Source organism: Chlorocebus sabaeus, chromosome 3 (assembly GCF_047675955.1).
Source record: "Chlorocebus sabaeus isolate Y175 chromosome 3, mChlSab1.0.hap1, whole genome shotgun sequence".
In the NCBI taxonomy this organism is placed as follows: Eukaryota; Metazoa; Chordata; class Mammalia; order Primates; family Cercopithecidae; genus Chlorocebus; species Chlorocebus sabaeus.
Window position 1 is genome coordinate 26,471,721 of NC_132906.1, and position 219,557 is coordinate 26,691,277.

At 37.3% G+C, this 219,557-nt stretch overlaps 2 protein-coding genes and 2 pseudogenes across 4 annotated transcripts; 1 reads left to right on the forward strand and 3 right to left on the reverse strand.

Moving 5' to 3' along the window:
* Positions 1-42,346: 42,346 nt before the first annotated feature.
* Positions 42,347-217,917, forward strand: RB1 (RB transcriptional corepressor 1). 3 transcript variants are annotated; one of them, XM_073014065.1, is made up of 27 exons: positions 42,347-42,682; positions 45,933-46,059; positions 84,585-84,700; positions 87,392-87,511; positions 90,254-90,292; positions 91,376-91,443; positions 102,694-102,804; positions 105,811-105,953; positions 110,547-110,624; positions 113,141-113,250; positions 114,168-114,245; positions 119,197-119,284; positions 122,678-122,794; positions 125,264-125,320; positions 125,749-125,780; positions 125,862-125,938; positions 126,943-127,139; positions 195,065-195,183; positions 198,410-198,555; positions 201,848-201,993; positions 205,832-205,936; positions 207,038-207,151; positions 207,243-207,406; positions 209,333-209,363; positions 212,678-212,820; positions 213,324-213,373; positions 216,028-217,917. In XM_073014065.1, exons 1-27 carry the CDS (start codon positions 42,546-42,548, stop codon positions 216,084-216,086), a joined length of 2,772 nt encoding a protein of 923 aa, XP_072870166.1. In that variant the 5' UTR covers positions 42,347-42,545; the 3' UTR covers positions 216,087-217,917. The 3 variants fall into 3 exon arrangements, with proteins under 3 accessions (XP_072870166.1, XP_007958572.3, XP_072870162.1); XM_007960381.3 differs by having other exon boundaries at positions 42,349-42,682; positions 216,047-217,917; XM_073014061.1 differs by lacking the exons at positions 42,347-42,682; positions 45,933-46,059; positions 84,585-84,700; ... (19 more) ...; positions 207,243-207,406; positions 209,333-209,363 and adding an exon at positions 209,658-212,471 and having other exon boundaries at positions 216,047-217,917.
* On the reverse strand, positions 54,773-62,012 carry LOC140711480 (protein phosphatase 1 regulatory subunit 26-like; annotated as a pseudogene).
* On the reverse strand, positions 64,997-66,727 carry LOC119620074 (PEST proteolytic signal-containing nuclear protein pseudogene; annotated as a pseudogene).
* Positions 156,784-159,399, reverse strand: LPAR6 (lysophosphatidic acid receptor 6). The gene has a single exon (XM_007960380.3). The coding sequence runs from the start codon at positions 158,156-158,158 to the stop codon at positions 157,124-157,126; it is 1,035 nt and encodes a 344-aa protein (XP_007958571.1). The 5' UTR covers positions 158,159-159,399; the 3' UTR covers positions 156,784-157,123.
* Positions 217,918-219,557: the final 1,640 nt, after the last annotated feature.

A 219,557-nucleotide genomic window follows, 5' to 3' on the forward strand; every position in this document is an offset into this window, starting at 1 on the left:
GCTTTTATTTTTGATGGAAGGGCTATCAAAGCCTAACGTTTCCAAGGAACATAAAAGAACTGTGCTTCTCTGAGAGTGCCCGCCTCAGAAATGGAACATTTTGAGTTAATAATGATGATTCTTATACTTCTAAGGTTGCTTCCTCTCTGAAATAATTCAGAATCCACCCCCATTTAAAATATCTATGATTCATTTCACCTCAAATTCCTAAGACAAAAAATGTCAATTCTGACTTTAGGAGGTCGGAGTTTTTAAAGCTTCAAACTCTTAAAGGATTTGGTCTAGAAACCAATTCTAATTCAAAAGGATATTATTTACTCATGGCTCTTCGTTTCATTTCAGTAATACTGTCAGAGCTTTAAGCCACTGAGTTGGGTATTCAGGAATTAACAATTTTAGAAGATAATATGTTTCAATAAAATGAGAATTGGTTTTTCCTACTTTCCAGGCTCTAAAATTACATGAATTTTCAGGTAGCTGTGAACATTTAGGAGCACATTGTTCATTGAGCATCTTTTATATGCCCAACATATGATATTATGTTGAAGATACATCTGCAAAGAAGAAAAAAAGCCACTGCCGTCGTGGAGACTCACAATCTAGGAAAAGAGACGGACAGCAACCAACTAGTTACAATACATTGGCATCAGTAGTATGAAGGAGAACAGGTGTAGGTTCTTTGGAAAACATTTAGGAGAGTCAGTGAGACTTTCAGAATGTGAAGTGCATGAGATTAGGTCATGGAAGACCGTATATGTCATCTTAAGGACTTCATTCAGTAGACCATGGGCCACTATTGAAGCTTTACGTTTTGGAAGGAGCTTATTATTAGTTTGTTTTCCCAGTGATTATAGTAGTAATGCGATATTAGGGTAGCTGAACTGCAATAATAATCCCAACATCTCACTGGCTTCATGAAGTAGGAATATGCCTTCATCACAGTCCAGTGTGGCAGGCAGCCTCCAGACTCCCAGGGACCCAGACTTACACTTTACTAAATATAATTGTTTCATTCAAATTTTTAAAGGTTTTTGTATAATCATCTTAGTAAAACCTTTGATAATTCTTCACAACATTTGCAATCATTGATTTGGCCACATTGATCTAACATGATACCCATGATTTTACTTCATTTCCATTAGTATTCTGATAATTTCCTTTAGAGTCAATTGAGTAGAGAGTACCCCTGTCACCCAAGCTTAGTCATGTCCCAGGAATTTTGGAACTCCAACTGAGGTTTCAGGTTCATTATTCATTCTAGTGCTGAATGGATAATGTGCCCTTTGAACTCTTGTGCCATGCTGGAAACTGTGGTCTTGGTGTGGCATGGAAAAAACAGGGCAAAGGATGTGGATGAGAAGATGACAAAGAAAATCAGACACGCAGAGAGGACTGCCTGGTCTCTCAGTGGGTTCCAGGGAGACTTGGCTATCCTTCCCTGTTCTTGAGTTCTGTCTAGTCCATTTGGGCTCCTATAAGAAAATACCATAGACTGAGTGACTTCAAACAACAAAAGCTTATTTCTTACATTTCTGGAAGCTGGCAAGTTCAAGATCAAGTCACCTGCAGATTCAGTGTCTGGTGAGGTCCTCCTTCCTCACAGACAGCTGTCTTCTCTCTGTGACCTTATATCACAGATTTCTCTGGGTTCCTCTTATAAGGACACTGATCCCATTCATGGGGGTTCCACTCTGATGACCTAAAACCTCTCAAAGGCCCCATTTCCTAATACTATCACCTTGGGGGTAAGGATTTCACCATGAATTTTGGGAGGACACAAACATTCAGACCATAGCAAGTTCCATAATGCAGCCCATCGTGCGTGCGTGCGTGTGTGTGTGTGTGTGTGTGTGTATTTATTTATTTATTTATCTAAGATAGCTCTAGGTTGCTGCTTTGCAACACATTCTGCCCCTATTGCATTGGTTTAAAAAAACAGTACAGAAGTCAAGATGAGACTATGTAAATCTTGACAAGTTGTTAGGATTCTGGCCATGATTGCTCATCTGTGACGCAGGAGTGAGAGTCTGGCTCAAAAGGTGGCTGAGAATTAAAATAATAGGCATGAAAGTGCTTCGTACAGCTCTTTACAGTTGTTGACAATGCCTTTTTTGAAACCTATCACTGCTGTATGTTAGCAAGCAAACACTGATCTTGTTTTGTAATGTGTAATTTTTCATTTCTGCTTTTCCTATATCCCTTTTTAGACTCCACATCCATATTAGTGAGAAGCAAGAAAAAAAAATATACACAGTGTTCTAAATGTTGTTTATCTTGAATAATAGAAGTAGGAGTGTAAAACTTAAAGGCTGATTAATAATGCAAATGAAAAGACATGGATTATTGAATGGAAAAGGTCTAGATTCTGTGTTTGAATGTGGTTATGAATTAATGTTGGCAGAATCTCTAAGATTCTGCTAAGTGCACATTTAATAGTTTACTAGACATCTTCTCTTCCACCTAGCAAAGAGTTTGTTGCCCAGAGTTATACAAATCTTACTCTATTGGACACTAATCTTTGCATGTTTAACTCTTTGAGACTTAGGTTTAACTCTTCGAGACTAAGGACTTCATGTGTATCTATTTAGAAAAAGAACATTTCTTCATCTCCACAAAGCTATACAGCCATCAGTTTGTTGAATATCTTGTCCAAAGTTATTGCTAGCTTGCTGCTTTCTGAGTCTTTGTGGCTAATGCTTTTTTGAGGAAGAAGCATGATTTAGTCTCAGCTGTCTATTGATCATTTTAGGCTTTTACTGAAAAACTTAAGAACAATTTAATATTTTTTTGAACTATTTAGTGAATTTTGAGGCCATAAATTATTTCCTGTTAGCACACAGGTATGGATTGTAGATTCCACACTTTTAATCTTCCAGCCACCTATTGCAGATTGGTTCTGAGAAGCAGGATGAGTGGGAGTGGGCTCTTTAGGGGTCAAAATTGAGACCTAAGTGGTATAAAACAAGATAATCTAGCTTTCTCCCACTTATAATAATTTGATGGGACTTCTATATCTGATTTTTAAGCTTGCATTTTAGTTTATATTTTCATTGTAAAAAAATCAAATAATACAGAAATGTTGAAGGTAAAAAGTAAATGTTCCCCCCATTCTACCATCTTCCTTCCTCAGTCCTGTTCCCCAACAGTTTAATGTGCAATACAATAATGTGTGATGCAAAATGACCTAGTTCTTTCCCTAGTGACTAAGAAGATGCAGACACCTTCTTTTCAAATGATGTGGTCTTACCCCCATCACAAATGGAGTGTATTTAAGAAACCCAAGCCAGAAACCCCAAGTCTTCACAATCACCATGTCCTCCACCTCCCAATAACTTCCTGCTGTTCTTCTGCTCTAGTGGTTCTCCCTGCTTCCCCACACCCACCTGTGAGCCACAACAGTCTTTCCAAAACACGAATTTGATGGTTTCACACCCCAGCTTAAAACACTTTTCTGGCTTCCCCTGGTTCTTAGGATAAAGACCAAAATACTTAATGCTGCACAGTCCAGTCCCAAGCCACTCTCCAGCTTCATCTTAATCACACCCCTCTTTGCTCCTAGTGTCCTACCACATTGCCTGTCTTACTGTTTCTTAGTAAATGCTATTCTTATTTCCTGAAGATTATTTCCATCTGTTCCCCCCCACACCCTTCAGTTAGCTTCCTCTCAACCTTCAGAATTTAGTTCAGGTGACCCTTCCTCAAGAGAAACCTTTCCTGAACCATTAGGAAAGGCTTCTCTTGTTTCTCAGTCTCATAGCATCATCTGTCTCTTTTTTGTGACTTGAATATAATATTTTACATTTTGTCATTGTTGCTTGTTTGGTTAATATGTTTCCCCCACTAGACTGCTCAGTACCTTAGTAGGGCACCTGACATGTAGTTGGAGCCTTTATTTATTGAATGAATGAATGATTCCTTCCTGTACCACTCTAGTCTTGCCCACTGTCATTTTTATTCTGGGTACTATATTTCCCAACCAGTTGTCTGGCTTTCTCCTCAGTTCTCATCCCCATGGATCTGAGTGAGTTGCCTTGAATATAAATCTAATCATGTCTTCTGTAAGATTCAGTGATGGTATCCTGCTGCACTTAAGAGAAAATCCTTTTTTCAAGCCCTAAAATCCTGCCCTCACTAGACTTCTCTCACCATTTCTCTATTTGCATCCTAACCTTTCAGTTTTGGCCTCATATAAGCTTACAGCCCTGCCTGAAACAGTTGTCTCTGTCCCTGCAACACCCCCTGCCCTCCACAAAGAAAAGTTAACTCCTACTCATCTTTCAGATCCTCAGATTAAAAGTTTCCTGAGATGCCACCATAGCTCTGTTTCTCATACCTTTCGTGATACTTTATCACCTGTCTTCATGCAGTCCTCCTCTCGCCTATTAGCAAAATGCTAATACTGTGTCCTCAGTATTTGGCACATAATAGATACTCTTGACATTGAAGGAAGGAATAAACATCTTGGTAACTATAGCTAGAAAAAAAGAAAATACGGTATCTACTTCACTAAAACCAAAGGGATTTTTTTGGGGGCAGACAATCTTCATTATTCAGATGGACAACTAATGTTTGTTGAATGAATGAGCTACATTTCGTGGATTAACTCGTTCAGCTGGTAAGGGTTATACTTGAAGGCTATTTCATCTTGGCAGGCTTGTTGTTCAAAGTTAGAGCCTCATTTTAAGTAAAATGTTCTGTGGGGGCCATATTAAGATTTTTATATGACAGAATTATATATATATCCACAAATGTTTCAAGCCAAGATTATGTCTTCTTCCATAATGCCACCTTCTTCCAGGATAGTATTTTAGGCCAGATGGTTTTCCACATTTAAAACATACCAACATTCTTTTAAGGCCCAGTGATTATCAAAAGGGATTGGCACTCCATTTTAAAATGTAGGGGCAATTTTTGATTGTCACAGGACTAGAGGATGCCATTTGTATTTAGTAGGTGAAGCCAGGCAGGATGCTAAATGTCTTACAAGTCCAGGAGTCCTGCACAACAAATTACTGCCCTTCCTGATTTGCCAATTATGCCCCTGCTGTGAAGCATGAAAGGAGAGAGAAGAGCCTTCAGAATGCCAGGGATAAATATATCCATTAAGCCTTCAGACTAAGATGCAGGAATAGTTTTCCATTTGGGTATGAATACGGCAACTTCTTAGAACATTTCTTAAAACACATAATTAGCCAAATACTAGTTTAACAGCTAAAACTTACCTAGTTTTAATCAACTCCAGGGAACATTACGCTTTATTTAACCCCTAATTATCTGATACCCAAGTTCTGTCAAAAACACTGCTGAGGCATTCAGGAAGATGAGCCTGTGAAATGTGAGAATCCTTCATGTCTCTGGAATGAGTCCCTAGATTCTAGCCCTGCAGCTAGTTGATACTCTAAAAAACTACTATGAATGCCTTCCTTTAGCTCCCCATAGAAATGTCTTTGTAGAACCATGGCATAATATTATTCTCTTGACTTTCGTTGAGGATTGATAGAAATAAAAATGAGCCAGAAATGTTTCTTCAGCTTTTGTAAAAGTCCTATAAAAAGCATTATGTAATATCTGGTACTTCTTATCTCAGTATTTAAAACTTGTGTTAGGAAAATTTTTTTCACTTACGATACATGTTAACATTAGGTAGTATATCTAAATAATTTATTTGCTTCCCTTTTGCCTTCGTTACTGGGAAACTCAGAGCCAAGCTCGGTGCTTAGGTTAATTACTTTCAGCCTAGGTTTTTCTGTATATCACCCTTTGGTAGGGCTTGAAGTAACCCTTCAGTTTGCTCATATTTTGTTGTGAGTTTTATAGATAGTTTACATGCAACGAAATGCATATATCTTAAGTGTTCAACTCAGCGAATTTTGACACTTTTGTATGTCCATGTTAACGGACCATCAAAACATTTTCATTGCCCCAGAAAATACCATTGTGCCCCTTTCCAGCAAATATTCCTTCCCTCTGCTAAAACTACTTTTTCATTTCTGTGACCATAGTTTAGTTTTTGGCTATTCTTGAACTTTATTTGAATGGATTCGTACATATATAATCTTTTTGATTGACTTTTAAAACTCAATATAATGTTTTGACATTTGTCCATGTTGTTGCATGACTCAACAGTTGTTTATTTCAGTTGCTGTGTAGTAGTCTATTTCATTTCTTTGTGTGTGTGTGTCTGTGTGTGTGTATATGTGCGCGTGCTTTTCAAATTTATTTTTTATTTTTTTTGAGACAGAGTCTGGCTCTGTCAACTCAGGCTGGAGTGCAGTGGCATCATCTCGGCTCACTGCAATTTCTATCTCCCAGGCTCAAGCCATCCTCTAACCTCAGCCTCCCAAGTGGCTAAGACTCCTCAGGCGTATGCCACCATACCTAGCTAGTTTTTGTATTTTTTTTAGTAGAGACGGGGTTTTGCCATGTTGTCCAGGCTGGTCTTGAACTCCTGTGCTCAAAGCAATCCACCCTCCTCGGCCTCCCAAAGTGCTAGGATTACCAGTGTGAGCCACTGTCCCCTGCCAGTATTCCATTTTTTGTATATGCCACAATTTATCATTTTTTTCAGTGTAAGTATTTTGATTGTTTCCAAGTTGGGAAGTATGAATAAAGTTGCTATGAACATGCATGTACAAGTCTTTGTAGACAGCTCATGTTTTAAAAACTATTTAATGATTTCATTGCAAAATCATCTTTATTGTAAACGTATCTTTTTGAGGGTAGATTGGTAAAATATAAATAATAAATACATGACAATGCAGGAGTCCAAATATTATTAGGGTTACAGTCATAACAAACACTAAGAACCATTTATAAATTTCAGTTTCTCATTGTTTTAGAATGGAAGGTCTAACCAAATATGTAATGTATCCCTTCAAGTAAACTAGTGTAACTTGGGTACCTTCTCATATAAATTCCCCTTAAGGCATACGTTACTGTCTTTTCCAAATTCCCATTTTGCTTGTCCAGTAGGCATTATCAGATACAACGTGTTCAAAGGCAAACTTGATTTTCCTCCCATGGTTTCCTCAGCTCCTTTTCTTTCCAGTTGCACAGGCTAAAAATATGAAGTCATTCTTGATTCCTCTCTTTTTGATAAACCTCACATCAAATCCATCAGCAAATCTGGTGTGCTCTACCTTCAAGATACAGATTATCCAGAATTCAGCCACTTCTCACTGTCTCTACTGCTAACATACTAGTCAAAGCTGCTATCTCTTGCTTGGATTGGTGCAATGGCCTCACAACTGATCTTCCTGCTTCCATACTTGGCCCCTAGAGCCTCTTCTAAACAGAGTAGCTAGAGCGATCTTTTCTAAATCTAAGCCACATCATGTCACTCCCCTGCTCAAATCCCAACATTTTATTCAGAATAAAAGCCGAACAATGCCCTGCCTGTAGGTAATCTAGGCCTCCAAAGCTCTCCTTACATCGCCTCCTCTAACTCTCCTCCTTTCTCACTCCTCTACAGCCACACAGCTGCCTCACTTTCCTTTGAATGGACCAGGGGCAATTCTGCTTCAGAGCCTTTGCACTTGCTGTTTCTGGGCCAGGAATTCCACACCCTCCTTCCCTCACATGTATCCCAAGGCTCACTGCCTTCCTCCTGTGAAGTCTGCTGGAATGTCACTTCGTTAGATAGGTCTTGCCTGATCACCTTTTCTATAGTGAGTCCCACCTCCCCCTTCAATGCTGGCAATGTCTGTTTATAGTGTATTCTTAACAATACAAGTTAGCACAATGCAGGCCAGACCATGAAGACTGCTTCAAGTTCGAGGATGGGCAAAAATAATGACTAGGACTTGGCTCAAGATTCCTACAACAGCTAATAAGCAATGCAAAGAATAAATGAGAGAGTAATTGGAGACAAGCTTTCCCTTGTCTTCCTTTCCTTTCTCACAGAGGCTCCTCCAGAAGGTGGTCGTTTCCATAGCCCGTGTGGAGTGAGATGTCTACTAGGGCAGAGAAACACAGAACCGTGGGCACCGCTTCCCTTCCTTTAACCCCATAATTTTGCTGCCCAGTGAGCCGGTCAAGAAGGCTTTTGCCCGGGTATCCTTGTGGCTATGAGCATTGCTCCTTATCTGTGCCTGTGCTCTAAGACTTTTCCATTCTGCCCTCTTAGGGGCCTTCCTGGCCATGACCACACTGCCTTATTTTTCTCCATAGTACTTATCACCATCTGATATATTATATATTTATGTTTGTATTTGTTTATTGTTTGTCTTCTCAAAATAAAACGTAAATTCCTTAAAAACAAGAGACTTTGTTATTTTTGTTCATGTTACATCCTCAGCACCTAGTAAAGCACCTGGCACGTCTTAGGTACCAAATATTTACTGAATGAATTTTGTTCAGTAAATTTAACATGGTTCTATGTAGCCTCCTTTTTAAAAATTGGCTCTGTTATATAGACTTCAGGGGCAACTGATAAACAAAATCAAACTTGCCTTTTTATTTTTATTTTTTTCCTTTAATTGTAGTTTCAGAATTTCATCTGGGAGTGGGAATGGCCACAAGAAAGCAAGTTATGTACACTTCAGATTTGGTGCTAGTGATGTTGCCATGTTAAGAAAGTGAGCTGGGCCTTGTGCCTTCAGTAGACAGAATCAAAATTTATTACCTTATTTTAATATCCGAAGTTCAAATTACCTCTAATGTAGGGATCCCTTAAATGTGATAGGGCTGAATCACAATGGAGGAAAAAATGGCAAAGAGTATATTGAAATACAGACTGATTCACAAGTAAAAGGCCTCTTGCAGACAACACTATGAAAAAGGGACTGCCTTTTAAAAAAAATCTGCATGTTTTGGGGTCTGAATGGGTTTGAATAGTAGAGACGCAAAATAGAAACGGTAGCTGCTTCTCATTGATTCGTTCTAACATAATTTTTAAATTTTTAATTTTTTTTTTGAGACAGTCTCTCTGTCACCCAGGATGGAGTGCAGTTGCATGATCTTGGCTCACTGCAACCTCCGCCTCCCAGGTTCAATCAATTATCCTGCCTCAGCCTCCCAAGTAGCTGGGACTACAGGTGCCTGCCACCATGCCTGGCTAATTTTTGTATTTTTAGTAGAGATGAGGTTTCACCATATTGGCCAGGCTGGTCTCGAACCCCTGATCTTGTGATCCACTCGCCTCGACCTCCCAAACTGCTGGGATTACAGGTGTGAGCCACTGTGCCTGGCCAAATATTTAAATTTAAAAAATATATATGTTTTTATTTTTTGTAGCAATGAGGTCTTGCCTACATTATGTTGCCCAGGCTGGTCTTAAACTCCTAGTCTCAAGAGATGTCCCACCTCAGCCTCCCAAAGTGCTTGGATTACAGGCATGAGCCACTATAACCAGCCCAACAAATAATTTTGTCAAGTATCTAGTGTAATTCTATTTTTTAGAAGTCAACATTTTCATTATAGTGAAATGCTTTCTACAACATGACCCAGAAAATCAAATTTCCTGGTAGTTGATTAGTAACATAGTGAGCACCCATGTGTGCAAATTACAACACTAAACTCTGCCCTAAAGGAAGTTACAAGTCTTATCTGCCTGGGAGTATTGGTTGAAAGGGGAATCATAAACGTGGCTATCTTTCTCTGGGGGAGTTGATCATAATCCCCAAAAATAACAATCCTGGGATTATGGAGTCCATAATCCCAAATGTTGAAATCCTGAAAGAGCAAAATCCCAAAAATATAATTCTGGAAAAAATAACTTTAAAATTATTTAAAAGTTGTTTGTTTACATTTTTCAAAGGGGATTTATTTGAGAAACATAAAGATATGACAGAATACTTCATAGGCCACTCTACACGTTAAAATAAGTAATAGTAACATATTTTTGCAAGCAAAAATAGGCATACCAATGGCAGTTGCACAGGTCTGACAATTACGAGCAGATGCACCATATTCATAAAGAAATAGCTAATATAACTGTGGTCATCTGAAATACCATGATAGACAACCTAAGTCTTTTGAGGAGATCAGTCAAAATCCATGATGGGTCATCACCACATAGGCAGTCGTCCAAAGAACCAAAATCTCAAGAGATTTTACCTTTCACAAATGCAGATGTACCAAAAGGACATCTTTTCCCTTATTGAGGAAGTTTCAGTATCTTTATGTACACAAAAATGTACATACAAAGTACAGTGTTTACACACAAAGTCAATGTTGTGAGAACACTTGTGGAGTCAAATTTGCAAAAAAAAAAAAAACATAAAATGAATTAGAACTCTCTAAAAGTCTTTACACAGTTCATATCTCAGGTATTGGAAATGATTCAAAGCATAGCAAATTGTCAAAACCAATGCTGACAATTTAAAATAGTGGGAACAAATTTAAAAAAAATCCCAAAACACAAATAATAAGAAAACTCAACATATGAAAAAGTTTATTACAGGGATAGAGTATGAGCAATTGCACCAGAGCTAATTTCTAAGAGCTGGCCAACTTACATGATCATTTTGAAACCTTGGGTCTCTAAGAATAGCTGCTTTTTTTTTTTTTTTTTTTTTTTTTTTTTCTTCTTTGAAAGCGTGGCTCTCTTTCACATTGATTTTCTATTTGGCGCTACTCTTTTTGAAATTCTTCTAGGATTCAGTATACATGGACATAAACATTCCCTATAAAATTTTTGCATTTTCTGTGCCATGCTTCTTTGTTGTTTTGCGCACATGGAAATCCATTTCACATGCACACGTATACAGACCACAAATTCAGGAGAAATAATATTAGTGCTTGAACAGCAACACCATCGTGTGTCTTCTTATTCTACCATGCACATAATTATTTTTGGACCAGTTAGTAACTTTGACGACTTTTTCAGGCACACACTGCTTTAATTTATTGAAAGCTCCTGGCATGTCATCAGCTAGAGGGAATGCCAATGCAGGCAAGTGACACATTTTTAGACTGAAGTTTTTGTGATTGCTGTATTGCATGACCAATCCACTCATCTGAATTTTTCAAATGCAAACACATTGGGTTGAATGTAAGAAAGAAACTTTGTTGGCAACACCTCAAAATTTGCTTTTAGAAACCTTGGTTTTACCTAATTCCAAATCTGTCATTATGGTTTGGGCATTCAATTAAAATATATTTTCTTCTACACTAAATCTTCAAATAAGCATTTATGAAGTGTTTCACTTTTTCCAGTCATTAATACATAAATGAGCAAACAAGTTCTAGAATTTTCAGATTCCACAGGGGCATGAGTTGTATATAGTTAATAAGAAACAGTTTTGAAAGTGCCGTCCATTAGCCAAAGTGAAGCATGTGCTAGTTTTTCTATGTTAGATTTAATGGTAAATATAAATCTATTTTATTTGGCAGTCAAATCCCTAATCAGTAGTTCAACATTTAATGTGATTTTTAACACTGGAAGAACCTCAATATCAGCAAGTGTCTTTAGTTCTGAAAGTCACTGAGCTTGTCAAATTCTTTTTATTTGCGGATGAAGGGCATTGTTTAAGGTAAGCATGGTGCTTTGTGTGAAGGTGCAGAAGTTGTACACGATTGGATAATTTGGCAGGAGAGATTCCTTGTATTTTTCTCCTGCATTTTAACTTCTGTGATCTGCGAAACAGTTACCGCACTTGTATTTGGAGAGTGGTTATGGTTCATGAATTTTGTAGGTATATGATATCCATTTAAAGTCTAGTTCCTGCCTGGACATTGCAATTAAGTGATTTTCTGCTTTTGCAGTATCAATAATGCTTAGCTTTTAAACTTTCATCTTTACCATTGGTAAGTACACGTATCACAGCATTTTTGTGAGGGGACAATTTCACAGATCTCTTCCATTGTGTTGTAAGGAATACAGTTAGAAAGGATGATATTCGGCTCCCCAGTGCCAAATCTGTATTAGTCAGCGTTCTCCAGGAAGACACAACCAATAAGATATGTATATGGCTATATGAGAGAGGATGTATTAGAGGAATTGGCTCACAAAATTATGGTGGCTGAGAAGTCCCACAACAGGCTGTCTGCAAGATGGAGACCCTGGAATGCCAGCAGCATGGTCAGTCCAAGTCCAAAGGCCTCAGGACCAGGGAAGCTGATGGTTAATTCTCAGTCTAAGGCTGAAAGCCCCAGAACCTGGTGGGCCATTGGTGTAAGTCGTGGAGTCCAAAAGTCAGCAAACCTGTCATTCTGATGTCCAAGGCAACAGAAAAAAAATCCATCCCCGCTCTCAGAGGGAGACCAGTTTGCCTTCTATATTTGTTCTCTCTGGGCCCCAGGCAATTGGATGCTGCTTGCCAATATTGAGGGCACATCTTCACCACTAAATCCACTCAGATTCACACACTAAGCTCCCCTGGAAACACCCTCACAGACACACTCAAAATAATGTTTTACCAGCTCTCGGTCTCTTGGTATTTCTTAATCCAGTCAAATTGACACCTAAAATTAGGTCCACAGTCTACCCCTTGTCAACTTGGCACCCATATGCCTCTCCTTCAACCATATTTAATTTCCAAATAAAGATAATAGCAAGGTAATAGTTCCACCCAACATGATATACCTACCCCGTGATTGTGATTTTGGGGATTTTAGATTTTAGGGATTTTTTGATTTTAAGGAATTTCAGCATTCAGGATTATGGCATTCAGGACTTTGTCTTTTGGGATTATGATTCAAATTCCTTTCTCTGTAATCTGTTGCTTCCAGTGGAAGAAAAGATACTGACATATCAGATTTGATATAATGTCTGCTCATTTTGGAGGCAGGCATGAGGCTCAGGCCTGAGAGGGTTGTGATTCTTGAATATGTAGCTCATCCTCCCCGGATACTTAAAGAACATGGTCAGGAAGATGGTTATTATGGTCTTGCAAGCACAAGGGCATTCTACCCACCAACTTCTAATCAGAATTAATAAATAGAGACAAGAGAGTAACCCACTTTTTAAGTATCAGAGTATACACAAAGTCTGAATCTGCAAAGTAAAAAAATGCATGTGAATCCTTTGCTCAATTAAAGTCTGGTATAGATCAACTCTAGGCACAAGGAGTTTGGCGAAGGATGGGGCGGGCTGGCTCTGGTTGATCACAGATCTACAAACACAGGGCATTGCAGACAAGGAAAATTTAAACCAGAATGGAAAAGTCACAGATAAGAGTTCAGACCGGCTGGGTGCAGTGGCTCACGCCTGTAATCCCAGCTTTTTGGGAGGCCCGGGCAGGCGGATCATCTGAGGTCAGGAGTTTGAGACCAGCCTGGAAACCCCGTTTCTACTAAAAATACAAAACATTAGCTGGGCATGGTGCCATGCGCCAGTAATCCCAGCTACTTGTGAGGCTGCGGCAGGAGAATCCCAGAAGGCGGAGGTTGCAGTGAGCCGAGATTGCACCACTGCACTCCAGCTTGTGCAACTAGAGCGAAACTCCGTCTCAAAAAAAAAAAAAAAAAAAAAAAAAAAAAGTTCAGATCAACAGAAAACAATCAACTCCACATGAAAACACAAGGTAACAGGCAGAAACTTCCTTGACTCAGTGCTGATGACGATGGTCGATGCAGTCCCCTTAAAATGATGTTCTTAAGATGAGTTGCTACCAATTAACTTGTTATCTCTCAAAGAATCAAACCTTAGCTAAAAAATGGAAGGTCCTTTCTTCTGTGAGTCATACATTACCCAAAATCCTCGGGCTTCCTGGAATGACTGTTAAAAATTTTGAATCTCCTAGCAATGACTTTGAAACACAATTTCCAATGTTACTGACCTACCCAGCCGTTTCTAGATGTACAGCATGTCCTTGAATAATGTTGGTTCATTCGACATTGTTCTTTATAACCTTGATGAGCAGGAAAAAAAAAAGGGAGTCCTGGCCAGGGTCATTGGGTGGAGTTTGCACGTTCTCCCCTTGTCTGCGTAGGTCTTCTCTGGGTACTCCAGTTTCCTCCCACATCCCAAAGTGGTGCATGTTAGGTTAACTGGTGAGTATAAATTGTCTCAGTGCGAGTGAGTGTGGGTGTGTGTGAGAGTGCCTCTGCAATGGTATGGTGTCCTGTCCAGCACTGGCTCCCGCCTTGCGCCTTGAGCTGCCAGAATAAGTTCCAGCCACCTTAAACTGGAATGTTTTAATTAATCTTTCTTACATGAATATGTAGCTCACGTTTATTTTGATGTTTAATACTAGGTCTTTATTTAGAAATTTGGCGATGTTTTTGTGACCAGAAATATAGAGTAGGAAGTTAACTCTTGTTTACATCAATTAGCCTGTTGTAAAATTGGTTTTGTTATATGTTGTTTCGCTTAAAGTCACAGTTTCTAATAATTTATCGATGGCATTAAGTGAGGACTTACTGGATAGATGAAGTGTTCACATGGTGTGTGATCAGAACAGGGGACAAGGCAGGAAGCACAGCAGGAAACAACCAGGAACAGAAGAGGCACTTTTGTCCATGGACTACCTTTTTGTTTTTAAAGATCACATACATTTATTACTTTTTATTAGGGAAATTTTTAAACACAGACACAAGAGTGGCAAAAATGATATATTCTCATGAGTCCATCACTCAGTTTTACCAATTAGCAATACTTTATCTTTCTCATTTCGTCTCTATCCCCTTATTTTATTTTATTTTTATTTCTGCTGGAGTATTTTAAAGCAAATTCCAAGCATCATATCATATCACCCATAAATACTGCAGTATATATCTCTGTTTTAAAACAAAATCCCAGTACTATCATTTCTGTCTTTAACAAAATTAATAATCATTTTTTATTGTCTAATACACACCTAAATTTGTGTTCAGATTTGCCCAGTTGGCTCAAATATCACTTTTTATAGTTGGTTTATTTGAATTGGGATTCAAACAAGGTTTACACTTTGCATTTGGTTGCTATATCCCTTAAGTCTGTTCTAATCTATAAGTTTCTGTTTCTTTCTCCACCTTCCTGCCATTTATTGATTGAAAAGTTGGGTCATATGTCCTGCAGAGGTCCCCGCATTCTGGGTTTTTCTGATGGAATCTCCACGGTGTCATTTTAAATGTCCCTGTATCCCCATGTGTTTTGTGAACAGATAGGTAGAGAGGGCTTCAATTCAATTCTCATTATTGTTAATTAGTTAATCTGGGGCAAGAATACTTTATTGCTTGTGTTATAATCTTCTTATTGCATCACATCAATAGAGAGTGATGTTCAGCTTAATTGGTTCAGGTAGACTCATCTCATTTTATTTAAGATTCTTAATTATGAATGTAATATTTCCATTGTGGAAAAAACTAGAAAATACAGATAGCAACGAAGAGGAAAATAAAAAGCAAGGGTATTCCTGTAATCCAAAGACGCCTACTGTTCACATTTGGCATATACCTTTTAGGTTTTTTTTCTACTTTGGTTGATCAATCTTAAAACTGCCTTCTTTCTCTTCCTTACTGAATTTACACTGCCCTCTTAAAGATTATCCAATAAGCCCACTGGTTAACAAATATTTTGGGATGCATATTATTTTTGTGATTCTGGAAAGAAGGAAGGAGGGAGGGAGAAAATATAGTTTGGGCACCTGCTATGTGGCAATTACTTTTACATTACTTGTACTTATCTTCACAATGACCTTGTAAGGGAGGTCTTGTATTCCCACTTTATAAAAGAGGAGACTGAGACTCAGATCTCTTGGAGTCTTTAATTCTAAGTCCAAAGAGTTGTGGAGTCTTCCGATTCCAAGTCTAAAGTCCTAATATTTATTTTCTTCCTGAATGTTGTGGTATTGATGTTAAACAAGACCATTCTGTCTAGCCAGTTAAGAATGTACTTGATGGGCATGAAAAAACCTAATAGTGGCTTCGAATGCTTGAGAGATTTTATTTGACATTTAGCTAGGCAAGTTCATTTAGGCATATGAAGACAAGTACAGAAAGTTCTCCATTTTCATAGATTAAGAACACAGTTTTGCATGCTTTCCATGTTTGGCCTCGTCTTTATTGTTGCTCTTTTCTTGTGGTACTGGCTGTTAGAGTTTTTAACTTAAAATAGGTAAAAGAATAGAAAGGTAGGCAAAAATCTGTAATGCAGGACGTTGCATTTTGGATTATCTATAAATCTTATGTCATACCAATGTTAATCACATGAGTTAATTCAAAGAAGCATAGAATATTAGAATTGACAGGTGTCTTAAAGATTACCTGCTGGAATATTCTCAATATGTAATGAAGAGGTCAGAATTCCAATGGGTTGAGTGATTTTTCAGCAGCTTATCCAACTACTTTGATATCAAGGCTGAATTGAACTCAACATCTTTTACTCCTTCAGTTGTATATTACCATTATATGAGTTCAACCTGTTCTGAGGATTTTTTCATCTATGAACAGAATAAAATGCTTAAGTAATCTTTTCATTACACTTACGATGAGTAGTGAACTTACTGGATTCAGAAGCGTGTTTTGCTATTGTAAAACACATACTAAGAAGGGTTTCCTACTATTGTGAAAGCTGAGGACCAGTTTTCCAACAAGGACATCAAATAGGGAGAGAAAACACATTTTAAATAAGGCTAAGATTATATTTTCTCTTGGGTTTCTTTATTTTTACCTAATTGCCTACATGATTAAATTTAAATAAATATGCCTTTTAAGAAACATTCAACCTTTTAGTTCCAAAAGAAACGTAGTAGAGAATAAGGTTGCTTGTAATATTACTGATCACACCCTTATATAGAAATGAATATAAAAATGTACAAATATGGAAAACTCACTAGTGAAAATTGATGGAAAATCTTTCGTCATGCTACACTTTAAAATGCAAACATAAGGGGCAGAAACAAATGGCAGGAAATAGCTAATTGTTCATTCAGCCAGACTCTTGGGACAATGGTTTGAAGCAGCTAGATGATATGCTTAGTATCCAGTTTCCTACCATTTCATATAAACATTGCCTCTCTGTTTCCTTCATGGATAAATTTAACCTTAAAATCAGTCCCAGTGTCTCCAGTGCTGTCCTGTTTGTAGGGCAGTAATCAGTCAACAGGTTTTTGACACTTTGTGGCTTACAGGATATCTTTCAGCAGACAGACATGTTCATTAGTTGTCTAGTTTCTAATGATATTTCTGGACTGTGTACAGGAACTGATAGTGCCATGTGGTAAATGGCTATTTATTCTGGCTTCTGAGCAATTGAAATGCAGGGAACTATTTAGTTCCATGGTACTTGACAGAAGGGAACAGATTTACTAGACAAGGTTGAAAACAATTCTGCCATTGTGAGCTGAGAATAAATTGACGGAAGTGTAGCATCTTTCCATATGCATATCCAGTAGTAAAGAATAGTATAGAGATACCATTCATGTTCAAACAAAAGGTATTTTTAAAAATATATAATGAGGCCTAATATGATGGCTCATGCCTGTAATCCCAGTGCTTTGGGAGGCCAAGGTAGGAGTATCACTTGAGGCCAGGAGTTCCTGAGCAACATGGCAAGACCATGTCTCTACAAAATTTTTTTACAAATAACCAGCTGTAGTAGTGCACGCTGGTAGTCCCAGCTATTCAGGAGGCTGAGGTGGGAGGATTACTTGAGCCCAGGATTTCAAGGTCACAGTGTGCTATGATTGCACCACTTCACTCCAGTCTGGGCAACAAAGCAAGACCTCTCTCTCTCTCTCTCTCTCTCTCTCTCTATTTTTATATATGATTATATAATTATGTAATATAATTATATAATTATATATTAAATATAATATATTATATAATATATCATATTAAATATAATATATCATATATTACATATAATAATATATATAACATATCATATACATCACATATAATAATATATTATATATAATATATCACATATATCATATATGATATATATCTTTATTATATATTATGTACAATTATATATTGTATATAATATACAATATATAATATATTAATATATAATATATATATTTTATGTTTATATATATATAAAAAACACAATATTGGCTGGGCGCGGTGGCTCACGACTGTAATCCCAGCACTTTGGGAGACCAAGGCGGGCAGATCACGAGGTCAGGAGATCCAGACCATCCTGGCAAACATGGTGAAACCCCGTCTCTTCTAAAACTACAAAAAAATTGGCCAGGCGTAATGGCGGGCGCCTGTAGTCCCAACTACTTGGGAGGCTGAGTAAGGAGAATGGCGTGAACCCCGGAGGCGAAGCTTGGAGTGAGCGGAGATCCCGCAACCGCACTCCAGCCTGGGCGACAGAGCCAGACTCCGTCTCAAAGAAAAAACAAAAACAAAAACAAAACCCACAATATCATTAAATAGCTGTCCATTCCCTGCTTCCCCCAGCCCCTAATAACCACCATACTACTGTCTCTGTGAATCTGACTGCCCTAGGTAACTCATATAAGAGCAATCACACAGTATTAGTCTCTTGTGACTGACTTGTTGCACTTAGCATAATGTTCTCAAGGTTTATGTATATCTATACAATAAATATGTAGGGGGGATGTGGGTGTGGGTGGGTGTGTGGGTGTGGGTGGGTGGCAGAAAAAGTAACTCAGATGTACCCATCAACCAACTTCAACAATTATCAACTCACAGCCAGTCTAGTTTCATCATTAAGTATATAGTTACTCTTGAAATGTCATGAACGATCTCATAAATATTTTTTCTTCCTGAGTTTGTATGTTTGAATAAGTAACCAGATAAGATCTATACATTTGCTATTGACTTATAATGTTTTTAATTAATTTATTTATTTATTTAAAAAAATTTTTTGTAGAGACGAGGTTTCACCTTGTTGCCCAGGCTGGTCTCGAGCTCCTGGGCTCAAATGACCCACCCTCCTCAGACTTACAAAGTGTTGGGATTACAGGTGTGAGCCACTGCACCTGGACTGATAATATTTTTTAAATTAAAATTTAAAAATTTTTAATTGTGGTAAAATACACGAAACTTAAAAATGTGCCAACTTAAGCATTTTCTTTGTTCTGTTTTGTTTTGAGATGGAGTCTTGCTCTGTCACCTAGGCTAGAGTGCCATGGCACTACCTCAGTTCACTGCAACCTCCGCCTCTCAAGTTCAAGTGATTCTCCTGCCTCAGCCTCCTGAGTAGCGGGAACTACAGGTGCGCACCACCACGCCCAGCTAATTTTTGTATTTTTAGTAGAGTTGGGGTTTCACCATGTTGGCCAGGATGGTCTCGATCTCTTGACCTCGTGAAACGCCTGCCTCGGCTTCCCAAAGTGCTGGGATTACAGGCACGAGCCATCACGCTCGACCACCATCTTAAGCATTTTAAGTGCATATTCAGTAGTGTTAAGTACATTCACATTGCTTGTTTTGCAACCAATCCTCAGAACTCTTTCTATGTTACAAAACTGGAATGCAATATCATTACATAGCTGTCCATTCCCTGCTCCCCTAGCCCCTGATAGCCTCCATACTATTGTCTGTCTCTGTGAATCTGACTATTCTAGGTACCTCATATAAGTGCAATCATGCAGTATTAGTCTCTTTGTGACTGGCTTGTTGCACTTAGCATAATGGTTCTCAAGGTTTATGTATGCATACTGTGTGATAGAATTTCCTTCCTCTTTAGGCTGAATAATATTCCGTTGTACTTATATACCACATATTTTGTTTATCATTTTGTACATAGTTTGTTTATTCATCTGTCAACAAACGTTTGGGAGAATTCATATATTTATAATGTTGGCTTCTAATCCACAAACATTGTGTAATTTATCATTTATTTGGCTACTGAATCAGAATTACCTGGAAGGGTTATTAAACACAGCCCGCCCCAGAGTTTCTGATTCAGCACATCTGGGGTGGGGCCTCATAATCTGCATTTCTAACAATTCTCAGGTGATGTTGCTGCTGCTGGTCCAGGACTATATTTTGAGAACCATTGCCATACAGTTTTGAAGATTCAGAAAAATTTGGCTAATTTTTGCCAAATAAAAAGCAATAGAGCATATGATATTATTTCAGTTCTATCAAGATTCATTTTAAATAGTAGTTGTGTCATCTAAAAACCAAACTTAGAAATGTAGAATCTATAGATCTTTCCTACTGTAGTACATGCGGCTCTTTATGCTCTTTGTCAGACAGCCATTGAGATCAGGAGGCATAGAGCTGCAAATCAATTTATGACTTTTGTGACAGGGAAAATCTAAAGGTCCTTTATCTCCCTCTAGCCTTTAATTTAAAAATTTGCAGGTTGGATACTTGCCAGAAAAAAAGCAATTAGAGAGATTCTTAAACTTTGCATTAACTTATTGGGCAGAAAGATGAATGAAGGGCCATGTAAATAATACATAAATATAAAAAGCTAATTCCAATAGTGTGCACATTAGGGAATTCTAAAGAACCCTGAAGGAGCCAGGGGAAGGAGATTGGAAAGAAGGATTTTATTTATCTTATCTACTCCATCTCTTCTTAGTTTAAATCCCATTGAACCTCCAACTTAGATAATATTAGATTCACCCCTCCTTTATTGAAACATATCGTGCACAAATAATCCTAAATTGTTGGGTTGAATTGGAAACAGATGGGAGGTAAGAGATGTCACAGCATTTTCCTTTCCTGGAAGTAAAGTTTTATCAGTGTTCTTTCCTAGTTGGTGTGGCTAGAAACGGCAACCAAGAAAGTGACTCAGTTTACCCCTGATTTTCAGTTTGTACTGGGGCAGTGAGTGGGACGGGCCCACCTCTGTCTGCACTCAATGCTGTTTGACTTGGGCAGCACTTTCCATACTTGCCACCTCCCCATGTCCTCCAAACCTCCCAACCATTCAGTAGAAATCATCTGTTCTCCATCATTTTCACCAGGAAACTAGGACAGTGGCTCTCAATGTGTAAACTGAAAGTCCCTGAGATTCCCCAAGATCCTTACAGGGAGCCCTTGAGGTCAAAAGTATTTCTTGATGATGTTAAGATATTATTTCCCTTTTTCACTTTTATTCTCTGAAGTATGCAATGGAGTTTTCCAAAGAGTTATATGACAGGTAATATTGCAACTCATTGAATGCAGAAGAAGACATAAGAATCCAGCTGTCTTCTACTTAGAGATTTGCTAAAGTAAGATGTGACTCTCCTCACTAAATGTTTTTATTTTGGAACAAATTCATAAAACTGTGTCATTTTTGCTAACAAATAATGGGCTCACTATTTTTATTTTAATTAAATTGATAAATATATATTTAAAATGTTCTTAGTTTAAATTTCTAATATAGTAAATATTGATAGATACGACCTACATAAACAAAAACTATATGGAGTCCTCAATAATTTTTAAGAATGTAAAGGGATTCTGAGGTCAAAATATTTGAGAACTTCTGGGCTAGCATTGTTCAAGCCTCTCTGGGGCATATGCTAATTACCTTAAAGTCATCCAGTCATAACCCAACTTCCCACCAATGTCCTCGTACTCACTTCTTGTCAGCCAGTCCTCACAGTCAGGAGGCAGTAGTGTTAGGATGGTCAAAAGTATAAGTACAAAGAGATTGAGTTCAAATTCTTTCTTAGCTACTTGTGAAGTTTGTAACTTTGAGTAATTTACTGTGCCCCTCAAAAGTCTCAGTTTTATCATCTGAAAAGGGGTACAATGGTAGTACCTACCTCATACATTTGTGAAAATTAAGAAAGAAGGCACAGAATATGTGTTAGCTATAACAGATGAAATTCTTTAAAGTTTTATTTGTGGTTATCTAATCATAAGGATTGGAAAGAAGTAAAGTCCATGCCAACTTGTTTTACTTCTTTGAAAAAGAGAAACAAGAGGCTTAGTAATGTTTAGTTAATGTTTGGTTTAACATGTACAGTGGATGAGAAGGCATTCTGTATTGACCTCCTCAGTCTGGCCAGAAAAGTGTTGTGATTTCTAACAGTTAATTGTCAAATTTTGTTTCCCTAAGTTCAATGATCCCTCCACTTCTAATGAGGAGGCTTTGGGATAGAGAAATCAAAAGGCAGTTGGCTTTGTTGGGACGGACAGATCTGGATGGAACATTATACGGGTGAGGCTGCTGAGTTTCCCATCTTGCTTATACATATGATGCTTTGAAACCTACGCTGACCTTTTGTAACTCTGGCCTAAAAGACAGGCCAGGTGAACAGAAATAGAGCCAGTGTCTCCACGGGCAACACAGCCATCCTGAAAAGAAATGTCTGTGTGTGCATCTGCCACCAGTAGTGGGATGCTAGAGAGGCATTGATCTCTTTTTTTGATATTGAGTTTTATCCAAGTACTCATTAAGTAGATCCCTTTTATTTTCAAAATATCTGGGGTTAATGTGCTTAATTTGGTTGGACCTAGTGAGTGAGCTATGGAGAACTGGAATCATTTTATGTCAATTCCTGATCTTTGCTCAGATTCGTTCTGTAGTGCCTGTCTCTTCTGCTTCTTAGACAAAAATTGAACTTGCAGGTCGGGCACGGTGGCTCACGCCTATAATCCCAACACTTCGGGAGGCCAAGGTGGGCAGATCACCTGAGGTTGGGAGTTCGAGACCAGCCTGACCAACATGGAGAAACCCTGCCTCTACTAAAAATACAAAGTTAGCCGGGCATGGTGGTGCATGCCTGTAATCCCAGCTACTCAGGAGACTGAGGGAGGAGAATTGCTTGAACCCAGGAGGCGGAGGTTGCAGTGAGCCGAAATGGCATCATTGTACTCCAGCCTAGGCAACAAGAGTGAAACTCCATCTCAAAATAAATAAATAAAAAGATACGTGCTTCTATCTCTATCTGCCTTCTGTGCTGCCAGCTCCTGCTCCTAGCAAGAAGTAAGAGAACTTAGTTATTTTTCCTGGTTCTCTCCTGGTAAAACTGTGAAGAATCTATTTGCATATCTAGCCATTCTACATGCATAAAAATGCTATATCAACACAAAGAAAAGACTTGTTCATAGGCTCATAGTTCTGACACAAGGCTTACCGGCTGAACTGCCTACAGTCAGGACCTACAGAGAACTCTAGCTAGTCTGATACTGCTATTATGCAGCTAATAGGTGGTCCTGTATCCTACAGCTATGGACAAAGTCCCACACACAATCAATTTTCCATTGGGCTGGGAGGGAGATTGTTAGCTTCCTACGAACATAAGCAGATCCCCTGATGGAGCCATCTACATAGGATTTTGTATAGGTTTAATGACCCACCAGAGTTGGTAAATGGTCCACAATTTCATTCACCAGCATTCTCTAACCTTCACTTCCTGGACCCAAACAGGCATTGGCACCAACTTTACTGTGCCATTAATTTCAGGAGTCATTCGCTGACCTTCTCCAGCAGTGGCAGCAACTCCCCAACTCAATCAGGCAATAAAACCAGCTGGACCAAAAATGTAACAACAGTTCAAGTTTACTTTATCCAGGGGCCTCAAGTACTCAAGATTGACGTCCCTATCTCCCCATCTCCAAGGATGCTGTCCCCCATGCTGACACCCAAGAGTGAGTCAGGGCAGCCAGGTACCATTGCCCACAGGAGGCTCAGCCTTGTCCCTTTGAAATGGTCCTCCCCAGGGTCTTCTGTTTCTCTTACTTCTAGCCATTTGGTCTTAGCCATTGTGTTTCCTGTGATCCATATGCCAAGCCCCCACATCTTACATAGGCCATTGGAAATTTGGGTGCTCTGGGAAACCTCATTAATCAAACCATGTCCTGCAAGGCTGACTGCCAACCAGCCCAAACACTGACCTGGTGCCACAGAGATGTCCTGAAGGCCTTCTCCTCCTGGTGAAGCCCATCATCCAGAAAACACTGGGCTTGCAGATCCAGACAAGAGAACATGAGGATGTTCTTACCACATCAGGCAGTAATACAATGGCCTCCTAACTGATGATGTCCTTGTGTCTGTGCTTTTCCTCTTCTCAATTTCCCACACAGTAGTCGGGAAATCTGATTGTGTCCTTCCTTTGTTTAAAACCCTTTCCTGTGTCCCACATGGTGGCCTGCATGACCCTTCATGCTCTTGACCTTGCCAACCTCTCAGGTCTCATCTCGTGCCACCTTCTTCCTCCCTGCTGTGCTCAGGCCACATGGCCTTCTTCTAGCTCCTCAAGTGCCCCTAGGCCCTTCCAGAGGCTGGTCCCTTTGCCACTTCAACTCATTAATTTCCACTCATCCTTCAGAGCTCAGCTCAAATGTCACTTCCTTGGGGCGGCTGTCCTTGAGTCCCCACTCCCCCATCATACCTTCCCTAGCTCTGCATCCCGTTCCATCATAGGTTGTAATTACAAGTCTGAGTAATGTGTGCCTCCTTTAGTGGCTTATAAGGTTCATGAAGGCAGGATCTATATCTATCAAAGGTCCCCCTGAATTCTGAGTACCCACAGTGTAGGTCTGATAAATATTTATTGGACAAATAAATCAACAAAAATAAATATGGAAAAGTTTCTACTGTGGGCTTCACCAGCTGTTGAGTGCCGATGTAGTCCTATAACTTCATGTACTTTCACTAGCTCTATCACGTTTGTGACAGCTATGAAGTTTTTCCTTCCATGTGACGTGCTGCAATTAGACAGCTACAGGAATGAGTGACTAGCTTCTCCTCTAGTTTCTTCTCCTCTGTCTCTCTCTTTCCTCACCTCTGGCGCACCCCAAATACTACTTATACAGGCAAGTGTGGACACACACACACACACACACACACCCAGTGAGGAGGACTGAGAGCACAAAAAGTTGTATACAACTCATTGTAATATGAATCGGGCAAAAGCTTCCTGACTTCAGCCTAAAGATTCCCTGGGCTGAGGGGAAAGGGAACTTTGTCCAGACGGCAAATGGTGTGAGGAGAGAACTTACCCTGGTGGGTCACTGAAAAGAGTGCTAAGCCTGCTCCGGTGGGGAAGAGGAAGATGACAGAAATGTCAGGTAAGTTTGTGGGAACTGAGAGGGGAGGCAATCTAGAAGTGTTCTCAGACAAAGGCCCAAGGAGACCCAAGATCTCAGTGACTAAGGTGCTGTGTGGCAGATATGAGTCTGGGACAGCTTACAAAGTCCCGTATGTCACAGTGTGGCCTGGAAGCAGATGGATGGTTCTGGGGCCTGAGAGTGTCGCAGGAGTGCATGGGTCTTGGGTCACAGTCTGCAGTTTCCATGACTCAGCCTGGCAGTGGAATGAGTTCCTGGACACCCCATAGGCTTTATAGAAGGTGAAAGGATAGTTGTCAAACCTGCAGGAGCCTTTTAAATGGGATCACAGGGACAAGGTAGCAATCATCTGCATGTCAGGAAACAAACACTAAACAGGATGATGGATGGCCCAGTGAAGGCCCAGGTGATAGCAGTCTGGGACCAGGTACCCCATCTCCCCACATGTTGACATGCCAGAAGCACCCCAGAAATTAGTTATTTCCCTGCAGTTACATATTGACTAATTTTAAGTTGTTACCACTTAGAGGATGGAGGATCTAAATAGAAAAAAAATTAGAAAGAAATATACATTTGTTATGTTTTTATACAGCTGGGTTTGTGGGTTGCAAATTGAAACCATTGCATGATTCTCTTTTAAAATGCAAATATCCCTCATATGCATATCATGTGGACAAAGTGTTTGTTTTATTAATAACATCCCCTAACCTAGTTTCACTATTAAAAAGTAGGTCTGAGTAGGATGTGGGTCCCTAGTGACCTAGTGTGTGAATAGAAGGTGTTTTGTTTTGTTTTGTTTTTGAGACAGTCTCGCTCTGTTGCCCAGGCTGGAGTGCGGTGCCGGGCTCTCAGCTCATTGCAACCTCTGCCTCCCAGGTTCAAGCAATTCTCATGCTTCAGCCTCTTGAGTAGCTGGGATTACGTGCACCCACCACCACACCTGGCTAATTTTTGTATTTTTAGTAGGGATGGGGTTTCATCATGTTGGCCAGGCTGGTCTCAAACTCCTGACCTCAAGTGATCCACCCACTTCGGTCTCTCAAAGTGCTGGGATTACAGGTGTAAGCCACACTCCCAGCCTTAGAGGGCATTTTAAGGGAAGAAGAGAGGAGTTGGGAAAGGATCTTCTTTCTAACGGGAAGAGAAAGAAGAGACAACAGAAAAAGGAAGAAGGAAAAGGGTCTGATGAATGTCCAGTATTCCTTTTGTTTTCATTGTGATTCTCATACAGAATTCATAAATACTTTAACTTAAACCATGGAAATTGGAATTTAATCTGAGGTATGAAAAAAATGCTAAGTTTAAAATCACAACCCAGGTTGAATTTCTGACTTTGCCCATTAATAGATGTGTGACCTAGAGCATTCTCTTAACTTCTCTGAGCCTCAGTTACTTCAGTGGTAAAAAGGGTCTAATAAAACACATCCCACTGAATTACTGAGAGGATTGATCCAATTACATGAAAGAGCTCTGAAACAATAAAAATTTGCACCATCTGGGGTATCAGTTTGCGGTGGAGGAGACAATGGGGAGAGATAACGTAAGTGTTGAACACATCTGCGGTCTTTAAACAGAGAGCTCAACACAAGGACATGGGCATGTTGGAAAAAACTATTTCAGAAGAGGGGAAAAGGGAGAAAAGGGGATATATGGGTATTAGAGGCAAACCCAGATATCCTGCCTTGAGGTCAAATAATTACAACATTAAATCCTGTTTACTGATGCTTAGCTGTCAGTCACTTGCTCATTTGCCTTGGAGATACATTTAGAATTAGTGTAAGGTATAACTGACCTGTACTCAGAGTTCCAGAATAGGACAATCACTTCCAAATGCCCTCAGTATAAGAAATTAACAGTACGTGGGGCTTTACAAATCAATATTCCATCTTTCGACTACTAGAAATCCTTTTTAGTTATTGTACTTACTATGAATGCCCTTGGCTGTCAGTTCAACTAGTCGTTCTCGTTTTGTGACATCCCTGGAAGTTTAACACTTCTGTGAGAAAGTCCTCATCAGTATTCTGAAAACTGGGAATTAGGAAGTCGGCTTCCAATCAAGCTTCAGATGACATGCAACATGCGTTAAGGTTAGAAGTAACGGCAGTGTTTCTGATTTAGCATTGTGTTGGAATCCTAGTTATGAAATGACATTAAGAAGATTCCACTCCTCAGAATTCTTGTGCAGCAGCATTGGGTAGAAACACCATTGTGTTCTGTGACCTGGGGTAGGGATGATATCTCAAAAACACATGCTCAGGTTGCCCATGGTGATAGCTAAACTGTCTTCTCAGGAGAGGAGCAGGCCTTACTAACTGGAACTCACTAGGTTTCACAGAACATTTTGAAGGGCTTCGGATTGTGAGTTTGGAGGTAGACGCCAAGAAGAGGTAAACATTTTGTATAACAGAAGAAACATATTTGATATGGGAGGGAGACAGAAATCTTGTGGAAAACTCCAGAGCCATCAAATCTGGGACACTGTTAAAGACGAGCCCCCTGGAAGTGAGGAACCAAGTGTGGGTTTTGAGGAACAGACATATTAAGGGGGATTCTCACAAATGTTTTATTTTGACAAATATCAATCCTTTAGAAAAGTTGCAGGAATAGTACAGTAATTATTCATATACTCCTTACATATAATACACAGAGAAAGAGGGTATATATTTTAATAAATATGTGTGTATACACATTTTGTGTATAGATAGGCAGATAAGTAGATAAAGAGACAAATGTGCACATGTATGTAATTTTCTGAACCGTTTGAGAATTGGTTGTAAACATCATGACACTTCACCACCAAATACTTCAGCATGTGTCTCCTAAGAACAAGGCCATTAGTCTTACATGACCACAACATAATTATTCCACTCAGAAACCTAAACTTGATACAATACAATATCTGATATTCAGTCCATATTCAAATTTCCCCAACATCCAAATATCCTTACTAATCTCCAATATAAAGAGATTTAAAATATGTTCTCCTTGTTCAACATAAATGTCTTCTCCATTTTTCCTACAAAATCATCAAAAACAACTATGTTCCCCATTTATACTTTTACACCAGTAATTTCTTTGGAGGAACTTGCACTTGTCCCACATCAAGATTGGCAGGGGATAAAATAGAAATAATAGGAGCTGGCAGAAGAGAGGCTGGTTGATGCTGATTACATTCAAAATAACTCTTTGGAGGAAAAAGCACTGATTCTGTTCCTGGGGTGTTGAGTCTTCTCTTCTGACCTCATATTTTAATCCTGTCCTCTCTTAGTCTTTTGTATGTGATAAATCTCCCAGAGCACACCCTTGTAGTGCTCGTCTCCCAGATCTTCCTAATAAATTATATAAAAACTTGCTCTCATAGATTTTGTTTTTTAAAAAAACAAATTTTAATTTTAGAGCAATTTTTTTTTTTTGTTTGATGGTTTGTTTTTTGGTGTGGACAAATCATATTCAAGCCGTAGCAAAGTCCAACCTAAGGCACTAACGTGAGTAATGATTATCTTCCTGTGAGTGGTGGATGGAACAAGAACTTCACATTTCTGTTTTATAATTGACACATAATAATTGTACATATGTATGGATACACAGCAATGTTTCAATATATATAAAGTGATCAGATCAGGATAATTATTAACAGCATATCCGTCATCTCAAATATTTATCATTCTTTATGTGGGGAACTTCCAATACCCTCCTTTTAGCTATTTGAAACTGTAAAATTTAGTATTGTTAATTATAGTCATCCTACAGTGGCATAGAACACTGGAACTTATTCCTCCCACCTAGCTGTGAGCAGTTTTTCATTAACAGAGAAGTAGATAAAATGGTACAGTTCCCATACCTTACCACCTCTGGCCCTGCACATAGTTTCTCCTATTATTCACATCTTTTTTTTTTTTTTTTTTTTTTTGAGACGGAGTCTGACTCCGTCGCCCAGGCTGGAATGCAGTGGCACAATCTCCGCTCACTGCAAGCTCCGCCTCCCGGGTTCACGCCATTCTCCTGCCTCAGCCTCCCGAGTAGCTGGGACTACAGGCGCCCGCCACCACACCCAGCTAATTTTTTTTTCATATTTTTAGCAGAGACGGGGTTTCCCCATGTTAGTCAGGATGGTCTCGATCTCCTGACCTCGTGATCCACCCACCTCAGCCTCCCAAAGTGCTGGGATTACAGGCGTGAGCCACCGCGCCCAGCTATGCACATCTTAAGTTAGTATGGTACACTTGTTACAAGTAAGGAACCAACACTGAAACATTATTATTAGCTAAAGTCCATACTTTATTCAGATTTCCTTACTTTTTACCTAATATTCTTTTCCTGTTCCAAGATTCCATCCAGGATACCCCATTACATTTAGTCGTCTTTTCTCCTGAAGCTCCTGAAACTGTGATAGTGTCTCAGACTTTTCTCGTTTTTGATGTCCCTGACAATTTTGAGCTCATAGGTCTTTTGGTTAGTTATTCTCTGTACATTGCTTAGCAGAGTACCACAAAAAATATTATTTTGAATTAAGTAATATCTATCATTGGTGAAAAGCAAATCATGTTTGAAGTAGCTACATGGTAAGGATGATCAAGTTATCACTGAAACTTGTTTGAACAGCTTTGGTTTTGTATAGCTTATTTTCTGACTACGTATTGATTAAATATGGGATATGGAGTTCACGGCTTTCATTGAAGGGATGATTTTATTTGGGTGGATTGAGTCAATGAAGCTCAAAGCAAAAAGATCAACTGAGCGGGCAGAACTAATCAGAGGTATGTTTTGTTTGTTTGTTTGTTTGTTTTTGTTTTACCAGAGCCTCATGTTCTTTCAGACTCCACAGGGCATCAGATAGTCTCTTTATTTTTGCCAGTGTCTTGGGGGTAATTTGGCTGAGACATGCTACCATCCTTTAGCAAACAGATAGTTCCCTTGTTCTTTGCTTTCTAATTTTTTTTTTTAAATCGAGGTATAATTTACAAATAATGACAAACACAGATCTTAATTTCCAAAGTTTTGACGAATGCATATACCTGTGTGACTTACACCTCAAGACACAGAACATGTCCATCACTGCAGGAAGTTAACCCATTCCCTTTCCACATCAATGCCTGCCTTCAATCCCCAGAGCATCCACTGGTCCAATTTCTTTCACCATAAATTATGTTTGCCTGTACCAAAATTTCATATAAATGAAATCATACAGTTCATACTATTTTGTGTCCGGCTTCCTTAGCTTAGCATAATGTTTTTGAGATTCATTCATGTTGTGTGTATATCAAAAGTTCATTCTATTTTATGGCTGAGTTGCATCCATTGTACTGCATAAATATACGACAACTTCTTTATCCTTTTTTATATTGATGGACATTTTTTTCTGATTTTTAGCTATTACAAATGAAGTTATTATGAATAACAAGGTATTTATAACATAGGTATAAGTCTTTGAGAGGGACCTATGTTTTCCACTTCTCTAGGGTATGGAATTGCTGGGTCATTTGGTTGGTGTATGTTTAATGTAATCAGAAAATGTCAAACTATTTTCCAGAGTGGTTGTACTATTTTATATTTATCTATTGCTATGTAATTAACAGCAACAACTTAAATATTGCCACAAACTAAACAGTTTAAGCAACACACATACACTATGTCACAGTTTTTATGGGTCAGGAGTCTGGATACAGCTTAGCTGATTCTTTTTTGAAAGGCTGCAATTAAGTTGTTAGCCCAAACTGGATTTTCAGATGGCAGTTCAACTGGGGAAGGATCTGCTTTCAGACTCACGTTACGTATTGGCAGAATTCACGTCCTTGTGGTTTCACAACCCAGGGCTTCAATTTCTTTCTGGATGTCATCTGGAGGGCGCCCTCAGCTCCTAGAGGCTGCCTGCAGTTCAAATAGAAAGTAATTCTCTGTTGCAGAAGTTATGGCCTTGCTCCAGAACCTCAGGGGTGTGCCTCCTGCTGGGACTTTCCGGGGACACCAGATAGCATTTATCTACAGCAAATACCTCTGACGCCACTGGATCTGCTGGATTATATAGTTCAAGTAGCAGCTTTCACCACAGCCTGGAGCTACTCCTGAGATGTCTCTGCCTATAGTACCCACTAGCGACTGCCTATAGTACCCACTAGCGACTGGACGTTTTCTAAGCCTCCTGATAAATGGGTTGAAGCTGTATTCCCAAAGACAGTACATGCTCCCTTCAAAATCAAAGGAGGCCCACTAAGTGATAAGCCACTTTCTTAGTGGCAGGGGGTGAGAAGTGCAGTAAATTGTTGTTTACATTAAAGGTGATGCTCCTAGCCTACTCAGAGCATTGAATCTGAACAACTTCATCCGTGTGGCAAGCCCTCAGTTACCTTGGAGTTTATCTCCCATTCTTTGGGTTACATGTATTTTACTGGCCACTTAGCCTGTTCTACTCAAAGTGTAGTCTATAGACAGATGTTGGCTGGTGAACACTTGGTTACAGCCTGTGGAAAGATAAATTCATAAATTGAAAATCTGTATAAAATTCCTAAATACAGTTTTTATAGCGATTTGCCAGTGCTGTGACTTCCAAGCACATGATCTGAAGACTAATCTCACTGAACAAAGTATAGATCATTGTGATTATTGTCAAACTCATATGGTGATTTGCACATGCAGCAAGATATATACTGTTCAAGTTCAGTTATTTCCAGAAGTATTGCTCTAAAACGGTTTGGAAAAAATAAAAAGAATTGGAGAGTTTCAGAAGCATTGATCCAGAGTGTTTGCCCCTTTGTACTTTGTACTCCCGGACAGAGAGCAGGAGAATTAAAATAGCCCTGGGCCGGAAAGTAACTGTGTACTCTTATCTTTTGTATACGAGGGCAAACTGCTTTTGATCCTTCCTACTGATGGGAATCAAGAAAGGCACATTTACCAAGTCAGTAACTGCATACCAAGGTCTATGTTGATTTGCTCAGGGGAAGATGCCACGTGCTGTATGGCAGCACCTCTTGGGGCTAATACCTGGTTAAGAGTATAGTTGTCTACTGTCATCTGTCATGATCCCATTTTTGCAGGGGTCAGACAGGAGAATTGAATGGTAATATGAGGGAAACTACAGCCCCTGCATTCTTTAAATATTTGATAGTGATGTAAATCTTTGCAATTCTTCCTAGGATGCCGTCTTGCTTCTGATTTACTATCCTGACTTGGGGTGACAGTGGCAGTTTCAAAGGCTTCTGCTTGGTCCTCCTACATAATGACTATTAATCCATAGGCCAGGGAGCCAATATGAAGGTTTTGCCAGCTAAGGTTATCTACCCTAATTATACATTCAGTGATTTAACCATAAAATGCATTCATTGGTCAATCAGATCCACTGTGAGTTGGAATTGAGCCCAAACTCCACTGGTCCCCATTCTAACTGGAGAATTACGCTGGTATCAGGGTCAGCTTAAACTTTGTATCTAACAGTTCTTGAATACTTGATATTCCTCTTTCTTCCAGTGAATGCTCTCACCTAGCAAATGGCCACAAGTCCTTTTGGGGAGCTACCTATCAAAAGGAGTCATTTCATAATTTATAGGCAAGAGAAGACTCCTCAAGTTTGAGGTGCTGCTTCTGCCAGCCAGAGGGTTCAGAGCACTAGTGGGCTGGAGTGAGCACATTCCATCTTGCAGAAGCCATTTGTGAGCATTTATTTTTAATTCTGTGTTTGGTGACATTATGTTGGTAGCTTGAAATTGACCAAGGTGGGAGTGTTTACATTACGGAAATTGGCAAATATTAAAATGTCCTTTCCCACCACCCCCTCCCCTGAGAATTGGTTGTTAAATTTTTTTACAGTACGTTACAGATTCAGGGGTAAATTGGATGATTTGATATTCTCAGGTTCATCTATCCAAATGCCCCATCCTAGGTCTTAGAGTAATACTCTTTTTCCTTTCAAGAACAAGATGTGGGCTAGGAGACCCTGAAAGTCCATGCATTTGGTTGCCTTTTCAACCCTTCTGCCCTTAAAATCAGCTCCTGTGCCTGTTTTTTAGTTTAGTTTGCTTTAGGCTACAGGAAGTCACACTCTTACTAAAAATTGTCAGTAGATGCCCTCTGGCTTTCATGGCGTGACTTAAGGTGAGAGGTGGCTGCCCTGAGGCATCATTTTTTTTTACAAGGTATACAATTCCATCAACAGAATCAAGCCCCTCTATAGTCCTTACAGTTATTGTCCCCACACTGTTCAAACAGTATGGCTACTACCTATCCCAATGCCCCACCTTCTATCTGCACTGCCTCCCAATTAGCCACAGGTGGGAAGCCTCTGTAATCGTGGTATCACTGTGTGGCTTCATTACTACTCACTCACCGTGCCATGGGTCTTTATTGCCATATGGTCGGTAAGTAACCCAACTCTAGCATTCCATCCTGAGTGCAGACACTCTGGATGGAATGCTAGAGTGTATTACCGAACTAGCTACCTCTTGCTAACAAGCCTGGCTGATTGATCAGTATCACGAGGGTCATATTTTGAGAGGTAGTATGGACTACTGTGTTTCAAGACAATCTGTCTGGGTGGAGGAAGGAGAGGAGTTTATCTGCTGAACCCATCTTGTTTTGATTAAAGATTTACCCCAAGGACATTAACTCCACTGCACTTACAGCTACACTTTGTTAGAAGCCTAACAGTTAGGCACTATCTCAACCCTCTTGGGGTGGGAGGTGAGATGTATGTGGCTTGGGGAAAGGGAGGGGAACTATCGGGATGTGCTCATGTAAAGTCTGTTGCTTCCGTAGTCTCTGGGCAGAGCCCATACAGTTGGTTGCTACGGTGGCAGTTGGGGAAATAAGTGGTCAATGACCCTGGAGTCAGGCCAAGCTGTTTGGTTTATAGGTGACATATACACTGCTTGATAATGTCTAACACACTGCCCTTCCTGAATCTTGTTTTCAGCATTTCTTTAATTCCATTTCGTGTTCTTCCAATAAATTCTCATTTTTTTGCTTGCTAATCAGAGTCCATTTCTGTTTCGTGAGGCCAAGGAAACAATTTTAAGCAATATTTTATACTCTCCTTCGTGCTCCAAACACTGCTGTATACTTATTCGGTGCTAATGCTCGATGAACTGCAGAAACTTATCTATGTACTGTACCACTTATCTATCGCTGTATAACAAACTGCCCCCAAATTAATGACTAGAGCAATAATGATTCACTGGTTCTCCTGCTTATTTTCTCTGGTAGGTGGGTGGGTATGGGCTCAGACTCTCTCTCCATGTGGTCTGTCATCCTCATAGGGACTAACCCACATTTCTTACGTGGCACCTGGATTTTAGGACAGCAAGCTCTAATGCTCTTATCAAGGTGCTTGCTGAGGTCCTATTGGCCAAACAAGTCACAAGGCCAAGTCCGGCATCAATGTGGAACTCTGCACAAAGGCATGAATGTCAGTAGGTGTGATTCATTGTAGGCCATCAGTGTTACAGTCTACCACGGGGTATTTACATTGTTCTTTGGAGCACAGACTTCTGGTGGTCCCCCAACAGCTGTTCTCCCTTGCTTCTGTATTAAGAGATCCCTGAATTCTGTTAATGAACTCATGATTCTCAAAAAAAATATTTTTTTTCCTGTATCCCCACAGTAAGGTGTGGCTTTATGTCCACGTTTTGATCAATGGGATGTAAACGAAGGTGTATTGTGGCAGTTTCCAGGAACTTTCCTTAAGTGAGAACAGGCGTGTGCCTCTGGCTTTTTCTTTATGCCTTCCCGCACCCCGCTGTTTAAAATGTGGGTGCGACTTTTGGCTGCCATCCTAGACCCTTAAGCACCCTCCAGGGATGATAGAGTTATGAGTTGAAGATGCCTGTGTCCCCTGAGGACTTCACTGAGGAGAACCTTCACTTATTCCTGGAATTCCTACCTCTAGACTTTTACCTGGGATACTAATCTTTTATTTAATCTGTTGTTATTTTGGGTTCTGTTATTAGCAGCTAACATAATCCTGTCATACTGTTGAAGTGTAGTCTCTCTCTCTGTTTTTAGACCATACTCGACAGTATGTAATTATTATTATTATTATTATTTTTTGAGACAGAGTCTCACTCCGTTGCCCAGGCTGGAGTGCAGTGGCGTGATCTCAGCTCACTGCAACCTCCACTTCCTGGGTTCAAGCGATTCTCTTGCCTTAGCTTCCTGAGTGACTGGGACTACAGGCGTGCACCACCATGCCTGGGTAATTTTTGTATTTTTAGTAGAGATAGGATTTCACCATTTTGGCCAGGCTGGTCTCAAACTCCTGGCCTCAAGCGATCTGCATGCCTTGGCCTCTCAAAGTGCTGGGGTTACAGATGTGAGTCACCACACCTGGCCCACAGTATGTAATTATCACCTTCCACTCATCTTCACCCAAAACATTCTGATGGCTTTTATTGATTAGAAGAGGAGGAAAACGCATTAAGTTTAGTTGGCAGAAATGGTGTGAATTTAAATCAGTGCATTTAGAGAAACATGTGTAGCTCATCAAGTCATTAAGAAAACAAAAAAGAGGAAACAACAAAATGCTTGTATTCCTGTAGCCCACAAGAGACAAATCTAGAACAATGCTGGGGTCTGGTCAAGTAGGGAAAGCTCTCAGTAAGACCAAGCACAAACCCCACTTCTGCTTTCCTTGGTTTGGGGCTGTCTCATGTTAATGATACCTTTGATGAGAAAAACCACATGCAAATGAAACAATTCGTTGTCCCCACTTGGAGGTGCAGTGGTGGTGGGGAGAGCTAAGGAAGGGTTTGTGCATCAGACAAAGGTTGGGATTACAAGGGTTGTAAATGAACCAGATGTGCCTTTAGTCACAGCCACTTCTTAACTGCTGTGTGTCTATGTGACTCCTGATGACATGGTCAAAGAAAATATCAACAAACTGCCTTAGCTGTTTTCCTTGATGGGGAGAAATCAACACATTTGGAAATGGAAGAGTTTCCTCTCTTGGTGCAGTGGCTTTGTGCACTGGCTTGAGCTGTAGTAATCTGGCAGTTTGTTGCTTCAGTCACTGACCCTGGCCCTTGCCACTGCCGGGGAGAGTTGAGCCTGCACTGAAGGCATAATCATACTGGCTCAATACAAACATTACGGAAAATGTTTTAACTTTTTTTTTTTAAAGGTCTGTCTGTTATCTTTACACCTCTGTTACCCACGCCACCACTCCAGAAATGAGCCAGAGCCTTTGTGATGGCTAGATTTGTTTGAATATTTAATCTCCTTCCCCATCTGTTTTGAGAAATATCTAGTCTCTTTATCAGAAGAGAGCTTAAAGTCTCACCAACATTCTTGTCCCAGGTATCATGGGCTGACCTGTTTCTCTCAAATTTATATTTCGAAGTCTTAACTCCCAGTACCTCAGAATGAAACTGCATTTGGAGATAGGGTCTTTACAGAGGTAATTAAGTTAAAATGAGGTTGTTAGAGTCATTCATTGGAAAAGTATTTGTCAAATGTCTACTATGTGCCAGGCACATGTTAGGCATGCAGCCCCACTGGTTAGGAGAATAGATACAGACCTACCTTCGTAGACTGTCTGGCTTCATGGACATGCAGCCTGTGTAGTCACATAGTTCTCCATGTTAGAAAGACTCTGGTTGGTTTAAGGCTCTGTTGTCACCATCTTGAAATTCTTAATAATTTTTGAATGAGGAGTTCTGCATTTTTTTTTCCTCTGGACCCTGCAAATTATGTAATTGGTCCTGCTCATGGAAATTGGTGTACTAGGAGAATCAATCATATTCTCTGCACTGAGGAGTGTGGTTTGGTGGCATGGAGAGAAGATCAGTGTAGCAGAAGTAGTAGAGTATAAAAAGATGAAGATGATGATATTCACAATGGCGGGAAGGAGGGGAGCCTGCTGCTGGGGGATGAAAAGATACATGAGTGGAGCAGCAGGGATTCTTTTTTGTTTCCTTCACTTTTTCCCCCCAAACCTTATTATTAATCCTGAATAATTCAGATAAACTGAACAGGTCTCTATTCCTTGAAACCTGAAAGAATCTAACGTGCACATATGGGAAGTTATTTAAGTCATGGGATTGAAATAGAGCAAAAAGAGAGGAGAATTGAAGATGCTTGAAGACCAGTGTTTCCCACACTATCTATGAAAGAACTTTTCATTCTTCCTCATTACCCTTTTGTCATGAACTGATATTAACACTTTAGAATGTAAAATAGAAACAAATTGCAAAAAATTATAATGAAAACAGAGGCACACCAAATATTGTACAAGCTCACATTTTTTATATTAAACAGAAATATAATTACATTTCAATAAAAATAATCAGAACAAACATAAATGAAAGAAAAAAATTACAAAATGTACATTTATTGAGAATGTCCAGATAGATCATTAATAAAGAGAATTGCCATTATCCTCCTAATATTTATCACTTCACAGCCATAACAACTAACAAAAAGTTGGGAGAGAAGTAGCAATTTCCCACTAAACAACCAGCATGAATGTTAATATTTGAAGTTTTAACGTGACAAATGAGTGGGCTCTTTGCTTGTTAAATTATCTAATCTAGGTTGAATTGGTGACATGCTACTTGCAGGAGATGATGTATATCTAAATTGTTTTTATCTTTTATTTTAACAACACTAGTAGTATAAAAACTAGTCTCTTAAAAGTATGTTGAAGGGAATGCAAGAAGAGTTAAAGCAATTTAACAAAATCAGGATAATCACTTTTAACTTTTATCCTTAATGATGGAAACAATGCATTATTTTCAAAATTCATCTTCAATCTTTCATCAGTAGCCAGTTTCAAAAACTGTCACTCCAATTATCTTTCAATGAAATAAATGGATTTTGGATCCATGAATTTCTTGCATGTGGAGCTTATTTTGATAGAAAATACTCAGATATTTTATCAAATTTATAATTAGTTTTTAAAATATTTTGTATATAAATGTCCTTTAAGTTTGATGGCTTTATTGTTTCATTAGTCTGTAATGATTTTAGCACTTCACTATGAGTTATGGCTAAAAACTCAGTAACAGGGGATTATACTTCTGAGTAAAATTAGTACAAACTCCTAGTTGTTTAATTCTTTGGAATTACTTCTCTGATCATTATTTAGTTTACTACTATGATTACTAACACATTACTGCTGTGTGTCTCGTACTGGCAAAATTGGACAGTAAGGCTTGTTTTGCTATCTATAATTTAGGGTGAAAACAAATGACACAAATTTTACTTCCCTAATTTAGGTAAGAATTTCCAAAAAATAGGCTTGATTAAAAATGAAAACGATTGTAAAAACAACAAGTTATATAAGTAAATAAATATTTACATTTTCATAGATTTTTACTCTTGGGTTGCAGGTGACAGACTTTGAAATTTTACTCATTGTAATGTGGTACTATTGCACATGACAGGGACACAACCATGCCACCTACAACTCAAGAACCAGGTTGAAGAATACCTGAACTGTTTAACAAGCAATGTACTATGATCATGCACTTGGACAGTCCTGAAATGTCAAATCGATATAAACACTGCTAAGCACTTATCCTTTTAATTTCAGTACTTATTTCTTTGTGGACTAAACACAAACAGTTTGCAGACTGACACTGGTCCAAGAACCACACTTTGAGTAGCATTACTCTAGGGAACACTTGCACTGAAGGGACTGGCAGAAAGAGAACTAGTGAAGGAATTTATGAAGTAACAAGGGAGGAGAACAAGGAGACAATAGATTTGTGGAAGACTAGGGAATTTTTAAGAGGAAGTGGTTAACTATATTGACTGCAAGAAAGGTCAGGTAGGTTGAGGACCAAAAGCAGCCATGGGATTGACAATTATCATCAGCGACATTTGAAAGAGTGATTTCAGTAGGGTGCTCTTGGTGGTAGTGAAAGAATGCCAGGGACCAGCAGGCTGAGAAATTGGGGAAGCAGAGACAACCAATGGGGACTACCCTTCTAAGGAGCTAAGTGGTTAAGAAATGGAAATAGTGTGGTAGCTTGGGGGTATAAAAACTTTGAAGGAAGACTTTTTAGACCGATGAAGACTTTTTAGACTCTTCCCCAAATTTTAATGTCACTGAAGGGGTCTCAAGCTGAAGAGAGTTCCCTCTCTAGATAGAAAGGCTAAGAAATATATATATATATATTTTGTAGGAGTCTTACAGCAGTCTTCTGAAAATTACCATGCAGGTTGGAAGAGATCCATGAATTTCAACAAGTTCAGGGGGAACTTCTTTTAAGACTCTGCTGAAACTTTTTTTTTTTTTTTTTTTTTGAGACAGGGTCTTGCTCTTGTCGCCCAGGCTAGAGTACAATGGCACAATCTCAGCTCACTGCAACCTCTGCCTCCTGGGTTCAAGCGATTCTCCTGCCTCAGCCTCCAGAGTAGCTGGGATTACAGGCACCCGCCACCACACCCAGCTAATTTTATATTTTTAGTATAGATGTGGTTTCACCATGTTGGCCAGGCTGGTCTCAAACTTCTGACCTCAGGTGATCCACCCGCCTTGGCCTCTCAAAGTGCCGGGATTACAGGCATGAGCCACTGTGCCTGGTCTAGACTCTGCCGAAATTCTAATATTTCTTTGGTAGTGCAACAGAAAACTGTAAAGATTTTGATGGTGAACTCAATAGCTTCTGAGTTGTGTAGATGGAAAATATATTTTATTATTTTTTCCTTCAACTTTTATTTTAAGCCCCTGGGGGTATATGTGTAGGATGTGCAGGTTTGTTACACAGGTAAATGTGTGCCATGGTGGTTTGCTACACAGATCAACCCATCACCATGGTATTAAGCCCAGCATCCATTAGCTCTCCTGACCCTCTCGCTCTCCTGACCCTTCCGCACCCTACAGGCCCCAGTGTGTGTTGTTCCCCTTCCTGGGTCTATTTTATGGTATGTATGTGTGTATATATATGTATCTATTTATGTATATATATTATGATATATACACCACACTTTTTAAAACTATTATTTTAGGTTTAGGGATACATGTGCAAGTTTGTTATACAGGTAAACTGCGTGTCTCTGGGGTTTGGTGTGTACAGATTTTTTCACCACCCAGGTAACAAGTGTAGTACCTACAAAAACTAAAAGCAAGCATTTAGTTTTTTGATCTTCTCTCTTCTCTCACCCTACACCCTCAAGTAATCCCGTGTGTGTTTTTCCCCTCTTCATGTCCACGTGTTCTCATTGTTTAGCTCCCACTTATAAGTGAGAACATGCGGTGTTTGGTTTTCTGTTCCTGTGTTAGTTTGCTGAGGATAAAGGCTTCTGGCTCCATCCATGTTCCTGCAAAGGACATGATCTCATTCCTTTTTATGGCTGCAGGGAAATATATTTTACATACTAGTGAACATAGTTAAATTAATCCATGATCAAGATATACATTCTTTTGTAAATTGAGAAATCTCTTTATCATAATTGTACTATGGTAATAAATAAACTGGTTTTAAATAAAGCAGGTGATATCTACATATGAAGAGAGTTTACTTCAGTTCCTAGAACTTTCCCTCGCTTTCCTGCTGTCCCTACTTTTAGTAAGCAAGCATTTATTGTATGCATAACACTGGGCTAGGTACTAAGGCAATGAGGATACCCAAGATTTGGTCTCTATCCTGAAGGCACGCACAGGAGAAACATTATCAGTCATGATGCTTTCTGTTGCAAACAAGTAAAAACCTCAGCTCAGCTTACCTCAGCTCCAGGGCTGGCCAAATCAAGAGGCTCATTTATAACACTAAGGATCCAGATTCTTTTGAAATTCCTCCTGCACCAATCTCAGCATTTCTACCTTCTCTGTAGGTTGGCTTGTCTCACATTACAATGGCTGCAGCAATTGGAAGTGTCACATCCTCAGTAATATTTAATATTATTATTTAATAATATTTAGAACTGTGCCATCCCTGTATTTCAATTTATCAGGCTCCTAGCAGACTACTCCTTATCTTTCAAATGTCTAAACTGCATCCTGAGCTCTTGCCTAAACTAATCTGGGGTGAGGTGAATGGAAATAGCACTTTAATTGTATTCATTCTTTGTAGTTGGACCTGGGCCTGGGCTCTACCTCCTGACATTTGCCCTCCAAGAAAGATTTCTGAAGTTAGGTAGGACTGGCTGTTGAGTAGGCCAGTGCTTGCCAAACCTTTACACATCCTCACATATGTCATGATATGCAGACAAAAAGAGAATCCCTTATACAACTTGCTGGGATAAACTCAGGAGGCTTACAGCCATGACCTGCTTGAAGGTTCTTCCTGCCTTAGACCTTGCTCAGCTACTCCAGGATGAGTGGATTTACATCAGAGCAGAACTGTATTTTATTCACAGCACAAACCATCTCATTCCTTCTCAGTTGGTGAGTTCAGAGTGGGCAATAACAGTGTCTGCCAAAGAGAAGAAAACATGTACTCAAACTAGATAATCTATTGATACAAATACCAAGACATAGAAGTGATACAGCTTTAAGCCAATGTTTGATGGTGGTAGTCCCAGCAAGCTCTTTTCTGATGTCTTTGTGCCTTTGCACATGCTCCTTCTCTGTCACTGTTTTCTTCATCAACGTAATGTAATGGACAAGTGGAATCAAACAGAGCTGAGTTCAAATCCTCTGCTACCCATCTGCCCTGGTATTGGACAAATTAATTAACTCCTCTGAGCCTGTTTCCTCATCTGCAAGGTAGACTAGCTAATACTACCCATTTGAAAGGGCTGTTTCTTAGCTAAGGCATGCGGGGCTTAACACCTAGATGACAGGTTGATAGGTGCAGCAAACCTCCATGGCATACGTATGTCTATGTAACAAACCTACACGTTCTGCATCTGTATCCTGGAACTTAAAGTTAAAAAAAAAAAAAAAGGCTGTTCCTGGGGATTAAATAAGATAATTATGTAAGGTGGCCAGCACAGTTCCTGGTACATAGTAAATGTCAGGCCTGCCTGACAAACTTCTATTCAACAGCTACTGTTCCCCTGAAAATCTTCCTTAGACTTTTCCACGGTGCTTCCCGTTCTTACACCACTATCATCTTTTATTACACTACTATCCGTTCATTCCCCACAGCTCCCTCCCTTCCTCTCTCTAACCAGTGATCCCCCAAAAGGCCAGCAACTGTCTAACATTTTGTATCTTCTAGTGACTGGTAAAGTTCAGCATCTATTAGCGCTCCAAGTTTCTTTTTTGTTTTGGCCGAGTTTGCAAAACGGATTAAGCGGGATGGGGGGGGGGGGGCGCCGCCCAGAGAAGGAGAGGGGCGCGCCCGCCGAGGGTGCACTAGCCAGATACTACCTGCGGGGCCCGAGCGTCTTCCCTATCAGACCCCGGGATAGGGATACGGCCCACAGTCACCCGCCAGACTCTTTGTATAGCCCAGTTAAGGGCAGCTCGGCTTGGAGGGGGTGGTTCCGGGTAGAAACACGTCCGGGCTGCGCCGGATGCCTCTGGGAAGGCTCCTGGACCCACGCCAGGTTTCCCAGTTTATCCCTCCCCATCTAGCGTCCCAGCCCGCGCGCCGACCAGCGCCCCAGTTCCTCACAAACGCCGGCGGGCCCGGGAGCCTCGCGGACGTGACGCCGCGGGCGGAAGTGACGTTTTCCCGCGGTTGGACGCGGCGCTCAGTTGCCGGGCGGGGGAAGGCGCGTCCGGTTTTTCTCAGGGGACGTTGAAATTATTTTTGTAACGGGAGTCAGGAGAGGACGGGGCGTGCCCCGACGTGCGCGCGCTTCGCCCTCCCCGGCTCTCCTCCACAGCTCGCTGGCTCCCGCCTCGGGAAGGCGTCATGCCGCCCAAAACCCCCCGAAAAACGGCCGCCGCCGCCGCCGCTGCTGCCGCGGAACCCCCGGCACCGCCGCCGCCGCCCCCTCCTGAGGAGGACCCAGAGCAGGACAGCGGCCCGGAGGACCTGCCTCTGGTCAGGTGAGCGAGCAGAGCCGCCGCCGCCTCACGCGGGAAGGGCGCCCTGTGTGCGTAGGGCTGGCGCCAAGGCTGCTCGGCGGGACGCGTCCTCGCCGGGGGCCGGGTCCCGGCGTGAGGAGACGCCCTCCCTGCCCCCCGCCACCGCGGAGCGTCTGCAGAATGGTGACAGGATTTTGGGGTTGCGGGCGAGGGGTCTTGACTTAAACTTGACAGGTGTCGGGCGGGTGGGTCTAGGGTCCTGAACGAAGTGACAGGTGCAGTTCCCTCTTGTGAGGCTCAGAGGCAGAGGGTCGTTGCGAGCGTCCATCAGACGCAAAAAGATGAAAAATAAAAATACCAAAATGGTGTCTGTGGGAGAGTTCTTCACCGGTTGAGAACTGGAGTACTCCGGTGGTCGTCTGACTTTCAGTTTTGGTCTCACGCGATGCAACAGTTGGGAAGTATTTTCTTCTGGGCGTGCACTGCATCTGAACTCCATTCGTGGGAGAGGCCAACCAGAAAGCCTTGGACAAGAAGCGCAGGGTCCTGAGTGTCCATTGCCTGCAGGATACTCGGCTCAGGAGCTTTGCGACTTCTTAGAACAATAATGCATCGAGGCCTTGGGGACTCAAAGCCATCTGTAGTGATTGATGGAACGTAACTCTTTAGAGGAACTGATACATGGGCAAAACTTTCGTGAAACGTTTACCAGAAGTGCTTGAAAGTCTCTAAACTTTTTTTTTTCTGTTGGATGAACTCTTCATGCGTGTTAGTCGGCTTCAGCTTGTCTCATTATGACTTCCATTTTGCCTTTTGACTTGGAACCAGCAACGATCCTGGTGTCCCGTCTTTTTGCCTTTGTTTTTGGCACAGAATTAGTGGTTCTGTGCTCAAATGGAAATTTTCGTTTTCCCTTATTAAGTGGAATCTAAATTTAAGCAAGTCCATGCGAAAGCACTAGAACTTGAAGGGAAGTATTTATTGTATTGCATCATCTTACTTTTCTTGATTGTACTACTTTGTGGTTAAATAGCTATGACTGAAAGAGTGTAATTGTCATTATTATTGTCAGCACTGGTTCTACTTTGAGATTACAAGTTCATTGCAGGGGGAATGGGACTTGTTTCTGTTTTTCACTATTTTCTCCCCCGTTCTTGCCCATCACCAAATCCTTTCACCCTCACCCATTTCTTTCCACTCGGTAGACACTAACAGAATTAACGGCAGAAAAGATGGAAGTGGGATTTAGGAAATGGCCCGTGGAAGGCTATTAAAAATTTATATATTTAAATAGACTGTCTTATAGGTCAGTTAAAAACCATATTCGTTAAAAAACCAAAACAACAACAACAACAACAAAATTAAAAACCACGTCTGGGGCATGTTCTGGGAAAAGACATGACTTTAGTTTCTGATTAAATTCTGATGTATCCAATTCTTGCAAATTTCCCTTTGGAAAATGCAGTAATGGCTACTCTAAAGAATTCCATGTTATGCACACAGCTTTAGAAGCGTACTCTAATGTAGGGTAACCAGGAATATTGACGTTCTGACCACTGCTTGGAAAAAAGAGGACTGTTTCTTTCATTTTTTAATTCATTATTTTATATATTTTAAGTAATGGAACTATAAAAAATTCTCTTATAAGTCAGATCCATACAAGATACAGTCTGTTCTTGATTATCCTTACCCACAAAGGGTTTCATTAACATAGACAATTGAACTCTATAAATTAACCAGCAAGGGTAGAACCACTGCCGTGCAGTCTGATGCTGAGCATCTTGCCTGGAGATGGAATCAGGGCTCAGTCCAACTGCACTTCCAGTGACAGATTCCATTCCTAATTTGAGAGTTGAGATCTTATTTCTGTTGCCTTATCTCTGGCCTAAGTAATGTAGCTGGAAGGGAAAGTGTCACTAGGAACAGCATACCACATTCATTGTTGAAATAATCAAAGGTTAATCATGTTTTGAGCTGGGCATGACGGCACGTACCTGTAGTCCATGCTACTCAGGAGGCTGAGGCAGGAGGATTGCTTGAGCTTGGGAGTTGGAGGCCAGCCTGGGCAACAAAGCAAGACCCCAGTCTTTAAAAAAACAAACAAAAAAGTTGACCAGGCATGTTGGCTCACGCCTGTAATGCCAGCACTTTGGGAGGCTAAGGTGGGAAGATTGCTTGGGGCCAGGAGTTTGAGAGGAGCCTGGGCAGCAAAACAAGACCCTGTCTCTACAAAAAAAATTAAAAAAAAAATTATCCAGTCGCTGTGGCACGCCTGTAAGCGCATCTACTTAGGAGGCTGAGGTGTGAGGATCCCTTGAACCTAGGAGTTTGAGGCTGCAGTCAGCCATGATTTCACCACTGCACCCCAGCCTGGATGACAGAGTGAAACCCTATTTCAAAACAAGAAAAAAAAAAAAAACAATGAATTATGTTTTGAAGGAGGAATTGGCAATCTAGAATAGTGGTCAAGGGCATGGATTATAGAGTTAGATTGTTAGGCTTACATGGTGGTTTACCTCTTACCGGCTGAGACCTCAGGTAAGTTCTTTAACTTCTCTGATTTGACACACATCTGTAAATGTCTACTTTTACAGATGAGAATACTTATCTAAAAGGGCTGATGTCAGGATTCCGTGAAACCATATGTTTAAGGTACTTTCTACAGGATCATAGTAAATGCTCAAGAATTATGAATTATTCTTCGTACTATTCTTATTATTAGATGTCACATAGAAATTAGATGAATGAAAAGGAATTAGCCAACAAGAATTTATTGAATGCTTGTCTTTGTTAAGGAGAAAGGACAAAAATAAGCAGTCACATCATGTAAGATGTGCTAGTAGGTAGAGAGGTTATGTGAAACATTGATAAGAGTAGAATACAGCTTAACAAAGTTACTGGTGTTGAATTGTATAATATTATCTATGGGTTTTTATCTTCTTCTTGTTATCTTTGTCCTATTTTCCCAAACAGCTTTAGCTGTTACATTTACTTTCATTCACAGAAGTGTTTTGCTGCTCTGAAGTATATTTGACTTACCATGCAAGCAAATATTTTTCACTGTGTGGTATCCTTATTTTGGAAGACCATGAAAAAGATAATCATGTTTAAATTTGAAGTGTAATTTTTTCTAAGATAAAATAAGATCTTAAAGTATTTAATAATGTTCTCTTTCACAGTAGTGTTATGTGCAAACTGTTGAAACAAGTGTGTACTGAATCAATTTGATTTATAAGTATATGCCAATTATATGATTATTTTCATTTGGTAGGCTTGAGTTTGAAGAAACTGAAGAACCTGATTTTACTGCGTTATGTCAGAAATTAAAGATACCAGATCATGTCAGAGAGAGAGCTTGGTTAACTTGGGAGAAAGTTTCATCTGTGGATGGAGTATTGGTAAGGATTTTCTTAAAATGTTTTGAAATTTTTTTTTCTCATTTTAAAAACAACTTCACATCACTATATAAAAATTGAAAGATAGAAGAATATAAAGACAATAAAAACTAATAATAATTTCACTACCCAGAGGAAATTTACCTCTGCTAACATTAAAAATGTTTGAGGCTGGGCACGGTGGCTCACGCCTGTAATCCTAGCACTTTGGGAGGCCGAGGCAGGCGGATTGCCTGAGCTCAGGAGTTTAAGACCAGCCTGGGCAACATGGTGAAACCCTGTCTCTACTAAAATACAAAAAAAAAATTAGCAGGGTGTGGTGGCGTGCGCCTGTCGTCCCAGCTATTTGGGAGGCTGAGGCAGGAGAATTGCTTGAACCCAGGAGGTGGAGGTTACAGTGAGTGGAGATTGTGCCACTATACTCCAGCCTGGCAACAGAGCGAGACTCCGTCTCAAAAAAAAAAAAAAAAAAGTTAAAAAAAAATCCCTCCATATATGCCTCCCACCAAACTATTTTAAAGCAGGTCTTAGTTATATTTTATTCACTATAATACAAGGACTTTTAAAAAAACACTGCCATACCTTATAAAATAATTTTTATACCTTCTAATATGCAATCAGTGTTCAGATTTCCTGATTGACTCAGAATTAGTTTTGTTAGAATTCAGGATCTTGAAAATATTTTGATATATTCTTTTCATGTTTTTCTTTGCATATGTATAAATGTATATGTTTAATAAAAGCAGCAAATAATTACTAGAGTTTTATATGTACTGGGGCAATAGTATAAGAACTTTACATAGCCGGGCATGGTGGCGTGTGCCTGTAGTCCCAGCTACTTGGGAGGCTGAGGTGGGAGGATCATTTGAACCTGGGACACGGAGGTTACAGTAAGCCAAGATCGCACCACTGCACTCCAGCCTGGGCAACAGAAGAAGACCCTGTTGCTAAATAAATAAATAAATAAATAAATAAATAAAAATAAGGCTGGGCGTGGTGGCTCAAACCTGTAATCCCAGCACTTTGCGAGGCTGAGGTGGGTGATCACTTGAGGTCAGGAGTTGAAGACCAACCTGGCCAACATGGTGAAACCCCATCTCTACTAAAAATAAAAAAATTAGCCAGGCATAGTGGCAGATGCCTGTAATCCCAGCTACTTGGGAGGGTGAGGCAGGAGAATCGCTTGAACCCAGGAGGCAGAGCTTGCAGTGAGCTGTGATCATGCCACTGCACTCCAGACTTGGCAACAGAGAAGACTCTATCTCAAAAAAAAAAACCACACACACACACAACAATCAACTTTACAAATCTACAAATAACTCGTTTAAAAACCATTGAGGTATGAAATATAAAATCTTTATTTTTACAGATGAAGACACCGAGTAGAGTGAGGTTGAGTAACTTGACCAAGGTCCCTAGGAAATAAGATCTCAAATATAAATTTGAGATTATACACGTAGTTATGTCTAGTTACATGTAGTTACACATAGTTTTGTATTTTCCTGTTTTTTTCCTCATATGAGCATTTTCTTATGTTATTAAATTTTTTTGTAATATAGTTTCTAGTGATAGTATAATATTTTAGCTATTGGATATATTTTAATTTGTTAACTCTTACTGGGTATTTGGGTTTTTTCCAACGTTTTGATGCTATAAAATAATGTAATAAACATTTGTATTCGTAAGACTAATGCCTGGCACAAAGTGAGTCCTTGATAATTTGTTAAATAAATTAATGAATGAATCTCTGATTATTTTATTAGAATAAATTCATATAAGATGAATTACTAAAAAGCTATGAACATTTTTATGACTGTTGATGATGATTGGTAGATTACACTTCAGACAGATACTTTTAATGAATTTACTTTCTCAAAATAGTAGTATAAAAGTATATATCTGTTTTTACTGATCTGATTAACACAACAGAATGTATTTATGTATGTCCCATAAGAAAAGTGTTTAAAACCATTAAATAAAATCTCTGGCAGTAAAAAGGAGAAAAAAAGTGTCATAATTTCCAAAGAATTGAACATAGTCTCACATTTCTTATCTAAAAAGAAAGGAATACTGAAGTATCTTGAATGTATGACTTGGGTATTATAATCCCCAGGCATCTAGTGTATATTTTAACTGACTTGGGTACTTCATGTACAAAGCTGTTTTTGTGCATATACAATTAAATGGAATCAGAGCTCCTTCACTTTTCTCTTCCTAAAATACTAGATTTTTGGTGTTCAGAAATTTTGGGATAGCTGATTATAGAGAGTATTAGTGAGTATACATACTGTAGTTTTCAATTTATAAGTGCATTGTGTTCCAAATCTGTTTGCAAGTTTGATATAGTAGTTAGGTTTCCAGCCTAGTTCACATAACTTATCTTTTTTGTACTAAACTATAAAAATAATAGTTTTAACAGTAGAGGCTCTTTTGAGCTTCAGAATTGAATACATATTTAAGCAAATATTACTGCTTTATTACCCTTTTTTCATCCTGGCTTTGTCTCTACCTTCCCTGGGAACTGGCCCAATTTAAATCTTATTTCCTAATGGAGCTCCTGATGGGGACTAGGATGTGTGAAATTATTTATGGCTAGGTACTGGAGGAAGGTAAGAAAGGAATTTCATGTTACTTTTGGGATTTGAGGTATGCTTTTGAAGGGTATGACAGAAGATGATGTCCTGTTGTTGTGTTATAAATCAACAGACTTTTCCTTGAAATACAATTTTAAGTGACAGTTAAGTTTCTGAGGGTTGGCCTGAGAATTTAACCTTCATTTATATAATAATATCTAAGGGAGAATGTGATAGAGTGTGTTCTAAGAAGCACATGTAATGACAGAATGAATATGTTTCCAGTGCAGCTATTCTAGTGGCAGTTGTCTGTCTTCTATGAAACAAGAGGAGGAATATTGTCAAAAAAGGAAACCCCTTTTTAACAATAGAAAGTAGGTGATGTTTATTGGGATAGAGGATGGGTTAAGAGCAAGGATTAAGAGTCAAACAGATATACCATGTCCTAACTCCATTATCCTGAACATGTTATCTACAATTCTCAAGCCTTAGTTTTCTTATCTGTAAAAGCGACTGACAATAATTTCTGGATCTTGGAGTTATTGTGCAGAGTAAATAAATTAATGCATATAAAGCTCTTATTAGAGTCAATGAGTGTGTATATTAGGTCTTGGAAACAGAATAATTTTACTTAAGAAATACCCCAGAAAATTTTATCATTAATGTAATTTTTTTGGAGAATTTAGGATATCAGTTAAAATGGTTACAATTTTAAATGCATTGTTGTGATTTTGATGCAGTATGTTTGTTAAAACTCTTATTTTTAAGTACTTTAGAGTCAGAAAAGTTGTTTATGCATACATGAAAGCATGTATTAATCCCTTTAAAGTTTGTGGTATTTTGTCTAGAAAAATGTTTTTTTTTTTAAAATAAATATTTAGTGAAGTGTAATAATAAAGATTAACTTTGTTCATAAGGTTAGATTGTGTTCATGTTGCTTATAGCATATGAATAGGACTTTCCATTAAGAAATTGGCTAAGGTGCTGTTCATATTGTGACTTAAGGTGAATCAGCTGTTAGAATTTTGGTGTACTTTCTGCATCTTCATTGGCAGTGTGGTAGAATGGAAAATGCCTTGGACCTCGAGGCAGAAAACTTTGGTTGTAATTATATTGTAGCTATATGATTTTAGGCAAATTGGTTAATTCTATGAGTCTCAGTTTGCTAACCTGTAAGGCAGAAATAATGCCTGAATATGAACCTCATAGGCTTTTTGTTATACATACATATATATAGGTATATGAAATGTATGGGTATATACATATCTCAAAGAGCTTTGGGATATATTGCCCTTGATAGAGCCACTTATTTTTGTGATATGGTGATTATATTTTAAATAAATACAGTCATGTGTTGTTTAACAATGGGGACACATCTGAGAAATGTGTCATTAGGTGATTTCATTGTTGTGTGAACATCATAGCATGTACTTACACAAACCTGGATGGTATGGCCTATGACACACTTACGTTATGTGGTATATAGCCTGTTGCTCCTAGTCTGCAAATGTGTACAGCATGTTACTGTACTGAACATTATAGGCAATTGTAACACAATGGTAAGTATTTGTGTATCTATACATAGAAAAGGTACAGTAGATCATCCATATCCTTACTGATTTTCATTCTGTGTATTTTACTAATTATTGAGGGAGAAATATGAAGCTTCCAACTATAATTAGAATGGCCTTTTTAAATTCTGTTTTTTATTAATGTATTTTTTATTTTATTTTATTTTATTTTGAGATAGAGTCTTGCTCTGTCACCCAGGCTGGAGTGTGTGGCACGATCTTAGCTCACTGCAACCTCCGCCTTCTGGGTTCAAGCGATTCTCCTGCCTCAGCCTCCTGAGTACCTGGGATTATAGGCATGTGCCACCATACCCGGCTAATTTTTGTATTTTTAGTAGAGACGGGGTTTCACTGTGTTGGTCAGGCTGGTCTTGAACTCCTGACCTCGTGATCTGCCCTCCTCGGCCTCCCAAAGTGCTGGCATTACAGGCGTGAGCCACCACACCTGGCCTTTATTAGTGTATTTTAAAGCTTTATTCTTGGGTGCATACAAGTTTAGAATTTTTTTGCCTTCTAGGTAAATTGGTACCTTTATCATTATGCAATGTGCTTTTTTATCCAAATTTGTATCTTTTGTTCTGCAGTGTCCACATATCCATTCCACTTTTCTTGTGATCACTGTTTACATTATATCTCTTTTACCTTCATTTTGATTTTAACCTGTTTATTTTTTATATTTAAATGGATTTCTGTTGTTTTGTAATCAGCATTCATTAAAAATTTTTAGCTGAATACTTTTTACTTTTGTTAGGGTTCCCTGTGGCTCATGCCTCATGCTGTGCCACAGATGAGCATTATTTATATCTTTTCTCTCATTGGAGGTTCCTTTTTTTAGGGGAAACTAATCTGAAATATAAGGAAAGGATATGTTGATTTCAAGAAAGGTTATGTTTTTATTCCTTATCTGGCTTGTTCTTGTTGTGAGGGTGGGAGCAATACTCTGCAGCTTTCTGCATTCTAGGAAGAAGTGGAATTTTACATTACCATTTGCTTCCTTTACAGGTTTGCCTTGATATTGTCTATCCATAGGACTAATTAAAACTATGCCAGACTCCTATTTTAAACCTATCCATTCAGTCTCAAGTTATCTTTTTGCATTGCCTCTCACATCTGTCCCTTCCTTTCCCTTACCAGCAGTGCTTGGTTTTTACTGTTTGCTTTGGTTTTAGTTTCCTTTTTATTTTTTTAATTTCAGAAGGTGGAAGCTTATGTCATTGACTTGGGCATTTTTTAATGCATGTTTTAGTGCCTCTTTCTGACTAGTCTCTTGTTTTCTCCATCTAATCCATCCTGTGCCTGAGTTTTAGAAAAGACTGGTTTACAGTTTGCCCCTTTTGCTTTAAAATTTATTTTTCATTGTTACAACCCACTCTCAATAGCCTCCATTGTAACACCCTCCCATGCTCCCACCACCATTATGAAGAAGTAAAGTCCAAACTGTCTCAGTGTTTGTAGTTCTCCATAGTCTGTGCTTTAACCTTCCTTCCAGTCTTATTTTTTATTTCCATTGATGGCCCCCAATGCCTGTGTTCTTCTCCCTTAGTATTTATATTCATGCTGTCTCCCCCTTTTTTTGGAATACCCTTCTTTTTTCCTTTAGCCTAAATTCTGTTTTTAAGATGCAGTTAAAGCTGCTTCTTTATGCATGTCTCTTATAAGATATATTATTTTCAGACTTCCCCCCCATTCTGTGAGTTGCCTTTTCACTTTCTTGTTGATGTCATTTGCAGCGTAGGATTTTAATTTTGATGAAGTCCAGTTTTCTATTTGTTTTTTTTTTGTTGTTGTTGTTGTTTTTTGGTTGCTTGGGCTTTTCATGTTGTATCTAAGAAGGCCATGACTAACCCAAGGTCATGATGACTTATTCTATGCTTTCTTCTAAGAGTCATATGATTTTTAGGTCTTACTTGTAAGTCTTGGGTTTTTTATGGTTGGTTTTTTTTGAGTTAATTTTTGTGTATGATGTGAGGAAGAGGTCTAACTCCAGTCTATTGAATGTGGATATCCAGTTGTCCCTGCACCACTTATGGAAAAGACTATTCCTTCTTCACTGAATTGTTTTGGTGCCCTTATTGAAAATCAGTTGACTATAAAAGCCAGGGTTTATTTCTGGAGTCTCAGTTCTATTCCATTGCTCTGTATGTTTATTCTTATGATAGTACCATGCTATTTTGATTATTATAGCTTTGTAGTATGTTTTGAAATATGGAAGTGTGAGTTCTCCAACTTTGATTTTCTTTTTCAAGATTACTTTGATTACTTACTCTTGGTGCTTGAATTTCCATGTGAATTTTTAGGATCAAATTGTCAATTTCTGTTTTAAAAAAAGGCAGCTGGGATTTTGATAGGGATTATGTTGGATCTGTAGATCAATTTGGGGAATATTGCCATCTTAACAACACAGAGTCTTCAGATATGCGCATATGGAATGTCTTTTCATTTAAGTCTTCTTTAATTTCTTTCAACAGTGTTTTTAGTTTTCAGAGTATAAATCTTATAGTTGAAAATTATTTCTAAATATTTATTCTTGGTGATACTATTATAAATGGAATTGTTTTCTTTCCTTTTTGGCTTATTCATTGTAGCTGGATAAAAAAAAAATCTAATTTTTTTGGATAAGAGTAGCTAAAATCAGTCAGGCGCAGAGGCTCATGCCTATAATCTCAGCACTTTGGGAGGCCGAGGTGGGTGGATCACTTGAGGTCAGGAGTTTGAGACCAGCATGACCAACATGGTGAAATCCTGTCTCTAATAAAAATACAAAAAATTAGCTGGGTGTGGTGGTGGCACCTGTAGTCCCAGCTACTGTGGAGGCTGAGGCAGGAGAATCACCTGAAACCGGGAGGCGGAGGTTGCAGTGAACTGAAGTCGCGCCACTGCACTCCAGCCTGGGCAAAAAAAACAAACAAAAAAAAGGAGCTAAAATCTATGTATTTAACAAAAATCTCTAATACAATACCATTTTATTTATTATAGTCCTCATGCTGTACATTAGATTTCTGGACTTGTTTGTCCTATGTATTTGGTAGTTCGTATCCTTTGTACTACATCTTTTAAAAGGATGAAATTGGGTAATGTGATGCCTCTAGCTTTGTTCTTTTTGTGTAGGATTGCCTTGGACATTCAGGCTCTTTTTTGGTTGCATATGAATTTTAAAATAGTTTGTTTTTTTTTTTTTCTTTTTCCTAATTCTGTGAAGAATATCATTGGTAGTCTGATAGGAACAGCTTTGAATCTGTAAATTGCTTTGGGCAGTGTGGCCATTTTAATGATATCAATTCTTCTTATCCATGAGCATGGAATGTTTTTCTATTTGTTCGTGTCATCTCTGATTTATTTGAGCAGTGTTTCTTGTAGAGAGTTTTCACCTCCCTAGTTAGCTGTATTCCTAGATATTTTATTCTTTATTGTGGCTATTGTGAATGGGTTGCATTCTTGATTTGGCTCTCAGCTTGGGTGTTGTTGGTGCATAGGAATGCTAGTGATTTTTGTACATTGACTTTATATCCTGAAACTTTGCTTATCAGCTGAGGGAACTTTTGAGCAGAGACTATGGGATTTTTCTAGGTATAGAATCATCATCTGCAAACAGGGATAGTTTGATTTCCTTTTTTCCTATTTGGATGCTCTTTATTTCCTTCTCTTGTCTGATTGCTGTGGCTAGGACTTCCAATACTATGTTGAATAGGAGTGGTGGGAGAGCATCCTTGTTTTGTTTTGCCTTTCAAGGGGAATGCTTTCAACTTTTGCCTCTTAAGTATGATGTTGGCTGTGGATTTGTCATAGATGGCTCTTCTTATTTTGAAGTATGTTCCTTCAATGCCTGGTTTGTTGAGATATATACCACACTTTATCCACTAATCAGTTGATGGGAACTTAGGTTGATTCCATACTTTTGCAGTTGTGAATTATGCTGCAGTAAACAAGTGGAGGTCTCTTTTTGATATTATGCCTTCTTTTATTTTGGGTAGATACCCAGTAGTGGGATTGCTGGATCGAATGGTTGCTGCTTCTAGTTCTTTGAGAAATCCTCATACTATTTTCCATAGAAGTTGTGCTAATTTACATTTCCACCAACAGTGTATAAGCATTCCCTTTTCACAGCATCCTCACCAACATCTGTTTTTTTTTTACTTTATTTTCCATACAAAAAGGGGTTTATTTAGATGTTAGAATCATCTGGTGATTGAAAAAGATTGGACATGAATCCACCCAGGCCCAGGGCTGAGCTGCAGAGCAGCTGATACTGACATCCGCGGGGGATTTCACATGCAACAGGGAGCCCTCACGTGCTTGCTGGCCATTGTGCTTCAAATCGTTTTTCAGCGGACGGCTGTGACTGCAGTTTTCAAATGTGCTCTGGCCTCCAAGGACCAGGGGGCGGCAAGGGGGCAGGGATGTCCTCTGTATAAAAAATGCTGTCCCGCGAGCTTCCCGACAGATACCTTGGGGCATCTGAGAGATTCCCGGGGAGGGTAGCTTGGACTTCCTCAGGCTACCACTGCTGCCACCGATGGACATTGTCACCAGCAAACAACCAAAAAACATCAGAGTCTGTGAACTTGGCTGCGATGATAAGAACCAAATGTTTTCTAATCTAAGACTTGTATGCAGAACACAGAAAACTGCAGTTAGAAACACCCTACAAAACTGAACAACAGTATTTTCTAAAAATATTTTTTACCTCACTTTAAAAAATTTACAGATAGCTACAAAAATCATATTTACCAGGACACATCTGTTAAATAAAAGCATTGTTTCATGTTGGTGTACGTCTATACAGGGCTATGTATAAGGGACTTCTGTTTCCCCTCCCTGCAACCACAGAACCATCACACATACACACGGATACACGCACAGATATGCCCCTTTCCACAAATGCACGGAAACCGGGACGCGAACCCACAACTCGAGGGCTTAGACCTTCACTGCTGAGCTGCTGCCACTGTCCTCCGTGCGCGGAGTGTCGCTGAAGTCACTGCCCAAGGCGTCCCCGTCCAAGGAGTCCTGGTCCTGGGTCCCTATCGGTGACCCTTCGTCAATACCTCAGGTCTAAAATGCTTTCCTCTGAGCCCGAGTTCCTCCTGTCGGGCAAACTCAGCCCTGTCTGTGCCTTCCGGCTTGGCCAGGGCCGCCTTCCTTCTTCGCCAGCAAGTGTGGGCTTCCAAAGACAGGGCTGGGCTCGGCCTGGGCCTCCCTGAAGGCCGAGAAGGACGCGCCCTGCAGAGGCAGCCTCATGTGGGGGCTGAAGAGGCCGGCCTGCCTGCACCCCCGGGAGACACCCTTTCCAAAATGGAAGAGCTGGGTGGACAGCACGAGGAGAAGCCCGCAAGAGGTAGGCTGGGCAGGCCCCGGGCGGGGCCCTCGGAACCCTTGGTTTTTCCGCTCCCGACGCCCCGCCTCTACTCCGCATCTCTACCTTCGGAGCGCAGCCCCTAGGCTCCGGAGGGTGAAGTCGCTCCAGGGCAGGGTGTCGTCGATCTGGGCTCCAGAGTCCCTCTCAGGTTCCTGGCTGGGGGTGAGGAAGCCCCGGCTCCCGCAGCCCAAGTGAAAGGTCCCCCCAGCACCTCTTGCCTCGGTGCCCGCTGTGGCACTGCTGGGCAGCTGACCAAAAGCACTTCTGGCAGCATTCTCGGCCCCTTGTGAGCTCTGGTCTTTCTGAATGTAAACATTTCTCCTGCTCTCTGAGAGCCCCTTGGCGGAGACACTGCCACTGGTGCTCTTCGGTGGTGCTGGATCCCCTTGGGCCAGAGCAGCGGGGAGCCCCTGCCCGCCCTGGCTGAACAGGCCGTCTGCGCCCTGTGCTCCAGTGCTCTCTGCACCTCACGGCCCTTCTGCTGGCTGTAGGACCCCCTGGCCCTCTGGCTCCGCGTGCACACGCCAGGCGGTGGGGCCGGCTCCTTCCTGCCCAGCAAGTCTGGCCTGAATGAGCCCCCAGTCCCGAGAGCAGCAGGGCCCTCTGCCTGAACTTCTGAACTGCTCAGACTCCTTGGCCTTTTCCGCCAAAAACTTACTAATCTACAGTTCGATGCTATCGTCACTGTCCACTGAACAGCTGTCGTGAGACAGCGAGCCGGGGCTGGGAGCTGGGCCCTGGCATTCCCTGGGGAATGGATTCCCTTCAGAGGTGGAGGCAGAGGCGGGTCCCCTCACTCGGAAGGCCGGGGCCGTGTCCTGGCTCCTGGCGCCCTCCTGCTGCTTCCTCTCTGCCATACTGCCACAGATACTGGGAGGTTTCTTCCCTGGGCCCTCGCCGCTGTCTCTCGTGGACTTGGAGAGTCAGCTATTAAGCACTGGCGGGCTTCGGTCTTTCCAGTCTCTCCAGAGCCCGCCCAGCTGCTCCGGGAAGTGCGTCTGGGCAGTGCTGAACCTGACCTTCTTCCTGCACGCAGCCCTGGGCTCCTTGCACCGCTTCTTGAGCTTTCACTTGGACCTTAAGTCCCTGATGGCCGTGTCCAGGTCCTCGTCACTGTCCAGGGAGCTGCTCTTGTCTTCGGAGCTCTCCTTGTCGTCCAGGCGCCTCGCTTCATCTGTCTTACCCTGGCCCTACGTCATGCGAGTGTCGCCGGGCCCCCTGGCTGCGCCCTCCCCTCCCAGGACCTCGTTGGCTTTGCCCTGGACGGGCAGGTCCCGCCTCTCATGGCCCGGCTCGGCTCACACCTGGCTGTGGTCGGCATCCTGGCCACCATCTTTCACCACCTCCCGCGTTTTCTTGGGCGTGGATGGCCTCACGGCGTGGCCGCCGCCTCTACGTTTCCTTTTGCAGCTCAGAGGTGGGTCCGGTGTTTTAGAGAGAGGGGCCTTGGGGCCACTGGTCTGGCTATTGGGGCCAGGCGGTGAACGTGGGCCCTGAGCAGCCTGCGAGCAGCTCTCACCTCTGGTCAGCAAACTCCCCGAATGTGCCTTGAGGTTCAAAACGTCTGGATTTCCTGATTGATGCTGTCGTCGCTGTCCACGGAGCTACTGTCGCCGTCAGAGTGGGAAGGCACGTTCGGGGAGTAGAATAGTGGGCTTGCAGACAGGGACCTGTTGCTGCCTTACACGGGGCTGGCAGGGTAGTCTTGGAAATGCCCAAGATTGCTTCTGCGCACATCAGTTCAGCGGACATGTCTGCCTGGCACGAGGACCGTTCTACAAACTCGCTCCTGGAAGCCGGGCTCGCTGGAGGCGGAGCTTTGGTTTTCTTCGGGAGCTTGTAGGGAATGCTCAGCGTCCAGGCGTCCCGGGCAAGGATCTGTGGCCTTGGTGGCTACTGGCTTCCTCTAGCTGGGTGTTTTTCTGTGGGTCTCGCGCAAGGCACTTTTTGTGGCGCTGCTTGTGCTGTAGTGCGGAAGGGTCAGGCGTCCTCTCTCCTCCCGGAGCTGGGCCGTCTGGGGCAGGTCCCCGTTGGCCTCCTTGCGTGTTTTCTGCAGCTAGTACACCTGGATGGCCTCCTTAGTGCCGTCGTTGCTGCTGGAGTCGGACGCTTCGGGCGCCTGTGCCGAGCTCATGACTCGCTTTCCCCTTCTCAGGGCACCGGCGCTCCTCTTGACCCCGCTTTTATTCTGTGGTGCTTCTGAAGGGCGGCAGGTGGCTGCTGGCTTTGGGCTGCCCTTGTTCTTCTGCTTGGTCGTGACCTTGGACTTGAGGCTTCAGGGCTGCACGTTCGCCTTTGCTAACCCGGGAGGTTTGCAAAAGGCGAACTCCTTATGGGCGCCCATCAGACCCTGCCGATGCGCCACCTTTGCGGCTGACTCTTGGTGGGATTTCAAGAGTGACTTGGTCGAATTTTCGTTTGGGTCTGGTTTTTTATCTATTGACCCATCACATTTTTGGTTCGCATGCTGTCTCTTCTCATTCAGAAACTATTCTATTTCCGCCTTAATGCTCTGCTCAAAGGAGTGTTTGCTGCTCGCGCTGCCGGGGGAGGCGGAACCCTAGTTCTCACTGGATCTCACCGGACTGCCAGGGCCACCACCTGAGCCAGGTACAAGTTGCAGGGGGACACACGGAAGTCGGGGCACTGCCGTGAGATGGTTCTGGCTTACATCTACTGCCACTGCCTGCGGACCTGGAAGGCTGGGCTGCGCCTGATTCGCCCCTGCCAGCCCCTGCCTGTGCGGCTCCACTCTTTGCCTTCAGGTACTCCTGGATGGCTTCCCCAATGGTCCGGTCCACGGAATCATCATTGTCTTAATCTAGCACCAACGGGCCAAAGTCTGCAGTTTCCTCCTCCCCCGTGGGGTCAAAGTCAGCAACAAGACCACAGGCAGGCAATACGGGCTACACCTTGTGCACGGTGGGCTTGGTAGCTGGCTTGGCGTCTGCCCTGTGGCCTCTCAGTGCAGCGCGCTCATTGCTGGTGCCCCGAGCAGCCCCGTTGCGCTGCAGCGTGCTGCACCGGTGCGCTCACCGACACGTTCTCCACGCCCTCGGCAGCCTCCGAGAAGCACCCGGGGAACCTAAAGCTCCGTGGTGGGCCAGAGGCCTCCCATTAGGACTGGGGAGCAATCCCTGGAGGAGTATTCCTGAGAAACGTTCTAGCAGACGGGGAGGGACGCGCAGAGGGACGACGCTTTATTTTTCTGCCAGCTTCATGTTCTCAAAAGGTTGGCGGCCGGGTGCAGTGGCTCACGCCTGTAATCACAGCACTTTGGGAGGCCGAGGCGGGCGAATGGCGAGGTCAGGAGTTTGAGACCAGCCTGGCCAACACACTGAAACCCCGTCTCTACTAATAATACAAAAATTAGCCGGCGTGGTGGTGTGAGCCTGTAGTCCCAGCTACTCGTGAGGCTGAGGCTGGAGAATCGCTTGAAGCCGGGAGGTGGAGCTTGCAGTGAGCCGAGATCGCGCCACCGTTCTCCTGCCTGGGTGACAGAGCGAGACTCCGTCTCAAAAAAATAAAAGATAAAAAATAGAAATTAAAAAAAAGGTTGGCAAGCGGTGCCCATGAGATAAAGCCTGCAAATGCTTCTTTGCAGTTTAAAAAGGACGACGACTATAAACCCAGGATCAGGACGACATCACGCATAGATTTATTATTGACCTGACCAACAAGCTCTTGAAATTCTCTTTGCGTCCAGATCGACTGTGATGAAACTGCAGCCAGTGTCCCCAAACGCCCTAGGGATCAGGTCTTTATCACTCCGAGGCGTCCTCTAACCGCTTTTTAAATAGACTTTTGACTCGGCCCGGCCCCGTGCCACGCGCCGCCGGGACCCTGCCTGCGCTTTCGTCCTCCAGCGGTGAGGCGGCGGGTCAGGGTCTCCCGGGCTGGCCCGTTTACTTAGTTTTGTTTTTGTTGCATTTGCTTTTGGTGACACCCACTTTTTTATATTCCACATATAAATGAGATCATGCAACAATTTTCTTTCCATGTCTGCTTATTTAGCATAATGGCCTCCATGTCCCCCTCAGCCCCCCGCTCTGTGACGAGGCGCAAGGCCCTCCGCCCGGGCCCCGCCTCCGCGCGCGCCGCTGCCGCGGCCCCGCACCCTTTTTTGACTTTTTAATAAGGCTAATTCTGACTGTGATAAGGTGGTATCTCATTATGGTTTTAATTGGTATTTCCCTTGTGATTGGTGATGTTGAGTATTTTTCGTGTTTGTTGGCCATTTGTGTATCTTCTTTTGAAAAATGTCCGTTCGGCCGGGCGCGGTGGCTCACGTCTGTAATCCTAGCACTTTCGGGAGCCAAGGCGGGTGGATCACCTGAGGTCAGGCGTTCGAGACGAGCCTGGCTAATATGGTGAAACTCTGTGTCTACTAAAAATACAAAAATTAGCTGGGCGTGGTGGCATGCGCCTGTAATCCCAGCTACTCTCTAGACTGAGGCAGGAGAATGACATGAACCCAGGAGGCGGAGGTTGCCGTGAGCCAAGATTGCGCCATTGCACTCCAGCCTGGACGACAGGAGTGAAACTGTGTTGCAAAAGCAAAAACAAAAAAACCAATCCATTCACCTAGTTTGTCCACTTTTTAACGGGATTATTTGTTTTCTCCTTGCTGATTTTCTTGAGTTTCTTGTAGATTCTGGATCCTTTGTTGGATGTACAGTTTGTAAATATTTTTCTCCCATTGTGTGGGTTGTGTGTTTACTCTGTTAATTATTTCTTTTGCTATGCAGAAACTTTTTAGTTTAAGTCCCATTTACTTAGTTTTGTTTTTGTTGCATTTGTTTTTGGTGACACCCCCTATTTTTAGATTCCACATGTAAATGAGATCATGCAATAATTTTCTTTCTGTGTCTGCTTATTTCATTTAGCGTAATGGCTGTGTTATGGCAAGTGACAGGATCACCTTTCTTTTTATGAATGAATAATATTCCATTGTTTATATATATTACATTTTGTTTATCCACTTGACTGTTGACAGACACATAGGTTGTTTCCATATTACTTAGCTGTATATAGAAATACAGGTGATTTTTGTATGTTGATTTTGTACTCTGAAAACTTGGTGAACTAGTTTATTAGCTTCAATAGTTTCTTAGTGAATTCCTTAGGATTTTCCATATGTAAAATAATGTCATTTGCAAATAGAGATAGTTTTACTTCTTTTTTTAAAATCTGGGTACCTTTTATTTCTTTTTCTTGCCTAATTGCTTTGTCTAAAATCTCCAATAGAATGTTGAATAGAATGATGAGAAGGACATTGTTGTCTTTTCCTGGATCTTAATGGGAGACCATCCAGTTTTTCACCATTAAGTAGATGTTAGCTGTGGGGTTTTTGTAGATGCCTTTCATCAGCTGAAGAATTTTTTATTCATAGGGTGTTGAGTGTTTTGTTATGAAAGGGTGTTGGATTTTGTCAAATGATTTTTCTGCTTCTATGGATATAATAATGTAGTTTTTGTTCTTTAGTGAAATGGTGTAGTATATTAGTTGATTTTCAGGTGTTAAACCAACACTGCATCTCTGGAATAAGTCCCACTTGGTCACAATGTATAATCCTTTTGATATGTTGCTAGATTTGGTTTGCTCATTTTTTTTTTGAGGATTTCTATATGTGTATTTATAAGAAATTTTGGTCTTTAGTTTTTTTCCTTGTGATGTCTTTGTCTGATTTTAGTATCAAGATAATACTGGCCTTTCACAGAATGAACTGGGAAGCGTTCCCTCCTCTTCTGTTTTGATGGGGCAGTTTGTGAAGAATAGATATTAATTCTTCTTTAAGTATTTGGTAGAATTCATCAGTGATGCCATCTGGGCCTGGACTTTTCTCTGTGGAAAGTTTTGAAATTACTAATTCAGTCATTTTACTTGTTACAGGTTTATTCAGTTTGTCAGTTTCTTTTTGAATCGGTTTTTTTAGTTTATTTTTCTAGGAATTTGTCTACCTCATCTAAGTTATCTAGTTCATTGGCAAATAATTGTTCATGGCATTGCCATTATAATCCTTTTTATTTCTGTAAGGTTTGTAGTAATTTTTTTATTTCATTCCTGATTTTAGCCTTCTCTCTTTTGTCTTGGTTAGTCTAACTAAAAGTTTCTCAATGTTGGTGATTTAAAGTTTTTTTCTGGTTTTATTGATTTTTCTTAATTTCTCTATTCTCTAAAAAATTTTAATCAAAGAATTTTTCCCTATTTTTTCACTATCTAATGTTTATACTTAATGTGTGTATTGGATAACTCTATTAAAGTTCATCATCATGAACTTTCATCATGAAATAGCCAGATATATCTTATATATAATTGTACTGCCTATTTTTAGAATTGCTTGTTCTTAAAGGCTTTGACTTCATAAAAGTTTTCATTCTTGGCCAATATTATTTACTGCAGCGCGTTTTCTTCTTCATGAGGAACCATGAAAGAAATCTTTGATTCAAGACGCATTAAGATTTTTTTGAGAAGCTAACTAATTAATTTAATTTAACCTTATAGATACTATGAATCTTATAATTGTTTGTTACTGTTTTAACTGCCAGCTTTCATGATAGCATGCATTTTGGGGGATACTAACATTTTTCTTGTCATTTTTTTCACCTTTCTATATTTTACTTTCACAATAATAAGTAAATAAATAGACTTGTTTTAACATAAATCACACTTTATAGTAATAAAGAGTGGGTCTCTGTTGCTCTCTTTTTTTACTATAAAATTTTTTATATTTAATTATTATGGAGGCATAATAGGTGTACATATTTACAGGGTATATGTGATATTTTGATACAAGCGTATAATGTGTAATGATCAAATCATGGTAGTTGGAGTATCCATCACTTTAAGCTTTTATCATTTATTTGTGTTAGGAGCATTCCAATTCTAATCTTTTAGTTATTTTGAAATATACAATAAATTATTGTTAACTATAGTCACTGTATGGTGACTATATAGTGTTTCCATAGAGCACTAGATCTTGTTCCTTCTATATAACTGTCTTTTTGTACCCATTAACCAGCTCCTCTTTTATCCTCCCATCCCCACTACCCTTCACAGCTTCTGGTAATCATCATTCTACTCTGTCTCCATGAGTTCAATTTTTTTTTAAGCTCTTGCATATAAGTGAGAACATGTGGTATTTGTCCTTCTGTGCCTGGCTTATTTCACTTAACATGATGTTCTCTGGTTCCAAATGACAGCATTTCATTCTATTTTATGGCTGAATAACATTCTGTTGTTTATATGTACCACATTTTCTTTATTCATGCATCCATTAACGGGCATTCAGGTTAATTCCATGTCTTGGCTGTTGGGAAAAATGCTGCATTCAACATGGGAGTGCAGATATCTCTTTGATATGCTGATTTTATTTCTGTTGGATATATACCCAGTAGTGGATTGCTATATCATATGGTAGTTTTATTCTTATTTTTTTGATGAACCTCCATACTATTCTTCTATAGTGGCTCTACTAATTTACATTGTCACAAGTGGTTGAACTTTTTTTTTTTTTTTTTTAACTGTTTTAACATAATTATTTGGAACTTCATTCACGTTGGCATATGCATCAACAATTTATTTATTCTCATTACTGAGTAGTATCTCATTGCATGGGTTTTTTTTTTTTTTTAACTTTTAAGTTCAGGGGTACATGTGCAGTTTTGTTACATAGGTAAACTTATATCATGGGGGTTTGTTGTACAGATTATTTCATTGCCCAGGAATGAAGTCTAATACCTACTAGTTGTTTGTCCTAATCCGTGTCCTCTCCCACCCTCCCCCCTCTGATAGGTCCCAGTGTGTGTCGTTCCCCTCTGTGTGTCCATGTGTTCTCATTATCTAACTCCTACTTATAAGTGAGAACATGCAGCATTTGGTTTTCTGTTCCTGTGTTAGTTTGCTAAGGATAATGGCCTCCAGGTCCATCCATGTCTCTGAAAAACATTTCTCTCTTTCTATTCCTAGTTATAGCCATAGAAATGACCACTGATAGTTTTTGCTTACTTTGTCCCTCCAGTTTTTCCTTCCTCTAGCATATACACAAGGATTTTAATTTTACCCAATTGAAGTCTTACTTATCTACACCTTTTAACAAGTCATCATCAGTAATTTCGGAATAGGCATTAGATTCACATGGTTCAAGATTCAAAAGAAAGAAAAGTATAAACAGTAAAAAGTCTCTTATTCCTATCCCTAAGTCACCCACTTCTCTTCAGAGGCAACTAGTAAAATTTCTAGTTTTGCATTATTCCATATCTTGCTTTTTTCATTTAGCAATTTATCTTGAAGAGCACATCTCCCTCTGTATTTAGCTTAATCCTTTTAGTGGATATATTTTTTATTTTTGGGTATATCATAATTTATTTATGAATTTCATTGTTGAGAGACATTTAGTTTGTTTTTGAATGTGTGATACTACAAACCGTTGTGGTGAATTATCCTTATATATGCATTTTCATGCACAAATGAGAGTACTTTTATAGTGTAGATTCCTAGAAGTAGAACTGCTAGGTCAGAAGGTATTCACATTTAAAAATTTTAAATTTGCTCGTAGAATGAAGTCTTTGCTCATAGAATAGTCTCTGCTCAAATCTCACCTTACCAAAGAGGCCTGTGGTGACCACTTTGCTTAATAATGTAACCTGCTCCTACTTCTCCCTGAACTTCTCTATCCATTGCACTCTATTCTTTTTCTGGCATAGTATATGGTTTACCTATTTATACTGCTTTCTGGTTACTATCTTTTTCCCTCTGCTCCAGGAAACAGGAATTTTGGTTTGTTCACTGATATATATTTGCAGTAGTTAGAATAGTGTTTGGTGCTTAGTAGGCATTTAGCAAACAGTATCCAAAACTGTCTTCCATAAAAATGCCCAATTTCTTTTTTTTCCCTCCGTATCTCAATGGATTAAAAAAAAAAAAATTTGCTGACTTTCTTTACTCACTTATTTTGGATTTTTTTGGTCTTTTTTTTGTTTGTTTTTGAGTTTGACAAATTTATTGGCATTTTCATAAAGACATTCATCTCAGTCGTTTCTCTCTCCTAGCTTGACCTTAGGTTCATATTTCATTTGGGTCAAGAAAAGAATATGAGAAGAGGTATGTTATTTTAACAAACAGGAAAATGGACAAAAATGGATATTTTGCCTACATTAAAGTGAGTTAAATTCATGTATCTTGATATAATTAAATCATATAAGAACTAAGAGTTCTATATACATTTCCATCGTTTTACCTGGGGCTTATTCTAAACTTAAATACTAGTGAACAAAGTGTTAGGAATATACACAGGCTGCTTCTCTGAGTTATTACCGACTAAAAGAGCTCAGCAAGCAGTTACCATCAATAAAACAGTCTGAAGCTGCCTTCAAATACAATGTTGTAGTAGGAGTTTTCAAGGAAATTTTTATACTGTATGTTTTTTTTTTTTTTTTTTTTTTTTTTTGTCTGTGGCTGTGCTTTTAAAGATGTGTTTGTCACATTAGAAAAAAAGTTCATATACAATACAAAAATATGAAAAAAAATACACAAATTAACAAAGTGTGTGTGGTGAGATTCCAAAAAATGTTGGAAGATGCATTTTCTTTCCTTCTGTTTCAGTATCTAAAATGTGCTTTTTGAGAGGTCAATATGTATACATTTAAAATAAACCATATAATTTTACTAGTAAGAAAGCCAGTAGTTAAGTTCAATTCAAATTGCATTTCACAAGTTAGTAATTTAAATCCTTAGACAAAGTTACAGAAAGTGAATCTTCTTGTTTTCCATCTTCATACAATGTTGATTTTTTTTTTGGGGGGGTGTTTATACCTTTTAAAAAAGAAAAGCAACCAAATACTTAAGCAATGTGTACATTTAAAGTTTTGGTGGTGGTTTGTATTTTAAAAGAAACAGCTTTCTTATGATTTGCCTCAAGTTCTGGTGGAAATGCTTACAGGACCTAGCTAATAAACAAAAAACAAGAGAAGCACATTCAAAATACTGATTTAGGTTGGTAGAAAATGATTTTTCTTTGAAGACTAATGAAGATACATAAGACCCATTAAGGTGAAGTGGGCTATTTCAAATATTCAACAGTTTACATATAAAAAATTATTTTAAGAGCTAAGCATCTGTATCCACTGATAGCGATGCAATACCTAGTTTATGATGACTTGAAAGAAAACAAATACCCATAAAGAAAAAAGCTGTATTTTAATTTTATCTAAATTTACTTTCAGTGAATAATAGTTCAGTAACATTTTCCTCCCAATACAATACTTCCTCTCTCTATAAGGCTGTTCCTGGGAGCCAGACAAGTTTAGGTAATAAGGGAGTTAAGAGAGTAACTGCTTGCAGTTTTAAATGGACAATAACTTTTTGCTTCCCTCTTAATGTGCTAATAGTTGTGTCTAAAAAAATAGGCAATTCTTAAAAAGGTACCATTTCTGATTTCTTTATTACCTGTAAACTTGGGAAACTAATTACACAAAACTACCAAATTAGCAAATGGCTTGAAATCTGTATATTAAACATAAATTACCTCTAATTTCAAACTCTCATTTATTAGTATACCACTCAATCTTTCAAAAAGATGAAAAAGAAAAAAAAAAAGTGGCTCCAAAGATAGTCTTACACCATTCTTAAAAAAACGAAACTGTTGCTTTTAACTTTATATCTACCCCACACCCCAATTTCAAAACATTATTTAATTGTCTTGGTCATGGACATTTCCAAGATGAGATTTTATATTTCGCTCCCATAGCTTCTGGTTATCAGAAAACCCATGCTTTCCTTTATTGAAGGAGTTTAGTCCAGCTGATGTTGATGTATCCCTTCCAATATTCTTCATCCTCATCTTTGCTTCTGGAGGCCTTTCCTCTGGTTCACTCTCTTCATCTTCATTAAAAGCTGCTGCTACCGAAAGAGTTTTTGGAGCAAGAGTTGGAATAGTTTCTTTAGGGTTACTTGATCCAAGTTTGATGGATATGGGTGATGTTTTCTTTGTCGTCTGACTACCTATGGCAAATCCAAAGCTGGAGATCTTTGCAGGCTTTGTTGGAGGTCTGCAGCTTCTTCTTCAGCTGATCGCTTCTCAGCGCTGCGACTGGAACTTTCCTCTCCACTACTCTGGCAGCTCCAGCTCATTGCGACTTTTCGGGCTTCTCTCCCGCCTTCTAGTCAGCCATTTCCCCCGTCGCCTTGTTTTTTTAAAGATTTTAGAAATCTTTCTAATACAAGTTGGGATATAAATAATTAGATATAGAAAATAGCTACAAGGCATTTCTTTTAACTTTCCCCACCCCCAGCTCCCAACAGTTAAGAGTCAAGCCCTAACTCTTGTCCTTTCTGTCAGAAGTAGATACAAGAAGGATACATGAAACACTGCTGTAACACCTCTCTCATAGGATTCAAATCGTTGTGGAGATTATTATAGGCTCCAGGTGAGTTAGGATATCTTAAGTCTCAATTTAATAAAACTAATTGTTTTCCTGTGCTTTAAATATCTCTACATTCTGTACAAATATAATCTAGATCTAACAGATGTAGTCTTGAAATAGATGGCTATAATGTCAGTGAAGTATTTTTTCCTTATTTATATACATTATAATTTTCCTTATTTTTGTACATTATAATTTTAAAGGCCTGATAGTCATAATTATTGATGTTCAGATTGGTAGTTATTTCTGTCTCTTATGTATTCAACTATAAACATTTAATCGAGTTTATGAGACCTAGATATTTAGCAGAGTTTTGGAGTAAATTATTTTATCAAACAAATAATATAAAATAAACTTTCCTATTTATGTTCCTTTTTTAATTTACCTCATTTATATGCATCTTGATATTGCATTATCAAATTCTAAAAACTATTTTTAAAGACAGATTGATTCAGAATTACAGTGTACTTGAAAATCATCAGGTACCCATTATCAGTTTTCGCCCACATTGAATCTGTGTTTTGGAAACTGTCTACCAAACTTTGTTTATTAAGTAATTATTTTCCCTAGTTTTATTCAAGATATACAAAGCTGCCAACTGTGCTTTTTATCAGCATCATGTAAATTGTATTACTATACTGTGCTGAATTTTAGCGAAGGTAAAGTATTTGCTATTTTAGTTATTGTAGCTTTGTTGAAAGTAAACATATAGGTTTTTAAAAGTATTGGAAAACTTGCCAGATTATCATTATATGACTTGGAACCCTAGAAACTCCCAGACCACGAGACTTAATGGTTAATGATCTCTTTCAGTTCTCTTTCAACTTGGAATTCTCTTATTCCAATGCCAACTCATTGCTCTTTTGGAAAGACCCACTCTTTCCTCTGTTGTCTTGGTACCTCCTCAGGACATATTCCCCAAAATGGAAATTTCAGTTTAAGAGAATTTTTAGCATGGTGTAGAATAAGAATGGTTAGACAGCTGATGTCAGCAAGATGGTGAAATAGTAGCACTGTCCTTCAGAAACACCAATTTTGACAACTATCATGGAAAGAATGCCTTTATACTTGAGCATACATGGAACATTCTCCAGGATCAATCACATGTTAGGCCATAAAACAAGTATTAATATATTTAAGAAGATTGAGATAATATCGAACATCTTTTCTGACCACAATGGCGTAAAACTAGAAAGCAAAAATAACAGGAAAACTGGGAAATACACAAATATGTGAAAATTAAACATGTTCCTGAACAACCAGTGGTCAAATAAGAAATCAAAATGGAAATTAAAAAAATATATATATGATACAAATGAAAATGGAAACAGCACATCAAGATTTGTGGAATGCAGCAAAACAGTTCTAACAGGAGATTTCGTAGTGATAAACACCAACATGAAGGAAACAGTAGGACTTCAGATAAGTAACCTAACTTTACATCTCTAGGAACTAGCTAGAAAAAGAATAAATAAGCCCAAAGTTAATAGAAGGAAGGGGATAAGAAAGATCACAGCAGAAATAAACGAAAGACTCGAAAAACATAGAAAAGAGCAAGAAAATGAAGAGTTGTTTTTTTGAAAAGATAAACAAAATTGATAAACTTTTAGCTAGAATAAGAAAAAAAGAAGATTCAAATAAATAAAATCAGGAATGAAAGAGGAGACATTATGACTGATACCACAGAAATACAAAGAATCTTGAGACTACTGTGAACAAATTAAATACTAACAAATTGGATGGCCTAAAGGAGACATATTTTTTGCCACATACTACCAGCTAATACTGAATTATGAAGAAATATAAAACCTGAATGATCAGTAACAAATAAGGAGACTGAATCAGTAATCAAAAATCTACCAATAGAGAAAAGCCTCAGGACCTGATGGCTTCACTAGTGAATTCTACCAGACATTTGAAGAAGAATACCAATCCTCAAACTTTTTAAAAAATTTGAATAGGAGGAAACACTTCCAAACTCATTTAACAAGGCTAGCATTGCCTTAATACCAAAGTCAGGCAAAGATAGCACAAGAAAAGAAAATTATAGGTCAATATCCCTGATGAACATATGTGCAAAAATCGTCAACAAAATATTAGCAGCAGCACATTAAAGGGATCATACATCATGATGAAATGGGATTTATCTTTGGGATGCAAGGATGGTTCAACATATGCAAATCTATAAATATAATATACCACTTCAGAATGAAGGACAAATTATTGATCATCTTAATAGATTCAGAAAAAGAATTTGACAAAATTTAACATTCTTTCATGATGAAAACTCTCCACAAGTTACGTATAAAAGGAATGTACCTCAGCACTGTAAAGGTTATATGTTTGATAAGCCCACAGCTAACATTATACTCAATGGGGAAAATCTAAAATCTTTTCCTCTAAGATCAGGATCAAGACAAGGATACTCACTTTGCCACTTGCATTCAACATAGTACTGGAAATCTAGCCAGAAATATTAGGCAAGAAAAAGAAATAAAAGACATCTGCTACAGTTTGTATGTTTTTCCCCTCTAAAACTCATGTTGAAACTTAATTCCCAATATGGTTGTATTAAAGATGGGGACTTTAAGAGGTGATTGAGTCCTGAGGTCTCTGCCTTTATGAATGGATTAATCTATTCATGGATTCATTGGTTTTCATGAGAGTGGCATCAGTGGCTTTATCCCGAGCTAACATCTTAGCATGCTCAGTTCTCTCACCATGTGATACCCTGCACCACCTCAGGACTCTGAGGACTCATAGCTATTATTCAAAAAGTCGGAAGATAACAGATGTTAGAGAGGATGTGGAGAAAAGTGAACTATTGTTCAGTGTTAGTGGTAATGTAAATTGGTACATCTTTTATGGAAAACAGTATGGAAGCTCCTCAAAAAATTAAAACTCAAACTGCCACATGATTCAGCAATCCTACCTTTTGGTATATATCCACAGGAAATGAAGTCAGTATGTTGACGAGATACCTACACTCCAATGTTCATTGCAGAATTATTCACAGTTGCAAAGATATGGAAACAACCTAAGTGTCTGTCATTTGATGAATAGATAAACTAATGATTGGGTTATATACTGATAAACCCATTGTAAGTCAAAAAATCTTGTTAAAATTGCATTAAGATCATGACAAACCCATTGTAAAGTTGAAAAATTGCAAATTGAACCTTTGTAAGTCAAGGACTATCTGTTATATATAATGGAATTTTATTTAGCCTTAAAAAAGGTAGGTAATCCTGCCATTTGCAACATGGATGAACCCAAAGGACATTATGATGTATTAGTCAGACACAGAAAGACAAATACTGCATGATCTCATTTACATGTAGAATCTTTAAAAAGTCAAATACAAACAGTAAAAAGTTGGTTAGCAGGGGTGGGGGGCCTGGGGAGAATGTGGAGATGTTTGTCAAAGGGTACAAACTTTCAGTTATAAAATGAATAAGGGTTAGATGTGGCAGCTCACACCTATAATCCCAGTGTGTTTGGAGACCAAGGTAGGAGGATTGCTTGAGGCCAGAGTTAGAGACCAACTTGGGCAACATGGGGAGATCCCCATCTCTACCAAAAATTAAAAAAAAAAATTGCAGGTGGTGACATGTACTTGTAGTCCCAGCTATTTGGGACTCTGAGGTAGGAGGAGTGCTTGAGCACCCAGGAGGTTGAGGCTGCAGTGACTATTATTGTGCCACAGCAATCCAGTCTGGGTGACAGAGTGAGACCCTGTCATGAGACCCTGTCTCAAAAACAAAAACAAAAAAAGTAGTAGTTCTGGACACTTAATTTACAGCATGGTTGATTATAGTTAATAATAATGTTTTGTATTCTTGAAATTCACTAAGAGAAATCTTAAGTATCCTTACCACATACACACAGACAAAATGGTGACTATGCGAAGTGATAGATATGTTAATTAGCTTAACTGTAGTACAGTAGTCCCCCCTTATCCTCAGAGGATGTTCCAAGACTCTCAGTAGATGCTTGAATCCACAGATAGTACTGAACCCTATATATACTATGTTTTTTCCTATCCTGAACATATATACCTGTATTAAAGTTTAATTTGTAAATTAGCCACAGTAAGAGATTAGTAGCAATGACTAAGAAAATAGAACAATTATGACAAGATACTGTAATAAAAATTATGTGAATTTAGTCTGTTTCTCTCAAAATAGGTACTCTGCTCATCTATTTTCAAACCATGGTTGACCATGGGAAACTGAAACTGGAAAGTGAAACCATGGATATGGAATGACTGATGTAATCACTTCTTATTGTATAGATATATCAAAATATCACATTGAACACCTTAAATATAAACTTTTTCATTTGTCAATTGTACCTCCATAAAGCTGGAAAAAAATATCACCTCATTTGTTTGTTGGTGATTTCCTTTTTTGAAACAGCACGTGATATTTGGTAAAAGGAGTTGATATTGTTGATCCATGTAATTGGATCTGAGTTGTAGGAATTAATCTCCTTACTCAATGGTTTTCAACCTTGTTTCCAAGACTAGTAGACATCAGTTTTGTAGCTATTTTGCAGAAAAGCCAATTAGTAGCCCTTTGAGTATGGTGGCAGTTTTCTTTCCTATATGGTTATACCTTCTTGGATGGAGAATTTTTGGGCTTTGAGCTCAATAATCTAAGCAGAGAGCTTGACCAGAAACTTAGTTCTAGGTAGGTTATGTATCATCTGTTCAGAAAATGAGGTCTGTAATGTCATTCTTTTTGTGTGTGTGTGTGTTACGCTTATTGATACTTACCAGTTTGCTATCAATGTGTGAATGGGAGCTGAAGAAACTATAGTGGAACTAACAGTCTTAACTTACACTTTGGTGGTTCAGTTTCTGCTTGTTTCTCTGAGCATATTGGAGAAAAAAAGAAAAAAAGAGAGAGAAAAAGTCACTCTGTAGCTACTGCCACAGCTTTTTAAAAAAATTATTTTTATTTTTTCCTTTTTAGAACTATGTTAGTGTTAGTGCTGGACACTACAAGGCTCTTGGGGTACAGTAGTGAATTAGATGCAATTTTTCTGCCTTCAGGATGCTTACATATTAGTAGTTGAGATAGGGACAAATGAGCAAGCAAGCAAGTCAGTCACAGTTCAGTTAAGAGCTTACATAGGTTTATGAACTGAGTTCCATAGGAGTTTTTCAAATTTATTTTTATTTTTCTGACCATATACTGCATGATCTGTAAGAGTTCTTAAGGGAGGGAGTTCCAGGTGCTCAACTTTTGGGCAAATGGCCAGGTAAATCTGAATTTGCCAGGTACATGTTTTTCTGGGAATAGAATCAACTTTCTTACCCACAAAGGCATTGTGTAACTGGGTGACTGATTCACATGGTGTTCACTCCTACATGTTGTTTCAAAAATGTGATTGAGTACAGGTAAGGTCAGTTTTTACTTTCCTCTTCTTGGCTTTGCCACTCTTGCCTTTTACTTCTGTGCACATCCAAGAATGTCCTTAACACTAGACTACTGTAAGCTCATATTATATAGGTGAAATTTTCTGGCATCTTAGCATGTTATTCCTTTTGTTCCTACGTATCACCTAGGTAAGTAGGAAATCTAGGAGTAAAAGATAAAGGCAGCTCTTCCCCCTATTTCTCTGTAATATCTTCATATTTCATTTAATGTAACCCTACTGCTACTGACTTATTACAGTCTCATGAACTATGTGTAAGGATGTATCTTTTGACCCTGAGATAGAGCACAAAACACATGTTTCTTATGACTTATTTTCATCTTTCGTATTTCACAAAGTACAAGCTAGATAGAACATTATTTTTAACTTTTGAAACTGCAACTTAAATTTGTGTTAGTTATGATAGCATGCATAGTAGTAATTTTCTGATAGTTCCAAGATGATTTATGTCACCACTTGGTGGAGCTCTTTTATAAGTACGTGCATTGTTTAAAAAAAAAAAAAAAGCAAGTATAAGTTGTCACTAATTAGGGGTTATCATTAGATTGGTTCAAATGAACTCAACTAAATGACGGTATAATAGGTAATCTCCTCAAGTACTCAGTGTAGATTTTGATTTAAACTGTAATATATGTGATTAAAATTTTAATAATTTAAAAATTTTTTCGAGTATTTCTAATTTTTTTCTCTCCTGCTTTATGTAATGTAGCACTTTTATTGACTTTTCTCCTATTTTACAATTGTAGATAATTTAGAAAATGTATGTAGGATTAATAAGGAATCCTACCATATAGAAGATAATCATGAACATTTTAATATATATTTTCATTTTCTCTTTTTTTTTTTTTCACAAAATTGGAATCAAAATATGTGCAGAACTTTTTATTCTGCTATTTTTTTCTTAACATTCTATGTTGGATATTCTTATATATCCTCTTAATATTCCTTGAAACTGTTTTGGGATTTTATATTATTCTATGATATAGCTCTATCACAATATGTTTAACCATTCTGTATTAAGATTTTTAGGTTCTTCTTACTATTTTTGCTATTATAAATAACTTTTCAAACATCTATTACACTAAATCTTTTTTTAATTTTTAATTTTTGTGGGTACATGTCAAGTGTACACATTTATGGGGCACATGGAATGCCCCAATGCAGGCATGTAATTCTGTTACTCTAAATCTTGACTTAACTCTATTTTTACTTGTTAAATTCTTAGCTATAAAACTGAGCTATTTTAAGGATTTTTATGTACCTTAACAAAATGTCCTTCAATTGACATTATTCTGAGGTTTACCATTTTCAAAATATGTTTGTCGAAAGTACCTTTTTTTTCTTGGCAAAGTGCTTGTTCTTTGCCCATTTTTTTTCCCTCCAGTTTTTGTTCTTTTTTTGGTGGGCGGGAATTGTTTTGGCTAGGTAAGAATTACTTTTCTTCTGTTTCAACAATTTTTAAAGTGCTATCCTGAGTCTTTTTCATAATTTTCATCTGAATTTTCAAGAAAACACATCATCAGTTACAGATTTTAGGTTGCAAATTGTTGTTGGAAAAGGAGACCTGGAGCTTAAAAGAGGAATCAGGCTGGAAAGCAGAATGAGATATGAGAACCATCTGTATATGGAGATGATGAGGGCTATAGGAGTGGATGAGAGTGCTGAGGAAAAAAGAGAATGGTGGGAAAAAAGCACATGGGGTTGAGAAACCCCATGAAAAAGTAGTGAGAGGAAAAGAGAAGAGAATGAGGATGTGAGGGCATTTTAAAAAGCTAATGAAGTTGTGTGGAGGTATATTGAAGGAGAAAAATGGCAGCAGTGTCAGATGCTGCATAGAGGTCTTTCTGGATGAACTCAAAAAGGCCATTTGTTTTAGAAAGCCAAGATTTTTGAGGACTTAGAGAATAGCCTCAGTAAAATAGTATTTGTGTAGTAAGAGGGGTGTATGTTCAGTGTGTGCAGTGTGTGTGCACTCTGATAGTGTGTATGGTGAGTGTGTGTGGGAATACTGAGAACAATGAGAGGTGTGTGTATATACTGAGAGGGAGTATATGTGTAGTGAAGTCAGTAGCTTGATAAGGCCCAGGGATGGAGGGACAGGTATTGTAAGCTTCCCTGTACCCAAAGGGAAACTTTGAGAGAGAGAACTGTTAGAGAAGTTATAAAAGACAGAGAAAGGAATTAATACACTAGGTCTTGAAGGATATGAGAGGCATTGTGATCTAAAATGGGAGGGAATGGGGTGGTATTAGAGTTGTAATTTGAGAATGGAGGAGAATATCCATTTGTCTAGGTCAGAAGAGAAGAGGAATTTATAGATGAAGATGCAGAAATATTTTGAGAAAGACCAGAATATATGATCCCAGCACTTTGGGAGGCTGAGGCAGGTGGATCACCTGTGGTCAGGAGTGTGAGACCAGCCTGGCCAACATGGTGAAACTCCATCTCTATTAAAAACGCAAAATTATCTGGGCATGGTGGGGCGTGCCTGTAATCCCAGCTACTGAGGAGGCTGAGGCAGGAGAATCACTTGAACCTGGGAGGCAGAGGTTGCAGTGAGCCGAGATCGTGCCACTACACTGTAGCCTGAGCAACAAGAGTGAAACTCCATCTCAAAAAAAAAAAAAAAAAGGATTTGATGTGAAGAAGCATATGAGGTTTTTTAGATAATGTGCATCTTCAGCCTTCCCAACAAAACGGAAATCAAGACCCCTAGTTAAGAGGACAGAACTCTTGATGGGAGCAATGAGATTAAGGATTTTGATAGCAAAAATGTTAAGGATATCAATATAGAAATGTAATAAGAAAATACCTTTAAATGGAAGATTACTAAATTAAGTGGTAGGAAACGTGGGTTTTGGATCTGTAACAATTAACTGGTTGTGTTGAGTAAGTCTTAACTCTCTAGTCTTTAATTTTTTTTTTTATTATACTTTGAGTTCTAGGGTACATTGTGTACAACATGCAGGTTTGTTACATATGTATACGTGTGCCATGTTGGTGTGCTGCACTCATTAACTCGTCATTTACATTAGGTATATCTCCTAATGCTATCCCTCCCCCCTCCTCCCTTCCCCCACCCCACGACAGGCCCCGGGATGTGATGTTCCCCTTCCTGTGTCCAAGTGATCTCATTGTTCAGTTCCCACCTATGAGTGAGAACATGCAGTGTTTGGTTTATTGTCCTTGCAACAGTTTGCTGAGAATGATGGTTTCCAGCTTCATCCATGTCCCTACAAAGGACATGAACTCATCCTTTTTTATGGCTGCATAGTATTCTGTGGTGTGTATGTGCCACATTTTCTTAATCCAGTCTATCATTGATGGACATTTGGGTTGGTTCCAAGTCTTTGCTATTGGGAATAGTGCTGCAATAAACATACGTGTGCATGTGTCTTTATAGCAGTATGATTTATAATCCTTTGGGTATATACCCAGTAATGGGATGGCTGGGTCAAATGGTATTTCTAGTTCTACAACCTTGAGGAATCGCCACACTGTCTTCCACAATGGTTGAACTAGCTTACATTCCCACCACCAGTGTAAAAGTGTTCCTATTTCTCCACATCCTCTCCAGCATATGTTGTTTCTGTACTTTTTAATGATTGCCATTCTAACTGGTGTGAGATGGTATCTCATTGTGGTTTTGATTTGCATTTCTCTGATGGCCAGTGATGATGAGCATTTTTTCATGTGTCTGTTGGCTGCATTAATGTCTTCTTTTAGAAAGTGTCTGTTCATATCCTTTGCCCACTTTTTGATGGGATTGTTTGTTTTTTTCTTGTAAATTTGTTTGAGTTCCTTGTAGATTCTGGATATTAGCCCTTTGTCAGATGAGTAGATTGCAAAATTTTTCTCCCATTCTGTAGGTTGCCTGTTCACTCTGATGGTAGTTTCTTTTGCTGTGCAGAAGCTCTTTAGTTTAATTAGATCCCATTTGTCAATTTTGGCTTTTGTTGCCATTGCTTTTGGTGTTTTAGTTATGAAGTCCTTGCCCATGCCTATGTCCTGAATGATATTGCCTAGGTTTCGTTCTAGAGTTTTTATGGTTTTAGGTCTAACATTTAAATCTTTAATTCATCTTGAATTAATTTTTGTATAAGGTTTAAGGAAGGGATCCAGTTTCAGCTTTCTACATATGACTAGCCGGTTTTCCCAGCACCATTTATTAAATAGGGAATCCTTTCCCCATTTCTTGTTTCTCTCAGGTTTGTCAAAGATAAGATGGTTGTAGATGTGTGGTATTATTTCTGAGGGCTCTGTTCTGTTCCATTGGTCTATATCTCTGTTTTGGCACCAGTACCATGCTGTTTTGGTTACTGTAGCCTTGCAGTGTAGTTTGAAATCAGGTAGCATGATGCCTCCAGCTTTGTTCTTTTGGCTTAGGATTGTCTTGGCAATGTGGGCTCTTTTGTGGTTCCATATGAACTTTAAAGCAGTTTTTTCCAATTCTGTGAAGAAAGTGATTGGTAGCTTAATGGGGATGGCATTGAATCTATAAATTACCTTGGTCAGTATGACCATTTTCATGATATTGATTCTTTCTATCCATGAGCATGGAATGTTCTTCCATTTGTTTGTGTCCTCTTTTATTTCATTGAGTTTATAGTTCTCCTTGCAGAAGTCCTTCACATCCCTTGTAAAATGGATTCCTAGGTATTTTATCCTCTTTGAAGCAATTGTGAATGGGAGTTCACTCATGATTTGGTTCTCTGTTTGTCTGTTATTGGTGTATAAGAATGCTTGTGATTTTTGCACGTTGATTTTGTATCCTGAGACTTTGCTGAAGTTACTTATCAGCTTAAGGAGCTTTTGGGTTGAGACAATGGGGTTTTCTAAATATACAATCATGTCATCTGAAAACAGGGACAATTTGACTTCCTCTTTTCCTGATTGAATACCCTTTATTTCTTTCTCCTGCCTGATTGCCCTGGCCAGAACTTCCAATACTATGTTGAATAGGAGTGGTGAGAGAGGGCATCCCTGTCTTGTGCCAGTTTTCAAAGGGAATGCTTCCCGTTTTTGCCCATTCAGTATGATATTGGCTGTGGGTTTGTCATAAATAGCTCTTATTATTTTGAGATACGTCCAATCAATACCGAATTTATTGAGAGTTTTTAGCATGAAGGGCTGTTGAATTTTGTCAAAGGCCTTTTCTGCATCTATTGAGATAATCATGTGGTTTTTGTCTTTGGTTCTGTTTATATGCTGGATTACGTTCATTGATTTGCGTGTGTTGAACCAGCCTTGCATCCCAGGGATGAAGCCCACTTGGTCATGGTGGATAAACTTTTTAATGTGCTGCTGGATTCGGTTTGCCAGTATTTTATTGAGGATTTTTACATCGATGTTCATCAGGGATATTGGTCTAAAATTCTCTTTTTGTGTTGTGTCTCTGCCAGGCTTTGGTATCAGGATGATGCTGGCCTCATAAGATGAGTTAGGGAGGATTCCCTCTTTTTCTATTAATTGGAATAGTTTCAGAAGGAATGGTACCAGCTCCTCATTTTACCTCTGGTAGAATTCAGCTGTGAATCCATCTGGTCCTGGACTTTTTGTGGTTGGTAGGCTATTAATTATTGCCTCAATTTCAGAGCCTGTTACTGGTCTATTCAGGGATTCAATTTCTTCCTGGTTTTGTCTTAGGAGGGTGTATGTGTCCAGGAATTTATTCATTTCTTCTAGATTTTCTAGTTTATTTGCATAGAGGTGCTTATAGTATTCTCTGATGGTAGTTTGTATTTCTGTGGGATTGGTTGTGATATCCCCTTTATCATTTTTTATTGCATCTATTTGATTCTTCTTTCTTTTCTTCTTTATTAGTCTTGCTGGTGGTCTATCAATTTTGTTGATCTTTTCAAAAAACCAGCTCCTGGATTCATTGATTTTTTTGAAAGGGTTTTTTTAAATGTCTCTATGTCCTTCAGTTCTGCTCTGATCATAGTTATTTCTTGCCTTCTGCTAGCTTTTCAATGTGTTTGCTCTTGCTTCTCTAGTTCTTTTAATTGTGATGTTAGGGTGTCAATTTTAGATCTTTCCTGCTTTCTCTTGTGGGCATTTGGTGCTATAAATTTCCCTCTACACACTGCTTTAAATGTGTCCCAGAGATTCTGGTATGTTGTGTCTTTGTTCTTATTGGTTTCAAAGAACATCTTTATTTCTCCCTTCATTTCGTTATGTACCCAGTAGTCATTCAGGAGCAGGTTGTTCAGTTTCCATGTAGTTGACTGGTTTTGAGTGAGTTTCTTAATCCTGAGTTCTAATTTTATTGCACTCTGGTCTGAGAGACTGTCATAATTTCTATTCTTTTAAATTTGCTGAGGAGTGCTTTACTTCCAACTATGTGGTCAATTTTGGAATAAGTGCAATGTGGTGCTGAGAAGAATGTATATTCTGTTGATTTAGGGTGGCGAATTCTGTAGATGTCTATTAGGTCCACTTGGTGCAGAGCTGAGTTCAATTCCTGGATATCCTTTTTAACTTTCTGTCTCATTGATCTGTCTAATGTTGACAGTGGGGTGTTAAAATCTCCCATTATTGTTGTGTGTGAGTCTAAGTCTCTCTGCAGGTCTCTAAGGTTGCTTTATGAATCTGGATACTCCTGTATTGGGTGCATATATATTTAGGATAGTTAGCTCTTCTTGTTGAATTGATCCCTTTACCATTATGTAATGGTCTTCTTTGTCTCTTTTGATATTTGTTGGTTTAAAGTCTGTTTTATCAGAGACTAGGATTGCAACCCCTGCCTTTTTTGTTTTCCACTTGCTTGGTAGATGTTTCTCCATCCCTTTATTTTGAGTCTGTGTGTGTCTCTGCACCTGAGATGGGTCTCCTGAATACAGCACACTGATGGGTCTTGACTCTTTATCCAATTTGCCAGTCTGTGTCTTTTAACTGGAGCATCTAACCCATTTACTTTTAAGGTTAATATTGTTGTGTGTGAATTTGATCCTGTCATTATGATGTTAGCTGGTTATTTTGCTCGGTAGTTGATGCAGTTTCTTCCTAGCTTCGATGGTCTTTACAATTTGGCATGTTTTTGCAGTGGCTGTTACCAGTTGTTCCTTTCCATGTTTGGTGCTTCCTTCAGGAGCTCTTGTAGGGCAGGCCTCGTGGTGACAAAATCTCTCAGCATTTGCTTGTCTGTAAAGGATTTTATTTCTCCTTCACTTCTGAAGCTTAGTTTGGTTGGATATGAAATTCTGAGTTGAAAATTCTTTTCTTTAGGAATGTTGAATATTGGCCCCCACTCTCTTCTGGCTTGGAGAGTTTCTGCTGAGAGATCTGCTGTTAGTCTGATGGGCTTCCCTTTGTGTGTAACCCAACCTTTCTCTCTGGCTGCCCTTAACATTTTTTCCTTCATTTCAACTTTGGTGAATCTGACAATTATGTGTCTTAGAGTAGCTCTTCCTGAGGAGTAACTTTGTGGCATTTTCGATATTTCCTTAATTTGAATGTTGGCCTGCCTTTCTAGGTTGGGGAAGTTCTCCTGGATGTTATCCTACAGAATGTTTTCTAACTTGGTTCCATTCTGTCACTTTCAGGTACACCAGTCAGATGTAGATTTGGTCTTTTCACATAGTCCCATATTTCTTGGAGGCTTTGTTTGTTTCTTTTTACTCTTTTTTCTCTAAACTTCTCTTCTTGCTTCATTTCATTCATTTGATCCTCAATCACTGATAACCTTTCTTCCACTTGATCAAATCGGCTACTGAAGTTGGTGCATTTGTCACGTAGTTCTTGTGCCATGTTTTTCAGCTCCGTCAGGTCGTTTAAAGACTTCTTTACACTGATTATTCTAGTTAGCCATTCATCAAATCATTTTTCAAAGTTTTAAGCTTCTTTGAGATGGGCTCAAACTTCCTCCTTTAGCTAGGAGAAGTTTGATCATCTGAAACCTTCTGCTCTCAACTCGACAAAGTCATTCTCTATCCAGCTTTGTTCCGTTGCTGGTGAGGAGCTGCGTTCCTTTGGAGGCGGAGAGGCATTCTGATTTTTACAACTTTCAGCTCTTCTGCTCTGTTTTTTCCCCATCTTTGTGGTTTTATATACCTTTAGTCTTTGATGATGGTGACATACAGATGGAGTTTTGGTGTGGCTGTCCTTTCTGTGTGTTAGTTTTCCTTCTAAGAGTCAGGACCTTCAGCTGCAGGTCTGTTGGAGTTTGCTGGAGGTCCACTCCAGACCCTATTTGCCTGGGTATCACCAGTGGAGGCTGCAGAACAGCGAATATTGCTGAACAGCAGATGTTGCTGCCTAATCATTCCTCTGGAAGCTTCGTCTGAGAGGGATACCTGGCCATGTGGGGTGTCAGTCTGCCCCTACTGGGGGATGTCTCCCAGTTAGGCTACTTGGGGGTCAGGGACCCATTTGAGGAGGCAATCTGTCTGTTCTCAGATCTCAAACTCCATGCTGGGAGAACCACTACTCTCTTCAAAGCTGTCAGACCGGGACATTTAAATTTGTAGAGGTTTCTGCTGCCTTTTGTTTGGCTATGCCCAGCCCCCAGAGGTGGAGTCTATAGAGGTGGGCAGGCCTCCTTGAGCTGTGGTGGGCTCCACCCAGTTCGAGCTTCCAGGCTGCTTTGTTTACCTACTCAAGCCTCAGCAATGGCAGGCGCCCTTCCCCCAGTCTCACTGCTGCCTTGCAGTTTGATCTCAGACTGCTGTGCTAGCAATGAGTGAGGCTCCGTGGGCATGAGACCCTCTGAGCCAGGCACAGGATATAATCTCCTGGTGTACTGTTTGCTAAGACTGTTGGAAAAGCACAATATTAGGGTGGGAGTGACCTGATTTTCCAGGTGCCATCTGTCACAGCTTTCCTTGGCTAGGAATGGGAATTCCCTGACCCCTTGTGCTTCCCAGATGAGACGATGCCTCTCTTTGCTTCAGCTCACACTCAGTGGGGCTGCACCCACTGTCCTGCACCCACTGACAAGCCCCAGTGGGATGAACCCGGTACCCCAGTTGGAAATGCAGAAATCACCCATCTTCTACATCACTCACGCTGGGAGTTGTAGACTGGAGCTGTTCCTATTCGGCCATCTTCTAGTCTTTAATTTTTAATCTGTATGATGAGAGGTGAATCCAGTGACTTTTTTAGATTGAAAAATTTTGAATCAAACTCAACTAAATACAAACAAAATATATAAAACTACAGTAATGAAGACGTTATGATACTGGTGAAAAAGGACAAGTAAATCAATGGAACAGAACAGATAATCCAGAAGTAGACCCACATATATATATTATTGTAAGTTCATTTTCTACAGAGATGCAAAGGGTATTGGAGGAAGGATATTCTTCTGAACAAATAATGCTGGAGCAATTAGGTATCCAAATGTAGAAAATGAACTTCAATCCTTACCTCACACCATTTATAAAAACTAACCACAAATGAAGCATAGACCTAAACTTCTAGAAGATGTGACATAGGAGAAAGTCTTAATGAGCTTGGGTTAGGCAAAGATTTCATAGATACCTACCACTGAAAACATAACCATAAAAGAAAAAAATGAATAAATGAGCTAAATCAAAATTAAAAACTTCTGTTCCTTGAAATATACTTCTTAAGGAAGTAAAAACACAAGCTGCATCTGAAATAAAGGTCACATTTTGCTCATAGGAAAGTTCTTCAGGTCCTTAAAAATCAGAACCTACTTGTAGAACATTTCACTTATGCATTTTGTCATATTAGATGATCCTGTATTTAATTGTTTTGGCTACTAAATGTCCTAATAAAATTTGCTATTTTAAAAAAATGAATAAACAACATACTGAATTTTAGCAACTTTCACTTCATGTTTTAATCTTTAAAAGAGAGAGAGAGAAAAAAAAAGGCTGGAATTGATGAAAGTACATATATTGAGAGCAGTTATTGCCTGACTGCAAAGAAGCAAACCAAAATGGTAAGAAATAAGCATAAAAATTTAAAGACTATGGTAGTTGGGGTTATTTATTAAAGAGACAAACAACCTTTGACATCTTATTAGTTCCCAGGAAATTGACCATATTAACATAAACACAAATGCAGAAGTTGATTTTTGTTCATTTTATTAAAATATATATTCTTAATTAGTCATCAAAACCATGAAGCAGTATATACTTTGTATCTTCAGTTTCAGAAATAGTAAGTATGTAACATAGTTGCAAAATCAGATTTATTGAGGTATAATTTACATACACAAAATATGCTAATTTTAAGTGCACAGTTCAATACATTTTAACAGACATATTCACTCATATAATCACCACCATTAAGATATATAACTTTTGGATCACTCCAGAAAGTTCTTTCATTCCCCTTTGTAGTCATTTCCCAACACCTCCCCCCTCTGTTCTGCAGGCAACTACTGATCTACTTTTTGACTTTAAAGATTGGTTTTGCCTTTTCTAGAATTTCATATGAAAGGAATTATGCAGTGCATCCTTTTGAGTCTGGCTTTTTCTCAGTGTAATAATTTTGAGATTTATCTATGTCGTTATATATATTAGGACATTTCCTTTTGATTGTCAAATAACATTCCATTGTAGGAATATACCCCAATTTATTTATTCATGCACTTCTTTTTTTTGATATTTGGGTTTTTGTAGTTTTTGACCATTATGACCGAAGCTGCTATGGACATTCACATATAATGTTTTCATTTCTCTTGGGTATGAATATCTGGGAGTAGAATTGCTAAGTGTTATGGAAAGTGCATATTTAACTTTATAAGAACTTCCAAATTTGTTTTCCAAAATGATTGTGCCATTTTACATTTTCACCAGTGGTGTTTAAGTGTTCCATTGCACTACATCCTTGCTGTCCCCTAATATTGTCAGTCTTTTACATTTTAACTATTCTAGTGGTGTATAATTGTAATTTAAGTTGTAAAATATTTACATCCCAAGTAGCTAAAATTAAGAAAAAGTTTAGAGTTGGATGGTGGTAAACATTTAATTACCTGTAAAATTTGGTAATCCAGAACAACTGACAGATAAGGAAAACTTTTATATAATTGATATTTCAAAATGATGTAAAATCGTATTACATGCTTTTTAGCTCTATTATAATCTCCAGTTAAGAGTAAGTAAATAGTTCCAACTATTTAATGAACATTAATTTGACATTTCTTTTGTTTCCAACTTAATATAATCCAAATTTTACCCATAAAATGTAATATTTAAGAGTGGTATATATTGTGGGGGAAAAAATGCCCTAAAAATAATGAAAAGGTACTCTAGTGATAATGATAGCTGTCAATCATTAAGAACTGACTGTATACTGTATACTATGCCAAAGGCTATATAAATATAATTTCATTTAATTCTTACAAAATGGGGTACATATTATTATTTTGATTTTACAAAGAAGGCAGTTAAGGAACTGAAACATGAAATACAAGGTTAAAAAATACTTGAATAAATAAATTGATAAAAGGAATGAATGAATAGAGCAAGGAAAGAATAAGCGAATAAGAATGTGGGCTTGTTGGCCGGGGGTGGTGGCTCACGCCTGTAATCCCAGCACTTTGGGAGGCCGAGGCGGGCAGATCATGAGGTCAGGAGATCCAGACCATCCTGGCTAACAGGGTGAAACCCCATCTCTACTAAAAATGCAAAAAATTAGCCAGGCGTGGAGGTGGGCGTCTGTAGTCCCAGCTACTCGGGAGGCTGAGGCAGGAGAATGGCGTGAACCCGGGAGGCGGAGCTTGCAGTGAGCCGAGATCGCGCCACCGCACTCCAGCCTGGGCGACAGAGCGAGACTCGTCTCAAACAAACAAACAAACAAACAAAAAGAATGTGGGCTTGTTTTTTTCAAACAAATTATATGTTATGGACTCTAAATCTCTTAATTTGGCTTCGATGACATTGGATTATTGAAAAATGAAACTATTTTGAGGAGTTGACTGACCCCTAAAGTTTCCACAGTAACTTATTTAATTTTTTGATCTTTCTAGTACTTTTTTGCCTTATAATATACGATTCGAATGTTTGTTATTAGTGTGAAATGAAATCTTTTCAAATATATGCCATCAGAAGGATGTGTTACAAATATACAATATTACAAACATTTATTTTGTATGCTGAATAAGAAAAAATCGGTTATAATACAGTTTTAACGCAGTATCCAGTGTGTGAATTATTTAATGAAATATTTGATCTTTATTTTTTGTTCCCAGGGAGGTTATATTCAAAAGAAAAAGGAACTGTGGGGAATCTGTATCTTTATTGCAGCAGTTGACCTAGATGAGATGCCATTCACTTTTACTGAGCTACAGAAAAACATAGAAATCAGGTAAAGTTTCTTGTATAAATATAAGCCTCTGCCATAAAAGGAAACTAATTCTGGACTTGCCTTTTAATAGACTTTAGTGAATTAGTGAGAAATGCTAAAATCAAGTAAAACGTAAAGAACTTGGGCCAAATAGTGAACTGCCGTTCTCTCATGGAGCTATTATGAAAGTGTATTTATGCTGTATTTCTTTAAGATGTAGCAGTTTGTGTCCTGGAAAAATTTTCGTTGTGTCTCTCACTATTCATGTGTAAGCTTTCTTCATTGTGGTTGTTAATAAAGTGAACAGAAAAGCAAGGATTTGTAAATAGGCTTGTTTTACATTAAAACCTTTTTTTTTTTTTTTTTTTTTTGAGACAGAGTCTCGCTCTGTCGCCCAGGCTGGATGCAGTGGCCGGATCTCAGCTCACTGCAAGCTCCGCCTCCCGGGTTTATGGCATTCTCCTGCCTCGGCCTCCCGAGTAGCTGGGACTACAGGCGCCCGCCACCTCGCCTGGCTAGTTTTTTGTGTTTTTTGGTAGAGACGGGGTTTCACCGCGTTAGTCAGGATGGTCTGGATCTCCTGACCTCGTGATCCGCCCGTCTCGGCCTCCCAAAGTGCTGGGATTACAGGCTTGAGCCACCGCGCCCGGCCTAAAACCTTTATATAAGTAGTTTGAGTTTATCTTAAAGGAATTTAGGTAAGGTTTATTAAAGCCTAATATTGTTTTAACATAGAGGATATTATAGTTAAATGCATTTTTTCAGATTATATATTGATTTGAACATGCTACAATACTTGAGCCAGTAATTACTTAATAGGTGTTTGTTGTTGAGTTTATAAGCCTCATAAGAAGAGTTTATTAATGTGTTTTCAATAATGTATGAACTTTATCTTCAGAAAGTATCCAGGACTTCCAGTCATTTTCTTTGCAACATATTTACAAAAATGCAACAGTATATATTTTTACCAAATAGGTAATTGTGTTTCTCCTTGAACAAAGACATCTAGAATTAAACATGATTGATATTTTATTTAAATGAGATAGATTGAATTGTTGCATTTTTGAAATACTTTTTTTGCTATATCTAAATAAAAACAAAGGCCTTGCTTATTCATAAATATACAAAATAATAGAAATAACATAAATAGTTCATAGAGTCAGTACCTGCAACACCACAGGCACTCACTGCTTCTCTCCCTTCCTTCTTTTCTTCCCTTAAGTTTCCCCTAGAAAAAACGCTTTGTTGTAACAATTTAGTTTTCCTGGTAATCTCAGGACAGGAGTTCCCACATACCTCAAAAAAACTGGAACTGAGAGTAGTTCTTTAATAAATGCTATTCTGAGGCTGATTTCTTTTTCTCTGGATATATCTGCACATTTATTCCTTTCTCTTTTCTCTTCTAATCAACATTCTGATCTTCTATTCTTTATCATTTCTACTCTTTCTTTATTTGCTTTTTCACATAGCTTGTCCTGGCTTCCCCATTCCTTTCTGTATCATGGGAACTTTAATAACCTTTTGGTTCCCCTGCTGATTAGCTGAAGCTTTTATTTCCCCAGTTCTTATGATAAGTGTCTGATTGGTCCAGCCCATTTTTTTGAGTGAGGGCTATAACTCATTGGTTGCTGGACAGCCTATGGATGGGTCAGGTGACTATCTTTTGGTTCAGTTAGCTGCTTTGGTATAATTCCTTATACAAACTTCATGATTAGAAATTAGCATGTGAGATGTAGTTGATGATTGCTATCTTTAATATCCTGTTGGAAAATGTATATATTGATGTTTCAAATAGGTTAATTTTTATGGAAAACAGTAACAAAGGATGATTTAAAGTTATTATTTAAACTGCTTAAATTTTTAAAATCAACTTTGCTTTTCCAAAAACAATTCAATTCTAAAATCATTGATCGGGCAAATAAAGTATGCATTTTGGTGTGCATCTCTGACAGGAGGGTGCCACAGGGCCCAGAGCAGGATGTTAGAGTCAAAGTAGGGTGAGGAGGGCATCCTTTATGTGGGGGCAACCTGATGTGGCTGCTTGGTGTGCAGTGTCAGAGACTAAGCAGGGTGTGCAGGCAGCCGGTGCAGGGAGTCAGAGCACAAGTGAGGTGAGGAGGGCAGCCTGCTGTGGGGAGTCGGAGCCCTACCATGGTGAGGAAGTGTCTATGCCAAGGGGTGGGGTAAGTCCAAAACTAGGAGTCGGTTCTGAGAAGAACAGAAAAGTGTCCACATGGAGGAGGGGTGGCTTTGGAGGTGGAAGATGGTTACTTACAGGGGGATTGATTAAATGAGTAAGTAAACTGAGGATGAATGGGTTCCAGGTTTCCCACTGTCAAAGAAGAGTTACAAATATAGAAAGGAAAACACTAAAATGAAGCATATGGTTTTATATTGGAATTGGATAAATGGATGTGAACTCATGTTTTTTAAAACATATAGACAGATACAGAATAAATATACACATATCTCTTCATGACCCTTTGTTTTCTTATATTCTCAATGATAAATAGATATAAGCATAGGTATATAGATAATAGAGGTGTAAGTTGAAGGCTAATTGTTTTTGCAATAAGTAATTCCTTCCAAAGGATATAGTAGTGATGTGATGTAGAGCTAATAATCTTTTGAATTGAAATATCTATGATTTGAAAACAAAATAACAAATTTTTAAGGTTACTGATTTACTTTTTTCTATTCTTTCCTTTGTAGTGTCCATAAATTCTTTAACTTACTAAAGGAAATTGATACTAGTACCAAAGTTGATAATGCTATGTCAAGACTATTGAAGAAGTATGATGTATTGTTTGCACTCTTCAGCAAATTGGAAAGGTAAAGTAAACATTTTATTAGGGTTATACTCTGATTTTTTATGTCATTGTTCATAATTAGATTCTGGGAATTATTTAACACGTTTAGTAAAGTTAGTATTACTTCTTAAACTTGTCCCTTTTCATGTGAGCTTATTAATTCTTAGCTTTTGTATTTATCCAGTAATATGCATTCTGAATGCTTCCTGCAAAATTAACTGTTTTATTGTCCTTTCATGTCTTCTATTTGTTTTCAAAAACTTTAAGCTTATCTCCCATTGTAGCCTTCTCTGCCAGAAAACTTCTAGTTCTGAATAGAATGATGACATAAGTTTAAACTTCTTCCTAATAGTGTTATTTAGTTTGGAATGAGAAAACACTGGCAATGGAAGGTGTATGTGACCTATACTATGAAGTAACGATTTGTACTCCCAATGGTGGCTTAGAAGACTTTTTCCATTACAGTTCAAGTAGGAGCATAATGAATATGCTTAGATTAAGTTTTTTCTATACTTTTCATCAAAACTGTAGTCTCCTACCCCAAATGTTTCAGCCCTTAATTTGGCATATGTCTGTTATCATGTTTGTTTTGAGGCTCATTCCATTTGCGGTTAAGAGAATATGAAAGTTACTGTGTTAGCTAAATAAGCAGTTTGTAATAGCATGGTAAAGGGAGAAGGGTAAAAGAGGCATGTCCGTATTCTGGAGAGAATGAGGATGGAGATAGAGGTGGAAAGAAGCATCTCCTTAGGAGGATGCCTCTATTTTTCTCCCCCTTTTTCTTTTTTGATCACTAAAGCTTGACAACTGTGGTGGAGGATGAGAAAAAATAGAGAAAAAACTCAAAGGCCTAGGGCTTTTGAAGGAATGTCTTTTCTTGCCCCTGATTTTAATTGTAATATGGTAGCATTGGCCATCCTTTTTTTTTTTTTTTTTTTTTTAGTCTTTTCTTGATGAGAATAGAAGCTTTTTGCACAGGAAAAAGGGGAATTTTAAATTATTAATGGAGATAAATTATCTAAATAATTTGCATAACAAACATGAACTAATTATAGACTACTTTGAAAACACAGAAAGACATAAATAAAATATGAATCGACCAAAATGTCAACAGTGGAGATAATCACTTTTCATGTTTTAGAATATTTCTTTCCTTTGGGTATTGTTTCACACTGAGTAGAATATTATGTGTGTGTGTGTGTGTGTGTGTGTTTTGCTTTTAAAATTTACCTAATTGTGACTTTCTACATTTTTTTCTATTCTTTAAACTTGTTTATGACCTTTTAATTCATATCTGGTAGCTTATTTTAATATAATCCTAAATACAACGTTGCTTTAGAGATTTTTTTTGGTCACAATATTATTTAGACCCCTGAAAAACTGGAAACAACTGTGTTTTCACAACTGAAGTTAAACAATAAATATTAAACGTATCTAAACATAAAATGTTATAAATATAAAATAAAATGTGATAAAGAATAATGGCAATATTGGAAAGTGCTTCTAATGTTACACAAACGAAGCAGGGTATACTCTGATTGTAACTGTGTGTAAGGACCTAGACCACTAATGCATAGAATGAAATGACTGGAGAGAAGTTTACCAAAATGTTAACCCAAGTTTTATATGAGTAACCTACATTTGTAAGGAGGATGTATTACCTCTCTAGTAAACAAAGCAAGCAAAAACTTCTTTAAGCCAACTTTAATGAGTATTCTGTACATATAAGTACTTCAAGATCTATAATCATCAGGGTTTTTTATTTTTCTAGATATAGAATTTGGGGACTCGTTGGTAGGAGTGATTTGGGGTACAGGTCTGATTATTTTTTTCCTGCTATAGTAATTTTGACTGGATGCTTCCAAGTTGTTTGCTCTGCTGTATGGGATAAGGAATCTGCTTGGATATTTGTTTCTGTTGTAAGAAGCAGAAATTACATAGCGGACAAAACATTACATTGTATATGTTTAAGGGTGAAGGGTAACTATAGTCGTGATTTTGGTCAGAGAAAAAACCATAGAAGGCAATGTTGGAATAGGGTTTACAAGAAAAACAGAAATTCACCAAGCAAAATGAGTGGGAACTGGGAGCAAGCATCTTAGAGATTAGCATGTGTACAAAGCCAAAGCAGTGATATCAGGATGTACTTTGATATTGCTAATGACTGAAAGGTAGGAAGGGATCAGATTGGTAGTAATCTTGGACTTTGCCCTGCAGGCAGTGGAAACTCCTTGAATGATTTTAAACTAGGGAGTAACAGTCGGATTTGGCCTCAAAAGACCACTCAGGACTTTGTAAAAGGGACTTAAAATTTTTATTGACAAATCATATGAGATAATTTAGAGTAAACTTTACTAACCTTAGGTGGATCAGCAGGGTTTTTTCTATTTTATTTATACCTTTTTTTTTTTTTGAAGAGTAATTGAGAGGATTAACTGTGATACCAAAGCCTGTTTATTTCAGAGTAGGCTATATGAATGTATATGACTAGCAGTTAAATAGGTTTTTATGACCTGATCTAGGATTCTAACCAACTACAGTGTTACAAATGAACATAGGGAGTTCAGTCACTGTAATTAGATATTACAGTGATGTGAGATGTCATAAATTGGGAAAATCTACTTGAACTTTGTTTTGTAATGCTCTATATTTTTTGTTTTTAAAATGTATAGTTCTTAAAAGAAGATGAATAAAGCATGAGAAAACTACTATGACTTCTAAACTATGAAAAAATGTTAAAAAATCATAATATTTTTCTTTTCAGGACATGTGAACTTATATATTTGACACAACCCAGCAGTTCGTAAGTAGTTCAGAGAACGTTATTTTTCACTTAAAAAAAAAATATTTTTCTGGAATAATCTCAAACATCTTGATAGTTAGGGTTAGTTGGATTGATTATAGCAGACTACTTCATAAATTAAGCCCATAGATTTAAGTCCTGTGTAGATTATTTATCGTCTCACAAAGAAAATAATATAAAATACATGCCTTGTACTACAAGGAAGAACTAATAAGGTGGAATTGATTCAGGGCAACATATCACCAACTCTGAGAAAAATGCAAATTCCTTGACTAAATCTTTATTGAGGGTCTGTTACAGGCACTTTATTAACTAAGAATCAGCATAATTTCTGTGTAAGAATAAATGTAAAAATCTGTATTACAATTTCCAAATGATTATTTTAAATGTATAATGCATGCTCTAACAGTATGCCAATACAGAGCTCCAGAGTTTTTTCTTGGAAATGGAATGAGTAGTACATGAGATTTTCTGCCCCATTGGAGTAGTATTGAAGATTATTAATATAAAGGGAAACTGTATATTTACTGATTAATTGATATCAATCTATTAATTCCAACAAGTGAATGTCTATGGAAAGATTATTGAGGCAAAGTGTTAAATTGGCAAACTAAAGTCATCCAAACCTTCATTTTTCTGCTCAGTGTTGATAATTAATCAGAAAAAAAGAGCAAAAAATATTAAGGTAATTTGAAACAAAGTATATTATAGCATACTATGTCTTTTATATATTTTTATATTAGAATTGAAATATTCAGTATTTCTTTTACAAAATTTTTCTCTCAAAATATATACTTTTTTTGTTAATTTTTTTTTTGGCAGCTTCTCATGTTCAAGAATGTATACTGTTCTGTAGGCTAAATATCTTATCTTAGAATTATAAGATATAGAAACATTAAATGAATAGAGATAAATTCAGGTATAAATTATGCATTTAAAATGGACTGCATTCTATTATGCATTTAACTAAGGTCATTTTTTTTTTTAAATGCACAACAAGAAACAATGAAAAAGTATATCTGGAAAACTTTCTTTCAGTGATACATTTTTCCTGTTTTTTTCTGCTTTCTATTTGTTTAATAGGATATCTACTGAAATAAATTCTGCATTGGTGCTAAAAGTTTCTTGGATCACATTTTTATTAGCTAAAGGTAAGTTCATTATATTTATTAAATGCTAATATTTCAAATGTAATGATTAAATTGGCATTCCTTTGGACTGAATTCCCCAATTTTTATTGAGTAATGTATTCCTCTCTCATTCTCTACATGGCTTATTAACTGTTAGCAAGTTCTTTTAATTCTAGTACTAGAAACAACCTTGGAAGTGCTTTATTTCATTTATGTTTCTAATATTCCATCTTTCCTTCCTTTCTTTTTTTTTAAATAATGATGTTACTGTTTTCATAAAAATGATATTTGCTCATGAAAAATAATTCAAATAAAATAATTTTGGTCAGGAAAGCACAAAGAAAAATTACCTAAAATCCACCCAGGAATAATTGGCATTAAAATTACATAATTGGGATGCAGTTAAGGTATAGAGTTTTTATTATTTTTGTTTGTTTATGCAAACAGTGTTAACTTGTTATCAGTTAAAATAATGGGTTATAAGATAGTAGTTGCAAGCCTCATAGTAACCTCAAACCAAAAAACATACAATGTAGACATGAAAAATAAAAAGCAAGAAACCAAAGCATATTACCAGATAAAATTAACTTCACTAAAGGAAGACAGAAAGGAAAGAAAGAAGGAAGAGAAGACTACAAAACTACCAGAAAACAAATAACAAAATGGCATGAGTAAGTCCTTACTTATCAATAATAACATTGAGCGTAAATGGACTAAAGTCTCCAATTAAGAAAAACAAGACCCATTTGATCTGTATCCTAAAAGAAACACACTTTGCCTATAAAGATACACGCCAACTGAAAATAAAGGGATGGAAAAATATATTCCATGCCCACAGAAACCAAAATAAGAGCAGGGGTCACTATACTTGTATCAGACAAAGATTTCAAAAACTTTAAGGACAGAGAAGGTCATTATATAATGATAAAGGGGTCAATTCAGCAAGAGGATATAACAGTGTTAAATATTTATGCAACTAATACTGGAGCACCCAGATATATAAAGCAAATATTATTAGAGCTGAAGAGACACACAGGCCCCAATACAATAGAAATAACTGGAGACTTCAACACCCCACTTTCAGCATTGAACAGATCTTCCAGACAGAAAAACAACAAAGAAACATCAGACTTAATCTGCATTATATAGACCATATGAATCTAATAGATATTTATAGACCATTTCATCCAAGAATATACATTCTTCTCCTCTGCATATTGCTCATTCTCAAGGATAGACCATGTGTTAGGCTTAAAACATTAAAAAAGCATGAAATAATATCAAGCATATTTTCTGATCACAATAGAATAAAACTAGAAATTAATAACAAGGTATTTTGGAAACTGTACAGATACATGGAAATTAAACAACATGCTCCTGAATGACCATGGGTCAATGAAGAAATTAAGAGGGAAATTAAAAAAAATTTTGAAACAAATAATAATGGAAACTTATAACCAAACCCTATGGGATACAGTAAGAGCAGTACAAAGAGGGAAGTTTATAGCTGTAAGTGCCTACATCACAAAGAGGAAAACTTCTTTTTTTAAAAAAAATTTTATTTCAGATTTGGGGGTACATGTGATGGTTTGTTACATAGGTAAACTTGTGTCACAGGGGTCTGTTGTATCGCTTATTTCTTCACCCAGGAATTAAGCCCAGTATCCAATAGTTATCTTTTCTGTTCCTCTCCCTCCTCCCACCTTCCACCTTCAAGTAGACCCCAGTGTCTGTTGTTTCCTTCTTTGTGTTCTTAAGTTTTCATCATTTAGCTCCCACTTATAAATGAGGTCATGCAGTATTTAGTTTTTTGTTCCTGCATTAGTTTGCTAAGGATAATAGCCTCCAGCTCCATCCATGTTCCTGTGAAAGACAGGATCTCATTCTTTTTTATGGGCTGCATAGTATTCCATGGTGTTTATGTACCACATTTTCTTTATCCAGTCTGTCATTGATGAGCATTTAGGTTGATTCCATGTCTTTGCTATTGTGGATAGTGCTGGAGTGAACATTTACATGCTTGTGTCTTTATGGTAGAATGATTTATATTCCTTTGGGTATGTACCCAGTAATGGGATTGCTGGATCCAAGGGTAGTTCTGCTTTTAGCTCTTTGCAGAATCATCAGACTGCTTTCTACAATGTGTGAACTAATTTACACTCCCACCAACAGTGTATAAGTGTTCTCTTTTCTTTGCAACCTCACTATTATCTGTCATTTTTTGACTTTTTAGTAATAGCCATTCTAACAGGTGTGAGATGGTATCTCATTGTGGTTTTGATTTACATTTCTCTAATGATCAGTGATGTGGAGCTTTTTTTCATATGCTTATTGTCTGCATCTACGTCTTCTTTTGAAAAGTGTCTGTTCATGTGCCTCGCCCACTTTTTAATGGGGTTGGTTTTTTTTCTCTTGTAAATTTGTCTAAGTTCCTTATAGATGCTGGATATTAGACCTTTGTCAGATGCATAGTTTGCACAATTTTCCTCCCATTCTGTAGTTTGTTTACTCTGTTGATTGTTTCTTTTGCTGTGCAGAAGCTCTTGAGTTTAATTTGATCCCACTTGTCAATTTTTGATTTTGTTGTGATTACTTTTGGTGTCTTTATCATGAAGTCTTTGCCCATTCCTATGTCCAGGATCTATCCTTTTTGTTTTTTTTTTTTTTTGAGACAGAGTCTCACTCTGTCGCCCAGGCTGGAGTGCAGTGGCAAAACCTTGGCTCACTGCAACCTCTGCCTCCCGGGTTTAAGTGATTATCTTGCCTCAGCCTCCTGAGTAACTGGGACTACAGGTGTGCACCACCATGCCTGGCTAATTTTTGTATTTTTACTAGGGATGGGGTTTTACTATGTTGGCCAGGCTGGTCTTGAACTCCTGACCTCAGGTGATCCATGCTCCTCAGCCTCCCAAAGTGCTGGGATTACAGGCATGAGGCACCACACCTGGCCATCTTTAATCCATCTTGAGTTGATTTTTGTACATGGTGTAAGGAATGTCCAGCTTCAATCTTCTGCATATGGCTAGCCACTTATGCTAGCACCAGTTGTTGAAATGAGAGTCTTTTCCCCATTGCTTGTTTTTATCAGCTTTGTAAAATAGATCAGCTGATCCTAGGTGTGCAGCCTTATTTCTGGGTGCTCTATTCTGTTCCATTGGTCTACACTATTCTGAAAAAAATGTGCCCGTGCCTGTTTTTGTACCAGTAACATGCTGTTTTGGTTACTGTAGCCCTGTAGTATAGTTTGAAGTTGGATAATGTGATGCCTCCAGCTTTGTTCTTTTTGCTTAGGATTGCCTTGGCTATTCGGGCTCTTTTTTGGTTCCATTTGAATTTTAAAATAGTTTTTTCTATTTCTGTGAAGAATGTCATTGGTAGTTTGATAGGAATAGCATTGAATCTGTAAATTTTTGGAGGCAGTGTGGCCATTTTAATGATACTGATTCTTCCTATCCATGAGCATGGGATGTTTTTCCATGTGTTTGTGTCATCTCTGATTTCTTTGAGCAGTGTTTTGAAATTCTTGTTGTAGAGAACTTTCACTGCCCTAGTTAGTTGTATTCCTATGTATTCTTTTTGTGGCAATTTTTAATGGGATTGCCTTTCTGATTTGGCTCTCAGGTTTGCTCTTGTTGGTGTATAGAAATACTAGTGATTTTTATACGTTGATTTTGTATCCTGAAACTTTACTGAAGTTGTTGATCAGCTGAAGGAGCTTTTGGGCTCTAAGTCTATAGGGTTTTCTAGATATAGAATCATGTCGTCTGCCACAGAGATAGTTTGACTCCCTCCCTTCCTATTTGGATGCCCTTTATTTCTTTCTCTAACCCGAGTGCTCTGGTTAGGACTTCCAATACTTTGTTGAATAGGAGCAGTGACAAAGGGCATACTTGTCTTGTGCCAATTTTCAAAGGGAATGCTTCAAGCTTCTGCCCATTCAGTATGATGTTGGCTGTGGGTTAGTTATAGGTGAAAAAAGAGGAAAAACTCAAACAATCTAACATTGCATCTTAAAGAAGTATAAAAATAAGAGCAAATCAAACCCCAAATTAGTAGAAGAAAAGAAAGATCAGAGCAGAAATAAATGAAATTGCAATGAAAAAAAATTGCAAAAGATCAATGAAACAAAGTGTTTTTATTTAAAAGTTAAACAAAATTGACAAGCCTTTAGCTAGATTAACTAAGGGAAAAAGAGAGAAGATACAAATAAAATCAGAAATGAAAAAGGAGATATTACAACTGATACTGCAGAAACTAAAATTATAGAAGTCATTAGTGGCTTCTATAAGCAACTATATGCCAATAAACTGGAAAATATAGAAGAAATGGGCAAATTTCTAGACATGTACAACTTACCAAGATTCAACCAGGAAGAAATCCAAAACCTGAACAGAACAATAACAAGTAATGAGATTGAAGCCATAAAAAGTCTCCTAGTAAAGAAAAGCCCGGGACCTGATGACTTCACCACTGAATTGTACCAAACATTTAAAGAAGAACTAATATCAATCCTACTTAGAGTATTCTGAAAAATAGAGTAGGAAGAAATACTTCCAAACTCATTCTACAAGGCCTGTATTACCCTGGTAATACCCTGTATTACCAAAACCAGATAAAGACACACTACAAAAAGAAAACTACAGGCCAGTATTTCTGAGGAATATTGATACAGAAATCTTCAACAAAACACTAGCAAACTGAACTCAATAATGCATTAGATAGATCATTCATTATGTCCAAGTGGGATTTATCCCTGCAATGCAAGGATGGTTCAACATACACAAATCAATGTGATATGTCATATCAACAGAATGAAGGGGAAAAATCATATGATCCTTTCAACTGATGCTGAAAAAGCATTTGATAAAATTCAGCATCCCTTCATGATCAAAACGCGAAAAAAACTGAGGATAGAAGGAACATACCTTAACGTAAGAAAAGCCATATATAACAGACCCACAGCTAGTATAATACTTAATGGGGAAAAACTGAAAGCCTTTCCTCTAAGATCTAGAACATGACGAGGATGTCCACTGTCATCACTGTTATTCAGCGCAGTACTGGAAGTCCTAGATAGAGTAGTCAGACAAAAGATATAAAGGGAATCCAGATTGGAAAGGAAGAAGTCAAGTTATCCTTGTTTGCAGATGATACAATCTTATATTTGGAAGAACCTAAAGACTCCACAAGAAAACTATTATAACTAATAAACAAGTTCAGTAAAGTTAAAGGATAGAAAATCAACATATGAAAATCAGTAGTGTTTCTGTATGCCAACAGTGAATAATGTGAAAAAGAAATTTAAAAAGTAATCCTATTTACAATAGCTACACATGAAATAAAATGCCTAGGAGTTAACCACAGAAGTGAAAGATCTCTATAATAAAAACCATAGAATACTGATGAAAGAAATTGAAGAGCACACCAAAAAAGTGGAAAAATATTTTATGTTGTTCATGGATTGGAAGAATTAATATTGTTAAAATTAATATTGTTAATATTGTTAAAATACTACCCAAAGCAATCTATAGATTCAATGCAATTCCTATCAAAATACCAATGACATTCTTCACAGAAACAGAAAAAAATAGTCCTAAAATTTATATGGAACTACAAAAGACCCAGAATAGCAAAAGCTATCCTAAGCAAAAAGATGACATTGCTTGACTTCAAATTATACTACAGAGCTATAGTAACCAAAACAGCATGGTACTGGCATAAAAGCAGACACATAGACCAATGGAGCAGAATAGAGAGCCCAGAAACAAATCCAGACACCTACAGTGAACTCATTTTTGACAGTGACCAAGAACATAGTCTGGGGAAAAGACAGTCTCTTCAATAAATGGTGCTGGGAAAACTGGATATCCATATGCAGAATAATGAAACTAGACCCCTATCTGTCACCATATACAAAAATCAAATCAAAATGATTAAGGACTTAAATCTAAGACCTCAAACTATGAAACTACTGTAATAAAACATTGGGGAAAATCTCCAGGACATTGGTCTGGGCAAAAATTTCTTGAGCGATACCTCACAGACAGGCAACCAAAGCAAAAATGGACAAACGAGATCACATCAAGTTAAAAAGCTTCTGCATAGCAAAGGATACAATGAATGAAGTGAAGAGACAACCCACATTCTGTGGGAAAAAATATTTGCAAACTACCCCTCTGACAAGTAATTAATAACCAGAATATATAAGGAACTCAAACAACTCTATGGGAAAAAATCTAATAATCTGATCAAAAAATTGGCAAAAGATTTGAATACACATTTCTCAAAAGAAAACATACAAATGACGAACAGGTATACGAAAAGGTGCTCAACATCAGTGATCATCAGAGAAATGCAAATCAAAACTACAATGAGATAATCTATCTCACTGCAGTTAAAATGGCTGATATTCAAAAGACAGGCAATAACAAATGCTGGCTAGGATGTGGAGAAAAGAGAACCCCTGTACACTGTTGGTGGAAATGTAAATTAGTACAACTACTATAGAGAACAGTTTGGAGGTTTCTCAAAAAAATTAAAAATTGAGCTGCCATATTATCCAACAATCCCACTGCCAGGTATATAGCCAACAAAAGGAAGTCAGTATATCAAAGAGATACCTGCACTCCTATGTTTGTTGCAGCACTGTTTACGATAGCTAAGATTTGGAAGCAACTTAAGTGTCCATCAACAGATGAATTGATAAAGAAAATATGATACATATACACATTGGAGTACTATTCAGCCATAAAAAAGAATGAGGTCTAGTCATTTGCGACAACATGGATGGACCTGGAGATCATTGTGTTAAATGAAATAAGCCAGGTACAGAAAGACAAACACATATTCTCATTTATTTGTGAGATCTAAAACTGAAATCTGAACTCATGGACCTAGGGAGTAGAAGGATGGTTACCAGAGGCTGGGAATGGTGGTGGGAGGGGGTGGTTTGGGGGAGATGAGGATGGTTAATGGGTCCAAAAACATAGAAAAGATGAATAAGACCTGTTTGATAGCACAACAGGGTGACTTTAGTCAATAATACCTTAATTGTACTTTTTAAAATAACTTAAAGAGTGTAATTGGATTGTTTGTAACTCAAAGGATAAATGCTTGAGGAGATGGATATCCCATTCTCCATAATGTGATTATTTCACATTGCCTGCCTGTATCAAAACATCTCACATACCCCATAAATATATGTATTATATACCTACAAAAATTAAAATTTAAAAAATTATGTAATTGTCATTCCAGATATATCTTCATATATACATTTTGATTAAAAAGATGGGTAGTTGAGTGCATTCACAAATATAATTTTCTAAAACTAGGTTCATGTTATAGTGCTACCTTCAAAATATAAAAATTAATTTCACTGAAACTTTACAGAAGAAAATAAAGAGAAATGGAAGGAATTGCTTAAATTTAGATAAATATTTTGCCACTTTAAGTGATATTATTTCAAAAAATATTTCTCTAAGATTATGAAAAAATGTGAAAAAATTAAGAGGTCTTTGTTTGTGTTTTTATTTAAAGCGATATACATTAATCTGCTTTGAAGGAGGTTACTATCCTCACTCTACCTCTTGCCTCCCCCTCTCCATTTTCAGATTAGTACGTTTTATTGTTATAACGTTATCAAGTATTATAACATTTAAATTCTATTTTGTCATTATAATTATTGTACTTGGTTAGTCTCAGTTCTGTGTTTAAATGGATTCTAAGGTTATCGTAACTCCTATGTTATAGTTTTTCCATTTCTCAGTTCTTTATTTTTATTCGTCTCTTAGCTGAGCTGTATTTTACCATCAAGAAGTTTTTAAAAATATGCTTTTTGGTTCCATGACCTTTATGTTTGACATGTTTATGAGTCATGTCTATAGCTTTTATACTTGAAGGACAGCTTTGTCATGTATTCTATTCTTGTGTCATATTTTGTTTTCCTAAGGACAATATTTTCTGGCATTGAACATTGCTGTTAAGAAAACAGACTAGCTTAATTCTCCTCCTCATTTACTTCCTAAAGAATTTTTTTTAAACTTTGAGGTTTAATACCTTAACCAGGATAATATTTCTTGATTATGTTATTCTGTAGTAGCTTTTTTTTTTTTGAGCACCGTATCCTTTTTTAAACGGAAGGTTCTGCTGTTCATTTTAGAAAATCTTAACATACTCTATTTAAAAATATTCTATTCAGCTAGGTTGTTCTATACCATTGTATTTTGGGAACATTTTGTTATGTTGGATTGCTTTTGTTCTCCCTATTTATTGTCTTCTCTCATATTATTCTGAATTTTAAAATCTTTTTCTTAAGTATTGGCTGTTTTTATCTCAAGCATTTTTTCCATTTTGAGCTTAACTATTTTTGTAATGGTGTTATTTGGTCCTCAGCTTTTTTCTTAGCTTGTCTAGTTCCTTGCTTTTATATAATTTGTTCATTAAGTTCCTTTTTATGATACATTTTTATTGAATTGGATTTATAATAGACTGAATTATTCAATAATATGTATTTGGATCACCAAACAAATATATTGAGAATAGCAAGTGGATTTTAACTCTCCCGGTAACCCAGATCAATTGCTAGTGGCTTTCTGGCCCATTGTGTTAAGAAGGACTCTAGATTAGCATCAGGTCTCTGCAGGGAGGGGTACACTTAGTGATGGTTGCCACGTAAAAGCTGTGAGATGGTGATGGTGATGCTACCCTCTTACCTCAGAGGCACATTTACATTTCATATAGTACATTACAGGTGACTAAAGGTCATGGTTGTGCATCAGAGAGGGTAAGATGATGATTAGGAGAAGCTTCAATATTACCATTTATTTATTGATTCAACAGTTATTTATTAGAATTTACAATGTCTCAAGCATGATACTAGGTGCTATATGGTCCCTGCTCAGATAGAACTTATAGTCAAGTAAGGGAGATAGACATTAAATGAACAATCACAGAAATACTTAACTACATTTGTGATAAGGAATGTAAAGGGAAAGTGTATTCCCCCAATGGGTTTGTCCTGCTGGCTGCACAGACAAAATCAATCCACCAAGATTGTGGCATTGCAGTAGAGAGAGTTTAATTGACCACTAGACTGACCCATGTGGGAGAACTGGAGTTATCACTCAAATCAGCCTCAGCTTGTTAAGTTCTTAGTGCAGGAACTCAGGGCATTTTCTTCTTTGAGATTATCTTTCAGGTTGGGTTCTCTGATTTTTTTCCCCTTCTTATGTTGTGATTCTTTTTTGATTTTCTATGTTTAATAATCACTGTGCTTTTCTCCCTCATACTGCTGGGACTGTATGTGTGTAACCCTGACTTGACGTTCTGTTTTCTCTGATTTAATGTGAGTGAATATCCCTTCACTCTGCACTTAATCTGTGACTTGTTTATGTTCCCCAAAGAGCTATGGTATGGGAGCAGGCATTTTTATTATATCTACTTTTAGTCAGGAGGTAAGGGAGAAAGTAGATAATTCAACTGTAATCATACAAGCGGTTGTTGTTCTGAGTTTTTATTAGAATGAACTTTATAACAAAACACTTCTAGTGGCAGTTTTATCTTTTTTCTATAGCGAATTGTTTTGGGATTCAAATTGTCCCCAGTTCAACACAGTATGCTAGAGTCTCTATGCTGTCAAAAAAAAATAAGCTATAGTTGTTTACTTCCTCCATTTTACCCTTCTCTCAGCAGCAGTTTCTCCCTCGAAGTCAGAGAGCAAAAGATGAGGATACCCTTTGAGTTAGTCTCTCTCAGTCTCTCATTTGGTATTGGTACCAGCACTTTAATACCTAATAAAATGAAAGCAAAAGAATGTACTTGAGAGAGATTCTTTCATCTGACTTCATTTAACCGTTTTTACCTAGAAATCCATGATATCGTTCTTTACCACTATGGTATGTTAAAATAACTTATTTGTGAATATATTGCAAACATATGTTTTGCACCATACCATTATATCTAGAAAACCTATAAAAATGCAAGGTTATCTGTTTTCTCACAAAGTTTCTGCACTTCCAGTTTTTGTTGAGATTTTTACTGGTTTAGCAGTCGGATACTCAGAAGATAGAAAGTGAATCAAACTGAACTTCTCTTTTAAAAATAATGTATAACATGGAGCCATAAGCAAATTTGTAATAGTTATCTTATCATGTAAAATAAAATACTATGTAATAGTGTGTGTTTTATCATGATTTGTATATTTTATGTAGCTACACTATTTGTTTTCTTGGGTATCTGTTACATGCATTTATTTTTCTCACAGCCGTCTAGTTGTGTATATATTCTAATAACTAAAGATTTTATGGTGAACAATTATTTTATAGATGACTTTAAATTTATATACTAATTTTGTTATCTCTTAATGGTTTTGATTATTATAAGATTTTAGAGGGGTTGAAATTAAAAATATATAAGGTTTAGATATAAATAATTAGAATAAAATCATAATTTTATAAATAAAATAATTATTTTAAATTTTTAGATAGTGAGAATAAATCGAATAATTGGAATTAGAATAAATTCTAATAAACTTAGTAATTTTATATAATAAATATAATACTTTATAAAATTAGAATTAAATATTTTAATTCTAATTATATTATAAATAAAATATTTATTACACAAACATAAAGAAAATGTTTATAAAATTAGAATTATAAATTTTTTTTTTTTTTTTTTTGAGATGGAGTCTCGCTCTGTTGCCCAGGCTGGAGTGCAGTGGTGCGATCTTGGCTCACTGCAAGCTCCACCTCCCGGGTTCATGCCATTCTCCTGCCTCAGCCTCCGGAGTAGCTGGGACTACAGGTGCCCGCCACCATGCCTGGCTAATTTTTTATATTTTTAGTAGAGATGGGGTTTCACTGTGTTAGCCAGGATGGTCTCGATCTCCTGACCTAGTGATCCGCCCGTCTCGGCCTCCCAAAGTGCTGGGATTACAGGCGTGAGCCACCACACCCGGCCCAAATAAATTTTAAAAAGCAAAATTTATAATGATTTTAGACATACAGAATTATTATAGAAATACTTAAATGTAAAATTCTCATAGTAGGCTTAACACTTGATTTATAACTCCATAACTTTATATATTTATATTTTATATATTTTATACCTTTTAAAACAGATTTCTTTTTGCAAAAAAAAGAAAGAAAATCTTTACCATGCTCATAGTTGAAGGAATGAATTTATGGATATACTCTACCCTACAATTTTCTCTGATACAGAGATCTGAATCTCTAACTTTCTTTAAAAACGTAAAATTTTTTTTTTCAGGGGAAGTATTACAAATGGAAGATGATCTGGTGATTTCATTTCAGTTAATGCTATGTGTCCTTGACTATTTTATTAAACTCTCACCTCCTGTGTTGCTCAAAGAACCATATAGTAAGTATTTAATTTATGCCCCTTTTACTTTCTCATTCGGCAGTTGCTTATTGAATGTCTAGTGGGTACCAAACATGGTTCTAAGGCTGACAGGATGATAAAAAATAAATCAGACATGGACTTTGCCCTTAAGTAGTGTAAGTTATAGAAGGAAAGATAAGACATGTAAACAAATGATTAGAGTATATGGTAGAAAGTGGTTTGGGTCAAAATACATCAAATGGAGGTTCAGGAGACAAGAAAGTTTTTCCAGCTGTGGAAGACCAAAGAATACTGTATAAAAGAAGTAGTATTTGAAATTAACATGGAAGACTGGTTAGGATTGGGGAAAGGCATTCTCAGTAAATATGTTGGGAGAGGGCATGCCCAGTGAAGAAAAGCAAGAAACAAGAAAAAGATATGAATGAAATTGTGTGGGAAAGAGTGGCCTATTATATGGCAAACAGCTTAACTAAGTTTTTATTACTATTGGATGTTGTAATAACTATGTTTTTTTTGTATATAAGCTGTAACTCATACTATTTCAGTGGGTAATGAGTGATGAGATGGGAAGTACATTTAAATAAAAATAACTTGCTAATATAATTAGATAGCATTAAAGAAGTATGAGTGGCTGGGCTCGGTGGCTCAAGCCTGTAATCCCAGCACTTTGGGAGGCTGAGACGGGCGGATCACGAGGTCAGGAGATCGAGACCATCCTGGCTAACACGGTGAAACCCCGTCTCTACTAAAAAATACAAAAAACTAGCTGGGCGAGGTGGCGGGCGCCTGTAGTCCCAGCTACTTGGGAGGCTGAGGCAGGAGAATGGCGTAAACCCGGGAGGAGGAGCTTGCAGTGAGCTGAGATCCGGCCACTGCGCTCCAGCCTGGGCGACAGAGGGAGACTCCATCTCAAAAAAAAAAAAAAAAAAAAAAAAAAGAAGAAGTATGAGTAAGGTATATTCCTTTTAACCTAGAATTGCTTCCTTTCATGGCCTCAAGAGTAGGATTTCAAAGTCACTTATATTATTATATACAGAAAACTGTAAACTTTCCTAAGGTCAGACTAACTCCTTGCTTCTGAAATGATGAAAGTATTAATGCTAAAAATAATAGATAACATGGACGTTTCAAAGTGTTGTTGAAATGGGTGGAAGGATGAAGCCTCATTAAACTTTGTGAACAAGAATTTAGTGGAAAAATGAAGTCTGGAGCAGAATTTTGAAACTGTGTTGAACATGGTTTGGCAGAGAAGGCAGAAACTATCATTTAGCAGAAACTGCATGCAAAGAAAGAAAGAAAAAAAAACTTCTATATAGAAAACAAATATACTTCAAATGTTCTCCCAAATTTTATAAATTTCCTTTATATACCCTTTTCCCACTTTTTTTCAATGTTGTAACTTAATAAGTTGATGTTGCAAGTTACTTTAGGTTGACAATCTTTGTTCTTTTGGATAATTCAAATGTACACTTGAATTCTCTAAGTGCTCTGTTAAAGAGAAATCAGCATGAGGTATTATTGAACTGACCAAATATAGTAACTCTTCATTAACTTTTGTTGTAGAGAATTTCAAATGAATACAAAAATAGACAGTAGTATAATAAGCCTCCATGTACTTATCATGTAACTTCAACAGATAACTTACAGTTAATCTGTAGCCCCATCGCCTGCTCAGTTCCTCCAGCTGTTATTTTGAAGCACATCTTTGCATACCATTTCATCCTTATACATCTCAGTATGTATCTCTAAAAAATACTTAAAAAAAAGTGTAATTACAGTGCCGTTTGTTATCACACCTAAAAAATCAATAAATAGTGACTCGTTAATATTACTGAATATCTACAAAGTGCTCAGATTTTCTTGTAAAAATAATTAATTTTTTTTTACAGGTTGACTGTATCAGAATCAAAATAAGATTTATACTTTGTGATTGGTTGACATGTTTTAAAAACTCTTTTAAAAGTTTCTCTTCCATCCTTTCTTTTTTTCCTTGTAATTTATTTTTTAAATAATCAGATTGTCTTGAGTTTTCCACAGTGTGGTTTTTGCTAATCATATTCTGTGGTATAGTTTAACATGTTCCTCTGTCCTCTCAATTTCTTGTAAGTTGTTGATTGGATCTTGAGGCAATACATACTTTTTATACTTAATCATCTGTAATTTTTTTTTTTTTTTTTTTGAGACAGAGTCTCACTCTGTCGCCCAGGCCTGGAGTGCAGTGTCACGATCTCGGCTCACTGCAACCTCTGTCTCCCGGGTTCAAGCAATTCTCCTGCTTCAGCCTTGCGAGTAGCTGGGACTATGGGCATGCAGCATCACGCCTAGCTAATTTTTGTATTTTTAGTAGAAACAGGGTTTCACCATGTCGGCCAGGCTGGTCTTGAACTCCTGACCTCGTGATCCACCTACCTTGGCCTCCCAAAGTGCTGGGACTACAGGCGTGATCCACCACACCTGGCCATCTGTAATATTTTTAAAAGCTGAAGCTCTATTTAGTTTGGATTGGGAATGCTCACAATAATCCAGGAGATTTTTTAAAATCACAGTTTATTATCATATTATTATATTTACTATAATATATTTATACCTATCTCTTAAAGACATCATAATTTACTAAAACTTAAAATATTGTTTTTATGCTATGTCTAGAAATTGAATTCAGAAATATTTGCTAATTATTTTTAAGACTCTAAGACAGAAAACAGTTTTTTCCTCTTGCAGACTAAGATGCACTTAGATTTAGTTTGGAAGTTGGCTATTTGTATGCCTTCTCTTTGTATTTGTTTATGAGACTGTAGTTTACAGTTCTTTTGGGGCTGTTTGGGAGCAGAGTAGAAGAGGGATGACAAAAACTAATATTAGTACATAATTTGTAGTAGATATGGATGAAATTGTTATCCTTCTAATAAGTAAAAGTAGTAGAAAGTTACCAAGATTATTTTTGACCTAAGTTATAGTTAGAATACTTCATTATTTTATATGATGGATGTACAATTGTTCTTATCTAATTTACCACTTTTACAGAAACGGCTGTTATACCCATTAATGGTTCACCTCGAACACCCAGGCGAGGCCAGAACAGGAGTGCACGGATAGCAAAACAACTAGAAAATGATACAAGAATTATTGAAGTTCTCTGTAAAGAACATGAATGTAATATAGATGAGGTAATTTAACTTCATGATTTCTTTAAAACAGTTAAAGTAGATTTAGATGTAAGTTCTCCCTAACAATATTTACTTCTTTTGTGATGAGCATGTTTTTTGTAATTAGTGCTAACTCTTTTGCAGTAGTAAAATATTTAGAAAAAATTAATTTGTTATATTTAGTTACTTTGATTTTAAAGAGAGTAGCTCCCTCACTCTGGAATCACTGAAAAGTATATAATCAAGACAATAGTTTTCAAATGTAGTTTTTTATTTTATTTCTCTGAGGTTACTGATACCCCTAATGTTTTAAAATACCCTATCAAGGCTGGGCGTGGTGGCTCACACCTGTAATCCCAGCAATTTGGGAGGATGAAGTGGGAGGATTTCTTGAGGCCGGGAGGTCTAAACCAGCCTGAACAACATAGTGAGACTCCGTCTCTACAAAATATATATTTAAAAAAATGAGCTGGGCATGGTGGCATGTGCCTGTAGTGCGAGCTACTTGGGAGACTGAGGCAAAAGGACTGCTTGAGCCCAGAAGTTTGAGGTTACAGTGAGCCATGACTGCACGACTGCACTCCAGCGTGGGTGTCAGAGTGAGCCTATGTCTCTAAAAACAAACAAACCAACCAAAAAAGCCCTACTTAGAAAACTCTAGTGCTCTAGTGTTTTGGTTTAGTGATAAGTGATACCGACATTAAATTTCTGTTTGGCCTTCTATAATTACTCTCTTTCTAAATATTACAGCACATAATAACTGTTGGAGAATACATATGAATTACTTATCTTGCTCATAGAATGTGGCTCTTCCAAGGAATCTACAAATAATGTATTAAATCTCCTTTTTATAATGAGTAAACAAGCTTCCAGGGACTGATAGCTTATTATTAACAGAGTCTCCATTAGACTTTGGGATATCTGGTACTACTGCTTCTTTCCTTTTTACCATACAGTTTTTTTCATAATTTGTTTTATTGTCCAAAATCACTAACACCAGATAGCAGTAAAAAATGTTACATCTGCCGGGCGCGGTGGCTCAAGCCTGTAATCCCAGCACTTTGGGAGGCCGAGACGGGCGGATCACGAGGTCAGGAGATCGAGACCATCCTGGCTAACACGGTGAAACCCCGTCTCTACTAAAAACACAAAAAACTAGCCGGGCGAAGTGGCGGGCGCCTGTAGTCCCCGCTACTCGGGAGGCTGAGGCAGGAGAATGGCGTAAACCCGGGAGGCGGAGCTTGCAGTGAGCTGAGATCCGGCCACTGCACTCCAGCCCGGGCGACAGAGCAAGACTCCGTCTCAAAAAAAAAAAAAAAAAAAAAATGTTACATCTTTGAAATTTCTCTGTTAACTTTGGGAAGGAATGGGAGTGTGGTCCTAAAATCTAGTTTAAGAAGTATTAGAATGATTTATCAAGATATATCATAGTTTTTGCACTATGGCTTACTAATTTCAACAAATATACAGTTAACTCTTGAACAACAGGTTTGAATTGCATGGGTCCATTTACACACAGATTTATTTAATTACATATATTAGAAAAATTTTTGGAGATTTGCAATAATTTGAAAAAACTTGTAGCAAACCATGTAGCCTAGAAATACTGAAAAAATTAAGAAAAAGGCATGTCATGAATACATAAAATATATGTAGATACTAGTCTATTTTATCATTTACTGTACCATAAAATATATACAAATCTATTAAAAAAGTTAAAATTTATCAAAACTTATACAAGCACAGACTGTACATGGTGCCATTTGCAATCACAAGAAATGTAAACAAACATGAAGATGCAATATTAAGTCATAATTTCATAAAATTAACTAGTCCATATTGTACTATTGTAATAATTTTGTAGCCTGTTGCTATTGCGGTAAGCTCAAGTGTTGTATCCACTTAAAAAGCTGCCCCGTGACACTAATCATCTCCATGTAAGCAGTTCATCTTTCCAATAAATTGAATATTGCAATAAAAAGTGACTTCTTAAGGTTTTCACTATTTTTTATCATGTTTAGTGCAATACCATAAACTTTGAATAACACCATAGGACCCATGAGGAGTTGCACTAGTGATGCTGGAATTTTTCCCAAGAAGCAGAGAAAAATCATGACGTTACAAGAAAAAGTTGAATTACTTGATACGTACTGTAGATTGAGGTCTATAGCTTCAGTTGCCTGCTGTTTCAGGCAGATGATTTTTGTTAACAGATGACATAAACTTACTGTAAATGTATTTTCTCTTCTTACAATTTTCATAATATTTTCTTTTCTCTATTTTTATCATAAGATGATATATATCTAGTATGTATATATAGTACATATACAAAATATATGTGCATCAAATCTTTATGTTATTGGTTGGCTTCCAGTCAACAGTAGGCTGTTAGTTAAATTTTGGGTACTCAAAAGTAATCGATAGACCTGTAGTCTCAGCTACTTGGGAGGCTGAGGTGGAAGAATGGCTTGAGCCCAAGCGTTCGAAGCTGTAATGCATGTGATGGCACCTGTGAATAGCCACTACACTCCAGCCTAGGCAATATAGAGAGACCCCTTCTCTAAGAAAATAATAAAAAATAAAAAAGTTATACACAGATGTTTTTACTGCATGGGGGACTGACACCTCTAACTTACCCTGCATTTCTCAAGAGTCAACTTTGTATAGATATAGATATAGATATATCAACTTTATATATTCTAAAAAAGAAATTCTGGAAAAGAAAACATATTATGTAGAAATATTAATAGTACATATAAATATGTATACTTATATACATATAAATATATATGCTTTCTTTTTCTAGAATTACAAATTATCTTTACAAATAAGCTGACAAATGTAGTTGAAATGTTTCTTTTTACTCTGGGTTTGTTGCTTATTCATAAGATAATGAATAGCAGCAAATGTAGTTTTCTGATTCCTGATTGTTAATTATCTGGATTTCAGAACTACTTGAAAAATTTCATTTTTAAGATTAGGAATAAACCATTTTTCTACTTTTAATTTTAAGGAATGTCTTACAATTTAGAATCTTCATAGTTATGATTTTTAAAGTACAGTCAGTTAAAAGCTAGGTGGTATTTTAACTGACACTTCGTTAACTACATATTGCACTTATGGTTATACAGCTATTGGTTAGTCATTTTGATTGGTTAATTTATGGTATATATATGGTTTATATATAATTTATGGTTTATATACCTAATATATAACTAATTGGTTTGTTTATGGTTATATAACTATTGGTTAGTCATACTAATTGGTTAATTAGAACTAGTTACGTTATAAATATTCTAGGTAAATGTAAGCTAATTAGGAAACAAAACTAGTAAGTATTTCAGAGACTTAATTCTTATAACTTATTTAGGAAATAGAGGTAGGAACTGATATTAAATTACTCCCACCTTAATAAATGTAAACTCCAAGTTTGTCAAGGAAGATAAATAAAGAAAAGCAAATTGTTTAAAATTCTGTTAACACACTGCAAGTATAAAATGGCCAGGAATATAACTCTAGGTTTTCTGAGTGTGTGTGTGTATGGTTTTTTTTAGATCCATATTAATTATAGGGTGCTTTTGCATAAAACCACGTATACTCCCACAAAACATTTTTATTTCTAATTTTTTGATAGAAAAAAGTTTTATTATCAAAAAGTAGGTAAATATTTCTTTTCTTTTTCTTTTCCTTTTTTCTTTTTTGAAACGGAGTTCCGCTCTTGTTGCCCAGGCTAGAGTGCAATGGTGCAATCACGGCTCACCGCAACCTCCGCCTCCTGGGTTCAAGCAATTCTCCTGCCTCAACCTCCTGAATAGCTGGGATTACAGGCGTGTGCCACTACGCCCAGCTAATTTTTTTTGTATTTTTAGTGGAGGCGGGGCTTTTCCACGTTGGTCAGGCTGGCCTCGAACTCCCTACCTCAAGTGATCTGCCTGCTTCGGCCTCCCAAAGTGCTGGGATTACAGGCATGAGCCACCGCGCCCGGCCTGATAAATATTTCTTAATCAGGTCACAAAACCCACAGCCTATAAAGAAAACAATTAATAAATTTAAGTACATGAAAATTAAGAAGTTTTCTCTATCAGAAGACACCACTGAATAATTTGGTTTTGAAATGAATTATTGGGTAGTAATTTTGGGTGTGAAATTTTTTTTTTAAATTTATGCTTAAAAATTGACTTGATATTTTCTGAGCAGATATCAGATGACCTATGAGTGAAATGTCCAAAAATATACTCTAGAGAGAAATCAGAGGCAATGTAGAAAAGCCTTGGCTTTGATGGTAGACAGACTGGATTTTGATTCAAACTCTGCCACGAGTCAAGTTGCTTAATTTTTTTGAGTGTCCTGTCTTTTTATCATTTGTTAACTGTGGAATATTGAAATTGGTTTCAAGGGGTTCTCTTCTCATAAATCCCATTTCTTTAACAGTTTCCTACTTACCTTCATATGCATTAAAAAGTAAATAATTGAATTAATTATAAATATTACACTATCTTGAATGGATGTCATTGATAAAATGTCAGTTAACACTTTCATTCTAGTGTTAATAGTGACAGAGATTAGATTTGGTTTTACATTTTAATGATCATGTTGTAACTTCATCTTTTTCAGGTGAAAAATGTTTATTTCAAAAATTTTATACCTTTTATGAATTCTCTTGGACTTGTAACATCTAATGGACTTCCAGAGGTAATCTGAAAGGAAATTTAATAAAATATTAATGTTTTGAGACTATGGAGGGGAGGATAATTGTCTAACTTTCTTAGATCAGTTTACTGTGTGTCAAAATTTTTTTTTTGCCCAAGAAGAATCTAGCCAAGTAGAATTGTGGTGAAACTAACTTTTGTATAGTAACAAAAAGCTTTTGAGCAGATAATCAAATGTGTTAGCATCATTTTGTGATTTATACTAGAAATCAATCTTTATTGAAATTTTTCAAAACCCGAAGTATAGACTTTTAAACTTCTAAATACCATTAAATAGCTAAATATTAATAGCTAAATATACACAGTTACATTTGCTTTGGTAAGCATCATTACGTGTAGGAACCATGATTAATGCCATCTACATTATTGGCATTACTATATTGTAGAACATCTCTTTTGAGGACTTTTAGGAACTACTTAATTGAAAATACAAATGTATTTGTTGAAATGACTGTGACTATTGCAGAAGTGTTTTACCTTTGTGATATTCCATCCATCTATCTGTTTTGTTTTGCATTTTCCTACAAATGTCTTTCCAATGAGAGCAGAATAACAGAGCTTTGAATGGTAAGGTGCAATATGTGGAGAAAAGGATGATGTGATAAATGATGAAGAACAAAACCAGTGTTTTAGAAGCGCCTAGTATTAGTCACTATGACCAAAAGGCATGAAATAAAATAGCTAGACTGCTGGTTCTGTAACCTGAATTGATAGCTAGTTTTTGAATTAATTTATTAATTCAACAAATATTTTTTGAATGCTTAATATATGTCAAACATGTGCTAGATACTATGGATACAGAGATTTCACTCTCAGTCACTATCGTTAAAGTGCTAGTGGGAGAGGCTGACAAAGATATAGACCATTACAGGAGTCTACAAGACTGTGATAAAAGTATTCACAGGGTTCTGCGATATCTCAAAGGAGAGTACCTAATCCAAACTGGGGCTGATAGGTTTTGTGGAAAATAGTTTAGAGGTGATGTGATTTCAAATCTGAGTAAGCATTACAGATACAGCATTTACAAGGGTTGGACATTATAGATTCAAAAGTGCAGTGATGTATGATAGTATAGTCTGTTCAGTGAACTCTAAGTAATTCATTAAGGTTGGGATACAGGGCAGAACAATTAAAATATGGTACTGAAGAGGCAAGAAGGGACCAAATGTTATATTAATGAGTCTTGTTACCACTTTTGGTACCAAAAAATAGGCTGCTCATAACTTTAAAATCTGTTATAGCAATCTTTTTTTTCCTTTAGAAGGATTACAGTTTTAATATAAATCTTAAGAGTAATTTTACTTTTTCTCCAATATTTCACATAATATAGCCAATCAATAGATGACTGGTAATTAGTGCCTCAACTAAGGTAGGACAGGAACAATGATTAAACTTAATCAAGCACAGATTGCTGTTCTATCTAATACATTTATGAAGATTAATGAAAAGTTTGCATTTAATTGGGTTTCTTCCTATCTCTCCTTTTAGAATGCAATTTTACTTCTCTCAGGTTGGAATCACTTTGGCATTAAAAGTCACAGTAGAAGGCATGCCAATAGCTTTCTCTTGGGCATTGGTTTTTAAAGTATGATTTAAAAATTATGGATCAGAACTGATGAAAGATTTACAAATTCTAGCAATTGAAAAAGTATCTAAGATTGGGAATAAATTGTGCAAGTGTGTTAATTGAACTGATAAACTTTTCTCTTGCCCAAGATGCTTGACTGAAGGGTACTGGAGTGAATCAAAGGGTTTAGAAAACATTGGTAGAATATGTAATCAAGGGGATTTGCAATAATATTTGAAAAAATATTTTATATTGATAAACATAAAAGATTAAAAGTAGACCGGGCATGGTGGCTCACGCCTGTAATCCTAGTACTTTGGGAGGCCGAGGCAGGTGGATCACCTGAGGTCAGGAGTTCAAGACCAGCTTGGCCAACATGGTGAAACCCCATCTCTACTAAAAATACAAAAATTAGCTGGGCATGGTAGCAGGTACCTAAAATCCCAGCTCCTTGGGAGGCTGAGCAGGAGAACCCATCGCCTGAACCCAGTGGGTGGAGGTAGCAGTGAGCCGAGATTGTGCCACTGCACTCCAGCCTGGGCAAAAGAGCGAAACTCCATCTCAAAAAAAAAAAAAAGATTAAAAGTAAAGCATATATGGAATGTTTGGAAAATCTTGGCAGTTAAACAGTTACAATAATACCTATTTTTATCTTAGGTACTGTTTTGTAGCATTGGTTATCTTTGTCTACGTAAAATTCTAGTAAATCTTTCATATGCATAAAATAGACCTAAAATCAAAGTTGAACAAATATTGCAATTTTCTGTACCTCACTTTTAGATAGACCTTATTTATATTGCATGCAAACTCAGTGTATATTGCAAAATTAAATGTATATTATACAAAAATTCTTTAATGAAATCTGTGCCTCTGTGTTCTGAGAGATGTAATGACATGTAAAGGATAATTGTCAGTGACTTTTTTCTTTCAAGGTTGAAAGTCTGTCTAAACGATATGAAGAAATTTATCTTAAAAATAAAGATCTAGATGCAAGATTGTTTTTGGATCATGATAAGACTCTTCAGACTGATTCTATAGACAGGTATTGCACATGGTATATTTGATTGATTTGCCTTAGATATAGGTTGATACTGATATAGGTAGATTATATAGTTTTTAACTTAGCGACCTTAGATATCATTTGTAACAAATTACTTTCAAATGTCTTTATACAAAGAAAAGCTTAACAGTATTTTAAGCATATAACTTATCTACAAATATAGATTTAATGTGAATTGTGTGTCCTTTAACAGTTACCCTTTTGCAGTTAACTGAATATAATTTTTAAAAATGTGCACCTAAAGATAATGTCTAAAGTAATTAGTTTCTGCAAATAGTGGTCTCTATTTTATTACTATCCTTTCATATACTATTGCTGCCTGGTTTATTAAAAAAAGTTAATACAAAAGTGTAGTCTCTTTTATTATCATGTAGAAACCTAAAATTGGAATGGTTGAGACTGATTGTTAAAATTTTTGACTGATCATAAGTAAAGTTAATTTTGTGTCTTTAGCATGAACTCTTTTAATATGAAACTGAAAATATGCGTAATTTAGAAGTTAAACACAGTAAAATGTTTTAAATTTTATTTAAGTGGAAATAAAGTTTTTGTAAGGAATAATGCATTGAAAAACTTGAGTTTTAATGCTTTTTAATACTGAACAATTTGGTTATCAATACCACCAGGGAGAAAGCATCTGACTTTCACTTAAAAAAAAATAATGGTTGGTATACCTCTTTGTCATAAGCATAATGGAAAGAGACCCACAATTAAAAACAATAGTGAAATAGATTTTATTTAAGCAGCAGTTGGGTCATCTATTTTCTATCATATCTATTATTGAGTTATCATTTTATATGATTTTATGAGACAACAGAAGCATTATACTGCTTTTTTGATGCATAAAGCACAAATTGTAAATTTTCAGTATGTGAATGACTTCGCTTATTGTGATTTAGTTTTGAAACACAGAGAACACCGCGAAAAAGTAACCTTGATGAAGAGGTGAATGTGATTCCTCCACACACTCCAGTTAGGTATGAATTTTTCTACTTTTAATTATATTATAATTTTGTTATTCATTGCTTTATAGTGTTTCAGATTTGTTCACGTTTCTTTATGTATTCATACATACATGTAAAAAATACATGTATCCACTCATACATACATACATGTAAGAAATATATATTGAAGGCCAGGTGCGATGGGTCACACCTGTAATCCCAGCACTTTGGGAGACCAAGGCGGGCAGATCACCTGAGGTCAGGAGTTTGAGACCAGCCTGGCCAATATGGTGAAACCCCATCTCTACTAGAAATACAAAATTAGCCGGGTATGGTGGTGCACACCTGTAATCCCAGCTGCTCGGGAGGCTGAGGCAGGAGAATTGCTTGAACCTAGGAGGCGGAGGTTGCAGAGAGCTGAGATTGTGCCATTGTACTTCAGCCTGGGTGACAAGAACGAAACTCTGTCTCAAAAAAAAAAAGAAAAAAAAGAAAAAATATGTATATGTATAATCTTTGTGTGCTGGGCATTTTACTAGTTGCTGAAGATACGGTTATTGGACCTAGTTTTGTCTATCCTTAAGGAGCATAACCTAAAATAGGAATGTGTTCCATTTCAGTAAATAAAAAAGAAAAAATTAAAAGTATCACTATTTGATCTGCATACAACCTAAAAGGATTAGAACTATTTTTTATGTCTTTTTCCTGACTCATTTCCCACCTCAAAATCTGTTATCAAGGCTTGTTGAATAATCTACTTCCAAAATATTTCTTGAGTTCATCTACTTTTCTCCATTTCTGCTCTCCCAACTCTTGTCCAAGACATCGTTCTCTTTCTCTTGGATTTTTTTGCAGTAGCCTGCTACCTGCATCTGGTCTCTTCACTGTTCCTGTCTCCTCACCATCAAAGCTATTCTCCATAAAGTCCCCAGAATTTCTCCTAGAAATGTAAATCAGTTACATTCACCTTGCTGTTAAAACCCTCTGACTGCATCCCATTACAATTGGTATACAATGCAAATTCCTTAACAATGCCTAAAAGATCTTATCTGATCTGGTTTCTGTTGCCTCTCCAACCTCATCTTGTTTACTTTCTTGCTCTGTGTTAGCCACACATTGGCCTTCTCTTAGTTTCTTGGGATTTCCAAGTTCTTTTGTACTTTGAAAACCCTTGTATCCCTCTTCTTGATATTCCCTCTTCTTGAAACTCTTCTTCCTTTTCTTTCCATGGATTACCAACTGCTACTCTTCATTCAGCACAAATATTGCTTTTGAAAATATGTTTCTCTCTGAAGTATTTTATTATTTCTCATAGCATCCTGTTCCATTCTTTATAGCATGCATCCCAATTTATATTGATAGATTCATTTGTGTTTGCTTATTTTTTACTAATACCCAAAATAGCCTTAAAATTCCATATCACAGAGACCATAACTTTTTTGTTCGCTATCTAATAATTAGGACCTGTTATAATACTTGATGCATAATAGGCAATCAGTAATATATTTCAAATGACTGTATAAATATGTACATGAATACATTTTCATATAAGTATAGTATATACTTATGGACAAGATACTGAGATGACACAGAAGGGACTATAAAGCAATGTCTGAACTGAATTTTGAAACATGTAAAGGCCTTTGTCACAGGATAAAGATTTTAGGGAATGGGAACAGCATGTTCAAAGGGATGGAAGTGTGAAACATGTAAGTGGAGAAAACTCTGCTGTCACATTACCGACAACAGTCAACACAGAAATCAACACATTTGGAATCAACACATTTGTACAACATTATGTGACCAAATGTGGGCAAGTTTTCCTCACCAAGAAACAAGCAATCAGTTCTGCAGCAGTCCCCAGCTGGGTGTCCTCTAATTTACTTCTGACACTGGTTACCTGGAGATAGTGTCAGATCCCACGGGTTGAGGGCGCAGTCCCCAAAACTGGCCCCAACTTCAGATGCCAGTTGCAAGTCTGGGTTTTTGGATCTTCTGACCAAAGGGCTTCAAGTTGGGGATCCCATGACACCTCTTAGGTTCGATTAATTTGCTAGAGTGGTTCACAAAACTCAAAGAAACACTTCTGTTTACTGGTCTCTTATAGATGATATTACAAAGGATACGGATGTAAAGATGCATAGGATGAGGTATGGGGGATGGGATGGGAAGCTTCTATGCCCTCCCTGGCCAGACAGCTGTCCAGGAGCCTCCACGTGTTCAGCTATCCGGAAGTTCTCTGAACCCTGCCATTTTGGGTTTTTGAGGAGGCCTCATTGCATAGGCATGACAGATTAAATCATTGGCTATTGATTATCAACCTAACCTTCAGCTTCCCTCCCCTCCCCAGAGGTTGGGGGCTAGGGTCGAAGGTTCCAATCCTCTAACTCTGCTTTGGGCTTTCTAGTGACCAGCCCCCATCCAGAAGCTTCCTAGGGGCTGCCAGCCATGTCAATTCATTAGCACACAAAAAGACATCACTGGAGTTTCTAAGCATTTTAGGAGTTGTATGTCAGGATATGGGGTCAAAGACCAAACGTGTATTTCATAATATCACATAACACAATGTGTCTGGGAAACTATTAGCAGCTCTGTATTGATTGACTGTAAAATGAGAGTAGGAAGTCACAGGAGAGGAGAGTGGGTGCTAGATATGAGGGGCCTTATATGCCATACTCACAAATTTGGACTGTAGCATGTGTATGATAGAGCCTGTGCTACAAATGGATGTTAAGCAGGGGTAAGGATAAAATCAGATATAATTTTTGCAAGTTCACATGGTAATAGTCTGTGGGGGGGATAGACTGAGGAGAATAAGAAAAAGTGAGAAATAAACCTGTCAGTCTGTCTCAGTGGTTCTTAACCAGGTGTGCAAATTAGAATAACGTGAGGAATTTTGTTTTGATTTTTCTTTTAAAAAATTGTGTGTCCACTGAGGAATATGCCTCGGCCTTACTACCACAGACATAGTATATGAAAATCTCTGGACTTGTCTGTTGCAGCAGTTTACTTGAGAGGTTTTAAAGATCTGACCCAATGGTAGTGGTGGGAATGAAGGAACAATAACAGATTTGATAAATATTTGATGAATTCATACTTAGAATATTGTTCTAGAGGCATTTCTGAAGAAGCTATCTAGTAAGCAGTAGGATAGTCTTCTATAGATTTGGGAATCATCAGGGGAGTTAAAACCATAAAAAAAATGAGATTGCTTGAAGTGAGGGTGCATAATGGCAAGAGTCAGTGGCTAAGGGCTGAAATCTAAAGGATGCTAGCATTAAGGACTAGATAGAAGTTGTGAGGTTCTAGAGCAGGGGTCCCCAACTCCTGGGCCAGGGACCAGTCTGTGTCCCATTACGAACCAGGCCATACAGCAGGAGGTGAGTAGTGGACAGACAAGCGAGCATTACCGCCTGAGCTCTACAACTCCTGTCAGATCAGCGGTGGAATTAGATTCCTGTAGGTGCGTGAACCCTATTGTGAACTGCGTATGTGAGGGATCTAGATTGTGTACTCCTTATGAGAATTTAATGGCTGATGATCTGAGGTAGAACAGTTCAAAACTATTCTCCCTACCCTCTGTGGTCCATGGAAAAATTGTCTTCCATGAAACCAGTCCATGTTACCAAAAAGATTGGGGACCGCTGTTCTAGAGAATGGGAAAGTATGGTTGGGAAGCGCAGAGAGTGAAGCCAAGAAAGCTGAGGGAGGGAGGGAGTTTCATTAAGAGCAAGTGTTTCTCTAACAGTGTCAAATGCTTCAAGAAAGGTCAAGTATTAGAACAAATGAGAAAAGTCTTTTATTTTTAACCAGTTGGTCATATGTGGCTTCAATCACTGTAGCTTAAATATGATTAGTGGACACAGAAGCATATAGAAGCTGTGTTGCAATATATTTGAAAGGCGAGGCCAGGTGTGGTGGCTCACACCTGTAATCCTGGCACTTTGGGAGGCCAAGGTGGGCACATCACCTGAGGGCAGAAGTTTGAAACCAGCCTGGGCAACATGGCAAAACCCCGTCTCTACTAAAAATACAAAAATTAGTCCAGTGTGGTGGTGGGCATCTGTAATCCCAGATAATCAGGAGGCTGAGGCAGGAGAATCGCTTGAACCCGGGAAGTGGAGGTTGCAGTGAGCCAAGATTGCGCCACTGCACTCCAGCCTGGGCGACAGAGCAAGACTCCTTCTCAAAAAAAAAAAAGAAAGAAAGAAAGAAAGAAAGAAAGAAAAAAGAAAAAAAAAAGAAAAAGAAAAGAAAAATGAGGAAGGTAAATACTGGTTTACACATGCTTAGCTGAGAACACTGAGCATATTTTACTAAATAATATTTGAGGATCTTTTCAGCCCTAAACAGTCTACAGTTCTTTGCATAATTAAAGTATCCCAAATGTTCAGCTACTCCAATATTGTAATATTGATATTTACCATATACTGCCCCCTTCATATACACACACATAAAATAATAGAATTAATGAGATCTTAAGAGATTGACCTAATTTTATGCTTTGAAAATGGTGACTTTTAAATGTATCCAGGATCTTTGTATCCTTTCTTCTTGAAGGTCTCTGTAAAGAAGAATCATCTGATTCTTTACTTGAGTTGCTAAATATCTTATTGTCTTTAGTTTGAAAATGTTTAACATTTGATTGCAATAGTGTTTTCTTAAAACAATACCATTTGGTTGCCAGTTTATATAGTTTCTCCTAAAAATAATGCCACTATTTTATTGATATGTAGTTTTATTAGTAAATAAGTATATCCATTCTATAACTATAAACTTATTGATTGTGAATACATATTTTCTTAAAGATTTAAGTGAAATGTAATTTCTTATAAACCACAGTCTTATTTGAGGGAATGTAAAGACAAGCGGGAGGCAGTGTATTTGAAGACACGTTTAACTTGGGGGATAGAAAACATTTCATTTTTTCCTTTTTTTTCTCCCTTCATTGCTTAACACATTTTCCTATTTTTTTCCCCTCTAGGACTGTTATGAACACTATCCAACAATTAATGATGATTTTAAATTCAGCAAGTGATCAACCTTCAGAAAATCTGATTTCCTATTTTAATGTAAGCCGTATATGAAACATTATTTATTGTAATATCTTGGCAAAGAAACTTGAAATTAAAAGTTAAAGTACTGGATTCTTTTTAAAGTACTTATCTCCTATCTAACATGTAGTTATCCATAATCTTGTCTTGCTTAGTATTGTTTTATTTATACACTGTTATTTAAAAAAAATTTTATATTTACCTATTTGCCTTGCTCACCATTCTTCCTTACAACTGATGCCTCACTTCTGAGATCATTGTTTTCGTCTTCAGATATATCCTTTGATAATTACTTTAGTGGTATTAATTTGGGATGAACTTTTTGAGGTTTTGTTTTGTTTTTTGGTCTAAAGTTTTCTTTACTCTTATTTTTTGTGAGATTGCTTTGCTGGATCTTCAATTCCAGGTTGACATTTACTTTTTAGACTCTTATAAGTTTGAAGATAATACATTTCCTGGATCCCATTTTTGCTAATTAAGAAGTCTTATGTCACTCGATCTAACTGTTGTTTCTTTATAGTTAATCTATCTTTTTCTCTCTGGCTACTTTTAAGATCTTTTCTTTGAATGTAGTGTAAGATAGGACTTAACATTCCCTATACCCCTGTAATCTTTTTCATCCAATATTTAACCCATTTTTATTTACAATTCTTACCTGGCCCTGTTAGCATTGTAGTTTGCAACTCCTGATAGACAATGAGTTTGATATCTGAAGGCATCTGCTACCCTCTCTCCCCTGAAGACAAGGAGAGAGAAGGAGAGAGAATGAAACTATCATCTATGTTGCTTGCTTGCTCCTTCACTCCTTCCTTAAACTCAGATGAGGGTTGGGACCCACTGAAATGCTCATCCTCTAAAATTGGACATAGGGTCAGGAGACTTATTAAAATTTGGCTTATTTCAGCAACTGTGCTTTTTGTACTTGTTAACAATTCATTCATTGCCATAACCTGTCTGTAATTTTGTCATAATCTGTTGTCATCTCTTGCTGTGTTCCCCCAGGAATTAGCAAAGTAATATCTGTCATCATATTCATAATTGTTTTGGCTCAGAATTGATTTTGTTTGTCCAACATGCATAAGGTCACTTTTGTTTATGAGTTATCTATAGCACAAGAATATATGCCAAAACATATGTACCCAGGTACCTAAACCTTTTAGCAAGGGATAATGGAAGAATTTAAAAGAATGATAAGCTCTTTCTTCTCATATCATTTTGAATACTTCCTCCAATATTTGGAGTATGTAGGAGTTCTTTTTTATTAAAAAAAATTCTGCCTCAAAGACTTTTTTTTTAAACTTGGAAACTATATGATCTTTATGTTTTTATATAGTTTTTCAACCCTTGCTCCCTTCCCTTCTCCCTCTAGTAGTGCTTAGTGTCTATGTTTGTCTATTGTTGCCATCTTTATGTCCATGAGTATGCGATATTTAGCTCCTACTTATTAATGAGAACATGCAGTATTTGTTTTTCTTTTTCTGTATTAATTTGTTTAGGATAATGACCTCCAGCCACATCCATGTGGCTGCAAAGGGCATAACTTCGTTCTTTTTTTAATGACTGTATAGTACTCCATAGTGTATAAGTACCACATTTTCTTTATACAGTCCACCATTGATGGGCACCTAGGTTGATTCCATGTCTTTCCTATTGTGAATAGCACTCCAGTGAACATATGAGTGCATGTGAAAGACATTTTCTAGAGCTCAATTTAAAGCTTAACTTTTAGTGAAGCTTAAAAGCTTAATTATGTAGATGATAAGTTGCATATGTCAAAGTGAACATGTCTTGAAGGTCATTATGTTTTTCCTTCATTTTAATTCTCTATTATTTCAAGTTTCTTAATTTTTAAAATTAATGCCATCTTCCCTCCATGTGAAATCTTAGAAGCTATGAACATTTTAATGGACATTTTGGCAACAATTGTTTTATGACAGGAAATGCTTGTTTGTTATATGTTTCTAAGATTTGTGTGTGTGTTTTTTTTTTTTTTTCAGGAATATAGAATTGTTGATATTCTAGATAGTGAAAATGTTGACAGACAATGCACATTAGAATGAAAATTATGATCTTCTTCTTCTTATTTTTTTGAGCAGAGTTTCACTCTGTCACCTAGGCTGGAGTGAAGTGGCATGATCTTGGCTCACTACAACCTCCACCTCGTGGGTTCAAGTGATTCTTGTGCCTCAGCCTCCCAAGTAGCTGGGATTACAGGAGCCTGCTACCATGTCCAGCTAATTATTGTAATTTTTGTAGAGGTGGTGTTTGACCATGTTTCCCAGGCTGGTCTCAAACTCTAGACCTCTGGTGATCTGCTCATCTCAGTTTCCCAAAGTGCTGGGATTACAGTCATGAGCCACTGTGCCTGGCCATACTCTTAATTTTAGAAATTTTATTTTTGAATGTATATTTTGAATGTGTTTTATGTATAAAGGATTAAAAAAATAAATCTTTGTAGCTGATGAGAATCATGCTGTGATTACCTTTAATATATCATAATATGAATTATATAATATAATACATTATAATATGCATTTTAATACATCATCTTGTGATGTGTTATAATTATTAAAGTTGAATAGCCCCATTCCAAATGATACATGTATGGGAACTTCTTTTGAACAATTTCCCTATCTTGTATTTCTGAAAATGTAATTAAATGATTTAGCTAATTCATAACTCTTTCAAAGCACATTTTAAAATTAGGAAATGGGCTGGGCATGGTGGCTCACACCTGTAATCCCAGCACTTTGGGAGGACGAGGTGGTTGGATCACTTGAAGTCAGGAGTTCGAGACCAGCCTGGCCAACATGGTGAAACCCCATCTCTACTAAAAAGACAAAAATTAGTGAAGCATGGTGGCACATGCCTATAATCCCAGCTACTTGGGATGCTGAGGCAGGAGAATCACTTGAACTTAGGAGGTGGAGGTTGCAGGGAACTGAGATCGCGCTACTGCACTCCAGCCCGGGTGACAGAGTGAGACTTTGTCTCAAAAAATAAAAAATAAAAAATTAGGAAATGATACCAAGCGCAAGCCTTGGTTTTATTTCATTTGCTTTCTTGGAAGCAACATACATCCCAATATAACCCTTAATTGAAGATATTTTATGAGAATGTATGAGGCTCTTTTTGATGGATGGAAAGCTTAACAAATTTGCTCTTCTTTAGCCTAGTGGCAGAAAATTTAGATAATAGGGTTTTTTAGTTGTACTCTAGTATTTTTTGGTTATTAACATTCAATGAAATTATATTATCTGCTTATGTTCAGTAGTTGTGGTTACCTAGTTATTGTGGAAGCATTTCCACATTTTTATAAACAATTTTAAAAGTCATATATTATGGAGCAGAAAATATTAATTCTGATTACACAGTATCCTCCACATTGATTTCTGTTTTTACCTCCTAAAGAACTGCACAGTGAATCCAAAAGAAAGCATACTGAAAAGAGTGAAGGATATAGGATACATCTTTAAAGAGAAATTTGCTAAAGCTGTGGGACAGGGATGTGTTGAAATTGGATCACAGGTAACTTGAATTCATTTTAATTAGTGGTACTATAGAGTAATAATGTTAAAAGCAGCATCTTTCCAGTTTGTATAAATACTCTAACAGTATTTGTCTAGTAGTATAAAATACTGGCAGATACTATATCCCTGCTGCCTGTGTATGTTGCTATTTATAGGAAACTGTATGGGAAACTACCTCCCACCCCATTATAAAAGCTATGTAATAAAGGAACACATACCACTTGTAGAAAATTTAGAAAATACAACTAAGAAAAAAATTGAAATCTTTGATATTAAATTTTTGATTTTGCTTTGACTTCTACATGTATGACTGTTGATGTATGCATATCCTAATGTGAATGGGACTATACTATACATGCCATTTCTCAGTGATATTACTGAGTGATATCATTATTATTTCAGGAAATCTAAAGCTAATATAATAGGTAAGAGTATGGGCCATGGAGTTACAGCCCTGGGTTTATATTTGGTTCTACCATTGTCAATCTTGGACATGTCATTTAACTTCTCTGAGATTCAGGTTCTATATTTGCTCTGCTTTTTTGTGTGGCATTAATGAGGATAATATACACAAATATATTGGAAAACTGTAGTCCACTGTACACATTTATTTCAGTGTAGTGAGGTTATATTTTGATGCCATCAGTGATTTAAACATTGATTTTAATGGTTCTTTTTGATCCTATAGCCATGCACCACTTAACAGGCATATGTTCTGACAAATGCATCATTAGGCAGTTTTGTTGTGTGAACCTGGTAGAGTGTGTCTATACAAACCAATGTGTTACCATTTGTGTATCTAAACGTATCCAAATACAGAAAAGGTACTTTAAAGATATAGCATAAAAGATAAACAATGGAACACCTGCACAGAGCACTTACTGTGAATGGAGCTTACAGGATTGAAAGTTGCTCTGAATGAGTCAGTGAGTGAGTCAGAGAGTCAGCAAGTGAATGTGAAGGCCTACAACATTACCTGTGACATTACTGTACACTGTCATAGACTTTATAAATACTACACTTAGGCTAAACTAATTTCATAAACATTTTTTCTTCAGTAGTGAATTAACTATAGCTCACTGTAACTTTTTTACTTTATAAATCTTCAGTTTGTAAAAAACTTTTGACTCTTGTAATAACACTTAGCTTAAAACACAAACACCTTGTCCAGCTGTACAAAAATATTTTCTTTCTTTATAATCCTTATTCTGTATGCTTTTTTTCTATTTACATTTTGTTTTCAATTTCATAAACATTTTTGCCCAAAACAAAGGCAAACACACACATTAGCCTAGGCCTACACAGGATCAGGATTAATAATACCACTGTCTTCTGCCTCCAAATTCTGTCCCAACTCTTCAGGGACAATAAAATGCACGGAGCTGTCATCTCCTATGACGATGATGCTATCTTCTGGAATATCTCCCGAAGGAGCTGCCTGAGGGTGTTTTACAATTAACTTTTTTTTTTTTACAAGTAGAAGGAGGATGCTCTAAAATAATGAAAAGTATAGGATAATAAATACATAAACCAGTAACATATTCATTATTAAATATTATGTACCATACATAATTGTATGTGCTATACTATGACTGGCAGTGCAATAAGTTTATTTACATCAGCATCATCACAAAGATGTGAGTAATGCATTGCACTACAACATTACACTAAACAATAGGAATTTTTCAGCTCTGTTATAATCTTATGGGACCACTGTTATATATGCAGTCAGTTATTGACCAAAAACATTGTTATGCGGTGCATGATCGTGTATGAGATTTTTGTTCTTAATTTGGAATGAAATAATATGGTGTGTGTTTATATCTCTAAAATTTGGTTATTCTTTCAAATAATGGGAACCAGTTATTTGGTTAAAACTTCTTGCTCATAAGGTCAGTTTGATCTGATTTTTTCTGTGTCAGTTTTACTAAATTTATGGACAAAGACTGTCCTCTTAATCCTAGACAGCCATCTTGAAAATACATGTCCTAGGTCATGAGAAATGTTATAGAAGGTACATAAAGTGCTTAAAATAGTACTGGGCATATAACCTATCTTTAGTATGAATGATATAGACTGAAATGAGTTAAGGAAATCCAGGTACTGGACCTACCCTCTTGTTAATTTACTTGGGAATGTTAATCACCACTTAATACTTAAGTCTTGAGTTTTAGACAAGCTAGCTTTTGTGTTTTCTTGGCGGCCATATTTCTAAGAAGGGTGAGAAGTATGTTTTAAGAAAAGGCTTTTTAAAAAATTAGTAATTGTCAGCTGGGTATAGAAGTGCATGCCTATAATCCTAGCCTCTTGGGAGGCCAAAGCAGGAGGATCTCTTGAGCTCAGGAGTGTGAAGGCCAGCCTGGGCAAAACAGTGACGCTCCATCTCAAAAAAAAAAAAAAAAAAAAAATTAGTAATTGTGATTTTCTAAAATAGCAGGCTCTTATTTTTCTTTTTGTTTGTTTGTAGCGATACAAACTTGGAGTTCGCTTGTATTACCGAGTAATGGAATCCATGCTTAAATCAGTAAGTTGAAAACAATATAAAAAAATTTCAGCTGGGCATGGTGGTTCACACCTGTAATCCCAGCACTTTGGGAGGCCGAGGTGGGCAGATCATGAGGTCAAGAGATCGAGACTATCCTGGCCAACTTGGTGAAACCCTGTCTCTACTAAAAGTACAAAAATTAGCTGGGCATGGTGGTACACGTCTGTAGTCCCAGCTACTCGGCAGGCTGAGGCAGGAGAATCACTTGAACCGGGGAGGTGGAGGTTGCAGTGAGCCAAGTTCGTGCCACTACACTCCAGCCTGGCAACAGAGTGAGACACCATCTTAAAAACAAAAAACAAAAAACAAAAAACAAACCAAAAAAAACCACAACAAAAATTTCAATGCTAACACAAATAAGGTTTCAATTAAACAACTTCTTTTTTTTTTTTAATTATCTGTTTCAGGAAGAAGAACGATTATCCATTCAAAATTTCAGGTAAATTTTTTACTTTTAGTAAAACAATTTTTTTTTCTTTTTATAAAAGTAAATATCTTACAATCTTTTTTTTTCCTTTAGCAAACTTCTGAATGACAACATTTTTCATATGTCTTTATTGGCGTGTGCTCTTGAGGTTGTAATGGCCACATATAGCAGTAAGTTAAATTTTCATAAACAAACATTTTTGTTCAATTTAAAGTTAAAATGTGGTGTGTTTCTTTGGTGGGAGGAGAGGGATAGTGTGAGGTTAAGGAGAAGGAATGCTTATTTTAGATCACTATATACTGAACAATGTAATTGGTCATTATAAGCCATTTAAGAGGCTTATTTGAATTATTTGAGGCCATCTTGGGGATAATATTTCACTAGGCTCCTCTTCTGAGTATACTGGTATACTGAATTTAGAAAAGGTACATTTTGAAATCCCTCCGAAGACCTGTGAGATTGTAGAGTGCCAAAGGAGTATTCAAGAGTGGCCTCTACTGATATGGAAGCACTGCTATAACCTCCGTGGTTATGAAACTAAAGACTGAAGCTGGAACCCACTGGATAAACAGAACAAAGGCCAGTTACAGTGTTTTTAAAAATATAAATGTATATCACTTTGCAAATTATGTTGCAAATGTTAAAAGAAAGTTTTGCTTGCAGAAACAAAAGGAACATTTGTAAAGGATGCAAAACACAGTGAAAGAGGAACTTCTAGTTTCCTTATTAGTAAACAAGGAAAACTGTGAATCCTCATTTATAACCAAGAAATGCATATTTTAAAGAGATACCATTTTCTAACTAATGAAATTAGCAGGATCTTGAAGAATCTGTCTCTCCTCTTACCAAGGATTAATGAGAATTAAAATAGATATGCTAATAAATGGCTGGTAAGATACTAAACCTGTTCCCGATATAAGTTTAGGGTATTTAAACCTTTAAAAATTTGAGATAAGCTATAAGCCCTTTCTCTAGGAAAAATATAGATGTGCATACACTCAGAATTGGAAGGCTATTTCCTATGAGTCCGTAGACTCCAAAATAAAAAATTCTGCTCTAAATAAAAATCGTTTAACCTTTCTACTGTTTTCTTTGTTTGATAAGACTTTCCAAAAAAATACCTAGCTCAAGGGTTAATATTTCATACCTAAGTTACTTTTTTTTTCATTTTTAGGAAGTACATCTCAGAATCTTGATTCTGGAACAGATTTGTCTTTCCCATGGATTCTGAATGTGCTTAATTTGAAAGCCTTTGATTTTTACAAAGTGATTGAAAGTTTTATCAAAGCAGAAGGCAACTTGACAAGAGAAATGATAAAACACTTAGAACGATGTGAACATCGAATCATGGAATCCCTTGCATGGCTCTCAGTAAGTAACTAGCTAAATAATTGAAGAAATTCATTCATGTGCATATGGCTAACAAATTATCTGTTAGTGAGAGGTGTTTCTTAATATCTACCTCAAGAACAAATAGGCAATAATGAATAATGTTATTTCAGTCTGTAGCCCAAGAATCAAGTAGAATATTAGAATGGAGCTTTATTCGAGCGCCCTAAACCATCTAATACAGCATAGTGATTTATTTAAGAATAGCTTTTCTTAAAACATGGCACTTTAAAACAAAACAGAATTCTTTTTATTATTATTATTATTATATTTTAAGTTCTAGGGTAAGTTCTAAGTTCTAGGGTGCAGGTTTGTTACATATGTATACCTGTGCCATGTTGGTGTGCTGCACCCATTAGCTCGTCATTTACATTAGGTATATCTCTTAATGCTATCCCTCCCCCCTCCTCCCACCCCACAACAGGCCCCAGTGTATGATGTTCCCCTTCCTGTGTCCAAGTGATCTCATTGTTCAATTCCCACCTATGAGTGAGAACATGCAGTGTTTGGTTTTCTGTCCTTGCGATAGTTTGCTCAGAATAATGGTTTCCAGCTTCATCCATGTCCCTACAAAGGGCATGAACTCATCCTTTTTTATGGCTGCATAGTATTCCATGGTGTATATGTGCCACATTTTCTTAATCCAGTCTATCACTGATGGACATTTGGGTTGATTCCAAGTCTTTGCTATTGTGAATAGTGTGGCAATAAACATACATGTGCATGTATGTTTATAGCAGCATGATTTATAATCCTTTGGGTATATACCCAATAATGAGATACTGGGCCAAATGGTATTTCTAGTTACAGATCTTTGAGGAATCGCCACACTGTCTTCCACAATGGTTGAACTAGTTTACAGTCCCACCAACAGTGTAAAAGTGTTCCTATTTCTCCACATCCTCTCCAGCACCTGTTGTTTCCTGACTTTTTAATGATCACCATTCTAACTGGTGTGAGATGGTATCTCACTGTGGTTTTGATTTGCATTTCTCTCATGGCTAGTGATGGTGAGCATTTTTTTCATGTGTCTGTTGGCTGCATAAATGTCTTCTTTTGAGAAGTGTCTGTTCATATCCTTCACCCACTTTTGGATGGGATTGTTTGATTTTTTCTTGTAGATTTGTTTAAGTTCTTTGTAGATTCTGGTTATTAGCCCTTTGTCAGATGGGTAGATTGTAAAAATTTTCTCCCATTCTGTAGGTTGCCTGTTCACTCTGATGGTGGTTTCTTTTGCTGTGCAGAAGCTCTTTAGTTTAATTAAGTCCCATTTGTCAATTTTGGCTTTTGTTGCCATTGCTTTTGGTGTTTTAGTTATGAAGTCCTTGCCCATGCCTATGTCCTGAATGGTATTGCCTAGGTTTTGTTCTAGGGTTTTTATGGTTTTAGGTCTAACATTTAAGTCTTTAATCCATCTTGAATTAATTTTCATGTAAGGTGTAAGGAAGGGATCCAGTTTCAACTTTCTACATATGGCTAGCCAGTTTTCCCAGCACCATTTATTAAATAGGGAATCCTTTCCCCATTTCTTGTTTTTGTCAGGTTTGTCAAAGATCAGATGGTTGTAGATGTGTGGTATTATTTCTGAGGGCTCTGTTCTAAAACAGAACATAATTCTTTAAATTATTTAGATAATTTATTTAAAATACAGTCATCATTATGTTTGAAAATGTAAATGTCTGCTCTTAAATTGTGAGATTATGCTATTTAGATTATTAAAAAGTGCATTTTTTTCTTGTTGAATATAGTAGGATTCATTTTTCCCATTATTAGAGTATAAAAATCTATACTATTGTTCAATTATAGGTATTGGTGTATTGGTTCAATCATTATAGGGGCACAAATTATATTGTCTAGGATTCTTTTTATAGCATTATAACTATTGATAAGCCTTTTGTTTTAATAAAATTGGCAACTTGAGTTTATGCTCTTCAAATCTGCATAGTTGGATAATACTTTGTGAATCATCAGATTTGTAGATTAATGGTTTCTTTTGAAACTGTGTTGCATGCTAAGTATATATCTTTTAATTTGTGTCAGTATATAGAAATGGTAATTAAAAATTAAGACTTTAGGTATGCTATAATCCTAATTTGCACATGTAACCTTAGTTTTAATTTCTTTATGTTTTGAATTTTTAATGACTAAGCAATAGTTTATTTCTTAGTGTTTTCTTGTGTTGCCATATAGACAGTGAATAGAGGAGAGAAGCATGGGAAATTGATAGAAGAATGTTATACTCCTATTATTGAATTTGGTAACTACTTATGGAATGAACTTACACTTGATAAGGAGTACTTAGGAGAAAACTTTCTGAATCTGGGGAATTAAGTTAAAGTAAAAATAAATAAATAGATAAGTAAATAAAATAAGCACATAGAGTACTTTTTAAAGGCTATGTGTCCTCTCCTCCCAGAAATTGATATTAAGATATTACCGTATCATCTGAAAGTGACTATTGTTATTTCTTTTAGAGAGTTAATTTTATTTCTATCAATACATATTTATTGAACATATGCCATATGCCTTGAATTGAGAGAGATATTGTGAGGCTACAAAAAAGATAAAGGCTTGGAAAATTGTGTAGGAAGTAATAAAAATTTACTGTTTAAAAATTGCTTGTATGCAAGTCTGTCTAGCTCATTTATTTAGGGCTTCTAAACAATATTCCTTTATTTTTGAAAATTTTTGGAGAAGAAGTGACAAGTCCAAAGTTTGGAAAAGACTATAATTGATTTACAATAGGAGATGTGGAAGTCATAAGCCTCCGAATTTAAATATTAAATGTGGTTCTTTGGCAGATGAAACTATAGAAGACTTTTATTTAGTCATATATTTTTAGTGTTTGAATTTTATGTTACATTTTTAATCATAAAACCCTTGAGTGGTAGTGGGTGGCTTTATGAAGATAAGTTATGCCACACAAACAGGATGCTGTGTATTTTTTCCTGTGAGAATAATTGACATTATAGAGAAGGGATATGGCTTAGATATATTTGCATTTTCACAGACTTTTTTTTATTTGAAATATATATTGAGAAAAGTATATATCTCAAGTGACAGTTTGGTGAATTTGTCACAAATTGAATACATCCATGTAAACAACACCCAGATAAAGACCCAGAGAAAGTCTTGTGATTCTGTGTCACAATAAAAAATTCTCGTTTAAACTGTAGATTGATAGGAACATATTCACACAGAGTTGTTGACTGAGGGAAATTTCAAATGAGGTGCCGCTTACTTCTCTCCTGCCAATAATTTAATGAAAAAAAGAATATCATCTTATTTTTAATGGTTGTGTGGGGAACTGGGTTCAGCATTTTTGCTTGACAGCCTTGAGAAAGAATAAAGAAGGAAAAAGTCCACTTCTGTTTCTTTTCATCCCAGAGAGATTAACGGGCAATATGAGTGTAAGATGCTGGAAAAGTCTGTTGAGAAACCTAGTGAAATCTCATTCTCTGAAAATTTGGGGCATTACAGGTGCTTTAGAATGCATCATGCCTAAGGGTTAGATGAAATGACCTCCAGGTGTTTGACCCTATTAAATCTGTTAAGAGGCTTATAATGCCAGCAGGTGATGAAATGAAATTTGGATGCCCTAGTTTCAGTATTTTCAGAACTTATCATATTTTTTCAATAAATGTTTATAAATCAAAATACATCAGGTGCTTTATTCTCTATATGGTCTCTCTTTCCTGGACTCTTCTGGACTCTTCCTACTGATCTCTCATTTGCTACCTTGATGCCTTTCTCTCACAGCAGCCAGAGAAATCTCATAATGTAAATCTCATCATGCTAATTCCTCCGGTAAAAACCTCCTGTGGAGGACACATTCCTCTAGTAATGTTGGAAGAAAACCCTACCATATGACTCTCTGCAAAAAAAAGACCACGATACTACCTGTTTGGAATACAAATAGTAATTGACTGAAATTACTGGACAGGAAGAACAGACTCTAGTTGAGAAAGAGAAGAGGGGAGCTGGGAGCCTGAGGAGAAGGCTTTTAGTCTAGGGCTAAGTGCATAGGTATAGGGAAGGACAGTATGGTAGGGCAGGGATGTCAGTGGGAAAACTATGGGTCTCTTTACCAGGGAAACTGCAAAGTTGAAGCTGGGGAAACCTTGGCCACTGAAGAGAGTGGAAGAATCCTGCAAGGGAAAGAGCCAAGAAAGGGTACGCAGATTCTGTCTGAAATCTGAATAGTTCCTGTGTATAATAGACTCAGAGCAGCCAAATGAAGGGCAGAGGATCTGAACTGAGACTGGAGTTGCTGCCCAATAAACAGAACAGTTCAAGTTAAGCAAAGATAATTGCTTCTTGTAACAAACAACAAAACCATGCTCATTTTAGAAAAATAGCAGAATTTAGGATCTTCACAATTTAACATTTATGATGTTCAGGATACAATTCTAAAATTATCCAGCATAGAAAGAAGGTCAAAGGAATCAAATGCAGGTTTATAGAATAGGAGCTTTAGACCAGGTGTGTGGTGCACACCTGTAATCCCAGTATTTTGGGAGGCTAAGGTGGGAGGATCATTTGAGCCCAGAAGTTCAAGACCAGCCTGGGCAACAAAGCAAGACCCCATCTCTTAAAAAAAAAAAAAAGCTAGGTGTGGTGGCATGTACCTGTGGTCCTAGGTACTTGGGAGGCTGAGGCAGGAGGATCACCTAAGCTCGGGAAGTCAAGGCCGCAGGGAGCCATGATTGTGCTTCTGCACTCTAACCTGGGCAACACAATGAGACTCTGTCTCAAAAACATAAAACCAAAAAAACTAGAATGGGAGCTTTAAGTTAACTGTGGTCAGGCATTGCTAAATGATGGGGATACATTCTAAGAAATACTTCATTTAGACTATTTTGTCATTGTGTGAATATCATAGAGTATGCTTACACAAACCTATGTGGTATAGCCTACTACACATCAGGGTAGGAATAGCCTGTTGCTTCTAGGCTACAGACCTGTATGGTATTTTTTATTATTATTATTAAATCTCCGCTCTTGAGTATGTCTTTTTAATATTCAATGTGGTAAAATTGAAGGATGTAGAAAGTTACATACCAAGGTATGATAGTTGTCTTGAGGAAAAATACTTATTTTATTGGTTGAGTTGTGAACTGAACCACTCTTTTCATGAAACACATGTGTTACTTGTAAGACTGATGAGCAATTGTGTTTATTCTTGCTTGGGTATGTGGTAGATTCTTGCAAATGAACAAAGTGAGCCTGTCACTTCAAAGAAAACAACTGACAGTAAAGGTTGCCAATGATAAATTTTGTGTTTTCAAGTAAAAATTAGAATTTTAGAAACTTGTATCTACCACTGAAAGCTTGACAGAGTCCTAGTATATAAAAGACTTTTCTGATGAAATAGGTGGTCATGTCAATGAATGTGATTTTTAAAATATTATATACAGAGATTTGTAAACATGTAGAAGAAGTAGATAATTCAGTGAACCAGTATTTCCAAATGATCAAATACATCATTGTAAAATCATTCATGGGTAAGAGATTCATTAAAAGTTCAAGATAAACCAATGGATTTTAAGGTCTTAAAATATGAAAAATTTATTTCTGTTCATTGTGATTGTTTCCAATTCCACCCTGCAGCTAACCTTTAAGAAACTGTGACTTGTTGAGTTTTGGTGTAGTGTCAGAAAACAATAACCATAGTTATCTGAAAAGGCTATTAAAATACTCCTCCTCTTTCCATATGAGGCTAGATTTTTCTTTGTATACTTCAACCTAAACAGCATATTGCAACAAAGTAAATGTAGAAGCAGATATGAAAATTCAGCTCTTTTTTATTATGTCAAATAGTAAAGACATTCAGAAGATCATAAAACAGTGCTATTGTTCTATCTTTTTTGTTTTGTAGAATATGGTTATTTTTCATTTAAAAATTATTTATGTTAACATAATGGGTTTATTGTTTAAGATAAATATTTTTAAATTTTCTCAAGTTTTTTTGAGCCCTCAACGTCCTTTAACGTAAAAAAGCTATTAGCTACTTTATGCTTCCTAATGGAAGAATATATAACCACCTTGAACACATGATGTTGAAAGAAGCCAGTCACAGAAAACCAAATATTGTCTAAATTCATTTATATGAAATGTCCACAAGAGGCAATTCAGTAGAGATAGGAAGTAGATTATTGGTTGCTTAAGGCTGGTGGCTAGGACTAGGTGTTTCGAGGATGATGGCTAGAAAGTATGGTGTTTCTTTTTGAGATAATGAAAATGTTGTGAAATTGACTCATTATTATAGTCAATTTCACAACATTTTTATCATCTCTGTGAATACACTAAAAACTATTGAATTGTACACATTAAATGAGTGAATTGTGTAGGATGTAATTTTTAAAAATTTCTCAGTTTTAATTAAATTTTAACTAAATTAAGATTTAACTACTAACAAAGTAAATATTAATAGATTTAACCCACACAAACAAAAGCTCTTGGGATCCTTAGTAATTTTAAGAGTATAAAAGAATTTTGAGTCCAAAAAGTTTGAGAACCCTTGCCTGTATTCTCTTCCCCATTCAGACTCGTCTTTCACTCACACAACCATGTTTGTTTTTGCCTGTCCCTGAGTCTTGAAATGCTTTCCTCTGACTTTTTCTTGACCAGATTTTAAGGTCTATTTTGCCTTTCCTGATCGTCCTAGTCTATAGTCATTCTTCCCCCATTTAGTCTAACCTGTTTATTATCTACATACTTACTAGTCATTTATAAACTTTGTTTTACTATATGTGCATATCTCATGTTAAATTCATATAAAGTACTTAAAACAATATCTGACATTGTATTATAAAATGTAGCAGTTAATTACATAAGGGTGAAGGACAGAGAGGAGTCAACTTATGATGACACCCAGGTTTCTGGCTTGTATAACTTAAGTGGATAGTAGTGTCACTCATTACAATAAGATACCTAGGATTGAATGAGGTTTGCTTGGGAAGATGAATTTCATTTGATTGAGTTTGAAGTAATTATAGGTCATTTAAATAGAGGTGTCAAGTAGCAGTTGGATATGTGTGTCTGGAACTTAGGAAAGAAATCTAGGCTAAGGTTATGGACCTAAGAGCTGCCACACATGTGTAATAAAAAATGCCACCCTTTATTGATAGTTTATCTTGTGCCAGGCACTTTGGTGAGCACTTCTTAAATTTAATTTTCATAATAATCCATGAGGTAGTATTACCCTATACCAGGAAATGAAAGCTTAGAAAAGTTTAATAACTTACCCTAGACCACACAAGCTAAATGGCAAGATCTATGATTTGAACCCAGGTCTTTCTGGCTCCAAAGCTATTAATCCTTATGCTTTGCTGAGTAACTGAAGTTTGGAGAAGGGATAAGATCACTTAAGGGGAGAACGTAGTATGAGAAGAGAAGGAGGCTACAGATAGAATACTGAGGAGCTCTAACATTTAAAGGATGGACAGAAAAGAGAAGCCTGTGCCTACAAAAGAGATTGAGATAGAACAGCCAGGAAGATAAGAGGAAAATCAAGAGAAGTGGTATCATAGAGAGACTGACCAGGTGCAATGGCTCCCTCCTGTAATCCCAGCACTTTGGGAGGCTGAGGCAAGTGGATCACTTGAGGCCAGGAGTTCGACACTAGCCTGACCAGCATGACAAAACCCTGTTTCTACTAAAAATACAAAAATTAGCTGGGCGTGGTGGCGCATGCCTGTAATTCCAGCTACTCGGGAGGCTGAGGCATGAGAATCGCTTGAACTTGGGAGGCGGAGGTTGAGTGAGCCAAGATTGTGCCACTGTACTCCAGCCTTGGTGACAGAGTGAGACTGTCTCCAAAAAAAAAAAAAAAAATTAAAATTAAAATTAAAAATTGAAAAAAAGAAAAAGGAGAGAGAGCATTACAAAGTCTGAGTGAGTGCTTGCTGTTTCAGATAAGAGCTGAAAAGTTTTAGCAACAATGAAGTCACTGGTGACAGTGACGAGGACTGTTGAATGAAGAGATGGGGATAGGATGAGATCTGAATGAGAGATAAAGTGGACACAGTCATAATAGATGGCTTTTATCAAAAGTTTTGCCTGTGAAGAGAAATAAAGATATAACAGAAGTAAAGATACAGCTTGATGTGTGTGAAGTGGAGGGAATATATACATATTTTTTAAATGAGAAAAGTAGGGTTTAAATATTGATGGAAAAGAGCCATTAGAAGTGTTCTCTTGCTGGATAACAAATGGGTGGCGTTAAACAAATATTTTATTGTGCTCATGATTTTGTGGGTCAGGAATTTGGGGAGAACTTCACTGGGTGGTTTGTCTCTGACTATGTGTCAGCAGGTGTCTGGAGCTATAGGGTCCACTTCCAAGATGCTTCTTCACTCAAAAGTCTGGCATCTTATCGCTCCTTCGTGCACACTCAGCTCTCTTCCTCCCATCTTCCCTCCCTAGAGTGGTTAGAATGTTAAGCTTTGGAGTTTTCACCTGCAGAGAGAAAATAGGAGATTCATAGTGAAAGTAGAGGTTTTAAGAAACAGGATATTTGGCAGGGTGCAGTGTCTCACACCTGTAATCCCAGCACTTTGGGAGACCAAGGTGAGAGGATTGCTTGAGCCCAGGAGTTCAAGACCAGCCTCGGCAACATAGGGAGACCCTGTCTCTACAGATAATTTTTAAAATTAGCCAGGTGTAGTGGCACATACCTGTGGTACTTGGGAGACTGAACTGGGAGAATCTCTTGAGCCTGGGATGTTAAGGCTGCAATGAGCTGTGATTGCACCACAGCACTCCAGCCTGGGTGGTGGAACGAGACCCTGTCTCAAAAACAAACAAGCAAAACAAACAAACAAAAAACCCCAAAACAAACAAACAAAAAGTAACAGAACAGTTCATTAAATAATTCATTCATTAAATAATGAAGTTTAACTTAATGAATTTAATGAAGTTTAATAGGTGTAGTGGGAGTAACAGTGAGAGTAAAAGTGTAGGAGGTTGTAGTCAAAGAGTCGTTTCACCTTAGAATTTCCAGAGACAGAACATTGCTGGATAGTTCCCTGTATTCTAAGAAATGATCTTGGGAGTGCATGAGGAGGTCAAGGAGCCAAAAAGTACAGAGAGCAGGAGGCCAGGACATGTAGCGAGGATGAATGTGACTGAACTAAGGACTAGCGTCTTCAGTGCTTGAGGGGAGTAACCAGGAGAGAGTGGGACTAAATGGGGTAGAGGGCTAGAGAGGTCCTGAAAGCAAAACTCCTGACTCACTTAAAAAAACAAATCTCTCTCTCAATACCTAATCCAATGTCTAACATGTAGAATTTAGATGCATAAAGCATTAGGTTTGTGATGTCGTTTGATGAATTTACCCCTTTAATCATTATGAAATGACCTCTCTTTATCCCTGGTAATATTGTTTGCTCTGAAAACTACTTGTGCCCGATACTAGTAAAGCCATTCCAGCTTTCTTTTCATTAATATTAACATGGCATATTTTCCCCATTCCTTTATTTAACTTATATGTGTCTTTATTCTTAAAGAAATGATTTTCTTATAGGCAGCATATAGTTGGGTATTGCTTTCTTAATTCTCATGTAACAATATCTGCATTTTAATTGGGATGTTTAGATTTAAATTTAATGTGACTATTGATATGGTTGGGTTTAAATTCTCCATCTTATTATTCATTGTCTATTTTTTTCATCTCCTTTTTCTCCCTTTCCTCTTTCTCTTCCTTCTTTTGGATTGAATTTTTAAAATTCTGTTTTATCTTCTTTGTAGGCTTACTGTCTATACTTCTTTGTTTTATTTTGTAATTGGTGTTTTTTGATTTATAATATGCATCTTTAACCTTTCATAGTCTTTCTTTAAATAGTTTTACACTACTTCACATATAGTATAAGAGTCTTAGAATAGTATATTTCCATTTTCCCTTTTCCAAACTTTGGGCTATTGTTGTCATACATTTTGCTTAACAGAAGTTATAAACTCTACAATACACTGATAACTTTTGTTTTAAACCAATTATCTCTTAAAGAGAGTTCAAAACAAGAGAAAAAAGATGTTTTTATTTTATTACATATTTACCTTTCCAGTACTCTTCATTCCTTGTGTAGATCCAGATTCCTTTTGTTTTCCTTCTGACTGTAAAACTTTTTTTTTTTTTTGATAATTTCTTGGCCAGGGGCAGTGGCTCATACCTGTAATCCCAACACTTAGAGGGGCTGAGGCGGGAGGATCTCTTGAAGCCTGGAGTTCAAAACCAGTCCAGGGAACAAAGCAAAACTCTGTCTCTATTTTTATAAAACAAACAAAAAGCATTTCTTTTTTTTTTTTTCTTTTGGAGACAGAGTCTCGCTCTGTCACCCAGACTGGAGTGCAGTGGTGTGATCTTGGCTCACTGCAATCTCCACCTCCCGGGTTCAAGTGATTCTCCTGCCTCAGCCTCCTGAGTAGCTGGAATTACAGGCACACACCACCATGCCTGGCTAATTTTTATATTTTTAGTAGAGATAGGGTTTCACCATGTTGATTAGGCTGGTCTCGAACTCCTGACCTCGTGATTTGCCTGCCTCAGCCTCCCAAAGTGCTGGGATTACAGGCGTAAGCCACCACACCCAGCCAACAAAAAACATTTCTTGTGTGTATGTCTACTAGTGATGAATTCTTCCAGCTTTTATATCTGGAAAAAAACATTTTACCTTTATTTTTAAAAGGTCTTTTGCTGGATATTGAATTCTAGGTTGACAGTTTTTTGGTTTTTCTTTCAGTGCTTTAAAAATATTGCTCCACTGTCTTCTGGTTTGTCTTGTTTCTTTTTTTCTTTTTTTTGAGATGAAGCCTTGCTCTTTTGCCCAGGCTGGAGTGCAGTGCATGATCCCAGCTCACTGCAACCTCTGCCTCCCAGGTTCAAGCGATTCTCCTGCCTCAGCCTCCTGAGTGGCTGGGACTAAAGGCACATGCCCGGCTAATTTTTGTATTTTTAGTAGAGATGGGGTTTCGCCATGTTGGCCAGGCTGGTCTCGAACTCCTGATCTCAGGTGAGCCACCCACCTTAGCCTCCCAAAGTGCTGGGATTACAAATATAAGCCACCACGCCCGGCCTTGTTCTTTTTTTGCTGTATTTTTTTCCTGCAGGTTTTTCTTTCTGTAGTTCATGTTGAATACCTTCTATAGCTATGTCTTCAAGTTTATTAATTTTTTTCTTCTGAGGTATCTAATCTGCTATTAATCTTATTTATTGAATTTTTGGTCTTACTATGTTTTTCGTTTCTAGAAATTTGATTTGGGTCCTTTTTATATCTTCCATATCTATCTTTATTATGTTTATGCTTTTCTTTACCTTCTTGAACATATGGAATATAGGTATTATAACTTTAAATGTCCCTGTCTACTAAGTGTAGTACCTATGTCTTTTTAGGTCTGTTTCTCTTGACTGATAGTTCTCTCTCTCTCTTTTTTTTTTAAGAGTCATATTTTTCTGCTTTTTTGTCTGCTTGGTGATTTTTTTGTTAGATGCCAGATATTTGTGAATTTTGCTTTAGTGGATCCTGGATATATTTGTATTCCTTTCACTATTGACCTGTGTTTTGGAACACAATTAAATTATCTGGAAATAATTTGACTCTTTTAAGGCTTCATTTATTTATCTGGTTTTTGTTTTTGGACACAGAGCAGTCTTTAATCAATAGCCAATTTTCCTTCACTATCCAGGCATTGCTCTTCTGAGTACTCTACTGAATGTCCCATATATGAGAAGGTTTTTCCATCTGGCTAGTGGAAAGCAGAACTCTTCCTGGCCCTGTGTCAGCTCCTGGAAGGATTCTACTCCTTCCCATGGTTCTTCCCTGGCTTTGAGTAGTATCCTCACATCCAAGCACTGATCAGTACTCAGCTGAAGACTCAAGCTTAACCCTCTGCAGCCCTCTGGAGTTCTCTTTTTGTAGCTTTCTTCTCTCTAGTATTCTTATTTTAGTTTGCCTTGGCATCTCCCATTTCTCAACTCTGTTTCTTCACCTGGGGGACCACTGGACTGCATTCCAGTTTCTCATCTCTGGACTGTGGACCATAAATTGTCCCCAGGCAGTAAGCTGTGGCAATAATGAGGCTAACCATCTGTTTTCTTTCTCCCAGGGATTGCTGTTCTGTATTGCCTGTTGTTTATTGTGTAAAAAGTATTCTTTTATTTATGTTGTTCAATTTTGTGGTTGTTTAAATGAATCTGGTCCCTGTTTCTTCATCGGAGCTGGCAGGGTTACTGAACATAAAGCTTAGTAATTGATGAAGTATTTATAAATATGAAATATGTATACTTACAGAATATTTAGGGTATCATTTCTGTTTCCTTGTGTTAAATGCATCAGGTCTTCTGACTGATGCATTTTACTGTTTCAGAGGGGTGCTTACTATATGGAGAACATAGAAGCACTAGTTATTAACTATTTTCTTATATTAAATTTTGGTAAGTCACATAAACATTGAGTCTCCTTTAAATGTGTCAAATGTAGCTGACTTACCAATTGGATTCTGTCATACTGTTTTTCTGTGGTCACCGAATATTAGCAAATTTCTTCATTCAATTACACAAGTACTTGGCCAACATACTTTTACATAAGAAAATGTTTAGGATGGGCTGGCAAGATAGCCGAATAAGAACAGCTCCGGTCTGCAGCTGCCAGCGAGATCAACGCAGACAGTGGGTGATTTCTCCATTTCCAACTGAGGTACCCAGCTCATCTCACTGGGACTGTTTAGACAGTGGATGCAGCCCACAGAGGGCAAGCTGAAGCAGGATGGGGTATCACCTCACCTGGGAAGCACAAGGGGTCAGGGAACTCCCTCTCCTAGCCAAGGGAAGCTATGCCAGACTGTGTCATGAGGAGCAGTGCATTCTGGCCCAGATACTATGCTTTTCCCACAGTCTTCACAACCCACAGACCAGGAGATTCCCCCGGGTGCCTACACCACCAGGGCCCTGAGTTTCAAGCACAAAACTGGGCAGCTGTTTGGGCAGATACCAAGCTAGCTATAGGAGTTTTCTTTCATACTCCAGTGATGCCTGGAACGACAGCAAGACAGAGCCATTCACTTCCCTGGAAAGGGGGCTGAAGCCGGGGGACCAAGTGGTCTAGCTCAGTGGATCCCACCCCCATGGAGCCAAGCAAGCTAACATCCTCTGGCTTGAAATTCTCACTGCCATCACAGTAGTCTGAGGTCGACCTGGGATGCTAGAGCTAGGTGGGGGAAGGGGCGTCCCTCATTACTGAGGCTTGAGATTGCCCCTCACAGTGTAAACAAAGCTGCCAGAAAGTTCAAACTGGGCAGAGCCTACGGCAGCTCCCTAAAGCCTCTTTAGTCAGACTGCCTTTCTAGATTCCTCCTCTCTGGGCAGGGTATCTCTGAAAGAAAGGTAGCAGCCCCAGTCAGGGACTTATAGATAAAACTCCCTTCTCCCTGGGACACAGCACCTGGGGGAAAAGGTGGCTGTGGGCACATCTTCAGCAGACTTAAATGTTCCTGCCTGCTGGCTCTGAACAGAGCAGTGGATCTCCCAGCACAGTATTCGAGCTCTGCTAAGGGACAGACTGCCTGCCTCCTCAAGTGGGTCCCTGACCCCCGTGCTTCCTGACTGGGAAACACCTCCTGGCAGGAATCGACAGACACTTCATACAGGAGAGCTCCAGGTGTCATCTGGTGGGTGCCCCCTGGGATAAAGCTTCTAGAGGAAGGAACAGGCAGCAATCTTTGCTGTTCTGCTGGTGATATCCAGGCAAACAGGGTCTGGAGTGGACCTCCAGCAAACTCCAGCAGACCTGCAGCAGAGGGGCCTGTTAGAAGGAGAACTAACAAACAGAAATGAATAGTATCAACATCAACAAAAAGGACGTCCACACAGAAACCCCATTTGAAGGTCACCAACATCAAAGACCAAAGGTAGATACAATCACGAAGATGAGGAAAAACCAGAGCAAAAGGGCTGAAAATTCCAAAAACCAGAGTGCCTTTTCTCTTCCAAAGAATCACAACTCCTCGCCACCAAGGGAACAAAACTGGACAGAGAATGAGTTTGACGAATTGACAGAAGTAGGCTTCAGAAGGTAGGTAATAACAAACTCCTCCTAGCTAAAGGAGCATATTCTAACCCAATGCAAGGAAGCTAAGAACTTTGAAAAAAGGTTAGAGGAATTGCTAACTAGAATAACTAGTTTAGAGAAAAACGTAAATAACCTGATGGAACTGAAAAACACAGCACGAGGACTTTGTGAAGCATACACAAGTACCAATAGCTGAATCGATCAAACCGAAAAAAAGGATATCAGAGATTGAAGATCAGCTTAATGAAATAAAGTGCGAAGACAAGATTAGAGAAAAAAGAATGAAAAGGAACAAACAAAGCCTCCAAGAAATAGGGGACTATGTGAAAAGACCAAACCTACGTTTGATCGGTGTACCTGAAAGTGACAGGGAGAATGGAACCAAGTTAGAAAACACTCTTCAGGAGAACATTCCCAACCCAGCAAGACAGTCCAACATTCAAATTTGGGAAATACGGGGAACACCACAAAGATACTCCTCAAGAAGAGCAACCCGAAGACATATAATTGTCAGATTCACCAAGGTTGAAATGAAGGAAAAAATATTAAGAGCAGCTACTGCTCAGGGAAATAAGAGAGGGCACAAACAAATGGAAAAACATTCCATGCTCATGGATAGGAAGAATTATAGCGTGAAAATGGTCATACTGCCCAAAGTAATTTATAGATTCAATGCTATCTGCATCAAGCTACCTTTGGCTTTCTTCACAGAATTAGAGAAAACTACTTTAAATTTTATATGGAACCAAAAAAAAGAGCCTGTATAGCTAAGACAATCCTAAGCAAACAGAACAAAGATGGAGGCAGCACACTACCTGCCTTCAAACTATACTACAAGGCCACAATAATCAAAACAGCATGGTACTGGTACCAAAACAGATAAATAAACCGACGGAACAGAACAGAGACCTCAGAAATAATGCCACATATCTACAACCATCTGATCTTTGACAAATCTGACAAAAACAAGCACTGGGCAAAGGGTTCTCTATTTAACAAGTGATGTTGGGAAAACTGGCTAGCCATATGCAGAAAACTGAAGCTAGACTCCTTTCTTACACCTTATATAAAAATTAACTCAAGATGGATTAAAGACTTAAATGTAAGGCCTAAAGCCATAAAAACCCTAGAAGAAAACCTAGGCAATACCATTCAGGACATAGGCATGGGCGAAGACTTCATGACTAAAACACCAAAAGCAATGGCAACAAAAGCCAAAATTGACAAATGGGATCTTATTAAACTAAAGAGCTTCTGCACAGCAAAAGAAACTATCTTCAGAGTGAACAGGCAACTTACAGAATGGGAGAGAATTTTTGGAATCTATCCATCTGACGAGCTAATATTCAGAATCTATAAGGAACTTAAACAAATTTACAGGAAAACAAACAACCCTATCAAAAAGTGGGTGAAGGATATGAACAGACACTTCTCAAAAGAAGATATTTATGTGGCCAACAAACATGTGAAAAAAAGCTCATCGTCACTGGTCATTAGAGAAATGCAAATCAAAACTGCAATGAGATACCATCTCATGGCAGTTAGAATGGCAGTTGTTAAAAAGTCAGGAAACAACATGTTGGAGAGACTGTGGAGTAATAGGAATGCTTTTACACTGTTGGTGGGAGTGTAAATTAGTTCAACCATTGTGGAAGACAGTGTGGCGATTCCTCAAGGATCTAGAGCCAGAAATAACATTTGACACAGTAATCCCATTACTGAGTATATACCTAAAGGATTATAAATCGTTCAACTAAAAAGAACATGCACACATATGTTTATTGCAGCACTATTCACAATAGCAAAGACTTGAAACCATCCCAAATGCCTATCAATGGAAGACTGGATAAAGAAAACATGGCACATATACTCCATGGAATACTATGCAGGCATAAAAAAGGATGAGTTCATGTCCTTCGCAGGGACATGGATGAAACTGGAAACCATCATTCTCAGCAGACTAACACAGGAAGAGAAAACCAAACAATGCATGTTTTCACTCATAAGTTAAAGTTGAACAATGAGAACACATGAACACATGGAGGGGAACATCACACACCAGGGCCTGTCAGGCGGTGGGGGTCTAAGGGAGGGATAGCATTAGGAGAAATACCTAATGTAGATGATGGGTTGATGGGTGCAGCTAATCACCTTGGCATGTGTATACCTATGTAACAAACCTGCACGTTCTGTACATGTATCCTAGAACTTAAAGTATAATAAAAAAAAAAAGAGAAAATATTTAAAATATATCTTTCAAATTATTTCTTCAAATTTAAATCAAGGGTCATTTTATGTATGAGTACAATTTGTAATGAATAGCCCATGGTTTTAGAGTCCTGATTTATTGACAAACTTATAAACAAAATTTTAAGCTTTTTTGGTATTCTTTTGAAATGTCAATATTGACAGGAAGCAAACACAAAAGGGAGAACAGTCTGTGGCTCTCAAAAAACCAAAAAGGATATCTATTGTCTGTTTGTATGGTGGGTCATTAACCTTTGGTGCACTTTGCAGAAGTATTTTAAGTATTTACTATTAGACATTATTTTTCTTAAGTTATATTTTGCTGAGAGCTACAACTCAGGAAGGCAAGTTAATTGTAAGATAATGATTAAGCCACATTTAACACTTTTTAAAAGCATGGATCAGGACAGTGAAGCAGTATGACGCCATATATACTTTTGCACAACAGCCATGCTAATATAATGATAAAGTAATTATGCTATATTTTTAAAAGCTTCTCATGAATTACTTAAAATAACCGTGTATTTACTGTTCTTTGCCAGAAAGAGGAAACATTTTATTTTAATTTTAAAAAATTCAATTCTGAAAACATAGCTAAAGCTTTAACCTTTCTCACTCTGACCCAATGTATTCCTAATATAGCTTTGCCCTTGACTTCCACAGCTAAAAACTAGTTTCTCAAGTGATTTAGGAGACTTGACTTCATTATTCAAAACTGAAATTATTTAGCTTGTTCTAAATGCAACTCTGCTTCCCACTATGTCTATTCTTTTACTTTTCAAATCATCCAGGCTTAAATACTGAGCATTTTCTCCTTTTCTTTCTCAATAGTTGATAGAATCCTGTATTTTTTTTTAAAGCTGTCTCTCATATTTATTATATTATTATTTTAAGAATCTGTTTCATTACACTTCCCTAGAACAGATCTTCAGCTCTCTTTAAGTAGTTTGTCTGAGGTCACCCAGTTGGCATTTGAACTCATATTGGTTTGATTCCAAATTCCATACTGGTTTCCAGCAAAGGGCTCTGTCAATGTACTACATTATTTCTGTTGAATCATTCACGCTGTTTGTATTACCTCTATAATATATAGTCAGGCATATGGGACAGTATAAAGAAAGCAATATAAATAGTAAGTTAATTTTATTCTAAGTAAAAGCATAATATATATGTATATTTTTTATCTTGAGTAAGAAAAGAAGTGTTTTGCCTAGGAGCTAATTAGTAACAAGAAAGGGAAAAGTAACATTTGTTGACTAGCTCCTTTGTGCAGTGCACTGTAACTATTGGTCTCATTTATTCCTCAGGAAGAGGATTAAAAGAAGACTTTACAAAAATGAGCAAACTATATTATAAAAGTAAATGCTAGTATGCATATATGTTTCATTCATGCAACTCCTAGAAATGAGACTTTACTATAAGTGTTTTCAGAATCCATAATAATTTAGGTTGAAATTAGGTATTTGGATCATCTTTCAAGGGAAGGGGTGAGAGAAATGGACGTCAAGATTGTTTTCATAGACTGAAACATTAGACATGAGGTTTTTGTTGTTTTATTCTTTCTCTGTTTTTAGTAAAAGATTCCAGGTATGCCTAAAGTCATCTTCTATACGAATGAAAAAATGTAACGACAAAGAAGGGAAAATAAAAGAAGGCAATATCTTAGAAATAAATATTTTATGGTGACATTATTTTTCTGCCAATGAACTAATAATCTACAAAAATTTTAAGATAGATAAGCAGAAAGAATACAAACAGAAAAAGGATAGTAATTTAACTCATGAATAATTGTCCACTGAAATGTAGCAAGGATATGCTACATATGAAATGTAATTAGATGATTGCTTAAATATCTAGGAATATAAGCTCAACATAATAAAATAACTGTATTTCTTTTTCATCATTGTTAAGGATTAATAAGGCATTAAATGGGTTTTCATGTGGGTTCTCATATATTAAAAAAGGACAACAATAAGAAAATCTAAAGAAACTGTAATAACTGTTATAAATCAATGCAGGTAGCCTGTTTATGATTTTAAACATAAAATCCTTTTCATTTCTAAACCTTTGCTCAAGTAACTTCTAGTACCTGAGTCATATGTCTGATCCCTAAGTCTATTCTTTTCTCTATGTATCTATCCCCTTCTTTAATTTTAAAACACTCTGACACATGAAAAAATGCCAGAGTTTACTGTAGAGAAATATTCATAACTTGTCTATTCATGTCACTCCTCCCCACCACACCATTCATATTATACATATTACCTGTTCTCTTTGTTCATTAATTGGCAAAAAGGGACTAAGAATTTCAAGGATGTCCAAAAATAAAAAAATCTAACAACTCAGGAATGTCTTGTAGGTAGCTCACAGAAACTTCCTTTAGGAAGTAGTGCTCATCACTTGCTTACTTCTTTGGAAGCTTGTCTGGTAACCATACAGACCAACATCAAAATAACTCTCATTTATGTGTGTGATATTTCAGTGTAGAAGTAATATTAGGTAATGTTTATGCATATGTCCCATTACAGGTACTATTAAAAGTGCTTTGGTGTATTAACTCATAACTTCTCACAACTCTATGAAATAGATTCTCTCATCACTATTTCACAGATGGAGAAACTTTCCCTTGTCCACAAAACTGGCTGGTGACAGAGCCAGTATCTTAACTCAGGCTGTCTGGTTCCAGAGACTATACTTTTAGACTCTATGTTGCCTCTTAGTGTATGTTAGTTTACTGTTTGGTATGTACATTGTCATGATTAGTTTATTTCCTCATGTTTTATCTGTGTTTGTATTTTTCTGTTTTTGAGTATTACTGTGCTATAGCAAAAAGGGCCTGGACTTTGAGTGAGCAGATCTTACTTAATATTCACAGAAGCCTGGAAGTGTAAACATTGCTATCCCTATTTTATAGATAAAGAAACCCGAGGTCCAGAGATGTCATGTAACTTGCTTTGGTGTGGTTCTGAGCAAATTATGTCTCTGTATCTCAGGTTTCCTTGTATGTAAAATAGGGATAACTTTCAGACTTGTTGTGAGGAATAAATGAGCATTTATGAGAATAGTAATTAGAAACATAACAATTAATTGTTAGTACCCTTCATTCCTTTTCCTCTACTATACAGTAATTTCATAAGAACAGAGAACCGAGGATATAGTTACACAGTATTAACCTGTTTATTTTGGCTTATTATAAGTACAGAGAATTTTTCTCTGCTCTTGAGGCACCCCTCCTCCCCCATCACCTTCTCAAAATGGAAAAAGTTCAGGGGGAAAAGGCATCATGGGACTCCAGCATTGTTAAGTATAGGCAGTGTTCACTGTTATATTACAGTTGGAATTTGTCATATTGCTTCAGTTATGAATCATGTCAGTAATTACCCTGAGGGTGGTGTTAGTTCACTATTCAAGTACAAACAAGAAGGGAAGTAGCAATGGCAGAAGAATAGCTAGGACGTATTCTCTGTACTTAACCTGTGGGGTGGAAGCACATATACTCTTATTCAGAGAATTTTATGAAGAGTCATGATATTAGATAATTACTTGAATTTAGTTTTAAAATTTTCAGTTTGTAAACTTATATCTTAACTGGAATTGTGAGGAAGGGCTCTGGAATTCTGGATATGCAACAAACAAAGAAGAGAAATAGGAGAAATCGATCCTAATTAGTGTAGCTTCTGAATTTCTGCAGCGAAATAAAAGGCTGTTATTAATTATTGAGTTTACTAAAATTTTAGAACTACTCTAAGGCAATTGTTCTTAAATCATCTAAGCTTACTTACCTTTAATTATAAGATATAACAACTTTTTGGCATTTCATTTTTCCAAATATTTATAGCATGTTTTAAAAACTCTGAACTGTCACAACCCAGTCTGTTTCAACATACACATTTGTGGTCCTTGGTGTTGTAATTAATGTACTTAATTGATTCTTCATATTTTCAGCTTTTCTCAGAAATGGCCAAATATCAAAGGTATTTTTGGTGTCTTCCTGTAAGTGCTAGATTTAGAACATGATAAGGAAACGTAGAATAGGAAACAGCTGGATTTGTTTCTTAGCCTTTTCAAAAAAGCCTTTTCTTACTTTGCTAAGTTTCAGTGTTCTTATCTCCACTAAATATAACAACAAATTTATCTTTAAGATTTTGATTATATTCCTTAAGAATTCTTCAAAGACTAACATAAATCTGTCTTGCTATCTTTTAAGTCTGGTCGTTTTATCATTATGCCCTTTTCATATTTTAAGATAATTAAATTGTCTAAAAGTTTTTAAATTTACGTATTAGGTAATGATAGTTTTTATATTAGGTTTTATCATTTAGCTTTTTTATTTTAAACATTAAGACGAAAAAGGTGGAGAAGTGAAATTACTTATCTTTTACATGAGTCATAAACAAAAATGAACATAGGATACCCTAATCCAATACTGAACTTACTATCTGTTCTTGAAAATATAATTTTTTTGCATTATCTTTTTCATAGGAATATTGGGCACTTTTAATAGTATGCACTTTTAGATTGGCATCGGATTTAGTTGAAACCACGTATTTTAATGGGGTCTTCTGAAAATAAACTTTCACACATTTCAGTTCCAATGAAGAATAAATGGCCTGGGGAAGGGATGGAGAGTAGTAGAGAAATCCCTTGCAGAAAACCTTTTTTTTTTTTTTTTTTTAAACAGACGAGTCTCACTCTGTTTTCCCAGGCTGGAGTGCAATGACACAATCATAGCTCACTGAAGTCTTGAACTCTTGGGCTCAAGTGATCCTCCCACCTCGGCCTCCCTAGTAGATGTGACTACAGGTGTGAGCCAACATACCCGGCTAATTTTTTTTATTCTTTGTAGAGACGGGGCCTTGCTGTTGCCCATGCTGGTCTCAAACTCCTAGACTCAAGTGATCCTATTGCTTTGGCCTCCCAGAGTAAGACTCCCAAAGTCTTAAGTAGTATTCATTTTTTTTTTTTTTTTTTTAGGTACGATGGTTATTTATTTATTTTTTTAATTAATTTATTATTATTATACTTTAAGTTGTAGGGTACATGTGCACAACATGCAGGTTTGTTACATATGTATACTTGTGCCATGTTGGTGTGCTGCACCCATAGTAGTATTCATTTTTATTTAAATAAACTTCTTCTGTTCATAAAGTACTATATATAAAATCTTTTTACCTTTTTTATATATATATAACCTATAACTCATAGGTTTTATGTCCTATTAAAATATGAGCTAACAATAATTGGTAAAATTAGTTGGAAAATTATCAGTTTTAAAAGAAAATTAAATTGAAGGTTATGTTGTTAGTAATGTAAAGATCTCCTGTGTTTTGATGTAAAAACACTTTGTTATTTTTTAGCAGCAGTAAAAGGGCTTAAGTAATATGACTTTTTGTGTAACTTGGACTGTACAGTTGCTTTTAAAAATGAGACTGTTTCTCATTTATAATGAGATAATGGAATTTAGCGCGTCAAAATAGCAGACTCACCACACACTTCTACCTCCTTTCTCCCGGCAAACCCTGCAGAAATGACAAAAAAGACACATATCACAGGGGAGTGAAACCCAGCAGTACTCAGACTGTGAAGCAGAAAAACTACGGAGGGATGTGGAGGAGTTGATTCTTTTTTTTTTTAAGTATAAAAAATAAATGAAGACTGTTGTGGATACGATAAAGTAGAGAAAACCACAGCATACAACACCCCCAGGAAAGGGGACTTGTGGAAGTGGGAGTCTTAGAGAGCCCCCAAGTTCCAAGTAGCAGATACAGAGAGTGGGGCAATAATCCGGAAGGTTTTCTAAAGTGCTGTCTGGCATTGGTCCTCAAACTTGAGCATGCATCAAAATTACCTGGAGGGCTTGTTAAAACACAGATTACAGATTGCTGGGCCCAGTCACACAGTTTCCAGTGTAGGGTCCAAGAATTTGTATATCTGATATGTTTCCAGGTGATACTGATGCTGCTGGACTGGGTACTACACTTTGTGAGCAACATTTTAAGAACATGAAACACCTGGACCAGTCCCCCATCTAAGGCCATGCCAGCCTATGAGAATAAAGAAAATGCACCTCTGTAGTCCCAGATACTTGGGAGGCTGAGGTGGGAGGATTGCTTGAGCCTGGGAAGTTGAGGCTGCAGTGAGCCGTGACTGCGCTACTGCATTCCAGTCTGGGTGACAGAATGAGACACTGTCTCAAAGAAAAAAAAAAAAGCACCTTCCTCTGTACTAATGAATTATACAAAGATGCCATCTGGACACAGCAACCCTAAGCTTGGTGTGCAGTTTAGGCTAAAGCCCCATGCTGTTGTGTAATGCATAAACTATACAGGTACAAGCCTGCCCCCACCTTCAAATTTTGTGTACACTTATAGACACAGGGCTAGGGTTTCCTGATGGTGCCAAAGAGAGAAGCAGAACAGAAACTGAAGTAAACCCAGACTTCTGTAACAGACCTAAAGAAAAAGAAATAGGAAAGGCAGTTCTTCCTAGGAGGAAAATACAACAAACTATTGTACTGGTAGGTTATGTAGTTCCTTGCTTTGGTATTTTCAGGTACCTCAGTTCCATATTTATTCATTACCATAAGAAAGACCAGAGAAAATGGAGGAGAGAAAATAGTAAAAAAGAACAGAAAAAAAAAAAAATTCCAAAACTAATGAAAACTAGAGGGCTTCAGATGGAAAGGTCCCATAGTGCCGAGCATGATGAATGAGTGTGGATACTTTTTTTTTTTTCCCTATGACAGTCTCACTTTGTCACCCAGGCTGGAGTGCAGTCGTGTGATCTCGGCTCACTGCAGCCTCTGCCTCCTGGGTTCAAACGAGTCTCCTGCCTCAGCCTCCTGAGTATCTGGGATTACAGGCGCGTGACACCACGCCCAGATAATATTTGTATTTTTAGTAGAGACGGATTTTCACCATGTTGGTTAGCCTAGTCTTAAACTCCTGACTTCGTGATCCGCCCGCCTTCGCCTCCCAAAGTGCTGGGATTACAGGCGTGAGCCACCCCACCCAGCGAAAAATTCAGAATTCTAAAGATAATGAGAAAATTATAAAAGCTTCCAGAGAGAAAAAGTAAGTTATTTTATGGGAATGAGATCCAGATCAGCACAGAAGTTCTCACTAGGAATACTGGATATTTTATAACCTAAAATTTGTCAAATATGACAGCAAAATGAAATTTGGAAATGCAAGGACTCCGAATGTTTATCTCTTGACTGCCCTTTTGAAATGAAATAACTAGGGAATGTGCTTTAACTAAATGAAAAAAGAATCCACAAAAGGGAAATCATGAGACCTAATAAGAGTGAAACCATCACACCAGTGCAGGGAGAAAAATGCGAAAAATCCTAGGATGCAACAAGCCCAGAAAATATTTGTTCCACATGAGAAATCAGATAGTTTCAAAAAGAATGCCTTCAACAACAAAATGGTTTCTTTTAGCAATTGTATGACCTCATCTAAATGGTGGGAATTTAACAAATACAGTTTAAAGTTGATAAATGAAGTAATAAGAGTAATAATGAATTTGTGTATTAACGAAAGAAAATTTGCCTTTTTTCTTTGGGCTTTTGAAGAATTTTAAGATTCATTCTAATTATTGAGACCAGTTTGTGCCAGACACTAAAATAAATGAAGCTCTAGGGTGTTTTTCCCCCATCCTTGTTGGCCCACAGTTTTGACTACATATAACAGGAGATGGCATGCACAGTCCACAGACCATAAATTTTATTGTAACACAGCCACTTTATTCATTTATATATTGTCTGTGGCTGCTTTTGCACTGCAGTACAGAGTTGAGAAGTTGCAGCAAGACAGTAGAGCCTGCAAACCTAAAATATTTACTATCTACTCCTTGAGAAGAAAGTTTGTCAATACCCCGTATAAAACACTAACATGTTTCCCAGAGTCGTAACTATACAAAAACGTATGATCTGAAAAATGTCATATTCTTTGATATTCCTTCTATCCCATTTCCCACCCCACCCTTGTATTTTGGTTTATCTTTCCTTTGTTTCTTTTTATAAAAATAAGCAGTTATACACGTTTTATTTTGCCTTTTTCTTATACAAAAGGTGGCATACTATGTGTACTCTTTTATGCTTTGCTTTTTTCATTTAACACTACCTTCTTGAAGTCATTCCCTATCAGTTTATAGAGATATTTCTCATTATCACGGCAGCATAGTACTGTATTGTGTATATATACTACAGTCTGTCCAACTAGTTTTCTATGATTGGACATCTAGGTAGTTTCCAGTTTTTTGCAATTTTGAATATTACCACAATAAATAGCTGTGTGTGTGTGTGTGTGTGTGTATGTATGTGTGTGTTATGTGTATGTATGTTCATATAATTGAAATTGTGTCTTGAGGATAAATACCTAGAAGTGAGAATGTTGGGTCAAAGGGTTAATGTGTGTGTGTATGTGTATGTTAGATATTGCCAAATCCCATCCATAAGTTTTGTACTATTTTTCATTCCGGGTAGCAATTTCTCCATGACAGCTGCTGTCCAAATTTTGCCAAGTAATGACATTAAAATAGTCTTCTCATCTATTATCACCATCATTTAAAAAAGAATTTCTTCCATTTTAATAAGGGAGAAAGGACAAATCAGAAAAAAAAGATAAGAAGGGCCCTTTAAATGTATAAATATAGTTCTTATTGTGATTATTTTTCTTTTCTTGCTGAAGATAAATGCATCTCTACCCTGTATCAGACAAATCTTTATTTGATCATGTTTCCCCTACCTTAAAATTCTTGAGGACTTTCCACAGCCTCTCAGCACTTAACGTGGTCTTAACATGGCCTATAAGTACATGTAAGATGTCAGCCCTATTTCTCCAGCCACTTTGAATGTTTTAATCCTTTCAGTATCCAAGTTCTCTCCCACAGGGCCTTTGCCTGTGGTGCTTGCCTTGCCACCATTAAATAATTAGATGAGTAAAAACAAAGAAACTGGGTTCAGCCAGGTGCAGTGGCCTGCACCTGTAGTCCCAGCTGCTTGAGAGGCTGAATTGGGAAGATTGCTTGAGCCCAGGTATCAAGTCCAGCCTGGGCAATATAGCAAGACCTCATCTTTCTATTAAAAACAAACAAAAAAACAAACAAACGGAGTTCTTACCCTGGCTCTACCTTAATTTGTTATGTGATATTGTGTCTCATATTTAGTCTTATAGTTCCTCAGTTTCCTCAGCCTAAGAGGTAGTTATATCAGATGACCATCAGGCCCTTTCTGTTCTAAGTTGTGAATGTTCCAGAAGCCATTTTGATAGGATGATAATGGAACTTAGCACATTTATCCCATGGCTATTAACTGTAACTCTGCTGTAAGTATAAAACACATAATTATTTCTTACAGTTACTTAAACTTTTTTTATTTTAAAAAATTGCTTGAAATCTATTATGAGTAAACCAAGTTTTGAGAAAACTGATTATTAAATTTTTGAATTATACCCCTTCTGGGGCTCTATCATTTGAACTCTGTTTTTAACCCTGCTTTTCCAATAAAAGAGGTAATTTTGTACCCTTTTAAGAGGTTATTGTAGTAAATCTTTTGGGGGCAGGAAGACAGGAAGGTGGGAGAGGCTTAACGCTATCATTTTAAGGTAATAAAAAAGGGAGAAGTTTGCCTGGCGTTAATCTCCGATTCATTTATTATCTGGTCTGTTGCCTTGTTTAATTGACATTCTTTGTACTTTTATAAAACTGTCTGACATTAAGTAAAAATGATAAAGAGAGAAAATAGAAATTTGAGAATTAGAGATCTTAGGAGTATGTACATGTTGATATCTGGAAAATGTTGCTAAATAAGTAATGTTGTTGATCATTAAATACTCTGGTCAGTTTAGATATTAATATGTTCTACATTCTTAAGTTGTTCATTAGCCCTTTTTAATTTGTAATTTATTTCTTAGGAGCCATGTTATAAATGGGTAATTCAATTTTCAGGAAAGCCCCAAAAAGCTTTTCAAAAAGTTTGTTTTTGGAGTCTTTAAGATTTTCCTGCCTAAGCACTGTTTATAAAATTGTTTCTACACAAAAATTTATTCACAACTAAGAACATTTGTGCCATCCAGAGTTGGACTGGCATTTAGGCACTAAAAAAGTTTAGGTGCTGGAAGGTAGTAAAGCTTCTTCTTTGAAATAGTAACTTAATATATTGACAAAAGACAAAATACTTGGTTCATCAAGTGTCCAAAATTGTAGGACCAAAAAGCAATTGCTTCAGATTCTTGATAACTATGTACCATTCATGAACCAAATGTTTCTTGGATGGGAATATGAAGTTTGCTCCATTTTCTATTTTGTATTTCTCAATTTAGTGGCTAATTTCTTTAAATACCAATATCTATAATTAGGATTTATATTTCCAATTTACTTTTCAGCATTTTGAATGTAGAATATTGAGGTTCGTTGATAACTCCTTAAGTAGTGTATTCAGTTTAATTTTCTGTGAATATATTATATATATAATATATAATATGTATAATAAAAATACATATATTTTTATGCTTTTTTAAAACTAGGTACTTGATATTTTCTCAGAAAAGATGATTTCTAAGTTCAGAAATTATTAGGATGCTGGAAAGCCATTTTTCCACACCTGAAAAATTTTCTTAGCTAACTCTGTTCCTTTGAAGAGAGTTAATGTGGGAAGGAAGATTAGTCAAATCATCTACTGTTTTATGAAAATGTTAATAACAGTGGGCACAGTTTTTGTAGGGGGGCTTAGTGCTATCATTTTCAGGTAATAAAAAGTAAAATTATCAGAGTTCTAATATTAATATAGGTTTTTCTGAATAAAGGGGGAAGGGAAGAGAAAACCCTCAGAATATATGATTTACCACAAAGTACAACACTAACAAAGGAAAATAAATTTTGTTCTGGTACACTTTTTTCCCATAGGTAACATTTACCCAGTATTTGAAATTCTAGATGAGAAAACTATGTTTGTTATCTGTTATGTATTGCTTTATGAAGAATCTTACAAAACTTTTGATTCATTTATCTTCCTGTTGACAAGAGACACCAAAAAGTTTCTTTATGAACATAGTAATAACAACTATTTAATGACTGTTTTACTTGTATTTTAAAGTTATATTCATGCTTTGCGATCTTGCCTTAAGTTGAGATCTTTAAACTGAGAAGAGTTCCGAGAAATCTCAAAGCTACAGAATTCTCCACCCGTTTGCCCCAGATTGGTAGATTGGTAGTTGCTTTTCAACTCAGTATGTTTAAGAAAGAGTGTATTTTTATTTACTGAAGTGTGATATCAAATAAAGGGATTTCAAGTCAATGGAAGAAAACACACTTATATTATGTATATACTTCTCTTGGGATATAAAGGACCATGGTTAGTATTCTTCACTAGTTTTTGGGTTTTTTCTAAGCATTTTTCTTTTCTTTCTTTATTAGTTTTTTTCTTTTTTTGAGATAGGGTCTTGCTCTGTCATCCATACTGAAGTACAGTGGTGTGATCATATCTCACTGTAACCTGGAATTCCTGGGCTGAAGGCATTAAAGATGTATTTTGCTTTAGGTTTATCTAAAGGAAAACATGGATCCCTAAAGAAAACCCCCCACTGTTATTTTATTGAAAATGGGTTTACCTGTCTAGCAAATGATTGTGGTTTTTCTGAAATCATTGTAGCTCAAACCTAGAGAACAGCAAAAATCAAATTTTTGTCTTAAAAGAATTTTTTGTCCAAGTTGTATTCAGGACTTGAAAGATTAAGACAGTAAAAATCAGATAGGTTGGATGCTGAATTTAATTACATGTCCTTTTTCTTAAATAGAAGGCCTTCTTTTTTAGTTAACTTTGGAGAACTGCTTGATTTTTAATTTTTAATTTATTTATTTATTTATTTTTTGATATGGAGTCTTGCTCTGTTGCCCAGCTGGAGTGCAGTGGTGAAATCTTGGCTCACTGCAACCTCTGACTACTGGGTTCAAGCGATTCTCCTGCCTCAGCCTCCCGAGTAGCTGGGACTACAGGCATGTGCCACCACGCCCAGCTAATTTTTGTATTTTTAGTAGAGACAGGGTTTCACCATGTTGGCCAGGATGGTCTTGATCTCTTGACCTACGATCCACCTGCCTCGGCCACCCAAAGTGCTAGGATTACAGGTGTGAACCACCGTGCCCGGCCTGAATTTTTTTTAAAAAACGAATATGTTGGATAATAAAAAAGTTTTAGTGTACTTGGTACTTTTTTCTAAAGTATACCTCAGAACCATACCCATTTTATGTTTAGTGAAATGAAAATATAGTTCTGTTTAGTTTTTTGACCTTGTAGTTTTGTTGCTTTATAATGAAAGGAACTGTGTCCTTAACAAATCATTTTTACATACAATAACATCTTGCCTACTTGAACTAATGTTTTGAACTGTCCAATATTTGGCTTAAAATGGCCAGAAGAGTGAAGGAAAAGAAAATATTTATAGTCATGCATCACATAACAGCATTTGGGTCAATGACCACATATACGCTGGTTGTCTCATAAGATTATCATACTGTATTTTTACTGTACCTTTTCTATGTTGAGATATATTTAGATACACAAGTACCATTATTTTACAGTTGCCTAAAGTATTCTTTACAGTAGCATGCTGTATAGGTTTGTAGCCTAGAAGCAATAGGGTATACCATATAAACCTAGGTGTACAGTAGTATATACCTTCTAGGGTTGTGTAAGCACACACTATGATGCTTGCATGACATAATTACCTAAGCAAGCATCATAAGCAACATGTGACTGTATATTACTTTCTAAATGCCAAGTACTATATTTCACTATCTCTGGTGTTTCTCTGACCTAACATACTTAAAACATAAGTTCTTGACTGTGATGTAAGTGCACCTTTAAAATGTACCTATGGTAGTATTTTATTTTTTTGCGAAGTAAAAACTTAGCAAAATGACATTTTATTAGTTTTCTCCCTCTCAATTTTTGTGGCATGTGTCATTTTGAAATTGGGTGCATTATATACAGAAAATCAAAATAGTAACTTCAAACATACCATATAGATAGCATCTGCTTTCTACAAATTGCCTACACAAACCAAACTCCCCAAATGTTATCAGTGTGTTACTGCTCAAGATCTTACAACAATGTTAATATGTCACCATTTCTACAGAAGACTACGTTTTTAGTTATATATGTATTTTAAAGTACTCCCAAAACATTTGATTATTTCAAATTACTCTTCTTTCTCATTTGTTAATCATAGTTTAACAAATACGATTAGTTGTTTTAATTCAAAATAAAAATGGTATGTTGAATAAAAATATTAAATACTTAAACTTATATAAACTAGTATAAAATAATTTAGTAAATTAAATCATTCAAAGACATTACAGATTGTCACCACATAATTTAAATCAGTCACTTTTAGACACTGAATAACTTTAAGAGATTTTTTTTAATGAAGGAACAAATCAAAATGGCTCAGAAAAATCAGATGGAGTGTATACACAAATAAAATACATGTTAATGCTTAACACATTGAATACAAATTTTCTTTATACTAAAGACTTTAAAATGTCCATGTGTTAATTTCTTTTGGAGGTGGAAAAATAGTTTGTCCAAAAAGACACTTTTCACAGTTGAAGGAACTTGAAAGTTCTGTCCCAGTGAGTCCTAATGGTTTTATTTCAGGCAGCAGATTCATTGTCAAATATCTTACGTTTTAAGGTCTGTAGGTTATGCTGAATAAAATTCTCTGTACCATGAACTTCAGAGAATCTGAAGTCACTTCTCCTGGTAGACCAGTTTTTCATTTTTATTGAATTCTGAATTGTGTCCGATGTAAAGTAGTAAACCACAGGGTCAAAACAACAGTTTGAAACAGCAATACAGAGAGTGATTGGGTACATTGTCCTTACTGCTGCCACTACTGAGCAATTAACAAATGTTTGTGTTCTCACAAGAGAATATAAAATAAGATTGATATTGTAAGGAACAAAACAGAAACAGAATATGATCAAATGTACACAAATCATTTTTAAAACCTTAGTTTTGTTTATTTTGCTTCTACTTAATGTAACAGGTTTATTTAAAGTTTTTAGCACCATACTAGAACAAGTTACATTTAAAATTAGAGGAATAAAAAATCCCACTATTTCAATGAAAATTACAATCCTTGAGAGATATGTTTTCCATGTGGCTTCTGGGAAATTTTCAAAGCAGGCTTCTGAGGCATTGTTACCCTGAGAGTGGGTAGACTGAACCAAAACCGCCGGTGCACTTCCTCCGATCACAGTTAACCACACACCAATGCAAACAATCTTTGCATTTCTTTTGGTTCTTAGAGTCTTTGACTTAAATGGGTAGACAATTGCCAGAAATCGATCTACACTAATACAAGTTAAGAACAGAATGCTTCCGTACATGTTGGTGTAAAACAGCATCACAGAAATCTTACAAAGTAAATCTCCAAATGGCCAATTTTGTGTTGTGAAGTAAAAAATCCTGAAAGGTAAAGTAAAAACAAAAAGCAAGTCTGACATTGCCAAGTTAATCATGTAAGTTGTAGTTTCATTTCGGACTTTGAGGACGCAGATGAAAATGTATATGGCAACACAATTGGATATTAACCCAAGCACAAACACCGTGCTGAACATGCACCCATACAAAGTGTACTTAAAGGAGTCATTATAGAAGCAGTGGGAGCTGTTAACGCTTACCATCGTAAAGGCACGTCCAATTTTCAGTTTGGAAGCACTTTCATCAGCTGCAGTCTCCTTTGGTATTCATATTATCACCTTCAATTTATTTGTAAATTATCTGGATCTTTGGATGGTTTTATAAATATTTCATTTTTCTCAAAAATATCCAAAAGAAACATGAAATTTGTTGCTGTAAAATTTCCGCTGGGTTCTTCAACAGGAAAATATTTTCATTTGTTAGTCTTTAGAAAATCCATGAATTCCAAGGCTCAGTTAACTGACGAGCAACCTTTAAAAAATACAGTCAACGAGGCCAACCCATAGGATTATAAATTTAAAGAAAAGATGTGATCTGTGACCAGAATGAAACCACTTGTCTTCTAAACTTCTATTTCAGTAGACAAGATGAATACTCCAAAGTTAATGTTTCTTTATGCCTCAGAATGTTAAGCTTAAATTATCAATCTTATTTTCTTTTCAGTGCAGAGTTTCAGAGACTTAAACATTCCGAATTTGTCCCATTTTACTTCTTGCTTCTTTTAAATGAAGTTTTCCTTTTTTGTTTTCCTGCAGTGGATCCCAGATGGTGGGTAAGCAGAAGAGTCTTTTAAAGGTTCCAAAATAAATTCCCAAGCATGTTAGCGCTTGCCGAATTGAGGCCTTTTCCTCAGTTGCCAGCTGTATCTTGAGGTCGCTTTCTCTGAAGTGAAAAAGAAAGGCTTGCTAGATTTGTAATATGACATCACAGGAAGAAGAGGCTGGGTTTTGACAAAGAAAGTTTCAGCCCAGTTTGTTTGCACTTCCTTTAATCTGATAATGTGTCTGCTGGGAATATACCTAGGAGGCTTGCAAATGGTCACTGGCTGTTTAACTGCGAGGTCTGCTCATTAACTCTTTTTGTGCGGAAATGCCCTCTGGGGTGCTGGCAACCTCTCAGTTGGTTTGATTTGTTTCAGTAGTAATAATTGAAAGAAAAAAAATCACTATTAATCCTGTTGTTCTGCTATTCGATTGTTTTCGTGTTTGGGATATGACATTTTAGAAAAGAAAATGTATATGGGTGTGTATTTATAAATTGCAATTGTTAGTGATATCTTTACATAGCATTTCAAAGAACTGTTCAATGACTATGAAACAGGGACCTTTAATCTTTAAGGTATAAAAAGCATTTGACTCGGTTTCTGAAAAATCCTCAATATTTAATTGTTATGATTATGAGTAGCTCTTATCCTGGGTCTCATTATTTTTTGATAAGCAATTTTCTAACATTCTTTCCTCTTTCCTATGAAGTTGAATTAATATTTTAGAGCTGTTTAAATTTTTAAATTACTCATTTCACCAAAGAACAAATTCAAGAATGTTTATCTTTGGTGTGGTGTTAATCTTACTTTTTAAGCACAAAATGAAGTTGCATCCTTTTAAACAAAATTTTTTTAACCTTAAATTGATTGAAATAAGGTTTAGAGAATAAAAATCCTACTACCTGGCTAAATTTTAGGTTCATAGTCTTATCTTCCTTCTTCCTCCCAGCTCTTCCCTTAACCCCTTAATATGACATTAACTATATATTGGAATATATTTCAGATTTGTCTTCATTTAAAAGTTTCTATGAATGGTTTCTCTATATATTTATATTTAAAGTATACTCATATTTTGGGCCAGGCGCAGTGGCTCACACCTGTAATCCCAGCACTTTGGAAGGCCAAGACAGGTGGATCACCTGAGGTCAGGAGTTCAAGAGCAGCCTGGCCAACATGGTGAAACCCCATCTCTACTAAAAATACAAAATTAGCCTAGTTCAGTAGTGTGTGCCTGTAGTCCCAGCTACTCGGGAGGCTGAAGCAGGAGAATCGCTTGAACACAGGAGGCAGATGTTGCAGTGAACCAAGATCAAGCCACTGCACTCCAGCCTGGGCGACAGCGAGACTATCTCCAAAAAAAAAAAAAAGTATACTTACATTTTAAAAACTGCAAAATCAGAAGGAAGTGTGTGTAAGGTGAGGGTAGTTAAATATAGGCGTTATTTCCTCAAAGATTGAGGATATCACAACCTCTATGGCACATGTTTTTCTTGTTTTAAATATTTTTTCAGAAAAGGCTAGATTTGGTTATGCCTTACTGTTATTATTTTTTTGAATTTGGTCTAGTTTAAGCTGAAACTCTTCCTTTTGGGTATTAAGTAATTTAAGAATAATTTATTTTTTCTCATAAATTACTTAGCTAGCTTAAAAATAACTTATTACAGTAATATCTTTTGTGTTGTTTTGCACCATTCTTTCACACTCAGCAATTTTTGTCGTTTGTTGATGAACTATAATCTATTTCTACTGTCTGGACTAAAAAATTCATCTATTATCAAATGACAAAAAAAGATGAGTATTACTTATAACCAATACTTAAAAATTTGAAGGGTTGAATATCTTTGTATCACATTTGGTATAGAAAAAAGGTATGTGTGTGTTCTTATTAGAAGACTGGTAGAAGCTGAGTGAGCATTAATGAAAAAAGGAGTAGTTAATAAGCTTGTATTCTCATTGGAAAAAATTTTCTGTTAGTAATTATGTCTTACTTTTTGAAAAAAATTTGGTTCAGTATGTTTAAAAAAAACCGTAAAATCTTAGTAATCTTCTTTCAAATTGATAGTCTCCTCTTTAGTCATCTTTAATGAAATATATGCAGTTGTATATGCTGATCTTGTCCTACTTTTACTTTCATTTTGAATATGGCATTTTCTCATTCAAAGAATTAAAATGTATTAATTCTATTTGGAATATTCTCCTACATATTGTCATTACTCACTTGACTTGTTATTCACTTAAATCATTCATCTATAGTTTTTCTTTTTATTTCTTTCTTTTCTTTTTTTTTCTCACTCTGTCGCCCACGCTGGAGTGCACTGCTGCGATCTTGTCTCACTGCAACCTCTGCCTCCTAGGTTCCAGCGATTTTCCCACCTCAGTCTCCCTAGTAGCTGGGATTACAGGCGCCCGCTGCCACACCTAGCTAATTTTTGTATTTTTGGTAGAGATAGGGTTTCACCATGTGGCCAGGCTGGTCTTGAACTCCTGACCTCAAGTCATCCACCCGCTTCGGCCTCCCAAAGTGTTTGAGTTATTGGGGCTTAAAAATGGATAGATTACTATTTGTTGAATTAGGTTTTTCATTATTATCAGTATCATAGTAAATATTTGTATAATTCTTAACACAATTCTTGGTTCTTTGTAGATGATTCTTACATGTTTGCTGATGAGTGAATCATAAACTTGAATTTTGTTGCAAGTTGTTCCTACTGAGGAAGAGCAGTAGCAGAGGGACTGTTTCAATGGGAAGAAGATAATTGAATATTGCATTTTTTCCAGATATTAAATTTGGCTTCTAACTAAGGAACCAAAGGGGAATTTAGAAACTTTGAAAAATTCTTAGGTTAGAATTGGAAAAATACAGAGTAACTACTTGCAAAGGGAGGTAATGAATCCATAGAATCAATTGTATTTAATAGATACTTTTGTATTTGATAAACTCAGGCAAACTGTTATTTTAATTGAGATCTCTACACTTCTGGAAGTTAACTCTGAGAATCAATTTATGTATTGTATGGATTTTTTGGGGGGGGAGTGAAAATTAAACAGAGCCAGATAGATGTTAAAATGGTAAAGACAGGAACAGCTTGAGTCTGTTAAAATGGTGAAGACAGGAACAGTTCCCAGCGAAATCAATGCAGAAGGTGGGTGATTTCTCCATTTCCAACTGAAGTACCCAGCTCATCTCATTGAGACTCGTTAGACAGGGGATGCAGCCCATGGAGGGCGAGCCAAAGCAGGGTGGGGCATCACTCACCAGGGAAATTCAAGGGACCAGGGAAATTCCTCCCCTAGCCAAGGGAAGCCATGACGGAATATGCCATGAGGAACAGTGCATTCTGGTCCAGATACTACACTTTTTCCATGATCTTCACAACCCTCAGACCAGGAGATTCCCTTGGGTGCCTACACCACCAGGGCCCTGGGTTTCAAGCACAAAACCGGGTGGCCATTTGGGCAGACACTGAGCTAGCTGCAGGATTTTTTTTTTTTTTCCAATACCCCAGTGGCACCTGAAACACCAGCAACACAGAACTGTTAACTCGCCTGGAAAGGGGGCTGAAGCCGGGGAGCCAAGTGGTCTAGCTTAGTGGATCCCACCCCCACAGAGCAAGCTAAGATCCACTGGCTTGAAACTCTCACTGCCAGCACAGCAGTCTGAAGTCGACCTGGGATGCTGGAGCTTGGTGGGAGGAGGGACATCTGCCATTACTGAGGCTTGAGTAGGTGGTTTTCCCCTCACAGTGTAAGCAAAACCACCAGGAAGTTAGAACTGGGTAGAGCCCACTGCAGCTCACCAAAGCCACTGTAGCCCGACTGCTTCTCTGGAGTCCTCCTCTCTGGGCAGGGCATCTCTGAAAAAAAGGCAGCAGCCCCAGTCAGGGGCTTACAGATAAAACTCCCATCTCCCTCAGACAGATCACCTCAGGGAAGGGTGCTATAGGGTGGCTATGGGTACAGCTTCAGCAGACTTAAATGTTCCTGCCTACTGGCTCTGAAGAGAGCAGCAGATCTCCCAGGACAGTGCTCAAGCTCTGCTAAGGGACAGACTGGCTCCTCAAGTGAGTCACTGACCCCCATGCCTCCTGACTGGGGAGACACCTCCCAGTAGTGGTCAACAGATACCTCACACAGGAGAGCTCTGGCTGGCATCTGGTGGGTGTCCCTCTGGGATGTAACCTCCAGAGGAAGGAACAGGCAGCATTTTTTGCTGTTCTGCAGCCTCCAATGGTGATACCCAGGCAAGCAGGGTCTGGAGTGGACCTTCAGCAAATTCCAGCAGACTTGCAGCAGAGGGACCTGACTGTTAGAAGGAAAACTAACAAACAGAAATGAATAGCATCAATATCAACAAAAAGGACATCCACACAGAAACCCCATTTGAAGGTCACCAACATCAAAGACCAAAGGTAGATAAATCCATGAAGATGAGGAAAAATCAGCACAAAAAGGCTGACAATTCCAAAAACCAGAATGCCTTTTCTCTTCAAAAGAATCACAACTCCTTGCCAGCAAGGGAACAAAACTGGACAGAGAATGAGTTTGATGAATTAACAAAAGTGGCTTTCAGAAGGTGGGTAATAACAAACTCCTCCAAGCCAAAGGAGTATATTCTAACCCAATGCAAGAGAGCTAAAAACCTTGAAGAAAGGTTAGAGGAATTGCTACCTAAAATAACCAGTTTAGAGAAGAACATGAATGACCTGATGGAGCTGAAAAACACAGCACAAGAACTTTGTGAAACATACACAAGTATCAACAGCCAAATTGATCAAGTGGAAGAAAGGATATCAGAGATTGAAGATCAACTTAATGAAATAAAGCGTGAAGACAAGATTAGAGAAAAAAGAATGAAAGGGAACAAACAAAGCCTCCAAGAAATAGGGGACTATGTGAAAAGACCAAACCTACATTTGATTGATGCACCTGAAAGTGACAGGGAGAATGGAACTAAGTTGGAAAACACTTCAGGATATTATCCAAGAGAACTTCCCCAACCTAGCAAGACAGGCCAACATTCAAATTGAGGAAATACAGAGAACACCGCAAAGATACTCCTCGAGAAGAGCAACCCCAAGACACATAATCGTTGATTCACTAAGGTTGAAATGAAGGAAAAAATGTTAAAAGCAGCTAGAGAGAAGGGTTGGGTTACCTACAAAGGGAAGCCCATTAGACTAACAGCAGATCTCTCTGCAGAAACCCTACAGGCCAGAAAAGAGTGGGGGCCAATATGCAACATTCTTAAAGAAAGGAATTTTCAACCCAGAATTTTGTATCCAGCCAAACTAAGCTTCATAAGTGAAGGAGAAATACAGTCCTTTACAGACAAGCAAATGCTGAGAGATTTTGTCACCACTAGGCCTGCCTTACAAGAGCTCCTGAAGGAAGCACTAAATATGGAAAGGAAAAATTGGTTCTAACTGCTGCAAAAACATACCAAATTGTAAAGACCATCAACAGTATGAAGAAACTAATGGGCATCAACTAATGAGCAAACTAACTGGCTAGCATCAAAATGACAGGATCAGATTTATATATAACAAAATCAACCTAAAAGTAAACAGGCTAAGTGCCACAGTTAAAAGACACAGACTGGCAAGTTGGATAAAGAGTCAAGACCCATCAGTGTGCTGTATTCAGGAGACTCATGTCACATGCAAAGACATGTGCTCAAAATAAAGGGACAGAGGAAGATTTACCAAGCAAATGGAAAGAAAGAAAAAAAAAAAAAAAAAAAAAAGGCAGGGGTTGCAATCCAAGTCTCTGATAGAACAGACTTTAAACCAATGAAGATCAAAAAAGACAAGATGGGCATTACATAATGGTAAAGGGATCAACGCAACAAGAAAAGTTAACTATCCTAAGTATATATGCACCCAATACAGGAGCACCCAGATTCATAAAGCAAGTTCTTAGAGACCTACAAAGAGACTTAGACTCCCACACAATAATAGTGAGAGACTTCAACACCCCACTGTCAATATTTGACAGATCAATAAGACAGAAAATTAACAAGAATATTCAGGACTTGAACTCAGCTCTGGATCAAGTAGACCTAATAGACATCTACAGAACTCTCCACCCCAAATCAACAGACTAGACATTCTTCTTAGCACCAGATCACACTTATTCTAAAATTGACCACATGATTGCAAGTAAAACACTCCTCAGCAAATGCAAAACAATGGAAATCATAACACAGTCTCTGAGACCTCAGTGCAATCAAATTAGAACTCAGGATTATGAAACTCACTCAAAACTGCACAACTGCATGGAAACTGAACAACCTGTTCCTGAATGAATACTGGGAAAATAATGAAATTAAGGCAGAAACAAAGAAGTTCTGTGAAACCAATGAGAACCAAGACACAACATACCCAAATCGCTGGGACACAGCTAAAGCAGAGTTTAGAGGGAAGTTTATAGCACTAAATGCCCACAGGAGAAGGAGAAAGGATGTAAAATGTAAAATTGACATCCTAACATCACAATTAAAAGAACTAGAGAAGCAAGAGCAAACTAATTCAAAAGCTAGTAGAAGACAAGAAATAACTAAGGTGAGAGCAGAACTGAAGGAGAGAGAAACACAAAAAAACCCTTCAAAAAATCAATGAATCCAGGAGCTGGTTTTTTTGAAAAGATTAACAAAATAGATAGACCACTGGCAAGGCTAATAAAGAAGAAAAGAGAGAAGAATCAAATAGACAAATCAAAAAATGCTAAAGGGGATATCACCACTGATACCACAGAAATACCAACTACCATCAGAGAATACTATAAACATCTCTATGCCAATAATCTAGAAAATCTAGAAGAAATGGATAAATTCCTGGACACATACACCCTCCCAAGAGTAAACCAGGAAGTAGTCGAATCCCTGAATAGACCAATAACAAGTTCTGAAATTGAGACAGTAATTAATAGCCTACCAACCAAAAAAATCCCAGGAGCAGATGGATTCACAGCCGAATGCTGCCAGAGATACAAAGAGAAGCTGGTACCATTCCTTCTGAAACTATTCCATACAATAGAAAAAGAGAGAATCCTCCTTAACTCATTTTATAAGCCAAGCATCATCCTGATACCGTAACCTGGCAGAGACACAACAAAAAAAGAAAATTTCAGCCAATATCCCTGATGAATATCAGTATGAAAACCCTTAATAAAATACTGGCAAACCAAATCCAGCAGCACATCAAAAAGCTTATCCACCACAAACAAGTTGGCTTCATCCCTGTAATGCAAGGCTGGCTCAACAAATGCAAATCAATAAACATAATCCATCACATAAACAGAACCAATGAAAAAAAAAACCACATGATTATCTCAATAGATACAGAAAAGGCCATCAATGAAATTCAACACCCCTTCATGCTAAAAACTCTCAATAAACTTCATATTGATGGAACATATCTCAAAATAATAAGAGCTATTTATGGCAGACCCACAGCCAATATCATACTGAATCAACAAAAGCTGGAAGCATTCCCTTTGAAAACTGGCACAAGACAAGGATGTCCTCTCTCACCACTCCTATTCAGCATAGTATTGGAAGTTCTGTTCAGGGCAGTCAGAAAAGAGGAAGAAATAAAGCATATTCATATAGGAGGAGAAGAAGTTAAATTGTCTCTGTTTGCAGAGTACATGATTGTCTATTTAGAAAACCCCATTGTCTCAGCCCAAAATCTCAAGCTGATAAGCAACTTCAGCAAAGTCTCAGGATATAAAATCAATGTGCAGAAATCACAAGTATTCCTGTACAACAATAATAGAGAGCAAAATCATGAGTGAACTCCCATTCACAATTGCTACAAAGAGAATAAAATACCTAGGCATACAACATACAAGGGATGTGAAGGACATCTTCAAGGAGAACTATAAACTTTTACTCAAGGAAATAAGAGAGGACACAAACAAATGGAAAAACATTCCATGCTCGTGGATAGGAAGAATCAATCTTGTGAAAATGGCCATATCACCCAAAGTAATTTATAGATTCAATCCTATCCCCATTGAGCTACCATTGACTTTCTTTATAGAATTAGAAAAAAAACTACTTTAAATTTCATATGGAATCAAAAAAGCCCATATAGCCAACACAATCCTAAGCAAAAAGAACAAAGCTGGAGGCAGCACACTACCTGCCTTCAAACTGTACTACAAGTCTACAGTAACCAAAACAGCATGGTATTGGTACCAAAACAGATATATTGACCAATGGAACAGAAGAGAGGCCTCAGAAATAATGCTACACATCTACAACCATCTGATCTTTGGCAAACCTGACAAAAACAAGCACTGGGCAAAGCATTCCCTATTTAATAAATGGTGTTGGGAAAACTGGCTAGCCATATGCAGAAAACTGAAGCTGGACCCCTTTCTTACACCTTACACAAAAATTAACTTAAGATGGGTTAAAGACTTAACTGTAAGACCTAAAGCCATAAAAACCCTAGAAGAAAACCTAGGCAATACCATTCAGGACATAGGCATGGGCAAAGACTTCATGACTAAAACACCAAAAGCAATGGCAACAAAAGCCAAAATTGACAAATGGGATCTTATTAAACTAAAAAGCTTCTGCACAGCAAAAGAAACTATCTTCAGAGTGAACAGGCAGCCTACAGAATGGGAGAAAATTTTTGCAATCTATCCATCTGACAAAGGGCTAATGTCCAGAATCTACAAGGAAGTTAAACAAATTTACAGGAAAAAAAAGCAAACAACTCCATCAAAAAGTGGGGGAAGGATATGAACAGACACTTCTTAAAAGAAGACATTTATGTGGCCAATAAGCATATGAACAAAAGCTCATCATCAGTGGTCATTAATGAAATGCAAATCAAAACTGCAATGAGATACCATCTCCTGGCAGTTAGAATGGCAATCATTAAAAAATCAGGAAACAACAGATGCTGGAGAGGATATGGAGAAATAGGAATACTTTTACACTGTTGGTGGGAGTGTAAATTAGTTCAACCATTGTGGAAGACAGTGTGGTGATTCCTCAAGGATCTAGAACCAAAATAACATTTGACTCAGCAATCCCATTACTGGGTATATACCCAAAGTATAAATCATTCTACAATAAAGACACATGTACATGTATGTTTATTGCAGCAGTATTTACAATAGCAAAGACTTGGAACCCACCCAAATGCCCATCAATGATAGACTAGATAAAGAAAATGTGGCACATATACACTATGGAATACTATGCAGTCATAAAAAAGGATGAGTTCGTGTCCTTTGCAGGGACATGGATAAAGCTGGAAACCATCATTCTCAGCAAACTAACACAGGAACAGAAAACCAAACACTGCATGTTCTCATTCATAAGTGGGAATTGAACAATGAGAACACATGGATACCGGGAGGGGAACATCACACACCAGGGTCTGTCGGCGTGGGGGATTAGAGGAGGGATAGCGTTAGGAGAAATACTTAATGTAGATGATGGATTGATGGGTGCGGCAAACCACCATGGCATGTGTATACCTATGTAACAAACCTGCACATTCTGCGCATGTATCCCAATACTTAAAATGGGGAAGACAAGCCTTTTTAGGAATGTTGCCATAATGACCATGTAGACTGATTTGAAATATAGTGTATCAGCTTTGGCAACATAGGGAGATCCTGTCTCTATAAAAAGTTTAAAAATTACCTGGGTGTGGTGATGTGAACCTGTGGTCCCAGCTGGTTGGGAGGCTGAAGTGGGAGGATTGTTTGAGCCTAGGAGGTTGAGACTGCAGTGAGCCTTGATCGTACCACTGCACTTCAGCCTGGTGACAGATCAAGACCTTGTCTTAAAAAAAAAAAAATAGCCTACATATACAACCAAATCAAAATATAGTGAATCTTGCCCGGGAGCTATGGTTCACACCTATAATCCCAGCACTTTGGGAGGCTGAGATGAGAGGATCACTTGAGACCAGGATTTCAAGACCAGCCTAGGCAACATAGTGACACCCTGTTTCAAAAAATTAGGCAAGTGTGGTGGTGTGCACCTGTAGTCCTGGTTACTAGGGAGGCTGAGGTGGGTGGATCACTTGAGCCCGGGAGATCGAGGCTGCATTGAGCTATGATTGTACCATTTTACTCCAGCCTGAGTGATAGAGAGGCCTGTTCTCAAATAAATAAGTAAAGAAATAAAAAGAATGAAATAGAGTGAATTTCATTATGTAATGCGTCGGTTTTTAAAATTTAATGACATCTGATTCTGATTCTTTGAATACTTTCAGTGCTTAAGCTGCTGGGTTGGGTTTTTGGTTCTGTTTTCATTTTTTTTTTTGAGATGGAGTCTCGCTCTGTCGTCCAGGCTGAAGTACAGTGGTGCGATCTTGGCTCACTGCAACCTCTGCAGGTTGAGTTTTTCCCCTCTTAGGTGTAATAGATCAAGGAGTCACCTTACATTCTTTATGTTTAAGGATTTCTGGTTTTTGAAACCAGGTTGCACAAGAAACATGTATAAGATTAAATATTTTGTAAAAGGCTTCCCTTTATGTTTCAATAGCATTCTTCTTTAAAAGATCTATTTTTTTCCACAGTAAGACACCATGTTCTTTTACTATAAAATTGATCAAACAGGAATTGATTAAAACTTTAAAGAATTCTCTCATTAAAAGTTTTGAAGGCCATAATTGAAATTGTACGTAACGTTGAGAACAGGGGATATGCCAAAAAAAAAAAAATCAGATAAGAGAGTATGTGAGACTTAAAACAGAAATAAATTCATTTAAGTTCAAAAGAAAGTGTGAGCCAGGCATAGTGGTACACACCTGTAGTTGAAGCTACTCTAGAGGCTGAGACAAGAGGATCACTTAAGGCCACAGGAGTTTGAGGCTTCATTGCTCTATGATGACACCTATGAATAGCCACAGCACTCCAGCCTAGGCAACATAACGAGACACTGTCTCTTAAAAGAAGAAAGAAAGAAAAAAAATATGGAACACTGATATTTTAAAATTTAAAAAGAATTATTCTAAACTTACTTTAGTCATTTTGCATGCAGCACGTGTTTGCCATGGTGAAATGTGACTTCCATCTCTAATTTATACTAATGAAAAAAGCAGTTTTCTCATTTGGGATTCTTTTGATGCTCATTATGATAAAATTTTCTATTTAAGTATAGAAACAAATAAACCTTTTTCAATTTGAGAAATGAACATTTGTAATTTATGTTGACAGAATATGTTTATTTTCTATAGAAAGATCTTTTAGCCTAAGGGGGAAAAATTTTAAATTCTAGACTGGTATTACCATAGGTCTATTGGTATCATTTGGAAGTGATTTACCTTCCTTTCATTATTGTAAACACTTAATACTTTATGGTACTTTTTACCAGAATGTGAGTCATCTACCCAAGTTCAAAGAGTTGAACCAACTTTTATAGAGTTGGATGGAAGTAGAAGAGGAAAGATTTAAAAGGTGATGAATGATGATTATAGCAAAGTAAAAGTTGATGGGAATGATGGTTGAAGCAGGTTCAGACAAGTAGGGAAAGGAAATCAAGAGGAGTGAAAATGTTATTGTGATAAGATTTAAAACTTTAATAAGCATATTTATCTGTGCATACACTTGAGTTGTCCCTTCTTCCTTATCTTTTTTCGAACTCTCTTGCTGCTTCCTCATCTCCAGCTCTTAGAATCGTATCACGTCTTTTCTATGGGGTCTTAGTCTCATCAGTTCCTTTTCTGTACTTCCACAGTACTTAGTTTGCCTTTTAAGACATATTCGTGCAATTCAATTAAGAATGAAAAGGCCATGTGTGGTGGCTCATGCATGTAATCCTAGCACTTTGGGAGGCCAAAGCGGGCAGACCTCTTAATGTCAGGAGTTCAAAACCAGCCTAGCCAGCATGGTGAAACTCTGTCTCCACTAAAAATACAAAAAAGTCATCCAGATATGGTGGCTCACACCTGTAATCCCAGCTACTCAGAAGGCTAAGGCAGGAGAATCGCTTGAACCCGGGAGGCAGAGGTTGCAGTGACAGAGATCATGCCACTGCACTCCAGCCTGGGTGACAGAGCAAGACTCTGTCTCAAAAAAAAGAAAAAAATAATAATACAAAACAAAGAAATAATTGCAATACAAGATAAAACAATAGCTATTAGTAACACATAGAGATGAGAGTCTACGAATTTAGTAAAGAGCTTCTTGAGGAGATGATGTGTAATGAAGGCTAGCCTTTACAGTTGAATACAAAATTTTAAGTTTCAGGTCTTGAAGGCTTGAGCCATTCCTGGTAATAATGTCCCATTAGTATAGTCATGCTGCCTTTCTCATCCCAAAACACAGAAAACTATTTGACTATTTTCTCCATTCTCTCAAGGATGCTACGTAACCTAGTCCTACTCTGAATTCCTAGAAGATGTTAATTCTTCACATACAATATGTGCCTTGTTGCATAAAGGCTGAATTTGGTCATAAAACCTTAGTTGGGAAAGGCTAGGTGGGTTGTAGCTTTCAAAAATTTTTCACCTACTCTAGAAGCTGCAAAGTATAATGAAAGGACCAGTTTCACTAGGTGTTAAGTGACCTGGATTCTAATCCCAGTTACTAAAAATTAATGTGCATCTCCTGAGCCCCACCTGCTCAGGAGGCAGAGGTGGAAGGATCTCTTGAGCCCAGGAATTCCAGTCTAGCCTGGGCAATATAGAGAGACCTCAACTCTTAATGGAAAAAATATTAACATGAGCTTGAGCAAATAATTTAGCTTCTCTGTTGTGTATTTGTAAAAGGAGAGTATTAAATTAGACCTATAGAATTCTTTTCAGCCCTCAATTTTCTATCTAATTTAGTCTCCACACGAATTTTGAATGATAGAAAGAGCATATATTATTGTCTCAATTTTACAGATCAAGAAACTAAAATTCAGAGAAGTTGCGACTTGCTTAGGATTACAAAAGTGATTATTGGTGGAGAACAATGAAGTCAAAACTAAAAGCTGGGTCCTCACAAGAAGTACCCAACCCAGTTCTTTATACGTGTTTGTCTAATGAAAGAATACAACTCAGTGAGTGCATGCATAAAGGGATAGTAGAAATCACTGTGACCTAGAGATCCAGAATCCTTGATTTCTAAATTTTGACCTTACCTTGGGCAAACTGCCCTGAACTTTAAGATGGATATAATATGCCCTTTTGACCTTATGAAGAGTTTTCAGAATAAAATGAAATGAAAACAAATTTTGAATGTAAAACTCCAAAAAGATACTATTATAGATGAAATCACCTATAATATGTTAACTTTATAGAAATAAAGGTTATGTTGTAGGAAAACATGGAACAATAAGATTTATTTTGTTTTCTTCACCAAATAGAATGCCTGTGCTGTGTCAGATAAAGAAGTGATCAGGTGATGCATTTGGTATGCCTTTTTTAGCACTTTTGCTATTGCACAGCCAATTTAAATCAAATAGACATAAGCTTTGCTTATAAAAACCACATATATTTCTAAGTTAGTTTGCTTAGTGGTTAACACGTTGCATATTGCATTAGTCTTAATATCCTCTAATGTTGGAGCTAGCACTAGATCCTAGAAATTCATAATAAAAGTCCACCTTACCCCTGTTACAACTAGCCATTCATCTTCTTTGGTATATAGTTTAGCTCTCCTTCCGGTCACTCAAGTACAACTTAGGAAACTAAAACCATAGCTGATTATTGCTGGAGTGGGAACTCGAATCCTACTTTCTTGACTTCTAGTCAAATTTTCTCATTGTAACAGGTAGCTTTCACCCCTTTTTTTCTTACTGATGTTGTGCTGGTTCATTCTTGCATTGCTATAAAGAAATACCTGAGACTGAGTAATTTATAAAGAAAAGAGTAGGGTTTAGTTGGCTCACGGTTCTTCAGGTTGTACAGGAAGCATGGCACCAGCATCTCTTCAGCTTCTGGTGAGTCCTTAGGGAGCTTATATTCATGGCAGAAGTCGGAGGGGGAACAGGTATGTCACATGGTAGCAGTAGGAGCAAGAGGAAGGAGGAGGTCCCATACCCTTTTTAAACAAGCAGATCTCTTGTGAACTAACGGAGCGAGAGTTATCACCAAGGGGATGGTGCTAAACTGTTCATGAGGGATCCACCCCCATGATGTAGTCACTTTCTACCAAACCTCACCTCCAGCATTGGGGATCACATTTCAACATGAGATTTGGGAGGGACAAACATTCAAACCATATCAGACGTAAAATAGGAAACTTGGTCCATAGCTTAGGTAAATATTAAGCAAAGAACTTTGTTTTTAAATGTGTAAGCTATATAGACTTTTAAAAACACTAAATTCTAACATTATGATAGAAATGTAAGATTAAGAGATTTTAGATATTTTCATCCTTCTGTACATTAAAATCGTATGATGGCCATCCTTCATTTTTAGCTTCATCTTTATTTATTTAACAAGTTTGCATTTGTACATAATAATGTGCCAAGTTTTATACAAAAGCAGGAAATATCTCTGCTGCTTTCAAATAATTAGAACAGGGTTTTCTGTGAATAGCAAATTTAACACCTTCCAGCATAGATTATTATCAGAAATCCAAGTACTCTTCAGTTTAAGTAAATACTTATTGACTTGTACCTTTTACCTATTACTGAGGGGTAGAAGCTGAAAAGGATTGGTCTCTCAGGATGCTCCTGGATGCTGAATGCTTGTGGCTAGAAAGGTATTCTCTGATATACTTGAATTCTTTTGCTCCCAGTAGTGAAATTGTATGTATTAAAAGTTTAAGCATTGTTTACTCCCAGATTTATATTTGCTGGTTTTTCATATTGTTGTAATGTTATGAAATGTAAGTGCAAAAAAGGATTGTTTTAGTCAAACCAAGTTCAGTGCTTTGAAATGACTCAGAGGCATGTTGCAGAAAATATTGTAGAGTTAGATGTAGAAAAGATACGAGGGGGCAACATAAGAAACTAGAAAGGATTGCTAGGTGCAGTGACACATGCCTGTAGTCCCAGCTACTCGGTAGGCTGAGGTGGGAGGATCGCTGCAGTTCTGGGCTGTGTGCAGTTCTGCATCAATATGGTGACCTCCCGGGAGCAGGGGACGGCCAGGTTGCCTAAGGAGGGGCGAACCCGCCCAGGTCAGAAAGTAGAAGGATTGTGTCTCTAGATAGATTTGACTAAATAATTTTGTTGCAAGAACAACATAAAGTGGAAAGAAAACATCAGTCCATCATATGAATCATATGAGTTATAACATTTACAGAATAGTTAAATGACAAATTTCTTTATGGAAACAAGTCTGTTAGAACAAACTAACAAAAAATAACAACCCATTCAAAAAAGTGGGAAATGTGTCTAAACAAGCATATCATTTTGTCCTTAACTTAAAAGTGGTTCTCAGTCAGTTTTAGGTATCCAAATTTAATATTTGTATTTTTTTTTAAGTTTTGGCCTTCAAAATAAAAATGACTATACATTTGATTAGATTTCTTTCTTTTTTTTCTTTTTATTATAGATAACTGATTTTTAAGGACTAGTGCTTTGAACATTAATGCAAGTATGCTTAAAACCAAAAACATATTTTGACTTTAGGTATTTATGTAGATAAATGTTTTGCTCTTAACCCAATTGGAATTCAAGGAAAGACAGTAGTCTGAATTCAACGAAAGAGACGAGCTCTTTAACAGATACTGATACTCAAAGGTAAAGAAGAATTATTGGTATGATTCTAAGCCACTAGCCATCTATTCTCAGAACAAAATTTCTGTGTTCACTTTTTTTTATTGGTTTTCTAGTGTGCTTGCTTTAATCAACTGTTTTCACACGTGTGGAAACTTTGAGGGTTTCCTGTCTATACTAGCAGATACAAGCACTACTCCAGAAAGGTTAGAAACCAAAGACCAAAGGACTGCTTCTACAAAAGGCTCCCTGTTAAAGCCCAGCCTTTTGTTGTTGTTTTAGTTAAACAGAAGTGGTCTATTTCAGCCTAACCAAAAAAGATTGCTGGATTTTTGCTCTGGCCATATAAATAGGAAATTAAGACAGGCATATTAAAATTTTTTCCTGCTTATGTTGTCTTCATCTCTGGGTTCACTGATATTTATTTTTTTATCCGGTAGGGAAATATTTATGAAGTGTAACTGTGTACCAGGTGCTTTTCTAGGTGCTGGGAATATAGCAGTGAATAAAACAAAATCCCTGATCTTATATTTTATTTGGAGAAGACAATCACTAAATAAACAATTATACAACTGGTCATATGGTGATAAGTTCTCTGAAGAAAAATAATTTAGGAGGAAAAAGGGGGTGGGCTCTTACTGTTCTATATAGGGAGGTCAAAGAAGGCCTTGCTAATAAGGAATGAATCATGTGGCTGTCTCATGGAATTAACCTTTAACTGATCAACATCTTTAAAGGGCCTTCCCCAATCTGTATTTCCAGCTCACCTCCCAGAAATTCACTCACCATGTTCATGTCCCCAAGATCTTTGGGGCAATTAGAAATTTCTAAACAGTGTTTTGACTTGGTAAGATTCTACATGTCTACTTCTGATTCTTATTTTTCATGGCACCTCATAAAATAGGAATGTATGTTTTGTTTTGTTTTGGGCTACTTGCCAGTGTTCTGAAACTAAATACTTCTAACAGAGTAGCTGTCTCTTATTAAAGAGCCTCAGGTCAACAGTTCCATTTCAGTCACATTCCACCCTGACTTCTTTCTTCTCGCCATTCAGTGATTAGGTTAATGTCTTTTACTCTTTGATGCTTTGGTTAGCATCCTGTTTATTTAAAGGTTACAAGAATATATGTTCTTTAAATGTTGAGAATTAAAAGAAATAATTTCTTCAATCATAATAACTTTGTATTTTATACTATAAATTGAAACATTGAAGTTTTAAAATTCTTCTTCAATGAGCCAGGCCTAGTGGCTCATGCCTGTAATCCTTGCACTTTGGGAGGCTGAGGCAGGAGGATCACTTGAGGCCAGTAGTTTGAGAACGGCCTGGGTAGCATAGTGAGAATCTCTCTCCATCTTAAAAATAAATAAATAAATAAATATAAATAAAATTCTTCTTCAGTGAATCTGTTTTTTGATTCAGTCTTGATAATAAAAAGGGAGAAAAAAATTTTTAACAGGTTATTTCAATATTGCTCTGTCAGCAATATCTGGAAATAGCATTAGTCATTTTGCTTCGGGTGCTTTTATTCAACAAGCCTAGGACTCCTAAGATTCCCTTCCCCATTAGGAAGCTCCTGGCAAGCAAGTGAAACCAGCAGAAGGGACCCAGCTACAGAAAACACCGTGGTCCAGGAAGTCTCTTTGACCCTACAGCCGAGACTCTTTCTCAACCCAGAAACATCAGGGCTATGGAGGGACACTCTTCAGGGGTTTCCACTATATACCATTCCACCAGGCAGCCTGACCTGGTGAAAATGTGTAGGTCCATGTATCCACCACTGCAAGCAATTGCACCCACATCCCTCCAGCCTCTCTACCCCTGTCCCTAATACCTGGCCACTACTAATCTGCCCTTCATTTCTCAAATTTTGTTATTTCAAAAATGTTATATAAATGGAATCAAACAGGATTAGTTTTTTTCTCACTCAGTATAATTTTCTGGAGATCGGTCATGATATTGCATGTATCAATAGTTCATACCTTTTTATTGCTGACTAGTATTTTGTAGTATGAATGTACTACAGTTTCTTTGGTCAGACACATGTTGAAGAATATCAAGGCAGGTTCCAGTTTTTGGCTATCACAAATAAAGCTGCTATGAACATTTGCATTTTGTATGAATGTGGGTTTTCATTTCTCTGGGATAAATGCCTAATGCATAAAATTGCAGAGTTGTATGGTTATTGTGCATTTTCTTTGATCAAAGACTGCAAAAGTATTTTCCAAAATGGTCGAATCATTTTAAATTTCCGCCAGCAATATATGAGCGAGTGATCCACTTTCTCTGCATTCTTTCCATCATTTGGTGGTGTCTTTATTTTTTATTTTAGTCATTCTGTAGTGTAAGGATATCTCAGTAAGGTTATAATTTGCATTTCCCATCAGGATGATAGCTAATGATATTGATTAACCTTTCCCTGTTTATTTGTGGCCTGTGTTTCCTCTCTGGTGAAATTTCTCTTCATGTCTTTGCTCATTTTCTGATTGGATTGTTTGTTTTTTACCATTGAGTTTTGAGGGTTCTTTTTATGTTCTCAGAACTGGTCTTTTTTGGTAGATATGTGGTTAGCAAATATTTTCTCTTGGCCTGTAGCTTCTTTCTTCATCTTCTTCACATCATCTTTCTCATCCAAAAGTTTTTAATTTTGATAAAGTCCAGTTTATCACTATTTCCTTTTATGGATTATACTTTTGGTGTCAAATCTAAGAACTCCAGATCCTGAAGATTTTCCCTTACACTTAAAAAATTATAGTTTCACATTTTAATTCCATGATCCATTTTAAGTTTATTTTTGTACAAGGTTTGAGATTTGGGTTGAGTTTCTTTTTAGGGGGTGCTGAGGTAGGGCACCATGGATGTTCACTTGTTTCAGCACCATTTGTTTTAAAGGCTATCCTTTTTCTATTGATTTGCTTTTGTATCTTTGTCAAAAAAGGAACAACAAAAAAAGATGAGACAAATAGATGTAGAATTTAAACTAATCATATTAATAATTGCATTAAATGTCAGTGCTCTAAGCAGCCCAATTAAAAGGCAGAGATTATCAGAGTAGATGAAAAACAAAACCCAACTCTATGCTATCCAAAAGAAATCTATTGTAAATATAAAAACACAAGTATGTTAAAAGGATGAATGAAAGGATTAGGTCCTGGATGGAACTGAGGTTAACTGGGGATAATTTTAAGATTTGTACTATGGGTGATTAGGTATTTGATAACACAATTAACTGAAGTAGGTATTGAAAGACCATCTCATAGCTGGTTGGTGATGAAGGTAATGAGTTCATGTTAATGTTTGAACCTATTATATTTGAGATGTTTGCCACATATTCATGTGGATATCTTTGGTTTCCAGTTGGAAATATGGAATTAGAACTTAAAAGCATAGTTTTAGTCAGAAATGTAGACTTAGGAATAATATAGATATAGTTAAAATCATGAGGCCAGGTGCTGTGGCTCACACTTCTAATCTCAGCACTTTAGGAGGCCAAGGCAGGTGGATCACCTGAGGTCAGAAGTTCGAGACCAGCCTGGCCAACATGGCGAAAACCCATCTCTACTAAAAATACAAAAATTAGCTGAGTGTGGTGGCACATGCCTGTAATTCCAGCTACTTGGGAGGCTGAGGCAGGAGAATTGCTTGAACCCGGGAGATGGAGGTTGCAGTGAGCTGAGATTGCACCACTGCACTCCAGCCTGGGCAACAAGAGCAAGACTCTCTCTTAAAGGAAAAAAATATATCAGCCAGCAATTGTGTTGGCAAGTGGATCTGCAGAAATACTAGTATTAAAGGACCAGCAAGGTAAAATGGAAAAGATCCTCAGAAAGGCCAAGGTCTGCCAAAATTCTTCTATTTTCTATTCTAGTTTCCTCTTGTGAGGCAAAATAGTCTTAGAATTTAGCTTAGGATAGTACAAAAACATTTCCTGTAATGTAGTTCTAATAATATTCCTTAAAATACCCAGAAAACAATAGCAATTCCACCTTCCACTTCCTCTATTGTTAATTTTTCTACTAGCACTACAGGCTTGCACTTACTTCGATAATCAGAATCTCTTTTAGGAGCACCTTGACTTAATAGCCTTGGAGTTCTTTACTCTCTAGACAAGTTCAAGCTTGCCTTAGAAATGTATGTTAATTATGAAAAGTCATATAGAACAGACTTATAGCTTCTACTTTTTCTATCAATATTATTTACCCAGTGGAATTTATACTAATCTTGCTGACAGAAAGAGCCTGGCTTCCTTCATAAGACTAGGTAGCAAAACAGAGTGAAGTGTTGTGTAGAGAGGAATTAGTCTGACAGTTACTTTCAGTAGATAAGTAATAACATGAGACGAGTACCAGAGAAAACTACTGCCCAAGTCCTGGATAGAAACAATGCTATAGAAAGAAATATACATATTTTACTTTCAAAATTTAAGTATTCCATGAAATCTTTTCTTCATAGTTAAAAAAGATCAATGACTATATTAATTATCTGTTAGAACAACTAACATTTATTATCTCACACAATTTCTGAAAGTCAGGAAACTGGGAGTGGCTTAACTGTATGGTTTTGACGCATGTTTCCTCATGAGAGATTCTTAAATTGTCAACCAAGCCTGCAGCTGGTTTAAGGCTTCACTGGGATTGGAGAGTCTACCTCCAAGTTCACTCACGTGGTTGTTGGCAGGCCTTAGTTCTTTGCTGGCTGATGGCCAGGGGCTTCATTTTTTTTGCCACGTGAGCCTCTCCATAGCGCTACTCCGTAGCAACTCCCTGCCTCAACCCCAGTGGATCCTAGAGAGGAAGAGAACCTAATATGGAAACTGCAGGTTTTTATAAATTCATCACAGAAGTGACATGCTATCATTTCTGCCGTATGTCATTGGCCCACAGAGTAACCCTGGTACAGTTTAGGAATGGTCTGCACAAGGGTATAAATACCCAGTGTCAGAGATTATTGGGGTGATGTTGGAGGCTGGCTGCCATAGTTGTGACTTAGTGTCAATTAGAAAACAAATCCTATTATCTGTTTTCTTGTTTGTGCTTCGCTATAGTTAATTTAACTCATGACATGGCTGCATCATATGTCAGTATTCTAGAAATATTTACCAAGTGTCCATTATATGCTTGGCACTGGAATTTAAAGAACTCTCTGAAAGTCCCATCCGAACCCTGGTAGTCACCTGCCTAAAATCCTTCAGTGAGTTTATATTTTGCTATTTCCTTGCTATGAAATCTGTATTTTAGCATTATGGAAAGAAAAATTTCTGTCTCAAAGCCTTGTGTGCCAGGTGCCCTTCTAAGCACTTTACATTTATTATCTCATTTAATTGTCAAAACAGCCCTAGAGTAAGTATTATTTTTCTTATCTTATAGATTAGCTACATGAAGTTTCCCTAGGGCCATATTATTTTTTTCTTCTTTCGCTTCTGAGTGCTCTATTCCTCTGCTTTTTACTTAAAATAATGTGTTCTTTCTTTAGGATTCAACTCAAGCATAACCTCTTCCAAGAAGTTTTCTCTAATGCTCCTAATCTGAGTTAGTTGTCTCTTCTGATTTTCATGGCATCCTGTGCATTCCTTTATTGTGGTACTTAACACTTTGTATTGCTGTTTTTTTATTTACTTATCTGGTTTTTTTTTTTTTTTTTTTTTTTTTTAAAGACTGTAAACTATAGCATAAAACTTCAAAACAAGGGCTCTGAAATCAAACAGTTTGAAACTGTGTCCTGGATCCACCACTTGCTCATGTGACTACACAATTTACTCCTAGTCTACCTTTCTTCACTTACAAAATGGCATTTAAAAAAATAGTAACTTCTTTCTAGAGTTTATTGTGAGAATGAAATAATATAAGTAATGTGGTTGGTGCTATGCCTGGCATTCAATAAATGTTGTCTCTTAAACTCTTTGAGGGTAGAATTATTGATTGCTTATCATGTGCCATGTATCATACCAAACTTTTTGTGTAGGTTGTTTTATTTTCACAACAACTCTATATGGTGGGTACTACTGTGAATGTGTTATTTCTCTTAGCATCTCTAGATGAGTGGATCAGTGAATGAATGATAGATGGAATTGTGACCAGTGGAGCTAATTATAGGGGTAAACAGCAACCTAGAAACATGGTTAAAAGCATGACAATCAGCAAAGAAAGAGTGAAAGAGACGGTGAGCAAAGGAATGTGACTCCTGTACTAGTATAGCAGCTAACAGCACAAGTTGTAGAAACAGGTAGACTTGGGTTTGAATCACTGCTCCATCACTTATCAGCCATATAATATGGGGCAAAATTTATAATTTCTATAAAATACAGGTTATCTACTTTATAGACATATTATGAAGATTAAATGAGATAATATATATAAAATATTTTAAATAGAACCTAGCATATAGTAGATATTCAATAGATATTAACTAGTACTATTGTTAAGATAATCATGAAGACAGAATTTTGATAGAGAAATAAAATAGAATCATGAAGTATAAGGTAATGACTTTGATTCATTAATTGTAGTTATCAAAATCAGGCATGACAGAAAGATTCCTACTGTCAGTCTTCTTTATAGTGCAGTATCCTCACCAGTCCACACAATATTTTTGCCCACTGAGTCTGGGATAAAGTTAAAAATTAATCCTCATGAACTAAAGCTAATGAAATGTTTAGAATATTCTGCCTTCTTACCCTATCATCACTTTAGCCCAAATGCTTGGAAAAAGAGAAACAAAAGTTTTCTGTCAGCTATTGAATGTGTTATGATTTAGAGAATTTCTGAGATTCACAGTAGAGTCTGTACTTTTTACATTTGATAGACCTCAGACTTGCCTGAGTTATTAGAATTCCAGAAAAAAGGCTTTGGGGAAGGGTTGAAGGCCTTTTTGAACCTAAGAAGACAAGAAATTGAATTGTTACAACAATGTTGCTATTTAAGAAAGAATATTAAGTCACTTTTCAGAAATTTATATCAGAATTAGAAAAATGCAGAAATATAGTTTATACTTCTTAAGGAGGTGGTGGAGGAGATTAGGTATATACATGCATACATATATACATAGGTCTAAATATATTTTTATGTATATGAGAGAAGTATCAGGAATAGGGTAGGAAAGAGAATAGTAAGATTACATTAGAATCTGCTTAGGAGCTTTTCTAACATGTAGATATTCTCTCTTTTTGGGTATGTCAAAATCCTAGGAGTAAACGGGAAAACTGGCGTGTGTGTTTAATAAAGCTTCCTCGGAGACTCTGATATATGTTGCCTCCCAAATAAATTACAAGCCAAGTCAGAAAGTAGGAGTTTACATTGTAAAATATTACTGAAAACTAAAGTCTGATGTTCTAGAAAATATTAACTATTTTTCCTGAGATAGAAGTGGTTGAAATTTGGGAGATAACTTTTGCTATGTTCTGTGAGGCAAAGAGGAGGAAGGCTAGAGTTGATGAAGACATCTTTTATGTATGATTTTGTCTATGTTGGGCCCTGTTAATTTTCATTTACTTAGGTACAAATAGCTAATGTATATTTTTTAACTTTAATGTTTGTTATTTATATGCATAGCCTGAATGGGAACATGATCCAAAGTTTAATTTTTTGATTGAAATTTAGTATTTGGCTTCATATATATAAAGATTGGGGTAAGGCAATCTGCCTTGCCTTGCCTTGCCTTTCTTCCACTGTGTCAAAGAATTTATGATCAAGGGCCAGAGTCAATATTAATTATATGATTTTGTTTTAACCAAGAAGAACTTAGTTAAATTTAAAATTGTAGTTGTACTCATAGATAAAGGGTTTTCTTTGTTAAAGAGGAAAGAAGAGACATCTCTTATACTTGCTTAACTTTTTATTTAAGAAGTTAATGTATTCATAATAAACAGAAAATGAAAGGAGTTTAAAAAGCAAATTGAACACATAGTTATGAGAGAAAACAGTTTTAAAATTATGATTTTAAACTCTCATCTGTATTGCTAAGAAAAGAGTGCCCTATATGATAATAATTAAAAAGTGGGGAAGAAAAAAAGAATCCTGCAGACATTCTAAGGATGACCTAGACCATTGATAATCTAAGCTTGAAGTTAATCATTAGATTTTCTGAACCTTTATTACACTGGGTCTGTTCAGTCTGCTTTAACAAAATTCCATAGACTGGGTGGCTTATAAACAACAGAAATGTGTTTCTCACAGTTCTGGAAGCTGGGAAGTCCAAGATCAAGTTTCCAGCAGATCTGATATCTGGTGGAGGCCTGTTTCCTGGTTCCTCCATGGTGCCTTCTTACCATGTCCTCAGATGGTGGAAGGGACAATGCAGCTCTCTGGAGTCCCTTTTATAAGGGTACTAATCATCCTTTTCTTAAGGGATGTGCTGAAACTAAATTGTGCCTGAAGACCCTTATGTTACCTTTACATGTCAAATTTCTATTGTATTTGGCCAACCTTTGATTTTAAGGCACTAGGGCAAGAATGACCAAGAGGTTTCCAAAGGTATAGAAATAGTAACATGTGCGTATCAACAAAAATTACTTGGTAGGAACCCAATACCAACCAATAAGCCTACTCCTACTGTCTCAGATCTACTTCCGTTTCAGAATTAGAAGCTTTAAGGATTATGAAATTCTGGGAACTTGGAGTAGGTCCACCTAGAAGTAGAAGCAGCAAAGCACAAAAAACCAGTAAAATTTTTTAATAGTGTTGCTTAATTTTTTAAGTGTTATTTACTGGAAAATAAAACTATACCATGTTTAATCACTAAGCAATTTTTAACAAAAAACTTTAGCCCTAGGAATAGGTTAAACATGACACAATTTGCTATCATAGAATAATATATATGGGTAAAGGGTACCAGTTAGATTCCAGTCAGCAAAAACTGGGTGATTTTCATTCTGTGGTATAGAGGTGCTAGTTAAGAGGCAGGAATTATTTTAAAATGACTTTAATTTTGATCATGTAATTATAGGATCTATTTATTCACTTGTTTTTAACTTATTCACAAATCTTAGTCATGAGCATTATTAATAGATAATTTGATGCCTTGTCACTTAGCAGTACAAGCATGTTTATTTCTGACTTTTAAACTCTAATTCACCCTTTTTGTGTTTTTCTATTCAGTCATAACCCTCTCCTTCAAAATTTGGTGAGGCATCTTTGACTTTTGTCATAATCAGACATGCTAGCTTCAAGAGCTTTCCTATTCCTCTTTTAATGTCTGTTTCACACATTGTATTAGTTCCTTTTACAGTATTAATTCTTCCTACAGTATGAATTTTTTTTTTTTTTTTTTTTTTTTTTGAGGAGTCTCGCTCTGTCGCCCAGGCTGGAGTGCAGTGACGCGGTCTCTGCTCACTGCAAGCTCCGCCTCCAGGGTTCATGCCATTCTCCAGCCTCAGCCTCCCTAGTAGCTGGGACTACAGGCACCCGCCACCATGCCTGGCTAATTTTTTGTATTTTTAGTAGAGATGGGGTTTCATCGTGTTAGCCAGGATGGATACAGTACGAATTTTTATTCATTTTGCAAATATTCATCATAGATATTTTTGTCTTATTATTTCAGTTAGAACATGATTTTTTTTCTTTGGATTCAGAAGGTAACTTTCCTATTGCACTTAGGATAAATTCCACAAAAACTCTTTAACAAGGTTTTTTTTCCTGGCTATTAGAAAAGAGGAAGACCCTTGTTGAACTGAAGATAGTAATGATGGGAGAGGACTTTGACTTCTGTAACACCTCATTCAGATAAGTGGCTATTTTAGTTTAATTACATGAATTTTGTCATCTCCCTTGGAGCTGCCTCCCAGAGCTGGTATGTCAGATATCCTCAAGTAAACCTTGACTCAATTTTAGAAATCTTGGCTAATTTTTAGTTAGGAAGTCCTTTCTTTAAGCAATATTTTTAAATTAATGGAACAATCACAAACTATATTTTACATATTGCACTTTTCAAAATACTTTAAAGTACTTTTAAAAATACCCAACACCACAAAGTAACTTAGTTTAAAATAAAATAAAAATTTTTGAAATCAGACCTAATCAAATTTATATATCTCATATTTTCTTTCAAAATTTTGACTAACATATCAATTAATAAATCCACCTTGAAAGACATTTGAAGGTATAAATGTGTTTGTTCATGTGTATAAAATTGTGTCATTGATATAACATTACTGTTCTTTAAAGATTTTTATGTTCTGAAAAATATCTCCTCTTAGTCTATAATTGAGCAAAAGGATTACTGTTTAGAAAGACTTAAAAAAAATACTTAGCTATTTTTTAGCTAAGGAAAAAGATTCCTTTTTCAGTAAATGGATAAAGCTGAAAAATAATAAATTAATAAAATGTTTTAAATAAAAAGTCATAAATATCTTAATACTTAATTCTAGGAAGCTTCTCTATTCATTTGCTTTTTTATTTTTCAAAAGTTTAAAAGAGTTTTAGTTTTAATATTTATAAACTTCAAATGTTATTATTCCACACTCAGAAAATATTTTTAATGTATTCAGTCACAGTTTACTAAAATAGCTAAGTTTTCTGATCCATAAAATGAATAATAACACTTAATTTTAAGACTTCTTTGAAGATTAAATGAGGTAATACATTCGAATAAAACATTTTAAACTGAAAGTACTTTCATTCTTATGTAAGGAGACCATGAAAGTAAGAGACACATCATTGTGTTTTGCCAGTGTATCTTAAATTAGCTTGCTTTTATTGTCAGTTTAGTGTTCAGCGCACCAAGGGTACATTTCATACTAAGATTGTGCAAGTGAGAGTAAATGCCTCTTTAAATTTTCCATCTTAGGCACCTCCATTGCTTTTAGACATGGCTATGTTTTATATTGCTTATATACATTTTTTTTTCTTTTAGAAAAAAGATAAGCTGAAAAACATTTTTGTTGATGACATACTATTGCTGAAATAAAAATAACCCAGAACATATTGGTGTGTAGGAAAAAACCCTCTCAAACTGTGTTTTTCTTCTGCTCTCATACCACCACAACAGTCGTCAACACAAAAGACTTCTGTGACCAAATGGGTGGGTTTTTTTCCCCACACACTAAGCAGCAGATACAAGCTGGGCATCCTCCAATTCAGTTCTGATACTGTCTACTTGGAGATAGTATCAGATCCCACTGGTTGGGGGCTCAGTGCCCAAGACTGCCCCTCACACCCGCAGACACCAGCCTAGGCTTCCAAAACTTCTGACCTACCAGCTTCAAATTGAGGTTCTCACACCACACTCTTTAGGCTCAATTAATTTGCTGGAGCGGCTCACAAAAAAAACTCAAGGATACTGGGCACAGTGGCTCAAGCCTGTAATTCCAGCACTTTGGGAGGTCGAAGCAGGCAGCTCACTTGAGGCCAGGAGTTCAAGAACAGCCTGGCCAACATGGCAAAACCCCATCTCTACTAAAAATACAAAAATTATCTGAGTGTGGTGGCACACGCCTGTAGTCCCAGCTACTCCAGAGGCTGAGGCATGAGAATCACCTGAACCCAGGAGGCGGAGGTTGCAGTGAGCTGAGATTGTGCCACTGCACGCCTGCCTGGGCCACAGAGCAAGACTGTCTCAAAAAAACAGAAAAAAGCACATGCATGTTTATGTGCACTACAGCACAATTCACAATATCAAAGACATGGAATTAACCTAAATGCCCATCAATGTTAGACTGGATAAAGAAAATGTGGTACATATATACCCTAGAATACTATGCAGCCACAAAAAAGAACAAGATCATGTCCTGGCAAGGACATGGTTGGAACTGGAGGCCATTATCCTTAGCAGAATAGAAATAGAAAATCAAATACTGCATGCTCTCCCTTATAAGCGGCAGCCAAATGATGAGAACATGTGGACACATGGAAACACACTGAGGCTTATTGGAGAGTGGAGGGTGGGATGAGGGAGAAGATCAGAAAAATATCTAATGGGTACTAGGCTTAATACCTGGGTGATGAGATAATCTGTACAACAAACCCCCATGACACACATTTACGTGTGTAACAAACCTAAACATGTATCTCTGAATTTCAAATAAAAATTTAAAAAATCAAAAAAAAAAAAAAAACACCAACAAAACAAACAAACAAAAAACAAAAAGGAAAAACCCAAGGAAACACACTTACTGGTTTATTACAAAGAATATTACAAAGGATACAGATGAGGAGATGCGTAGGGTAAGGTATGGGAGCAGGGGTGCAGAGCTTTCATGCCCTCTGGGAGCCCCACCCTCCAGGAACCTCCATTCATTCAGCTTTCCAGAAGCTCTCCTAACCCAGTTCCTTTGGGTTTTTATGATGTCAGCATTCCTCCCCTACACTATAGGGCAAAAGCCCTCTCTGGGGAGGGTCTTAAAGACACACAATTTACAACGATGGGGAAAAATTAGAGTCCTGCCTTGGAACAGGTTAAAGGAGGGCAAGAGAAGACCGGAGGCCTGCCTCTGAGGCCTACCACACCCAACATTGTAACAAAACAACAGTTGTTATGTATTTTCAGATATTTTCAGTTCTGCATACTATGAAGTTAAAGACTTAAGTAAATTGAGTAAATAGTAGTTTTTGCTTTTTTTAAAAAATTTCACAGATCAATAGAGTTAACTCCTGAGTTATATGTATACAACCCCAAAGTTGTTTGCTGTCACCGGAGCTGTGCCTATCCCCGCCTGGCATATTCTTGAGACATTGGAGCTAGAAAGTTGGAAATTGATAGAAAATTTTGTCACTTGTAACAGAGTTAAGGCAATGTGGATATGGTGGACCCTATCACCTGGAATACTTTCCTGAAAGCAACACAGGTCATCAATGCCAAATATTTTTAGGACCCCAATTCTGTACTAAGTGCTAGTGATGTGATAGCAAGCTAGACACAATTGAACTAGCTATCTCTATATTAGTGACTTATCCTAAAACAGCGTTTCTATTGTAATTGGTTTCCTGTTTCTCTTAGAATATTTGAACGTTTTACCATGGTCTTTCAGATTCTGCATGATCATACAGCTTTGTACCTTTTAACCTCTTTAGCAACCTCTCCACTATCCCACCTGGGTACTTTAGTTCTGGTGGCCTCTTTCATTTTCTGAAAGAACGTCGGTTTCTTAGCATATGATCTTTCATCTTTTGGAAGATCTCTGCCCCTTCTCCTTTCAAAGCACAGCCTCCTTCTCACATTTCAAGACTCAGCATCCATGTTACCTTCCCAGATCAGCCTTCCTTGAACCCACCCCATCCACCTGGATCTCCCTGTTTATTCTTCGTGAGAGAACCCTGTTCTTTCATAGGATTGTTTTGAATTTGTCATCACATACTTATTTCCTTGTTTGTGTGCCTCTTCTCGCCAGACCCTAAGCACCATGAAAGTAGGAACGAAGTATTATTTCAGAGACCCAAGTCTGAAATGGTTTATCTCTTTATACTTTATGGCTAAGGTATACATGTACACATATTCTGTTTGACTAATATTTGAGGAAAAAAACATGGGGGAAAGGCATAGATAACATACTTTTTAGAGGATTTAGGGTATATATAACTGAGAAGCTTCCCTTTTTTTTTTTTTTTTTTTTGGTGTGGGGGAGAGGGAATCCCGCGCTGTCACCCACACTGGAGTAGTACAGTGGCACGATCTCGGCCCACTACAACCTCTGCTTCCTGGGTTCAAATGATTCTCCTGCCTCAGCCTCCTGAGTAGCTAGGATTACAGGCGCGTGACACCATGCCCGGCTAATTTTTGTATTTTTAGTGGAGATGGGGTTTTGCCATGTTGGCCAGGCTGGTCTCGAACTCCTGATCTCAGGTGATCCACCCGCCTCGGCCTCCCAAGGTGCTAGGATTACAGGTGTGAGCCACCATGCCTGGCCTCATTTTAAATCTTATTCTCACTTTGAGGTGGAGTTAACCTCAGGTAACTTTGAAGACGTCAACCTTCTCACTTTATTCATTTATTCAACAAATGTTTATTGAGCCCTTATTGTGTGCCAGGCAGTTTTAAACATTGGGGATACTATTGAATAAGACAGACAAATACCAAGCTTTCCTGCATCATGCTTGCTAGTAGAGAGATAGTTAATAAATAAGAAAATAAATGAATTTATAACATAACCTCAAGTGGTGATCAATACTATGATGGAAATAGAGCAGAGGTTGGAGTAGCAAATAAGTGAGAGTTATGGCTGTCTTAGGCAAGATGTTTAGACAAGGCTTTGCTTAGGAGGTGCTATTTGAGGAGATATGTGAATAATGGAGTGGGGTGAGTCATAGGAAGCACTGGGCAGAGTATTTTGGGCAGAGGAAACAGCAAGTACAAAAACCCAGAGACAGGAAGAATTATGCCACAGTCATGGAATAGAGAGATGACCAGGATGGCTGGAGTAAGAAGAGTGTTAGATCATGAGGTCTGAGAGGTATCAGGGGCCCAGAACTCATGTAGTGTTTTGTAAACCAAGATAAGGCATTTGAATTTATTCTATGTGTGATAGGAAGCTCTTGGAGGGTTTTGAGTATGGAGGTGGGATAATGTTAGCTCTATGAGGAGATCTAGGAGACAGCAAGAGTAGAAGTATGGAAACCAGTTTGTAGGATGCGTTTGCAGTGGAACAGACAAGAGATAAGAATTGATTTGACTCTAGCAATGGTATAGGCAATGAAAAGAAGTTAGACTTGGAATATATTTTGAATTTAGAGCCAATATGATTTGCCTGGTGTCTTGGATAAGAGTATGAGAGAAAGAATAATGATGACTCCTTTTCTTTTTTGCTTTGGGCAGCTGGATGTAAGGGGTGATTTAATGATATGGTAAACACTAGGGAGAAGCAGGCCTTTTTGGGGGGTGTTAGAGGATGATTAAAGTTTATTTTATACATAGACATCAAGTGAAGATGTTGAGTAAGGTGAAGTAGGGCAGATGCTTCTGAAATACTCCTTCAAGGCTATTTAGTATCTGACAAATAGAGCATTGTTACCTTTATGGCTCTACTTCCTAGTATAGGGTCTAGTAGAGAACAGACGTACAACATATACTGGGTGGATGGATGGATAACTGGGCATACTGTCATACATTTGAGGAAATAGAATGTTCTTTGTATAATGACACTCGTAGGTGTAAAGAAGAATCACAACCATAATAATATCAAATATTATATATTACTCTGTGTCAAGCACTGTTCCCAATTCTTAACATTATTAATGTACTTCTCATATACTATGATTTAAGTTACTATTCTTATCATTAGTATCTCTTCTCTTTTTTTTTTTTTTTTTTTTTTTTTGAGACGGAGTCTTGCTCTGTAGCCCGGGCTGGACTGCAGTGGCCGGATCTCAGCTCACTGCAAGCTCCGCCTCCCGGGTTTACGCCATTCTCCTGCCTCAGCCTCCGGAGTAACTGGGACTACAGGCGCCCGCCACCTCGCCCGGCTAGTTTTTTGAGAAACTTATCGAGGGGCATGTCGCTACAGGTGGCCAGGATTTGAACCCATGTACTGTGGCTCCAGAGTTTGTGCTCCTACCTACTGCACTATACTTTTCCCATGATCATGACATTCATCATCATAAACCAATATCTATATATCTGTATGACCATTTGGTTTGGGGTGATGGAGTGATAAAAATAATATTTGAATGAAATATGAAGACTATTGGCGAAAAATGCCACCTTAATCCTTGGAAGAGAAATTTACCTTTAGTATAATCATATTGGGTGAATCTGAAGCACAAATTAGGTTTTATCTCATATCTGAAAAGTATCTAAAATACCTAATTAGTGTACTTAAGTCCTGTTAATTGCACATCTTTGCAAGGTCTCAAGAGTCTCCTAAAATTTCATTGTTTGAGAGAAAAATTGGTAGTAGACCACTCTTGAATATATGTGGGTTTATACTCATACCATTTTAGTTAAATAAAGATATTCAGTTCATCCATGGCTAGGAAGCATAAAATATTTAGTATAACAATATGTGTATTAGCCGGAATGAATTTCTTAAGGGTTAATTGTTAGCATTACTTTGCTCAGATGAAAGCCATTATTTATACTGCTGTGCCCCTAGTGAATACAGGAAAAGATGGCATGTCAACAAAAATTATATGATGGGAGTTATAGAGTCTACTTTTTCCAAAGCATACGTGCCACCTTCTCTTTTTTCTCCCCCCATAAAATACAGCTCCTGTAGGACACCTTCTCTTCTGATGTCTCCATAGGAGACAACTCATGCTCACCATCTCTACTTTGAGAATTATTTCTGTAGTGAGTCACTATTACAGATAATAATCCATCTCCTGTTGGTCTGCTGGAACTGAAAAACGACTGAAAATTGTTAACTTTTGTAGTGATATGTGTAATGACTATATGATTATCTTGCCTCTTTTTATTCACAACTTATCAAGTACCTACTTGACATATAGAAAGGAAAACAGTAAATTTAAGAAAAGACAGTTTTTTTCTCCTGAAAGTTTAGAGTTGAAAGTGCATCTTTAACACATTCTTACATACATCCAAGAGATTCAAATAAAATAATCAAGCCAAATCAATGAAAGCTGAGAAAAGAGTTGAATGTTCAAGTGGCTACTGCGTAGTCACTTCATGTGATGTATCATGTAATCCTGCAAAATGAGTGCTGTTTTGCTGCTTTTCAAGTAATGAAACTGAGGTTCAGAGAGCAAAATGTTTCGTTACTAGTAAACTTCAAACTAGTAAACAAGAATTTGAGCTTATATATCTCTAATTCCAGAACCTATGCTTTTATTGCTAATGGCTTTTTTAAAAACTTGTTCTTCATTCTTTTTTTTGTTGAGTGAATTAAGAGCAGGATAAATAAGAAAAATAGTATTTAGGAATGTATTGCTTAGGTATGAGTAACTTCCTATTTGAAAGAAATGTTGAGTAATCGCCGTTTTTTTTCTTTCTTTTTAAATTTCTCCTCCCTGCATAGTTTCTACATCTCCCAGATCACCTTTTTGTTTGTTTTGTTTTGGCACATTTATATTAGGGACTTTCTGGAAATATTTGATTGCCACTCATATGTAAGAGTAAATCACTAAAAATTAATTAGAAGCTCTGAGCACCTGGGTGAGGTTTGTGAAATTCATTGTATAGTTATTTGATAGAGCAATTTCTTAAGAAACCCCCATTGCATATCTTTAGGTCTTTTATCCTGTTACTCAGTACCTTACTGCCCAAAGTACCTGGTATCGCCACTGCCACATCCTTTTGGTGGATTAAAAGTTTATCTGGTTTGCCTGTTGACTTTCCTTACTGCTGAGTTCCAATTCAGTTTTTTCTCATCTACTGAGTAGGTTACCATTTGTGTATCTATCTTCCAAGCTCTCAAAATTTTGTATCTCCAGCCTGGACAACATAGGGAGACCCTGTCTCTACAAAAAATTTTTTACAAAATTAGCTGGGTACCATGGCACATTCCTATAGTCCCAGCTACTCAGGAAGCTGCAGTGGGCCATGATTGTGTCACTATGCTCCAGCCTGGGTGACAGAGCAAGACCCTGTCTCTTAAAAAAAATAAAAAATGTTGTATCTAAAAGGTTTATGTCTTTTAAAATAAGTCAGTTTATTGCCATTTTAGTGGAGTTTTATGAGAGAAAGTTAATGTATACATTCAATTTGCCATCTTTAAAAAATGTTGTTTATCTTCTGAAGATTCCATTTAATTTAGTTTGTTGTAGTTTTAGTCATCCAGAAGTTTCCAATTTATATGAATTCAGATCTGTTCATATCCTTTGCCCACTTTTGAATGGAGTTGTTTGTTTTTTTCTTGTAAATTTAAGTTCCTTGTAGACTCTGCATATTAGACCTTTGTCAGATAGATAAGACCGCAAAAATTTTCTCCCATTCTGTAGGTTGTCTCTGCGCTCTGATGATAGTTTTTTTTTTTGTTTGTTTGTTTTTTGCTGTGTGGAAGCTCTTGAATTTAATTAGATCCCATTTGTCAATTTCTGCTTTTGTTGTGATTGCTTTTGGCATTTTCATCATGAAATCTTTGCCCATGCCTGTGTCCTGAATGGGTATTGCCTAGATTTTCTTCTAGGATTTTTAGAGTTTTCGGTTTTACATTTAAATCTTTAATGCATCTTGAGTTAATTTTTGTGTAAGGTTTAAGGAAGGGGTCTAGTTTCAGTTTTCTGCATATGACTAGCCAATTCTCCCAGGACCATTTATTTAATAGGGAATCCTTTCCCCATTGCTTGTTTTTGTCAGGCTTGTCAAAGATCAGATGTGTGGTCTTATTTCTAGGTGTGTGGTCTTATTTCTGAGTCCTCTACTCTGTTTAATTGGTCTGTGTGTCTGTTCTTGTACTAATACCATGCTGTTTTGGTTACTGTAGCCTTGTAGGATAGTTTGAAGTCAGGTAGTGTGATGTCTCCAGCTTTGTTCTTTTTGCTTAGGATTGTCTTGGATATTTGGGCTCTTTTTTGGTTCCATATGAATTTTATGAATTTTGGTTCCATATGAATTAGTTTTTTCTAATTCTGTGAATAAAGCCCATGGCAGTTTAGTGGGAATAGCATTGAATCTATAAATAACTTTGGGCTGTATGGTCAGTTTCACAATATTGATTCTTTCTATCCATAACCATGGAATGTTTGTCCATTTGTTTGTGTCCTCTTTGATTTCTTTGAGCAGTGGTTTGTAGTTGTTGAAGAGGCCCTTCACTTCCCTTGTTAGCTGTATTCCTAGGTATTTTATTCATTTTGTAGCAATTGTGAATTGAAGTTCATTCATGATTTGACTCTTTGCTTGCTTATTGTTGGTGTATAGGAATGCTAGCGATTATTGCACATTGATTTTGTATCCTGAGACTTTGCTGAAGTTGCTTATCAGCTTAAGAAGGTTCTGGGCTGAGATGATAATTTGACCTCCTCTCTTCCTATTTGAATATCTTTATTTCTTTCTCTTGCCTGATTACCCTGGCCAGATCTTCCAATACTATGTTGAGTAGGATTGGTGAGAGAGAGCATCCTCATCTTGTGCTGGTTTTCAAGGGGAATGCTTCCACCTTTTCCCCATTCAGTATTATGTTAGCTACGGATTTGTCATAGATGGCTCTTTGAGGTATATTCCTTGAATACCTAGTTTGTTCAGAGTTTTTAACATTATGTTGAATTTTATCAAAGGCCTCTTCTGCAACCACAGATAATCATGTAGTTTTTGTCTTTAATTCTGTTTATGTGATAAATCACATTTATTGGTTTGCATATGTTGAACCAGCCTTGTACTCTGAGGATGAAGCCAGCTTGATCATGGTAGATAAGCTTTTTGGTGTGTGCCGGATTTGGTTTGCCAGTATTTTATTGTGGATTTTTGCATTGATGTTCATCACAGATATTGGCCTGAAGTTTTCTTTTTTTGTTATATCTCCTGCTTGGTTTTGGTATCAGAATGATGCTGGCCTCATAAAATAAGTTAGGGAGGAGTCCCTTCCTTTCAATTTTTAGAATAGTTTCAGTAGAAATTTGTACCTCTGGTAGAATTCAGCCGTGAATGTATCTGATCCTGGGATTTTCTTTTTGGTTGGTAGGCTATTTATTACTGCCTCAATTTCAGAACACGCTGTTGGTCTACTTAGGTAATTGATTTCTTCCTGGTTTAGTCTTGGGAGGGTGTATGTGTCCAGAAATATATTCCTTTCTTCTAGATTTTTTAGTTTATGTGCATAGAAGTGTTTATAGTATTTTCTGATGGTTGTTTGTATTTCTGTGGGGTAAGGGTGGTATCTCCCTTGTCATTTCTGATTGCATTTACTCCATTCTTCTCTCTTTCCTTCTGTATTAGTCTAGCTAGTGGTGTATTTTATTAATTTTTTCAAAAAATAAGCTCCTGGATTCATTGATTTTTTTAAGGGTTTTTTGTGTCTCTATCTCCTTCAGTTCTGCTCTGATCTCGGTTATTTTTTGTCTTCTGCTAGCTTTGGGGATTGTTTGCTCTTTGAACTGGTTTTAGTGTCAATATTGTACTAGGTTCATAAAATGAGATGAAGAATGTTTCTACTTTTTCCATTCTGGGAAGAATCTGAATGAAAGTGGAATTATCTGTCCCTTGAATGTTTGGTAGAATTTACTAGTAAAACCAATTGAGCTTGATGTTTTATTTATGGGAAGATTTTAAATTATTGATTCAAATTATTTAATAGTTGGCAGGACTATGTAAGTTATTTTTTATTGAGGTTTGGTAATTTGTATTTTTGTAGTAATTTTCCTCTTGGTCTACGTTTTCCAATTTATTGATATAAAATTATTCATAATAATTCCCTATTATCTTTTTAATCTTTGTGATTCTGTACCATTTTTCATACCTAATACTGCCTATCTCTTTTCTTTATCTTGATCAATCTGACTGGAGATTTGTTTATTAGTTATTTCAAAGAACCAGTTTTTAGCTTCGTTGACCAAACTGTGTTTTATCTTTGTTTTCAGTTCATTAAGTTCTGCTCATGTCTTCATTTCTTTCTTTTTACTTTCTTTGTTTTTTTTCTGTCTTTCCCCATAACTTTTAACTTATTTTCTAATATAAGCATTGAAGGTTATACATTTTTCTACTTTTTTGTGTGTGTAAAGTACAAAAATTGTCAATTGGGAATTTCGAAGTGGAGAAAAATATTTCATTCTGACTTTTAAATTACCACCCTCAATTGTGCCTAAAATTCATAGTGCTTACCATGTCAAACAATATGATTTTGATATGTACCTGGGAAAATTATGCTTACTAATGTGGTTTTAATCTCATCATGTTTCTTATAGGATTCACCTTTATTTGATCTTATTAAACAATCAAAGGACCGAGAAGGACCAACTGATCACTTTGAATCTGCTTGTCCTCTTAATATTCCTCTCCAGAATAATCACACTGCAGCAGATATGTAAGCAAAATATATATTATGTTGACCATTCAAACTACAAACAGATTTTAAGCATAAGTGCGATGTAAGGTTCTATAAAGAAACTGTAGGAAATAGAATTTTGAATAATACATTGTTTCTGTTTTTAAGAAGTTAGTAATAAAAGATACATGACCCAAATAAAGTCATATAAAAGAGTACAGAGTGCTACTGAATCACCTAGGATTTGCATAATGAGAGCAGTTTTCATGGCAGATTTGGCAGTTTAGGTGGAATAGGATTTCAACATGGAAACTGGAGAGGATAGAGGAGACAGAGGAGTGTGTTCCAAGAGTCAGAATGATATGAACTCAAAAGTATCAAAGGAAGCAGAAAACATTTTTCAGAGCGTGCATGTCAGACCATTTGGAGTGAAGCATAGGATAAATGTAGGGAGAAGTATAGGATGTGGACTAATACACAGTTGATTACTGTGTGCTGATGATGATGATGGGAAAAGAAAATGCAAACCCAGAAGTATCTGAAACAGGTCTCAATCAATGTAGAAGTTTATTTTGCCAAGATTAAGGACATGCCCAGGAGAGAGATCTGTGCCTTTCTCCAATGATGATTTTGAGGGCTCCAATATTTAAATGGGAAAGTCAGTCTGGAGGAGAAAGAAAAAAGGGTATGGCAATCCACATGTTGCAAGAGAAAAAAAGCTGGTAGAGAAATACTCAATTATCTATCCATCTCATGCTGAGTGAATTGACATTTTACATAAGATAAGGTGAACTTAGAGTCGCTATCTGTAGAGGTATTTAACCTTTTATCTGTATTTATTTGTGTGGGAACAAAAGGAAAGGCAGTCTCTTGCGTGACTCAGCTTTCAGCTTAATTTTTTCCTTTTGGCATAGTGAATTGGGGTCCCAAGTGTTTATTTTCCTTTCACAAAAGCAATCACTAACTGTGTGCTGGGCAGTGTCCTAAGTACTTAAGATTTATTTTTTCATTTAATCTTCATAACAATCCGTAAGGTAGTAGATACTGCTGTCAGCCTGTTATCTAAAATGTAAAATAGGAATTAGAGAAATAAGATAACTTGCCTAAGGTCAACAGAATTCAAACCCAAGCTATCTAATCCTAAAGCCCAGGCTCTTAATCACTGTAGCTACATTGCCTTTCACAGAAATGTGCCTAATATTTTGTTTCTGTTTAATTGTGTGTAGGAACTGACATTACAGTATTCTGTATTAGTGCAGGGGCCATTTTCCAGAGACGTCATTTTCATGCTAACTTGTACCCAAAGTGTTTCTGGCATATGGAGGCCCTGCCTTCATGCATACATTTGTTTCCTAAGTAATGCTTTATATAAAGAAGTTAAGCCTTTTTTTTTTTTTTTTAAATTCAAGAAGCAGTCATCTGTTAACTGCCAGGAAGTGGTGTAGGCACTGGGAATACAGAAGTAAGATGGCCTGGGTCCTTCCCCTCATAGAGCTTACATTCTGGAGGAGAAACACAGGCAGTGAACAAGTAAACCAAGATGTAAGATGATTTTAGAGTATAGTAAGTGCTATAAAAGAGATAAACAGAGTGTTGTGAAAGAGAGAAATGGAGAGGGTGATAGAATGTTTAGTGGCACTTTCCTTTCTCTGAAAAAGTGATATTTTGACCTGACACCTGAAGGGCAATCTGATGCTGGCCAGACAAAAATCTTTATGATGTGCATTCCAGGCAGCAAGTGCAGTGGCTGTAGGGCAGATCAAACTTAGTTGGATTTAGGAACAGAAAGAAAGAAATCCTAGTGTGGCTGGGGTATTGGAAGAGGAGAATGGTGCAAGATGAGACTGAAGAGCCAAGCTGGGGTAGATCTTGTAGGTCCCCACAGGCCATAGTAAGGAGTTTGGATTCTATAAGGGCAGTGGGAAGCCATTTAAGCAGAAATGCAGCTTGCTATAATTTGTATTTTTAAAGGTCCACTCTCTGGCTGCTATCTGAAGTACAGGTGGGTTTGGAGAAAAGAAAGGGACAGGGCAAGGCAGAAAGCGAGGAGACCAGTTTGGAGACTATTTCTGTAGTTCAGATGAGGGATGTAAGTGACTTGGTCTAAGGTATGGTGTTAGAAATAGAAATGGAGAGATCTGGGGTATATTTAGAGATAAATTAATAGGTTTTACATTCGTTTTACATTGGATTTCAGGAATTTGTAAAATGGAGAAATTAAAAATAACTCCTAGATTTTTGACTTAAGACACTAGATGTAATGTGGAGCTATTCTTTGAGATGGGAAAATAAATCTAGAGCTCTGCTTTGTTCTTATTAAGTCTGAGATTCAAGTAGTTATATCTGGTAGGTAATTGGATATTTACACCTAGAACTTCAGAGACTAACTTTGCCCAAGTTAAGCCAGTTTACGATACTGTCAGTAAACTGAATGAAAATCCAAAGTGGAAAATAGACCAGACACTGGTCCTTCTAAAATCATTGTGATAATGAGTTGCTTTTCTTAGTGTACTAGTTAATATACTACATGTTGTAGAAACATCCATAGTAAGGTACAAATTCTACTTCCTGTTCCTTTGTTCTTAAAATTTATGTCTTTAAAAATAAGTTTGTTTGCCAACTACCAAAAGAAAATCAGAAAGTAGATCTAGATTATTCTGTTAAATAGGGGGCAGTACAGAATGATAGTATTTGCTAGTATCCTTGCCTTGAGTTATGCCTGACATATTTAGTATACAGGTGTAAATCTGTCTGAATAATGTTATTTGAAGTATTAATTCATAGAATTCTGTACTGTGTGATTTAGGTGTGTGTAAATCTGTGTGTGTAACTGAAATCTTAGATATGAACCATATCTAAGTTATCACCATATTTAGTTACAACTAAAAAAATTTTGGGGAGAATCACAAAAACAAGGTAACACTAATATCAATACTTTTTTTTTTTAGCTGGAATCATCTTATGGTCTCAATCCCACTATAATTATTAAAATTGTACATTATACATATATAGCTATTTTTTCTAATAAGGCAGCAATCCCCAGGAAAAGCCATTTATTAAAATAGAGTTAGATATGATGATGACAAGCAGTTTTCCTATTAATATATCTTTCCCAGCTTACATTTAAGTAGTCTGCTCAGTGAATTTGATATACAATACCAATTAAATAGACAAGATGTATCTGGGTATACAACCTTGAAGTGTGTGTATAGTCTGTGATTCTTAGCCAACTTCAGATGAAGACTTTTCCTTTAAATATATCTAGGTATCTTTCTCCTGTAAGATCTCCAAAGAAAAAAGGTTCAACTACACGTGTAAATTCTACTGCAAATGCAGAGACACAAGCAACCTCAGCCTTCCAGACCCAGAAGCCATTGAAATCTACCTCTCTTTCACTGTTTTATAAAAAAGGTTAGTAGATGATTCTTTTCAAGAGCATGGACTCTGAAACTAGGCTGACTGGGTTCAAATCATGTTTCTTCTGTTTTCTAGGTACATTACTGGGCAAGTCACTTAATATCTCTGTGGCTCAGTTTCCTCATTTATAAAATGGAAATGATAATGTTGTGAGATCTTTCCTGACTATTCAGAGTCGTTTTTCTGGCCGGAAACCTCTGTGGCCGGTGGCGCCTTTGACCGAGTTTTGCTCAGGCCCACTGGGCTCATTTCACCCCCTTGGCCTGACAGGCTGCACTTGGCTCACACTACCGGCCTGGGTCCCATGCCAGCCAGGAGCAAGTCAGACGTGGAACAGAGAGGGGTGTGTGAGCAAGCATGAGGTCTGGCCATTGCACACAGTCAGAAATACCGGCTCCTGCAGCGGGGCAGGCAGGTGCTGGCTCTCTGTGAGGCTGCAGCTGGACCAGACACACCACAGGCAGTTTCCACAGCTGGCATCGGGGAACAATAAAGTGGCCCCCAGAAGCTTGGAGATGCCAGAAACCACAGGACCCCAAAGAGGGAGTCACAGCCCTGGCTCAGGGAGCTCCCAATTCTGGGCTGCCCAAAGGGCCGCAGCTCTTCTCTTTATCCGCAACATGGTGAGCAAGGGGCATGTTTCAGCCCTGTTTGTGTTACAGTCCTTTTTGCCTCACCATTTGGTGGGTCCTGAGTTCTTGTCCTGCAGCCAGGAAGAATGAGGTACACAGACAAGTGGAGGGTGAGCAAGATGAAGGGGAGATTTATTGAGCAATAGAACAGCTTAAAGAAGACCCACAGTGGGCAGCTCCTCTCTGTAACCACAATGTCCCGATGAGTGTTCAGCTCCTAGCAGAGAAGGTGGCTCCTCTCTGCAGGCAGGTCGTCCCAACAAGTGTTCAGTTCTCAGCAGAAAGGGTAGCTCCTCTCTGCAGCAGCTGGTCCTGACAAGTGTTCAGCTGTCAGTAGAGAGGGTAGCTCCTCTCTGCAGCTAGTTGTCCCATCGTCTCATCCTCTGCTCTGCTCTGGCTGAGCCTCGGGCTTCTATGGGCCTCAGTGGGGAGAAAGTATGTACCAGTTGGTCCATGGGCAGCCACTAGTGGGCCCAGAAAAGGTACCACAAGTCCTCACTCCGGTCTGTGGGACTGGCAGCGCCCACTCCTAGCTTTCAGGCACTCCCTGGCCTGAAGGTGGGGCCTCAACAGGAGGCCCATCTGCCTCCTGCCACCATCCATGCACCAAGGGGCACCTGCAGGCCAGTGCCAAGCTGCCCTCAGCCCCCGCTTTGGCTTCCCCCATGCTTGTCAGCGCCCAAAGTCTGGAGAGGGCTGAGGCGGCAGGGGGCTGGTGTGTCAGCGCTGCCTTGAGCGTGCGCACACCTAGCTGGGCTGCGACAGCACCCAGGCTCAGCCCTGACTTTGCTCTGAGATTGGAGTGGGCGCTGGCAGCAGGGAGAAACCAGGCAGTGGGAGCAGGCACTTCTGAGCCTGCGAGGGCGGGTGGCGGTGAGGGGGGTGCCTTCCTGGGCCCCCAAGAGTACAGAGATGCCTGGGTCCACAGCCACGGTTTGGGTGGCTGCAGCTGCACCGGGGAGGATGGGATCCCACCTGCTCCCCAGCCCTGAGAGCACAGGGATGCCTGGGTCCGCAGCGGTGGCTTGGGCAGCTGCAGAAGCACTGGGGAGCTCCTGTCCCTACTCGGAAGGGGCGGGGTTCCTACTTGTCCCCGGCTTCCCCGGGCTTCCTGGAGCATGCCGCCCCATCCATGCCTCCCTGCTGCAGCCGGTGTGATGTACATACAAAAGTAGTGTGTTGTTGCCTACTGCAGACACATTTAGTGGATATTTTCAGGACCTTTAAGAAGGTCAGTAACCAGGTCATGTAGCATTCTCTGAGTGTGTATATATATTGTGGGGTGGGGAGGTTAATTTGAGTGTCTGTGCACGCGTATATACTTCCTAGTGTACACCCACTTGGAGCTCTTTGAAAGACAGTAAAAGGTCATGTTCCTCCATGATAATCTTTTTCCTGATTTTATTCAAGTAAGAATTATGCTGAGCTTTACAGGCATATTGTCAGATATTATCCTTAGGTTAGAGCAGTAGATTTCAAAGTGTCATTCCCAACCAGCAGAATCCACATCACCTGGAAATTGTAGAACAGATAATTCTGGGGCTCCAACCTAGACCCGCTCAATCAGAAACTCTAAGATAGGGCCCCCAAAACCTTGTTTTAACAATCCTCCAGCTAAGTCTGATGTATGCTAAAGTTTAAGACCACTGAGATAAATTGTTAGCTTTAAAAATTTCAAATTAGCTTATGCAAGTCATTGAAAGAGACATATAAAGGGTCTTTATATGATATTTAAAGTAGATGAAGGAAAATTCAATTTTATGGATTCATTTTTGCCAAATTTGCATTTTCAGTAGTTTTTATAGACTAAATAAATTACATATTGCAGTCATTTTACACTTAGGTAATCTACAAGTTTACCATTTTTCAACAGAGTATGCTCCATTGGTATTTTATAGAGAAATATGTGGTTTAATTTTTTTAGGACTGGAAAAATTCATAGACACTGGCAATTATATAATTTTAAAAAAGATTGTTCCTCTTTAATATTGATAGTCGGAATGACCAATGGTGAGTGATTATTAATGGAACTGAAACAAACCCTACTGGATTGGCCTAATTTCTTATGACCTTTCCTCCACTACTTCCCACCACTGCCCCAATTTCATGCCATAATAGTTAATTCAGCATGTATCATTCTGCCTTATATGTACCTAGAACTGTACTAACACAAGGAATCAATTATTTTTAAGGAAAATAGTAGTAGAAAAATCTTAAAACATCACCACTAAAGAACTTATTCATGTAACCAAACACTACCTGTTCCCCCAAACACCTATTTTTTTAAAAAAACTCATGCCTACATAGTGAAGCCTCCATAAAAACTCAAAAGGACCTGGTTCTGGGAGCTTCTGGATATCTGCCCAGCTGGAGGTTCCTGGAGAAAAGCATGCCTGGGGAGGGCAAGGAAATTCCATGCCCCTTCTCACATGCCTTGCCCTCTGCATCTCTTCATTTGTATCCCTTATAATATCCTTCATAATAAACCAGTAAACGTGTTTCTCTGGCGGGGGAAAAAAAGAGTGGCAGAAATGAGGTTTCTGTTAAAATGCTGCTTAACAGCATTATAATCAGAGCAATTTCATGATTTGAAAAAAATCTACTTGTAATTCAAAATGAACAGTAAAAATGACTAATTCTTCTTATCCCCACAGTGTATCGGCTAGCCTATCTCCGGCTAAATACACTATGTGAACGCCTTCTATCTGAGCACCCAGAACTAGAACACATCATCTGGACCCTTTTCCAGCATACGCTGCAGAATGAGTATGAACTCATGAGAGACAGGCATTTGGACCAAGTAAGAAAATCAAGCACTTCACCTTCTCTCCTCCCTACTTACTTGTTAACTGATTTCTTTCTTTTTTCTTTTTTTTTTTTTGAGATGGAGTCTCACTCTGTTGCCCAGGCTGGAGTGCAGTGGTGCAATCTCGGCTCACTGCAACCTCCACCTCCCAGGTTCAAGTGATTCACCTGCCTCAGCCTCCCAAGTTCCCAAGTAGCTAGGATTACAGGCGTGTACCACCACGCCTGGTTAATTTTTGTATTTTAGTAGAGACAGGTTTTCACCATGTTGGCCAGGCTGGTCTCGAACTTCTGACCTCAGGTGATCCATCTGCCTACGGCCTCCCACAGTGTTGGGATTACAGGCTTGAGCCACCGCACCCAGCCTTGTTAAGTGATTTCTAAAGAAAATATTAGATTCAAATGAGAAACTAGATCAATTTATTAGACTTAATATATGTTCATTTTTTGGCTACCATTTACATTTTTGTTGTAATTCTTACAAATTAAAGCTTTAACACTCAAGAGTATATTTTAGTAACTACTTAATTAATGACACAAAAGATCTTACCTGTAAAAAAATAGGTGAAGAATCTTCTTATAGGCTTTTTCTGTGTAGTAGTGACCTAGATATCATTTTAGGGTGAAAAAAGCATGAGACTTAAGAATCAGTTGATTTAAAACAATACCTATTGAATGAATGAATGAAATCAATTAGTTTACAGTGAGAGAATTATCTTTCATATCCTCCTTTTTCTCTATAAAATAGGTTAATAAGAACAATATACTTTTGGCTGGGTGCGGTGGCTCACATCTATAATGCTAGGACTTTGGGAGGCTGAGGTGGGCAGATCGCTTGAGCTCGGGAGTTTGAGACCAGCCTGGGCAACCTGGCAAAACTCCATCTCTACAAAAAATTTAAAAATTAGCCAGGTGTGGTGACTTGCACCTGTGGTCCTAGCTACTTGGGAGGCTGAACTGGGAGGATTTCTTGAGCCCAGGAGGTGGAGGTTGCAAGTGAGCTGAGATCACACCACTGTACTCCAGCCTGGGTAATAGAGCAAGACCTTGTCTCAAAAAAATTTTTTTTCTAATTAAAAAAAAATATATATATACACACATATATATAGTTAATAGCTTTAGTGACATAATTCACACACCATAAAAACCACCCATTTAAAATGTACAATTCAGTGGTTTTTAGTGTATTCACAGAGTTGTACAAACATCACCACAATCAATTTTAGAATTTGTATCACACCAGAAAGAAACTCCATACCCTCAAGCAGTCACCCCCTATTCCCCTACCCCCTCAGCCCAAGACAATATTAATCTGTTTTCTATGGACTTTCCTCTTCTGGACATTTCATACACATGGAATTATATAATATGTGGTCTTTTGTGTTTGGCTTCTTTCATTTAGCATGTTTTCAAGGTTCATCTGTATTGTAGCTTGTATCAGTGCTTCATTCCTTTTCATTGCCAGATAATATTTCATTGTATGAGTATATACCACGTTATGCTTATCATTCATGAAGTGATAAACATTTGGGTTGTTTCCACTTTTTGGCCATTATGAATAATGTTACTGTGAACATTTATGTACATGTTTTCATTTCTCCTGGGTACATACCTAGGAGTAGAGTTGCTAGGTCATATGATGATTCTATGTTAACTTTTTGAGGAATGCCCAGATCATTTTCCAAAGTGGCTATACCATTTTACATGCCTACCAATAATGTATGAGGTTCCAATTTCTCTATATCCTTACCAACTTTTTAAATCTTTTTTTTTTATCATAGCCATCCTAGTGGGTAAAAAGTGGCATCTCAGTGTGCTTTTGATTTGCATTTCTCTGATGGCTAGTGATGGTGAGCACCTTTTCATGTGTTTACTGGCCATGTGTATATCTTCTTTAGAGAAATGTCTATTCAGACCCTTTGCCCTTTTTTTTTTTTAATTTTTATTTTTTATTTTTGACACAGAGTCTTGCTCTGTCGCCCAGGCTAGGGTGCAGTGGCATGATCTCAGCTTACAGCAACCTCTGCCTCCCAGGTTCAAGCGATTCTCCTGCCTCAGCCTCCTGAGTAGCTGGGATTACAGGTGTGTGCCATGACGCTGGCTAATTTCTGTATTTTTAGTAGAGATAGGGTTTCATTATGTTGGTCAGGCTGGTCTCGAACTCCTGACCTTGTGATCCACCCGCCTCGGACTTCCAAAGTGCTGGGATTACGGGCATGAGCCACCATGCCCAGCCCATTTTGTTTTGAGACATGGTCTTATTCTGTCACCCAGGTTGGAGTGCAGTGACATGATCATAGCTCACTACGGCTTCGAATCCCTTGGCTTAAGTGTTCCTCCCACTTCTGCCTCCCGAGTAGCTGGGACCATAGGCACACACCACCACGCCCAGCTAATTTTTGTATTTTTTGTAGAGATAGGGTTTTGCCATGTTGCTCAGGCTGGTCTTGAACTCCTGAGCTCAAGTGAGTCACCCACCTGGGCCTCCCAAAGTGCTGGGATTACAGGCATGAGCCACCACACCCAGACTGCCTACTATTTAATAGGGTTATTTGTCTTGTTATTATTGAACTGTAAGGGGTCTTTATGTAGTCTATATACAAGTCCCTTATCACATACATAATTTGAAAATATTTTCTTCCTTTCTGTGAGTTGTTTCACTTTCTTGGTAGTGTCCTTTGAAACACAAGTTTTTTATTTTGATGATGTCTAATTTATGTAGTTGTTTTCTTGTTACTGATGCCCTAGTGTCGTATCTAAGAAACCAGTGCCAAATCTGAAGTTGTTAAGATTTATCCCTGTTTTCCTCCAAAAGGTTTATAGTCTTAGTTCTTACATTTAGGTTTTGCTCCATTTTGAGCTAATTTTTTAACATAGTTGAGGTAGGAGTCCAGCTTCATTCTTTTGTGTGTGGATAACTAGTTGTTCCAGCACCATTTTTTGAAAAGATTTTTTCTCTCCTCATTGACAGTTGTCAAAAAATCAGTTGACTGTAAATATGTAAATATTTATTTCTGGACTCTCAGTTCTGTTTCATTGATCTACATAAGGTATTCTTATGCCAGCACTACACTGTCTACAGTTGGCTGTAGGATGCCAAGCAAAAGATGATTATTTGGCACTCTTGGCAATAGTAGGTAAGAGCAAGAATGTTTTAGAAGTAATGAGTACTTAAATTAGGCTGTAAAGTTCATACAAATAATGTCTGATGTTTTAAAGTCACAGGGAATCATTTTCAGAACTTAGTTTTGCATTTAAAATATCTTTTATTGAAATGTAATACACATATGTAAAAACCTGTGTATCAAAAGGATACATTCTAACGAAAATTCATCAACTGAACTTAGTTATATAACCAGCATCCAGATCTGGAAACAAAACATTGTCAGCAACACATAAGACTCTCTTACATGCCCTTCCAGTCACCATGGCCTCCTCACCACCGCCACCAAGTGTGTTCAATATTATTTTATCTGATAGTTTGAAACGTTTTCACATCTGGCTTTTTAAAGTGCTAGTTATACAAAATTGATTGATTCTAGTTTCAGCTTTTCTGGGAAACATGTAAGGGACAAGAGCCAAAGTTAGGGTAATTTACAAGCCAGGTGATCAGTCCTGAATAATTGAGCCTTGGTGATTTGCATTTTGTTCTTTAAACACACTTTGGGTTAAACATTTCATGTAGAATTTCAAACTGAGCTCAGTGTGGAAAGAAATAACTCTAGGAAATTAAACTTTTCTTTTTTGAGGCTAAAAGAAAGAAAATGGTATTTTTTAAGAACAAAACCATGTAATAAAATTCTGACTACTTTTACATCATATTTATTTACTAGATTATGATGTGTTCCATGTATGGCATATGCAAAGTGAAGAATATAGACCTTAAATTCAAAATCATCGTAACAGCATACAAGGATCTTCCTCATGCTGTTCAGGAGGTAGGTAATTTTCCATAGTAAGTTTTTTTGATAAATCCGTATCTATAACATAGGTAATTTTATTCATTAATGAGATCATATATTCTGACCTTATTTTGTAAATTCACAAATAAAAATTTTCATATTATTTATTTGTAACTTAAATAGAATTGGAAAGATAAGGCAAATAATGAAATTATCCATATCCATATTTTTTAATAAAGTTAATAAGTAATACTTTATCCCTGTAATAGGCAGGTATTTGTAATAAACTTGACATGAGTCATAGAACATTAGATATTCTTTGAAGTTATTTGTATTAGTTTATAGGAAAAGCCAATATAAATGCAGCCTTGCAAATAAATAATAAAAATGTTCAGTATAAACACATTTTGTGTTTCTGGTTTACCTTCCCTTTAGAGAAATAGTAGTAGTAAAATATACTTGGTATGACATATTTCATATTGTTTTGTGGAAAGTGAGTTGTGGGATATTTTTCCCATTTATTATTGGAGTTTTCAAAAGTAATACAAACCAAGTCATTTTTGTTTGTATGTTTGAAGTTATTTTCTAAATTCAATCATTTTTATTGTATATATCAGAGGCATCTGATATAACCTCTGTGTTTTTACCTAAAATTTGAGTGAAATCTATCACTAAAATATAGTGCCTTTACTAAATGTCTACTTCTTGCAATTGAGTAATGCATACTTAAACCCTTATAGATTGGGGGGAATACCAGGAGGTACAGGCCAGAGAATGTAGTCCAAATATTGATACATAATGTTATTGGCTTTCGCTCAGCTCTGGCCCTTTGATTCCCTTTGATCATGCTTTCCATTCTACTAGCCTGTCTACTCCTGTCTTCTTAGATGGCCAGCTATTCCATCTGCTGCTGCCTGGCTATTTCTCTCAATCATTCTGTGACATTTCACTTCTCGGAGAGCAGCTATAATCCAAGCCTAAGAAGTAATTTTAGATTATTTTTTTCTTTTATAATATGTGCTTCTTATCAGTCAAAAAGTATTATAAACTATTAGAAAAGAAAATCTAAAGGTAGAAATTTTAAAATTCATTTAACAAGTAAATTTTACTTTTTTTTTTTCTACTATTCTTTCTCAGACATTCAAACGTGTTTTGATCAAAGAAGAGGAGTATGATTCTATTATAGTATTCTATAACTCGGTCTTCATGCAGAGACTGAAAACAAATATTTTGCAGTATGCTTCCACCAGGGTAGGTCGAAAGTATCCTTTGACTGGAAAAATCTAATGTAATGGGTCCACCAAAACATTAAATAAATGGTCTACTTTTGTTTTTGCTCTAGCCCCCTACCTTGTCACCAATACCTCACATTCCTCGAAGTCCTTACAAGTTTCCTAGTTCGCCCTTACGGATTCCTGGAGGGAACATCTATATTTCACCCCTGAAGAGTCCATATAAAATTTCAGAAGGTCTGCCAACGCCAACAAAAATGACTCCAAGATCAAGGTGTGTGTTTTCTCTTTATGGAAGTAGTAAAGAATGAGAGGGCGATTATTTTGATCCAAGAATAAAAAATGTAAAGCTTTCTTCATTTCAAATAAGCTAGACTCTTGAAACTCTATTTGCTTATTTAAGTAACATAATAAGAATATGGAGAGAAAGAAAATGTATTTACTTGGATGAGTTTACACATTTACTTATCAGATTTCCTGACTGTTAGGGTATCTTCTTTTGTAAACAATTTGAGAACCAGTTTGGTTGTATGTTTCAAAATACTTTCATATTTTTCTAAGTAGCCAATCTGCTAAACAAAGCAGTTTACTTTAGGTTGAGTACTTTTAGTTTGTAGTTTATTGGATGTCCTGTAAATTTTGCTTCCTGTGGATTTTGTTCATTTTGCTTGTTATATTAAATGTAGATTACTGTCAATTAAGTCTTTAGAAGTCCATTCCTAATCCTGCTGGCGGCCACTTTACCACTTTACCTTGGGCAGGTCTCTATCTCTACTTCACAAGGGTGCTGTGGATCAGGGAAATGATGAGTATGAAGCTGTTTTAAATGCTCAGATGAAAGGTTGTGTGCAACTACAAATCATTATATTATCTTCCACATCCAACCACAAGTGCTCTCTGGCTTTGAAGTGCTTCAATTGACTAATTATATGTTATCACGGGCTATTTGAAACTGACTTTATTTGTGTAAAGTAGGAGGCAGATTAGCTAGTATAGTTAATGTAGTCTCATCTCAGAAATTATCAGCCCATATGGTTGTACCTAATGGGCAAGAAAAGGGGAATATGTTGGCCTTTCAGAAAACATTTGCATGGTATATTTAATTATTTAAGTAGTACGTACTCATTATAAAAATTTCAAACTCTACAGAAAAATATGAAGTGAGAAATAATTGGCAATATGATACAAATGCTCTCACGTGCCTCTGTATCATCCTTTATTTATTTGGTGTTCTTGTAGTTGGATATCTGTGTACTGATACCTACTACTTGTTCTAAGCTGCTAAGATGCCACGTCATGTCTATTTAAGAAAATTTACATTGTTCCATGCCACTATATGAAAATGTATACTTAGGTAGTTTTCTTTAATAGTGATAATTAGTCCATATTATGATGATAATGATGGCTACTTGCTGATCCTTAGTGAAATAAATTCTGTGTTGGTATTCTTTAGCAAGAAAGTCACATTCTGAACATCCTAACTAATAAATCATTGACCAGGCATTAGGAGAGCATCTTAACACTACCTAGTACATTTAGGTGTTCTGGTTAATCAAATATTATATGTAGAATGATGGCCACTTATCAAGGAATTAGAGGACAAAAAATTCTCTATATTCACTAGTTCTGTGTTCATGTTTTCAAATCTTTGTTGAGTCATGTCAGTCTAATGATGTTCTTCAGATTTATTATCAAGAACATAAATTATATGGTTCAAATAAAGACAGACTAATAAAGATTTCTGACTCTATATATGATATATGATAGCCTTTACTATATCAATATAGAGGCTAATTAGAATTCTGATTATTACTTAATATTGTAAGTTTTTTCCAAATATTACTTGAATTTTAAATGAGAAAATATGAAAGAAATTTGATAACTTACCCATTGATTTACGAAGAACTCAGTAGGGGTAAACTTGAAACTTTCCTTTGCCCTCCCTAAATATGGGCAATAGCAGAATATGTTCTTGCAGACTTATAACTTTTGCTGTAAAACTAAGAGACTAGGTGAGTATATGATTAAATGGGCACTGTTACAATAATTCCCAAATGAATATAGTTTGTCAGTAGTTCTAGGGTAGAGGTAACCTTTAATTTAGTATTCCTAATAGTTCAGAATGATGTATCTATGCTCGTCTCTGCAAAATTGTATATGATTTTTTATTACTAATTGGCATTTCATCTTAACTTGACAGAATCTTAGTATCAATTGGTGAATCATTTGGGGTGAGTATTTTCTTTCTATGAAATATAATAGTATGCATTGTAAGTATAAAAGAAATTAAAGCTTTCTATAATTCGAGTTTCTAAATGTAATTATTCAAACACCTCATCCAGGCATATTGCATAGAAATTTATGAGATATATATATATATATATATATATATATCATACTCCTAATCTCAAATCATACTCCTAATTGGTGAACTTCAAAACTTTTCTAAATATTCATTTGAGATTATATAATACATATATACATTTGTGTATATACATACATATATACGTGAGCTGTTTTTGCTCATAACACTGCTGTCACCAAATGTGTAAGATTTTTTTCTCACACAAATCTTCAACTCTCTGGTGTTCTACAATTCAATTCAATTCTGACACTAATTACTCAGAGTCAGCATCAGACTCCACAGGTTCAAGGCTCAGTCCCACAAAACTGGTCTCACTGCAGACACCAGTCACAAGCATCAGGTCCCCAGGCTACACCACACTTCCTTCTGACTTGGATACAAAGTTGGGGGGTTCCAATAGTGCCTCTTCCTTACAGGTGTGATCCATTGCCAGAACTACTCACAAAACTCTGGAAAATATTTTACTTACTATTATCAGTTCATCATAAAAGATACAAATGAACAGCCAGATGAAGAAGTATTATATAGGGTGAGGTCCAGAAGAGTCCCTAGCACAGGGGCTTCTGTCCCTGGGGAGTTGGGGTGCACCACCTTCCTAGCACTTAGACATGTTTACCAACTCCAAAGGTCTCCCAACCTTATTGTTGAGGGGTTTTTATAGGGGTTTCATTATGTAGGCATAATTGATTAACTCAATCTCCAACCCCCTCCCATCCCTGGATAGAGGGTGGGGCTGAAAGTTCCAAGCTTCTGCTCCAGACCTGGTCTTTCTGGCAACCAGCTTCATCCTAAATTAGCTAGTTATGCACTAAGTATCACCTCATTAGAACAAAAGAGGGTCCCATTACCCTTATCACTCAGGAAATTCGAAGGGTTTTAGGAGCTCTGTTCCAGGAACCGGGGACAAAGACCAAATATCTCTCTATGATACCATGTATGTATGTACGTAACCTCACAGGAATTTTATAAAACAGTTTTGAAATTCACTCATTATGAGTGTGATTTGAAATGAGATACTCCAAAATGTAAGCCCGATATCCAAATGTCACCAGCTTGTCCCTGCCTACTAGTCTCCTTCCATACATATGCACTTTTTGCTTGTCCTTCCTCTCAGACTTCTCAGACTTCTAGGATATTCTTTTTCTGGTACACTGATTAGGAATTGTTTACATGAGATCCTGCCTCAATGAAAGTGGCAGGGCTTCATTCTAGGAGATCCAAGGGAAAGCTTTGAAACATTTATTCTAGGCTGCAAATCTACAACACTAGTTGGCCTTCCATTAAAGTCACTAATTCAGCAGTCCCATATTCAGTATGCATTACTATTAATATGTTGCACCATCTCCACTCCCCTGAGAGCTTATATTTTCAATTTTTTTATTTTTATTTTTAGAGACAGTGTGTCCCTCTGTCACCTACTTACCGTAACCTCAAACTCCTTGACTCAAGCAGTCCTCTCACCTTAGCCTCCCAAGTTGCCAGGACTATAGGCATGCACTACCATGTCCAGCTAATTTTTTAATTTTTTGTAGAGACAGGGGCTTGCTATGTTGGCCAGATTGGTATTGAACTCCTGGCTTCCATGATCCCCTGTCTCAGCCTCCCAAATAGCTGGGATTACAGATGTGAGCCACTGCGCCTGGCCAGAAAGCTTATATTCTTATAGGAATGCGAAGACTGCCTATATTATGTATTGCTACATAATAAATTACCCCCAAACTTAGTGAGTTAAAACAAACGTTTATTACCTCCATTTCTGTGGGTCAATAATCTAGGCATGACTTAGCTGGACCAGAGTTTCTCCAAAGTCTGTGATCAAGGTGTCAGCAGGGCCTGCAGTCATCTCAAGGCTCCACTAGAGGAGCATTCACTGGCAGACTTACTCAAACGGCTGTTGGCTGATCCTCGATGCCTGTTGGCCCCTCTATTGGTTTCTTGCCCTTGGGCCCCTCCATAGTGCTACTTGCTACTCACAACATGGCAGCTTCCTTTGCCCAGAGCAGGGACTCTGAGGGAGGCAGGGAAATAAAGAGCAAGAGAGGGGTAGATGGGTCACAGTCTTGTTGTAATCTAATTCTGGAAATGACAGCCCATTACTTTTGGTATATTATTTTGGTTAGAAGCAAGACAACAGTAGATCTAGCCCACACATGAGGGGAGGAGGATTACACAAGGAGGTGAATACCAGGAGGTGTGGTCATTGGGAGCCATCTGAGAGGCTGCCCACCACACTGCCTCAAGTAACTAGGGAGAGGTAAAAGTTTGTATGCCAAATGACCAAATGTTAAAATGTGCGTTACAAATAGTTCATGATGGGCTGCAGCTGTGAGGCTTTACAAAGGAGCTATGGGACCTTATAAGGACAGTTGGAGCTGGCTAGGTATCACATTGTGGTCTTCAAACATTTTTGCTTGCCATAACCTCTAAAATAATTGGGAAAAAGTTGAATGTACTTCCATATCTTAAAGCTGATAATTTAAAATATTATACATTTAATAGCAGCATGAGATTTAGTTTTTGTTTAATTGTATATGTGCTCCAGATAGATTTACCATCAAAACCTGTTTTGAATTTAATATTGGGAGAATTCACTTATTTAATTTTTGGAAAATAAAGCATAATTGGCAAAGCTAATTCTCACTGTTGAATCTATCAGTCAAATCAGATATAATGTCTATCAGAAAGTCTATATGACTTGTCAACATAATACCCACAAAGTGAATCAAAAATTATTATTCGTTGAACACATCATCTCTTATCAAATTCTTGTGACCTTCCCTCTGGTTATGTAATAGCCTAAAAGAAAAAAAAAATGACAAAAGCAAGTTTCCAGAAAGCTATTCTGACTTGCCTACTTCTGAAAAGTAGTCCTGTATGGTGGGTCCTGAAAATGAGGAACCAGCACTTGCAGAGTAGGCAGTTGCTGGAGGAAGAATGTGAGCTGCATGGGAAAAGACAGGAGGATTTACAAAGAGTGGGTGTTTAATTGGGGAGGGAATTAGGTAGTTATTCTGATTTTTAGATATTTCATATATTTTATTTGGTCCAATGAAGCAGAAAATTAAAATGAAGTGATTACCTCTGCCTGATTTTTGACACACCTCAAACTATAACTTGAGGTTGCTAACTACAAAACACTGGCACTTAATGATTTAAAGTAAAGAATTATGTAATTTGTAGACTTCTGAGAAGTTCCAGAAAATAAATCAGATGGTGTGTAACAGCGACCGTGTGCTCAAAAGAAGTGCTGAAGGAAGCAACCCTCCTAAACCACTGAAAAAACTACGCTTTGATATTGAAGGATCAGATGAAGCAGATGGAAGGTAGGAACCATTTTTTAATGTTTTCCAGTAGCTGAGATGGTCATCTGGGGAATCCAGAGTCTTAGCACTGCTCCTGACTTATACCACTTTCTTTCATGCCAAGTTTATTTGGCAGCTGTGAGAATGACTCAAAATAATAGATATGAGGGTAGTGCAAAGTTAAAAACACCTTACAAATTGTGTACCAACATGCAGTGAAGATAACTAGTAAACCCTGATCTTTTTTACAAAGCTATTCAAAAAATTTTGTTATTAACATTAAATTTAAAAATGTTTACTCTTTAAAAATATTAACCACTATGTTTTGTAAGAACCACTGAAAAAATATATAGCATCATAAATTTGTGACATTTATGTTTTAGATGGTTTTTAAGTTTTAAAATTAAAAACTACTCACTAAAATAATAGCATAAAATAAGACATCGAAAGCGTCAGTTACTGGAAATTTGAGTTTTCCTTTTACAAATACACATGAAATGTTTTACATTTTTTTAAATCTGCAGTAAACATCTCCCAGGGGAGTCCAAATTTCAGCAGAAACTGGCAGAAATGAGTAAGTACTTATTTCACCTTGTATAAATGAAAGAAACAATTGTTGACACCGCAGGAAGTCTTTTCATTCTATAAAAGAATGTATAATCTCTTCCGTTGGCAGGTTTGTTTATGCATTTAAAATATAATTCAATCAAGATTATATTATGTACCTACAAACATTTGTGGATTAAATGTCTGATGCAAAGTGAAGGTCATTTTTACTCTTCCTATGATCTTTCGTGCGGAAAGACTAAGAAGTGAAACATTGCTTGACCACATTCAACACAAATAGCTACAGTTACAAAATATGTTAGCAGAACTACAAAGAGGAACTACTTAGGAGTATTAGATATAGGGAAAGGCTTTATAAACCTAGCATATGTAAACATCATCACCCTTATTTAAGGAATAACCTTTGATTCTGCCATTATTAAACTTTCCTTATTTGCAAATCTTAAAACAATTTCAAACAAAAGTTTCCATTACTGGAAATCAGAATTTTAATAAAGAACACTGTGTCATTTTTCAAGTTATACAGAGTGATATAATGTTAGGGTAAGTGGAATTCTATTCAAAACTACTCTGAGACTAGAAAAAAAATTAATCCAAGTATAGTAGATGGAAGGCACATCAGGAAAGAGAAAAATGTTGACTGACTACTATTGAGTTGTCTTAGGTAGCTATGGTAGTGAGTGTAACATTTCCCGGTATCTGCTGCCAGACCCATTGATAGGAAAAGGAACTGGGATTTTGAAAGAAGACAAATATTCAGGAGATAGGTGTTAAAAGTATCGTTCCTAGGGCACAGGACACACTAATGAGAACAATACCAATTAAAATGAGAGGCTTTCTTTTAATACATCTTTGTAGATACTAACTTTGAAAATAAGATATTTAAAAGAATTTTTTTATGTATTATTTTTAAAGTGTAATTAAAAGGAACTAAAACAAAATCTTCTAGTTATAAACGAATCTCTTTTTGGATTTTATGTCAACTTCTATGTTCCTATTTTAACTTTTAAATAGTTGTGTCTTTTCCCCTCCGTACACGAAAATAGACAAGAGGCTTATAACCAAAATCAGGCCTTGAAGACATAAGGAAACATTTTGGAACCCACAAATATGCACTTAAAAAGGAGCTGAAAGCTGTAAAAACATGTATATTTTCTTAGAGAAGAGTTCAGTTGCTATAGTTAGTACATTTCCCAGTGACACACTTAGCTATGGTGGTGAGCTTCCTCTGCCAGGCCAAAGTTCAGGACCTTTGTACATCTACAAAATTGTGAAAAAGCAGCCAGAATTTTAATCCCTGAGGCTAAGGCATTTCTTTTTCTTTTTTTTTTTTTTTCTTTTTGTTTTCTTTTTGTTTTTTTTTTGAGATGGAGTCTCGAGGATGCTCTTCAGCTTTTCTTAAACAATTACATTTAGGAAAGATCATCATACAATGCTGGATTGCCCAGAATGAAAGGGCATTCCATTTTTCCAAATGTGCTTCTTTATAAAGAGCTCATGCCTACCTCTAAAATCAAGTTAAGAATTTTTAAGAAATTTAAAATAAGTATCCTGGCTTTGTCTTTATTGTAATTCATAACATGCTTTTAACATGGCCATTCCCGGGTAGGCATGATGGTTCATGTCTATAATACCAGCACTATGGGAGGGCAAGGTGGGAGGATTGCTTGAGGCCAGGAGTTCAAGACGAGCCTGGGCAACATAGCAAGACCCCATCTTTACAAAAAAATCCAAAAATTAGCCAGGCATGGTGGCATGTGCCTGTAGTCTCAGCTGCTGGAGAGGCCGAGGTAATAGGATTGCTTGAGCCCAGAAGGTCAAAGCTGTAGTGAGCTATGATCATGCTACTGCACTCCAGCTTGGGCAACAGAGCAAGACCCTGTCTGAAAAACAAACAAACAAACAAACAAACAAAACTCTATGCCCAGTTTAAATGAGCTATGATCTGATGTATTTGCAGTACCTGCAAGGCATCTCCAAACATAAGGGAAACTATAGCTTTGTAAAGAATACCACTACTCACTCTGGCATATTCGGTCTGGGCCAGCTGAGTATTCTAGTCTGCTGAAGTATATGCCAAGCATCAACCACCTCATATCTAGAGTAGTGGCCTGCAAAATGGGACATACCTGGAAGTATGCAAGACCATCTTTTGGGGTACATAAAATAGAAGTTCTATTTATCTCATTTTAATGTTTGCTTGGGGTATGTGTTTTATAATTTGTACACGCATACATATTTTTGTGGTACAGGCTTGGAAAAAAATTTACTCACAGGGATATATGATTTTTAAAGATTTGGAGACCACTGCTTTTTGGGGGGGTAGTTTTTTTTTAAATTGATATATCATAGTTATACATATTTTAGGGGTACATGTGATGTTTTGATACATGTACACAATGTGTAATGATCAAATCAGGGTTATTGGGATATGTATCACCTCAAACATTTATCTTTTCTTTGCATTGGGAACATTACAATTCTAGCTATTTTGAAATATGCGATAAATTATTGTTTACTGTAACTCCCTACAGTACTGTCAAATACTAGAATGAAGACCACTGCTTTTTGCAAGGTCCTGAGAGCCATCAGTTTGACATTAGCATCATATGTATGGCAGCCACTTGCCAGCTTACCCAGTACCACCAATGCTGTTAACAGTTCTTCATCCTTTTTCCAGCTTCCACTCGAACACGAATGCAAAAGCAGAAAATGAATGATAGCATGGATACCTCAAACAAGGACGAGAAATGAGGATCTCAGGACCTTGGTGGACACTGTGTACACCTCTGGATTCATTGTCTTTGACAGATGTGACTGTGTAACTTTCCCAGGTTCTGTTTATGGCCACATTTAATATCTTTCAGTTCTTTTTGTGGATATAAAGTGTGCAGATGCAATTGTTTGGGTGATTCCTAAGCCACTTGAAATGTTAGTCATTGTTATTTATACAAGATTGAAAAATCTTGTGTAAATCCTGCCATTTAAAAAATTGTAGCAGATTGTTTCCACTTCCAAAGTAAAATTGCTGTGCTTTATGGATAGTAAGAATCGCCCTAGAGTGGGAGTCCTGATAACCCATGCCTGTCTGACTACTTTGCCTTCTTTTGTAGCCTATATGTGATGTTTGCTCTTGTTTTTATTAATTTATATGTATATTTTTTAATTTAACATGAACACCCTTAGCAAATGTGTCCTATCTTCCAAATGCAATTTGATTGACTGCCCATTCACCCAAATTATCCTGAACCCTTCTGCAAAAATGGATATTATTAGAAATTAGAAAAAAATTACTAATTTTACACATTAGATTTTATTTTACTATTGGAATCTGATATACTGTGTGCTTGTTTTATAAATTTTTGCTTTTAATTAAATAAAAGCTGGAAGCAAAGTATAAACACATGATACTATCATACTACTGACACAGATTTCATACCTCAGAACTTATAAGAACTTACTGATTATTTTCTTCATCCAACTTACGTTTTTAAATGAGGATTATTGATAGTACTCCTGGTTTTTATACCATTCAGATCACTGAATTTATAAAGTACCCATCTAGTACTTGAAAAAGTAAAGTGCTCTACCAGATCTTAGATATAGAGGACCCTAACACAGTATATCCCAAGTGCACTTTCTAACGTTTCTGGGTCCTGAAGAATTAAGACACAAATTAATTTTACTCCATAAACAGACTGTTAACTATAGGAGCCTTAATTTTTTTTTCATAGAGATTTGTCTAATTGCATCTCAAAATTATTCTGTCCTCCTTAATTTGGGAAGGTTTGTGTTTTCCCTGGAATGGTACATGTCTTCCATGTATCTTTTCAACTGGCAATTGTCTATCTTTTATTTTTTTAAGTCAGTATGGTCGAACACTGGCATGTTCAAAGCCACATTATTTCTAGTCCAAAATTACAAGTAATCAAGGGTCATTATGGGTTAGGCATTAATGTTTCTATCTGATTTTGTGCGAAAGCTTCAAATTAAAACAGCTGCATTAGAAAAAGAGGCGCTTCTCCCCTCCCCTACACCTAAAGGTGTATTTAAACTATCTTGTGTGATTAACTTATTTAGAGATGCTGTAATTTAAAATAGGTAGCTTCAGCTAGCTTTTAGGAAAATCACTTTGTCTAACTCAGAATTATTTTTAAAAAGAAATCTGGTCTTGTTAGAAAACAAAATTTTATTTTATGCTCAATTAAGTTTCAAACTTACTATTTTGACAGTTATTTTGATAACAATGGCACTAGAAAACTTTACTCCCTTTCATCATTAATTTCTGCATGAATATCATACAAATCAGTTAGTTTTTAGGTCAAGGGCTTACTATTTCTGGGTCTTTTGCTTCTAAGTTCACATTAGAATTAGTGCCAGAATTTTAGGAACTTCAGAGATCGTGTACTGAGATTTCTTAAATAATGCTTCAGATATTATTGCTTTATTGCTTTTTTGTATTGGTTAAAACTATACATTTAAAATTGCTATGTTACTATTTTCTACAATTAATAGTTTGTCTATTTTAAAATAAATTAGTTGTTAAGAGTCTTATTGGTCTGATGTTGTGTTCCTTGTATGAAGTACACTAGTGTTCTCCTCTCTATCTAGGAGAAGATAGATAGACGATAACTCTCCTAGTATCTCATCCATTCTCAGCCTTTAAGGGGCTCTATATGCTAGAGATTTCCAAATTTATTTCTTCAGCCCTGATCTTTTCACAGAGGACAAGGCTCTTATAGCCAACAGAACTCTTGATTCTACTCCCCTCTACCCAATGTCTCAAAATATAAACTAAAATCAAACAAAAGTCTTTTTTTTTCTACCCTGGTCTTTCTCCATTTCACGTATCAAGTCAACAACTTAGGAACCATCTGTTAATTCTTGTCTGAACCACTGCTGAAGACTTCTAACCAGTCTCCCTGTTCCCTTTCTTTCTTTCTTGTCAAACTCCATAAAGAACAAAAATGATTGTTTAAAAATATAAATTGATTCACATTGCTCCTCTACTTGAAGTACTTAACAGGAAATATAAAGCCCCTACTGACTTCCCATCCTCATCCTGTAGAATTTTCTCCTTGTCACTGTGCTTTAGCCACACTGAACCTTTTTCTTTAAAATACCAACCCTATTCTTACCTTAGGCTTTTATATTTCTTCCTCCTTCTGCCTAGAATGCTCTTTTCCCACAATTTTGCAAGCCAGTTCCTTTCTGTCTTTCAGAACTCAGCTCAGAGGGCTTCCTTGACCACCAAGCTAAAATCATCACTTTGTATTGTATCATTGTCCTTCAAAAGTGCAACAGCATCCATCTATCACTATTTCCCACCATCTGAAATTGCCTTTCTTGTTACCTGTCTCCCCATTCCTAGCCACTCTCCACCCCAGATTGTAGCCATCAGCCTAGCTATTCTTTTTTTTTTTCCTGAGATGGAGTCTTGCTTTGTCAACCAGGCAGGCTGCAGTGCAGTGGTGCGGTCTCCACTCACTGCAAGCTCCACCTCCCGGGTTCATGCCATTCTTCTGCCTCAGCCTCCCGAGTAACTGGCACTACAGGCACCTGCCACTATGCCCGGCTAATTTTTTGTATTTTTTGGTAGAGATGGGGTTTCACTGTATTAGCCAGGATGGTCTCCATCTCCTGACCTCGTGATCCGCCCGCCTCAGCCTCCCAGAATGCTGTGATTACAGGTGTGAGTGAGTCACTGCGCCCGGCCTAGCTATTCTTATTGACCACTTTAGATCTAGTACCTAGAAAGTCCATCTGTAGAGGAAAAAACAGAATATATGTTTTCCATATTTTTCCAAGTATGTGAAAACAAACAACACTCTCTTCCTCTTTTAAAATGCCATGTACTAGTATCTACCGTATTCCAGGCACGGCTGTAAATGCTAGAGCTATAACAATGAATAAATAAAACTAAAATCCCCATCCTTGCAGAACTGACTTTCTAGTTTCAGGCAAAGAGAGCAAACGAATGAATAAATGAGGAATACATAGTATGTGAGATTGTATTAACGACTGTGGAGAAAAACAAAGCAAAGAGAAGGGCAAGGAAGGCTGGTAGGGAAAGGAGTTTTAAAATTTAAAAGAGAGTGGTCAGGGAAAGACTTGAGTGATATTTGGGCAAAGATCTGAAGGAGACAAGAGAGTGAGCCAGACACAAACAGGAGTCAAACATTCCACGGAGA

What these genes read in the sequence shown, in the direction of transcription:
- LPAR6 (XM_007960380.3), bottom strand. Translation starts at nt 158,158, where the DNA reads ATGGTAAGCGTTAACAGCTCCCACTGCTTCTATAATGACTCCTTTAAG.
- RB1 (XM_007960381.3), top strand. Translation starts at nt 42,546, where the DNA reads ATGCCGCCCAAAACCCCCCGAAAAACGGCCGCCGCCGCCGCCGCTGCT. An exon ending in CAGAAAAACATAGAAATCAG is followed by an intron (nt 84,701 to 87,391) that starts GTAAAGTTTCTT and finishes TTTCCTTTGTAG; the next exon opens with TGTCCATAAATTCTTTAACT. An exon ending in TGCAGTATGCTTCCACCAGG is followed by an intron (nt 207,152 to 207,242) that starts GTAGGTCGAAAG and finishes TTTTTGCTCTAG; the next exon opens with CCCCCTACCTTGTCACCAAT.